The 239,806-nt window shown below is 41.5% G+C and overlaps 2 protein-coding genes across 2 annotated transcripts; both read left to right on the forward strand.

Moving 5' to 3' along the window:
• Nucleotides 1-5,246: 5,246 nt before the first annotated feature.
• On the forward strand, nucleotides 5,247-26,597 carry EIF4EBP2 (eukaryotic translation initiation factor 4E binding protein 2). Its single transcript, XM_070946107.1, has 3 exons — nucleotides 5,247-5,700; nucleotides 15,681-15,857; nucleotides 18,790-26,597. The coding sequence occupies exons 1-3, from the start codon at nucleotides 5,562-5,564 to the stop codon at nucleotides 18,819-18,821; spliced, it is 348 nt and encodes a 115-aa protein (XP_070802208.1). The 5' UTR covers nucleotides 5,247-5,561; the 3' UTR covers nucleotides 18,822-26,597.
• Nucleotides 26,598-69,754: 43,157 nt separating this feature from the next.
• PALD1 (phosphatase domain containing paladin 1) lies at nucleotides 69,755-198,430 on the forward strand. Its single transcript, XM_070946305.1, has 20 exons — nucleotides 69,755-70,161; nucleotides 99,386-99,580; nucleotides 100,764-100,866; nucleotides 101,240-101,419; nucleotides 101,842-102,006; nucleotides 103,729-103,889; nucleotides 108,114-108,189; nucleotides 112,276-112,427; nucleotides 113,091-113,187; nucleotides 114,920-115,024; nucleotides 122,825-122,920; nucleotides 126,630-126,764; nucleotides 127,998-128,114; nucleotides 129,576-129,755; nucleotides 135,538-135,735; nucleotides 137,776-137,916; nucleotides 140,991-141,062; nucleotides 144,542-144,682; nucleotides 174,496-174,651; nucleotides 197,938-198,430. The coding sequence occupies exons 1-20, from the start codon at nucleotides 69,755-69,757 to the stop codon at nucleotides 198,085-198,087; spliced, it is 3,027 nt and encodes a 1,008-aa protein (XP_070802406.1). The 3' UTR covers nucleotides 198,088-198,430.
• The last annotated feature ends 41,376 nt before the right edge of the window (nucleotides 198,431-239,806 follow it).

Genomic DNA, 239,806 nt, shown 5'->3' on the forward strand with positions numbered 1-239,806 from the left:
CTTTTTTCATGTAGTACAGAAGTAACTTTGGAAGCAGTTGCAGTTGAAAGAGAAAGTAAGAACTATAGAGTGTCCTCGACTTACAACCATTTGTTTATTGACCAGTGTTACAGTGGCATGCAACTACGGTAGTCCTCACACTTAAGACTGTTGCAGTATCCCCACAATCACATGGTCAAAATTTGGGCTTTTTGCAATCGGCATGTATTTACAGGACTTGCAGCATTCTGACGAAATAATTGGGGGATTCATTTAAGGACTGCATGATTAACTTAACTGCAATGATTTGCTTAACTAGAGCAAAATAGGTCATAAAATGGGGCACAGCTTTTTTACTGTCTTGCTTAGCAATAGAAATTCTCCCAATTGTGGTCATACATTGAAGATTATCTGTAAGCAATTTTGTGGCACCAAATATTTGCATAAAAGATAAAGTCTCCTCGGGGCTCAAATTTCATGGATTCATGCATGTAGTTTTTTTAGGCAAGAACATTTAAGTGATTTGCTACTTGCTCCTCCCAGGAAGCTGTTTTGACTTTCACCCTGCAACACCCCTGTGATTTCTTAACAAGTGTTACACTTAAGTAATCCAGTCGTGCTTGATTTCTGAGCCCAGACAAGCCAACCAGATGCTGCATACGTAGCCTTTAATTTGAGCTGCTGTAATAAGACAATATTGAACAAGCTGGAACAACTGTCAACAACTGCATTAGAAGGGCAAGAATAATCATATTCTACGGGATGATCATGTCCATTTTCTTGATACTTGGATAAAGCTATCAGATACTATATTATATTTCTTCCCTTTTCCCCTTGTTTAAGATATTGAAATAAGAAGAAAAAAGCAAATATTGAAATAAAGTTTTCAAAATCAACAAGGACTGCCTCATTTGCATTATTAAAAAGCTACGGTAAAAAGGATAAATTACTTTTTAGTGATAAATCCTCCCCTCCACTTCTGTATCTCCAACCACTAGCCACAGTTTAGCTGTTTAAACTTCACACCAAACATTAGTAAGTGTTGGTTTCTATTTGAATCCTAAAAAAAACCATAGTGCAGATGTCTATATCTGCCTTGCTGTGTGGTAGATAGAATGTAAGTGAACTTGATTATCCTTCTGTTCAAGTCTCCATTAGTTTTTGCTAATGCAGCAAAAGTTTCCTGTTCTTGGTCCAAAAGGTCTCACTAACGTGTTCCTAGCCAGATTCACACAGCCCTTCTCCCATGTATTGAAAGAACGTGTTATGAAAGCCTCACAGCAGAAATATTTGTATAACATCATTCGTATGTTTGGCCATGATGAGAGAGGCTGGTGCTTATATTCATGCATAACTGCAAACAACTAAAGATTCTATTGTTAAATCTTCTATTCTGTGTGTTCCTCACTTCTACGTAATAGATTTGGTGGGTGTTCTGTTTAAGAGCAATGAGTTAAGAAAAGCATAAAACCCACAAATAGATTTAGCATTTTATACTTCCTTCTTTCATCTATCTGTAGCCATGCCTAAAGCTGTTGTTTTAAGGAAGACTGTGAATTTAAAGCCTTGATGAGCAAAGTGAAGTTAGTAAAGATAGTTCTCAGAAAGAGTTCTCCTGCACTGAACTGAGGGATATTTTTTGATTCCTGATGGACCTTACCAATGCAAAATATTTTCTCCACACACCCTCTGCCCAGAGAATTAATCATGCAATCCTCAGTTATGCTTGATTGCTGACTCAAGATTTCTTAATACTCCTCATCATCAGTTTTGTATTCATTTTCATCATGACGCACACACCCACATTAAGTTACTGACATTTCACTGACCTGAAAAATCATTTTTTCTTCCTTGGAGAAAAACACTAGAAACATTCATATCTAACTAAATGCTCATGCCTAAAAATAATATAGTATATATTCTGTATTTTTTATGGAATAAAAAATATACTAATTACTCCATAATACCAGTAGTATGTTTGTTTCTAAGTAGGGCATGACACGGGTGAATTGTGCCAAGGATCTCTTTCCTCCTATATTCTGGTCACAAGAAAATGAAGGCTGGAGCAAATGGCTCAAACTGAAGTTAGAAATTGTTAAGAATCAGTGAACTGGGGCTCTAAGGAAGCAATAAAAAAAGAGTTACCTTTGGCCTTGTGGAAAAGGACAACAGAGGAAAAGAATATGGTCACCAAATACAGATGCCCACCTCAAATCTGTATAATATTTTACTGAAACAGAATTGTTCTTGGATATGCTTACACTGGCTTAAGAACACAATCTAGTCTTCTTTTTATCTATCAATGTAACCCTTGCTGTAAGAAGGATGTTAGAAATGCAGTTCTTTGAGATGTGCAGCATTAGAACAAGGTGTCTAAGGGCCTCCATCTGTGCCAGTTTTGTCATACTTGTATTGAAAAGCTGTGTGCTTATTTGGAAGACAAAGCCCTGAGTTTAGCAGAAGTGGTTCTAGCTATGCAAGAGTAAGAGATAGCTATGACTCCCCTTGATAGGATTATGTTCAAGATAGGAGTCACTTACAAGTAAGTGACAAGGAATCACTTACAAGAGACAACTACAAGAAGTTAGAGCTACAAGACTGAAAACCTTGATGGGAAGCCTGAAGGACAGCCTGAATTAATTGTATCTGGAGTAGGAAACTACATCCTGGCCACTGCTCCTCATGGCACTATGATATTCAAGAGAAAGCAAAGCTGTTTGGGATAAGAGATAGTGAAGCATGATTCTTGTTGCACAGTTGCAATCCAGCAGATACATTTTTCTGATGGGTAAGAATTTTGCAAGAAAACATTTGTAAAAGGCTAAAAAGCCTAATGATCTTCCTAACTTTAAAGTTAAAAAAAAGAAAAAATGAGGATTTTATAGTCTGGTCTTAAGCATAGTTATTTGAAAGTGAATCACACTGAATCAAGGACACTTTCTACTCCTGAGCACAGAAAATTGTGCTGATATAGTGCAGGTCTTTACCTGTTTATGACGATTTTCTCAGCTGAAAACAAGTATAGGTACGAACATATTATGAAAGTTAAAAATGGGGAATGAAAGGAACCTTTATTAAACATTAAGAAGCCAACAGGAATATGAAGTTAAATTCCTACAATTGACCACAATATGTTGAAGATGAATACAGATAAAATTAATTCTAGGGAGGGATGTTAATGACAAAGATAAGATTGCAAAGGATCATGCCTTTAGTACAACATTGAAAAATAATAAGAGAAAGTATATAACTTTCAATGTATAGGTATGGGGATGATTCTTCAGAGTACAGTATCATGAACTGCATGAATCAATCAGTACTAAACCAAGTGGGGATTGATGGTGCCTTGAGACAATGCATTAGCAAGCAGAAACTTGGGATAGGTGAGGCACATGCATGATTGACGAGAAAAAAAATACGTTTGGCAAGTTTGACCAAAGTAGGAAGCAGTAGATAACTGAAATATAAATACTGCGAAAATATCTTTACAAGACCTAAACAGTATAAGTTATTTTTAAAGATAGTTCAAATGGTGAGCATTTGTGGAGTCACAAACAGCAAATAAGATTTAGAGGCAACTATCTATAATTGAATTCATAATCGGTAAAAAATTTCCTATATAAGATTAGGTGCATTTAGTTTTTCCTTTTCTGGCATTTGTTTTGGTCACTAGCAAGTTCTTAACAATAATTTTGCCATAGACTGATTAATACAAGGAAATAAAGAACTGGTTCATGTTTTGAATCAGAATGTTGTAACCAAGGAAGAAATAAATAACAGACAAAAATAACTATTCTAGATTTTACAGAATACCACAATTGTCCCAATTTAACATAATGTAAAAATTCGTAAGTTTTAGCTTATATGAACTATTGTTTAAATATAGACTCTGGGCCTCCAACATCAACTGCTTTCCTGTCTTTTGCTCTGTCTTACCTAATGAAAAGTATGGCATTAGCTATAGATTGATTTCAGGTCTAACAGCCTAAATGAATATTGTATGCTAAATGGTAGATAAGCACAGTGGCAGATAGGCCAATTGATTATGCAGTAATGACAGGTCATATGCATTGATTTGAGTGTTCATTTTATTATTTTCCATACAAGCATATGTATATATGAAATGTACATGTGATATATTTTACAACAAAATGGTGCCCATTTGCAAATACCATGTAAGTCTGAAAACTAAACCTCTCTAAACTTTTGCATACTATTTCAAGATCTTTAAGGTGGAATAGATATTGCTCCAGTATGAAAAATCTATTTTATTATGGCCGGTTCAATGATTGCTTTTTATACTACTTGAAAATAATTTGCATCAAAGTCAGCACATAATATCCTGTTCGTACAAAAGTTCACAAAGAAACAGCTTTGTTCTGTTCCTCCTTGTCCTGGCAAGAGACAAGGAGGAACAGTTGGATTGCAACTTTATCTTATCTACAATTATTCCACAATGTCCCATATTCTGTGCTCGCGCTGCCTTATCTATTAAAAATTGCTCTGGGTGAATCTCAAGAGCAAGTTGGAGATTCCAATATTACAGGGTAGTCCTCAACTCACAACAGTTCGTTTAGTGACCATTTGGCACTGAAAAAAAAATGATTTATGACCATTTTTCACACTTATGACCATTGCAGCATCCCTGTAGTCCTTGTGATTTACATTCGTAACTCGCATTTACGATGGTTGCAGTGTTCTGGAGTCATGGGATCCCCCTTTTGCGACCTTCCGACAAGCAGTCAAGAGGAAACTAGACTCACTTAACAACGGTTTTTCTAATTTTTAAGAACTGCAGTGATTCACTTAACAAATGCTACGAGAAAAGTCGTAAAATGGGGGGGGGGAAATCACTTCACTAGTTTCTCACTTAGCAACATAAATTTGGGGCTCAAAATTGTGGTCGTTGAGTACTACCTGTATTATTCCCAATTATTTTAAGGCTGAGGAAATTTGGTGGGGGGGGAGAAACACCTCAAGGGGGTTTATCCAAGAGGCCCCTTTCTGGTTTACAAGCAATCCCGCCTCCCTGCTAGATCTCTCCCTCCCCGCCCCCCCGCAAATTCGGGCGTAACGCCACCACTAGCCCGGACGGAGCCGAACAAGGCCTCTTGGGCTAAATGCTTATTCAGACCCGAAGACGTCCCGCTTTTGGCCCAGCAGAGAAGCGGCCACGTGCCCCGTCTGCGGGCGGGCGGGCGGGCGGGCAACCGGGTGGGTGTCTCCGCCGCGTCCCCGCCTCCTGGCTCGGCCTTGCCCGCCTTCCTCCGCCTTCCGAGCCCCCTCGTTTCCTGCTGCTGGCGGAGGCCGAGGGAGAAGGTGGCGGTGGAGGCGGTGAGGGAAAGAAAAGTGCCCCGGAGCCGGAGAAGCGGTCGCCTGCCTCCACCCACCCCCGGCTCGTCCCCGAAGGAAGTCGCCGCCGCCACCAACCCCTTCTTCCTTGCGCCCCGCTGCCTCCCCGCTCTCCGGGCCCCCATTTTTTTTTCCCTCTCCGCCTCCCCACCTACCTACCTACCTACCCACCCAAGTTTCCCCTCCGCAGGACTTCCCTGCCTCCCACCCAGGACAATAAAGAGCGGGAGATGTCCTCCTCCGGTGGCCACCAGCAAAGCCAGAGCCGCGCCATCCCCACCAGGACGGTGCCCATCAGCGACTCCTCGCAGCTACCTCATGACTATTGCACCACGCCCGGGGGGACCCTCTTCTCCACCACGCCCGGAGGTAAGGCAGCCAAGGAAAAGGCGAGGCGACTCAGGGCCTCGCGCGCGCCTCATGAGGTGAAAATAGAGAGAGAGAGACCCGCAGGCCCACCGGAGCGGGGGGAAAGGGGGCGTGCGCCCGGCCTGGCTTTTGAAGCGCTTCGTCTCCAGGCGCCTTAAAAAGGGGGGTGTGTGGAACCCCTGAGAGGCCTTGGCGGTGGAAAAGGGGGGCCCCCTGTCAGAAGCCTCCTTGGGCGGAGGGGGGGGGGAAGAAAAAAAAAATAGAGTCCGAGGTTGCCCTCTGGAAACATGACGCGCCCTCGAGAGCGCATTGCCTTCCGAGCCGGGAGGGGTGGGGGGAAAGAGACGCCTCTCCTTGCGGCGTTGGGAATGGGGACCCGCTTGTTCTGCTGGCGGGGCTGAGGCAAAGCTTCCCCGGGTCTTTGCACAGGGAGAGAAAGCGGGCTGGAATACGCTTTCTCGCCGCCTAGGCCTCGCCTCGCCTCGCCTCTGGTGTTGGGGCTGGCGGCGAGGTATTTGTAAACAAGGCCTCAAGACGCCGCGCGGCTGTTGCACAATAGGGAAGGGAGGAGCGGGAAGGAGGGAGGGACCGTGGCCGCGGGCGAGGGAAGGCGACGGGCGGCGGGCTGCCTCGTGTATAGAAGAAGGCCGCTTTCCCTTCGGGGAAGGGAGGGGAGGGGACCGCGCCCCCCCCAAAGCACCCGCGTGGAAATATGGCTGGCGTGCCTGTGTTGTTTACCAGCCGCCCTTGGGGGACGTCAGTCGGCTGTCTAGGTTTATATTAATATAAAACGAAATAACGAAATAAACAAGCTAGGCCGAGAGAGTCACCACGTGCTGCTTCTGCTTCCCCCCTCATACACACACCCCTTGCGGAAACGCTTTTTGGGCTTTTCTCCAAATAGTAGAGTTGGAAGGGACTTTGGAGGTCATCCAGTCCAGCCCCCTGCTCATGTAGAGAGACCTGTGCTAGGGAATTCGGAACCGCAGACCTTTCTTGGTCGCTCAGTATCTTAGCCACTGAGCCACCTAGTCAGGCAAAAATCGCTTTTTCTGTGTAATATAATAAGCCTTTCGCGGTTCGGTGGCTCCCCAAAAAAGCGGGGCCCCGGTTGCGTTATTTGGGGATGCTCGAAGCGGGGGTGGTGAACGCACCTCGCGGGGAGGCTCGAACTTGGGTGGAATCGCCCAAATTGGATGAATTCAGTTATTTGTGGTCTTATTTTTTTTTTTAAATGTCTTGGACGTGCATTGAACCGGAGCAGGAAATAAGAGAGCAAGCAGGATCTCTCAGCTAATGATTAGCCTCTGTTCCCTAGACGTGGAGCGAGCTGGTTTGGAGATGGTAAAAGTTGAAGGGAGGTGATGCGTGCAGGTGTGCAGCTAAATAGTAAATTTTTCTTTCAAAACGGTAATGCTGTAGGCTCCCTGTTTTCAGCTGTTTATTGCTGTTACATAAGGCCACCCTGGCTTTGAAACTTTGCTGCTTTATGTCTGACGATTTTTTTCCTTAGCTCTACACACATTAACTTGCTCAGAAGCTTTAACAGCTTTGTCCAACTTTGCCCCCCCCACTACTGAAAATGCTGGATTAACTAATAGAGATTAATTCCAGAAGAAAATATATGACAGTAATATGTTGTAAGAAACATTCTTATGACACTTGAAAAGCTAAAATTATTGTGACATCCAGCTTTCATTGACTAGACCACTTAAGGGTTGTGTTGTGATTAGATTTGTCCTCATATTTGGTTCTCAAGATGTCACAAGTCTCTTTTTCCCCCGCTCTGTGCTACTTGTTTGCATGTTGCCTTGATATTCATATGTGCAACACTGTATTCTTTTTAGCCTAATGAGTTCTAGTAAACTTCAAAGTTAACAGCTTTATTTTTGTGGCCAAGATTTAGATTTTAGATAGCAACAAACTGATTTGGTCTTTGCAAAGTTTTTTTAAAGTTGAGCAACAAGTTCCTTCTTGGGCCTTTTGTTTACAGCTTTGAATTATACTTTCGTATTTCACATTATTCAAAATTACTGGTAATGGGGGGAGAAAGTAAGATATGCTGCCTTGCTGATTTGTCATTGACACGCTTTCTTCTGCATGCCCAAAACTATTAAGGTTACATTTCAAGTTAACAGCTGTCATGCCAGATAGCAGTATAAATTTGGAAGTTTATGTAATTTCTAGAATGTCATTTCTTTGCCCAGAACTTGCTTCGTATGGGAAAGGGCACAGCACTGTGAATTGGGATGATATGATAACAAGGTGCTTTTTATTAAAAGGTACAAAGTTAGTCAAGATTTGGTACAAATAGCTCTCCAGATATGTGAATTAAAGTTAGATTTCTGCTTGAAGAATTCAGGGCTGAAATCCACACACGTAGAAGGAACTCAGGCTGGGAAAATTAGACATAGCAGACTTGTTTAAAATAACTGGCTAATATAGATATTAACAATTGGTAAGGAGCAGCTGTGAAACTTGACAGTTTCTGCCAGAATATTATATTTTAACTATTATGGTTGTATTTATTCATTAACTGTGGTTTATTAAATACATTATGAGATTCACATTAGGTGATAAACATACCACGATATAGAAAAAACAATCTTTAAATTCCTGTAACTTGGTAACCCAAAAACAAGCAAATTACATCATGGTTTAACATCCAGAAGGCATTTTGAAATTGATGTATTGGTATTTAAATTCTCTCTTCTCTGTTTTCCCTGTTGTGGAATCATTGCCACATGATACAACAAAGTTCCCCCCCTCATTATATGTTTTTTGTTGTGAACAGCTGAGAATCTGGGAACATATGGTGGCATCCAAGTCAAATATAAATGTTCTGCAAACCCAGTCAACACTGTTGCATTCTATCTTACACATATAGTCCTCGACTTACAACTGGTCAATTAATAAAGTTTGAAGTTACAATTGACACACCCCCCCAAACATATTTATGACACAGTTCTGAAGTTCCAATAGCCACCTCTCTCATATTTGGGTGGTTGGCAACCAGGCTGAATTTATAGCCATTTGCACCTTCCAGCAATCTCATGTGAGACTGCAATTTACAATGCTTTTGCTGAAAACCAGTATTTATTTCCCATAACAAACAATGGATTCACTTAATGGCCACTACCAGAAGGTCATAAAATTGGGTTGATCATACAATGACCTTCCTTATGATTGTCATGACTTAAAACTGTACTTGCAAGGCTCAATTACAGTTTTAAATTGAGGGCTACTTGTAGAGTGCAATATACAAAGTTGAAAAACATTAGCTCCCCCCTCCCCATGCTTCTGCTGCTCCTGGGGTGCAGAACAGTGGAAGCATGTCCATAATTTAAAAATTCAGATTCCCATTGATTACAGTGAAAGAGCTCACCAAGTATGCTCTGCTGGAATCTGCAAGGCTTAAAGAATCCTAATGCTTGAATTAGATTAGTTTTACTATATCCCATTATGCAGTTCAGGTATAATTTGAATGCAGGACCGATACAGTCAAATTGATATTATCTTCATGATCTTGACATCAATCCCATTTTCTTTATGAAGCAACTGACAGGCTATATACTAATTTCAAACTTTTGCTTAGAGTGGGAGCAGGATGTCCTTGTTCTTAAGTGAAAGGTTGTTAAAGGTCATTAGAAATTGCATAGCTGAAATTCCATTACTTTAGTTTTAGTTATTGCATTCTTTTCCAGGCATCTGAATCTGATATTTCGCTATATAAATAAATACAGTGATTCAGTGTAAGCTTGAATGCATTGAAATCTTTTGGTTATCCAAACGTGTGAAAACTGCCTTGTTTAGCTAAAGTAGGATATATTTTGTGGGGACAACACCCTAACATTGCAACATTAAACATAAATATGGCAAAAGAAGAAATGCAGATATTTAAAGAAGTAATTGCAAAGAAAATAATCAAGCTGTACTTTATAAATATACATTTCCTTATTTTATGATTCTGTGCATTTAATGATTCTAAATTTCCAAAAATTTATAATTTTTAAAGCTACCAGTGTAAAAGGTTGGTTGGTTGGTTGGTTTTTCAAGGCAAAGTATCTAATTCTGGATTACCCCACCTTTACAGAATCTTAAGTATTTCCTATAATGAAAAAGCATCAAATTCTAGTCCACCTTTGCCTCGGGAAGCTCCCTGGATGATTCTGGACCACTCATTAGTTCTCAGTCCAGCCTATGTCATAGATTTGTAGGGAAAGTATGAGGAAATACTATGATTGCCACTATAAGCTCCTCTATGAAAGATGGGGTATAAATTAAATAAGAAAAAAAATAATTTTGAAAACATGGAAGGGTACATGTGCAACAGAGAAGAACTGTGTTGTAACCAAAGAAACATTAACAGCCTGTTTCAGATTCTAGATCAAAATAGTAAGGAAGAGTACTGAAGGTGGCTATATCTGTGTAAAGAAGGATTTTGGAAGAACACCAACTTGTTGGTTGAGGAGAACTAACAGCCAGAAGAAACTTCAGAAGGCAAAATACAGATGTTTGGCAATGTTTGGATTTCTTCCTCACTTTTACAAAAGTGCTTTTGTTAGACACATTCCTTTCTCGCTCTAATTTTGTGATGTTTCGTTTGAAAGCACTGAGTGTGCCTTGCTACTTGCCATGGATGCTGGAACCCAGCCCAGGTTAGCAAAACAAAAATTACACCAGTGGCTAGAGAAAAAGTAATGAACATCTGAGCACCATCACTTTTGCTCTGCAAAGCAATATTTCAACAGGCTTTGATGAGCTCCATTGGCTGAATATGTTTTAATGGCCAAAAGTTAAAACTTTCTCCTTGAGAGATATCCCCGCTGACTTAAGATATGTAAAAAACAAAAAAACAAAAAAACCAATGACATAAATAAGTTTTCCATGGACTTTTTGGATTCTGCATTAAGGCAACTGTAGTTGTGTGAATTAATGGATTGTTTTAAATAAATGCAGACGCTGCTGACTCTTGGTCTTCAATTCACGCGATGAGTGGAAATATTTATTGCTCACTTTTTTTGTTATTTCATTGTGTCTTCATAATACGACTGGAAAAGAGAAGTCAGCATTCAGAGATTTCTTAGTAGAGGCGGCTGTTTTGGCTGAAAGTACATGTGAAAATCAAGGGTCAGAATTTGGTACTAGGGCTCAGACGTAAGTAGGCATATGCAAATTAAAGAGAGATAATGGTGAGAGGTAGATTAAAATATCATTTTTCCTTTATTGTGGGCCTCGGTTGTCCAAATTCAAAATCTGATACTTGGTCTTTTGGTCATTTTTTTTTTTTTAATACAGCAAGGATTTTCGTGGCAAGTGACCTAAATTGGACAGAACTCTATTATAGTGACCCCTATGCAGCATTTATTTGGAATGTTGGAATTAGTAAACTGATATATTTGATCGGAGAAAGGGGCTATGCTGCTTTTCACCAGCCATTTGTTCAAATTTCTTCCAGAATTGCTATTTACCCTGAGCCACTAATGCTAAGGAATTACATTGGTGGAATTGGACTGTTCTACTTGAACTGTAATACCCCGATTTCTGATATTCAGGTTGTGAGTGCAATTGATGTTGCATAGGCATCCACAGAGAGACAGCCCAAGGGGGAAACCGTGGCATGCGTGTGAAGATGCCATCAGGCAAATGCATTTTGCTTCCTTGCCTCAGATGTCACGGTGCAAGTATGCAAGGGTGGAGTTTACGTGAGGAGCGGCTCGTACTGTGGTTCTGAGATCACCATTGATAGCTGCAGATACCACTGTGCTTATGAACAAAAGGGCACTTCATGCACAAGAGAGAGAGAGAGAGAGAGAGAGAGAGAGAGAGAGAGAGAGAGAGAGAGAGAGAGAGAGAGAGAGAGAAGGAAGGGTTGCTTTGAGTGATTTCCAAAAATAACACCCCAAAACTGAGTAATCAAAACTGAAGCAATAGAATATAAATCTAATATAACTAAATAACTATATGCTCACCTATTAAGTAAAAAAGGGCAAGTGACAGCAGCCCACTATTTTCTTGGGATATTTATCTAATTGTCCATACAGACACACCCACAAAGGACAAAAGCTTTGCTGAAGGGATAAGAAAACCAAGGTGAAGGTAGATGGAACAAATCTACCATTTTGCTTTGGGGAACACGGGACTTTCAGAACTCCCTCAAGTCAGTTTCCTAATAATTTTCCTAGTAACTAGCCACATAAAGATACAGATGTAAAGAGAAACTAAGTGAACAAATGTGAAACTGAGGGCTACAGATGAGAGATTCAAACCTAGGGATTGTGCCTTTGAACAAAAGCACATATGTTCTATTGCTGGTCTTGACTCAAAAATTCTCATCATATTCAATGCGCTGTTAAAAAGTGTCAGGCTATTAAATTCTACCAGTACCTCAAACTCACTTAAAGCCTACTGCTATCTCTACAATTTTAATCCAGAGGAGTGGTCTTATCAAATGTTTTGTATCAGTAGATTAATAGTTGCAAGATCCTGCAACGAAGCACTGCAAAGTGGAACGTTATTCAAGCATGTTTACTACTCTGTACAAAAAAAAAAAATCTGGCTGATTATGTCTGGGCCTAGAAAGCTAAATGGGATTGTGCTTGGGTGAAAGACCTCAAGGAAATTCCAGAGCTATAGACAAAACTGGGAAATTTAAAGGCAGTGGCAAAATACAATACTTGCCAAAAAAGCCGTACATACGTCAAATATGTCACTGAGGTTAACAGGAATTGAACCTAACTTGGTGTTCCATAACCATCCAGAAAGATCCGAGATGAGGATGAACTAGAACTCACATGTTCTTGGTGCCAGCCCAGTACCTTAATCACTATATCACAGTGGGCTCAGATTTGTAGAATTGTGGGGTTTTTTTTCTCTTACAGCAGAGCTTTAGGGTAGAATTGGAATGTAAATGAAAAAGGCTAGGTATGTTATAAGCATAGAGTTATGAATTTATATCCTTTAATTTCTGCAGCTGAAGGAGATATACATAATTCTTCTGCCTCCTGTTTTTTTCTTTAAAATAACAACCATAGGGGCTCAGGTGATGGCTTCTGGGAGACCTCTGTGGCTCCAGTTTTAAGCTGAAACATCAAATGTTTTCTCCATTTTAGAGTTTGATATGAGGTTTATTCTTGCAAACGGGACTTACCTTTCTTACCTTTGCTTTATTTCACACTGACCATTCCACATTTTTTGTTCCTTGAAAAAAAGGGGAACAAACACAAACGGACCTTCCTTCTTTCTGCAGTGATTCTTACTGGGGAGTTGATTGGGTGACAGGCTGTTTACAAGCTTGGGAGGTTTGATTCCTGTGTTATTTATGTGTCCTAGGAATGCACAGATGGTGCTGAATAGATGTCACACTTAATTGACACGGGGGTATGATGGAACACAAGGGAGAAATTTGTTTCATAGCTATCCTTGGCCCAAGCCACAAAGGACATTTAGGTTACAGTAAAATCCACTACATTTGGTTGCTTGTAGCACTGATGTTACATAATTCTTTTGACTTAACTAAGCCTATGTAAAGAAAATGGAGGCCGAAATGTGCAGTTGCAAAAAATTGGCAAACAGAATTGAGCAATGTGATGAAAATGGGAAGTGGAAGCTCTCAGATATGAAGTAGGATCAGTTGAGGATCAGCCTATAATCCATGTCCACTTGTTTTATTTGTATTGTAAAGATTTTTAAAGGTTCCTTTTCTTAGAGTTAATATTTTGCCATCTCTCCTTTTTTTCCCCCTTCACACACTTTCCCTTCGTCAATCAGATTGATTAAATTAAGTTTAACTTACATTTGATTAATGCCATGCAGTGTTGCTATTGTCTTAATACTAAAACTTTGGTGATGCTGTTCAGATGAGCTTCTAGTGTGGAAGAAAATGAGATTTGTGATTTATTTTCAATATGAACCAGAAAGAATAGTGCATTTAAGCCCTTTGATAATAGATAATGGTGTAGACCAATTAGTGCCAATCATTTTTGAGAAATTGATTCCACATAGGTAAAGATGCAGCAGGAGGCTTATTTTCTGCTTGTATTCCAAGCCTCAGCTTAGAAAAGACTTTGCTAACATCTAGATATTTTCAACTACAGTTCCTATAATTGCTTACCATTCTGCCATAGTGTGAGTCTAAAACATCTGGTGGCATGGGTGCTATTCAGCAGGTTCTGACAGGTTCTAGAGAAGTGGTAGCGGAAATTTTGAGTAGTTCAGAGAACTGGCAAATACCACCTCTGGCTGGCCCCAGAATGGGGAGGGAATGGAGATTTTGCAATATCCTTCCCCTGCCACGACCACCAAGCCACACCACGACCACCAAGCCATCCCCACAGAACCGGTAGTAAAAAAAAAATGAATTCCACCATTGTCTGGTGGGCACCAGTGTGTTGACACTGGAGGAAAACGTGCCCTACTGGATGAGAGCAAAGGTTTGACTAAACCTGCATCCAGTTTGCCACAGGTGTATGTTAGATGCCATCTGGAAGTTTAGCCTTCCCAGAAACATATTTCTATCTGTAAAAGAAAACCATTCCTTGCTGTAAAACCATGTGACACTCAGTTAAGTACAGGTAATCCTCTACTTACAACAGTTCATTTAGTAACTGTTCAAAGTTACAGCAGCATTGAAAAAAGTGATTTATGATGACCATTTTTCACTCTTACGAGCATTATAGCAGACCCATGGTCATGTGATCAAAATTCATATGCTTGGTAACCGATTCATTTATGACGTTGCTGTGTAGGAGTCATGTGATCACCTTTCACAGGCAAAGTCAATGGGGAAGCCACATTCACACTTAACAACCATGTTACTAACTTAACAGCTACAGAAAAGATAGATTTCATTTTCTTGAAGATACTTTATTTTGTTTTCAGAGTAATGTAGCCTTCCCTAACCTGGTGAGTGCGACCAAACCCGTTAGACAACTGCTTTAAAAAGATTAGGATATAGGGAGTGGGGTTGAGAAGTCAAGAGCCAAACTTGTTGCAAAAGGGGGAAGTTTCTAAATTTCACCTAAGTTTTAGGTTTTATACTAAACATAAATTGCCTTTGAATCCAACTTCTAGACAACTAAAATGGTTTGTCATTGCCTTCTTCCTAGGGTTGAAAGAGTATGAGTGTCCCAAAATCATCCAGCTGGCTTTGGGCCACTAAATCTTGAATTGCAATTCTACCAGTCTAGCACTTTAATTACTAGACCAAAACTGGCTCTTTTGCTTTCTTATATATAAGATTTATATAATTTTTAGTTTATATTTTTAATTAAAAGTTTAAAAGTTAATCAGCAACAGTGCTGCCAAACTTCTGATTTTAATAGAAGACAGTTTATGTAGCTCAGGGTTGAACTAAGGAATCCTTGGTGCTCTGGGCACTGATTATGATGTTATCTAGTTGGATAATGTAATATCTGCAAGCAAACAAACACAGAGAGCACCAAGGTCTCCATAAACTCCTGATTATTATTATTATATACTTTATTCATTAAACATGAAACTCAGTCAACTGAACATTCAAAAATGCATCACAAATACCATTGACTGGTGCTAATGGTTGATACGGGTTGCTGCCAGCGTCCTAGGTATCAACCAAGTACCTTCTTAAGATGTATAATGTTCTGAGTAGCACATTTTTTTGCAGTTCCGCTGGTGTTATTTCAGGAAGCTGCAATTTCTTGACGTATTTTATAAAATTCTTGGACATGGTACCAAGTGCCCAGTGACAATGGAGATCACTGTTACATGTTTCATCAATAATTGAATAGTTTCGATGACCAGGTCGCAATATTTCATGATTTTTTCCAGTTGTTTTTCTTCGACTCTGGTGTCTCCTGGTACCGCGATATCAATAAATTGTATGTTTTGGTGGTATTATTATTATTCTGCCATAGACTAACATGGCTCTCCTCCTATAATGTCCATCTCAGCATAGTGGATCTGATATGCCAGTTACTTTTGTTCCTTTTCCACCTCTCTAGGTACCAGAATCATCTACGACCGCAAGTTTCTGTTAGATCGGCGCAATTCTCCCATGGCTCAAACCCCTCCTTGCCACCTTCCCAATATCCCAGGAGTTACCAGTCCTGGTTCTGTGACAGAAGATTCCAAAGTGGAAGTAAACAATCTGAACAATCATGATGGGAAGCCTATAATTGGTAAGAACATTTGCATTACAGCAGAACCAAAGTGCAGTGCCAGCATCAATGCCAAATACTTACTTGCAGTTGACAGTATCGATCCATCTCTCTGCCACAAGTAGTCCTTGACTCATAACCATTTGTTTACAACAGCACTGAAAAAAGTGACTTATTATTGATCCTCGCACTTACAATCATCGTAGCATCTCTATAGTCACATGATCAAGTGCTTGGCTACCAGCATGGGTTTACGATGGTTGCAACATCCCAGGGTTATGTCATCATCATTTGTTCCTTTCCTAGCTGTTTTACAACAAGCAGAATCAGTGGGGATAATTGGATTCGCTTAGTGACCATGTGAGTCACTTAACAGTTGCAGTTATTCTCTTAACAACTGTGGCAAAAAAAGGTTGTGAAATAGGGCGCAACTCACTTCACCACCTTGGAATGGAAATTCTGGTCGCAATTGTGACTAATGTAAATTGACAACTATCTGTTATTCTGAAGAACAAAGAGATTTTTCGGGGGGGGGGGGGGAGGAACCATGTAGTATTACTGATCTCCTAGTTTTTATAGCCAGAATGGGAAGTGATACAGAGCTATTCTATTTCCTGCATTGTGATATTGTTCAAATATGAGTTTTACCTTGGGATCAAGTAATTTATTTCCTGTCTGCAGATGTTTTTTCTCTCTCTCTCTCTAATGCGTTTAGAGAGCTTCTGCTTGTAGAGAACAGCGAACTGTTGCAACAATTGTATGTGGTAGGAACTGAATGGTGAATTATTGCCCTTTTGCCTTCTGTGTCATAGCAATTCAGTAGCTATGAATTATTGAAAGATGTTTACCTTTTCAAAATGGTATAAAGTAGCTCAAGTGGAGATAAAGTGCACACATTTTTTGCCATACAATTTTGGTTATATCATTTATGAGATGGATTTGATCCATTAGAGCAGGGCTCAATTTCATTGAGGGGTGCATCAGGGCTGTGATGGCCTCAGGAGGCCAGGCGGGCGTAGCCAACTCTGTGGGTGTGGCCAGCTTGACACCACTCACTGGGCATGGCTGACTGGGTGGGCATGGCCAGCTTGACGCCACTCCCCAAACTACTGGCATGTTTCCTCTTGGCACTGGGTAGACTGGGCCGAAGCTACGCTGGCCCGATGTTGCCTCATCACATTGGGTAGACTGGGCCAAAGTGATGTGGGCCAGCCCCTTACATTTTTCAGGCCGGCCCTGTGGGCCAGATCCGGCCCATGGGCCTTGTGTTTGACATCCCTGCATTAGAGGAACTAGCTGAAACCCACTATAGACTGTAGGAATTGAAGGGTCCTTGGTGCTCTCTGAGCTTGCCTGTATTCTTGCAGACTCATTCAGTTTCATTACCCAAACTAGGTAACATCAGCTACCACTGATGGTGTTACCAATTTGGTTAATGAAACGTTTGCAAGAAAAACAAGCAAGCTCAGAGAGCACCAAAGACCACTTTTTTCAACCTTGAGCTACAAATATTCTTTATTAGTAAATAGGAATTGGACAAAAAAAAATAGGTAAGTGAGGCTAATAATAATCTATACATATATTTTTTTTCTTTTATGTAGCTGGTCTCAAACAGAACCATCTTGTTGTATTTCAAGTTCAACGTTTATTTCGGTCAAAGACTAGCGTATCGCAAAGCAGTAACAAACTGTTTAGAAATAAAGGAGGAAGGCCAGATGTAAAACACAAGCTAAAACTTGAATTTAAGTGTAAAACACTAGCTAAAATTTGAATTTACACAAAAAAACGTTGGAGGTGAGAAATGTCCCAAACATTCCATGCATGAATTTTACCATGCTCAGGTCATATGGCATTGGGTGCTCCATGCCCAAAGTAGAATGTCCTGTGGATATATTGGCCCATATACAGAATGAAACGGGGCAGTTTTATTTTGGATATGCACCCAACATAGTGATTCCATAATGCAGCAGAAAAAAATCAAGCTAGTAGGTTTTCTTGGCATATAGTGTGTCTATGAAGCAAACTGAGTGAGGAAAGCTAGGAAAGGGACGTTAGCTCTTTGCACAGTTGTCATGTCAGGAACCATTCTTTTGTTGTGTTATTTTTTTTATCAATTAAATTTATTGGCTGCCTATCTTACCACTGGGTAAATGTGTGCTATGAAGAGACCCCACTTCAGCATCATCAGCTGAAGCGAAGGGATTAGAAAGATCAGTGGATAGGAGAGCTAGTGGAGCATGAAACCATTGCAGCAAAAAACAGGCATGCAGATCACATGGAGAAGGAATGGAGAGAGGGAAAGTTATGTACCAGGATGCATAATTCTCATTAAATCACTCACCAATGCCTTTTTTTTTTCCGACCACAACCTGGAACATCCAAAAAGTTCTGAGTTTTGTTTCTCCTTAACCATGGTGGATTGAAAGCATTTCAGCAGAACTTCTAAAATATGCTGGGTGGTGTTTTGTTGTTTTTTTTTTTGTTTGTTTTGTTTTGTTTTGTTTTGCTTTGCTTTAGATTAAAACACATTTTCTATTTTGGTTACATCCTCATGTGGCAGAAGGAAGCAAAGATATTGGTTGCAAGAGTCGACTCTCCTCTTACAAAGAAGCATTTAAATTAAACAGATCAAGAATCAGCAAAATACATACTCGAGTACTTAAGCATACATATATCTTGCCAAACATGCCAGGCAGATTCTTTGTAGGGTACTATTTTTAAGCCAATGATTGTGATCACCTTCTAGCTAGATTAAAATGGCATATTCCATCTGCATTTTCTAGTGGTTTTGCCTGTTCTGTTACCTTGGCCACCTACATGTGTCAGTGAGATCTGGCTCAAATGTCATTGAAAGCAAGAATTCACTGTACTCTTAGGAGACTTAAAAAAAACATAAAGTTTCTCCCCTTAAAATTTTTCTGTTGATTTGCATGTGTTCTTGTCTTTTGATCAGGTGATGATGCTCAATTTGAGATGGACATCTGATTTTCCCTGAGGGTAACCATGGAGAGACAGCAATTCCTGATCACCTGTGTACATCTGATTTTGACCATCAGGTTCAATAACTCGAAGGATGAAAGAAGAAGAAGAAGAAAAAGAAGAAGCTGCTGTTTTCACAGAATTTTCACTTCAGCTTTTGAAGTGCCAAAGGATAAGAGGACTCTCCTTGATTTCCATTAACCATACCATGCTTCCTACCCATCCCCCGCTCCTCTGCTTGCCTTACTCACTCCCTATGACTGACTTGGAGCCCATGATAAATTTATATGGCTAAGGAGTGTCCCTTGGCTTCTCGCACTTTAGAGACAACTGTTCAAAACATGCACATGCGAGAATTTAACTTCTATCAACAATTGGATATTTATTGCAAAACACATAAGGGGCATGGAAAGGGTGGATATATGTTTGAAGTGACATGACACTGCCATTGTTCTCCTTTCCCTTAACTGCTGTTAAATTGATGTCAATTTATTAACTGGTTCCTATGTTATATCTCCTTTGACGTGCAGAATGCACTCTCTTTGATATTTCTAAATCCTGTTGCTCAACTTGTCTTTTTTAGTTAAGTATACCGTTTCATGTGGGCGCTGCTGTGAGATTTTCCTAAAAGAGTATTATTGGAGTTCTTTTCTGCTTCCCCTGAAAATTTCTTTTTTAAAAAAACAGATAAATAATTTAGAATCATCACTTCATCATGCATTCATTTCACTTCGCATTTCGTCCCAATATCATTCCCCCCCCCAAAAAAAAGTTTCTCTCCAATTTCCTCATTTAAAACCACCCATGTTAAAAGTAACACCATATCTTTTCCTAATATAATTGGGGAATATCACGCTTGATGGACTTCTATACCAGTGTTTCTTAAACTCAGCTATTTTAAGCTGTGTGGACTTCAGCTTCCAGAATTCTGGGAGTTAGTCAACACAGCTTAAAGTTGCAAAAGTTGAGAGACACTCTTCTCTACTATTCGTCTTCAGTCTTTAATTTTTTGCTGCTCAATAACATCTGGTGGGTTCTTGGCAAGCGTATCTTTGTGCCAAAAGAATTAAAGCAACCTAGTTATGCTTAACTAGGAGAAACCCCCCCCCCCCAAAAAAAAAAATGAAATTTGTGAAAAAAATCTTGGTGGACCAGGAAACCTTAAGAATAAATTAATTATTAAGATGTTAAGTGCTGATTTCATGATGTGTGACTTCAAATGAATTTGAAAGGGTGACTAATCAGAAAGATTTCACTGCATTTTTCGAACAAGACCTATTCGTTTCTTGGTTACTATCTTCTATTTCTCAAATTCATACATTATTAAATCAGTCACATTGGAGCCTATTGTAGATCCAGGGTCACTACAGAGGAAGAGTTGCTGATGATGTCACTTTATTCTGTTTATTTGGATATATTGGTCATTTCCCACCTACTGGTGACCCAACTCCCAAGTTGATTAGTTCTGGCATGAGTGAGCTTGTGCCGCTTGCCTGGAATTGTTGCAGAGAGCAAGTACGATCTCTCTTTGTAGGAATTCATAGGCAATTGAGGTCTCCTTGTGAAAAAAAACAAGTTACCATGAGAGAGAAAATTGGTGGATCAGTTTAATACAGCCAATGACTGCATGGCCCCTTGATACTTTGCATCGTGAGAAAGCTGCAATATTAGATTGTTTTATTGTCTAGGCCAAACTTGGTAACTTTTAAGACTTCATCTCCCAGGATGCCTCAGCCAAAATGGAATTCTAAAGAGTTAGAAGTCCACAAATCTTCAAAGTTGCCAAGCTTGGAGACCCCTGCCCTAGGCTAATGGAATAATAAAACACCTTTGCTTCCTCTAAAAGTATGTCACCAAAATGGAAAGCAGATTTTTTTTTTCAAAAGTTAATTATTTTAGGACCCACATGTAACAAAAACTATAGTGATGATAACGGGAGATATATTTGCTTCTCTCAGGAGAGGGATTGCTGCTTAAGCCAGAGGTCTTCAAATTTGGCAGTCTGGAGAATTCTGGGAGTTGAACACAAGTCTTAAAGCTGCCAAGTTTGAAGACTTCTGTCTTAAGACAATGCTTGCTGTGACCTTGTATACATGAGCTAGGATTATATTTTAAAGATAACAAACCCACACTGAAGTTTCTGGATGTTTGCTCCCTGTCTTCAGTGATGCTTTCCTTTGTAACTTTATTTTGAAAACAAAGCCTCTCAAGGCGAGGATAAGCTACCATGACCCACCCAGATGTCATTAGACTGCAACTCCCACTATCTCTGGTTATTGGTCTTCCTATCTGACGCTGATGGGGGTTGGAGATCCTGCTGTTCTAAGATTCTTGCTTCTCTAAAATATTTGCCTCTGATTCCTTTAGGAAGTCTTCCAAGAGTGATTCATGTGCTACCTCAAAAACAGAATGACTGAATTGTGCTCGCTTCCCTCGTGGGGAGGTCACACCGATGTGGCAATTTTGCACATGGATTTTATTGTTCAGGCACAATTGGGAGTGGGAAGTGATAGAGCCTCAGGGAATGTGGCAACTATACTTGTTTTTAATGTAGGCTTCACTTCTAGAAGAATATCTGAGAATATGTTCGTCCTATTGGATTTTGGCCTATAAAATGACTTTAATAGAATTCGGTTCAGTTCTTGGACTCACCTGTATTTTCAAATCTGGGAAGCGACTGACTCTTAATTCTCTTTATAAATTGGCGACTTATCATAATTGACTAGATTTAGATAGGGGGGAGGGTCGTGATCTAAAATGTAGAGTATGGGGGGGGTTGCTTCCCCTCTGCCTTTGTGGTAGCTTTGGAGGCATGTAAGAAAGACAGGATTTTTATTTTGTTTCGCCTACTGTAAAATGTGAATAATACAGAAGCAAAATTGCTTTGTAACTGTCAATGTCTCAGGAATAACCTCCTATTTGCAATGTCTCTGGGGAAGGACTGCTGCTTTCTAAAGTGGGCGACAATGCTGTGACTAAGCTGCAGCTGATCAAGGGAAGAATCCCTTGGAAGTGCAGCGTAAGCGTCTGGATTTGGGCCAGGAGACTTCTAAAAACGCACTGCATGTTCAGTCATAAATCAGAACACAGGCAGACGGTTTCAGTGTTTCTGTCTGGAACCTCCCTTCATTGGCTGTACAGTTGGTGGGGAGAGGAGAGCATACAGCTTTGCTTGGCAGATTTGGGCAAAACTGAAGTTTTAATCACAAATCCCAGTTCAGCTAAGTCCAGCGAGGGAAGGAAGAGGGTAAGAATAGAGTTTGAGGGGCTGCTAACAGACCTTGTTCTCATTGTAGTATTTTTTTTTTAAAGATATTTGGAACTTGGGAATTAACTTTGGTATGCTAATTTTTTTCCCTTGAAATGATTTAACTAGTAAAATACCGTTAATGGGACACTTTTTTTTTCCATAATATCAGATAATTCCACGAGATTTCACAATTTTTTGCTGCTTGCAAAAAAACTGATTCCTCTGAAGTCTGTTCCATATAAACTTAGCTGAAGGAAGGAGTGTTCCAGAGGGAAGGATTGATACTGCAGGATTTTTCGTGTATTTGGATAAAACTCTCCTGGTCTGTCTCTGCTGCAGTTTTCCCCAATTTATAAAATTGAGCCAGTATACTCAGACCTTACATGGTTCTGAGAAAATAATGAGTGTCATTAAGAAACAAATAATGTTCCATTTCCCTAAAACTTGGTTCAGTCGTGGCCATTTTCTTTCCCATGCCTTCTGGATTGTACCTCCCAGCCTTGTCTACGAATAAAGCTGCATTTTATCATAGAAGAAGAGAAAAAGCTATAGAGAAAAAAAGAGATTCCTTTATTGCTTTCTTCTGCAGAATTTATCCCCCTAGCACATTATAGTTCTCAGTCTCTGAGAACCTGCAGAGAAGACTTAAGACATAACAATGCTAGGCACTAAAAATGTCTGCAGCTGATTTTTATTACTTGAAACATTTCCATCCGGTAGCTGAAAGAATAGAAATAATTGCTAACCTGTTTTGCAGTCCTTCAAATTCAGAACCACAATCTCTCTTTATCAGTAAATTAGTGTTGTTGTATCTCTCTTCTAAATAGAGGCCTCCAGTGCTATAATATGATCAGTTTCCCTGCTTTTTTTTTTTTTTTTTTTGTAAAGAAACTTTAGAATAGCTGATAAATTTTAAGCTCTATTGTGAGCTAAGTGAATCCACGCCAAACATTTGAGGTAAGTAAGGCTGCAGGCTTTAGTCAATTCCTTTTTTTGCTAACGAAAAAGGAACAGATTTATATCTGATGTAGAACACGCTTTCCTTTATTTTCTGCCCTTTTTTAAAAAAACTTCATGTTGAAATACTGTATAGATGTAATCAACTGACTGAAAATTATTAATTAAAATTCATTTATCGAGTCTGTCTTTGGATTTATCGAGGATTAGGCCAGCAGACAAACACATTGAGGGATATCTATGGGGGAGTAGAAAAAGTGAAGGTGATTGTGATTGAAGCTCCTTTTTAAGGTCTTGTGCATGCAGCACATTGAAAAAACATGAGACTTCAGTCATAGTTACTCTCTTGACCAGAGTTGGGAGTTGAAGTCCACACATCTTCAAATTGCCAAGGTTGAGACATTGATCTTGACCTTTGGAGTGACTGGCCATATTCTACCAGTAATTGTGCAAATGCTAGTGGAAAGATCAAAGAAAGATGCCTAGTCTTAAGGAAGCTGTTCTTTGCAAATAGCTTTTGCAGGTGGAAGGATTTTATGTGACATTTGCACAAAAGGATGTCGGCAATCAATGGCAGACGTTTTGTGCTAGGAGATGCCATATTTTCTTTACGAAAAACTAATAATGATAAATTGGACCAGCTTGGCTATTCTGGAACCTCTGAACTTTCCAGATAGCAATCTGAGCCTGAATGACCAGAAGCTATTTACATCATTATTATTTTTTAAAAAAATTCAGACTCCATCTAGATAAAGTGTAGTAATGGTGAAAGACACGCTGAACCAAAAGTCGCCCTCACACCAAGAGTACATATTTGAAAACATTTCACTGGAAGTACCTGGATTTCCTGCATTGGGTTGAACACTTGTGCAAAAATGTAGTAATTCACATGTGCTGAAGAATAAGTAAATGCCGAAAATGCCTCTGGTAGAAAATTAACACAAGTCTTAACTGTCATAGGTTGTTTGCAGTTCTTTGCCAATTCAGTTTAGGCTTGTTTGGCAAGAAAACCAAGCAAGGGGTTGAGTCTTTATTACTTTCCATCCCCTCAGATTATGTGAGACCATGGAATATTTGATTGGTGTTTTATTTCTTTACTGTTGTGCTGAACAATGCAATTACCACACACTGTGTACTTTGTGGCAAAAAAAATAAATAAATAAAAATTCTGGTCTTCCATCCTGTTAGCTATAGCATTCCGACTTGGTATGTTGATTTAAAAAAAACCCTCTTCCAGTTTAATTGTCTAGGTGTTTGATGCTGGCAGGGAAATTCAGGGAGTTGCGATCCACCTGCTGAGGTTGTCAAATGCTGGTTCTAGACTGCTTTTGCTAACTGGATTATTTGCTGATTTTCGCAAAAAGAATGGAGGATAGGATAGACAATTGTAATTATTTGCATCAACTCTGGAAAGCAAGCCACTGGTTTCTATAATGGGAAGGACTGAAATATTTTAGGTATAGTAGGAACAGTAGAATTAAAATATTTTAAATACTTGCTATGGCTCATCATCACTGTGAAGGATTTCTGTTATAAGACCTTTTGTACAGAGAACTAATAAAGAATGTCTATAGTGGCCTTGGAAAAAATCCAGTGTTATGGCTAAAATCTGTTTTTAACTCTGAGATGCCACTTGGAGCACTTGAACAGATCCATGGTAAGTCGCCCTTTGCTCTCACCAAAGACTGCTCAATGCATCAATGAGGATTTCTAAGGCCTAACTTAAGAGCTCAATTCTGCCACTGTTTCTGGCATTTGTCTACATAGATAGGATTAGATTACAATGAGCTTTCCATTGTAAGATGGCTAGTGTTCCAGTCTTGGCCAGGAGGCTATATTTGAATCTGGATCTACTAGTTAGATGGGCAAGGATTTTTGAACAGGTGTTTTGACCAGAATGATAACAATGAAACCTTTTAGCTCTAAGAAAAAGCATGCCCTGAGAAGATATTTGTGTGAGACTACTTGTTTGGAAAAAAATATATACATTCCTTAATTCTCTGCTTGTCTGCCTGAGTGATTGGTTTTGGCCTGGCTCTGGGTGGACCTTGATACTTGTGGCTGAGAGGCTGGATAGATAGATATTCTGCAAGTTTGGCCTGCTTGCAACTATCTTCATCTAGGAAGAAGCATCCAGAATCCTGATTTCCATATCAAACTTGTTTTGTCCTAGACCTCTAATATCTAATACTATGTCCTCCTCAGGTTTCTGCTTTTCACCATCATTCATGGATCGCTCCTTGATATTTCAATAGTTGGACATTCGTTGCATTGAGTTCTCAATAAACCTCAGGACTGTGTTAAAACTTTCTGGATTAGTTCTGCAGTTGGGAACTTGGTACCAAACACAATTTCAGTCCCCTCCCTCATCCCATTTCTCTATTCATCTTATCTTGCTGAATAGATTTTGCTGATGGATGTAAAAGTGAGATTTGTCTGTATGATCTTTCAGTGTTAATTTTCACGGTGGTGAGTCCATGAAGGACATTTTGATAGGCATATCTCTCTGAAGGCTATTGTTTCCACTTGTGGCTAAGGAATTGGGAGTTCAAAGAACAGGTAAAAGAATAAACTGTAGCGCAGATGTTGCATGGCGATAGATTGCTTGAACGTTTTGACTCTTGCACCCCGCAATTTCACAAAGATTGGAGGTTGGAAGAGATTTGCGATTGCCGATCATCTGCAAAACTGGGTAACTCTTGAACATTAAAAGAGAATTCTACTGTGGAGAGAGGGTGAATGCAAAAATAATATATGTGTATGGGTGAATATATACATCCCTATCAGGGAAAATGCTTTGGATTGATTATGAGATGTGTCTGGTTTAGCTGATGATGTTTCATACACCCGGCTTTCCGAGCATCGACAATAATTCATCTGACGTGGAAATCCATGTTAGAAGGACCAGTTGTTTATAAAATGGTTGTAAATCAAACAAGGGAAAATCAATCAGCACCTTCGTCCCCGTTTATCTGAGGAACACAAAACTACCTTGCTCCTCCTCTTCCTCCCGTCTTCCCTCTATTGCCTATTTCAGGGGTCTCCAACCTTGGCAACTTTAAGAGTTGTGGACTTCAACTCCCAGAATTCCTCAGCCAGTTTTGCTTTGCTGGCTGAGGAATTCTGGGAGTTGAATTCCACAGTTCTTAATGTTGCCAAGGTTGGAGACCCCTGGCCTATTTCATTGCATGAAGATGGCAAACCGGTGTGCCTTTCTTTGCCTTAAGTGGGCAGATCTCTCCTTCAGACATTATGTGTGGCAGCTTGTTTTCTATCTTATTTGTTGGTGTTGGAGTAGAGGCCGCTGCCAAAAAAAGATTACTGAATGTTCTTAAATACATTTAAAAACTAGTTGTATCTTCCCCGTTCCCTCCCCCCCTTTTTTTTGGCGCATCATCCATGTTTAACTAAACCCCAGGATTCTTGTTTTTAACCATCAAAGGTTGTCTGAAAAATCCTTGGGTACTTCTGTAACGTATCTGATTTTTACCGAAACAGGTGTTTGGGAAAACACTCTCGCCAATGGTTGCTGTTACAGTGAGATCAATAAAGACCTTGATTATATCAAACCAAAATGCCTGTGTATGTGTGTGCTTTTTCCATTATCGTGACAATATGGAAATGTGGGACCTGAGGGAATTTTTTTTTCTTCTTGAGATCACATGATCGCCTTTCCTTTCATGCAATGCAGGTAGTCCTCGACTTAACAATCACAATCGAATCCAAAAATTTGGTTGCTGAAGTGAGACAGTGAGTTTGGCCCCCATTTTTTTTTTTTAATTTGATTTATATGCTGCCCTTCTCCGGAGACTCAGGGCGGCTTACAATGTGCTCAGCAATAGCCTTCATCCTTTTGTATATTTATACAAAGTCAGCTTATTGCCCCCACAACTGGGTCCTCAATTTACCTACCTTAGAAAGGATGGAAGGCTGAGTCAACCTTGAGCCTTGGCGAGATTCGAACCTGCAGTAATTGCAGGCAGCTGGTCTTAATAACCAGCTTAATAACAGGGTGCCTTAGACCACTGTACTACCAAGGCTCTATTTTGCTACCTTTCCACAATTGTTAAGGAAGAGAGAATGCAGAGAGAATCCACAGGAGGCAGAATATAATCAACAAAATATTGACCTGTGCAGAAATGGACAGGTTAACAATGGAGCTCAAAGATAAAGATAAATCGGAATTCTATGTAACCTGGAATACATTTTATAAATGGCTAAAGAAAAGGAGGAATGTAGGGATAGAGAATTAGAAACAAAGTGAAGAAAAGGGGAGAAAAATAAATAAAATAATATAAGAAATATTAGATAGGAATAAATTGGATTTGAATAGATACGAAGGGAATATGTATGTAACTCGAGTGTGATTGAATGTACAAAAAGTATATATGGAATATGCATGATGTTATATTGCAATATACACGAAAGAAAAAGTGTTAGAAAAGTATGTACCAGACAAGTCGCTCCAAGTCTAATTTTTTTAAATTGTATATTTAATAAAATATTTTTTAAAAAAGTTTTTTAAAAAATGCCAGTTGCCAAGCTTCCGAATTTTGATCGCATGGCCATGGGTATGCTGCCTTGGTCGTAAGCATGAAATAGTCACTTTTTTTCAGTGCTGTTGTATCAGTCACTAAACAAATTGTTGTAAAACGAGACCTACCTGTATTTTTTTTCTTCTTCTTTTAATGCAGGTTCTGGAAGTAGTGGAGAGGCGTAGAAATCCTCTCCATTAGGGTAGATGAGGCCAATCCATAAGAATCAGGGGTGGGCTGCTGGGGGTTCGCAGGGGTTTGGGAGAACCTCTAGGTAAGATTCTGTGCAGTTCAGAGAACCCCCAAATCCCACTCCTAGCTGGCCCCATCCCACCCCTCCCAGGAGTCCCCACGTGGCCTGTTTTGGATGCAGGTAAGTGCAGGGAGGGTGCAGAGGCTCAGGGAGAGTGAAAAACTGGCCTACCAGAAGTTCGGGAAGAAGGGCCTCCAGAACCTGGGGAGGCTGTTTTCGCTCTCCCAGAGGCTCAAGGAAAGCCTCCGGAGACTGGGGAGGACAAAAACGCCTAACCCCCTGCTGTGGTGCAGGAGGCCGACTAGGCCACACCCACCATGGCCATGGGCAGAGAACCCCTTGCTAAAATTTTTGAAGCCCACCCCTGATAAGAATGTATTAACAATTACACTCACCGCAAAACAAAAAGTCTTTTGAGACAAGGTTTCCCTTATTCACAAGATAATCGGACCCAATTGAATTGGACACGTTCAGTTTCTAACTACTTTCCTATGGTAAAATTCATTAAGGAAAGAACGCATAAGCTGCATGGTTGCTTTTTACTGGAAATGTAGAAGTAGTTTGGAAGCTGAGATAACTTTACACTGTCCTATAAAATTTTAGGCACAGCCATAAAAGATTTATTGGTTGATACCAAGTTGAGACCATGGGGTTAAGCTGGCTGCTTTCAATAACTTAAAGTGACTGTGCTACTGTCTTGGCATATAAGGAATGGCTAAATTTAGGGCCAAGATTTTGTTTCATTCCCTCGCCATGCTTAGTATGGAGATTGTCCATCCTTTGTGCACTAAAACAAGAAAGAAAAACAGCGGTCCTATTCCTAGACACAGAACCTTAAAAATATATCTAAATTTGTCCAATAACAGAATTAACTTGGAGCAGGTTCGTAATCGTCCCAGTTCATGACTGCACAGATCAAAATAAAGTCCAGCCCAAAAATTGTTTAATATTCGGAGGCTGAGTGGCGCAGCAGACTAATGCTATTGTTAAAAGGTAGTATTTAGCTTCCAGCTGCCTGCAATTACTGTGAGTTCAATTCTCACCAGGCTCAAGATTGACTCAGCCTTCCATCCTTTCTAAGGTAGATAAAATGAGGACCCGGTTGTGGGGGCAATAAGCTGACTTTGTATAAAATATACAAAAGTATGAAGGCTATTGCTTAACGCATTGTAAGCCGCCCTGAGTCTCCGGAGAAGGGTGGCATATAAATAAAAATAAAATAAAAATAAAAATAATATGGTCGGTCCATATATAAATCTTGTTTTCTGACAAAGTAAAGCCATCTTTTAGAATGTACTTTTAGGGGGAAAACATCAAGGAATTTGGTTGAAAAGTCTTTGCAAATCTGCCATGGTCCTCGTGATATCTTTTGTGCTATTAATTGAACAAATCTGTATATAGTTTATGCTGATGTTTTCATAAGCAAAGATTTGATTCCCACATTATTTAAAGTAAATATGCTCTTTTAACGGATGGGAAAGAAAGTGAAGCAGTACCAAGACAAAAAATACAGGAGGAAAAAAGACTAAAAAAAAACAATATTCAAAGAGAGAGCTAGTATTAATATATTACTAAGAGAACAAGAATCTTCTGGCACCTTAAAAGTTTAGTTGTTCTAAATATTTCATAGCTGCAGCTTGTCTTCAATCAATCAGAATAGAGCTGGAAGGGATCTCAGAGGTCATGTAATCCAACCCCCTGCTCAAGCAGGAGGACCTGTACTATTTCAGATAAGCGACTGTCCGGTCTTTTTTTAAAAAACCTCCAGTGATGAAGCATCCATAACTTCTGAAGGCAAGCTGTTCCACTGGTTAATTGTCCTCACTGTTAGGAAGTTTCTCCTTAATTCCAGCTTGATCTTTCTTGATCTTCCTTTTTATATGTTCAAGAATTCTGGAATGCATATCTAAATATTGTTTTGCTGTCATAAAATAAGGCAGCTTTAACTCTGAATTAGACCTGCAAAAAAAAACAAAAAAAAAAAAAAAAACACCAGGTTGGGATTTCTAATGTAAACAGATCCTTGCCAATTTCAGGTTTGAGGCCCACGTTTTTTTTCCACTCTTTAGTTTCAAGGATAGCAATGGTAATCTCGTTCTTTGAAGTTTGGGCTCCTTGAAAGTTACCTCCAGGAATGATATCTCAGGATCTCGCTCTAAAGAACTACTTATCTACGGTCTGTATGTGGTCAGGCCAGGTGTTAATCTGTAAAGGAGTAAATGGAATGTTTCTGTAACGGTTTAAAGTAAAACGTTGCATGTTTAATTTCAGAGTTGTTTTGTTTTGGCCATATTGAATTGTAGTTTTAGGAATGCAGGTAGAGCGCACAAGTCACCAGAAATTGGCTCTGAATTATCATTAAAAGGGATGAGTACATACACTATTCCATAAATCTGTTTTTTTTTTTAAATCTTTAGATAGCAACAATTTATTGTAGGATGAAAAAAACTTGCTTGACCCTTTGACGTTTCAAGGTAAAAATGAACACTCTAGTTTTGTTTGCTGCCTGTTAAGGGATCATGCCAAAGCAAATGATCTGAATGTCATTTGTTCCAAGTAAATTATTCCTTCTGCTTTCTTCTCACACATTTTAATGCCCTATTGGCAAATGCAGTTCAGCAATGGATGTGTAGTTCTTCCTGATCTTTGAAGTCTACTGTGGTCTTAGCACGAGAGTCCCTTGGACTATTTCCTTTTTGGAAAGCAACACTAAACTTTCTTTATAGGGGTGGGGTGAATGGAGGGGTGAAATGCTCCCGGTTCGGACCGGATCGCCCAATCCGGTAGTGATGGAGGCGGGTGGTTCGGAGAACTGATAGCAAAAATCCCTGCCCCCCTCCCATGCCCAGCTGAGCTGCACAATCATCAGAGGCTTTTTTTTTTTTTTACTTTTAAAAGCATTTTTTCTACAATCTCTTCGGCCGAAAAAATGCTTTTAAAAGTAAAAAAAAAAGCTTCTGATGATCGTGCGGCTCAGCTGGGATCGTCAAAGGCTTTTAAAAGAAAAAAAGCCTCTGCTGATCAGGCAACTCAGCTTGGATCGTCAGAGGCATTTAAAAGCACCTTTTTACAATCTCTTCGCCGAAGAGGTTGTAGAAAAAATGGTTTTAAAAGTTTTTTTTAAAAAAAAATTGGCCATGCCCACCCAGTCACATTACCTGCCCCCCAAGCCCACAGAACCGGTAGTAACAAATTTTAGATATCACCACTGGGTGAATGGTATCCTTGTTTTGATGCCTGACCCTGATGTAAAACATTCTAGGGTAGCCTTATTTCACCTGCTTGCTGTGGTATGGCCCCTAAGCTAATTCAGGAACTCAAAATGTAAAAATTGATGTAGCTGTAGTCAGTGGTTGGAGTCAACCAGTTCGGGCCACTTCAGGCGAACTGGTTGTTAAATTGCTGGCTGTCCCCCCCACCCCACTCCCGCCCTGCCCCTCCCCTCCCAGGAGTCCCCACATGGCCCGTTTTGGCTCCCAGGTAAGTGCAGGGAGGCCTACTAGGCCCACAATGGAGTGGGGCAAGGGGGGGGTGCCCCGCAGCCCGTTTTTGCTCCCAGGTGGCTGATGGGAAGTCCTGGAAAGGTTACTTTCAATCTGAAGGGTGGTTTTGTTTTGTTTTGTTTGCCTGATAATTTCTAAGACTACCTACTTCGAAGTAAATGTTGGAGTTACTAAGTGGGCAATATATTGGCAACTGAGAACTATGTCATTTCTTGCTGATAGAAGTCCATCCTTACGTTGCCACTAGATGGAGGGAGATTTCCTTCCAAAGCTGAACAGACAAAAAGGCTTAATTTCAAAAAATATACCTTTCCTTGTTGGCAAACAGAAAAACTGAAAATTATAAAATTAGCCGCATAAACAGAGGGATAGAATCAAGATCACACGATGTGTTAATACCACTGTATAATGCCTTGGTAAAGCCACACTTGGAATTCTGCATCCAGTTTTGGTCGCCACGATGTAAAAAAGATGTGGAGACTAGAAAGAGTGCAGAGAAGAGCAACAAAGAGGATTAGGTGACTGGAGGCTAAAACATATGAAGAACGGCTGCAGGAACTGGGTATGTCTAGTTTAATGAAAAGAAAGACTAGGGGCGAGATGATAGCAGTGTTTTGATATCTCAGGGGCTGCCACAAAGAAGAGGGAGTCAAGCTATTCTTCAAAGCACTTAAGGGCAGGACAAGAAGCAATGGGTGGAAACTAATCAAGGAGAGAAGCAACTAGAACTAAGGAGAAATTTCCTGACAATTAGAACAATTAATCAGTGGATCAAGTTGCCTCCAGAAGTTGTAAATGCTCCTACACTGGAAATTTTTAAGAAGATGTTAAAGAAGATAACCATTTGTCTGAAGTGGTGTAGGGTTTCCTGCCTGGGCAGGGGGTTGGACTAGAAGACCTCCAAGGTCCCTTCCAACTCTGTTATTCTATTCTATTCTATTCTATTCTATTCTATTCTATTCTATTCTATTCTATTCTATTCTATTCTATTCTATTCTATTCTATTCCTTTTGTTTCTCACTGACTAGACACCAGAAGTATGAAGAGTCGCAAGAATGAGGAGTAAAGGAAGAGTGCTATTTTCTACTTGTTTTACTTTGTTTATAACTGTTTTACCACAAAAAAGTGAGAAACTTTGCATGATTGTGTTGTGTTTTGTGTTATTCCGCTGGATTCAGTTAGGCTTTTACAGAGCGTTCAGCTGTGGTTTTTGGCCGTAGTAACTATTACTGGTAGCGCATGTAATATGTGTTAAACTGTAAATTAACAGATTCGTTGATGTCAAAACATAAGACTGTTCTATTTCCTCACCACTCCCTACTCTTCTTCTAAAAGATTTTACTGAAAATATGGGTAAAGTTTCTTTCAAGTCAAGTTTTCTTTTTTAACTCCTTAGTCTAGGTTCAACCCTAGATGATTTCCAGTGATTTTCCATCACAGCATTTTTTTAAACCTCTCAAAGCTGACCACGTGCAACTGTATCATCATCTTCTTTTAATGACTCCATAATCCCTTGTGGTGGGGTGGGATCTGGGCAACTGAATGGAGCTAGCTGAGTGTTTTAATGGCCGGGTCCCAGAGGTGGGTTTCACCAGGTTCTGACCAGTTTTGGAGAACCAGTAGCGGAAATTTTGAGTAGTTCAGAGAACCGGTAGTAAAAATTCTGACTGGCCCCGCCCCCATCTATTTTCTGCTTCCCGAGTTCCAGCTGATCGGGAGGGAATGGGGATTTTGTAGTAACCTTCCCCTGGATTGGGGAGGGAATGGAGATTTTACAGTATCCTTCCCCTGCCATGCCCACCAAGCCATGCCCACCAAGGCACGCCCACAGAACCGGTAGTAAAAAATTTTGAAACCCATCACTGCCGGGTGCCATTCCAGTGTTGGAGCATCTACAACTTCTGAGGGCAAGTTGTTCCACTGAGCATCTTTAACATCTTTAGGAAATAATCTAGCCATAGTAGCAGACATCATTGCTGACATTGTAGCTGTTAGTTTCTGTTCCCATTTTTCAAAGATCTTCTGGAATATTTCAAATGTTATACCATTTTCTGTCATTTTATTCGGAGGTGGTATTCAGCAGGTTTATACAGGTTCGTACGAACTGGTAGCGGATCTTCCTTGGCTCTTTGATATCCTATTTAGGCACGTTTGTGAGGCCAGGAGCATGTGCGGAAGGTACGTGAGCTAGCAAAGTGCATGTGCGGAAGGCCGGGCGCATGCATGGAAGGCGTGTGTGTGAATTGAGCATGCGCGTGGACGGTGAACCGGTGGTAAGAATATTGGAAACCCACCACTGATTTTATTCCAATGTAACTAAAGACAAAAGGCTATCCTGTCTTTTCCCTTTTCCTTTTAAGCCTAGAATCTTTAGTTCCCTCTAGCGTCCAGTTTCTGAAATAACAAAGTCTCTAATTTCTGCTATGACTTAAAATAAGACTAAATATCTTAGTATCCACAAACATGATATTTTTCACATTATTTCTCCAAATGTTATAGTAAAAGTGCTAATATTTCAAATTCATCTAGACCCCTAATTCTTTTACAATGTTCTTAAAGTTGTATTTACCTTTTTTTCCGTTTCTTTCCATTTCTTTAAATTCTTAAGCTTATATTTTTGTCTTTTATTCCCGAATGAAAGTAAACTCACCCAGTGGCTCTGCAAACTTTCCATTTTGAAAATCCTTATTAGCTTTAAGATACTGTAGTTAAATGTAGTTAAATGTAGTTAAATGTGCAATTTCCAAAAGTGTTTAGAAAGTGAGGTTGACCCAGCATCCTTAAAAATGCTGAGAGTTTGGTAGTTTACCTCAATCTCCTGGTACTCTAATCCATGGGTGTCCAACCCCCCAGTCGACAGACTTGTACCAGTCTGTGGCCTGTTGGGAACCAGGTTGCACAAGCAGTGGGCAAGCACTCAAACCTCCATTTGTATAAGCTGTGGGCGCAAACCAAATCCGTATCATTTTGTAACAAAATAAGCAAATACTGTATTTTTCAGAGTATAAGATGCACCGGACTATAAGACTACCTTTTTTGGTGAGGAAAACAAGAAAAAGAAATCTGCCTCTGCCTCTGTCTCTGCCTCCCAGTAATTTTGCCTCGTTACAGCAAACAGCAAACAGCCTGCTCTACTTTCATTTTCATTTTCAGCATAGCTTGACTAGCACAAGAAGAAAAAAAATCTGCTCCAGCAATTTACCTCCTTGCAGCAAGCAGCAGAGGCCCCAGCAAAACAGCTGAGAGCAAAACAGCTGAGAGTCGGGAGGCCGATCCAATCAACTTGTGCTAATTAGGCTGTGCTGAAGCTGAAACAAGCTGTTTCTTCTTGCTGCTTGCTGCAAGGAGGTAACTGCTGGGAGGCAGAGGCCAAAGGGTGGGGGCCAGTAGGTGGACGGGGCTACATTTGGTGTATAAGACGCACCTAAATTTTCTCCCCCTTTTAGGGGGGAAAAAGGTGCGTCTTATACTCTGAAAAATACAGTACATATTTTCAACTTTTTTAAAAAAATATGCCATGCCTTCATAACTTCTCTGGAGGGGAGGGGTCAAAAAAGAAATGTCCATTCAACCACACAATTTAAATCCTATCCTTTTGTATATGTGTGGGATAGGGGTGGGTTCTACTTACCTTTACTACCGGTTCGCAATGGGATCGTAGAGTGTTTTAATGGACAGATGCCCTTCCTATCACCAATGCGGAGTTTTGTTCAGCAGATAAATTCTCAGTGTGCCCAGAGAGAGAAATATCTGCCTCTACCTAGGATCGAACTCATAGCCTTCTGATTGTGAGGCAAGAGCTCGACCTTTAGCCCACCACATCACTGAATAATTTTTATGGTGGTTGTCAAATGAATCAAGTGATCATTAAGCAAATCTGGCTCCCCACCCCCTGTCCCGGTTGTCTTTTGGTGGATATTGCAACCAGCTATTCGAACCAGGAAATTGGCATAACTGGTGACGTGACTATAGGATGCCACAACCAGTCCTAAAGGCGCGCCAGTTGCCAAACTTCCAAATTGCGATCACATAACTGTGGGAGTGGTGCGACAGCTGTGTGACTGCAAGTCATAAGTCACTTTTTCCAAGGCCGTCATCACTTTGGATGGTTGTTAAACAAACAATTCTAAGTGGAAGAATACCTGTAGTGCTGAAGAAAACAATATATTTGCCTCTATGGAGTCACTCAGAGGCAAGCTCAAAACAGGGGCATAGATCCCAATGATGTGGTGGGGAAGGTGGAAGCTTTTTCTACTTGATAATATTTTCAAGCTTTCTGAGATCATTTATTGTAAATCAGGGGTGTCAAACTCAAGGCCCGGGGCCCAGATCTGGCCTGCAGGGTATTTAGATCTGGCCCTTGAGATCACCCTGAAAACAGTGAAGGACCGGCCCGTGGTGCCTCTGCCAGTGAAATCAGGCTGTCCGCGGCCTTTCCTGGGCTTCATTTTCGGCTGTAATGGCCCCTCCAAACTCCGTTTTCGCTGGCAGAGGGTTGCAGGAGGCTGTTAGAGCCGAAAACAGAGCTCGGGAGCCTGTTTTCTCTGGCAAAGTGCTTGGGCCACCACAGGCGCCCCCGACACGAGTGACGTCGAGTTGGCCATGCCCACCCTGGCCACGCCCACCCTGGCCTCCCGAGGTCAAACACAACCCTGATGCAGCCCTCAATGAAATCGAGTTTGACACCCCTGTTGTAGATTTACTATACACTATACTAGATTATTTTTTGAATTGAATGAATGAGTCAGTATATAATGCCACCCAGCCCTTAATTAATTAGTTTTTCTTGGAGCCAGTTATGGGGTTGTTGTCTGAGAGTGAGAATGTTGACATCTTCACTGCTCTTCTGGAAAGAGAAAACAAGATGTCCAGACAGACCTTGTAAAATTGCTGAGGATTCATTGCACCTGGGAAGGTCAGATGCCATTTGGACAAAGGCGTATTTTTAGCACCTTTTCTTTCTTCCCGTTTCCTATTTTTTCAATATAGGCTGAAGTGGAAGGCCAGGCATGTTTATTATTGCAGATGCTCGTGTTATTTTTGCTTTAAAAATAGGCTATCATTTTTTGAAAGGCACATTTAAATGTATTTAGCATTAGGGCACCAGTTCTAAATTCCATTGTGTTCACATATTAATATTTTTCTAAGATTTCATGGATTTTAGAGCCACATGCTCTAAAGCAGGGCTCTCCAACCCTGGCAATTTTAAGCCTGGCGGACTTCAACTCCCAGAATTCCCCAGCCAGCTTTGCTGGGAATTCTGGGAGTTGAAGTCCGCCAGGCTTAAAATTGCCAAGGTTGGACAGCCCTGCTCTAAATTCCCTTTTGCATGATAGATTATCTGTCTTTCCATTGACACCCTCAAGATCACCAATATAGGTAGTCCTCAACTTACCATAGACCCCAAAATGTTTGTTGCTAAGCGAGAACAGTTGTTACAGTTGAACAGTTTTGCTCCAATTTACCCCCCTTCTTGCCACAGTTGTTATGTGAAACACCACAGTTGTTAGTAACACCACTATTGAGTAAATCTGGTTTCCACATTGCGTTGGCTTGTCAGAAGGTCGCAAAAGGTGATCACATGACCCGGGACACTGCAACTGTCATAAATATGAGCCAGTTGCCAAGTGTCTGAATTTTGATCACCTGACATGGGGAATGTGTGAAAATTGTCATAAGTCACTTTTTTTTCAATGCCACTGTAACTTCAGGTCGTGACTAAATGAACTGTTGTAAGTTTATTTATTTATTTATTGGTTCGATTTATATGCCGCCCTTCTCTGGAGACTCAGGGCGGCTTACAATGCGTTAAGCAATAGCCTTCATACTTTTGTATATATCTGTTTAGTAGGGCTTTCGGGCCCCCCTAAGCGGTGTTCTTTTTTATACAAAGTCAGCTTATTGCCCCCATAATCCGGGTCCTCATTTTACCTACCTCGCAAGGATGGAAGGCTGAGTCAACCTTGAGCCTGGTGAGATTTGAACTTGCAGTAATTGCAGGCAGCTGGCGCTACTTAACAGCACTTTAGTCTGCTGCGCCACCAAGGCTACCTGTATATTTTAAAATATGCAGAGCAATTATTTCCATAGTAGTTATTAGTGTTTTGCTAGGATCTCCTTCTTCTCAGGGTTCTTTAACTTCAGAGAAAACTTTCATTTCAGCAGCTGCTGCGTGGATTGCCTTGGCTCTGAGATTTTGGAAGACAATCTTTTAAGCAAGGGTAGACATTTGCTGGCCCCATGGAAGGTTGATTTTCTTTGCAACCATCAATGTGAGTCCTTCACTATATGTGTATGTTGGACAGCAGAAAGAATAAAGTTGCCTCCATGAATTGGCTTTGTTTTTCTGAATTGCTTTTAGGAATTCCAGAGTTTTCCTTAACTCGGGTCGAATTTGTTGTGCCATTTGAAGGCCATTAGTTCTATTCTGCTGTCTTTGAAGGTTCCTATCTTAATATTTATTTCTCTCCATCTTACTACCTTCCCAGTTTATTTGGGCCTCCATTCTAAACTAATCATATAGTTTAATTCACTAGTCATACAATTTCATACACATTTCTAGGGTGGCACAGATAGCAACCTGATGGTGGCTACCTTTTTCAGTAGCCACCATTGTTGGTCATTTTGGAAAAATAACCTCTTCTAACAGCTAGCTTCCCTTCCTGCTTACTTCCTAGTCCAAAAGGGAAACATCAGTGTCACAATTTCTCTTCTCTCCCCAGCGGTCCCCTCACATGATTTCCATTTTACAACTCTTTCCTAATGTGGGCTCTCATTACAACATGGTGCAAGCTTTTCACCACATTTCCCGTTGCTAGAGCCCACTAACTTTGCAACAGCTCATTGATAATTTCCATGTTAGACATGCACCCTTTGTAAAATACATAGCCCAGTTAGATCTATACTACAACACATAAGTCTGCTGTTACAAGTTACAAGTAAAATTAAAGTGAGACACTGGTGCAATCTGATATTGTTTCTGTTTCTTTTGAGCCTGCTAGCATTTTATACGTTACTTTGCTTTTTTTCCCTTGTAATGGAAAAAACATAAACTGTACGCAGTTTTCTCTGTCATATTGATCAGATAATTGTTTTCTTTCCTAAGTTTCAAGCGGGTCTTGTATGTAATACTTTTACCCAGTGGTGGGATTCAAGTAATTTAACAACCGGTTCTCTGCCCTAATGATTTCTTCCAAAAACCAGTTTGCCAAACTGCTCAGAAAGTTAACAACTGGTTCTCCCGAAGTGGTGCGAATTGGCTGAATCCCACTACTGCTTTTACCTAATTTAGGAGTGGGCAAACTTCACATTTATGAAATTAATTTCATTTTTTTCCTTTACTGGAATCCTAAGATCCATCAAATGGAGCGTGGTTAAAAAGATAAGAATGAAGGACTCAAAACCCAAACTTCCTCTCCTGTTTAATTTCAGTAACATTTATTTATTCAATGTGCGTGGCTGTCTATTTGCCAGATGATTCTGTGTGGCTAACAGAGAATTAAAAGCATCACAATATGAGAAGATGACAATATATATGTGTGTGTGTGTATGTGTATATATTTACAACAAACTCGTAAGGATTAGTCTTGTGCAGACAGAATTAGCCCCTCTGTGTCTTTCTTCAAATTTCCTACTCTCGGCCATTGCCAGGTCTTGCTATTATGTGTTTTCCATGTTATTTTTTTAAAAATATACTGGCCATGTAATGCTTCATTTTCCCATGCCTCCTGTGCTTCAGATATCCTTGCAAGATATTTGTAAGAAAGACCAAAAAGTCTCGATAGTGGACACGGCAGAACCTGGAGACAGGAGAGGAGAGGAAAGGGGAGAGGAGAGGAGGGGAGAAGGGAAGGGAAGGGAAGGGAAGGGAAGGGAAGGGAAGGGAAGAGAAGAGAAGAGAAGAGAAGAGAAGAGAAGAGAAGAGAAGAGAAGAGAAGAGAAGAGAAGAGAAGAGAAGAGAAGAGAAGAAACTGGAGAAGATAACAAAATACAAAGACTTGCAAAAAGAAGTAGAATGACTGTGGCAAAAGAAAGTAAAGACAGTACTAATAGTACTAAAAGCAACTTAAGCACCACCTGAACACCATCAAATTATCAGTCAATTGCAAAATGCAGCTTTACCTGGAACAGTTTACATCAAGGGTGAAATCTAGCACGTTCTGACAGGTTCTGGAGAACCCGTAGCGGAAATTTTGAGCAGTTTGGAGAGCTGGTAGCAGAAATTTTGAGTAGTTCACAGAACCGGCAAATACCACCTCTGGCTGGCCCCAGAGTGGAGTGGGAATGGAGATTTTGCAGTATCCTTCCCCTGGAGTAGGGTGGGAATGGAGATTTTGCAGTATCCTTCCCCTGGAGTGGGGTGGGAATGGAGATTTTGCAGCATCCTTCCCCTGCCATGCCCACCAAGCCACACCCACTAAACCACACCACGCCCACCAAGCCATGCCCACAGAACCAGTAGTAAAAAAATTTGGATTTCACCACTGGTTTACATCCTGCAACAATATCTGAAACACTATCAAACAACCACATCTGCCGATCCTAGGTCTTTAGGAAAGATTCACTAGGCAGACAAAAATGTCAAATCCAGTCTGAACATCTGGCTGACTGTGCGACGAACCATAATACAACAAACTCATATGCCTTGCTGGCCCAATGACCTCAAAGTCTTTGGGGCCTTCTTAAAGGCTGGTCATCTGGATCTCTGGAAGGATGTTGTTCCATGGGAAGGAAGGTACTACTACAGAGAAGGCACTTCTCCTAGGTCTCATTATGTGACATTGCTTAGTTGATGGGTACCAGAAGATGCCAACCTATCAGGATTGGCAGAAGTAACCGAGGACAGATGATCACAAAAATGCCTTTACTAAAATGTATGCCTTTTTAGATGACTGTCACTACCTTGAATGGTACCTGGAAGTCCACTGGCAAGTGCAATTCACACAGTAGTGATGTTAACAAGTATATCAACCGTAATTACTTGTCCTGCCATTTCTGGATAAACTTATAGATTCTGAGTGGCCTTCAAGGACAGCCCAGGGGTGAAATTCAGCAGGTTCTGACAGGTTCTGGAGAACTGGTAGTGGAAATTTTGAATAGTTTGGAGAACCGGCAAATACCACCTCTGGCTGGCCCCAGAGTGGGGTGGGAATGGAGATTTTGCAGTATCCTTCCCCTGGAGTAGGGTGGGAATGGAGATTTTGCAATATCCTTCCCTTGCCACGCCCGCTAAGGCACACCCACCAAACCACACCACACCCACCAAGTCATGCCCACAGAACCGGTAGTAAAATAATTTGAATTCCACCACTGGGACAGCCCATCTAAAATAATTGCAGTACTATCAATCTTTCAAGATAGGCCAGCAAAGAAATAGGATAGCAAGGATTCTAGGATTGCTTTACATTGTAGTAAAATAGAATAACATCATCATCATCATCATCATTATTATTATTATTATTATTATTATTATTATTATTATTATTATTATTAATTATTATTGAAAACCTAGCCAAGTTTCTTCTGTCTACTAAACAAAATCAAGGTGGGATTATTTTGAGTTTCTTTCTCATGTCTCCTTCTATCTCATCCCATGTAGCTTACTCCTTTCTCCCCTGTTTTTTTCATACCTTCCCCAAGGTCAGCTCTAAATCCCCTTACAAGGCCCAATAAGAGGTAAATAAGGCATGGCTAATTGTGACTAGGGCCATTTGATCCAGAAAGAGATGCAATTGATGCACAGGATGAATTTGTACAAAAGAGCTTCCTAACTACAACACTGCTGACTCTTTCAGTAATCTAGGAAGTTCCCCAAATTGTGGACCAGTTCAATATGGAGAAGGGCAACCTCATTCAGAAGTAACAATGGATGATTATTGGAGAAGTGCAGCCCTCCAATCCACAACCACTCAGTCTTGCTAGGATTAAGTCTAACCCTGTTCAGCCCCATCCAGGCCTGTTCAGGAACATCAGGATCCACACAATAGAGTATAAATTGTGCTGTCCCAAGGATGCTTTTTTCAGGAGGCAACTGGACTTTCTTGTTTTTTCTTTTGAAGACGTTTTGCTTCTCACCCAAGAAGTTTCTTCAGCTCTAATAGGATAGTGGGGAATGGAAGGAGCTGAAGAAGCTTCTTGGATGAGAAGTGAAACGTCTTCAAAAGAAAAAACAAGAAAGTTTAGAGAAAATTGTTGCTGATCGTCTGCAGTTATAAACCTGAAATCCTTGGTGACTTTTTTTGTAAATGATGCCGAAATCAACCAGAAGATTCAGATCTTCTATCAGTCCACCACATTCTAAGTTATTATTATCTGGAGCAGCAAATTTCCCTTAGTTTTTTTACTTGGACAAACTTCCTTCAACTACCTCAGTTTGACTGCAGTTCATTACTGGATGTGCCGTATTGTCTTTTCTCTAGGTTGTCATTACGGTGTTTGCCTTGGGGCATTTTCTGTAACTTACTAAAGGTTTATAGCTCTTTTCCAACTTTCATCAGACTATGTCCAAATTTCAACTTAACTATTGTATGAAATTCCTGGCAACGAGACCCACGCCACAATTGTGCAATATCCTGTCCATGTGCGATGCATGTGGCAGCGCAAGGACGGGATACTCATACAAAGAACACAAACAAATACCGTTAATCAAAGGCACAACAGATGCATTTCAACAATTGACTCAATGTGATGAGAAGGGGGTCAGGCATAAAGGAACTCGCTTTGTTCTTGGCTACTTCTAAACAACAGGAACTCCCCGCTTTGAAAGAAATGAGGTGGGACGGGAAACAAAATGCTGACCTTTAAACATGAAATGCTAAGGACTTTTCGTTTTACGATTCAGTTTTGCAAGGTGGGATAAAAAATATTGCAGAACAGGATGGAAGTGGCTTTCTACTGCCTTTGTCTGAGATTCTTTTCCGAACTTCCCAATCTTGCTTAATAATCCTTACACTGCTTAGTGGATTTCCATCCGAATTCTAACCATGATTGCCCAAATCCTGCTTGGCTTCTGAATCTAAGCATATTGGCCAGGTGCTAACACTGTCAAAGCTTAATGCCTTCTCTTCTCCTGATCTTTATTTATTAAGAGCATTTATATGGCTGCCCAACTTACAGTGACTCTGGCAGTGGTGGAATTCAGCCAGTTCGCACCTATTCGGGAGAATTGTTAACTTTCTAAGCAGTTCGGAAGAAATCTTATTTTGTTTTTTTCCACTTTACAGGGCTAATCCTGTATGGAAGGCAGGAAGGAAACATTCTGGTGTTGTTCTTAGCCTAATCTTTATTGCCCTGCCAACAGAAACTGCTTCTCTGGTTAACCCTTATTACATTGTAACACCTAAGGCAAAGCACCCATCAACGTGAGTGACATTGAGTTGGCCACACCCACACGGTCACATGACCACCGAGCCACACGTACCCAGATGGTCATTAGGGCAGAGAACCAGTTGTTAAATTATTTGAATCCCACCATTGGTCTCTGGGAGGCTTATAGAAGTAAAACCCCAAATACAAAACCCAATAAAACCTCATATCTTGATAGTTATATAGGTAGTCCTCACTAAACCACAACTGGAACTAGAAGCACCACACATCTCTAAGGGACAGTCATTAAGTAAGACATCACGGTTTGCTTTCAATTTTATTGCAATTTTATCGATAGCTGGTTGACGGAAGCCAAGTGGGAAACGTGCACATTGTGATCACATGACCTCAGGGACATTGTGACAGTCACACATGTGAGGATAACGAAGCATAAAACTGCAGTTGTTCTATTTATGCTTGTGTCTGTAACTTTAATTTGGCTCACTGGAAAGTTTTGCTTATTTAGGTCTCTTATTTCCTCAGCATGGCCCCATCAATATTTAACCTGGAAAGAAACGCAGGTTGTAGCTGTTATCAAAGCAAGCCATTAAGGTCCAGAAGAAACTTAATATTTATCTTCCCACATAAGATAACTAGTAAATTCAAGAGAGATAGAAGATATAAATCCAAGAATCCAAGCAAAAGGCTTGCTGCATTGTTAAAAATCTTGAAAGTTTTAAACTGAATTCTACGTATTAAGGTAAATACAGCTGCTGAACCATAAACTCACCCATCATGGGTCCTTGCACCAACCTAGCCAGTTGTGACACTTAGTAAATCTCTAAGTTGTGCAAACTCAAGAGTTTGAGGGTACAGGTAGTCCTTGACTTGCAATAATTCATTTAGTGACTTATGACCTTTTTTCACACCACCTTTGCGGCTTCCCCATGGTCACGTGATCAAAAATTCAAACGCTTGGCAACTGACTCCTATTTATGACGGTGGCAGTCAATGTCCCAGGATCATGTGACTTTTTGACCCGCAAAGTCAGTGGGGAGGAGCCAGATTCACTTAAAAAAACCCCGCATCACTAAATCAACAGCTGCAGTGATTCACTTAACGACTGTGGCAAGAAAGGTTGTGAAATGGGGGAAAATTCACTTAAGAACTGTCTCGCTTAGCAACAGAAATGATGCAATCAAAACAATGAGTGATTAGATAATGAAAGAATATATTTTAATGGAAGCATGTGTATTAATAGTAGAGTTACACGGATTGGATGGCGGGAAAGAACATGAATGGATCTACCCTATATGTTTAAATGATATTGTGATTGGTATTAGAATTGTACATTGAAACACTGAACAATGAAAGAATGAAGGATGAAAGCTTAATATAAATAGATGTGAAGAGCTAAATAAGGGAAATATGAATAATAAAGCAGATGGAAGATAGAAAAGAAACATCTTTGAATACTACGGTGACATGAAAAAAAAAGTTAGAGATAGAAATAAGAGGGGAATAATAGCACATATATATTAATATAACAAGATAGATGTAATAATAAGAGAGAGGTTTAGAAATTGAAGGGCGGTAGTATTAGGTACATTTAAACAATATGAAACAATGAAAATGAAATGTAACAACCAAGAATCATATTATGTCTATTTGTACCAAAATGTATGATATCCAGGTATCACATCATTCACACATTGATATGTATAAAGGTTCCCCTCGCACATGTGTGCTAGTCGTTCCCGACTCTAGGGGGCGGTGCTCATCTCTGTTTCAAAGCTGAAGAGCCAGTGCTGTCCGAAGACGTCTCCATGGTCATGTGGCCGGCATGACTAAACGCCAAAGGTGCACGGAATGCTGTTACCTTCCCACCAAAGGTGGTCCCTATTATTCTACTTGCCTTTTTTTACGTGCTTTCGAACTGCTAGGTTGGCAGAAGTTGAGACAAGTCACGGGAGCTCACCCGTTACAGGGGACTAGGGATTCAAACCGCTAAACTGCCGACCTTCTGATTGACAAGCTCAGCGTCTTAGCCACTGAGCCAGCACATCTCCTTGTTGCTATGTTATAAGTAATATAAAATAAAAAACCTTGGAGACGGTGAAATCCAACTTTTTTTACTACCGGTTCTGTGGGCATGGTGTGGCTTGGTGGGCGTGGCAGGGGAAGGATGCTGCAAATCTTCATTCCCACCCTGCTCCAGGGGAAGGATACTGCAAAATCCCCATTTCCACCCGACTCCAGGGGAAGGATACTGCAAAATCCCCATTCCCTCCCCACCAGTGGTGAAATCCAATTTTTTTTTACTACCGGTTCTGTGGCCGTGGCTTGGTGGGTGTGGTGTGGCTTGGTGGGCGTGACAGGGGAAAGATACTGCAAAATCTCCATTCCCATCCCACTCCAGGAAAAAGATACTGAAAAATCCCCATTCCCATCCCACTGCAGGGGAAAGATACTGCAAAATCCCCATTCCCTCCCCACTCCTGGAGGAAGGATATTGCAAAATCTCCATTCCAACCCCATTCCAGGGAAAGGATACTGCAAAATCCCCATTCCCTCCCCACTCCTGGGGGAAAGATACTGCAAAATCCCCATTCCCTCCCCACCAGTGGTGAAATCCAATTTTTTTTTACTACCGGTTCTGTGGCCGTGGCTTGGTGGGTGTGGTGTGGCTTGGTGGGCATGACAGGGGAAGGATACTGCAAAATCTCCATTCCCATCCCACTGCAGGGGAAAGATACTGCAAATTCCCCATTCCCTCCCCACTCCTGGGGGAAGGATATTGCAACATCTCCATTCCAACCCCATTCCAGGGAAAGGATACTGCAAAATCCCCATTCCCTCCCCACTCCTGGGGGAAGGATACTGCAAAATCCCCATTCCCTCCCCACTCCTGGGCCAAGGATATTGCAACATCTCCATTCCCACCCCTACTCTGGGGCCAGCCAGAGGTGGTATTTGCCGGTTCTCAGAACTGCTCAAAATTTCCGCTACCGGTTCTCCAGAACCTGTTGGATTTCACCCCTGCTTGGAGGGTGTGTGTGTGTGTGTGGGGAGAGAAGCAACAGAAATGTTGGACTCAACTGAGGTCGCACATCGAGGACAAGCGGGTCTGGATGTTTCGGCCCACGAGACCACAACTACTAGGATGTGGCGGAGGAGGGCAGCACACGGAAGACGAGGGTGGGCCTCGCTGAGGCGGGGAGATGAGGGGGGGGGGGCTGAAACCATCTCTCCCTCACACACACATATTACACACACACACACACACCTCCCTGCGCATGTGCCTCCCGTCCCCACCGGCCGCTCTTTCGTCCGAGCCGCCAAGGCGGTGCTGAGGGAGCGGCCGAAGTTCCTCCGGCCTCCCCTAGTCGGAGAGCTGCGCCCTCTCTTCCAGAAGCCCCAGCGGGCGCGTGGATGCGCAAAAGGGAACAAAGGGCTGGCTCTGCGCCCCGCCGCTTCGTTTCTCTTCGCTTGGCTCCTCCGGGCCGGCGAGGGATGCATTGCAGCCTTTCCGGTGAGCCGGGGCCCGAGTTTCCCGCCTTGGGAACCTCTCGCGTCTTCTTTTCCTCCTCCCCCGGTAAGAAGCGCTGGTGCTGCTGATGCTTCTTCCCGGGCGGGTCGATCTCTGCGCCGCTTTGCCTCGAAGCTCAACTGGGGGGAGGAAAGGCAAGTTTTCGCTCAGCCTCCGGAGTCCCCCGCTGTCCGTCCGTCCGTCCGTCCTGGATGCCGGGCTCAGTTCCTCAGACGACGCGAGGACCCCCGGGTGGGTTGAGGTTTACACCCCGGTGTAAATTACTCCCTTAAGTAAGTCCCGACGGGTTTGTTTGTGGTTGGCACTTTTCGCAGGGGAAGAAAAAAAAAAAAAAAAGGATTGAACCTTGCGGGTAGACCGGAGCCGCGAGCGATGAGAACGCAGAGAAAAAAAAAACCGATGAATGAAATCTGTGGCTTAATTTATAATGCGAGTCCAGCCATTGATCGGGGGGTCGTGTTTATGATCCCAGCGGTTGGTGCAAACCAAGGTTACTGGATGATATGAACGGGGTGGATGGGTGGGGGGGGGGACACCTTAATCGTGGTTTAAAACATGTGGCGACGGAAACAATTGCCTAGATTTACATTTCAGTCACGGTTTGTTTTTTCCCCAGACTGGCAGTGCAAAACCCGGTTGGGCAGTTGCTTTACAAGCCAGCGTGTCTGAATGAGTTTGGGTAAATTGCAGATATATTAGTTTTTGCATGTAGTCCAGAGGTCTCTAACCTTGGCAACTTTAAGCCTGGCGGACTTCAACTCCCAGAATTCTGGGAGTTGAAGTCGGCTAGCTTTGCTGGCTGGAGAATTCTGGGAGTTGAAGTCGGCTAGCTTTGCTGGCTGGAGAATTCTGGGAGTTGAAGTCCGCTAGCTTTGCTGGCTGGAGAATTCTGGGAGTTGAAAGTCCGCTAGCTTTGCTGGCTGGGGAATTCTGGGAGTTGAAGTCCGCTAGCTTTGCTGGCTGGGGAATTCTGGGAGCTGAAGTCCGCTAGCTTTGCTGGCTGGGGAATTCTGGGAGCTGAAGTCCGCTAGCTTTGCTGGCTGGGGAATTCTGGGAGCTGAAGTCCGCTAGCTTTGCTGGCTGGGGAATTCTGGGAGTTGAAAGTCCGCTAGCTTTGCTGGCTGGGGAATTCTGGGAGTTGAAGTCCGCTAGCTTTGCTGGCTGGGGAATTCTGGGAGTTGAAGTCCGCTAGCTTTGCTGGCTGGGGAATTCTGGGAGCTGAAGTCCGCTAGCTTTGCTGGCTGGGGAATTCTGGGAGCTGAAGTCCGCTAGCTTTGCTGGCTGGGGAATTCTGGGAGTTGAAGTCTGCCAGGCTTAAAGTAGCCAAGGTTGGAGACCCCTGGTTCCAGACTACACAGCCTCTTCTAAGCGTAGGTGCAACCAAGGGCTTTAAAAGATTTGTCTGCCTCTTTTGTGTATTCTTTGAAATGGGATGTGAGGGAGGAAGGAGGGAGGAGGTCATAGTTTTTAGTGGCTTTGAAAATGCAGGCCTGAGTGGGTCGTTTTGGGTAGGCAGATGAAGAGGGTAAACAAAGCATTGGAATAATAATAGTAATAATAAAAAAACGTGGGTGGACCGAAAGTGGAAATAATGGAGACTGCAGAAATTCAGGGACTCGAAGCCGTAAACTATGGAGTTTAATTTGATTTATTGCCTGTCGAGCTTTGCTTTGGGACACGAAATGAAAGGAGCCTTCTTCGGAGACGCGGGAAATCGGTGAGTCACCCAGAATCTAATAAGTGAGATGGGCGAGTATATCAAATTTAAATAAATAAACAAACCTCTTATTCAGGTTACTAATTTCTAGCAGCCCAAATTAAAGTTACTGGACGTAAGATGGGAAATATTAATTCCAAATAAGCTGTCTGAATTTTTTTTTTTAATTTTGATTTATATGCCGCCCTTCTCCGGAGACTCAGGGCGGCTTACAGTGCATTAAGCAATAGCCTTCATACTTTTGTATATTTTATACAAAGTCAGCTTATTGCCCCCACAAACCGGGTCCTCATTTTACCTACCTTAGAAAGGATGGAAGGCTGAGTCAACCTTGAGCCTGGTGAGAATTGAACTCGCAGTAATTGCAGGCAGCTGGAAGCTAAATACTACCTTTAACAGTAGCATTAGTCTGCTGTGCCACTCAGGCTCCTATAACTATTTTAGTAGTTAAATATGAGCTGATACGGATGGATGGAACTTTCCTCTCTCAGTTTGAATTGGTGACCTGGAACATTAGTTCCTAATCTCAATGGGTTTAGTGGAAGTATAATCTGTTGTGTGTCTTGCCGACAACTGGATTCTTTATCTTCTAAACCAGTGTTTTCTACAAGTCAGTTTAAGATGCATGCTGGCTGGGGAATTCTGGGAGTTGAAGTCCACACATCTTAAAAGTGGCTGAAGTTGAGAAACACTATTCTAAACAATGGTCAGGATTTGATAAGGGATGTAATCTAAAATACCTGACGTTATTTAGGCTTGTGTTTCACATTCATGAAATAGCACCTGCCTAGTATTATTTGGAAGTATAGCCATTATCTAGGAATATTAGTGTTTCGGTGAAATTTATTTTCTGGGGTTTGCCGTATACATACAGCTGTTGTGAATTCAGAAATGGCCAAATCACATGACACAGCTAGTGTGTATTTAATAAGTGTTCTATATTTTATAAACGGTGATCAGACGATTCTGGGTCACTGCAAATGTCATAAGTACATGTCAGCTGCCAAGTGCCCAAATTTTGATCATGTGACCATGGGGATGCTACAATGGGCATACATGTGAAAACTGGTCAGAAGTCACATTTTCTAGTGTTGTTGTAACTTTGAACAGTCAATAAACAAAAGCTTTATGTCAAGATCTACTTGTAGTACCTGGAGATGATGTGAATTGCATGCAACACAAGTGCAGAGCAGCAGGTTGGAGTGAGGATACTATAATCTTTATTGATGGTTAAATATATTGCAGGGCCTGGTGGCTCAGCAGACTGAAAGCATTGTGATTAACACCAGCTGTCTGCAATTACTGTAAGTTCGAATCTCACCAGGCTCAAGGTTGACTCAGCCTTCTATCCTTTCTAAGGTAGGTAAATTGAGGACCCAGTTTGTGGGGGCAATAAGCTGACTTTGTATAAATATACAAAAAGTATGAAGGCTATTGCTTAACCCATTGTAAGCCGCCCTGAGTCTCCGGAGAAGGGCGGCATATAAATCAAATAAAAAAAAAAAGTAGTACCTCTTATCCATACTTTGCATAGCGTTTTCTCATTTCTGTTCCATTGACTGTTTCCTAAACTCACTCACTCACTCTCTCTCTCTCTCTCTCTCTCTCTCTCTCTCTCTCTCTCTCTCTCTCTCTCTCTCTCTCTCTCTCTCTCTCTCTGTTTCTAAAAATACTGGTAGAATGGCACATTTCCCATTTTCCCTTGGGACACTTGATAAAATCAGTTTTTCCCCAGTTTCGAGGACTTCAACCAGAGAAGGCAAAGTGTATTATTATTATTTTTAAAGTTTCTACTAGGAAGGAATTCTGTTTGCTCTGCGTTGGGAGCTACAAGCAGTGTCCAGTCTGGGAGCAATATTTAACATTTTAAAGGGTTCCCTTGACGGATTTGGCTACATATCAAACCGCAGAGTGTGTTTGCTGTATGAGTCCTGCCCAACCGCTATTGACATGTTTTTCCTTCATTTTGGTGGCTGCGTTGAGCGATGCAAAATCTTAGGGAGTCAGTGGGTTGGTTGGTTGGTTTCCTGGATGTGACCTTCCAGGCAGGAGTAAAATCCAGCAGGTTCTGATAGGTTCCGGAGAACCGGTAGCAGAAATTTTGAGTAGTTTGGAGAACCGGTAGCAGAAATTTTGAACAGTGAACTGGCAAATACCACCTCTGGCTGACCCCAGAGTGGGGTGGGAATGGAGATTTTGCAATATCCTTGCCACAGGAGTGGGGAGGGAATGGGGATTTTGCAGTATCCTTCCCCTGGAGTGGGGTGGGAATGAAGATTTTGCAGTATCCTTCCCCTGCCATGCCCACCAAGCCACGCCCACAGAACCGGTAGTAAAAAAATTTGGATTTCACCACTGCTTCCAGGGTAGCCCACCATCTCTCACTTGTCTTCTTATTTATATGCAGTTATTCCAAATGGTTCATCTTGGAAAACTAATTCTTGGTGAAAAAAAAATTCTGTATGTAAACAAATCAGAGATCTTCTTTATCCCCAATCATGTTCTGTCTCATTGTATTTATTTAGCGTATGGCCTCTGCAGAGGCCATTTAATCACTGATACACAAATTTAAAATAAAGCATACACACACACAAACACACACACACACACACATACATATACATATATACATATGTATATATGTAAAGGGGATGCGGTGGCTTAGTGGCTAAGATCAGGGGTGAAATGCTCCCGGTTTGGACCGGATCGCCCGATCCGGTAGCGATGGGTGGTTTGGAGAACCAGTAGCAAAAATCCCTGCGGCCCCCCCCCGCCCAGCTGAGCCGCACGATCATCAGAGACTTTTTTTTTTACTTTTAAAAGCATTTTTTCTACAACCTCTTCCAACGAAAAAATGCTTTTAAAAGTAAAAAAAAAAAAAGCCTCTGATGATCGTGCAGCTCAGCTGGAATCGTCAGAGGCTTTTCAAAGCATTTTTTAAAAAGCCTCTCTGATGATCCCAGCTGAGTTGCCTGATTGGCAGAGAGGCATTTTTTAAAAAGCCTCTCTGACGATCCCAGCTGAGTTGCCTGATTGACAGAGACTTTTCAAAGCATTAGAAAAAATGCTTTGAAAAGTTAAAAAAAAAAAGTTGGCCACGCCCACCCAGTCACATTACCCCACCACCACCAAGCCATGCCCACAGAACCAGTAGTAACAAATTTTACATTTCACCCCTGGCTAAGACACTGAGCTTGTCGATCGAAAGGTCAGCAGTTCAGCGGTTCGAATCCTTAGTGCTGCATAACGGGGTGAGCTCCCGTTACTTGTCCCAGCTTCTGCCAACCTAGCAATTCGGAAGCATGTAAAAAATGCAAGTAGAAAAATAGGGACCATCTTTGGTGGGAAGGTACCAGCGTTCTGTGCGCCTTTGGCGTTTATGGTCATAAACCATATGACCATAACATGACCACGGAGACGTCTTTGGACAGTGCTGGCTCTTTGGTTTTGAAACGGGGATGAGCACCACCCCCTAGAGTCAGGAATGACTAGCATATATGTGTGAGGGGAACCTTTACCTTATATACATACACAAATTTAGCTTAAAGTATCAGCATATATACACGGTATATTTGCTGATGCTTTATTTAAACTAAATTTGTATGTCAGTAATTGCATGACCTCCGCAGAGGCCATACACTAAATAAATAAATAAAATTGGAGATAAAGATCTCTGATTTGTTTACGTACATCATTTTTTTCACCACGAATTAGTTTTCCAAGATGAACCATTTGGAATAACTACCGTATTTTCTGGCGTATAAGACGACTTTTTAACACATGAAAATCTTCTCAAAAGTCGGGGGTTGTCTTATACGCTGGGTGTCGTTCTCCTGTAACCAGGCAGACCAGCCCGAAAGGCTCTGACAAGCCTTAAATGGCTCTGGTGAACCAAGCTCTGATGATCCCAGCTGAGTTGCCTGCTAATCAGGCAATGCAGCTGGGATCGCCAGAGCCATGTAAAAGGAAAAAAGTTTTCCCCCTCCAGCTTGCTTACCTTAGCTGCTAGTCGCAACGCTTGCCTTGCTTCCCTTGCCTGAATCCATTCCATCAGCAATCAAGCAGACAGGGAGTTGTGGACTTCAACTCCCAGAATTCCTCAGCCAGCAAAACAAAATTGGCTGAGGAATTCTGGGAGTTGAAGTGTACAAGTCTTAAAGTTGCCAAGGTTGGAGACCCCTGTTCTATTGGGTAAGTTTTTTTCCCCCTTTGGGAGCTTTTAAAAAAAAGTTAATTGGGTTTTTTTTAGTTGTTCTTTTTTAGACCTAGCCATTTAAAGTTTAGGAAGTTTTAAATTTAGTTTTCATATAAAAATAAAAATAAATTAAAATAAAATATTTGTGCAGCTTTCTGAGATTTAGTGTGTTTCTGTAGTGTTTCACTCTAACTACACAAACACACAAAATCTCACAAAGCTGTATGTGGAATTTTGCGTGTATAAAGTGTTAAAGTTGTTTTTTGGGGCTTTTTGTGGCTGTGTGAGGTTCCTGCTTGTTGCAGGGGCCATTTTGGGTCTAGCACAGCTGCTTTTACATTGTGGGTGAGCCAGTTGATGTTTTTTAATTTTTATTTGGTGTGCATTGGAAGAGGGGTAGTCTTATACGGCGAGTATAGCCCAAACCCTATATTTTAACAGGAAAAGTCGGGGTCGTCTTATACGCCGGAAAATACGGTACATATAAATAAGAAGACAAGGGAGAGGCAGTGAGAGAGTGATGTGTGCAATACAATATAGGAGATAAAATATTAAATTAAGATAAAACCATAATAAAATCATCGTAGTATGGAGCCATATAATTGCAACGGGATAGATGTTATGATTCGAGGAAGCTAATCATGTCACTGCTTCTGGTGTGGCTGCCATGAGATCATCCTAGGTGCCTTGAAATTTTCTGAGGAGACATTCTTGAACCACATGTGTTATCGTTTGTTCTGGAGCACCACAGTCACGCTGTGGGCTCTCGGCCATTTCCCCACTTAAAGAGCTTTGTCTGAGTTCCGGCACGGCCTGTCTCATTTTTTGTCTCGTTTTCAAATATCTTTTTAAAAAAGAAACTTTGGGGGTTAGTGCCACGTGCAATGGTACTTTCACATCTTGCAAATTATGTACTAGGTTAATTTTATTTCAAAACAACTTAACAACTGCAGGGGTTCATTTAACTACTGTGGCAAGACAGGTCGTAAAATGGGGCAAAACTCACTTAACAACTGCCTCGCTTAGCAACAGAAATTTTGGTCTCAGTTGTGGTCGTAAGTCAAAAGCTAGCTGTAAAGGTGTACGTTTTAAAGAATTTTGAAAAAACTTAAAAAGGCCTTCATAACCGCTGCCTACTTTTTGTATCACTGCATAGGCTTTTTCATGATTGAGACTTAACTTTGATTGATTGTACGGATCACTTTTAAGGGCTAATCTGTTACAGCAGGGGTATCAAACTGAAGCCCCGTGGGCCAGATCCGGCCCACAGGATGCTTAGATCTGGCCTGCAGGGCCACCCTGGAAACAGTTAATAACTGGGCCGCGGTGCCTCTGCCAGCAAAAACGGAGCTCAGAGGGCCATGCGTGGCCCGCCCGAAGGGGGGGCAGAGGGTTGAAGGACCCAATCCCAGCCGAAAACTAAGCTCGCGAGGGCTGTGCGTGCCCCTCCCTTGAGTTCTATTTTCATTGGCAGAGAGTTGCAGGAGGCCATTGCAGCTGAAAACAGAGCTCAGGAGCCTGTTTTCGCTGGCAGAGCACTCGGGCCACCACAGGCGCCCCCCAACACGAGTGATGTCATGCTGGCCACACCCACCCTTGCCACGCCCACCCTGGCCCTCCGAGGTAAAACACATCCTGATGCGGCCCTCAATAAAATCAAGTTTGACACCTCTGTGTTACAGTGTTACAATTTTTGTTTTTAAATAGGTAAGAATCTAGGACAAGAATCTAGCTTTGGGAAATGATTACTTCCATCATCCCTCCTAAGGTGGCTGTAGGTTTATATAAAAGGTTTGAATTTTGTTTGGTATAGTTAAGTTGGACTTCTCATAACTTTATGGCTTCTACGGAGTCATAAGATTTTCTTGGGACCACTATAAAAGCGATCAGTTATCAACGTCTCTCTTAATTTAGCTGACCCGAACTCAGTAGAAGCTATCTAGATGCTACACATCGCTTGAATAAGAATTGCGTTGCATAGTACACTGAAACTACAGTACTCCATTTGATGAGTTGCCAGAATGAGGGTGTCATATTCCAAATATCCTCTGCCGTTTAAACCTAGCACTTCGTCCTTCCACAGCTACATGGATGCCTTGTTTTGTATTTCTCCTGCTTAGAGAAATTGGTAAAATGAGGATGCAGATTGTTGGGGGCAATAGGCTGACTCTGTAAACTGCTTAGAGGGCTGTAAAGCACTGTGAAGCGGTTTATAAGTCTAAGTGCTATTGCTATTAGTAAGAAGTAGCAATTGATGACTGACATACTGTATTTTTTGGAGTATAAGACACTCCGGACTATAAGATGCATCTACCTTTTTTGGGGGAGGAAACAAGAAAAAAAAATCTGCTTCTGCCTCCCTGCAATTTGCCTCCTTGCAGCAAACAGCCTGTTTATCTGCCTTGCCTCCCAGCAATTTGTCTCCTAGCAGCAAACAGCCCGCTTTAGCTTCAGCACAGCCTGATTAGCACAAGAAGCTGATTGTCGGTTGGATTGCCCTCCCGAAGATCAGCTGTTTCAGACTGCAGGGATTGCCATAGCCTATTGCCGCCTCCGCGTGCCCCATTTTCCGGGGGGCCGGTAGGTGGGTGGGGCTACATTTGGTGTATAAGACACACCTAAATTTTCACTCTCTTTTTTTTTGGGGGGGGGGAAGTGCGTCTTATACTCTGAAAAATATGGTATTTGACATTCTGCCAAATAACTTCTAGCATATCTCCTTCATCTGCCATTGCCATCTTGATGTTTTTTGCTTAATATTTCTTTTGACTTTTTGCAGTCTTGGGATTTTCTTATGTATTAATCAAGTTGTATTCAGATATGATGATAGATGCTTGGAATATGTTGTATTCTCCAGAATAGGAAATTAAACTAATCCTATATTCAGCTATGGCAGGGGTGTCAAACTCAAGGCCTGGGGGCCGGATCCGGACCTGCGGGGCTGCCCTGGAAACAACAACGAACCGTGGTGCCTCTGCCAGAGAAAATGGAGCTCGGGAGGGCCGCAGGCAGCCCTCCCAAGCTCCGTTTTTGCTGACGAAAGGTTGCAGGAAGCTGTTGCAGCTGAAAACAGAGCTCGGCAGCCTGTTTTTGCTGGCAGAGCACTGGGGCCTCCACAGGCGCCCCCGACATGAAGGACGTTGAGCTAACCACGCCCACCCTGGCCCCCCAAGGTCAAACAAAACTCTGATACGGCCCTCAATGAAATCGAGTTTGACATCCCTGAGATATGGTATGTCACTAAAAGCTAGTCGTCTTTTGTTCCAGTGTGTGACTAAAGTTACGTTTTTGAATAATCTGCTGTCAGACTTTATGCAGGTAGTCCTCAGCGATCTTGGAGCCCAGGAAAATAAAATCTGTCACTACCTCCACTTCTTCCCCATCTATTTGCCAGGAATTGAGTGGACCGGATGCCATGATCTTAGTTTTCTTAATATTGAGTTTCAAGCCAACTTTTGCACTTGAATTAATCACTTCTTAGTAACATTTTTGTAGATGTATTGAATGTTTGCAGAGGTATGCCTTGTTTTGCCTGGAGGGGTCAGCATTACACAAGTTTTAAAAATGGGTTTTTAGTACTCCATAGAAATGAAAGTAAAAACTCTAACTGAATACACCAGTGAATAAAAGGAAGGGTGTCAGTATTAAAGACAAAAAAACAACAACACGTGCCTGAACAAGCATTAAATGAAGTGAATCATTCTGGGATCATGTTGAAAGAACAAAAATGCCCTGTATTTTTAAATTAACGCCTGGGAGAGAGAGATGCTGCTTAGACAGGGTAGCTCTGCCTATTTACTCTTACAAGTTGTGAGATAACAAACTTTTTGCTCTCAATGTTAATCGTGTAATTCCCTCTTCCTTTTAGGCTTCCCTCTAGACAAGGAGTGGCCAACCTTGGCATCTTTTAAGACTTGTGGACTTCAACTCCCAGAATTCCCCAGCCAACATGGGAATTGAAGTCCACATAATCTTAAAGTTGCTAAAGTTGGGGAAACTGCATTAGAAAAATAGTTTTGCAGAATCTACGTCTGCATAATTTCTTTAGTCCCCCCCCCCATCTCCTTAGGTCAGCAGGCTTCCTTGCATTACAAAAATAATGCTGAGCTGTTTCCTAGTTCCCAACTTTAACCCTGTAGCTTTACAAACAGCGTTTGTGGTATAATAGCAAAAATCTGTGAGAGGAAATCATGGTTGCTTGGAAACTGCCTGGCAACCAACCTGTGTTCAAAAGTCAGGAGGACAGAGGAAGTAAAACAAATTCCCCCCCCCTTTTAACCAGCAATTACTATTCAAACTTCTGTATTTTTCAAAGCATGGTGCCTTTGCTTAAGTTTGTGCCTTAAAACATTTGGTAAAAAAATCTTGTCAATAATATTTTTGATGAGCCTTAAGGCCACATCCTTCCCTCACTTACCGAAATATTAGTGAAAACCCTGCTGTGGTATATTAAAAAGCTCTCTGAACAGAACAATAAAAATCAAACAGCTTCCACTTTCCACTTCAGTTTTAAAAAATAAAATTAAAAAGATCCAGGGTTCTCGGTTGCAGGGTGTGGCCATGACTTGGCTTGCAGTGTTGTGAGTGACATCTTGACTTTTTTGCCCCATGGATTCCCTGCCTAATACAGAAGGAAAAGGAGAAGGGAAGAAAAAAAGAAATGAAGATAACTTAGGCACTGTTTTTAAAAATGTTTTATTGCTACTAAAATGGTTGTCTATGGTGAAGTAACGTTTTACAAACCCTATTTATTCTCTTCATGCCTGACCTTCAGTAATTAGTGGGTTACATTTCATATTCCAAAGATAGAAATCTTGCCTTGAAAGGAAATATTGGAATGATCACTTCGACATTTGTGGTGGTAACTTGAATTACAGAGATCCAGTTGAATAATAAGAAATGTCTCGACCTTATATCGTGTGTCTAGCATGGATGGCTGGGGAAAGTTGAAGTCCACAAGTGTTAATGATATTTATATATCACTCCTTAATTAAAAATTTCTCAAAGTGGTTTGAGAAATTTCTCAAAAGTAAACATGGGTTAGCATGAGATGTGAATGCAGCTATAGCAGTAGCACTTAGACTTATATACCGTTTCATAATGCTTTTACAGCCCTCTCTAAGCGGTTTACAGAGTCAGCCTATTGCCCCCAACAATCTGGGTCCTCATTTTATCCACCTCGGAAGGATGGAAGGCTGAGTCAACCTTGAACCTGGTGAGATTTGATCTGCCAAACTGCTGGCAGCCGGTGATCAGCAGAAGTAGCCTGCAGTACTGCACTCTAAACACTGCGCCACCGCAGCTCATGACTGTAACTATGATTAATAACATCCAAATCATGCCATAGGCACATGCAGTAAAGTAATGGCTTTGTGTTCTATGACTGAGGGGATGCCAAGTTTGGATACCCATGTGGTAGACAAAACTAAGAAACTGACATCATATAGATTAAACTATCATTCTATAATAACAGAATCTTACATGTCTGAATGTGCTTCCCCCTATTCCCACCCTCACCTCCATCCCTTTATCTCCGTAGGAACTGGAGAGGAGTTTGCCTGACACTTTTCTGTTATTTTCTTCAGCCGGGTTCAATCCTTCCTTATCTGACCATTGACTTGCTCTTCTTCCTGTCCTCAAGGCCATTTCCGATGTCCTTTGTTGATTTGACAAAAATAAAATTTACTTACTTACGCCAGCTTGAAGGGCTGCAAGAAAACCCAGCCTCTATAATAGGGTTGGCTGTGCTTTGAAAATGCTTTTCAAGAGATGCTTCCAGCCATTGAAAACACTGCATCCGTTATGCTGTTAATTAAAGCAGCAGTGTCTTTTTTGTTCTGGCATTCATTGCTTTATGGTCTTGAAGTCTTGAAAGTGATTTTTTTAAAAAATGTTTTATTTGTTTTATTATTTATTTTATTTATTTATTTATTTATTTCTGGCTTGTCACAGTCCCCGGGATCATGTGTCGAGGGAATGGCTGACACTCGACAATAACATTCAATTTTCATCAAACTGTATGTGGTCTGTGTACAGTTATTTTTAAACAATCATAATACACACATTTGTTGTGGTATTCATCACCGTAATATTGATAATATCATAATATGATAATATAGTAACAATAATACTTAACATCATCATCTTTAACAACTCTCCACTTTAGCATTTCCTCTCTTTTTATCTCCTCCTTTCTAACTTCTGTTTCTGTTGTCTAGCCATTGATAAAATATGTCCCATATCAAAAAATATTCAGTTTCTTTATCTTTAATAGTGTTAGTCTATCCATTTCTGCACATTCTAATATTTTCTTAATTACATTCCCCTCAGACGAAATCTCATCATTTTTCCATTGTTGCACAAATACAATTCTAGTTGGAGTTAATACTGTATATGCAAGACCAGATATATAGTCTTTTTATCATATTTTTCTGGTAGAATGCCCAACAAAAATATCTCTGGTTTCAGGTCTGTATGTTGCTTTGTCATTTTTCCCAGCCAAGTATGTGTTTTCGTCCAATATTTTTTAGCTTTAAAAGTGACTTGGCTGCTTTAATAAAGAGGAGAGTGATATACTTATGCAACGTCCAAAGCATGACTTCGAATAATCTTTGAAAGGTGCACAGCTTTAATCCAGAATAAAGCCGACTTTTAAGCCTTTCACTCCTTACCATTTTCGGGCACTGCCTGGGTTCCATTTACATTCCTCTCGATATTTATTGCCTTGGATCCTTTCCCTACTGTTTTCCTTCAGCCTGATGATATCTTGTAAATATTTGGCTTCTGCTTGGTGGCTGCAGCACAAGTCAGTGGTGTTTGCGGAAGAAATATCGTATTTAAAGAGTGTGTTTCAGTCTCTGTGGTTGGCATTTACCCAGAGGGTTCCTCAGCTTGAATGTTACTGACCATCAAGAAAACTTCCAAAGACGAAGGAGAAATCTGGTTAAAATGTGGGTGTTCCTGCTATTTTTCTGGATCAAAACTCAGCATTTTTATTTCTTTTTAATGCAGGGTAATCGGGCTCCCTGGTGTGTGTGTGTGTGTGTGTGTGTGTGTGTGTGTGTGTGTGTGTGTGTAAAACATAGCCTTAGGCTTAGCCCCTCCTAAACATGGTATATAGTAGAAGAAACTCTGCCTGAAATCTATGAAGGATCACGAGTCATCTGCCATTATGCTTTTAGCGAGAGTGTCATCATTTGCTTTTCTTCTTTCAATATGTCATTCTAGTCCTTGGAGGCAGCCCAAAATTTCATGAAAAGGCATTTGATGGGTGAAGAGTGAGAAAATGAATGGCAGCAGTGGTGGTATTCAGCCGGTTCTGTCCGGTTTGGGCGAATAGTACTGACTGTGGTAGGTCCCGCCCACTTGCCCGGAAGTAATGCCATCCTATTTAGCCCTGTTTTTGAGGCCGTGCGCATGTGCAGAAGGCACACAACGTGAGCAAAGACCATGCACGGAAGGCCGAGCATCAGGGGTAGGTTCTACTTACCTTTACTACCGGTTCGCAACGGGATTGTGCACGCGCAGTTGCTTTGCTCATGTGCGCGCCTTCTGTGCATGCGCAGATCGCTGATGACAACATCCGGGGTGGTGGGCTCCCGCTGGTTTTACTACCGGTTCTTGTGAACCGGTCCGAACCGGGGGCAACCCACCACTGCCAAGCATGCGTGGATGGTGCGAACTGGTAGGAAAGGTAATTGAATCCCACCTCTGGATGGCAGGTTCCAGGAATGTGGTGAGAAAAGTACAGTACAGTAACTCTGGAGAGATGCCTCAAAGGTGTTTTATCGAAAGGCAACTGGGCTGTTTTTTTTTTTCCTTGAGGAAGAAGACGTTTCGCTTCTCATCCAGGAAGCTTCATCAGTTCTAGGGGGGTGGGGGATGGTGCGGATGATGATGATGGAAGGATTAGTTCTGACAGGATGGAGAGGGGGGTTAGAAGGATCATAGTACTTTGCAGTCATCTGGCTGTTAGCACTCTCCCTGAGAGCTTTTGAAGTCACTTGGGGGGTTTATCTCAGGGTGCCAATGCAGGTGTTAGACACGTGGAGAGATACATTTTGCAGTGTGTGTTACAGTTACCTTGGAAGGAGGAAATGAAGGAAATTACTCATCCACCGATCTTTTGTCTTTGTTTTTTGGGAAGTAGCTAAGTCAACATTCCGATAGCGATCCCAGCAGGGTTAGGAAAGTTTTACGGTGGGAATCGCCTTAAATGAATCATCCGCAGTAAATCTGATTCTTTTGTGGGGCCTTTGATTTATTTATGTTTTTGTGCCCCTTCAGTCATGACGATTCCAAGTGTCTGTCTTTCTTTCTTTCTTTCTTTCTTTCTTTCTTTCTTTCTTTCTTTCTTTCTTTCTTTCTTTCTTTCTTTCTTTCTTTCTTTCCTTCCTTCCTTCCTTCCTTCCTTCCTTCCTTCCTTTTGTCTGGAGTTGGTTTACAAGTTGCCATTATCTAGGAGAGGAGTGGGTCCTATTTTAAAAGAAGCAAAGTGGTTTGTGCTGCTGTACAATTATGTCGGGAGGGGGTGGGAAGCACCCCCTATGAGTCAACAGTATAATTTCAGCGGTGGGGAAATATCAAAAGAAGATTTGGGAAGATGCTGGCAAGGATGTTCCCCAACGAGTGCAAGCAAATGGAGTTGGATAGACTTTGCTTCTTTTGTCTTAAAGCGTGGCTGCTTTTCTGACGTGCGTTTGTGTGAATTAAACACAAAGCAATTCACGTAAAACCCAGACAAGCAACATGCAGTGCTGCCTTTGAATTAAGTATTATTAATATTGTTAATACAGGTAGTCCTTGACTTACGACCAGAATTGAGCCCCAAAATTTCAGCTGCTAAGCGAGACAGTTGTTAAGTGAGTTTTGTCGCATTTTACGACCTTTCTTGCCCCAGTTGATAAGTGAACCATTGCAGCTGCTTAGTAACACGGTTGTTACGTGAATCTGGCTTCACCATTGACTTTGTTCATCAGAAGTTCTCAAGAGGGGATTACGTGGTCCTGGGACATTGCAATCGTCATAAATGTGAGTCAGTTGCCAAGCGTCTGAATTTTGATCATGTGATGGTCATAAGTTGAAAATGGTCAAGTCAGTTTTTTCAGTGCTCTTTTAAGTTTGAGCAGTCATTAAACGAACTCTTACAAATTGAAGGCTATCTGCAGTAATTATTAACTATTCTATTAAATATTGCTTATGAATACATTTGCTTGGAGGAGGGGTTTTAGGATTTTATTTGAGAAGTCCCAAGGGGATTCATTTCCAATGGCTTCTCTCTCCTTTCCTCCAACGTTGGGAAATGCTGATACCCCCCCGTCTCTTTTGAAAGAAATTAACGTTAAAAGTAAGAAGTGGATGATGGTTCAAAGGAACTATTTAGGAATTATCTGCTTTTGCTGTAGTAACCTGGTGTCTTGAAAGTTCTTTGAGATACTTACTGGCAGCTAGACCCTTAGAGAGAGCCGTGTTTCTCTTTTTAAATTAAATATTCTTATTTGTTTATCAAAATATAAAATACAGAAATGGAAAATAAAGATAATGGGAAAATAGGGGAGGAAAAGAGGAAAGAAAAAAAGTGTAGAGTAAAGGGGAAAAAGGAAAAAAAAATCATTGACCTTCTGATTCCTTTTGGAGCAATAGAATAAGGGAATAACACAAAACCCTGACTTTTTACTTTTATATAATAATATACACTTGCCATTTCTATTACAGCAAACCTATCTAATCAGCAACACCCAAAATGAAAGTTTCATTTTTTTCCCACCCACCTCAAGCACAAAGTCCAAAAGCGGTTTCCAAACAGAAACAAACATAAATGGTGTTCTTTTCTTTAATCAAAGCTTGTCAATTTAAGCCATCTCTGCTAACTCCCATCCATTTTTTACAGCCATCCTTCCATTTTTGTGCGTAGAGCAGGGGTCTCCAACCTTGGCAACTTTAAGACTTGTGGACTTCAGCTCCTAGAATTCTGGGAGCTGAAGTCCACAAGTCTTAAAGTTGCCAAGGTTGGAGACCCCTGGCGTAGAGTATTCTTGCTGCTCTACAGTCGTATTTTCCTCGACCCTGGCAGGTTGACAGATGGACTTCAAATCCCAGGCTGGCTGGGGAATTTTGGGTGTTGAAGTCCTCCCGTCTTTCAACTTGCCAAGCTTGAGAGATGTTGCACTGGTAGGCTTTCTTAAAGCTCCTTCCTGACATATGAAGACTGAGATTCCTGCCTTCGAAGTCCCCCTCACTTGGCGGCTGAGTGCCTGTGGCTTCTATTGCCAGGAATCTCCCGGCTTTTCATTGGCAGAAAAGTCCCGGAGCTGAGCTGTCTCTCACACGCTCTAGCCCACAGACGGTCGAGAGGAGGCTGTTCTGCCCGGGGAGAGGATCCGCTAGTCCTGTTTTAATTGGCATTGGCTAGGATTTTGATCTCTTGAAAACAAAGTGCTACACAGTCTCTGCTTCATCGGTGGCTGGCATTCCTCCCCCAGTCCCCGAGGATGGGCTTAACTGCTTCACGACCAGAGAAGATCAGCCATGGCCAACTTTGAAAGAATCTCTTGAGAATCTGGAGAAAGAATAGAAAGAAATCTCTTGAAAGCCCTTCTGAAAAGATTGGGTGGCTTTACTTTTGAGTCAGCTGGCTTGTTTTCCTTTTTTTCAAAATTCCTCATTCCAAAAAGAGGAAATTGGATGATTTCCCTGGCAGCTAGAAATCAGGTACATTATGTGGACTTTTTTTTCTTCTTTTCTTTTCTGCTGTTGTCTTCAGTTATAAAACTTCCTTAATTCTGGAATCTTAAAAAAGACATGATGATTCTGGTGCGATTGGAAAATAGATGTTTCTTGATGCAAGTTTCTCTGGCTGGCTTCAAAAGTTGTTTTGGGGCTGGGGGATGTTTTTAGCAGGTTATAAACATCAAGACGTCCAGCACTATAAAATCTTGTTTCCCCTGGTTAGAATTTTGAAAAATTTCTTCGACGGTCTCAGTGGTTGCTTGTTCTCTTAATGCTGAGAATCTAATCTCTCCTGCATTTTATGGCCATAGTAAAACTACAAGAAAGTTGCATTTTCATGTATATGCTGCAGGAGCATGGAATAATTGCCACGATTCTTCACATTCTGGCAGATCACGAGATGTCACTGAAACATTGGTATTGTTTGAAAAGTTAAAGCATGTTTACATACAGAATTTGCTCCGGTTCTTAAAGAGATCGTTGTATCAATTGTGGCTGATGGGTCATGATGTATTTTTGCATAGAACAGAGTTTCTCAGTCAGAATGTAGTTTATTCTGATTATTGCAGTTTAGAATTTAGGGTAGTATAAAAAAACTGCCAAAGAGACTATTGATGTTTTCCACGCTGACTGGATACAGTAGATTTGCACCCGGAATTTAATTATGTTGATTTGGAAATGAATCCTGATCCCACGCATTTCCAAATGGATTTGATTTGTGCGTTCTTTTTTTTTAAAAAAAATCTTCTCTTGCCAGATTAGGAAAATTCCCAGCTTCCTCTGGCAAGCATTTTGTGCCTTCTGAAGAGAGTTCTACAGTCCAGTAGCAAAAAAAAAAAAAAAAAAAGTAAAAGAAAACACAAAAGAAAAAAATGGGTTCCCTTTGTGGTGATAAGGGTGGAGAGAAAAATGCCTTCTGTGACATTTTGAGAAATATTTTAAGAAATGCTGCTTTGGCTGGAATCCCCAGAGAATTTTTTTTTACTTCCCTGGGAGTACTTCCCAGTGGATGAAGTAAGGAGCCTGTTCTGCGTGGCTTGGGAAGACTCCAGGGGTGAAATCTGACAGGTTCTGGAGAACCAGGTAGTGGAAATTTTGAGCAGTTCGGAGAACCAGCAAATACCACCTCCTGCTGGCCCCAGAGTGGAGTGGGAATGGGGATTTTGCAGTATCCTTCCCCCAGAAGTGGGGGGGGAATGGGGATTTTGCAGTATCCTTCCCCTGCCACAGCCACCAAGCCACGCCCACCATGCCACGCCCACAGAACCGGTAGTAAAAAAATTGGATTTCACCACTAGAAGACACCACAAGGAGTACGCCACAGGGTTTTATATTGACCTGCATTTAGCAAAGAAGAATGGTGGGTTCCTCTGTTATAGCAAAGCCATCACTTTTTGTAGGCTGGAGCCTACTTTGTGAATGGAACAAAATGGTCATATTTCTACAAATGCCTGCATTGTTTAAAGTGGGTTACCTCCTTTCTTCGGGAGATAAAAGGAATATTTGGCAGAGGGTGAGGGGTGTATGTTGAATGACCTGACTACAACCTGCCATGGGTAGCTTTGATCTCCTCACCTTCACCCAGCATTCAGTTTCATTTCCCTGATAGGCAAGATGGGGCAGGCCCAACTAACGTACCATTGGATTTCATGATGCTGAGAACGGAGAACACAGAATAATGGAATTAGAAATGACATTAGAAGTCATCTAGACCAGCGGTTCCCAACCTTTCTGGCTTGGCAACCTGGCGGGGGGGGGGAAGGGGGAGGAGAGGGGATGGTTTTGTGTGAGTGGCAGGTGCGAGCAAGTGCGAGTGCCCGCTGCTCACACAAGTGGAGCTGTGCACGCTTGCTTGCCCATCGCTTCTGTGGCCAGGCCGGTAGTGGGCTATGGCCCAGGGCTTGTCCAACTCCCTACTCAGCACAGGTTCTGCTAGAGCAGGGGTGTCAAACTCAATTTCATTGACGGCTGCATCAGGATTGTGTTTGACTTCGGGGAGCCAGGGTGGGCATGGCCAGCTCGACGTCACTTGTGTCGGGGGGCTCCTGTGGTGGCCCAAGGGCTCTGCCAGCGAAAACAGGCTCCTGAGCTCCGTTTTCGACTGACGGCTTCCTGCAACCCTCTGCCAGTGAAAACGGAGCTTGGGAGGGCGCCCGTGGCCCTTGTGAGCTCCATTTCAGCTGTGATGGCCTCCTGCAACCCTCTGCCAGATAAAACTGAGCTGGGGAGGGCTGCCTGTGGCCCTCCTGCACTCCCTTTTCACTGGCAGAGGCACCATGGGCCGGTCCTTCGTTGTTTCCAGGGTGGCCCCGCCGGCCAAATCTAAGCACCCCACGGGCCAGATCCAGCACCCTATGGGCCCATCGCATGGGCCTTGAGTTTGACATCCCTTTGCTAGAGCATTTCTGACAGGTAACCATTCAATCTCTGAATGTAAAGAAGAGTTTGCCACTCTGTACTGCATGTCTGCCTATAATGGTATGCGCTAATGATCTTGGGACACCTGGGGGGAGGAAGAGATGGTACTTAGAGAATGATCAGATAAGATAAGGCATAGCCTGCAACTGGGTAATGGGAAGAGATTCAGAAAAGAAACCTACTTAATTTGTCAGGATGTAGAAGAGACAGGATGCAAAGATTTGTCCTATCAGACTTCAAGTTTCTGTTAAAGTAACCATAGAATAAAGTAGAATTAGCTCATTTAGTTGGGTTTCCTGTCTGGTTCCCCAGGGAAGGCTGCTCCTGCAAGCTTATATAATTAGGAAATTCTTTCTGACATCTAGCATGAATCTACTTATTATGAGTTTTAAGGTGTTATTCTGGTCCTGGTTTTCTAGAACAATAGAGAATATGTCCACCCACGCTTCTACTTGGCAGGCTTTCATATATCTAAAGACTGCCATCACGTCTTCCTTCAGTTATCGTTTCAGAAAGATAAACTTACTCAGTTCCTTCAACTGTTTCCTAGGGCTTCACTTCCAGACCCCTCACCATCTTGATAATCCTCGCGTGCATCACTCCAAATATCATGGTCTGTGATGGATTGTGCACCTGCAGGAGCAGGGAGGGAATCTTTTGGCAACACAGTTTCTCAGAGAGAGGCCCAGATTATGCAAATTAGGGTCTCCCGCATGAGCAGGGGGTTGGACTGGAGGACCTGCAAGGTCCCTCCCAATTCTGTTTTTCTATTATTCTAACTGCTCAGTTCCAAGCTGTGGGCAAGACGGGGGAAAGAGGTTCAGGGCAACCACAACTTAGAACATCTCAGGATATATCTAGAGAGTTAGAATGTTATAGCTTTAGTTTGGCAAGATTCTGCCCATTGGATCTAAGCAAATGAAAGATTGAACTCAATTGGATCTTGCTCTTTTGCCTCTGGGCTTAGGCCTGATGCTTTCCTTTTGGAATGGTGATGCCCAGAACTGGACATACTGTATTCCAAACGGGGCCTACTAGGACAGAGTAGAGTGAACTTCTTCATCATCTAGATCAGTGTTTCTCAACCTTGGCAATGTTAAGGTGAGTGGACTTCAACTCACAGAATTCACCAGCCGGTATAATAGCTGGGGAATTCAGGGATTTGACATCCACCATCTTAACATGGGCAAAGGTCAGAAACATTGATCTAGACCAGGGGTGTCAAACTTGATTTCATTGAGGGCCGCATCAGGGTTGTGTTTGACTTCGGGGAGGGGGCAGGGTGGAGGGGCCAGGATGGGCATGGACAGCTCAACGTCACTCCTGTCGGGGGCGCCTGTGGTGACCCAAGCGCTCTGCCAGTGAAAACAGGCTCCCGAGCTCTGTTTTCGGCTGCCACGGCCTCCTGCAATCCTCTGCCAGTGAAAACGGAGCTTGGGAGCCCATTTTCGCTGGCAGAAGCACTGTGGGCCGATCCTTTACTGTTTCCAGGATGGCCCCGTGGGCCAGATCTAAGTACCCCGTGGGTCAGAGTACTTGATCTAGACTCTGTATTTCTGTTAACACACCTGCATCATACTGATGGCTTATGTGTTTGACAAGGACATCCTGATTCTACCCACAAGTATTACTGCTAAGCCAAGTTTGCCTATGCGTGGATCTTCATTCTTTATATCCTTCCCAGATATAAAATGTTACATTTCATTCCATTTAATCCAGGGGTGAAATCCAGCAGGTTCTGACAGGTTCTGGAGAACCGGTAGCGGGAATTTTGAGCAGTTCGGAGAACCATCAAATACCACCTCTGCCTGGCCCCAGAGTGGGGAGGGAATGGAGATTTTGCAGTATCCTTCCCCTGCCATGCCTACCAAGCCACACCACGCCCACCAAGCCACGCCCACAGAACTGGTAGTAAAAAAAATTGGATTTCACCACTGATTTAATCACATCCTGTTCCTTTCGCCCTACAATCATCCTTAGATCTTCTGGAAACTGCACTGTTGTCTCTAAAATATAAATTACCACCCCAACTCTCAAACCTCTCCATTTCTGACTATGATGTACTGTATATAATATTTGAGTAATAAGGGATAAAAGGCTTGGTGAAGAAGAAGATGACAAAATGATGGGCGGGGACTTGTGTAAGGATCATCTCCAGCTATCTCTATCCAAGAGCTAAAAATGTGTCTTCCCAGTGAACGATAATGTCTGCTTCATGGGTGTAATGAAGTTGGCATTAGGCCAGGGATGCTCAAGTTTTATTACAATAGAAGCTCTTGTTTAAGCAGCCAGTGTGGGTAAACCATGGGGAAGTTGGGGGAAGGTACATTGGTGAAATGCTGAGATTGATTTGCGTGCACCGGTTCAAATGTGAAAAATATGTGAAAGGGATTGGATTCTCCTTGACTGTAGCAGCAATGCAGCAGCCTTGGTGTGTTATCCAATCCTCGTGTCATTGACTAAATCTGGCTTTATCATCAGGGGCTGGTTTGACATCTGGAAAGCCTTGAACAAATGGGTAACAACTGCACATTTGTAATCAAGCTCAGAGCTTTCTCGGCTCACAGATACATCTGTGGAAGACAAACTCGGCAGACTTGGTGGTGGGAATTTCAGGTCTCTCATTGTGTTTGGGGATTGTGAGAATTCAAGTCTAGCCCATCTGGAGTTGCCCACTGCAGAGAGGGTTGATTTACACATTGCCTTGAGATGGTGAGGTTGAGACTTGGCTTATGTTATTCATTGAGTGTTTTTCGGACACTTGATCTTAGCTAAGAAGTCGCAAAGACTATTTATTATAAGCATGTCCTATTTTTTATATATTTTATACTATATATATTTTATATATTATATATATTTTATATATATATTTCTTTCTATTTTTGTATCAGTTTTATAGATAGGAGCCGAGGTGGCGCAATGGTTAGGATGCAGTACTGCAGCTACTTCAGCTGACTGCTAGTTTAGCAGATCAGCGGATCAAATCTCACTGGCTCAAGGTTGACTCAGCCTTCCATCCTTCCGAGGTGGGTAAAATGAGGACTCAGATTGTTGGGGGCAATATGCTATTTAGTATACTGTCTTTGGTGTAAGCCGCCCAGAGTCCTTGGAGAGTGGGCGGCATAGAAAAATGAATAATAAAAAATAAAAATAAAATAAAATAAATAGATTTGATATGGTCGATCGATCTATTAAAACATCTGTCTGTTTATCTATCTCTATGTCTCTATCTCTGTCTCTATCTCTCTCTCTCTCTACCTACCTACCTACCTACCTACCAACCTACCTACCTACCGCGTTTTCCCTAAAATAAGACCCCGTCTTATATTTTTTTGAACTCTGAAATAAGTGCTTGGAGTTATTGCCATGCACCCAAAAGCTCGATTGGGCTTATTATCAGGGGATGCCTTATTTTGGGGAAAACAGGGTACCTACCTACCTTTCTACCCGTCATCTGCCTTCTGTCTTCTATCTATCTTCTATCATCATCATCAATCATCTACAGTATCATTATATTTCTGGATCGAGGTTAATACAAATACCTATTGTAGACACTATTGTTGACTATCCAGATAATATATATATTTTCTTGCTCTATTCTCCCCTCCACAAATTGTACAAAGAACACCCAAAACCCAGCAATTCAATCCCTGAGCTTCATTTATATTATATTCCCTATTATAGCAAATTGTACTTTTTAGAAAATGATTGTGAGGATGTCCTCAATAGCAGAAGGCGGTGCGGTGGCCTTGAGACCTCCCATAGTTCTGCTGTGTTTTCTACACTGAATGCAAACCTCAGGGGTTTAGTATATACATACAGTAATTGGTGTATACCAGAAGAGCAACCATTTTAAAATATTAAGAATACATCAAAGTCCACCCTGTATCCTGAAGCTTCTGTAATTGATCGTGCTGGTATTGAGCCACAAGACTTGATGTGTTTTCAAAAGGCCTTTGAAAAGGATCTAAGTGCATTCCTGGGGCTGGTTTTAAGGGGGAGAAATTGACTGATCCTCCTTTTCCTGCTGTGGTGAGAATGGGCAGTTCAGGGGTGTATTTTCTTCCTTAGCATGTTTACAAGCTGCATTCACTGCATTCACACCCCGAGTTGTGTGTAGTTTGTTTGATTTTGGCTTAGCTTGTTGTGTGATGAATCCAGGAAGGTGGGGTGAATTCACTGGGCCGTAATTAAACAAACTGTGTGGCAAGGTTGACTCAGCCTTCCGTCCTTCCAAGATGGGTAAAATAAGGACCCAGATTGTTGGGGGCAAATATGCTGACTTTGTAAACTGTTTAGAGAGGGCTGGAAAGCACTGTGAAGTTGCATATAAGTCTAAGTGCTATTGCTATTAATGTAATGTGCAACCCCAAACACAGTGAGAGGAGCAGAGTTCTGTTTTTAACCTCAAAGCTGTTGCCAATTGTTCCTTTATAGCAGGGGTATCAAACTCTATTTCATTGAAGGCTGCATCAGGTTTGTTGTTTGACCTTGGGGGTGTGTGTGTGTCTGGCTGGGGGTGTGTGGGCATGACTGAGTTAGGCGTGGCCAGCTCGTTGTCACTCATTGAGGCTCTATTTTCGGCCACGACGGCCTCCTGCAGCCCTCTGCCAGTGAAAATGGAGCTCAGGGAGGTCATCGCAGCCAAAAATGGAGCCCAGGCAGGCTGTGTGTCAGCCCCAATGCGCGACCGCATGTCAGGGCTGCCATTCCGGTGGGTGCAGAGGTTCTGGCAAAGCGGCGGCTCCCATGGCACCCTGTCTCCTCAGCTTACCTCCTGGCCAGCAAAGCAACGTGAAGATCCCTCCTTGCCTGCCTCTTTGTCGTCTCCCGGCCTGGCAGCAAGCTTTCTGAATGGACTGGACAGCAAGTACAGCTGGGAGCTGCTGACTGAGCAGCTGTTGGGGGAGGCTGAGAGACCGAGGGTCACTGAGAGGTTTGGAAACGGCTGTAATGATGGCTTATCTGGAGGAATAGCCACGCGAACCTGACATGCGCACAGCCTCCCCAAGCTCCATTTTTGCTGACAGAGGGCTGTAGGAGGCCATCGTGGCCAAAAATGGAGCCCGAGCAGGCTGCGCACGGCCTCCTCCAAGCTCCGTTTTTGCTGGCAGAGACATTGCAGGCCAGTCTTTCAGTGTTTCCAGGGTGGCCGCGCAGGCCAGATCTAAGCACCCCGTGGGCTGGATCTGACCCACGGGCCTTGAGTTTGATACCCCTGCTTTATAGATTCCGGATTGTTGGGGATCATTTAATAAACAATGGGAGAGTTTTATCTTTCAATCAGGGTGGATAAAAATCAATGATTTTTTAAAAAAAATATATTAAAAAAATCAGATTTTTTTGAATTAAATCGGATTTTTTTGAATTTTATCAAATTTATTTTAATAAAAAACTTTTGGAGTAAAAATCTATCGTAAGATAGTTTTCTATTTAAGATACATAAATAATTTAGTTTATTCAGCATGAAATGGAGCTTAGTTATGTAGCATGAGGCAGTATATTCTGCAACACTGGGACTATCGGTGAGTCAACAGTGCGTCAAAGGAGTAGCAGAGATGACAGTTGCTCTTTAAAAATTATGATTTAAATCGAGTTGATTTAAATCAAGCCTTTTTACTAGTGATTTAAATCATGATTTAAATTGTGATTTAAACCAACTCGATTTAAATCAAATTCACCCAGCTTTCAATGAAGATATCCAGGTGGTAGATAGCTTTTTCCTTTTAGGATCAACAAGTGTAAAGGAACAAGCAGCTAAGGAATATGTCTCAGAGTAGCACATTGGAGCAGCTATGAAGGCCTTGAAAAGATACTAAACTACTGTGATGTGTCCATACTTATAAAGATCAGAATCAAGCAAGCCATGGTATTCCCTGTGACACTCTATGGAAGCAAAAATTGGGGCTTCGAAGGAGCAGGATAGGAAGAGTATTGATGCCTCTGAACTTTGGTGTTGGAGAAGACTCCTGAGGATACATAGACCAGAGCTCTTCAAACTTGGCAGCTTTAAGACTTGTGGACTTCAACTCCCAGAATTCTCCAGCCAGTATAGCATAGCTGGCTGGAGAATTCTGGGAGTTGAAGTCCACAAGTCTTAAAGTTGCCAAGTTTGAAGACCTCTGCCATAGACAAACAACAACAAAAAACCCCAATGATCATCAGACAAATCAACCCAGTGTTCTCGCTCAAGGCTCAAATGACCTACTTCAGAAACACGTGATGACCCAGCTCTCTTAAGAAGTCTCTAATGCTGGGAAAGAGGGAAGGAAAGAGGACAACCAGTAGCGAAGTGGACGGACTCAGTTACGATGGCAAGGAGTGCACCATTGGGAGACCTGAAAGAACAGATTGGAGACAGATTGTCCTTAAAGAAAATCTTGTGTAGGAGATGCAAGGAGTTGAAAACGAGCTGGAGGCACATCATCCATCAGAAGAGGTCTAACCATTAGACCAAGTTGCCAGGACCTTCCGCGTTGTCCTCTTCAAAACCTTACATGTGCCTTGAAAACATTCATCACAACTTAAGGCCTTGCAAAATGTGGCACAACAGCATTGACTATCAAATCTCTTTTGTTTCCCTTTGTATTTCTCATCAGGTGGAGGATTGAAGCACAAGATTCAATGCCCCCTGTGCCCTGCCCCACCATGCATGCGAGCGCGACCCCCCCACACTCCCCCTGCTTTTGGCACGCAATGGCAAAAAAGTTACCAGTGGGCCTGGTAGGCTGGTTTTTCACCCTCCCCAGGCTCCAGAGACTTTTTTGGAGCCTGGGGAGGGTGAAAACGGCCTTCCCCACCCCGGGGAGGCCCTCCGGAGGCCCCTCCGGTGGGCCCAGAAGGCGCAAAAATCAGCTGGCTAGCAAGCACATGCACGCTGCAGCTGAGCTAGGGCAATGCTCGCATGCCCACAGATATGGCTGGCATGTGTGCCATAGGTTCGCCATCACCGAACTAGGCAATCTTTTAATAAAAATTAACTACATTATATAAATTTCAATTTCTTTTCTCTGCAACTGCCTACGTGTTGAAGCTACGTACCATGGAATCAGATCACGACAGAGAAAAAACTTTGACCATCATACGTAACTTTTTTGTTATGTTTCAGGGCATCCTGTGTTGAAAAATCCGAAGTAATCTGGTAGGATTCATACTGAGAGTGAACAAACTTGAATTTAGATTGCTCCAGTCCTGCTTCAGAAAAGGATTGAGGCAGATTACAGAGAATGAGGTTACCATTTACTATTGCTCTGTATTCAGAAGCATAGGTGAAAAGTTGCTATTGGATTTGTATCCCTCTTGTAGGATTACAGACATCTCGATCGATCCCAGAATAGGCAGGCCTTTGATCTGCTGTTGGTATCTGATGTTCCAATGCCTTCTTTTTCTTTTCATATTTTAGTGCAGGGGTGTCAAACTCAAGGCCGGGGGCCAGACGTGGCCCATGGGATAATTAGATCTGGCCCATGGGGCCACCCTTGAAACAGCGAAGGACCGGCCCGCGGTGCCTCTGCCAGTGAAAACAGAACTCAGGAGGCCTCCTGTGACCCTCCCAAGCTCCGTTTTCACTGGCAGGGGGTTGCAGAAGGCCATCCTAACCGAAAACGGAGCTTGGGAGCCCATTTTTGCTGGTAGAGTGCTCGGGCCACCACAGATGCCCTTGACATGAGTGACATCGAGCTGGCCATGCCCCCTGCCCCCCCCAAGGTCAGTCACAACCCTGATGCGGCCCTCAATGAAATCGAGTTTGACACCTCTCCCTTAGTGAATTACTATTTTAAAAAGTTGACTCTGCTTTTTGTTCTTTTCTTTGTGTTTCTTCTGTTTCATGTAAGCCTCTCTCTCTGTAGGTTCTTTAGTATCATCCTTAGCCCTTGATCTGATCCAGCAGAGTTATTCTATTCACCAAACAAAAGAATTCCTGTATTTCCTTTCCAGGAACACCTGGCTGGCCATTGTTAGGAAGGAAATGGACCAACTTGGCAGAAATTATTACATTCTAGGCTTGGAATGAAAACTGGTGCAAGTGCCATAAGAAGCTGTTGTACTGTGTACATTTTAAGAAAGATTAAATCTCTTGTGATGAGATGGCCAAATGGGTGAATAACAATAAAATATTGAAATAAGCAAAAAGAGATAGCAGTAGTAAGCAAAAGTACAGATAGCAGTAAAATCTGGTTTTGGACTATGTGCCCATTTCTCCAAAATCTTGGCAGGAATGTAAGAAGTCTCACACAAACGGTTATGCTTCCAACTTATCTGTGTCTCTGTATATGGTGTCAGTTCTGCTGTCTCCTTGCTTTAGCCTTGAGTGCTGTTAAAAGCTACTGCATTGTTTAATCTGGAAAATAATATGCATTTTACTGATTTTAAGCCGTCAACTGCAGAAACAGAAAGAACAGAGGAAGTTTGGAAAAATAAACCTGATAAAAATATACCATGCTGTTCTTCAGAATTGTATACCATATTTTGCTGATTGTAATTTTCTTTTGTTGTTGTTGTTGTTAGTTGTGAAGTCGTGTCCGACCCATTGCGACTGCATGGACAATGTTCCTCCAGGCCTTCCTGTCCTCTACTATCCCCCGGAGTCCCTTTAAGGTCACGCCTAATTTATTTTATCTTGTGTCAATACAGTAAAATGTTATCCTGAGAGGCAGTGGCTAACCCAAGACTTCTATGAGAGATCAATAATTTGAATGAACTCAGATCCTTTAATGCTAGAACGGCTTAATCTTATGTTCAGGAACCAAAATAGAAGATGTCATCATGAATGGAAAACATTGTTTGGGAAGAGAATTGTGATAAAAATCTTAAGACAATATAAACCAGTTGAGTTGATCTAGCCCATGGGCAAGTAGGATACAACCTGAAATCTACCAGCGGTTCTTTGCCTGATCTACGGTTGTTCTTGTTAGTTGTGAAGTCTGACCCCTGGTGACCCCATGGACAACGTTCCCCCTGGCCGTCCTGTCCTCTACCATCCTCTGGAGTCCATTTAAGCTCATGGCTACTGCTTCAGTGACTCCATCCAGCCACCTCGTTCTCTGTCGTCCCCTTCTTCTTTTGCCCTCAATCTTTCCCAGCATTAGGCTCTTCTCCAGTGAGTCCTTCCTTCTCATTAGGTGGCCAAAGTATTTGAGTTTCATCTTCAGGATCTGGCCTTCTGAAGAGCAGTCAGGGTTGATCTCCTCTAGGACTGACCGGTTTGATCGCCTTGCAGTCCAAGGGACTCACAGGAGTCTTCTCCAGCACCAGAGTTCAAAGGCCTCAATTCTTTGGCGCTCAGCCTTCCTTATGGTCCAACTTTCACAGCCATACATTGCAACTGGGAAAACCATAGCCTTGACTATACGCACTTTTGTTGGCAGGGTGATGTCTCTGCTTTTTAGTATGCTGTCTAGATTTGCCATGGCTTTCCTCCCCAGGAGCAAGCGTCTTTTAATTTCTTGGCTGTAGTCCCCATCTGCGGTCATCTTGGAGCCCAGGAAAATAAAATCGGTCACTACCTCCATTTCTTCCCCATCTATTTTGTTTTAGTGGAAGCTATATTTTCAACTGAGCAAAAGTTTGAGGAGCATGAAACATTGGCTTTGTCCCACGTAAATCAAAACCCCATAGATTAAAAATGTCTATAATTTACTTCATCTCTACATGAATAATGTAGCCTTTAGATAAGAATAGTTTTCTTTAGAACAAATCTTGTTTTTGTGTGTATCTGCCAATAACTGTGTACCATTTGCTTTAAATCAAGTCATCCAGCGTTTTATCTATTCCAGGCTGAAAGTATTGGTCATGTAGAGGTAGTCCTTGACTTACGGCAGTTCATATAGTGACTGCTCAAAATTACAACAGCAGTTAAAAAAGTGACTTATGCCCATTTTTCAGCTTCTAACTGTTGCACGTCCCCATGGACATATGATCAAAATTTAGATGTTTGGCAACTGACGCCTATTTATGACGGTTGCGGTGACCTGGGCTCACCTGGTCACCTGTTGCGAACTTCTGACAAGTAAAGTCAATGGGGAAGCCAATTTCATTTAAGTGTGTTACTAACTTAATGGCACTGGTTCATTTAAACCAGAGGTCTTCAAACTTGGCAGCTTTAAGACTTGTGGACTTCAACTCCCAGAATTCTCCAGCCAGCTATGCTGGCTGGGGAATTCTGGGAGTTGAAGTGCACAAGCTATGCTGGCTAGAGAATTCTGGGAGTTGAAGTCCACAAGCTATGCTGGCTGGAGAATTCTGGGAGTTGAAGTCCACAAGCTATCCTGGCTGGAGAATTCTGGGAGTTGAAGTCCACAAGCTATGCTGGCTAGAGAATTCTGGGAGTTGAAGTCCACAAGTCTTAAAGCTGCCAAGTTTGAAGACCTCTGACTTAAACTATTCAAGAAAGGTCATAAAACGAGGCAAAACTCACTTCACAAATGTTTCACTTAGCAACAGAAATTTTGGGCTCAGTTGTCGTAAGTTGAGGACTATCTGTATTTGCTATTCAAATAAATAAGGCCTACGGGCTGTTTAAATCTTTGATAACTTTTGTAAAGAATGGTTCTTGGAGATGTTTTCTAACACTAGTATCAGCATATGCTAATTTTTGGAATCTTTTTTTTTTCCCCTTAGCAGTCATGTAAGGAAATAAAATAATTTACTCCTTTTGTTCAGCCAGCATTCCATCAGTTCTAAATCATTGCTTGGATTCCGCAGACACAGGAATATTACAAGAGTTAAAAACCATCTGGATTATTGTGAGTTATTGTATCTCTTTTGTTTTGTTTTTCCCCTGCACTAATTAAATCAGCCTTGTAGACCTGCTAATAGTTATAAGGAACATAACTACTGTAGATAAATTTGTCAGAATAAATTGAATTTATGTCCTCCTCAGTGAAGACACTCAGATAATGTTTTGCTGAACTGGAGATTCTCTGAATAATTCAGCGTTGAATGATACATCTACTTTAAAATATGTAGTATTCCTGAAGAAACTATAGATTATTATCTCTACTTTTAGTTATTGCAAGATTTCTAGCAATCTATATTTTGGCAATGCAGATACAGGTAGACATTGACTTATGCCCACAATTTGGACCAGAATTTATTTTGCTAAGCAAGACATTTGTTAAGTGAGTTGTGCTGATTTTACGATCCTTTTTTTTTGCCATGGTTGTTAAGTGAATCACCTAATTGTTAAATGAATCTGGTTTCCCCCATTGATTTTTGGAAGAGGGAGACAATGCTGAATTACCATATTTTTCGGAGTATAAGACACACCGGACAATAAGACGCACCTACCTTTTTTGGTGAGGAAAACAAGAAAAAGAAATCTGCCTCTGCCTCCCAACAATTTTGCCTCCTTGCAGCAAACAGCAGAGGCCAGCACAAAACAGCTGAGAGCAAAACAGCTGAGAGTCGGGAGGCTGATCCAATCAACTTGTGCTAATTAGCCTGTGCTGAAGCTGAAAGGAGCTGTTTCTTCTTGCTGTTTGCTGCAAGGAGGTAACTGCTGGGAGGCAGAGGCCAAAGGGTGGGGGCCAATGGGTGGGCGGGGCTACATTCGGTGTATAAGCTGCACCTAAATTTTCTCCCCCTTTTAGGGGAGAAAAAGATGCATCTTATACTCCAAAAAATACAGTAGGCAAGCTTAGCTCCTCAATGTTGAGGAGCCCTGTCTTTTCTCCGACACTTGTGTTGTAATTCAGATCTGTTTGGTGATTGGTGATCAGTTGATCCCACTCGGACATAGAAGCTCAATGGGTGAATTGAGGTCACTCATTATTTTTCAGCCGAGCCTATTAAGGGTATAAAATTGAGGTAGGACACAACTCATTCTGTCTGAGCTCCTGGAAAGAAAGTAAAGATAAGAATAAACAAAGGCATAAATTTAAAAGTGTATTAACAAAAGTTTTCCCCAGTCATTCAATGGATCACATTTTTTCCCCCCATGTGATGGAAAACAAGTCTATTCATCCCTCCCTCTTCTTCTCAGCCAAGGAGTGTTGAATTGCCTTGTGCTGTTCACCAGGTTGTGTTGCACTCTGAATAATTTTCCTAAAGTGGAAGAAGAAACGTGTTTGGATTAAAACTGTTCTTTGCACATTTAAATAACCCCAAGTTTATTTGTTTGGTTTTTTTGCTTTCGGGAAAACGATTTGCAGAATTCTGAAGGCCCCTTAATTGGAGCAATGTGAAAAGATGATGAGCTCTGTAAACACGATCCTTGTTGCTTTCGGGATCTCTTAATTGGCAGGAGAAGCCGCGGTTTTGCTATGAATAGAACAAAAATCATAATGTTGAGCTTCCAAATATAATCCTTTTATATGCAGCGTGTTGTCCCTAAGCCAAAGCTTACATATATGAATAGTTTCATATTATCTGAAGTGCTATAGAGGGGGGGTTCCCCTCCCACTTTTGGCATGTGTTTCCTCTTATTCTGGGTCAAGAAAACTCATTTCTTTTACAGAGCAAAAGTACTAATGCTGGCACAAGAAGGGAAGAAAATGAAAACCATAGATAACAATACCTTCACTAAGCAAATGAAATTTTGCAAAATAACAGCAGACTTTTAGATGTCAAGGTTTAGAATTCTTGAAACTCTAAAACAGGGGTCCTCAAATTACAGCCCGTGGGCTGGATACGGCCCGCCGAAGCCATTATTCTGGCCCGCACAGGACCACGAGGCTGCCCCGCCCATATCACCCCGCCCACCCGTCAGCCCCCACCTGCCTTTTGAAAGATGGGGAGGCCAAAAATGGGACATGTGGAGGCCTCTGGTGGTCAAAAATAGGCCAGTTTTTAACCTCCCCGGGCTCCAGAGAGAGAGAGGGAGGAAGAAAAAGACACACACACACACACACACACACACACACACACACACACACACACACAGAAGTCCCTCATACACATCCCAAGGTAGCCACATCCCTTCACTAACCTGCTTTCCCCCATCAGGAACTTAACAAATTAAAGTTTGTGTGTATTGTTTGGACTGCTAAATTGGCAATGCCCACCAGTCACATGACCACCTAGCCACGCCCACCCAGCTGGTCCAGCCAGTGGTGAAATGTAAAATTTGTTACAATCGGCTCTGTAGGCGTGGCTTGGTGGGGGGGGGTAATGTGACTGGGTGGGTGTGGCCAACTTTTTTTTTTAACTTTCAAAAGCATTTTTTCTACAACCTTAAGAGGTTGCGGGAAAAAAATGCTTTTAAAAGCCTCTGACGATCAGGCAACTTGGCTGGGATTGTCAGAGGCTTTCAAAGGCATTTTTTTTCCTACAACCTCTTTGGCTGAAGAGGTTGTAGAAAAAATGCTTTTAAAAGCCTCTGATGATCCCAGCTGAGCCACGCGATCATCGGAGGCTTTTTTTTTTTACTTTTAAAAGCATTTTTTCAGCCGAAGAGGTTGTAGAAAAAATGCTTTTAAAAGTAAAAAAAAAAGCCTCTGATGATCGCGTGGCTCAGCTGAGCATGGAGGGGGGGGTGCAGGGATTTTTGCTACCAGATCTCTGAACCACCCGCCGCCATCGCTACCGGATCGGGCGATCTGGTCTGAACAAGGAGCATTTCACCCCGGGTCTGCCTCCCCTGAACAGTCTGAGGGACCGTGAATTGGCCCCCTGTTTAAAAAGTTTGAGGACCCCTGCTCTAAAACCTCATATGGGAAACTCTTAGTTAGCTAAATGATAACATTGCCTCTGTGGGCTTGGGATGATGGTGGTTGTTCTTATTTCAATGTGTACTTCTATTTTTTGGCAACTCTGTATGGCACGAAGAACAGAGTGACGATAAATAACCATCTTTCTTTGTACAGAGTTATTGTCAGCTTTACAGGGGCATAGGAAAATGTAGGCACTGAGACTCAGTTGTTTCTTTCACTGAAGTCATAAATGAATAGAAATTGACGCAGTTTCTACTGGCTACCAGTTAGGCACATCTTTCTGTGAACCTGACTCCATACTTGCAGTTATTCACAAATCCAAAATGTAGAAACTGAGTGTGGCGGAGGCAGACTTTTGAATATGTTTCCACTTAATGTACTACTTGATTATTGTTTGCGTGTGTTTGTAGAGGCCATAAACTCCTCTAAACAGCTGTAATTCATTTTAAAAACAAGGGGAAAGTGATGAGAGGATACCTAAATTTCCAAGCATCTGAATTGCAACCACACACGACTGCAAGAAGTAGTGTGGCAATATAAGTTTTTCAAAACTGTCATGAATTTCACTGTTAAACAAATAGTTACGTGTTGAGGATTCTAGTAAAGTATGTTTCCCCTTTCCTTTTGGCACCTATCTCTTCCTCTGGGTACAATTATCTCCTAAATTTCTTGAGAGCCGTTTTGATGCAGGTAAGGCACCAGTTTAGAAACTGAGAGTTTGTGAGCTGTACTCCTATCTAAAAGCACAAAGCCACCTGGGTGACCTTGGGCCAGTCATTCTCTCTCAACCCTAGGAAAGTAGCAATGGCGAGATACTTCCAAAGAAATCTTGTCAAGAAAACTGTAGGGGCTTGTCCAGCGGTGAAATCCAGCCGGAGCTATCTGGCTCGCGCGAACTGGTAGCGCTGGCAACGGGAGGCTCCGCCTACCCACCCAGACGTCATTACGTCCCATTTTTGACACTCTGCGCATGCACAGAAGGCTCTGTGCACGTGCAAAAGAGGTGTGCATGTTCCCATTCCTGAACCGATACCAAAGATTTCACCGCTGGGCTTGTCCAGTCAGTCACCAGGACTCAACATTGGCTCAAAGGCACACACACACACACACACACACACACACACACACACACACACAAACAAACTTTATGTAATTTTGTCTTTATATTGAGAACAGATGTGACATCTACGCTTGCCCAATTTTATTGTTCTAAAGTTGTAAAACAAAGAATCCTCCACCCCCTCAGCAACTGTTTCAGTTTAGTACCTAATCCAGTTTACGGGAGAGATGATCCAATTTAGAATCGTTATGTAGGCTTCTAAGTTGCAGTTATAACATTATGGCTTGATAATAGAACACCAGAATTGGCACTTGCTAGGAAGGCAGCTGTACCCCGTTTCCTCCGTGCCTGTGTGTAGGTTGCTTGTGTGAGTAGATCAAGGTGAGTAGATCAAAGAGCCTTGATAGTACAGTGGTCTAAGCACCCTGTTATTAACACAGCTGCCTGCAATTTACTGCTGGTTCGAATCTCTCCAAGGCTCAAGGTTGACTCAGCCTTCCATCCTTTCTAAGGTAGGTGAAATGAGGACCCAGTTTGTGGGGGCAATAAGATGACTTTGTATAAAATATACAAAAGAATGAAGGCTATTGCTTAACGCATTGTAAGCCGCCCTGAGTCTCCGGAGAAGGGCGGCATATAAATCAAATTAAAAAAAAAAAAAAGGTGAACCTTGGCCAATTTGTGGCAAAGTCAAATGACCCTCCTTTCCACATACGGGAAAGTTGTGCCATGGGCCTTTGTGTTATTAACAAAGAGTTCAATTTATTGATACGGTGTGGTCAAAAATATCCCAAAGCTGTGTTTTGTTGTTAGTTGAACATCTTCTTTTCAACAGTCCTTTCTTTCTGTTACATTCTGGCCTTTGTGCTTAATCTAGGGATTAATAGTCTCTTTCTTCATCACAAGGTCTGTTTTCCTCTTCTTCAGTTGTAAAACTGGCCTCTAATGCTACAGCGTTAAGTAGAGTTTCTTGACTCAGCTTAAACATTCAGACTTAATTCACTAGTCCGAATGTAGTTACTCTAATGATGTTGTTCTGGAACCTAACTGGCTGCTGGATTTTATATTTCTCCAGGTGCTGCAACCCTGTGATTTTGATTATCCAAATGCACGTTGGTGCGGGTTTAAATAATATTTGCAGATGATTTTTTTTTTTAAAAAAAAAAATGGGCAGTTTAATGCAGGGGTGGGTTCTAAATTTTTTTACTACCGGTTCTGTGGGCATGGCTTATTTTGTGGGCGTGGCTTGATGGTCATGTGACGGTTCTTTAGGATTTAGCAGAGGTACTGGTCTACCAGGCTTTTAACTGCTTGAAGAGCTGTACTGGTCTACCCATTTATTTTTGCAGGCACTGGTCTACCCATTTATTTTTGCAGGCACCGGTCTACTAATGTATTTTTGCAGGCACTGGTCTACCCATGTATTTTTGCAGGCACTGGTTTACTCATTTGTTTTTGGAGGTACCGGTCTACCACCAAACTGCCTTTTACCACTGATCAGCTGTAGGGCGGCCCTTTGAAGCCCCGCGGCAAGAGTTTAAACAGTTTTTCCTTATAGCCCATCAGCTGGGACTCAGGAGGCAGCAATAGATTGGGGGTCGGGCCAAATAAAAGGTAAGAATAATGCGGGGGTGTAGGTGGGTAGGGGCCAGGGGGGGCAGAACCGGTTCGGTGATGTCATATCGTCGCCGCTACTGGCTCGGCCGAACCGGGAGGAACCCACCACTGGTTTAATGTAGAAATAGAAAGGAACAGAATGGTAGCTTGTAAGATGGGAAAGATAACGCTAACTGGAAACAGGACACTCTTCCTTCTTCTGAATTATATAAATACTATGAGATGCAGGGAGCAGCCTTTGAAAGCCACTACCAAGTAAGAGGTTTGTAACTTCTGACATACGGCATATCATGTATCAGGAAGACGGCTTATAACTTTTTGGTATACGCCTTTATAATAACAGTTCTGTTCTTTGCAGTGGAAGAAGTATTCATTCCCTCTTTTTTTAAAAAAAAAACCTCCGCAAAAATTTACAATCCGAAGTAAACATGATCTGGGAAGAGTTTTGCTATTCAATTATGCCATGTTGCAGAATTGTGGTTTATTTGTCTTTGAGCAAAATGTCACTTATTTGGTACCTGGACATTTTGGGTGCAGGGAGAGAAGAGATGAAGAAACCGGAGAAATCGGTACTACAAGACTCCGTGCTGGGTGGGCTTACAATTCTGCTATGTAAGAACTGCATGCTTGCAGAGGGGTGAGATGTTTCTTGCGGCATGCTTAGTGTTCTGCAGAAAAGATGGAAAACCAATGCTGACCTTATGTGAGAGATTGTGCAGAAGCTGGGAAAGTAAGGGAAGGGAGGTTAGGCATAATGAGTCAAGAGATACAAAAGGGAGTCCATTGGCAACTTATTTTGGAAATGGAAGCTGAGCCCAGGTGGCAAGAAACCTAGGAAGAACCATTTCATATCGTTCAAAGAATCTGTGCCTGAATGAATTCACTAGAAAGAAGGCTTTGAAATTTCTCTTGTAATGTCCTACACTAGGGGTGTCAAACACAATTTCATTGAGGGCTGCATCAGGGCTGTGGGTGACCTCTGGGGAGGGCATGCCTGCGTGGCCGACTGGGTAATGCCGACTGGATGGGCATCTTGACGCCACTCACTGGGCGTGGCCGACTGGGTGGGCATGGCCGACTGGGTGGGCGTGGCCAACTTGACGCCACTCCCCAAACTGTTGGCATGTTTCGTCTACACAGTGGGTAGACTGGGCCGAAGCCACGCTGGCCCATTGTTTCCTCTTTGCACTGGGTAGACCGGGCCAAAGCAATGCAGGCCAGCCCATTACATTTTCCTGGATGGCCCCACGGGCCGAATCCAACCACATCACAGACTAAATCCGGCCCGCGGGCCTTGTGTTTCACACCCCTGTCCTAGACTCTGTATTTACTCAAGGCTAACATTAAAAACACCTTACTGAAGTCTGTACTTCTTGCCCATGTAAATAAACCATTGTTTATTTACATGGCAAGCCTGGTGGCATGGCAGACTAAAGCACTTATTAACAGTTATTAACATCAGCTGCCTGCAATTACTGCAAGTTCAAATCTCACCAGGCTCAAGGTTGACTCAGCCTTCCATCCTTTCTAAGGTAGGTAAAATGAGGACCCAGATTGTGGGGGCAATAAACTGACTTTGTATAAAAATATACAAAAAGTATGAAGGCTATTGCTTAACGCATTGTAAGCCGGCCTGAGTCTCCGGAGAAGGGCGGCATATAAATCAAATTTAAAAATAAATAAATAAATTGTGAGTTAAAGATTATTCTATAGGATAATCTCCTCTGGTTCATGCATTCAACAGCTAGCCACTGGATAATAAAACTGTCTGGATTGAATATATAATCATAATTAAAGCTAACCCCCCTGATATTATTAATGCGGTGCTGAAAATAAATGCCAGGAAGACTTTGTAAGCCTTCAACCTTGATACGTGAGTTAAAATATCATCTGTGTTGGACATTCCCCATCCTAGGATATAATTAATTTGGTATGAAGCATCATGTTGCTATATATTTAGAGAGTGCAGTGAAAACTGAGGGAGAGGTGTTACAAATTACAGATGCTTCTCCTACCGCACAGGATGTGTTTCTTGGCATAGCTCTCATTTAACGGAACAGCCAGCACAAGTTGTTGCTACAGCTTGAGGAGGAAAAACAGGAACCTTTCTTCCCCTTCCCCAAGAAAGAACATGCCTGATGTTCTTTCCTGCCTATATAAGGGGGAGATTGGAAGCCACTTTCTTCTCTTTCTTAAAAGAGTTTCTCAGGGTTTCAGCTGACTCGCCAATGAATTTTGCATGCTTACATGAAAGGACCTTGGTGATCTTTGCCACTTTGTAAGGGGATGACAGTAGGGGATGTGGTGGCTTAGTGGCTAAGACGCTGAGCTTGTCGATCAGAAAGGTCGGCAGTTCGAATCCCTAGCACCGCATAATGGAATGAGCTCCCGTTACTTTTCCCAGCTTCTGCCAACCTAGCAGTTTGAAAGCACGTAAAAATGCAAGTAGAAAAATAGGGATCACCTTTGGTGGGAAGGTAACAGTATTCTGTGCACCTTTGGCATTTAGTCATGCCAGCCACATGACCATGGAGATGTCTTCGGACAGCGCTGGCTCCTCGGCTTAGAAATGGAGATGAGCACTGCCCGCTAGAGTTGGGAACAACTACCACGTATTTGCAAGGGGAACCTTTACCTTTACCTTTTAAGGGGAAGACCAGTCATTATTTATAAACTTTTCTGCTATTATGCTGAGCCTGGTGTTGATTAGCCCAATTATTAAGTGTAAAGGAGACAGATGCCTGTAAATCATGGCAAATTATTTATTGATTTCATGTTTCTAGACAAATTATTGGGATGTCTGGATGATTATGACCTCAGATATATTGAGTCTCATCTATTGCATTTTTGCTGAGTTAAGTATTATCTTTTCTCTAAACCTTAACTGTTCTCCAGGCTTCCAGGCTAGGATTTTGATATGATGCTGTTCTAGCATCAACAAGGAATCATATAGGCATTTCACAAAATCAGTAGGTGTGTGTAAAAATATTCTTACCATGTCCACTGCTTTCATATACACAACATGGACTGCAGCCTTGAGTTACTACAGACAATTCAGCTATACATATTGTATGCACTGTATATATTCAACAGCCAGAAATATAAGTACATAAACTAGTAACAGATACAAAAATTTTCTTTTGTTAATATCAAAGTTCTCACAAAACATACCCCTTCCTGCTCTCCTGCTCTGTCAAGATATGTTTAGACGTTTGAAGGCATTACTGCTGAACAACAGAAGCAGAATTTAAATGAATTCACTATAAATCTCTTTTCTTCAAAGAGCATAAATCTGTTGAAAGGTAATATATAGACATTTGAATCATGTAGAGTACTGTCTTCATGTATTTATCAAATTTATAAACGGTCCATCTCATCTAAGTGAGTCTGGGCAGTTTATAGGATAAATAGAATTCTAACATCCAGCTTTATTTCTTGATACTTCCTATAATTAATAAAACAAGCATTTGACTGTTTAAAAATACTGCAAACGCTGAGAAAATGATTTAGCAAAACTAGAGACTTGGAAACTTTGAGAGAAGAGCAAAATGCACAAATTGTCCCCTTGTCATATTAAAATGCACCTCTTGAATAAATAAATTTATCTCTGGAGAAGTACGAGTAGAATTGATGTTGTACTGGATATGCAGATAAATACGTTTTTAAAGACTCCATCATCCAAAACTTTAATTATAGCTTCCCTTTTTTGTCTTTTTAACTGCAGTTCATTCCAGCGCAGGTTTTTTTGGTTTCAGCTGACAAAATTTGATCCTAATATCTGCCATTTGATAGGCTGAAAGAATGATGGCTTCTATTTTGTCTCTACCCAGGACGGTCCCACTGTCTTATCTCACCCTAATAAATTAAAATTGTTCAAAACAAAGAGCTCAAACTAGGATCTATAACAGGGGCGTCAAACTCAGTTTCATTGAGGGGCGCATCACGATTTTGTTTGACCTCGGGGTGTCAAAGTGGGTGTGGCGAGGGTGGACATGGCCAGCTCGACATCACTTGTGTCGGAGGCACTCTCCCGAGCTCTGTTTTCACTAGCAGAGGGTTGCAGGAGGCCGTGGCCGTCAAAAACAGCTCGGGAGCCTGTTTTCGCTGGCAGAAGCACCGCTGGCCGGTCCTTCGCTGCTTCCAGGAAGGCCCCGCAGGCCAGATCTAAGTACCCTGAGGGCGGGATCCAGCCCCCAGGCCTTGAGTTTGACACCCCTGATCTATAAGGATACTGTTATGGTTCCACCAAGGCCTTCTCTGTTGAAAAGGAGTTTTTTTTAAAATATAAAATAATTTTTATTGAGTATTTTACATTTTAAAACCAAACACACAATAGCAAAAGAAATCAAGAGACAAAAACAAAAAACAAAAACACATGTATACCAGACGTTTATTTTATTTTTATTTTACTTTAGATTTATATACCGCCCTTCTCCCTAGGGACTCAGGGCAGTGTACAGCCAAGTAAAAACACATAAATACATAATACATAATACATAATACAAAGATTAAGAACAGATTAAAAGGAAATATCTCAATTTGGCCCAAAATTTAAAAAGACAAACGAATTTAAAATCATTTAAAATCATTTAAAAGGATTTGTTAGGCCAGCCCGGCTTGTTGAAAAAGGAAAGTTTTAAGGGAACGGCGGAAGGCCCGAAGGTATTGGATTCTCCTTATCTCTGGGGGCAGTTGATTCCAGAGGGTGGGAGCCCCCACAGAGAAGGCCCTCCCCCTGGGGGTCACCAGTCTGCATTGCTTGGCTGATGGCACCCCGAGGAAGCCCTTTCTGTGGGAGCGCACAGGCTGATGGGAGGTCGTTGGTGGCAGAAGGCGGTCTCGAAGATAACTAGGTCCTAGTTATTAAACTATTGTTAAAATACAATACTAACAGATAAATACAATTTTACAATTTTTACAATTTTACAGCAGAAGTTGTAAAAAGGAGATTTTTTTTTAAAATAGTTGTCTTTTGACCCAGGGCTGGAAAAGGAACAAATGCATATTCCGGATGTTCCCTGGGAAATGCCAAAAGACAACCTGTTTGGTGAAATCATTTCCATCTTGATACGTTCAACTATGAGCTGCTGCTGGCTGCTACAATAACATTTCCCCTTGTTCGCTGCCCTTTGCTGTAATTCCATTTTGTTCCGGAGATTCAGGTCATACACAGATGTGCCCTGGTTTTACACACATTGCTTGAGGATGGAAATGCTTTTGTCTCTCTTGCGTGACTTTCCTCTTTCCTGTTGAGCTAGTCCCTCTGAGTATTGTTGAACTTTACGGATCTTTTTCTTTTGTTTAAATCAAGAATTGAATCCTAGGAGGTGAAGTTGGAGGATTAGTTTTGTTAAATATGTTCTTCCATGCTCCTGGAGAGAGTTTATACCCCAGCCCTTCAGTAAAATCCCCTGTGCCAGATGTGACGTAAAAATGGGGTTGTTTTTCCAAAAAGCCTGAAGACCTCGCATGGACTGTGTCTTACGCTGATTGTGTAAACCAGCTAGCTCCCTTTTGTGAGTTTTTACTGCCCTTTTTCCTTCTCATTGTTGAAAAGAAGAGTAGTCCTGAATAGAAATGAACTCAACCAAAGCAATGGGAGGTGAAAAGATGTTTAGCTTGCCAAGCTACTAAAGGATGTCTCGGCTTGCCAAAAACATTGATGAAACGGAACACCGGTCTGGGGTTCCAAAACAGCAGTTTATGATTTTTCAGAAAATGACTTCGCCTTGCCAATATTTGCAAATGGCAAAGTCTCTCTGCTTGGCTGTCATGTATAGCCACGGTGGCGCAGTGGTTAGAGTGCAGTACTGCAGGTTACTTCTGCTGACTGCCGGCTGCCTGCAATTTGGCAGTTCAAATCTCACCAGGCTCAAGGTTGACTCAGCTTTCCATCCTTCCGAGGTGGGTAAAATGAGGACCCAGATATTGAGGGCAATAGGCTGACTCTGCTTAGAGAGGGCTGTAAAAGCACTGTAAAGTGGTATTAAGTGCTATTGCTATAGCCTTTTCCTTAGGAGCAGATAGAAAGGAAGCAGAATTCACCCTAATCTGACTTCAAAATATGGTAATAGGTGTTGAGCTGACTTAAAAGCCAGAAACAATTTTCAAGATATTCTACTTAATTACTAAGTCATGCATGATTCTGGCTCAGATGAAAGAGGGGGGGGTTGGAAGGGGGGGAAGCTAAAGGTGTGTGTATGCTTGTGTTTGTGTGTGTGTGTATACCGTAAGTGCTTTTTCTTCTTTGCACTGATTCTCTTAGCTTAAAAAAAAAAAAAACAGAGCAAAAGGAATCCCTCCCGCTAAGAAGAAGCGGAGACCTAGACAGATGCATCCTGCAACTGTGGGCCTCTATTCTCTTCCCTGTTAGCGACACACTCTAAATTTAGCCCATTGTTAGGCTTGTCTCTGATTCCTGCCAAGTCTCTCTTCTTTGGTGGAATGTAAATTCAAGATGTGTGAATAACTGTGGCACAGGACAATTCAGGAGGAGGGATGAAGCTTCCCCCACCCCCACCCCCAACGAGGGACTGGCAGGGAAACAACACTGCTATTGTGTCTTTGGAAGCAGAATTATTGCGTTTTGCTATAGTCTTTTTGGGATCCCAGTCTTTGCGTACAAAGCCACCTTCTGATAGACAGCGTGAAAATGCCGAAGCAAGAAATGGGAGTGAGCTGTGTTCTCTCCCACCCATATCCTGGGATCTGTAAAATGTGTATTTGTTCATGGTCAGATTCAGTGACATCTGAATGTTAATATGCATTGACAGCTAGCATAAAGATTAGCTGTTTGGGCTCTGTCACTCGTATAAATTGAAAGAAATGTGATTTATTCATCTTTCAGCTGAGGTGACTAAATTAATTTCTTAATATCAATAGGTTGTATTGACTAATTCATCCTCTCCAATTGTTTTGGCTTAGCTATACAGTAATAAGAGTTTGTTTTGGTTTAGCATAGTATGCGAATCCATGTGCTTTTACGAGCTGTGATTAAGCAAACATGGCTTAGCATGAAATGTGAACCCAATCAACATTGGACTAGGAAGCCCCAATTCAATTTTCCACTTACCATAATTATAAACTTTTCTGGTTGCTCTTTTGCCAGGTACCATCTTTCAGTACCATTAATTCCAAACTTACCTAACTTATCCTTAAATGTCCCTACTGTCTGAAGATAAGATGAATGAAGAAAAAAATGAGCTAACAATTTATCAACTTCAAACTAACTTTGGGATGTGTAGTAATTTTGGGTCACTTGTGCTCTCTTAGCTTGCAGATACTTCCCTCCACATTCACATATGCTTTCTGTATCTAAACTGAGATTACATTTTAGATATCTGCGGAGTGGAGTGGAGTGGAGTGGAGTGGAGTGGAGTGGAGTGGAGTGGAGTGGAGTGGAGTGGAGTGGAGTGGAGTGGAGTGGAGTGGAGTGGAGTAGAGTAGAGTAGAGTAGAGTAGAGTAGAGTAGAGTAGAGTAGAGTAGAGTAGAGTAGAGTAGAGTAGAGTAGAGTAGAGTAGAGTAGGAACTGAACTGAACTGAAATAATGAAATGAAATAATGAAATGAAATGAAATGAAATACAGGAATTTGTCTCCGGTGCATAAGCTCTCAGTGTACATACAAGCAACAAAGTGATAAATCATAAGTTACAATGATAAATCATAATATACAACCAAGAAAGTGATAGTCATAAGATACCAATTGGAGTAAGTAGTAAGAAAGATGAGAAGGATAATAGTAATACAGTCCTACTATATGGTTATATATATGGTACTTAGGCATAAGATAGTGCTGTGGGAATTATGTGTTTAGCAGAGTGATGGCATGGGGGAAAACTGCCTTTGTATCTAGTTGTTTTGGCATGCAGTGCCCTATAGTAGCATCTTGATGGGAGAAGTTGAAACAGTTTATGTTTGGGGTCTGTAGATATTATCTCAGCCCTCCTTCCGACCTGTGCAATATACAGGTCCTCAATGGAAGGCAGGCTGATTGCAATTGTTTTTTTTTTCTGCAATCCTAACTATCCATCGAAGTTTGTGCCTGTCCTGTTCAGTTGCTGTACCAGATTAGACAGTGATAGAAGTACAAATGACAGACTCAATAATTTCTCTGTAGAATTGTATTAGCAGCTCCTTGGGCAGTCTGAGCTTTCTGGGTTGGTGCAGGAAGAATATTTTTTGTTGTGCCTTTTTAATGACAGTTCTAACGTTGGTGTCCATTTCAAGTTCTGGGAGATTATAGATCCCAGAAACGTGAAGCTCTCTACTATTGGTACTGTGTTACGTAATATTGTACAAGGTGGTAGGAGGCCCCCTCCTAAAAATCTACTATCATCTCTACAATTTTAAGAGTGTTGAGCTCCATATTGTTCTGGCTGCACCACAGGGCCAGTTGATCTACCTCTTTGTCTATATGCAGACTCATCATGGTCTGAAATGAGACCAATGACTATTTAATCATCTGCAATCTTCAGTACTTTTAACAGAGGGATCCTTTGAGAGAGAAAAGAGTAATGGAGAGAGCACACAGCCCTGGGGGACACCTGTGCTATTTGTACAGGTATTTGATGTGATTTTGCCTAGCTTCACCTGCTACTTCCTATCTGTTAGAAAGTTTATAATCCACCTACAAGTATGATCAGGTACAGCTAGCTGAGTCAGTTTAGAGAAAAGAATTTCTGGAATGATGGTATTAAATGCCGAGCTCTAGACCTTTACATAAGTCCTTGGGGATTCAAGGTATTGTAAGATATATATTGCAGTGCCATATTAACAGCATTATCCGCTGATCAGTGTGAGTTTTTCATTAACATCTAAATACTTTTTTTGCAATGGTATAACTGATTGGAGAAAAAGAAAGGAATATAAAAATAGGGACACAAAAGAGAGGTCGTAATTTATAGACAAAAATTGGGTATCAATTAAGGAACATAATTAATTAAATATGGAGTTTATCATATTGCATTATATGTAAATATATAGATATATAGATAAGAAATATAAATACAGTCTACCGATGTGACAATTTTGAAAAAGAAGTCGTAAGACTTGATTCATGTTTATTTGTTTTGTATGTTGTATTGTCGTCTTTATGTTTGTTTGTAATTTTTAACCAATAAAAAAGAATAATAAAAAAAAATACTTTTCTTGCATATAGAACTAGAATGGTCTGAGCCAACTTTCTGTCTCCTTAATTGGGCTAAAGATACAGCACTCCGTTCTCTTCAAAGGAAATACGGATATTAATGGAATAAATGAAAACTTTGTGTTCTCTTTGAAGTCTTCTTTCACACAATGCCAGCACAAGTTCCTGCCTGCACCCTTCACACAGACTTCCCCAACACTGGAGTTGTTTTTGACATGTGACTTCTTTAGATTTGGTTTAGGGCCTGTGGTATGGCAAAGCGAATGTATTTGTTTGGCCTTTAGTCCGAAATCTTGTGGGTTGGGTGCAGAGGTGGTATTCAGCAGGTTCTGACCAGTTCTGGAGAACCGGTAGCGGAAATTTTGAGTAGTTCGGAGAACCGGTAAATACCACCTCTGACTGGCCCCGCCCCCATCTATTCTCTGTCTCCTAAGTCCCAGCTGATCAGGAGGAAATGGGGATTTTGCAGTAACCTTCCCCTGGAGTGGGGAGGGAATGGAGATTTTACAGTATCCTTCCCCTGCCACGCCCACTAAGCCATGCCATGCCATGCCATGCCACGCCCACCAAGCCACGCCCAGAGAATCGGTAGTAAAAAAATTTGAATCCCACCACTGCTTGGGTGGTTAGGAGAGCTGGCTTGGGAATGTGCAAAAAGGACGAACACCATGAATCATTGGGAGCATAATGTCTTCCATTAATGGGCTTGCAGCAGCACTCACAGAATTTATCTCCGTTAATAGGAGTAGAGACTGTGTATAGAACAGAAGATCTCTTTGATAAAACATTTTATTAAAACTTTCATCGGACAATAGAAGAGTGCTTGCTGATTTGTCATTCATTTTGGCCTCTATTCATCCCCTCCAAAAAAGGTGGGCAGTTTTATTGGTTATTGTTCTTTTTTTTTTTTCTCTTTAAATTTCCCTTAAAAGGTTTACGTTCAATTTTAAGCAAGCGGCGTTCACAAAGGTGCCTTTGAACATGCCTGGAAGGTCAGCCATCGCTTTTGACAATACAAATCTTGTGATGATGTGTGGGTAGAATGAATGGCTTAGCCCAGGGGTGGGCAAATGTGGCTCTTTTACAACCTGTGAACTTCAACTCCCAGAATTCCTGAGCCAGCTTGGCTGCCTCAGGAATTCTGGGAGTTGAAGTCCACAGGTTGTAAAAGAGCCACATTTGCCCACCCCTGGCTTAGTCTGCTGAATATTTATTTATTTATTTATTTATTTATTTATTTATTTATTTATTTATTTATTTTATTCGGCTTATATGCCACCCTATCTCACAATGGACTCAGGGCGGCTCACAACAATAAAACACAAGCCACAATAAAAATAAAGACTAAAATCTAAAAAATTTAAAATTAACCCATTAAAACCCTTAAAACCCCATCATCAGACCAGGTCAAGGGATTTGAAAAGCCAAGTTTTTAATTCCCGGCGGAAGGTGCGAAGGTCAGGCGCTAGTCGGAGCTCCAAGGGGAGTTGATTCCAGAGGGTGGGCGCCCCAACCGAGAAGGCTCTACTCCTGGGGGCCGCCAGCCGCCACTGTCTAGCTGCCGGCACCCTGAGTAGGCCCTCTCTATGGGCGCGAACCGGGCAATGGGATGTTGTTCCTGGCTGTAGGTGGTCTGCCAAATATCCTGGTCCTAAGCCATGTAGGGCTTTATAGGTCAACACCAGCACCTTGAATCTCACCCGGAGGGCAACCGGTAGCCAGTGCAAACCACGCAGGAAGGGTGTAACATGGGAGTATCGGGATTCTCCCATCACAACCCGCGCAGCTGCATTTTGCACCAGCTGAAGCCTCCGAGTGGTCCTCAAGGGCAGCTCCATGTAGAGAGCGTTGCAGTAGTCAATCCGTGAGGTGACTAGCGCATGAGGAATAGGAGTAGGAGTAGGAGTAGGAATAGGAATAGGAATAGGAATAGGAATAGGAATAGGAATAGGAATAGGAATAGGAATAGGAACCAGAACCAAGGCAGCCAGGGACAAAAAAAACAAGACCAGCTGATACTATCAGTAATTATATTTCTGATGGTGCCGTTGCCCAGGTTAGCCAGCACAAATCCAGTCCTAATTTCTACTGCACATATTCCCAACTTGGTACTCTTCTCCACAAGAGGGGTTGCTCAGTTTGGGGAAGGTGCTCCACAACATTCCTCCTCGAGCTGCATGTTCAATCCCAACTGCTTCTCCGAACACATCTCCTGGGATGGATGAAATCAAACAATTGTCTTAACTCAGCTTCCCTTAAGCTGGTTTCTTATAAATTCCCAACCAGCATACCTGAGTACTGTAGATTCTTCAGCTATCAGTATGCTTCTAAGTGTTGCATGAAGTACAGGAACAGTAGACATTATGATTTTAGAATGAAGACGATGATTTATTACATTTAAGGGGAACGGAGATGCAGCAAGGGTGTTCCGTTTTACTGAGGAAAAAATGTAGGAAAGGATCAAGCACGATTTTGTAGAATGTGGAACTTCTTCCAAAGAAGTTAGAATGCTTCTTGGTTTATTCTCTGTTGTGGCCCGCCAGCGGCCAGCAGAGCTGGCAGCAGATTTGGACAGTGAGGAGGTTGGAGAGGAACATGGGCCAGTCCTGGAGTCTGGGAAAGGCTTGGACTAGGAGGCAGAGAGGGGGCCAAGGCCATCTGGTAGTTCTTTGCTGCCTCTGGAGTCTGACATTAGTGAGGCAGAAGAACAGCAAAAGCCTGTTCCCAGTGTGCGCATGTGCAGAGCTGCCAGAATCCAAGAACAATTAAGAAAACAGGGTCGACTTGGGAGTAAGGCTTGGGGATGATTGGCCACTCCCATAAGACATAAAAGAGGAGCGAACGGCACGTGAGCTTCTGCAGGAAGCAATTAGTTCATCTGGTCGGTTAAAGCTTTGGAAAGTTCTGTTTGACTCTGTGCCAAGTTTGGCCTTGCCCTGCATGTGGCAATTAGTTCTCTGGCAGCATTCCAAGGGAGATAAGGTGGGTGTTTATAAACATTCCCTTGAAAGACTGTTTGAGAGGCCTTTCTGACTGTATGCATAAAAGAGGTTTGCCGGGACTAAGATTGTGCTGTATACTTTCTAAGAAAGCTAGGGTCAGAACATTCTCTTTGATTTTTAAGGCGACAATGTTATTCCCGTTTTGGGAATAAGTAGCAATCCCTTTTGCCGGGTTAAGATGAAACTTAAAGGACTTTGTCCTTCACAAAGATAGAGTACAATTCAAGAAATAAAAACTTAATAAACTGCTAGAAGATAATGTGCCTTGACTTTCAAAAGTTATTTTTTCTAAATTATTCAGAAAAGTGATATAGTATTTGCTATTACTTATGATGGCAAAGTATATGAAATAAACATTGAGCAGAAATGGCAGCATTTTAAGAAAATGTAAAATTAGTTCAATTCTCTCTAGGAAGCTGTTGTCCTATTTTGGCTGTCTAAATATTGTATTTCAAATTTTCATTCTGAAATTGCCTCCCCAAAAGGAAAAAACAAAATAATCCCAAGCTGCTAGTAATATATAATACAGGTAGATCTCGATTTATGACCATAATTGAGCCCAAAATTTATGTCGCTAAGTGAAACATTTGTTAAGTTAATTTTGTCCCATTTTACAACCTTTTTTTGCTGCAGTTGTTAAGTGAATCACTGCAGTTGTTGAGTTCCTAACAAGGTTGTTAAAGGAATCAAGCTTCCTCATTGACTTCACTTGTCAAAATGTCACAGAAATGGTCATAAGTCATTTTTTTTCAGTGCCTTTGTAACTTTGAGCGTTCACTAAATGAACTGTTGTAAGTAGAGGACTACCTATATTACAAGGACCCTTCCATCCTTAGTATTCTATGTTCTGTGTTTTAAGTAGGTTGAGGTACAGGGAAATCATAATATAATGGCAGGTTTCATTTGGGGGTCTATTTTCTAGCGTGGGAAATAGAGATGCAACCCGTATTTTATACAAAATCTATGTACCATTCCCTTAAACTCAAAAGTAATTTGCATTTAGATTAGGGGGTTTAATGGATTTTTTCCAGGTAATTGGATGAATCACATAGGTGAGAACAGTGACTACAAGGAAAGGAAGATATCCTGCGCGCAGCAGTTCCATGTTTCAAGTTTCAAGATTTGCAACAGCAGCTCTCTCTCCCTTCCTTAGAAAGGAGCCAGCTGTTCTGAACAGCTTGAACTTATCTTGTAAACTTCTTGTTCTGGGGAACTGAAAGTGAACTAGAAGGGGAAAAAAATATTTATTTAATCAATTTATTTGGCTGCCAATCTCAAACAAATGTCCTTGGGCAGCTAACAATATTAAAAGTGAATAAAACCAAACACATATACAAGGAGCAAATACATGTACAAAAATGAGAAGACAGCAACTGAGAAAAATCACAAACATATATTACTATTTATTTTATTTATTTATTTATTTTATTTCTATAGCGCCCTTTTCCTGCGGGACTCAGGGCAGTGTACAGCCAAGATAAAACATTGCATATAAAATTTAAAAACAATTTAAAAAACAAATAATTTCGGCCCAAGATATTAAAAACAACCCAATTAAAACCGAATTCAATTTAAAACTGAGAGGATGGGATCAAGCCAGCCTGGCTAGATGGAATGGGTGTGTTTTCAGGGCCCGATGAAAAGTCCGGAGGTCTTGATATCGTGCGTATCTCAGGGGGTAGGTCATTCCAGAGGGCAGGTGCTGCCACAGAGAAGGCTCTCCCCCTGGACACTGTCTGGCCGACGGCACCCTGAGGAGGCCCTCTCTGTGCAAGCGAACCGGTCGGTGGGAGGCTATTGGCGGCAGAAGGCGGTCTCGCAGATACCCCGGCCCTAAGCCACTATAACTAAACATAACAGATGTACCTTTGCACATCTGGTGCCCTAGGCTCTAGTATAAAATTTGGTCTTTAATGACTTGAAGAGCTTATGAAAAGCTAGCAGGGTTGGAGTCAGCCTGATCTCCGGAGAAAAACCTCTCCTTATAGTACAGCCTGGGAAACTAATGGACCAATTGGGATTGTTCTGGAGGATCTACAGCAGCAGTGGCTTTCACAAATTCTTATCACCAGTTTGTTGTGCATGCGCCTTCCATACATGCACCTAGCCTTCCGCTCATGTGCTTTGCTCGCACATGCACCTGGCCTTCCATGCATACACTTTGCTCGCTCATGCAACTTCCGGGCATGCGCCCGGCCTCGAAAATATGGCTAAATAGGACAGCATTATGCCAGGGCGGGGACCCACCATCGCTGCTACCGGTTTGTCCGAACCTGTACGAACTGGCTGAATACCACTCTGGTCTACAGCCCAGGAAACTAATTGGCCAATTGGGATTGTTCTGGAGGGTCTGCTAATCAAAGTCCTCACAGCCATCTGAAATAAGAGGGTGTCTAGATTGCATCTGAGCAACCTTTCCTGTTGAGGGCCCTGGAACTCCCTCTGAGGATCTAAAGGAGATGAAAAGAGATACTTAGAACAGCATTGGTGGAGAACAAGGAGCAAACCTGATTGAACATGTCCTTATCACAATGAGGCCTACCTCATCGTGATATGGACAGCAAAACATTACTGTTTCTGCCCTTATTGCATCTACAGATAGCCACTCATTTTTTTTTAAGCGAAGACATAATTGATCAAATAAATCAGTGGCCCCCAAACCTTTTGGGCACCAGGGACTGATTCGATGGAGAGAGGTTTTCTGTGGACCGGAGGGGATGTGGTTTGTGTGCTGCCTGTATCCCATGGATGGGGCTTAGCTTGTTTGCAGGGCCTAGTTTTTGGCACGCCGTGGCCTAGTGCCAGTCCATGGAATGGAGGTTGGGGACCCTTGTAATAAACGACTAAATTTAAAAATAAACAACTGAAAACTGATTGGTTGCCCAATCTTCTATGAAAGAATCTGTCATGGTATATCACATCTGTCTTAACATGAGACAAGATGTTTTGATTGGCTGTTTATATCTTTTCATGAAATTGTTCCTGGAATTCTGGTTGCTACTCTAGTTTTAGTAGTGGTCTTTCTTACGCTATGGATGGGCAGAATTTTCATGATGATAAACTTTAAAAAGAACTATTTTAATTTGTTTCACATGCACACAGGCTTCCTTATTAAACGAATACAGTATTTCCCCGAAAATAAGACCCTGACATATATTTTTTTGAACCCCAAAATAAGTGTTTGGCCTTATTTTCGGGGAGGTCTTATTATTTTAGGGCACGTGGTGCAAGACGGGGCTCCTCTTGCCGTCTTACCTGATTTCCAGCTCTGTCTCCCTAACCCTAACCAGAGGAAATGGCAGGTACGGGCTGTGCATGTGTTTTAATATTTTTGGGGAGGGTTTATTTTTTGGGGGGCTTATTTTAGCGCATGCACTCAAAAGCCCAATTGGGCTTATTGTCCAGGGAGGTCTTATTTTCAGGGAAACAAGGTATTTATAATCACATGGTTATGGTATTTTAAAAATTCATAACCATTGATTGTGTTTTACAGACAATGGTCTACTTCATAAGATCCTTTGAGCTCAGGTCTTTCTATAAAGCACTATTAAATTCCAATTTGTTGCTTCTGTGACAATATAGCAAGTCATTTTTGAGTACTTTGGTTCAATTTTTTTTTCACGCTACTTATCACAGTTACTGATGGCTTTCACTGCTGTATTTATGATGCACTGAAGATATATACCAGGGGTAAAATGCTCCCAATTTGGATCGGATCACTCAATCCGGTAGCGATGGTGGTGGGCGGTTTGGAGAACCAGTAGCAGAAATCCCTGCCCCCCCCACATGCCCAGCTAAGCCGCGCAATCATCAGAGGCTTTTTTAAAAAAACTTTTAAAAGCACTTTTTTCTACAAATGCTTTTAAAGTAAAAAAAAAGCCTCTGATGATCGCGCGGCTCAGGTGGGATCGTCAGAGGTTTTTAAAAGCATTTTTTCTACAATCTCTTTGGCAGAAGAGGTAGAAAAAATGCTTTTAAAAGGCTCTGACAATCCCAGCTGAGCCGCGTGATCATCAGAGGCTTTTTTTTTCTTTTAAAAGCAAAAACAAAAAATGCTTTTAAAAGCAAAAAAAGCCTCTGACGATCAGGCAACTCAGCTGGGATCGTCAGAGCCTTTTAAAAGCATTTTAAAATGCTTTTAAAAGTAAAAAAAAAAAAAGTTGGCCACGCCCACCATCACATTACCCCCCCCCCCCCCCGGAAGCCATGCCCACAGAACCGATAGTAACAAATTTTACATTTCACCACTGATATATACTACTTGGATTAATAGATGACGGCATTCTGCCGAGTTGCAGAAGCAATAGTAGAAGAGGGTCTCCTTGGTTGAAACGTCTTTAGCCTTCTGCAGAACTTTTTGGTCAAAGTTGCATGCATATTATAAGACACGGAAGCAGTAATTCTCTCTATCTGAGAAAAAACTTCATGGAGCCGGATGAAAAACACACACTCACTATACTAGGAAGTTTGGTTCTTTAGATGGTTGATAAGATCTGGAGACCTCTGACAGTTCATGTGGATACTTGCAGGTGTTTATACCAAAATAAACTTATGGTTAATATCTTAGAATACTTGGCCATCTTGCACGATTTCAACCTAGCAAGTTGCTACCTATTAAAAACACGCTGATTCAACTTCTACAAATAAAGTTATGGCCCAAACCTCTGTTTGGTGTGCTACTGGTTTAACTAGTACCTCTTTAATAGGACTTTGTTGAAGCTCTGATCACATTGCAAGTCACAACACTGCAGGTTTATGGTTGGCTCTAAATACTTTCTTTCCAGACTATTTACGCAGTGTTTACCTTGTTTTATTAAACGGCTTCCAAGTCGTCAGAGTTGCCAGAATGGACTCCGGGTACAGCAATAGATCACTGGCTTGTGATGTTTCCCCCCCCCCCCCCCCAGTTTTGGGCAATGTTTTCAGCACTGGTTCATTTGCCAAGAACTTCTTCATGATCTGCTACAGAATGCCAGGATTTTAATCCCTAGAATGATGCCTGAAACGTTCTTGCGGGCTCCTCATTCCTATGCAACATCAGCTATGCCTTTCAGCTACGGTTTTGTGAAGAATGCCTGAGGAGTCCCCAGTTTTTTTCTTGAACGGAGTCTGAAAACTCCAGTTCTGAAACGAGGAAGATAACGATGTCAAATAGTAACATCGCTGCTACTTGAACTATACTGGCTTCCCGTTGCTTTCTGGGTTCAATTCAAGGTGCTGGTTATCTCCTTTAAAGCCTTACGTGGCAGAGGAGCAGGTTACTTGTGGGAGCACCTCTGGTTGAAGGTATCTGCCTGTCCTACTAGGTTAGATAGGGTGAGCATGCTCTCATCCCTTAGATGTTGCCATCAGCTGGCTCTTCAGCCATATAAGTCCTGTAAATAAATAAATACATGGAAACAAATCTTGATTGCCTTTTCCTAAATATATTTGTTTTGTTTTCTTTCTTTCTCTCTTTCCTTCCTTCCTTCTTTCTTTCTTTCTTTCTTTCTTTCTTTCTTTCTTTCTTTCTTTCTTTCTTTCTTTCTTTCTTTCTTTCTTTCTTTCTCTTTCTCTCTCTCTCTTTCTCTCCCTTCTTTCTTTCCTTTCTTCCTTCCTTTCCTCTCTTCCTCTTTGCAGATTATTGAAGTCTTAACCTTCCCCTTCTGCTTATTCATCTTCTGATTATTTTTATTGGTACAGTTGCCTGTGGATTATGGGTACAACTGCCAGCACAGCTCAGCAGACAGTAGCAACAGCAACATTTGAGAATATCCACGGCAGCGGAACCATGGAGGATCACCATTCCCTCAGCATCCACTCCTTCCAGACCATTGGCCTCCACAATAACAAAGCCAAGTCTATCATTACTAATAAGGTGGCTCCTGTTGTCATTACGTGAGTTGCAACCACCTGTTATATTCTCTGCAGATCCTTTAATCTTTTGCTTTTCAACCTTCTGCAGCTTCTTGGTCTTCTAAGGGCTGTGATGTTGTCTATATAAAGAGTTAGGCTAAGAAAAGATGCCCAGCATTTTTGTCCTTTCATGTTTTGTATTGAGTGTGTGAACTTGGTACTCATACCTGGGGATGACAACGGCTGCATAGCACATCTGGAAAACATCTGGGGAACATGAATTAAGAAAGGCTTCTCTAAAACGGGCCATTTCTTCTTGTCGCCTACTAAATTGATTATAGCCCATTTGCCATGGATTATGGTTAGGAATTCTGTTCCCTCACCTGGTTTTGTTATCTCAGATGGGAATGGACTGGAGAAAAATCTTGTAGCTCCAGGATGTCAGTAGTTAGTGGTCTTCGTTGGTGTAACACAGACACAGAAATCTGCCCTATGTATGACAGTTTGAATGCAGTCTCTTGCTTATTCTTATTCCCCAATAAAAAAAAAAAATAGCCACAGCATAAAATATAATTAACAAGTTTTTGTTGGCATATAAAACTTGCAAGTTAAAATCAAACCTTACTAAGTTGACACACTTTGAAGCAAAGAATTTATAGTTTTGTTATTGGTTACAGCCAGACGGTTAGTAGCAGGATCCTGGAAAGCAGAAATGGGATTTGAGAATTTTCACATGGTGGCAAATACGTTGGAAAAATGGTTGACCATGTGAAGCACAACATAACAATTGTTTGTTATCCAGTTCCAAGTTCATAGATAATCAAATCAAATAAGACTATGTGTGTGTAGTTTTTGTGTATGTATGTCACTGTATTGTTAATTGTTTTAAAAGGTATAGGATGATATACTGTAAGAAGCTAGATCTTAGTTTTGCAAGATAACAACTTGGAGTTGCAATTAATGTTATTAATTGGATTGTAATTTTGTATAGACTACATAACAGTATGTATAGTATATGTTCAGTGAAAAATAGTACAGTTATAACATCTAATTTGACTTATGGCTGTGAGCTTGTTCATTTATTTTGTGGCATCTGGGTAAGATGCATCAACTTTCTGCGAATAGGAAATTAAGCAATGGAATCTTACGATGCTTGTTTAATCACAGAAAACATTTTAGTTGCAGAAAAACCAGCTACTCAATTTCTGTCTTGTGTTTCTTACAGCTACAATTGCAAAGAAGAATTTCAAATACATGACGACTTATTGAAAGCTAGCTATACTGTGGGGCGGATTACAGAAGCTACTCCAGAACACTATCTTGTCCAGGTGAATGTTGCGGATTATGCATGGATATTCAGAAGGATGTGGTGATTAAAAACATTTTAAAAAGAGCTTTTCTGGGCCAAAGGATCAGCATCGCATTTCTCATAATGGCCAACAGAGGCCAAGAAACATGATGTAGCCTTCCTATTTTGGTTCCTTGTCTTAACGAGTGGTGCATTGCACCATAATATTGCTGAATGTTTATTATTGAGCATTAATAGACAATGACCATAATAGGACTGTCTTCTGTGAATTTGCCTGGTCCTCTGCAGATTAGCCATCTTGTTATTTTTGTGAAGATGTTAATTGACCATTTACTTCACTGCCTTCTTCTGCACATTGACATCTCTCCATTTTTTGTTATTGTTCCATGTAGGGGAAATATTTTATGGTCCATGATGTATATGGCAAAGTAGATGTCCTGAATACTTCCAGCACTTGTGGGGCTCCCAACTTTCGGCAGGCCAAAGGAGGATATGCTGTGTTTGGGATGGGGCAGCCCAGCTTTGGTGGATTCAAGCAAGTCCTGCAGAAACTTCAGAATGATGGTCATAAGGTCTGTGTATAAAAGAAAGCCAAACTGAGATACATGGCTGGCTGGGGAATGGTGGGAGTTGAAGTCCTCAAATCTGGAAGTTGCCAAGGTTGGACACCTCTGCTTAGCAATAGCAATAGCACTTAGACTTATATACCACTTTACAGTGCTTTAGAGCCCTCTCTAAGCGGTTTCAGCCTATTGCCCCCAACCAATCTGGTTCCTCAATTTACCCACCTCAGAAGGATGGAAGGCTGAGTCAACCTTGAGCCTTGTGAGATTTGAACTGCCAAATTGCAGGCAGTCAGCAGAAGTAGCCTGTAGTACTGCACTCTAACCACTGCGCCACCCCAGCAGACAAGAAAAGCTTTGTACGTAAATCAGCATTTCTCCACTCTTTCTTGAGAATTTAGCCAACACAGTTCTTCTCTTTGTCATAGCAGGAATATATTGTTTTTTGCGTTCGTGAAGAACCTGTACTTTTTCTGCGTATGGACAATGATTTCATCCCCTACACTCCAAGAGCAAAGGAGAACTTGAAGGAGAACCTACACGATCTGCATAGAAGAGTCAGAGTAGAAGACCTGGAAGTCTCTATTCGAAAAGAGGTGATTTTTGAGGGCTACCAGAAGGCGCACTGCATTTGAGATTTGCTTGAGATATATTTCCCCACTTTTGTTATGGGTAATCCTCGATTTACGAATTGTCATTTAATGACCATACAAAGTTACAACGGACTTTAAAAAAAGCTACTGATGACCCATCATCAGAATTATGACTGCCCACTCCTCCTTGTAATCATGTGATTGCATTTCAAGTTCTTTGCAGTCGGCTCACATTTACAACTAATTGCAGCATTCTGCAGTCACATGCTCACGATTTGTGATATTTGTTTATTTTTTTTGTCATTTTCTGGCAGACAATGGCAAAAAACTCCAACCTTTGGATATGCTGGAATTCACTTAACAACTGTATTGGCTTGTCTAATGACCACATGATTCATTTAACAACTTTGGAGACTTACAACCATTGTAAATATGGTCGTAAAATCAAATCTGGTCGTGTGATGTCTTGACTTAACAACCACAATGACTTATGACTGAAATTTTGGGCTCTATTGTGGTCGTAAGTCAAGAACTACCTGTAATATCATTTATTCTATAACTTCCACTTTCTTCATAATGTGTTATTTTGAGTATTCTAACTTATATTTTCCCATTGCTTTTAAAAAAGTAGTACAGCTTTAGTTACATTACTATATAGTTCTGCTGTCCCACTCACTCACACGTAATGGTGATTTAGTGGCTTTATTATTAGTCCCCAGCAATTCGCTTCACCAGAAACCCAGAACTGTCCCAATTAAGTCAAGCCAAACCCAGACCAATGCTAGTCCACAAAGCAATGCCCAATGAGTCCACAAGGCACTTGAAAGTTTCCCAAACAAGATAAACCCAGCAGACAAAGTTAAATCCCAATACAAGAGGGTTCACGAGGCAAGAAAAGTCCAGAGTTCACAAGGCACAATCCAGGCACTGTGTCAATCTAAAGCAAGACGGGAAACACACAGCTAGGAAATGAACACATCATTCCTAGCATTGCCTCCATCTGTCTGCTGTGCTAAATAGCCAGATTCTGATGCAACCCATTAAGAAGGGCAAGGCTGCCTCCTCACGAGTAATCTGGTTGACCTTTGCTGCTCTTGCCTTTTCTCTGCCCTACGTGTTCTTGGATCAAGTGCAGAAGGCAGTTCCTCTTCCTCATCCCATGCTTTCCCCACCTGAAGCCTCAGGGCTGTCCTGCTGCAGCTGCGCTTCAGCCAAATTCCTCTCAGATGGCTGCTCGGAGCCATTGACCAACTCCCCTCTAGACGTGCTCGGAACTGGTTCACCCTCCTCCCAGCTGATATCTGGAGAGGTATCTGGGGAAGCATCTGGGGGAGTCATCACAATCATACAAAATATTTCTCAGGGGTTTAAATTTGGGAATGAGAATGGCTATCAACTTGCATGGTTGCAAGTTTAACATTTCTGTGCCATTGAACTGAGATTCCATCTTAGATACCTGCACAGCATAATAGAAGCCTATCTGGCATTATTTTGGTATTTTAGTAGTCTTATGACGCAATCTTAATATTGCTCCTATAATGTCTGCATGGGCAACTTGAAATGAGTAGGACCAGAGCCTTTTCCTTTGTATCTCTACAAAGGAAACCATTTAGCAAAGTCAGCAAGTAGGTCTTAAGGAAGAAAACTGCATGTCAGCAGGTTGTAGATAATGTTTTATAAAGCAAGCTTCTTCTCAGGTTGGTTTCTTGGATTTATCTGTTGAAGATACATGACTTTGCCCAGCTGAGTGAGAATATATATTACGTCTACAATGACATTGAACACTTCAAAGATGAGCCGCATTCAGTCAAAATCTTCTGTGAAGAAGACATCCAAGTGACAGAGGAAGTGTACAAGAGGCCTGTCTTCCTGCTGCCATCTTACAGGTAAATTTCAGTGGAAGAGAATAATTGTACTAACTCGGATCTTATTTTCCCACCCACCATTCTCTGTTTTACCTAGGATTACAAAACATTACAGGTAGTCCTCAAGTTACAACTATTCATTTAATGACTGAAGTTACCACAGCACTGAAAAAAGTGACCTTATTACTGGTTTTCACACTTATGAGTATTGCAGCACCACCATGGTCACATGATCAGAATTTATTCTAATTCCAGTTCTATTCTAATTTTAATTCTATTGTACTCTTTCTAATTCTATTTTATTTTATTCTAATTGTGCTGTAGTTCTATACCTTATCTTCTAATTCTAATATTAATTCTGCTCTAAATCTAATTCATTTCTATGTAATTCTGTTCTAATTCTATTCCATTCTAATTTTCTTCTGTACTGATTGTATAGAATTGAAATTTTAATTGTAATTTTATTCTGATTTATTCTATATCTCATTCTATAGTTCCAATTCTAATATTTTTCTAATAAAATTCTGATTCTACCGTGTTTCCCTGAAAAATAAGACTGGATCTTATATTAATTTTTGCTCCAAAAGACGCATTAGGGCTTATTTTTTGGTTAGGTCTTATTTTGGGGAAATACGGTACTAGATGCACCCATCTGGCTGACAATCTTAACTAGGACTTATTTTGGGGGTAGGACTTATAATGCAAGCATCCTGAAAAATCGTGCTAGGACTTATTTTCCGGTTGGGTCTTATTTTCGGGGAAACAAGGTATTCTCTCAAATTCTGTTATATTCTATTTATATTCTATTCTAATTCTGTCAAATTCTAATTCTATTCTAATTCTTATTCTTTCCTTTTAATTCTAATTCTGTTGTTTTTTTTCTAATTCTATTATATTTGATCATATTCCAAATTCTATCCTAATTTTTTATTCTATAATTCTATTCTAATGCTACTGTAGCTCTAATTCTATTCTAATTCTTATTCTGTCCTTTTTATTCTAATTCTGGTCTATTCTTTCTAATTCTATTATATTTTGTCATATTGTAAATTCTATTGTAATTTTATAATTCTAATTCTATTCTAATACTATTGTAGTTCCTATTGTAATTCTAATCCTTTTCCATTCCATTCTTTTTTTTTCTTCATCCGGGCAAGTTTAATTTGCAGTACAAATAAATGGGTCATACTGAGGATTCTTTATATATATATATATATATATATATAATATAAATATATATATATATATATGAAAATAAAAGTCTCCCTTTATTTCTTTATCAGCGAAATATAAATTTGAGATATGTATGTGTGTGTGTGTGTGTGTGTGTGTATAGATAGATAGAGAGGGGGGGATAGAAAGTTTCATTAACAGTTTTAATGATAGTTATATTAGCTTATAATATAAAATACAAAAAATAAAAAAGCAAATAGGGAACAAAAGAAAGATAAAGGGGAAGAGAGAAATGTAGAAAAGAAAGGAAAAAGGAAAAAAAGGCGTAGACGTCCGACTTCCTCTGGTGCAGTACAATAAGGCATTAACATAAAACCTCCACTTTTTACTTTTCCATAATAGTATAAACTAACAATTTCTATAACAACAAATCTATCTAATCAGTAAAACCCAAAATCAAAGTTTCATTTTTTCCCCACCTCAAGCACACAGTCCAGAAGTGGTTTCCAATTAGAAACAAATCATTTTTTTCCACTTCAAGCACACAGTCCAGAAGCGGTTTCCAAGTATAAACAAAACTACTTACTTATATTCTTTCCTTTGCTCAAAACAGTCAGTTTAGCCATTTCTGCTAACTCCAATCAGCTTTTGTAACCATTCATCCATTATAGGAATCAAAGTGTCCTTTCCATTTTTTGTGCAATAAGTACTCTTGCTGCCGTCAACATATATAACATCAAAGCTCCAATTTCCCCCCTTCCTGGGCCTTTTCCCATGAAGCCCAAAAGAAAAGTTTCTGGTTTTATCAATTTAAAGAAATTGGAATTGCCCCTCCCCCCTTTTTGTGCCTATCCTCATCTTCCTGTCTTGTCTCCCTTTCCTCCCCTCTCCTACTGGGCCTACTCCACTTCTTCGTCCCTCTCCTCTTTTCTTTTTCATCCTCTTCCCTTCCCTCTTTGTCCTGTCCCCCTTTGTCCTAACCCTCTCCCCATCACCTCTCCTACCCATCCCATTCCACCTCTTTGCCCCTCCTCCCGTTCCCCATCTTCCTTTCTCCTTCCCTTTTTATACTCTTCCTCCCATCCCCCATGCCAGTTCCTCTCCCTTTCCAGAGGTGTTATTTAGCCGGTTCTGACTGGTTCTGGCAAACCGGTAGCGGAACTTTTGAGTAGTTCGGAGAACCGGCAAATACCACCTCTGGCTGGCACAGCCCCTGATCTATTTGCTGCCTCCCGAGTCTCAGCTGATCGAGTCCCAGCTGATTGGCTGGGTCTTCTTTTATTGCCCTGCATAGGAGAATGGAGCTGGAAAGCAGGTTAGTGGGGTGGTGAGGGAATGGAGATTTTACAGTATCCTTCCCCTGGAGGGGGGTGGGAATGGAGATTTACAGTATCCTTCCCCTGGAGTGGGGTGGGAATGGAGATTTTACAGTATCCTTCCCCTGGGGTGGGGTGGGAATGGAGATTTTACAGTATCCTTCCCCTGCCATGCCCACCAAGCCATGCCCACCAAGCCACACCCACAGAACCGGTAGTAAAACATATTGAATCCCACCACTCTCCCTTTCCTTTCCTCCTCCCCCTGATCCTGACCCTGACTCTCAACCTCAGGCACCTTCTCAGCCTTTTCTCTCAAAAGAAGGAAGCTTCCCCAGAGTCCAGGAGCCCCACTGAAGAGCAACTTACCTCTAGAAAGGCATCTTACCTCTGATAACTGATAACTGACAGTAACTGTCACTTTAGCCGGCAGGGATGATGTCATAAAGCCATGAGAATTCCCAAGCAGAGGACCCTCCTCCCTTATCCACCTATCAGAGTTCACCTGCTCCTCCACCTTTGTGACCTACACACAAAGGTCTCCAGGAAGCTACCAAACCAATCAGTGAAGCTGCCTGCTTGCCATATGTCTCTGCCACCTTGCCTTATTTAGTCAGTGAAGCCCCTTCTGTTTCCCCATCAAAAGAGGCAGGGCACTATAAACATTTGAGAAATGACAAGTCGAAATAGAACACGGAGGGCAAATTACACTGCATGCCAACCTATCCTAGGCGGATCAATCTGTTTATGTCCATCGGTGACAAGAGAGTCTCCTTGAACGGGGTTGGACTAGAAGACCTCCAAGGTCCCTTCCAACTCTTATTCCGTTATTCTAGTGATGGCTCCAAAAAAGGTTGTAAAAAGCAGATCCGCTTACATGATGACCCACTTTATAATTGTTACAAATTATGACTATAATACAGTGTTTCTCAACTTGGTAGCTTGAAGATGAGTGGACTTCAACTCCCAGAATCCCCCAGCCAGCAGTGCTGGCTGGGGGATTCTGGGAGTTGAAGTCCACCCATCTTCAAGCTTCCAAGGTTGAGAAACACTGCTATAATAGGAACTCCATTACGGTCGTGATTCGAGGACTACCTTTTGTTTGTTCAGTTTTGACTTAATGTATTCTGTAAATTTAGCCAAACTGTACCCTTTTTCCCTTGGACTGCAAGGCGATCAAACCTGTCAGTCCTAGAGGAGATCAACCCTGACTGCTTTTTAGAAGGCCAGATCCTGAAGATGAAACTCAAATACTTTGGCCACTTAATGAGAAGGAAGCTGGAGAAGAGCCTAATGCTGGGAAAGATTGAGGGCAAAAGAAGAAGGGGACTACAGGGAATGAGGTGGCTGGATGGAGTCACTGAAGCAGTCGGCGTGAGCTTAAATGGACTCCAGAGGATGGTAGAGAACAGGAAGGCCTGGAGGAAAGTTGTCCATGGGGTCGTGATGGGTCGGACACGACTTCGCAACTAACAACAGCAACTCTTTTTCAACTGACATGATTGAATAAAGCATGGCTTTTTCTCAGGGTTAAAATTTTCTATAGTTTAAAATAAAGCCCTGGCTTTTATTCAGAAATGTATAATTGAAATATTCACACAAGAAAGCAATATTACGCCTAAATTCCTTCTTTTCATCATGCCAATGTGCTGAATTAAATGTCTCTATCCGAGAACACTTTCAAAAGCTTGCCTGCAATGTTGACCGAGGGTGGTTTTTTTCCCAAAAACTGGAAATAATTCATTTTTCTCGGCAGGTACCATCGGCTGCCTTTGCCTGTAGACAGAGCGCCTTTAGAAACACAGTTTGATGCTTTCATCAGTTTCCTCCGGGTAAGGCCTTATTCCAGATGTTAATCTACAAGCTGTTTTTTATTTAATAAATTGACTTGGAAAAGGAAGCACATGCGAGATGCTTGTTAGAAGAAGCTGGAAATTCTTCCTGTTGGGTGGATATACTACAAACATTGCCCCCCCCCTCTGTATTTACATCTGCCAAGTGTAGATTCATGTGTCTATTTCTGGATCCCTCTAGCTGGTATTTGAATACACACATTTGCTAGATGCCTGTATTTGCTTTAGGCTCATGACTTAACTGTACGGTTTTGTTGTGCCAAACATAAAAGGCATAATATCCCCTTCACACACACACACACACACACACACACACACACACACACACACACACTGTAAAAAGAATCACTGCACAAACCAGCCAGAAATTAAGCTCTGAAAGGCCCGTTTATTAGAAAACCATTCAAATAAATGTTTAGCTTTTTGGGGTTGGATCAAATCTACAATACTGAATTTAATTAATGGGCATCCAGTTGCTAGTTGCAGTGCCAGTGTTTACTTTGGACGTTTCATTGTTTTGCTAAGGCTGGAGACAGTTTTGGGAGATACTAAAAATATGTAAAGTGTTATGGGAACAATTCAGCGTTAAAGTAATTACAGGATAGGTTCTAAGCCGCGTTTAATATGTTAAGTTAATTTGATTAAGAGAAGGAAGAGAGGCTTTCTTCGTTTTGGGAAGTAATACGCCATTCAGTTGCAATTTTATGCATATTTTCCTGGGAGAATGTTTTATTTTTCTAAAAAAAAGATTGACATTTAAAATAATATGAGACTTCATATAAGATTTTTTTTTAAAAAAATTACATAAGATTAAAAGGTAAGTCATCTTGGTGTAATGGTTAAGGTATCAGGCTAGAAATAGGGAATTCTAGTCCTACCTTACGCACTAAGCCAGCTAAATGACCTGGGGCCAGTCACACACACTTAGCTCTAAGAAGAAGACAATGGCAATTCACTTCCAAAATCTTGGCAAGAAAGCTACAGGGCCTTATCTAAGCAATTTCTAGGCATCAAGACTAACTAAAAGACAGACACCCCCCCACACACACACACACTGAACAAGTGCATAATTTTTATTTGTTTGCTAGTAGCTGCTATTCTGTGTATTCAGCTACATAAATAGGATATTAAGAGTTAAGGTTATATTTACAGTTGCTACATTTGTCTAATCTATGTCTGTCTGTCTATCTACAGTATCTATGTTGGATATCAAACTCAAGGTCCACGGGCCGGATTTGGCCCACGGAGTGCTTAGATCTGGCCTGTGGGGCACCCTGGAAACAACGAAGGACCGGCCCGTGGTGCTCTGCCAGCGAAAACGGAGCTCGGGAGGGCTGCGCACAGCCCTCCTGAGCGTCATTTTCGCTGGCAGAGGGCTGCAGGAGGATTCCCCACAGCCTCACCTGGGCCACCACAGATGTAGAGCTGGCCACGCCCACCCTGACCACACCGCCTCCAACCCCCCCCCCAAGGTCAAACACAACCCTGATACGGCCCTCAATGACACCCCTGATCTATATTATATAGCCACCCATCACACATGTGATTTTGGTCAGGGAACAATAAAAACAAAACAATAAAGACACATCTTAAAATATACGTAGAAAGCAAGAAACATGTATATAACAAAACTAAGGAAGACTTTAAAAACTTATATACACTAAAGCTATTTTGCAGGCGCTCTGTTACCAAGGGATCCCAAGACCTGCTAGAAAGATCATGTCTTGAGAGCTCTCTCTGAATGGCCAATAGGATTGAGGCTAATCTTAATTCACCTTTTGAGAGTGAATAGGTAGGAACTGAACTAGAAGAGGCTCCAATAAAAGAGAATATATGTAACTCAGAGTTGACCTGTGGGGTCTTTTGTGCTCTCTGAGTTTGGTTATTTTCTTGCAAATATTTCAACACCCAACTAGGTAACATCAGTACTAACCAAGCTGAGAAGGCTGACAGGCCATCAAATCCCATCTCCTGCTTGTTCAGAAGGAAGAGGGGTTGACCAGAAAAGTCATTGCCCTCTTTTTGGTCACTCAAGAGTGTTTCTTTCTCTTGGTATAGAGCAGGGGTGTCAAAGGAACAGGCTCAGGCTCAACCCATCCAAGACCGAGTGGCTGTGGTTTCCGACGTCCCGATATAGCCAGTTGACGCCATCACTGACTATTGGGGGCGAATCATTGGCCCCCACGGAGAGGGCTCGCAACTTGGGCGTCCTCCTGGATTCACGGCTGTCTTTAGAAGAGCACTTGACGGCCGTGACCGGGAGGATTTTTTATCAGGTCCGCCTGATTCGCCAGTTGCGTCCCTTTCTGGATCGGGACTCGTTACGCACGGTCACTCATGCCCTCGTCACCTCCCGCCTGGACTATTGTAATGCTCTCTACATGGTGCTCCCCTTGAGGAGCACCCGGAGGCTCCAACTGGCGCAGAGTGCGGCCGCGCGGGTGGTAATGGGAGCGACATGGCGCTCCCATGTAACACCTCTCCTGCGCGAGCTGCACTGGCTCCCGGTGGTCTTCCGGGTGCGCTTCAAGGTTTTGGTTACCACCTTTAAAGCGCTCCATGGCTTAGGGCCTGGTTATTTACGGGACCACCTACTACCACCAATAGCCTCCCACCGGCCAGTACGCTCTCATAGAGAGGGACTCCTCCGGGTGCCGTCAGCCAAACAGTGTCGACTGGCGGCCCCTAGGGGGAGAGCCTTCTCTGTGGGGGCACCTACCATCTGGAATGAGCTCCCCCCGGAGATACGGATCTGCGCTCCTTCCGCCGTGCTGTGAAGACCTTTTTATTCCATCAAGCGGGCTTGGCCTGATCTCTTCCCTTTTTAAATATGTAAATTTTAATCTGTTTTTAAATTATTGGGGTATTTTAATTTGTCTGGGCCAAAAAGTTTAATTTGATTTTATCGGGTTTTTTAAATTTTGTGTATTTATGTATTTTATTGTTGGCTGTTCACCGCCCTGAGTCCTTCGGGAGTAGGGCGGTATACAAATCAAATAAACTAAACTAACATAAACTAAACAAGGGGTGAAATCCAGCAGGTTCTAACAAGTTCTGGAGAACTGATAGCTGAAATTTTGAGTAGTTCAGAGAACCGGCAAATACCACTTCTGGCTGGCCCCAGAGTGGGGTGGGAAATGGAAATTTTGCAATATCCTTCCCCCAGGAGGGGAGGGAATGGAGATTTTGCAGTACCCTTCCTTTGGAGTGGGGCAGGAATGGAGATTTTGCAATATCCTTCCCCTGCCATGCCCACCAAGCCACGCCCACAGAACTGGTAGGGAAAAAGTTTGCATTTCACCCCTATGTCAAACTCTATTTCATTGAGGGCCACATCAGGGTTGTGTTTGACCTGGGGAGCCGGGGTGGCATGCCCAGGGGGAGGGTGTCCAGGGTGGACATGCCCAGGGTGGGCGTGGTCAGCTCAACATCACACATTGAGGCTCCATTTTTAGCCATGATGGCCTTCTGCAACCCTCTGCCAACAAAAATGGAGCTTTTCGCTGGCAGAGGGCTGCAGGAGGCCATCACGGCTGAAAGTGGAGCCCGGGTAGGCCGAACATGGCCCTCCCAAGCTCCATTTTTGCTGGCAGAGGCACTGTGGTCCGGTTCTTCGCTGTTTCCAGGGCAGCCCCACGGGCCAGATCTAAGCACCCCATGGGCCGGATCCGGCACTTGGGCCTTGAGTTTGACACCCGTGGTCTAGAGCAACAACACACAATGTGTGTGAACTTTAGAAGACATAGTTTTGCCAGTGGGACAGGGGAACCCAGAGTGAGATGTGGAGCCCATCAAATGACTCATTTGACTGTGTGTTGTCGCTGGAGGGTGGATGGGGGGGGTGTTAATTGCTTTTTTAAAAAAAAATTAATTTTCGATACTGTGTTTTTATTGCTTGTAGGCCACTTGGACTTGCTATGAGTGAGTAGGCGCTTGTATAAATTTTCTAAATAAATAAAGACACTTTAGGAAGCTGAAAGTTATTTTTCCTCTCACATGGCTGTTTGATAGCCAGTCTTTTGACCAAATGGCAGCCCAACGAATGTGTACAATTCTGTCTTACAGGAAAGTCCAAATCTGCTCCTTCTCCAAGATCCCAGCAAGTCACCTCCTGCTCTGGTGTTTAGTTGCCAAACTGGTGTTGGGACGACCAATTTCGCCATGGTCTTAGGAACTCTGGTCCTGTATCACCGTAAAGGTGGCCTACAAAAACAAGAGTAAGAACTGTATGGCATCTCCTACTGAGATGAAATGAAATGGGCAGGAAGTCATGATTATTTAGAGGCACTGAAAATCTGCTTACATGTTCCATTCCTATCTCACGGACTTGTTTTATCACAAACTGGAAGGAATTAGAAATTTGTTCCCCTTATATGTGATTAGGATATTATCTCAGTGAAGTGTTGATTGAACCGCATCATTTACATAATGATTGTCAATTTACTATTTTAGGTATCATCCAAAATGCAAGATTTCTGAATATCTGTAGGGTGTTAAATAGATGGCTTGGGAAACTTTATTGAGCAGTATTTTATATGCAACATTAAGAGAACAAAATATAAAACAACGTATTTTCAGTATGGGCATCAAGAGTTCATGTTTGATCAAGCTGAATGCTACAGCTTCTTTTTAAATTTTATTTTATTTAAGTTAGTACTACCAACCAATATATCAAGAGTACACCAAATGTAATAGATTGTATATAAACTAATTCTTTGCTTCAGGTAGGAACTTGTATTTTTTTTCTTTAACTAAGTGGTGTTGGTGAGAGCAGCATGAAGTGCATCACATAATTTTAATAAAAGCAAAATTAGAAAGTTTGTTAAACTTTTGTGCGATTCCATGCATTTAGGCATATCTTTAATATTATTCAATCACAGCCTTCCACAGTCTTCCAAATATTCACCCAGGGAACAGTTTCGGATTATTCAGAACTTCATTGGCATGGTACCCAATGGGCAACAGATAGTGGAAGAGGTGAGTGAAACTAATTCCTTTGGCCTCAGTGATCTTCTTGTGCTTCATTGCCCCTTATTCTCATTGAGGCTAATTAATAACACTGATAGAGTTACTTGTCTCAATTTGTGACAGCCTCTGATAAAGATCAGGACGCTCTACAAATTGAACAGAAGAACACAGAAGTTACACAGACAAATTTGTGGTGCCTTCTTTAAATGAAGTATCATATACATTCCCAAAAGGGGGTGAAAATGTCTATGCGTCATATAGACCAAATATTGCCAAAATCCCCGCCCACCCGCCGGCTGTTTTTTGGCCTCCGCATACCCCATTTCCGGGCCTTTTTCCGGGCCTTTTTCGAGGCTTTTTTCAGCCCATTTTCAAGGCTTTTTTCGGCCCGTTTTCGAGGCTTTTTTTCAGCCTGTTTTTCTGAAAACAGTCTGATTGTACAAAAAGAAATATTGAGTTTTCTCCATTATGACTAGAAAGTCAACCTGCTTCAACTTGGATGCTCACCCAGAGGTTTTCGGACTGCAGCTCCCAGAATTCCCAGTATTCAGAGTTGAAAGAGGCTATTAAATTGGGGAAACTTGTCCAAAATAGTGATATGTTTTATTGAAGAAGCTGTCTGAAGACATGCGAGTGGGTGCAGTGGTGGGTTGGTTCCGGTTCTGTTCGGTTCTTTAGAACCAGTAGTAAAAGCGGCTGGAGGCGCCGCCCACCCGCCCAGACGTCATAATTGACGATCTGTGCATGTGCAGAAGTGCGCTCTCCTGTTGCAAACCAGTAGTAAACGTAAGTAGAACCCACCCCTGAGTGGATGGTTATTATATACAAAATGTAAACTAGGATAGAGATCACATTTTGGGTGAAAGAGTTCTTTAGCATATATAAAAATAAAGGTAAAAGTTCCCCTCACACATATGTGCTAGTCATTCCCAACTCTAGGGGGTGGTGCTCATCTCCGTTTCAAAGCCAAAGGGCCAGTGCTGTCTGAAGACGTCTCCGTAGTCATGTGGCCAGCATGACTAAATGCCAAAGGCGCACAGAAAGCTGTTACCTTCCCACCAAAGGTGGTCCCTATTTTTCTACTTGCATTTTTTACGTGCTTTAGAACTGCTAGGTTGGCAGAAGTTGAGACAAGTAATGGGAGCTCACCCCGTTACACGGCACTAGAGATTCGAACCGCTGACCTTTTGATTGGCAAGCTCAGCATCTTAGCCACTGAGCCACAGCGTCTCTTTAGCATGTATAGCATAATAGTTAATTTGGGATTAAAATCCTAAAACTTCATTCCTTCTGGTGGTTTTCCTCTACCCTTTTGTCTATTTTTCAGACACACATTTTTCATCTTAGCTGTGCCTTTATATCAGCATTTTGAGTAAAGGGAAAAAGGAAGGGTGCATTTTTGAGAGGGGGAAGAAATTGGCAGTTTTTCTTATCCAAAACTATTTAATTTATTTGTATTTCATATTTCTTAACCTACCTATCTCTCTCAGAAATGATTAGAAAGTGTCCTCCATTTCTTGACGTTTTTCCATCCTACTTCACTGGTACAAAATTCTGAAGATGTACAGAGATTGAAGGACCACATGGTGCCTGTGGTTGCCCGTGTCTCATTTCAGTTTTTTAAAAAAAATAGATTCAAGGTGATCATTAAGAGAGGACACTGATAAAATAGAAATATAATTGAAGAGAATGAAATCCTCTTCCTCAATAGTTTTTGATGTTCTCTCTTTGGCCTTCAAAGGTGGATGCTGCCATTGCCTTGTGTTCAGAAATGCATGATGTGAAGGAAGCCATCTATGAATACAAGAGGAAATTGGAAGCGATTGGAGAAGATTATCAAAACCAGGTATTAGTAGTTCTTTTTAAAAGGTGACAAGATCCATGGCACTAGTCCTCAGTTTAGTACTACTTGCTTAGCAGCTGTTCAAAGTTACATTGGACCTTGAAAAAGGGACTTACATCCTGGTTTCAAAGTTCTGATCTCTGTCTCATCGTGGTCACACAACCACGATTTATGATATTTTGTGCCAGAAATGGGTGTTTACCTCAGGCAAAAACTTCCCCATAGCGAACAATAGGTTCATTTAATGACCATGGTATTCACTTAACAAGCATTGTGTTGACCAGCACAAAAAAGGTCATAATGAGGTCCGGTCTCATGATATGACCAACACAATTATGACCATAATTGCAGGGCTCAAATTACAGTTGTAACCTGAGAACTTCCTGTAGGAAGTTCTCTCCTCAGTGCTCTATGTATTCATACTTTGGAGGACTGTTGTGATTGCGATTTGTCTTCTTCAGAAAATGGGGATATCTAAGTACAAAGAAATTAGAATTCTTAGGTTTTATTGGAAAAATGTCACGAATGGTAGATGGATACTTAAATTACAGATCTTGCAACAGGAGCCCTTCTTCATATATGTTGGGGCTGGCAATCATTGATGTCTAGGGTTGGACTAAGCATTTGTGGATGCCCAAGGCAACAGTGCGATCATAATGCAAAATGGTGGGTCCAAATTTTAAACATCTGTTTGAAGATTTTGGAATTTTGTTTCTGATTTATACATTACACTGAATCTGTTTTAGGATTTCATGCCTTTCTCTCTGAGTATATTCATGTATGCACACACTTCCCACCTCAAAAGGGTATAACCCCAGTTTCTAGCAGTTGTGGTTATGGCAGGGGCCCCTACAGGAAAAGGAATTAGTAGCCCATCTGGGCTATATACGCTTATTTTCTAGATCTCCCAAAAGCTACTATCATTTGGATTCCTAATAATCCGATAAACATTTAGATATAATTCTTGGCCTCCATGCACATTTCAAATCCATCTGTCTCATAATTAAAGTCAATAGGGCTACAATCGTACAGGCCAGTGGTGGGTTTCAAATTTTTTTACTACCGGTTCTGTGGGTGTGGCTTGGTGGGCATGGCATGGCTTTGTGGGCGTGGCTTTGTGGGCATGGCAGGGGAAGGATAGTGTAAAATCTCCATTCCCTCCAACTCCAGGGGAAGGTTACTGCAAAATCCCCATTTCCTTCCGATCAGTTGGGACTCGGGAGGCAGAGAATAGATGGGGGCGGGGCCAGTCAGAATTTTTACTACCGGTTCTCCAAACTACTCAAAATTTCCGCTACTGGTTCTCCAGAACTGGTCAGAACCTGCTGAAACACACCTCTGGTACAGGCAAAGTGGAGGTTGAAGCTGAGAAATTATATCTTGTAATGAGTTCCTTACTGGTTTGAACCAGATAGGTACATTCAGAAGGATCATAGCTGCAAATCTTCTGATGATTTAATCTCCGTCATTTCCAGCTAACAGTCTCATGTAATAGACGATGGGAGGGCCTAGGAGGCCTCCTTGCAGCCTCCTGGGAGCGAAAATGGGCCACGGGGTGGGGGCACCGCACACACCCCCGGCAACCCATATTGGGCCTAGTAGGCCGCCCTGCACTTACCTGGGAGCCAAAATGGGGCACGTGGGACTCCTGGAAGGGACAGGGTGGGGAGAGGCGGGGTCAGCCTACAATTTAACTACCAGTTCGCCCGAACTGGCTGAATCCCACCACAGGTTGTAAATGTGAAAAACAGTCATAGATCACTTTTTTCCGTGCCATTATAACTTTGAACGGGTCACTAAATGAACTGTTGTAAATTGAGGCCTACCTGTATCTGAAACCGGAGACTTATAATTGTGTCACAGAGTATGTGTGCTGCTTGTTTATGTAATCCTCAAGTTCAGAGATTCTCTTAAGAAAAATGATAAATTTGCTAATTATTTCAACTTGCCATTTTATTTATTGACATGCTATATTCTGTGAAGCCTTTCATCCACTTTACTTTTCTTAGCCAACCTGTTGCTTTGTGATTTAGTGACTTGAATTTGCTTACCCCAAATAAGTTGTTACTTTTACTGTATATCATGAATATTTCAGTCTGCCAATTGGTTTATTTTATTTTTTTTTATTTTTGTTGGGAGTGAGAGAAGTGGTTTTCTGTTACAACATGTAGCATCATCAAACGGTGACAAGAGACTTTGTAAAATTGAAAAAAGGAGGCTAAAAGAGAGACATGTGGCTTTAATTCTTCTTTTAAAAGCGCCTTCCTCCCACCGTGCCTAAAGACATATAAACAGGATAGACTATAAAATTCTTGAGGTGTAAAAGATGACTATAAACAAAGAACTGTTTGTCCTGAAAGCCAGAAAGTTTTCCACTGGATAAATGTTTATCCAGAATATCACAAAACTATTTTGAATTTCCAAGTGAACTCTTGAGAGTTGAAGATCCAAAATCCTTGCTCTTAATTGTTTTATCACTGTTGTGATTTATTCTTCTTCCAAGGTTTCATGCTTAAAATGGAATTGGGACTCAGCCTTTGTGCACCACCTAGTTCTGGGCATGAGAGGGAAGTTGTAGAGTGACTCTTAAGCCCATCAGGAGAACTTTCTGTATCAGATAGCCCATATGCCTTAGTTAGGTCTTTGTCTTGTTTTTCCTGCCTGTGTCAGGGTCAGAGCTGGCTTGCTGTCAGGGTTCCGAAGGATGCCCTAATTAAATCATAAACCTCGAGCCAAGCTTCAAAAGAAATCCAGTTACTTATTAGGTCCAAGTGGAGCCAGCTCTGACCCTACATAATTTATGCCCCAATCATGACCCTGTTTCCCCCCTCCCCCCAGGGTGTGTCATCAATCACATTCTCCAACGGAGCAATTTTGGGGGTTGTAGAGACCCTTCCGGCTGCTGTGGGTAACCCTGGGATACAGCCTTGAGAGAGATAAATCTGGAATGTGCATGTGTCTTTGGCTGCCATGCCGTTTAGTTGGTTTCCCATCCCCCCTTGCTTATGGCAACTTGAGGACAGGACAGGGATGCTTTGGGAGTTGACACTCTGACTGTTTCAGCCTAATTTCATTGTATTGCAGGAGTCAGTAACTCAGTTCCTCAAAGCTCCCAATTTCCTGTGACATCCCTTTATGACATGCATAGAAACCCCCCCTCCCCATTTAATACTTAAAAATGGCTGAAATATCATGAGATTGCCAAGTTCTTCAAGACTTTGTTATTGCACAAGGTTGTTTGGGACGAAATTCTTTTGAAGATTTCATCATTCTTTTATAAGAAGTCTGATACCTCATATGTGGGATCTCTAATCTTGAAATAGTTCATCCATTTTAAAAAAAATATTATCATAATGGATTAACAATCCATTATACTCCTTCAGTACAGGATATTTAGTGTTATGTTCCCAACTAACCTGTGTAGTAACTTGGATTGAGAGATGGAAGTATGCTATGCTCAGTTTTCTGACCTTGCTAGGTGATAGGTGAGAGCTTTATTTTAATCAGCGAAGAGTCCTCTTTTTTTACATTCTTAGACTTGCTTCTGCTTAAGGTAAACATAGGAGGCACAAAACTGTTTGTCTTTTACCAACAGTTTGTTTGTTTATTTATTTATTTATTTATTTATTTATTTATTTATTTATTTATTTATTTATTTATTTATTTATTTATTTATTTATTTATTTATTATATTTATATACCGCCCTTCTCCCGAAGGACTCAGGGCGGAGAACAGCCAAGATCAAATACATAAATATAAAAGTTAAAAACAATTTAAAACCAGATTAAATACTTTGGCCCACAATTAAAAACATCCCATTAAAATCCAATTTAAAATTTAAAACCATTAAAATTAGGCTAGCCCGGCTTGCTGGAATAACAAAGTCTTCAGGGCACAGCGGAAGGTGCGCAGGTCCGGGATCCTCCATACTTCCGGGGGCAGCTCGTTCCAGAGGGCAGGAGCCTCCGCTGAGAAGGCTCTCCCCCAGGGGGTCGCCAGTTGACATTGTCTGACCTACGGCACCCTGAGGAGCCCCTCCCTGTGGGAGTGTGCTGGCCGGTGGGAGGCTGTCGGTAGCAGAAGACGGTCCCGTAAGTACCCAGGTCCTAAGCCATGGAGCGCTTTAAAGATGTTAATCAACACCTTGAATTGCACCCGGAAGACCACTGGGAGCCAATGCAGCTCGCGCAGGAGAGGTGTTACATGGGAGCGCCCCGCCGCTCCCATAATCCGTGCGGCCGCATTTGATAAAGTGATTGCATGTCAGGGTTGACTCAGGGCCTACTGTATTGCACAATGGAAGACCAAATAGCACCACCCCATTTCACATACAGAAGCTTGACCAGTAGCCACTTATACCTATGATCAGATGGCATTCTTCTAGGGCTTAAGAATAAGCTCATGAATCAAAGGTTCAGCTGCACCGCGTACTCCATTCTCTCCACTAGCAGAAGAAAACAATCACGGAGGTCAGCAGAAAAAAATGGTCAGCAAGAGAATGGCCAACCTCATAGTTGGCTGGCCAAAATTGGCTGACCATAATTGGCCGGCCAGTAGTTCTTGCTCTATTTTGCCTAGTGATACAATCAGCCTAGGGGATTCTAATTTTTACTTAGCCATAGATGAAGTTTAGGGCAGTCACTCATTTTTTGAATAAACTCCTTTACAAACTCACCTGGTTTCAATGATGGGGGAGAAATAGTATGTACAGGTAGGCCTCAGCTTATAACCATTCGCTGAGTGACAGTTCAAAGTTAGGAGCCGCGGTGGTACAGTGGTTAGTGTGCAGTACTGCAGGGTACTTCTGCTGACTGCCGGCTGCCTGCAACTTGGCAGTTCAAATCTCACCAGGCTCAAGGTTGACTCAGCCTTCCAGCCTTCCGAGGTGGGTAAAATGAGGACCTAAATTGTTGGGGGCAATAGGCTGACTCTGTAAACCGCTTAGAGAGGGCTGTAAAGCACTGTAAAATGGAATGGCTGTAAAGCACTGTAAAGCAGAATGTAAATCTAAATGCTATTGCTATTGCTACAATAACACTGAAAAAAGCGATTTATCACCATTTTTCACAATTACAACAGTTGCAGCCTGTCCACGATCACATGATCAAAATTCAGACACTTTTATTTATTATTTATTTTATTATTCATATTTCTGTGCCGCCCACTTTCCGAGGACTCTGGGCGGTTTACACCAAAGACAGTATACTAAATAGCATATTGCCCCCTAACAATCTGGGTCCTCATTTTACCCATCTCGGAAGGATGGAAGGCTGAGTCAACCTTGAGCCGGTGAGATTTGATCCGCTGATCTGCTGAACTAGCAGTCAGCTCAAATAGCTGCAGTACTGCACTCTAACCACTGCGCCACCTCGTCTCTTGGCAACTGATTCATATTTATGAGGATTGCTGTGTCCCGGGTCATGTAATCCCCTTTTGTGACCTTCTGACAAGTAAAGTCAAGAGGGAAGCCAGACTCACTTAACAACCGCATTGCTAGTTAACACCTGCAGTGATTCACTTAACAACTGTGGCAAGAAAGGTTGTAAAATGGGAGAAAAAACTCACCTAAAAATTGTCTTACTTAGCAACAGAAATGTTGGACTGAATTGTTGTAAGTTGGGGACTACCTGTACTGCATATTACACCAAACTCCTGATAGAAAGTAGTGTAGAAACGTGCTAAATAATATTTTCCCTAGATCTGTGAATTATTCTGGACTTAGCCATCTCTTTGGAGAGTAGGTCTAAAGCAGAGGTCAGCAACCTGCGGCTCTGGAGCCACATGTGGCTCTTACATCCCTTTGCTGTGGCTCCCTGTTGCTAGTCGGCTCCACAATTGATAGGGCTTTCGGTTAGGACAGGTAGAGGAAAAAGGATGCTGCGCTAGAGGGAGACTATGATGGGGGAACCAGACTTCTGGTCAGCAGAGGAAAAAGGATGCCGCGCTAGGAGGAGACTATGATGGGGGAACCGGACTTCCGGTCAGCTCCAGAATTGAACAGTTGCTTCTGTGGCTCTTTGAGTGTTTAAGGTTGCCGACCCCTGGCCTAAAGTTACTATCTCTACTGACGTGAGATTCTTTCTTCAAGTTGAAATTCACCTGCTGGAGTCCTCTTCTCGTTTTGTTGTTCTGACAAGTAGCTTTGTGAGAATAATTTAGCTTTTCTTTTGAAGTGATTTTCAGGTTGCCCTCACAGCATGTAGTGTATGTCTTCACCGGCTCTAAAAGATCAGCTTTTGGAAGTCACTTTACTTATAAACACAGTTAATGTTTATAGGAAACTCAAGCGGAGCAACAGCTCTTCTTAAACAATGGAAATTTTTACCTTGAAAAATATCCTTTTGTCATCCTTGTGAAAAGCAGCAGAACATATATATCTGTGAGACATGGCAGGTCTCTAAGCCAAATGAGGGCTGACAGAATTCTTGTTCTTATTCCTTTCTGGGGCTGCAAAAATTGGAGCAAAATATCCCCACAATTTATTGTTATGCTATCTTTATGTGGCAGCTTCTACACAGATTATGGAGATTTGATGTATGCCTAATGCAGTCTTTCTTTAATAAATAAAAGCAGGCTTTATAAAATACATAATTTATGCATATCTAGATGTACGATAAGATTTCAGTAAATATCCTTTCAAGAGAAACCATAAAGCATGCTACAAATACTATTTTTAAAACTCTATTGGAGATCTCTGCATTTGAGAGCAATGAGATTTGAATAGTTGGATTTGTGCCATCACTATCATTTATTTTAACATGTGGATGGAAATAGCCTGTGCAGGAAAATATTTCTAAGTGCATTTATTAAATCTTTTTAATAAATAACTTCAGGGCAGATTTTTCTTGGAGGTTAACAAGTAAATATTAATTAAAGGCAATTATATAACCTAAGATTCCAATGGATCCTTGCCAAATTCTCTCTCTTTCAAAATCAAATGAAGCCTTTCTGAGTTTGTTCAAGGTCTGTTTTAGCCATACAGAGCCAATGTAATTTAAAACAAAACAAAACAAAACAGTGATAGATCAGGATTATTTTATCTAAATTGCCACACAGTTTTGAAATTCATGGTATGGTATTAATAGAACATTATTGCTGAGCTTAGCCTTTGTCATGGAATGACAGGAGGATACAGTTTATAGTAGATAATGGAGACCATGATTGTTCTCTTATGTTTCTTGGAGGAAACATAAGTTGAGTTGAGTTACCCAAAGAATAGAGGTCATTAGCAGATATCTTTATTAGAAAATCATGGTCTTAAACATGAATTCCGAATCTTGATTGGAATCTTCATAAAATGGCCGCTGAGAGATTCACTTATTCACAAGATGCCTGTCGCAGTGACATAACCATATACTGATTTGCTGGCAACTCCTTAGACCAGAATATTTTGTACTCCTCTTGGTCTTTTTTATTTTCTAAGATTTTTGAGGCTCAGTTAGATTTCTAGAAATAAAACTTAAGCTGTTTTTTTTTTTGCTTGCTTATCATTATTTTTAAATTTTTAAATCATAGATATATATTTGTAATGTCATGATTTGAGAACTACTTGATTGATATACTGCTAAATTATTTTCTTCAAAGACATTGAGGGTGTCCTAGTTGTAGCATAGTGTTAAGTAATAATTTGCATTGAGAGGCAAATTTACAAATTTGTTTGCATCTCTTGCTCTCTCTCAATATATGCATAAATATAGTTGGTTCATTGGAATACGTTAGATGCTGAAAACTGTATGTTGTCAGTTTAGCATTCCATAAGTCATATACAATTACCTGGATTGTTATATCTCTTTGTGTTGTAGAAGAACAGCACCAAAGAGTGTTTCCTTCAGAAGACATTACAGAGACTTGAACGCTATTTCTTCTTGATCGCTTTCAATTATTACCTTCATGAACAGGTGAGTGTACTTCTATGAATCATTATCTTGCAGTGTGTACTTTCCAATCCCTGCTACAGACATATGACTCATAACAATCATGTTTGGCCATGTATTGTTTCAAAGGTCCATCTGTTCCTTCATGGTTTATCAGGGTATTGTTCATATATTCAGATATACCGTAACTCAATTCTATCTCCCATTAACTCAATACCCAGTAAAGCTAATAGTGAGGGAAATGCCATTTTGTTCTGACAAGAGTAGAGAATCACATCATGCCTACCCATGTTTCAGTTCATTATTCCATAGACTAGGCAGTACAATTGAAAAATCCATGTATCTCACTCATCAAGCTTCAGGTCCATCAACCAGTTACTGTAAATATGTGAGGAGGACCTTTAGAAGTTTGATATCAGATATCTGAGCTCTATCCTAAAGTATTTTACACAAATATTGTGATAAAAGCTGCAGGCTCTACCAATGAATTGATGTGAACATGGGACTCCTTGTCTTCTTTGATAGAGTGATGGTAAGACCTTTTCCATAATTACTTTTTGATGGCAATCATTTGGATCTTGATCTGTCAAATCAAATTATTGAAAAAGGTTGCCTTTTGTTGCTGGCATCATCACTCGAACAATATTCAGTTGTACTAAATTAAAATATACGTAATGTTAAATATTTGGAGGCCTAATAAAAGAAAATTTGAGAACCAGTGACATGACTGCACATACGTGTGGCAGTGTTGTCTGTGAAGACATACAAAGAATTTGGGTACCAACAATAAGTGGATAATACCCATTGTTTGTTCCCCTGTACATTAAAATTAGATGAGACAGTGAAGCTGTTGGACTCATGTCTGGATTCTTCAATGAACTGGATAAAGAAAAATAAGCTATGATTGAATCTTGATAAGATAGAGGTACTATGGATTGATTGCCTACAGCTCTAAGAATTTGGTAAAAATTTCCAATTCTAGATAGGATTGCACTCCACCAAGAGTAGACATGCAATGTTAGCATTCTTCTGGATCACCTAATGCTTGAGGTCCAAATGTTTTCATAACCATATGTGTGTTTGATCAGCTGTGAATGACTGTTTTAGATAGGATAGAGCAGGGGTGAAATCTAGCAGGTTCTGACAGGTTCTGGAGAACCGGTAATGGAAATTTTGAGCAGTTTGGAGAACCGGTAGTGGAAATTTTGAGTAGTTCAGAGAACTGGAAAATACCACTCTGGCTGGCCCCAGAGTGGGGAAGGAATGGGGATTTTGCAGTATCCTTCCCCTGGAGTGGGGTGGGAATGGAGGTTTTGCAGTATACTTCTCTTGCCACGCCCACCAAGCCACATCATGCCCACCAAGCCACGCCCACAGAACTGGTAGTAAAAAATTTTGGATTTCACCACTGGAATAGAGGAATACTCGCCATAGTAGGACGTGTTCTTATACTCACATAATTAAACTATTGCAAAGCATTTTACATGATCTACTCATAAAGTTGACCCAGAAACTGGAGGTGATGTAGTTTTTTAAGGGACTGCGTGTATGTGTCACACCAGGTTTAAAGGAACTGCAGTGGCTACCTATACATTGCCTGTCAGACAAGTTTTTAATAATAACATTTAAGATCCTAAATGATTATGTATATACATGAACGTTAAGGTCAGCATGGCTTCTTGATGGAAGTATCTCAAAGTGCCTTTTCTGCTAAGGTGGTCAGCCAGAGAGATGTCAACATTTTTTTTCTTTCTGGAGCCAGTTGAAGATCTGGCTTTTTATTGTAGCGTTGGAACTTAATAGCTACTGCCTGTCTATGTTTAATTATTGTTCCTGAAAATCTGTGCCTCTCCACTATTAGAGGTTTAATTTAATGACTATTTAATGACTGTAAACACCCTGAGTTTCTTGAGTCATGTGGGTTCTAAATAACACCTTAGCTATCATCTCTAAGACCTGGATCAACTTCTGAATAGTTGAGTGGTTCCCTGCTGGGTGTGTTGAAAACTTCAGAGTGCCATCTTGTGGCCTCTGACATGTTGCCTTTTTTGTTTTGTTTTGTTGTTTTTTGCACTGGTGCTTGCACCATGGAATATCCTCTCTCCTGAAATTGGTCAGGCAGCTTCTGTCACATCTTCTAGATGCCCGTTAAATATTTCTCTTCAGCCAGGGTTTCCTGGAGTTAGATGAATTCCATTGAGGACCTGTATACTGCACAAGTCAAAAAGAGGGCTGTGAAAATATTTAGAGACCCCTCGCATCCTGGACATAAACTGTTTCAACTCCTACCCTCAAAACGACGCTATGGAGCCCTGCACACCAGAACAACTAGACACAAGAACAGTTTTTTCCCGAACGCCATCACTCTGCTAAACAAATAATTCCCTCAACACTGTCAAACTATTCACTAAGTCTGCATTACTATTACTATTAATCTTCTCATCGTTCCGATCACCCATCTCCTCCCACTTATGTCTGCATGACTGTAACTTTGTTGCTTGTATCCTTATGATTTATATTGATATTGATTGCTTCCTAGTATGATTCGATTGCTTATTTGTACCCTATGACTATCATTAAGTGTTGTACCTCATGATTCTTGACAAGTGTGTCTTGTCTTTTTATGTACACTGAGAGCATATGAACCAAAGACAAATTCCTTGTGTCCAATCACACACAAAGAATTCTATCTATCTATTTATCTATGAATGGACACGGAAAGCAATATGCTACTGGTATGTTTCCAGGTGCCATTCAAGATGCTGGTTTTCACCTTTAAAGCCCTACATGGCTTGGGGCCGGATTACCTGAGAGATCACCTTTTTCCAAGAGTCTCTAACCCATCCAATTAGATCTAACAGAATGGACTGCTACAGATTTGTCAACCATAGTATATCAGGTGGCAGGGATAGAAGATGAGCTTTTTCCACAGTGACCCCTGCGGAATGGCCCCAACCCTGTTAGCTTTTTATAAGACCCTAAATAACTGGCTAGGTTCACAGCCTGAGGTGCTGAATGTATCAAGGGTCTGCTTCCTGGCTGTACTGCTAACTGGCCAAGTATCTCAGTTGCTTGGTATATTTGTTTTGGCTGTCTTTATTGTTTTAATAAAGACAGCCAAAACAAACAATAAATGTCTTTATTGTTTTGAAGGGACACGGTGCTCAGTGGCTTAAGATGTTGAGCTTGTCGATCGAAAGGTTGGCAGTTCAGCGGTTCGAATCCCTACTGCCTCGTAACGGAGTGAGCTCCCGTTACTTGTCCCAGCTTCTGCCAACCTAGCAGTTCGAAAGCACGTAAAAAATGCAAGTAGAAAAATAGGGACCACCTTTGGTGGGAAGGTAACAGCGTTTTGTGCGCCTTTGGTGTTTAGTCATGCTGGACACATGACCATGGAGACGTCTTCGGACAGTGCTGGCTCTTCGGCTTTGAAACGGATGTGAGCACCGCCCCCTAGAGTCGGGAACGACTAGCACATATGTGCAAGGGGAACCTTTACCTTTACCTTATTGTTTTCTGTTGTTTTAACTATATTATTTGAATTGCAATCAGAGTCAGTGACTGAAATGGGCAGTTATAGAAACCAAATGAAGGAATAAATAAATAAATAGATGCACCTCAGTGGCCTGAAAACCAGATCTTTTGATGAGTCGAAGTGATGACAAGTACAATTGCTGGAATCCAATTTCCTGTTCCTGAAATTGTCCTTTTCTTTTTTCTTCTGGGCTGGCAGTATCCGTTGGCTTTTGCTCTCAATTTCAGTAGATGGATCTGCAGGCACCCTGAGCTGTATAGACTTCAAGCCAACATGAATCTGTCAGAACTTACAATCACAGCAGAACACATAACTAAGGGAGTACGCGTCCTGGTGAGTGCCCTGTGTTGTATCTTCTTAATCTTTTGGATTTCTTTCTTATTGTTCCTTTCACAGTGTGAGTGTCATTGTGCTAAATAGTTCAGTTAATAGACTATTATAGCAATATTCTTGTTGCTGAGGTTGAGCTTAGTTCAGAACTAGGACTGTGTTCGTCTCAGTTGCCTTGAAATTAATTTGTAATCTTCTCTAAAGTCAAGTTCTTAAGATTCTCCCTGCATTTACCATATTTTTCAGAGTATAAGATGCTCCTGACTATAAGACACATCTATCTTTTTTGCGGAGGAAAACAAGAAAAAAAAATCTGCCTCTTGCCTCCCTGCAATTTTTCTCCTTGCAGCAAACAGCAAACCACCTGTTTCAGTTTCATTTTCAGCACAGCCTGATTAGCAGAAGAAAAAAAAAATCTGCCTCTGCCTCCCAGCAATTTACCTCCTTGCAGCAAACAGCATACAGCCTATTTCAGCTTCAACACAACCTAATTAGCACAAGCAGCTGATTGTCATTTGGATCAGCCTCCCGAAGATCAGCTGTTTCAGGCTGCAGGGATTGCCATAGTTTATTGCTGCCTCCACACGCCCCGTTTTTGGCCTCCATGTGCCTCATTTTCCGCCTGTTCCGGGCAGCGGGGATTGGAATGAGCAGAAAATGGGGTGCGCGGAGGCCAAAAATGGTGTGTGCGGAGGTGGCAATAGGCAATGGCAATCCCTGCAGCCTGAAACAGCTGATCTTCGAGAGGCCAATCCAACAGACAATCAGCTGCTTGTGCTAATCAGGCTGTGCTAAAACTGAAACAGGCTGTTTGCTGTTTGCTGCAAAGAGGCAAATTGCTGGGAGGCAGAGGCCAAAGGGTGGGGGTGGGTGGGGCTACATTCGGTGTATAAGACACACCCAAATATTCACCCTCTTTTAAGGGTGAAAAAAGTGCGTCTTATACTCCAAAAAATACGGTATAAGGAAATCAGTTTTTTAAAAAAAAAATAGTAAGTGTTCAGCAAACTTTGCATACATAGCTTATCTCTTCCATGATTGTTTGCGGAGAACACAATAATCTTGTATATCTCAAAACAACAGGGTTCTTTTTTTCCTTTCATGTAACCATAGCTATTACTATCCTTCCTTTGGAATTTGCATTGGATGAAAGAAAACTTTTCCATAATAGAAATAATAGATATTCAGTTTATATGTAAAATGAACAAAGGCTTCATAAATTTGTCACTGCTGTAGGTTGTGGATGAACGGTTTTCTCCAGATGTTCTTAGTACCATCAAAGACATGAATGTGGCCAACTTCCGAAGGGTTCCTAAAATGCCTGTATATGGAATGGCTCAGCCCAACTCCAAGGTAAATGTGGTTTCCATAAAGAGATTTTGTTGGGACCAGGTCAATCCAAACCTGATTCCCAAACTGGAAGCTATACTAATGCTTCTAGATTTTCCTATTTGGTACTTAATTGCAAGCAGCCTACCTTCTACTTAGGACCTGTATACTGCATGAGCCAGAAAGTGGGCTGAGAAAGTACATCCTGGATAAAAATGGTTTTAAGTCCTTCTCTCAGGACACTGCTGTGGGACATTGCAAAGCAAAACAACCGGACACAAAGAGACACAAAGTTTTTCACACATGCCATCATTCTTCTAAACACCTAATTCCTACACTGAGAACTTATGTATGAACGCTGAAAGCTTATGCACCAGAGTCAAATTCCTTGTGTGTCCAATCACGCTTGGCCAATAAAGAATTCTCTTCTCTTCTCTTCTCTTCTCTTCTCTTCTCTTCTCTTCTCTTCTCTTCTCTTCTCTTCAGTTCTCTTCTCTTCTCTTCTCTTCTCTTCTCCTCTCTTCTCCTCTCTTCTCCTCTCTTCTCCTCTCCTCTCCTCTCCTCTCCCCTCCCCTCCCCTCCCCTCCCCTCCCCTCCCCTCCCCTCCCCTCCCCTCCCCTCCCCCCTCCCCTCCCCTCCTCTCCTCTCCTCTCCTCTCCTCTCTTTTTCTCTCCTCTCCTCTCCTCATGGAATCTAGCAGAATCAATAAAATAGAAGTTTTTTCATTAAAATACTTCTCTGTGATACTCCTTGAAAAGAATTGTGGAATTTTTTGAAAGTCATAATCCCCCCCCACCCGACTTGGCCATTATCAGAATTCTCAGTCCCAAAGGTATGATAAAGAGAACCTTAATACTACATGTCTTGAGGGCAGCAAGAATTATATTTGCACAGTATTGGAAAAATGAGGAAACATCTACAGAGGATGATATAATTAATTTTTTTTTAGATTGTATGGAAATTGATAGACTGACACTAAAAATAAAAGAAGAAGATGCAGAATACTTTTGAACATGGAATTTGTTTTATAAATGGTTGGATAGCAGAGGTAGAAATTAGGAGCGGGAAAAGTATTGTTGTACAAAAATAAATTGATCCAGACATTATGCTGTTCACTAAGCACTTATATATGTAACCTGAAAATATATAAATAAACTCTTAAAAAAAAGAATTCTCAGTCCCGTTGCCTGTCACCGCTTTGCCTCATAATGTCAAGGTCAAAGATAAGTTTTCAACGCCTGCCTGCTCATTTTTCTCCTCAGAGATTCCTGTTCCACTAAGTTCACTTCAGAAGGCCTCTTTTCAAAGTTGATCTGAAAGAAACAACCGCAGCTGAAGGGAATCTCTATAGTTCTTTGATTTATTCATTTGATTTATTTGCAATAGCCTAAGGGATAGGAACACAAGGCTTATCATCTGTAGATCTTGGTAGATAATTTCTCTGGTTTTCCTTTTTTAAGACATTGTGAATGTTCTTCTGTTTAGGCAATTGGGAATGTCTTGAACTACCTGACGGATGCAAAGAGGAAGCATTCTCACATTTTATGGATTAATCTCCGTGACGACATAATTCTAGAAGAGAATGAACAAACATATACCCTACGGGAAACTAGCAATCTGGAACAGCAGATAACGGTACCTGTAGCATCGTCAGAACAACTAGAGGTGAGACCTTGGATACTTGAACTTTCTGTTGATTCCTCCACCTACTTGTGCTACTAGCAAATCTCTTACTATCCACAGAGGTCTTGATAGCATATCCAGTAAGAATGAATTCAGTGATGTGCCCTGGAGATGGTGTAGTGATGGAGAATGAGCTTTAGTAGATAGGAGTTAGTCGTGCTTTGTTTGTGTTCTTCTCCTGAGTAATTTCCCAGTTGAAAAAAAGCATTTCCTTGCACTTACTCTCCTGCAAGTAAAAGGCGGAAGAGAAAAATCCAAAATTACTGATTTTTTTCTCTTCCACATTGTATAGTCTTAATATATCAATTGGATGAGTTCCATATTTAAAGAAGATAAATAAAGCAGCTTGTGATATTTATTTCTTGACATAACCGTTTTTCTCATGTCCATATGGGTGTATCTGTCACCATCAACAATGTTTTAAACCTAAAATGAAGTGGAAGATGTTTTTCTATTTTTAGAATGGGTACAGGATACGTTCTTCCTGTAGAATTTACTTATTTTTGGCTAGTTCTCAACTTACAGCCACAATAGGGAAAAGAACTTCCATTGCTGAGCAAGGTTGCTGTTACATGAGTTGTGCCTGATTTTACAACCTTTATGCCATGGTTGCTAAGTGAATCACTGCAATTATTAAATGAATCAGGTGTTTGTTGGTCAAATCTGGCTTTCCTCATTGACTTTGCATCTCAGAAGTCAGCTGGGAAAGTGACAGATAGGGATCACATGACCCAGGCATGCTGATATCAGTACATGCCGGTTGCCAAGCGCACCAATTTTGATCACACTTGTGGGGATGCTGCAATGTCTGTAAGTGCGAGGACCAGTTGTAAGTCACTTTTGCGGCCCATTCTAATTTCAGATGGTTGCTAAATGAATGATTGTAAGTTGAGAATTACCTGTATTCAGTTTGCACCTGCTGCAGTCCATTAGACTCTTGTCGATTCACGGCATAAAGTAATAATAACACATTCATAGTAAAAGAAATTAAATACATCACTCAGTAGATGATTGGTATAATTTCGATCACAGCATGGCCTCTGAAGCAATATGATCTTCGACAATCTGATCCTGAATTGTGTGTCTGTTCTATAGCATAGATCAGTGATGGTGAACCATCACGCGGAAACATCGCGCACATGCTTGTCAGGGCCGTGCTCCGGAAAAGCTGAATTTCTACGTTCTAGTGCGCATGCACGCCCAACTATCAGCTGGCCAGCCCACATGCACACACTGGTTTTGGGCATGCTGCGTGCACGAAGGACAGCTGATCGTCTCGCACGCATGCGCACCAGAAACCCAGAAGACAAACAGGCAAGGCCGCTCTTGCCAGGCGACATGGCTTCGTGTGCCACTTTGGGCTCGCATGCCACAGGTTCACCCTCACGGGCATAGATGAGGCCCCTTTCATATCATGAAAGATTCCTAACAGAATCATCTGGGATTTGATATTCAAGAGTAATTCACTATTGACATTATGACGTTATGTCTACATTACTGTTGAAGTGTTAAGCCAGGATTTTGTAACCTCGAACTGTTGAATAAACTTTGGTGGCCCAGTTGGCACATAACATTATGTTTTTTTAAAAAAAATGAGTTGATACATCATGCTAATCCAGAGGTGGGGAACTGGGATCCCTTTATGATTTGTGGACTTCAACTCCCAGAATTCCAGCATGGAAGTCCACAAATCATAAAAGGGCCTTAACTTAATGGATTAGTTTGTGCTAATCAATAACAAGGCAACATTCTGACTTTGTGATGGACAGTTCTGGAAAAGAGAAACTATCTTTTCACTAACCAAACATAATCATATGGGATGGATGTTTAAAGGCTCTTTTATATAATGCAGGAAAATCAGGATTAGTCAAACATTCCTTGACATGGGAGCCAAAGAAGATAATTTTCTATTCTCCAAGTGTACTTTGGGGGAAAAAAAAGTCTTGTGAAATACAATGTTTTTGGCAATAAGTGATTAAAGACAGGCATTGATTACTGTAGAAATAATAGGCAAAGTAATTTCCTCATGCCATGTCGTTCTTCTTGAAAATAGCTGGGTGCATGCCCTTTTGTGCATTTATAAATGACGACAACAGCAAATTTAATTATATTCTCAAGGACCTTGACATAAAATATTTTTCCAAATTCTATAAATGCTTGTAAAAGTGTGCAAGGTGTGTAGCATCACACATTCAGGGAAAGAAAAGACAAAAATACCGTATTTTTTGGAGTATAAGACGCACATTTTTCCCCCCTAAAAGGGGGTGAAAATTTGGGTGCATCTTATACACCAAATGTAGTCCTGTCCATCCACTGACCCCCACCCTATGGCCTCTGCCTCCCAGCAATTTACCTCCTTGCAGCAAGAAGAAACAGCCCATTTCAGCTTCAGCACAGCCTAATTAGCACAAGTTGATTGATGGTTGGATCGGCCTCCCAACTCTCAGCTGTTTCAGGCTACAGGGATTGCCATTGCCTATGGCTGCGTGGGCCTCTGCTGCTTGCTGCAAGGAGATAAATTGCTGGGAGCATTTTTTTTTTCTTGTGCTAATCAAGCTATGCTGAAAACGAAAATGAAAGTAAAGCAAGCTATTTGCTGTTTGCTGCAACAAGGCAAAATTGCTGGGAGGTAGAGGCAGATTTCTTTTTCTTGTTTTCCTCACCACAAAAGGTAGGTGCGTCTTATAGTCCGGAGCGTCTTATACTCCGAAAAATACGGTAGGTATTGTTAATACTTTTCTTCTTTCTACTAAAGAAACTTCAAGATGCTACATCACAGACCTTGTTCATAGTATTTGTGCTGCTTAGTTGCAAGGCCTAGTTGTTTTGTAGTCATTGCTCATTGCAGTTTGGATGTTGAAATGATCAATGCATTATGAGATGAGGGCTTTTGTTTTCAAGATATTTTTCTGTAGAGTCTGATGTTGGTTTGAGGCTTAGAAGAAGTGACTAAATCAGTGGTTCTCAACCTTTGATCCCCTTTAAATATCTTTTGTGTTCACAGATCATAGCCACAAACCCCCAAGAATTAATTCAAGATTTAAATCATAACATTTCTTCAAGCCTTCACGGGACCCCTTGTGATGACATTACGCCCCCGGTTGAGAACCACTGGACTAAAACACTCACTTAGCTGGCTTGTAAACCTTTGGCAGGACTTAGTCCAGCACCTTAACCATTACATCACACTAGCATAGCAGAGCGTGATAACAATAAAATAAAAAGATTTTGAATTATGTACAGCTGATGTATATTTATTTATTTATTTATTTATTAATGGAACTTGTATGCCGCCCTATCTCCAATGGACTCGGGGCGCCTCACAACAATTAAAACAAAGCAAACAAACCATTAAAACAAAAATCCAGGTTCAAATTGACAAAAATTCAATAAAACCCAGTTAAAATTCTATTAAAACCCCCATCAGTCCAGGGCGGCCAGGTAAAATAGCCACGTTTTCAGGCCACGGCGGAAAGAGCGAAGGTCGGGGGCCACCTGGAGCTTCAGAAGGAGTTGATTCCAAAGGGTGGGTATGCCCACAGAGAAAGCTTTCTCCCTGGGGGTAGACAGCCGACACTGTCTAGCCGACGGCACCCTGAGTAGGCCCTCCCTGTGGGAACGCACAGGGCGATGGGAAGCTGTTGCTGGCTGCAGATGGTCCTCCAAATATCCCGGGCCTAAGCCATGGGATATTTGGAGCCGTATATATGAGCTTTTGTTAGAAACACTAATTTTGTAGATTTACAGAGATTCTATATGTTTCAGTCACCAATTGACTTCCTTGGACCTTACATCATACTTAAGTGATCAGTAGAGGGGGCGTGCATAAGTGCACTAATGTACCGATCTTCCCTGTCATTTTATTTTTATTCTTTTATTCTTGTTCTCATTTTTGTTTGACAAATTCAAACAAACAAACAAATAAATAAATAGGGCAGGAATGAGGCTTTTTGCCTTGTAAAATTATGCAGCATTTTTTTCTCCAATGAATTGTTTTGCCTTAGTTTACGCATTGTAAGAATGTCTAGTATGCATAACAGAGAAATACCCAACCTGCTAGTTGCTTGTGTGAATAGTTGGTTTTCTGTTCCTGTGTATCAGGGTACTCTCCGACTTGGTTCCCTCCAGATGTGTTTCTATAATTCCTTTCTTGATGGAAAGATGGGCATTGTATTGTAACCTACCTGGGGGGCATCGGGTGAGAATAGAATAGAATAGAATAGAATAGAATAGAATAGAATAGAATAGAATAGAATAGAAGAATTGAATTGAATTGAATTGAATTGAATTTTTTATTGGCCAAGTGTGATTGGACACCCAAGGAATTTGCCTTGGTGCAGGGGTGAAATGCTCCACCCCGAGCTCCGGCTCGGGCAAGTAGGTAGCGATGGCGGCGGGCAGTTCAGAGAACCGGTAGCAAAAATCCCTGCCCCCGCCCCCCATGCCCAGCTGAGCCACGCAATCATCAGAGCCTTTTTTTTCTTTTAAATGGCTCTGACGAGCCAAGCTCTGACGATCCCAGCTAAGTTGCCTGCTAATCAGGCAACTCAGCTTGGATTGTCAGACCCATTTAAAAGAAAAAAAGTTTCTTTTTTCTCCCCCTCCTCCCCCCCCCAGCCTCCAGCTTGCTTACCTTAACTGCTGGTTGCAACGCCTGCAATCCATTGCATCAGCAAGCAACTGAATCTCCCTGCCTGCAATCAAGCTCATCAGTGAGCAGCTCTATCTACAACTTTAAGACTTGTGGACTTCAACTCCCAGCAAAGCTGGCTGAGGAATTCTGGGAGTTGAAGTCCACAAGTCTTAAAGTTGCCAAGGTTGGAGACCCCTGTTCTATTGGGTAAGTTTTTTTCTCCTTTGGGAGCTTTTAAAAAAAACGTTAATTGGGTTTTTTTTAGTTGTTCTTTTTTTAGACCTACCCATTTAAAGTTTAGAAAGTTTTAAATTTAGCTGCTTTTATATAAAAATAAATTAAAATAATATTTGTGCAGCTTTCTGAGATTTAGTGTGTTTCTGTAGTGTTTCACTCTAACTAACAAACACACAAAATCTCACAAAGCTGTATGTGGAATTTTGTGTGTGTAAAGTTTGAAAGTTGTTTTTTGGGCTTTTTGTGGCTGTGTGAGGTTCCTGCTTGTTGCAGGGGCCATTTTGGGTCTAGCACAGCTGCTTTTACATTGTGGGTGAGCCAGTTGTGTTGTGTTGTGTTTTGTAGGTTAAAAAAGAGCAAAGAAGTGACATTGACTTGGCCACGCCCACCCAGTCACTTTACCACCAAGCCCTGCCCACTAATTAAGCCACGCCCACAGAACCGGTAGCAAAAAAAAATTTAGATTTCATCCCTGTCTTGGTGCATATGCTTTCAGGGTACATAAAAGAAAAGATAAGTTCATCAAGAATCATAAGGTACAACACTTAATGATAGTCATAGGGAAACAGTCAATATAAATCTTAAGGATACCAGCAACAAGGTTACAGTCATACAGTCATAAGTGGGAGGAGATGGGTGATAGGAACGATGAGAAGATTAATAGTAATAGTAATGCAGACTTAGTGAATAGTTTGGCAGTGTTGAGGGAATTATTTGTTTAGCAGAGTGATGGCGCTCGGGGAAAAACTGTTCTTGTATCTAGTTGTTCTGGTGTGCAGGGCTCTATAGCGTCATTTTGAGGATATGAGTTGAAACAGTTTATGAAGATTAAACTTCTTGAAAATAGAACTGAAAGAGGTGAATGACTCCCTTGTTTCTTGGACACTGCTTCAGAAACTGGAATCTGTCTTGAAGAACGATCTGTTGAAATCCCAGAAACGGATTGAGGTTTATTTGGAACAAGAGAAGCAGATGAAAGTGTTGAAATCATGCTTAACCATGCAGGAGATATTTAACCAGCACAAAAGCAATTGCCAAGGACTGGCCTACAAACGGATCCCAGTTCCAGATTTCTGTGGCCTGAAGGAGAAGGTAAGCAAGCACCTTAGAAGTGTCACTTCTGCTCAGTGGTGGGATTCAAATAATTTAACAACCGGTTCGCCCAGGGTCAGGTTGGCTGTCGTGGAAGGCGTGGCCCACCCCCGTCCTCCAGCTCCGCTGCACATGTGAGATGAGCCTCCCACGATGACCAACCTGATCCTCGATGAACCAGTTGTTAAATTACACCCACCCAGCTATCAAAGCGGATCCTGGGCGCTGCGCTGCAATGGAAAAATGGGAAATGGAACGGCCGGCACGAGAGGAGGAGGAGGAGCAGGGAGAAGAAAGAGGGAAAGTGGCCTTCTGCCTTCCTTACACTGGCCGCTCCGTTTCCCATTTTCCACTTTGATAGGGGGGAGGTAATTTAACAATCGGTTCGCCCAAACCGGTGTGAACCAGCTAAATACCACCACTGCTTCTTCTGCTGGGGGTAGGTGAAAAGCTGCATTTGGCAAGTTTCCCATTCTATATTTTAGCCTTTCTTGACATTGTTTGGGTGTATCTGTGCGTGAGTGAAAAATGAAAGACAAGGTTAGGCATAAATACTATATAAATAGAATCAATTATGACTAATGCTGCTAGTAGTATAAGCACGTTGCAGTCTGTTGTTACTTAGTGCCTCAGAAGAAAGATAGGTCCTGTGTGTTTTATCTGAATATTGCTAGTGTGTCCATTTTTATTTAACACTTGGGTACATTTATCTCACTTCAGCAACTTCAGATCCAAATTTTGATTCTGACACTTCAGCTGATGCAGTTTCATGTTTAAGTAATGCATCTTCATAAACATAAATAGGTAGGAAGTTTTAAGAAAGTGGCCTAATTTGAAGGAAATTGAATGCCCTGCAATTCAATAATCAATAGTCAGAGAAGCTTAATATATGTACAATCTATCATTTGTTATAATTATCATTAATTGTCAATTATCTCATTGACAATTGAGATAATTTTTTGTCCTATAAAAATAAATTGAAGGAGCTGCTTTGACATGATTAACAAATGATTGTTAATTGAAATTATATATCCACCAATTTCTGTGTGATCTTATTATACACACAGATACTAATGATAATATTTTAGAATAGGAAATATTATTTGAAATATAATATGAAATATTATAGTATATAGTATTATATACATACATACATACATACATACATACATACATACCATGTTTCCCCGATAATACGACCTACTCAGAAAGTAAGTCCTAGCTTGCTTTTTACATGTGAGCCCAATATAAACCCTAATTATGACTCTGCCAGGGGTGGGTTCTACTTACCTTTACTACCAGTTTACAGTGGGGCCACGCACACACGTGCTCTTCTGCACAAGCACAGAAGCATTTTGATGACATCGGGGTCAGTGGGCGGAGCCTCCCGCCAGTTTTACTACCGGTTCTGTAGAACCGGTGCGAACCGGGGGCAACCCACCACTGGACTCCTCCCACTCCAGGGTACACTTAAGCTAGGGTGGGGATGGGGCGTGGTGGAGCTCCCCTACTATTTACCTTTGGATAATTGCAGCTAGGCCTCGTACACCTCAGCCCATTTCTTCTGCAGCCAGCAAGACTTTCCTAAAGGCCTTTGCAGCCAATAACAGAGATATTTCAGAATAAAAACAGACCCAAGAAGGACAGATTATTATATTTCTTTGTAATTGGGAACTATGCACATCATTTATACCTCAGGTCGATTTTTAAAGAACATGTACAATCAATAAATAATTACGGTTAGTCCTCAATTTATCACCATTACTAAGACCAGAAAGAATTGGTCACAAGTCATTATAGCCACAAGTCAAACATCCATATGACCAGATGTAATTTTCTAACTTTTTCCCCCCACTGTCATGAAGTGAAACTATTCATTTGAATGAGCCTTTTTTGTAGGGAAACTGGTAAAAAAACAGCAAACTCTTCTCAACTTTTGGAGGATCCATTTAAGTGGTTTGGAAGTTAAAATTTGTTATTTTTGTCATCTGAAAAAAAAGAGAGAAATTTTCTCACGACATCTTTGGTTTGTGTCCTTAGGACTTTGATCAGATGCTGGAAGCCATGAAGGGCGCGCTGGCTGAAGACTCCCACACAGCCTTTGTGTTCAACTGTCACAGTGGCAGAGGGCGAACTACAACTGCCATGGTTATTGCTGTCCTCATCCTTTGGCATTTCAATGTATGTGCTGCTTTGGAGAGGCATGGGCTGAACAGTCTAGAGCAGGGGTGTCATTCATTGGACTTCATTGAGGGCCGCATCAGGGTTGTTTTTGACCTCAGGGGGCCGAGTGGACGTGGCCAGGGTGGGCGTGGCCAGCTCAATGTCACTCGTGTTGGGGATGCCTGTGGTGGCCCGAGCACTCTGCCAGTAAAAACTGAGCTCGGGAGGGCCGCGTGTGGCCCTCCTGAGCTCCATTTTCATTGTCAGAGGCACCATGGAGGCACCGTCATTGTTTCCAGGGTGGCCCCGCGAGCCAGATCTAAGCACCTCGCGGGCTGCATCCGGCCCACAGGCCTTGAATTTGCCACCCTTGGTCTAGAGTTATGTAGAAAGTGGGACCTCGAATTTGAAATGAAATCCTACTGCAAAGGATATCAGATCCCACATTATTTCTAAGCTGGGTCAGGGGTTTTAATCTTTCACTCTACTTGTAGTATGACATTAATTTGTCCAGATGTTGGCAGTCTTTGTGATCCCCCTCTGAGGAGCTATGTAGGAAGAGCTTCCTAATCTTTCCAAATTCGTATTTGTCTCTTCATCATCCATTTAAAAAAGCTTTTCATGTTTGCAACACAAGACAGATCTTCAAAAGAGACCTTATCTTAGTTCTGATTATATTGCTCCATGTTGAAATATGATCGCTTCCTTTTCTGGTTGAATTTTATTTTTTTTTAAAACAGGAGAATTATTTTTTAAAAAAGCAATGTGGATATGCGTGCTCATGTTTAATTGTTGTTTTGGACCACGATTTTAATATAAATATTCCAAGCTGGGCTAAATCAAGGCAGGGTTGTCCAGACATTTCCCAGGAAATTGAGTTCTGTGAAAACATCCAGGGTGTCTTCAGTGAGAAATGAAAGAATAACAGAGGTCCCTAGAAAATAGCTCACTCAGCTCTGGCCAGAAGACAACTTGAGCTGTTTTATTTTCAGAACAAATGCTTGCTTATTGTAGGATAAAAGCATTTTTTCTATTATCATGTCAATTCTATCCTTAAAAACGTCAGAGTCAAGCTGAAGGCCATTTTTTTTTATTATGGCATAGCTAGGAGGAAGAGTTGGAATTTGGTCAACCTTGTCTTGTTGCTTCATCCTAACTTGGCAAACTGTGGCTAATTTGTTAACAGTCTGGCAGTAAGACGATTTTGATCCTTAGATTACCGTGTTTCCCCGAAAATAAGACATGTCCAGATAATAAGCCCAATCGGGCTGGAAAGGTAAGACGCTCATCCCACTTCTCACCCGCCCTATCTGCCACCCCCAAATTGCATCCCTAAAGTGGGCGGGTGGCTAAGCGAGGGGCAGGAGCCCTGTCATGCCCAGTGAGGGGAGGGAGAAGGGACGGCAAGGGGAACCACATCTCGCTCCACGCATCTCGCTTCTCCTTCGCCCCACCTGCCACCCCACTAGATAAAGAGACAGTGGGGAAGGGAAGAAGCTGTTCCCATTGGGGTGGGGTGGGATGTGTTGGGCTGCTCGGCTGGTGCGAAGAACAGGGAGGGGAGATGACGGCAGTAACAGGACATCCAGTCCCATGCTCACTGCTTCCTGCACCTCCAAAATAATAAGACCCCCCGATAATAAGGCTAAGCCCTTATTTTGGGGGGGGGAATCAAAAGAAAATACGACCCTGTCTTATTTTCGGGGAAACACGGTATAGGCCTGGTTTATTTGGAAGTTGGCTATATTTCTATACCGAATTATTCCCATTCTTTCTGCCATTTAGAAACTAAAACATCGCCAGTCCTTCAGTGCACAATAATGGTACTCTTTCAGCCATGCCATTATTCTAAAAGCTGTTATTGTCAACATCATATCCGAATGACAGGTGTCCTGAATGACAATGACCTTAATACACCAAAGCCATTATGATCAGGTTGGTGCAAAGAAAGAATTTGGATCTGTCCTAGAAGTAGACCAAAAAAAAGGGGCGAGAAGAAAGGACACCCTTGGCTGAAACTTGAAGGAGCATATTCTTCTCATGTTAGACTCAAACTTTCCTAGAAACTTTGCCATGTGCACTTAAGAAAAAAATCCAGAATCCTGTGTAGTGCTGTGGAGTTCCTTGGGAGAGAGGGGGATGTAAAATGTATATTTGTGCTTGGTTCTTGAGTCAGTCTTGACTCCTGATGATGGCTTAGACATGTCCCTATAGTTTTCTTGGAAATCTTTTTGGAAGTGGTTTGCCATTGCCCGTTTCCTAGGACAAAGAGAAAATGACTGGCCCAAGTTCACCCAACTTGTCTCTGTGTCTAAGGTAGCACTAGATCTTAGGATGTCCTGGTCTCTAATTCAGTGCCTTAACCAATACACTTTGGGACAGGATTTCTGTAAAATGATTTGTCAATGATCAAAAGCTTTTTGAAACCTGAAAGATGCAGTGGTTTACAAAATAATACATTTGTTACAAATCAGCACAGAAAGAAAAGAAGCACCCAAAATTGTTGGCAATCCTGGTTTTAGTGTATTTCTTACATTGTATATGCCAGGGGTGTCAAATTGGATTTCTTCAAGGCCGGATCACCGTTGTAAGTCTCCACGAACCAGCCGGGGGTGGTGGAGATGGGATGGAAGTCTCCTGCAGCAACCTGCCGGCCAAAATGGGGTGGGGGGGGGGGCCTGCACGTGCCCCCACATCCCCCATTTTCAACCTGGACAGCTTCCTGCAGTACTCTGCCAGCCAAAATGGGGCACTGGGGGCCATGCATGCCCCCCTGCGCCCTGTTTTCAGCCTGGACGGCCTCCTGCAGCACTCTGCCAGCCAAATGAGAGTGCTGCAGGAGACTGTCCAGGCCGAAAACGGCAGAGTTTTGGCCAGCAGAGTGCTGCAAGAGGCCATCCAGGCTGAAAACAGGAAGCAGGGAGAGGGGTACCTGTGCGGCACCACGGGCCGGTCCTTTGCTATTTCTAGGAACCAGCCTGCAGGCCTTGAGTTAGACACCCCTGGTATATGCCAACTCTTTAAAGGACAAACCACTGTTTTAGCTTTTTCATAGCTTTAAAATCGAGGCTAAGCCTGTCTTGTTGCTGCAGGGAATCCCCGAGATCACGGAGGATGAGTTTGTGAGTGTGCCGGATGCCAAGTACACAAAAGGAGAATTTGAGGTTGGTATCTTCTAATGCATGCTTTGTATTTTCTTAATATAATGCTTTAACAGCAGGGAACCTTCACAGTCATAATAAATAAATGCATTGATTTGAGTTTCATGTCAACCCTGCTTCTTGTGATTTATTCAGTAACATATATTTTAATTTAGCATTGGGAGTGTGCATGAAACACAAGCCATCTTGAACAGCTTTGAACAAAAGAGCCCAACCTGAAATGTTACATTGACATGAGTTGTAAACTGGCTGTGTTCTGTTAGGCCAAAATTAAAAATATTTTAAGCAGTCTGACCAGTTTTTACATAGGTTTTGCTATGCTACTTTCATAGTGGCACCCTATAAATAGATTTGCACAATTCCTTTTTTAGGCAATTGTGGGTTTCTCGCATATAAAAGTAGTGGCCAGTTGCAAGAAAAGGGAAGGAAGGAAGGAAGGAAGGAAGGAAGGAAGGAAGGAAGGAAGGAAGGAAGGAAGGAAGGAGCTTTTAAATGATGAATAACATTAACATCACAGCAAAAGACAAGAGCAGTTAGAGAGGGTATGCAAGCAAAGCTTAGCAAGTTAGCCAAACTAATATATCCTTTGCATTTTTTATGCATCCTAATGCTCAGAATGAGATAATGAACAAAATGTGCACACACATGTCAAAGCCAAGTAGATGAATTACACTAATAGCACACTAAAAGTCTTTGTGTTGACACATTAAGAGCAACACTTTTGAATTATTTGTTTGCAAAGCAAAACTTTGCACGATGCAGGAAGATCCACATACCTTCTAACGGCAACCCACCCCAAAAAGACTCCTAATATCTAATAGCTAAATTGTGCCTTCCAGCTATTGCCCTTTTGTGCTTAACATTCACATTTGCATTTGAACTGCCCAGGGTAAATCTGTAACAGCAGGGACACAGTTGATCCCAGCAACTCTACTAATCAGCCTGGAAAAACTTTTGACAGGAAGCTAACACAGCTACTAACCAGATAATAACAAGATGCTGGTCGCACACAGAACAGGACACTTGAAAACCTGCCTCTCAAAATGGCTGCAGCATGTTGTGATTAAACAATTAGCATTCACCCGATTTCTACAGTCATAGAATAGTTGGAGGGATGCAGTCGATCCCATCAAAGCATGGATGTCCACAGTTAGGTCCAGCGTCTGCAAGATGGCAGGCGTGGCAGTGCAACCCAAGTCCTGGCTCTTTTGTGCATGTAAATGTACATGTGCACCAGTGGTGGGTTCCTCCCGGTTCGGTCCGGTTCTGCCGAACTGGTAGTGGTGACTATATGACATCACCGAACCGGTTCTGGCCGCCCCCCCCATTATTCTTACTTTTTATTTGGCCCCACCTCCAATCTATTGCTGCCTCCTGAGTTCCAGCTGATGGGCTATAAGGAAAAAAACTGTTTAAACTCTTGCCGTGGTGCTTCAAAGGGCCGCCCTACAGCTGATCAGTGGTAAAAGGCAGTTTGGTGGTAGACCAGTGCCTCCAAAAACAAATGAGTAGATCGGTGCCTGCAAAAATACATGGGTAGACCAGCGCCTGCAAAAATACATGAGTAGACCAGTGCCTGCAAAAATAAATGAGTAGACTGGTACAGCTCTGCAAGCAGTTAAAAGCCTGGTAGACCAGTACCTCTGCTAAATCCTAAAGAATTGTCACATGACCATCAAGCATGCCCACCACAAAATAAGCCACGCCCACAGAACCGGTAGTAAAAAAATTTAGAACCCACCCCTGATGTGCACAGAGGAGACACAAGTTCCAGGATCGTGAGATGGTACCTGCCATCTCACAGATTTTTCACACAGTTACCATGAAACATGGTCCCTAAATGGATCTGATTGAACTACAGGTAGTCCTCAACTTACGGCCACAATTGAGCCCAACATTTCTGTTGTTACGTGAAACATTTGTTAAATGAATTTGGCCCCCACTTTACGACCTTGCTTGCCACAGTTGCTAAGTGAATAACCGTAGTTGATGAGTTAGTAACCCAATGGTTAAGCGAGTCTGGCTTCCCCATCGACTTTGCTTGTCAGATGGTCGTAAAAGGGGACCACAGCAACGGTCATAAGTTGCCAAGCATCTGAATTGTGATCACACGATCATGGGGGATGCTGCAAAGGTCGTAAGTGTGTAAAACGGTCATAAGTAACTCTTTTCAGTGCCATTGGAACTTTGAATGGTCATTAAGTGAACTGTTGTAAATCGAGGACTAGCTGTACAAGCTAAGATTATTGTGAAAATAGTGTGGAATCTGCCTATTTTAAACATCTTCAGTAAATAAAAAGGATAATACAGGTAATCCTCAACGTACAACCATTTGTTTAGTGACTGTTCGAAATTACAACTGCACTAAAATGACCTGTTTCACACATATGACCATTGCAGCATCCCCGTTCAGGTCACATGAACAAAATCTGGGAACTTGGCTAACTGACTCATATTTAGGACAGTTGCAGTATCCTGGGGTCATGTAATCACCTTTTGCGGACTTCTCACAAGCAAAATCAATAGGGTAGCCAGATTCATTTAACAACCCTCACTGACATAACTGCAGTGACTCACTTTAACAACTGTGGAAGTAAGGTCACTTAACAGCTGTTTTGCTTAGCAGTGGACATTTTGGGCTCAATTGTGGTCGGAAGTCGAGGACGACCTACCTATAGATTGACCACGTGTGTGTCGTATGAAAACCAATATAAACACCTGGACCGTGGTGGGATTCAAATAATTTAACAACCGGTTCTCTGCCCTAATGACCGGCTGGGTGGGCATGGCCAGGGTGGGCGTGATTAGGGGTGTGACAGGCAGCACTCGGCCTCCTGCACCCCCCTGGGAGCAAAAATGGGCCGAGAGGACGCATGCTCCCCTGCGCCCTGTTTTGGGCCTAGGAGGCCTCCCTGAAGCCTAATGGGAATGAAAACGGGCCGCGGGGGGGGGGCGTACCTACCCCCCCGCCCCGTTTTGGGCCTAGGAGGCCTCCCTGCTCCCTGGGAGCCAAAAGGGGGTGCGTGGGGACTCTGGGGAGGGGAGGGGCCAGTCAGCAGTTTAACTACCAGTTAACCCAAACCGGTTAAATCCCACCACTGCACCTGGAGTTTTTTAGGGATAGGTTTTGTATCAGGCAGCAAAATCAGATAGGCCAGTGTTTCTCAACCATGGCAGCTTTAAGAGGCATGGATTTCAACTACCAGAATTCTGGGAGTTGAAATCCATGCCTCTTAAAGCAGCCAAAGTTGAAGAAACACTGAGATATACATCTCAGGGTCTCTCTATGTTGGCTTTTGTTTTTTGTTTTACCATATAAGGGTATCTAAGTAAGTACTAAACTTTGCCTTCATAGAGAAACTGTGTTTCTTACATCTGCTGGAGACGTTTTCTTTGCTGAGTGTTTAGTCCCTGTATGAGAAAAGTAAGTGAAGAAGGGAAAAGCTTCATCATCAGCTATAGGGTTTGCTCTTATCTGCCAGGTGGTGATGAAAATGCTTCAGATATTGCCGGAGGGTCATCGGATGAAGAAGGAAGTCGATATGGCATTGGACACAGTGAGCGAAACGATGACGCCTATGCACTACCACCTGAGAGAAATCATCATTAGTACTTACAGACAGGTAAGGTTGACCCCGGAGAGAAGAGAAGGGGAGGGAAATTACTGGGTGCATTTTATGAATTTTTGCTCACTTCTGATCCAATCGGATATTAAGACCACTAAGTAGATGTGGGTGTAATGTGACTTTAGTCCACCATGTGTATAATTGGAATGTCTTGACGTCAGTGGTGAAATCCATTTTTTTTTTTACTACCGGTTCTGTGGGCGTGGCTTGGTGGGTATGGCAGGGGAAGGATACTGCAAAATCTCCATTCCCACCCCACTCCTGCGGGAAGGATATTGCAAAATCTCGATTCCCAGTCCACTCTGGGGCCTGCCAGAGGTGGTATTTGCCAGTTCTCTGAACTACTTAAAATTTCCGCTACCAGTTCTCTGAACTACTCAAAATTTCCGCTACCGTTTTTCCAGAACTTGCTGGATTTCACCCCTGCTTGGCGTGCTGCCATAGAAGGATCAAAAATAAGAGGAAGTGTTGTGGCCCGTCGGGGTTTCATGGCAACTGTTACCATTCTTGTTAGTTTATGAGTCTAAGAAGGGAAAATCACTCATCTTTTTAGCTTTTTCTCTTTTCAATTGGTGGGTGGTGCCTATTGACATAATGTTAGTTTTTAAAATATTGAGCAGTGGAGTGGCTTTTGAATTTTCACCCTCAACAGGATATTCCTTAAGACTTCCTCGTGTTCAGCCTTTGACGTTGTTATCATAACCATAACTGAAGTTGTTAATGTTTCCCTCAGTTATTTCTGCTGATCTTTTTTACATATGTTAAATGAAAATGATGGTAATATACAATTGTTGTGTTCTCTTTTCCAAGTTTTGAATCATTTAATTTCTCCATATTCTGTTCTAAATAGAGAGCCAGTTTGATTTAGTGCTTAAGGCGCCAGGCTAGAAACTAGGAGACTGAATTCTAGTACAACCTTTGGCATGAAAGCTGATTGGGTGACTTTGGGCCAATCACTCACTCTCAGTCCATGACATCAAGTTTGGGTGACAAGCTGGTTGGTTAATTCCTGTCGCAACCAATGGATCAACACTCTGTTGATCTGAAAAAAAGCAGCCATGGCCAAAAAAAAATCATAAAATTGGGTGCAGTTTACTTAACATCCACCTTGCTTAGAGAACTTCTGGCCCCAACTGTGGTTGTATCTCAAGGACTACCTGTAATACTCATTTTTCCTGTTGTTTGGTTAATTTTATTCAAGAAATTATTTCTCCTCCCCTTTTGACTGTTATCTAACTCTTGTATTTTTTTTTAATGGAAATCAGTGTTCAGTTGGACACATTTTTCACTGTCACTCTTGTCTTTTCCTTCAATGTAATTTCAATGTATAAGGTGGACAACTATTTACATATTTCTGTGGCTTTGTCTACATCTGTAGTACAGTATAAAGTGTATGTAATGTGTGGAAAATACCACTAGATGTCAGGTTGGAATGCCAAATATTTTCCTTGTGGCTACAAAGTCAGGACAGGACATTGAAAACATCATTTTAAATCCAATTGTCACTGTGTCTGAATCTTGTCTATCTTCGTCAGAAAGGCGCAAGTAATTTTAATGCATCCCCTTTCACAAAGAATGCACATCTAATATTATTTGTCCCTGGTTACCGTTTGTAATTAATTTTATTTTGATTCTGTATTCTTGTTTTATTGTGTAAATATGGTAAACCACTTTATTGTATATATTCTATAAGACCAGTTGGTTGCAAGTTGTCAGATAAATTGGATGGATGGATGGATGGACAGATAGATCTTTTTTCCACTGACCTTGCACGAACCTTCTTCCATATGAGGCTTTGGAAAAAAAAGAAAGCTGAAATTTTCCAAAATAGCAAGTATGTTCTTCACAAGCCGTCATAGGAAATTCAAATTCAAATTCAAATTCAAATCTTTATTGTCAGTGCACAACATATGTACAATGAGATTGGTTGAGCTCCTTCAGTGCAGCGCCCCCAACACAATACAACTCACAGTGAAGACAGAAAATCCCTAACCCAATAAATCATATTAACAAAACACCCAGTCCTATTGCATCAGTGTGAACATGTTACACATTGCACCAGCCCTGCAGTCCATCATACTACATAGTTATTATGTTATTTCTCATTCAGGAATCTGACAGCCCACGAATAAAAACTATTCTTCAGCCTGTTCGTGCGGCTGGCTATACTTCTATATCTCCTTCTCGATGGTAGTAAATTATCAAGTATTCTCTGCTTGTTATTTAGGAATTATGTCATTAAAGCAAAAAATAATATTGCAAGTATTTGTAGCTCAGGGTTGACATGAGGGGTCCTTGGTGCTCTCTGAGCTTACTTATTTTCTTGCAGATTTTTCATTATCCAAACTAGGTAACAACATTTATTTATTTATTTATTGGTTCGATTTATATGCCGCCCTTCTCCGGAGACTCAGGGCGGCTTACAATGCGTTAAGCAATAGCCTTCATACTTTTTGTATATACCTGCTTAGTAGGGCTTTCGCCCCCCCCCAAGCGATTTTCTTTTTTATACAAAGTCAGCTTATTACCTCCACAATCCGGGTCCTCATTTTACCTACCTCGGAAGGATGGAAGGCTGAGTCAACCTTGAGCCTGGTGAGATTCGAACTTGAAGTAATTGCAGGCAGCTGGTGTTACTTAACAGCACTTTAATCTGCTACGCCACCAAGGCGCCACCGATTATCAGTGCTAATAAGGAGTGCAGCAAAACTGACAGCAACCTGCACTTATTGCTGGCACTGATGATGTTACCTAGTTTGGGCAATGAACCATCTGCAAGAAAACAAGCAAGGTCAGAGTGCACCAAGGACACCACAAGTGTTATGTCACCCTGGTGTTTTTTGTTTTCATCACCAGCTTTCCTTATTGACCCTCTGCTCTGAAAAACAAACACCTTTTCATTTCTGTTCAGGAATATCAGAAGAGTATCTCTTCTATAAATAGTTTGGTTCTTTTGTCATTTTTTGAAAAGTGATCAGCACAAGCAAATTAGCATCCAGACATCCGAGAAGTGGTAGGTTGCCTGAACCTGTTCTGGATTCTCTTTTAACTTCGACATTGTCTGCCTCTAATTTGTGGTTGCTGATAGTTACAAGCAGGTGTTGATTGACATAAGACTTTGACAGTATATTTGGTTGTGTGTCTTAGGGTTTTTCTTAATAGGGAATACAACATGGACACACAGACAATACTTTTTCTCATAACACTTATTTTATTATACTATTATTATATTCTCTGTTTTCTATTTCTATTCTTATTTAATCTGTAAGGTATTCTTATATTCTATTTCTATGTTCTTATTCCCGTGTATATAATCGAATGCTTTTTTCAAATCTTAACTATTTCTTAGTTCTTTGTATTCTAAATTTTCCCCCTTTCCCCAGGTGTAGGTGGAGATGCTAACTCTGAGAGAATGGTCAATTGTCTAGAGCAGTGTTTCTCAACCTTGGAAGCTTGAAGATGGGTGGACTTCAACTCCCAGAAACCCCCAGCCAGCGCTGCTGGCTGGGGGATTCTGGGAGTTGAAGTCCACCCATCTTCAAGCTACCAAGGTTGAGAACACTGGTCTAGAGCCATGATGCAGGGGTGGGTTCCACTTTACTACTGGTTTGCAGTGGGAGCGTGCACGCTTCGCATGAGCAGATTGCCAATTATGACATCTGGGCGGAGCCTCCCGCCACTTTTACTACCGGTTCTAAAGAACCAGACAGAACCAGGACCAAACCCACCACTGCTGTGATGGCAAACCTATGGTACGGGTGCCAGAGGTGGCACGCAGAGCCCTCTCTGTGGGCACCGGTGCCGTCGCCAGCTGCTCTTCCTGGCCACTTGATCTTCATGTGTGCCAGAGTGCTGGAAACCCAAAGACCAGTGCACAGTAGGAAGCTCTAGACCAGTGTTGGTGAAGCTTTTTGGCACCAAGTGCCCAAACTGGAATGTACACGCGCTGGACTTCTGGAAACTCAAAGACCAGCTGGCTGGTGTGCATGCACGCGCCAGACACTTGGTTTTTGGGTTTCCAGCGCTCCGGCATGCACGAAGACCAGCTGGTCTTCGAATTTCCAGGGCCCCAGTGTGTGCGCCTTCCAGTTTGGGCACTTGGTGCCAAAAAGCTCCACCATCACTGGTCTAGAGCAGTGATGGCTAACCTTTTTGCCATCGTGTGCCAAAAGAGGGGGGAGCCTGAGGGGTCACACCCGTGTGTGCCCACATCCATAATTCTATGTGCACTGCCCCTCCCACATACGCGCATGCCCCCCCGCCCCCCACTTTTGGCATGTGATGGGACGGTGGGCCCAGTAGGCCCATTTTTCACCCTCCCCAGGTTCCAGAGGCTCTCTAGGAGCCTGGGGAGGGTGAAAATGACCTTCCCTACCCGCCCCCCCCCCCCGAGACCCTCCAGAGGCCAGAAACAGCCTGTTTGCTGACTTCCAGTGAGACCAGAAGGCGCGTTTTTCACTCTCCCCAGCCTCCAGAGCCTTTCTAGGAGCCTGGGGAGGGCAAAAACGGGCATTCCAGACCCCCCCGGAGGCCTTCCGGAGGCCGGAAACAGCCTGTTTTCCGACTTCTGGTGGGTCCAGAAGGCCCGAAAATCAGCTGGAGCTGAGCTCGCGTGCCCACTGATATGGCTCCGTGTGCCACCTGTGGCACGCGTGCCATAGGTTCGCCATCACGGGTCTAGAGCTTCCTACTGAATTTATGGCAACAATCAAATCTTATCTTTATGATAGTCATAGAGCAGCATAAGGAGGGCAAGGTACAGTCAGTTAAAAAGCATAGAAAGTACACCAGAGTCTAGAGAAATATGAAAAACCTTCTAGTATAAAATATATACACCATATTGAAACAAGCTATATATGTTCACACAGATGCACACACAGAGAGACACATATACATACAAACATGAGTCTAAAAATCTAAAAAGAGCTAGGAACATTAGAAGGGTGTAGGGGAGCACAAAATGTAGTAGGTAGAAGACTATGGAATTCTTGGCAACAATGGGATTTGAACCAGGTGTGTAATTCAGTCCAACACGTAGTAAATAAGTTGTGCCAAGGTTTCCATGCTTTTTAATTTGTTTCTGTCTTATGGGATATTCTTGCTGTGTCCTGTTACTTGACTTTCCCTGTGTGAAAAAAATGGAAATGATAAACCAGTTTTAGTGGTTACTTTTAACATTAGCCTAGGCTACCTGCCTAGAAGGGACATGGTGGCTCAGTGGCTAAGATGCTGAGCTTGTCGATCAGTTTGGCGGTTTGAATCCCTAGTGCCGCATAACGGAGTGAGCTCCTGTTACTTGTCCCAGTTTCTGCCAACATAGCAGTTCGAAAGCACATTAAAAAATGCAAGTAGAAAAATAGGGACCACCTTTGGTGGGAAGGTAACAGCGTTCCGTGCGCCTTCGGCGTTGAGTTATGCTGGCCACAGACCACGGAATTGTCATCAGACAGCACTGGCTCTTTGGCTTTGAAACAGAGATGAGCACTGCCCCCTAGAGTTGGGAATGACTAGCATGTATGTGTGAGGGAAACTTTTACCTTTACCTGCCTAGAAAACAAGCTTTGGGATTCTGACATGAGGGGGGAAAAGGACAGTTGGAGTTAGGGTATGATTGAGGGGTAGAAAATACTGCTGTAAACAAATAATCAGCACCTTGCCAGTTATCTTCTCTTTCCCCATCTCTATATCTTTATCAATTAGATATATTAATCTTGGGGCCTTGAATTACCAGGATCTCATGCTGCCTCTGTGAGATCCTGACAAGGCAGATAACAAGCCTATGATGAGGGAGTGCAGGAAAATTCATTTATTTTATTTTATTTTATTTGTTTTACCAATTGTATAGGTGCCTATTCCACAGTGGGGCCTCTAGGTAGTGAATGGAGGGTTAAAACCAGACCAGACCTAGAGTACACAATAGCAACAGACAGACAATGTAAACATATGGGCAAGGTCTAAAATAATTCAGCATCACACTGGAGGAACACAATTTCCCTGCCATCCAAGCTAGCCCAGTGCTAAACATGTCATTACATGAAAGTTTAAAAATGTAATTGTAAACACAGGGATTCCAGCTTCATAAAGGATCCACGCTGGAAGGTGAAGGAAAATTTAACTATTTCCTTTTCAGCCATGTTTTTAAAGAACGCCTCTCTTTTTCTTTTAAGTCTAAGAGTTTTTTGTTTTCTTTAAAGGTACATAAATAAATACCTTCTTTAAAAGTATTTGTAGCGGTACCGATAGTCTGTTCCAAGTTCTGTTCGCTAATTCCCTAGAAAGAGAATTAGAATTAAGAGACTAGAAAGAGTGCAGAGAAGTGCAATAAAGGTGATTAGGGGACTGGAAGCTAAAACATGAAGAACGGCTGCAGGAACTGGGTATGTCTAGTTTAATGAAAAGAAGGACTAGGGGAGACATGATAGCAGTGTTCCAATATCTCAGGGGCTGCCACAAAGAAGAGGGAGTCAAGCTATTCTCCAAAGCACCTGAGGGCAGGACAAGAAGCAATGGGTGGAAAATAATCAAGGAGAGAAGCAAATTAGAACTAAGGAGAAATTTCCTGACAGTTAGAACAATTAATAAGTGGAACAACTTGCCTGCAGAAGTTGTGAATGCTCCAACACTGGAAGTTTTTAAGAAGATGTTGGATAACCATTTGTCAGAATTGGTGTAGGGTTTCCTTCCTAAGCAGGGGGTTGGACTAGAAGAGCTCCAAGGTCCCTTCCAATTCTGCTATTCTATTCTATTCTATTCTCTTCATTACTACATTTTTGCCTGATGATTGCAGAACATTTTGTAATACTAAAGATGAAATAAATAACCAGGAAAGACTTGAAAGCTGGATAAAGGAAACCCCTTCCCAAAGCATTGTTCTTTACATCCTATGTTAAAGTGTTTTTGAAAAATGCTACTTCCCCTTTGAGGAATTTTAATTTGAATTAGGTTAAGCATTTATGCTTAATTCAAACATGTCTTGTATGTGCTGTTCTAGAATTGTTTTTCTTGGGAGGAAATTACTACGAGTAATTCAGTTTTTGAGGCAAGACTTAAACTCTTCGATTCTTCCTTGAATTGTATGTCTGTCATAAAAGAATAGAATAGAATTCTTTATTGGCCAAGTGTGATTGGATACACAAGGAATTTGTCTTGATGCATATGCTCTCAGTGTACATAAAATAAAAGATACATTCATCAAGAATCATAAGATACAACACTTAATGATAGTCATAGGGTACAAATAAGCAATCAAATCATATTAGGACACAGTCAATATCAATCGTAAGGATACCAGCAACAAAGTTACAGTCATACAGTCATAAGTGGAAGGAGATGGGTGGTGGGAACGATGAGAAGATTAATAGTAGTGCAGACTTAGTGAATAGTTTGACAGTGTTGAGGGAATTATTTGTTTAGCAGAGTGATGGCATTCAGGAAAAAACTGTTTTTGTTTCTAGTTGTTCTGGTGTGCAGTGCTCTATAGCGTCATTTTGAGGGTAGGAGTTGAAACAGTTTATGTCCAGGATGCGAGGGGTCTGTAAATATATTCACAGCCCTCTTTTTGACTCGTGCAGTATACAGGTCCTCATTGGAAGGCAGGTTGGTAGCAATTGTTTTGTCTGCAGTAATTGTTTTTTCTGCAGTATCACATGGAAATTAATATCTGGACAAAAAAAAACCCTGATTCTCTGTATTCTATTTATAGTTAAAAGACTTCAATATTGGAGAGATAAGTAGTTGGCTCCATCTGCTGAATGGTCTTATTAATATAAATCAGAGTTGAGTTACAGTGGTATGCCTTATCATTAATTGAAGTATGCCTTATCGTTAATTGAAGTCTTATCATCATTAATTGAAATACTTTGATCAAATTTATATACAGAGTTGTCTTTCTGTGTGCATAAATGTTCTATATGTTTTCTTCTGTTTTGTTTTAGTTATTTAATTATTTGTTTTGTACCATTAAGGCAGTGTTGATTCTTCAGCAACCACAGATTTTTTCCCCATCTCTCCCTAACCTAGTGTTCCAACAGTGCACTTACTGCCATTAATTTAATCCATTAGAACAGGGGTCTCCAAACTTGGCAACTTTAAGACTTGTGGACTTCAACTCCCAGAATTCCTCAGCCAGCAAAGCTCTAATTCTTTTCTAATTCATTAGAAAAAGGGTTTTGGCTTAAAGAGCGGCCTTAAATTTCTTTAGACAAAGAATGGATTATAATACTGTACTTTTGCTCCTGGACCCACTAGGATCTATAGGTAGGTGTAAGGTCTTTAATAATCCAGGTATTTACCCAGGTTTAGTGCTAATAAAGCTTTCCGAAACTGGTGCCTTTTAACTTTGTGGTGACCAAATGCTGGACAGTGAGGCCTATGAATTACGAATGCTGTATTCTCAACACATCTGGAGGGCATCAAGTTGTGAAATGCCAACAATATTTGAAGCAGAAGGAAACAAGGACTTGGTTGAGTCTCTTTCGAAGTGCTGAGGTTCAAGAAGCTATAAAGAAGCTGAGCAAACACAGGAGCATTGAACAGAAGTTGGAAGGAACTTTATTGGATTCCCAGCAGTGGCTCTAACTAATAGTTGCTTCAGCTGCCTGGAGCTTTTCAACACACCTAGGATTTTTATTTGGACTGGGCAAATGATTTTAGTTATATTTGTGTCTGCCACCGAGCAAAAGAACCAGACAACTTAGAAAATGTTTACTGTTTGGGGTAGGTTTAAATGAGGAAGCTCAACTTATGGTACTGTGCAGGGAGTGAAATCTACTTACCTTCCCTACCGGTTCGGAAGTGCGCACTCTACATGCATGATTTTGGACCCTCTGCGCATGCGCAAAGCCTTCTGCACATGCACAGAGGGTCAAAAACAGGTTACTTCCTGGTTTTAATGATGTCCGGGTGGGTGGGCGGAGCCTCGCACTGCCACCGCTACCGGTTCTCCGAACCACGCGCCACCGCCGCTACCGGTTCACCTGAATCGGTAGCATTTTACCCCTGGTACTGCAGGATGTTTCTTTGAGGATGTTAAAAAAAAGAAAAGAAAAATAGAGGGTCTCTGCATGCTGCTTTTGAAAAGACATACTTGAGACTGTTTGAGTCTCTCCTTTTTGAATTCAGCTTTTAGATTAGAAGAGTTCTATGGCTGTAACTTGGGAGATCTTCCTCTCCCCTTTTTTGCTAGCTTCCCACAAATGTAGACCTAATTGTACAAGAGTTTCTCATTACCAACTGTGAGCAGCTCATTGGGAGCAAACCCTAAAACATAATTCATAACTAATGTCATCTGCTTCTTGTCAACTTGGATCTGAGTGTACGCCGTTGTTTAACTTTCCATTCGAAAGAGAGCAAGTTGAATAAAATGAGTAATATGTTGTCTTTGTTATGCTATTTATAATTCACTCGCTTTTTGTAAGCAATGGTGCTGTGTGTATTCTGTAGAAATCCATTATATTTAATAGAACCAAGTCTGGATTAATATGAAATCATCATACATAATCACAGACAATAATTAGGTTGGGACGTCTCATCAAGGCAGGATCTCATCTGAGGTTTTGATCATTTCTGATCCACAATCATACATCTGAAAAAGGATCTTGCAGTTCATCAGGTGCTTTGCTCTGGAATTCTCAACAAGAATTGAGAACTATTGAAAAAAAGTTTCTGACATTTAACATTTAGACATGATAGAAGTGTTCCAATATTTGAGGGGCTGCCACAGAGAAGAGGGGGTCAAGCTATTTTCCAAAGCAACTGAAGGCAGACAAGGAATAATGGATGGAAACTAAACAAGGAGAGATTCAACCTGGAAATAAGGAGAAATTTTCTGACAGTGAGAGCAATCAACCAATGGAACAGCTTGCTTTCAGAAGTTGTGGGAGCTTCATCCCTGGAAGCTTTCAAGAAGAGACTGGACTGCCATCTGTCAGAAATGGTGTAAGATTTCCTGCATGGGTGGGGGGTTGGACTAGATGACCTTCCCCTCTAACTCTGTTAATCTGTTAAAAAAAAACTCATGGCAATAGAAGCTGATCTCTTTGCCTGTAGAGCTCTGGGCTCTACTGTCGATGCTAAATTGCATCATGTGGCTCATATTTGTTCACTTTCTTCTTTCAGTACAACCGCAGTAATCACAGTGTGGGCTACAAAATAGAATTAAAACCATTCAATCCCAACATGCTAAAACCGAAATGATCAGCATCGCAATAAATGTGCATCAATGAAGATTCATTTAAATCTTCTTCTCTGAACAAATAGATTTTAGTCTATTCAGCAAGCAAGGTGTGCTAGGTTTGGTACAGATAGTCCTGACTCTCGTTTATGACGGTTGCAGTGTCCCTGAGTCATGTGATCATCTTTTGCAATCTTCTGGCAAGCAAAATCAAAGGGGAAGCTAGTTTCATTTTACATCTGTTACTATCTTAACAGCTGCAGTGATTCACTTAACAACCATGACAAGAAAGGTAATAAAACGGAGCAAAATTTACTTAAAAACTGTTTCACTGAGCAACAAAAATTTTGGGCTCTGTTATGATTGTAACACATTGAATGAAGCGGCTGGATGGAGTCACTGAAGCAGTCGGCGTGAGCTTAAATGGACTCCAGAAGACGGTAGAGGACAGGAAGGCCTGGAGGAATATTGTCCATGGGGTCGTGATGGGTCAGACACGACTTCGCAACTAACAACAACAACGTGATTGTAAATTGAGAACTACCTGTATTAACCATATGTATGCACATCTGGAATGTGATGGGTAATGACTCCACTGTTGATTTGACTTTATCTTGTACGCTTGCTGGTGATTGTGATGTTCTTATATATAAAAAACAATTATTACCAAAAAAAAGTAAGGGCTAATAAGCTTGAAGTCTGCCACATCACATCCACATCCATGAATCTCCAGTGAAAACAATGTATTTCTAAACATCTCTATTAAAAATGTTCAATTATTTTGAACGTGGTGGTCCAAATGTATATTCTTAGATTACCACAGATATGTCTGTGGCCAGTGCCTCCTGCTCTCTGAATGTAGGAAATCATTGTAGACAAAGAACAGCTATTTGTCTCCTTTCCAGCATTGCTTCATCATCCATGACAGCCCTTTATGATTTCACGTGGTCTATAAATAAAAAGTTAAGACATATTTCTGGATCTGTGTCATTGAGTGGACAATTACTGGCCTGGCCTTGATTGAATCACCCTTCGGAGTGCCCGCTGCTTTCTAATCTTTTCAGCACATTTACTTCTTCTACTGCTGCCTCCATGATTGTTCATAGTTCGACTCCAAGTTGCAGTTGGTTTTATTTCCAAACTAGCTGATAACCCAGCATTGCCCGGGTATTTATTTATCCCAATCCTGTATTAGATAGGAAGAGCACCCTGAGCCCTGATTTCGGCGAGAATTAAATTAGTTAAAAATGTTTTCCCTGTGCCCCCAGAAGCGTCAAGTAAAATGGTACCACCTTGTTGTTTTGCTAGCTGATCCATGATCATTTGGTATGCTTTTTTCTGATCTTGATTTAGAAATGGCTTCTTGTCCGCAATATATGCACTAAGCTGTCTGACATTGTAGTTCTTTTCTCGTATGTAATCTGCGTGAAGTACGTCATGTCGGTCTCGTAGTGGTGCAGGCAGGCTGAGTTGCAGTAATATTTTATTGATCATGGCCATACATTTGTCCTCAAGAATAATCAAAGCCTTGTTGAAAATGTCTGAACCAAACGTAATTTCTAATGTTGGATTTTCCCCCTTACCAGAGGGAGCCCCCTTGTGGAGTGCTGTGAAGACGTTCCCATGGCAACTCCACTGTGCTGTACAGTAGAAGCCATTTTAAGGCAGTACAGTAGAAGCCATTTTAAGGCACAACAGGCTAAAAGAACACACACCCTGAGGGGTGTTAGAGGTATCTTACCCCCACAATATTACTTTCCAGAGAGTAAGTCATCTGTGTGTTGTGGTCTGCCAGCAGTGTGCAGAGCTGGCAGTGGAGTCAGACAGTGAGGAGGCTGAGGAAGAACATGGGCCAATCTTGGAGGCTGGGAAAGGCCCGGATGAGGACTCTGTGTCGGAGACAGAGATGGGCCAGGGCCATCTGGGAGTGATGTGCAGACTCTGAAGCCTCCAGAGGCTGATAGCAGAGAGGCAAAGGAACAGGAGGAGTCTGTTCCTAGTGCACGCATGAGAAGAGCTGCCAGAAGGCAAGAGCAGCTGAAGCAAAAGGGACGACTCAGGAGTAAGGCCAAGAGATTATTGGCTCCTCCCATAAGGCTTAAAAGACCAGCAACGGCTCTTGGGCTCTTTGTCGGAAAACAACGTTGATAGATTTGTTTCTTGTCTTGCTGCATTTATTTCTTGTCGGCGTCTTCTGCTTCTGAACTTTTGCCAAGAAAAGCCTTTGGCAGGTTGCCTAATTAGACCAAGGTTGGTGATAAGGCTGAAGAATTGTGTTATGAAGAATTTGTTTTGAATTAGTTTGGACTACGCTGAGAATGAGTTAATTCTCAGCTTTCTAATAAAGTCTGTTTGTTTTGAACAGATTGCATCTGATAATACCTACTTGGGCCTCGGTCACAACAGTGTATACCAAGTTTGGTTGAAATTGCTCGAGGTGTTCCAGAGTTATGCTGGAACATACACACACACACACACATACACAAAGCCATTTTTACATATATAGATTAAAGCTTACAATGGATTTCCCCCCCCCCTCAAATAAGCCATCTGCTTCTGATTCTCATCTTGCCATGGTTTTCTTTTCACTTAGGGCTCCCCTTCTGTCACCCAACAGGTGACAGATAGGTGGCTTCATCAGTGTACCTGAAGAGAGAAATACTCATCTAAAGTCTTATCATTGACATTTGACTTTATGCACGGTGCTCATTCCTAGTGCGTCACCTACAGTGGCGGCATTGTTATTGTCTTCGGGAGATTCATGCGCTCATTTCATAGGCAAGGCTGATGGTTGATTTGGGCGAGGGAATTGAGGCTTAAATCCCACTCAGGAGGGAGCTTGCTGAAGGAGTGTGATCTATTACTTTCTCTTCATCCAATTAATCTTATGCGGTTGTACCTCTGGAAGTAAAATTAGGTAACATCCTTCTGGGTGTACAGCGGTTCAAAGACAAGGTGTGATAAAAAGTCAAGGAACAAAATCCACAATTGGAAATCAACATGTGCCTTACAAAGCCAGGCACGATGGGTGTCCAAACAGATCCCAAGCTAAAAACCCACAGCTCTTTCTACAGCTGTAGATGCTTAATTTATTTTACTGTTATTTTCCTTGTAAAAGGTTTCCCACTGGGATGCATTAATAATTTTAATTCCAGCATTAATTGTATTCTGGCTTTCCTGTCAAAACGCACAAGCCATTTGCAAATGGGGACTGAGGGAAAAAAAACGGACTTTCTTAAATGCATAATTTTAATGCCTGGTGAGGACAAACAATAACATTCCAGAATGTAGTGGAAAATGTCATTTTGTGCCTGTTATTTATATTTCTGAAGATCAACCATACTAAACATTCTGGTCTGGATTCTGAGGTAAATTAGTTTAAGGATGTTTGGGAAAAAAATGTAGGTTGGTTTTTTTTTTTTGGTTTTTTTTTTTGGTCCTTCCCTCTTCTGCCACCCGTTCCCTGAATTTCAGAAAATGGGAGGTATAAATGCTGATATTTAGATGCTGCAGGGTGACACCAAAATTGAACATGGCGTGGCATGGTATGGCTTCTCAAAACGAACCCTTCTGTATCAGATTCCTGTGAATGAAGTTGGTATCAAAGAACCACCAATTCTGAGCTTCTACTAAATCCCAATTCTTGGTATATTTAAACATTTGGTATATTTTGACATTTTTAATTATTTCCCCTATCACATCCAAGTAGAAACTTGTCATCAAGATGAAGGGTTAAGCATTTGGTGATAAGGGATTATCTCCAGGGGTGAAATTCAGCAGCTTCTGACAGGTTCTGGAGAACTGGTAGCGGAAATTTTGAGTAGTTTGGAGAACTGGTAAATACCACCTCTGGCTGGCCCCAGAGTGGGGTGGGAATGGAGATTTTGCAATTACTGCAAGTTCAAATCTCACCAGGCTCAAGGTTGACTCAGCCTTCCATCCTTCCGAGGTAGGTAAAATGAGGACCCGGTTTGTGGGGGCAATAAGATGACTTTGTATAAAAAAGAACACCGCTTTGGGGGGGGGGGGCGAAAGTCCTACTAAGCAGGTATATACAAAATATATATGAAGGCTAAGCCGCCCCGAGTCTCCGGAGAAGGACGGCATATAAATCGAACCAATCAATCAATCAATCAATCAATAAATTTGTTAAGTGAATCACTGCAGCTGCTATGCTAATAACACAGATATAAAATGTATTTTGCTTGCCCATTGATTTTGTTTGTCTGAAGGTGGCAAAAGGGAATCACTTGACCCCGGAACATGGCAACTGTCATAAATAAGTACCAGTTGTCAAGCATCCAAATTTTGATCATATGACCACGGGGATGCTGCAACAGTCATAAGTGTGAAAAATGGTCATAGGTCAGTTTTTTCAGTGCCGTCATAACTTGGAACGGTCACTAAACGAGTCATTGTAAGTCAAGGACTACCTGTAATCCAACCCTCCGAAATCATATTGGAATGCCTTGTTGTTGCTGGGTCACACTGAAACCCAAAGTGAGTATAGACATTAGTATTTATTCAGCATCTGGAGTCTTTGTCTATGGAGATTTTCAGTCATCCAGGTCATGGTTGTCCCAAAGGCATTTTTTCAAAAGGCAACTGGACTTTCTTTGTTTTTCCTTGAAGACATTTCACTTCTCATCCAAGAAGCTTCTTCGGTTCTGAATGAATGGTGGAAAATGAAAGGATTGATATTCCTTGAAGTCATCTGGTCGTTTACACTCGAGAGTTGTTGAGGCCACTTGGAGGTTTATTGGGATCACCTAAATAGTGCAAATGGGTATGGAACCTTTTGGAACTTCTTGGAACTTCTAAAAATTACAACACAGTCCTTTCAGCAGTTCCAAGAAGATTCCACACCCATTTGCACTATTCAGGTGACCCTGAGAGCACAGATAACCTTCCAAGTGGCCTCAACGATTCTCAGAAAGAGTGCTAACGACCAGATGACTGCAAGGAATATAAATCCTTCCATTCTCCACCATTCAGTGAGAACTGAAGAAGCTTCTTGGATGAGAAGCAAAACGTCTTCAAGGAAAAACAAAGAAAGTCCAGTTGCCTCTTGAAAAAAGCACCTTTGGGACCTCTGGAGTCTGTCTAGTTTTAGCCGAATTACTGTCACATACCATATCTTTGCTGAGATCATTACATGTTCCTCTTCCTTTGTTCTTTCTCTTTTCCCTAATATCCTGAATGCGAGAGAATGGAGCCTCAGTAAATCTTTCTTTTAAGGGTAGAATAAGCTCTTAACTCAGATTGAAACTTTCAGCAGTTTTGGAAAGTGAAGTTCAGGGTAGAAGATTTATGTTTCGGTAGGGAGCTTTGGGGGACGTGGTGGCTAAGACGCTGAGCTTGTCATTCAGAAAGGTCGGCAGTTTGGCGGTTCGAATCCCTAGCGCTGCATAATGGAGTGAGCTCCCGTTACTTGTCCCAGCTTCTGCCAACTTAGCAGTTCGAAAGCACGTAAAAAATGCAAGTAGAAAAATAGGGACCACCTTTGGTGGGAAGGTAACAGCGTTCCGTGCGCCTTTGGGATTTAGTCATGCCAGCCACATGACCACGGAATCGTCATCGGACAGCGCTGGCTCTTCGGCTTAGAAACGGAGATGAGCACTGCCCCCTAGAGTTGGGAACGACTGGTACGTATGTGCGAGGAGAACCTTTACCTTTCCTTTAGGGAGCTTTGTGCTGGCATTCGTTATCCAGCTAGTGGGTAAAACACTACAAAAGGGCACATTCCCTAAAGCAGGGGTCTCCAACCTTGGCAACTTTAAGACTTGTGGACTTCAACTCCCAGAGTTCCTCAGTCAGCAAAGCTGGCTGAGGAATTCTGGGAGTTGAAGTCCACAAGTCTTAAGGTTGCCAAGGTTGGAGACCCCTGCCCTAAAGTATTTTGAGAATGATAGATGGGAGGGGGCCCCATTAGCAGGGAAAAAGGGAGATCCTCACTGAGACCATGATAGCTTCCAGCCCTTTCGTAGAAAGATATACATACATATAAAACTTTTGTTTCTAGCCGACGAGTTCTCTGCTAAGGAAAAGAAATAGCTTTAGCAGACTGAAATCATGCTTCAGATGTTATCCTCTAAACATCCCCTATTAAATCCTCTAGTTTTATTTTTTTTAACAACCACTAAGCATTTAAAAAGAAAAAAACAACACCATCCTCTTTGTGTTTTTACTGAGCTACAAATCAATGCGAAGTAGAATTGCCATTCAGTTCACCCTAATGGAAAGTGTCATATATTGACTCAGGGGTGTGTGATTATTTGGGTAATGAAGACTGACTGAAATGGGACAGTCGGTGGACCATTCTTCCAGCAGCTTCACTGTTTCTCCACTTTCTCTTGGAATAATGACCAACTTTCCTGTTCCCTTGCAACATAGTGGGCCCCGTATTTTATGGAGATGCATTTGCCTGCAGGCGCTGGGGCCAGGATGTTAGTAAGGTTTGTGTCAGTGGTGAAATGTAAAATTTGTTACTACCGGTTCTGTGGGCGTGGCTTGGTGGGGGGTAATGTGACTGGATGGGTGTGGCCAACTTTTTTTTTATATATATACTTTTAAAAGCATTTTTTCTACAATTTCTTCAGCCGAAGAGGTTGTAAAAAAAAATGCTTTTAAAAGAAAAAAAAGCCTCTGACGATCAGGCAACTCAGCTGGGATTGTCAGAGCCTTTTAAAAGCATTTTTTTACAACCTCTTTGGCCGAAGAGGTTGTAGAAAAAATGCTTTTAAAAGGCTCTGACGATCCCAGCTGAGCCACACGATCATCAGAGGCTTTTTTTTTAACTTTTAAAAGCATTTTTTCAGCCGAAGAGGTTGTAGAAAAAATGCTTTTAAAAGGTGCTGACGATCCCAGCTGAGCCACGCGATCATCAGAGGCTTTTTTTTTTCTTTTAAAAGCATTTTTTCAGCCGAAGAGGTTGTAGAAAAAATGCTTTTAAAAGTTAAAAAAAAAAAAAGCCTCTGATGATCGCACGGCTCAGCTGGGCATGGGGAGGGGGGGGGGCAGGCATTTTTGCTACCGGTTCTCCAAACCACCCACAACCATTGCTACTGGATCGGGTGATCCGGTCCAAACCGGGAGCATTTCACCCCTGGTTTGTGTGGTTTTGCGTATTTATTGCCATTAGACAAATTTGTAAGGAGTGTCCACTCTGCGTAGTCCTTGATTTACAACAGTTCGTTTAGTGACCATTCGAAGTAACAATGGTGCTGAAAAAAAAGTGGCCATTTTTCACAGAACCACTGCAGTGTCCCCTGTGCACGTGATCAAAATTCAGACAACTGGCTCATATATATGAGGGTTGCAGTGTCCCAGCATCCTGTGATCACCTTTTGTGGCCTTCTGATAAGCAAAGTCGGTGGGGAAGCCAGATTCCCCTAGCAACCGTTACTAACTTAACAACTGCTGTGATTCATTGAACAGCTCTGGCAAAAAAGGTCATAAAACGGGGGAAAAACTCACTTAACTTTCTCGCTTGGCAACAGAAATTGTGGACTCCGTTGTGGTCGTAAGTTGAGGACTGCCTGTATTCTTTTTTAATTCTTTATTGTTTATGGCAGAGGTATCAAACTCAATTTCATTGAGGGCCGCATCAGGATTATGTTTGACTTCAGGAGGCCAGGGTGGGCATAGCCAGCTTGACATCACTCATGTCGGGGGCACTTTTGGTGGCCCCAGCACTCTGCCAGCGGAAATGGGCTCCCGAACTCCTTTTTTTGGCTGCGGTGGCTTCCTGCAATCTTCTGCCAGTAAAAAGAAAGCTCAGGAGGGCCATCTGCGGTCCTCCCAAGCTCCCTTTTCGCTGACAGAGGCACCACGGGCCGGTCCTTTGCTGTTTGCAGGGTGGCAGGACAGTTCTAAGCACCCCGCAGGCCAGATCCAGCCGCCGCGCCTTGAGTTTGACACCCCTGGTTTATGGCATTTTATGTTGTGTTTGTTTATTGATAGCCCGGAATTACTTGGATAAGATGGGCGGCCATATAAACTTGCTAACAAAATAAATAACGATAGCTAAGAGTCAACGCCAACCTCTTGGCACAGAATCATAGTTTTAATTGATCAGGCTCCCCAAAACAGAAATCTGCTAAAACATTTCCTTACCAATTGTAGAAAGGTGTTTGATTTTGGTCAAGACTTTTGAAGAAGGAAGTAAGAATTTTGGTCTCTTTCTGAACCTGAAAAAGACTAAGCTCGTGACCGCTGCAAGGACAGGAAACTTCAAAATAGAAACCAATGGCGAAAATACAGAATGTACAGGGGGGAAAAATCACTTTCCTAGGATTGCAGATAACGCAAAGCGGTGAATGCAGCACAGAAATAAAATGTTGGGTTGCACTGGGTCACACAGCAATGATGAATATGAGCTGAATATGAGAAAGCGAGGGTATCAGCCTGGCCACTGTCAGTTAACACAAATTGTTAAGAACTGTATTTTTAGCAGTTAAGTGATTCTTGGAGAAGATATTATACGAGGGATGATAAAGAAAACAAACAAATGAATTATAGGCCCAATCAATGCAGAGTTTTCACTCAAGGCACAAAAGATCAGGTTTAAATTAATCACATTTCAGACAACACTGTGCGAAGTTTGAGAAGTCTTTTGAAACTCTGTAATGGTTGGGAAAAGTGGGAGGGACAAAATGATTAGCAAGATGGAAGGACACAGCTGTGATGGGTGCACCTAAAAGATCATCTTGGGAACAGATCCTCCTGGAGAAGTATATTGCCTGTGTGGTTGCTAAGAGTCAACACCAACTTCTTGGCATAGAATAATTGTTTAAGTTGACCCAGCTCCACAAAGCAGAAATCATCTCCTGTGGTCTAGCCACCACATTATGATCAATTATGAGATGGAGAATATACTTAATTCCTTGATTTAACTGCTGGTTTTGGAACACAGACATATAATCTGTGCATTGTACTCATGGACATTGAAGTCAATTTTATATTGAAACGTATGATTTTGGTAGTGAATGCAGATGGTCCAGCTCGCAGAGTTGTAATTCTTGAATCAACTAAAGCAGTTTTCGGTCACATAGTACCCATACTTCTCTCTCCACATCTTCCCACTCTGTTTCTTCCTTAAGATTTTTATGTGTAAATCCACAGTAAAAATGGAGGAAAAACATATTCTGTAGCTTTATACGCTGCATTGGAGGACTATTATGAGCCACATCTATACATCTATAAGCCATGGTGGTGCAGTGGTTAGAGTGCAGTACTGCAGGCTACTTCTGCTGACTGCTGGCTGCCTGCAATTTGGCAGTTCAAATCTCACCAGGCTCAAGGGGGACTCAGCCTTCCATCCTTCCGAGGTCGGTAAAATGAGGACCCAGATTGTTGGGGGCAATATGCTGAACCTGTAACCACTTAGAGAGGGCTATAAAGCGGTATTTAAATCTAAGTGCTATTGCTATTAGGAATTTGACTGTAGAATGGGAGTGGCAAACATTCTAAGATTTGGTTCCAAATATATAGCCATTGTCTCATCATCTACCCCTCATCATCTAACACCATCACCAAGTACACCAAACGTAATTCAACTGTACCCTAAAGGAGCAAGAGGAGCAGGCTCATTTTCGGTAGCTATTCTTGCAACTTTCTTCTGAAAAGCCAAAAGTCTGAAGTTAAATTGGGTTAGTTCATTTGTGGGAATATCATATGCTACCGTAAGTATTCATGATCAAGTTTTAGGATTTGCAACCACTTAGTAACAAGTATGAATTTGGCCCTTTGTCAGGTAATACAATGGCCATGAATAAAATTCTTTTGTAAAAGTCACTTTTGCAGCAAGTTTGACTTCTGGTGACTTCATATTTATATAGCTTTCTTGGCAACATTATATGACAGATTTGCTATCCTCTTTTCTGAGATGCTTTTTTTTTTTTAAATTACTACCCGGTTCAGTTTCAAATTCCTTAGCAGTTTCCCATCCAGGTGTGAACCTTGCTTAGCTTCCAAGGCCAGACAAAGTCATTAGTTTTTTCCCCTCATGTTAAGACATCTTTAGAAAATTGCTGTACCACATAGTCCTTTAAAATCTTATTCTTAATGAAGTTTTTAGATGTCAACACCTTCAGTTGCATATGGCTTTCCAACTGATAATGGGAAATTGCCTTCTTAATTACTACTAACTATTAATTACTTGTAATTAATCCCCATCCCATTTCTCTCATGTGTAAGATTCAAGAGTAGAAAAATGACTTGAGAGCAAATAATATAACAAGTGTGATTCATAACATATGGAATCCGAGTATACGCATTTCACTTAATCAAAATCAAACTGAAGTGGCGTAATCACCGGGTTACTATAGATGCTATTAAAGTCAATATTTTGTTACGCCTGTGTTTAGTTGTCTAAATCTACCGCCCTTGGCATTCGCAAGTTAAATGTTATTTCTGTGTGTCAGTCCTTGCTTTCTTGTGAGTGCAGTTGTGTACCCAGACATTGTGTGGTACTCGAAGCTAATCCCTTAAACATGAATTAATGGGTTCCTTAGGTACACCCATGTGTTGTGCAAATGAATGCATGTAAGCGTAAAATGCAAGCAATATTAAGCTTAAAAAGAAAACATGCATGGCTACAGGAAAGCCTTCTCTTTTACAACATACCATCTTGCCGTTTCAAATGCTTAGAAGAATTCAATGTGAAAAATATCAGTGATCATTATTAAACTAAGGGACCTTCAAATTGTCATTCTACACCTATTTTTAACTTGCTGCGTAGATATGGTCAAAGGAGAACTCTCTTATTGTAGACCAAACGTGCCCTACTTGCTCCTGTGATCAATAGCTTGCAGATGTTCTGCCTGCAAAGAACAGGATGGGGCTAATCAGTCATTTATCAGAATAATGGAGTTGAAAGGGACCGTGGAGGTTTTGTAGTCCATCCCCCCTTCAAGCTGAAGACCCCTATACCATTCCTGACAAATGACTGTCTAATCTCTTCCTAAAAACCTCCAGTTATGATGGATCCATAACTTCTGAAGGCAACCCACCTGTCAAGCGCCAGTGAAATCAGGAGATTCAGGCTGTTCAAATGAGTATAAAGATTCATTGCAAATTTAATAATCTCGCTACAAGAATCTGACCAACTAATGGTCAAAGGAAATGAGCGGGAGATAAGGGAGGGCTGGACTAGGTCTCTTGGGCACGCAGGGACTCATGACTTGATAGTACAGTGGTCTTGGTCTTGGTCTACAGCCTTGGTAGTACAGTGGTCTAAGGCACCCTGTTATTAAGCTGGTTATTAAGACCGGCTGCCTGCAATTACTGCAGGTTCGAATCTCGCCAAGGCTCAAGGTTGACTCAGCCTTCCATCCTTTCTAAAGTAGGTAAATTGAGGACCCAGTTGTGGGGGCAATAAGCTGACTTTGTATAAATATACAAAAGGATGAAGGCTATTGCTGAACACATTGTAAGCCGCCCTGAGTCTCCGGAGAAGGGCGGCATATAAATCTAAATCTAAATCTAAATCTAAATCTAAATCTAAATCTAAATCTAAATAAATAAATAAATAAATAAATAAATAAATAAATAAATAAATAAATAAATAAATAAATAAATAATAAATAAATAAATAAATAAATAAATAAATAAATAAATAAATAAATAAATAAATAAAATAAATAAAATAAATAAAATAAATAAAATAAATAAAATAAATAAAATAAATAAAATAAATAAAATAAATAACTTATGTCTCATTTGGCCCCCTCTCTTGAGCTAGTATGATCGTCTCCTAACCAGAGTGTAAAATTTCAAAGAAAATGTCCAAGGGTTCTCTTAGCAACAAGCACCGTAATTACTTTACAAGGTGAAAGTGGCAGAGTGTTTTTTCTTCTAAAGTTCAACCTGCACTCATCCTCTACTTCAGACTGTCAATTTGAATGTTGTGATTCTTAGAGGCACTTTGCTAGTGTTGTTTCTGAGATCTAATCACATTCTACTAGAACAGTTTTGAATACCAGGGGGAAAAAAATCACATAAATGTGGTTTAAGAATAACTGCCTTCCAAACAGCCCGTTAATATTTGTCTTGAAATGAATCTAGTAAGTTTTTCCATACGTGGCTACTGAGACATTTTCATAGGTAATTAAACATTATAACTCCAGAAGTCTTTACCATAATTGGATAATGGGCCAAAAGAGAGAATGGAACTGTTGAAGCATCTAGATAGGATTTTATTTGGATTAAGCACACATATGCAAAAATATGACTTGTTTACAGGTACACAAGGATCCTTTTATCCAATGGTGGGATTCAGTCGGTTTGGGCCGGTTCGGGCGAACCGATTGTTAAATTGCTGCTGGCCCCGCCCCTCCCCGCCACTTCCAGGAGTCCCTATGTGCCCCACTTTGGCTCCCAGGAGGCTGCAGGGAGGCCTACTAGGCCCAAAACGGGGTGCAGGGGTGTGTGACGTCCCCTTGCGGCCTGTTTTTGCTCCCAGGAGGCTGCAGGGAGGCCTACTAGGCCCAAAATGGGATGCTGGGGGGTGGCCCGTTTTTGCTCCCAGGGGGTTGCAGGAGGCCGAGTGCTGCCTGTCAAACCCCCTGACCACGCCCACCATGGCCATGCCAACCCAGCCGGTCATTAGGGCAGAGAACCGGTTGTTAAATTATTTGAATCCCACCACTGCTTTCATCCTGCGACTGTCAGATTGGAGCAGGGCATCCAGTCACAGCATTGACTGTTCAGCGGGGTATCGAAATTGAGACACGGAGAGAAAGTTGCTGCTCTGTTTATGTTGCTCTGCTTGACTGCCTGAAAGCAGTACAAGTGGATGTCTGCTTGCAAGCCTGCAGAAATGTGTGATTTAAAACCCAGACAGAATTCTGGCAAATGGACACGACAGTGGAGGTAGGAGATGGCAGATGCTTTGAATAGGAAACCGCATCGTAAGGTTCAGGTTGCTACAAAATAATGAATTCAGTATCTTCTGATTCTTTCTGATCTTTTGGCAATTACCCCACAGGTCCATTAAGTTTTCAGCAAGAGAGATCACAGAATACTTCCGCCTTATCTTATAAGGCTGTAGCTGGGCATAGATGTTTCTGAATGCTACAGATGTTGCATGGGTGTTGAAATAGAATTAAAAGTTCTATCTCTATTCTATCTGGGCTGTTAACTGGTTGGGTAGCTGCTGCTGGGCCCATATTCCAGCAGAGAAATCTGATTCTAGAATAAGTGATTTCATTACCATTTGAAGACTTCTGAGGCTTTTGAATCATATTTGGCTCAATTTCCTTCTTCCACTTAATGTTTATTATGATCCAAAGAAAGTAGCTGTTTGAAAAATTCTGACCTTAAAGTAATTTTAAAGTTGGCTTTTCATACATGGATTTAATTATTCCCCAACCATGAACTCCTTTTGGACTTAAAGAAGGAAGCAAATGAAAGATCCCTCTCTTAGTTTTTCATTGAAGCCGTATAATTATACAGGTGATCCTTGCTTAAATGCTTGTTCAGTGACCGTTCCAACTTACAACGGAGCTGAACAAGTGGTAGTTGTAACCAGACCTCATATTTACTTTGGTTGCATCATTTCCTTGGTCACATGATGCCACCGGTCACATGATGTGGTGCTTTAATACCATCACTTATCAATGGAAATTCCAGTCCCAGTTTCCCTCATTAAGTGAGGATTACCTGTACTGTGTCTCTCCATTGATATGATTGAATTACAGCTAGTCCTCGACTTACGGCCAGAATTGAGCCCAACATTTCTGTTGTTAATTGAAACATTTGTTAAATGAGTTTGGGACCCCCTTTCAGTTGTTAAGTGGATCCCTGCAATTGATAAATTAGTAGCCCGGTTGTTAAGTGAATCTGGCTTCCCCATTGACTTTGCTTTTCAGAAGGTCGCAAAAGGGGATTATATGACCTTGGGACACAGCAACGGTCATAAATATGAACCAGTTGCCAAGCATGTGCATTTTGATCACATGGCCATGGGGATGCTGCAAAGGTCGTAACTGTGAATTATAGTCATAAGTCACTTTCTCAGTGCCGTTGTAACTTTGAATGGTCACTAAACGAACTGTTTGTAAGTCAAGGACTACCTGTACTTCACTGAAGCAGAAGCAACATTCAACAGAATGGGGATTGGTGCTTCCCACCAAGATTTGGACTCCTCTCTATGCAGTCAGTTTTCTGTTGTGATCCGCCAGCGGCCTGCGCGGATCGTGGCTGATCCCGACGACGAGGAGGCTGGTGTGTCGCGCCAGCAGCTTGCGCAGCCAGCGCTCGCATCGGACAGCAAGGAGGCTGAAGAGGATGTGGTGCCAGAGGCAGAGACTCAGCCAGGGCCTTCAGAACCTCCAGAAGCTCCTTCAAGTGGAGAGAGCGAAGTGGAGGAACCTCTCCTCAATGCTCGAACACGCAGGGCTGCCAAAAGGCAGGAGTGGCTACTCAGGAGGAGGAGGTCTCCTCGAGAGTAAGGCTTGAGGATAATTGGCCACTCCCTTAGCCTATTTAAGTCACACACCGTTAGTAAGTTTCTTGCTGGAAACAATTTGTAATTATCATCAGAGCATTTTTGGAAAAGTCTTATCATATCTTGTTTTCTGGGCTGGTTGCCAACCTTTGCCGGACTTTGGTTTATTCTTGCTACTTAATAAATTTGATAAGGACCATTGGTGTGTGTCAATATCCTCGGGAATCCGGAGTTGGAGCAGAACAGTTTTCATCCTCGCATACGTACACTGCACTCTAAGCAAACCTGTTTGGATACGTGCTGTGAATTCCAAATTTGGGGAAAAAAACCAATGCTGCTTTAAATGAGTGCAAACTTAATTTAGAAACAAAAAAAAAAAGTGCACCTCCATCATCAGATTTTAGCAACCCAAGAAGCAACTTCCCACTTTTTGCACATGTTACTGCTTAATAGACGACCATCGCTCTGGCTCTCGGAAAGGAATAACCGGTCTTTTACTATTTTTGTTTCTCAAAATCTGCCTACTTTTGTGGGCTTGCAAGTGGGAGTAAGCCCAACTGAGTTGAGTGAGTTTTACTCCAAGGTAAGCTGGGCACAGCTTTGTAGGCTTAGCCTGGCCCATTCTAGACAAGGCACTCATTGTGCTATGGCTTGGCTTATTCACTGATTTTTACGAAGGACTCCAGATGGCCTTTCCCCATTTGTGAATCCCCTTTGTTTTTTCCACCCTTTCTCCTACTTGAAACATCCAGAGAGAAAGAGAGAAAAAGTGGAGTGGCCCCATAGAATACCTTTTTTCTGGCAGTGTTGATGCCATCTGTTTGAAGGCCCTACTTTCCCAGATAATTGCATTATTTCCCCCAAGCTTCCGGCCTCTTTCTCGTTTGCTTTCGTTCCATTCTATAAAGCTTTAATTGCTAATTTCTACTTATAGCAAAGTGGCTACTTTGAGCTGGAGGCTGCGTGGTGTTTACATTCAGCCTGAAACTATGAATACGGACACACAGCTACGCCGCCGCTGATGTCTACCTCAGTGATTGCTGTTGTGTGGTCATGACTCAACTGAGGTCAAAGGAGGGACAGAAGCGAGGATCAGGCTAATTCTTGGTTGCTGGAGTTTTTCAGGAAAAGCAGGACTATATAAAACTAGGGTTCAATTTATAGCTCGAAATCTCAACTGCCTATTCCTGGTTCTCCCCTTCCTGCCCCCTTCCACGTTTATAAAAAAAAAAAAAAGGATGTTTGTAACATTTTTTTTTTTTCTATTTCAGGGGTCTCGGTGTCTAAAGAAAGAAAGTTTTAGCGTGGAGCTAAATTTAATGGGAGCTTGGATGTCCAAATTTAAATGTGACCCGGGGTTAGATCCTTTCCTAAAGTTGCTGGTTTTGCCAACAGGAGCTGCTTTATTATTAGTTACTGAGGAAAGCAGGAGGTTAGGGAAGGAACATTACTCAAAGGATGCTAACCAGGGGTGAAATCCAGCAGGTTCTGGAGAACCCGTAGTGGAAATTTTGAACAGTTTGGAGAACCGGTAGCGCAAAGTTTGAGTAGTTTGGAGAACCAGCAAATACCACCTCTGGCTGGCCCCAGAGCGGGGTGGGAATGGAGATTTTGCAATATCCTTTCCCTGGAGTGGGGTGGGAATGGAGATTTTGCAGTATCCTTCCCCTGCCACGCCCACCAAGCCACACCATGCCCACCAAGCCACGCCCACAGAACCGGTAGTAAAAAAAAATTTGGATTTCACCACTAATGCTAACCCTGTGTGGTTGTGGGACTATAATGCTTCTTTGGAGGTTCTAGCACAGGGGTGTCAAAGTCGTGTCATCATGGCGTCGTCACGTGATGTATTGTGACATTTTCCTCCTTCACTAAACCAGACGCGGGCATGGCCAGCGCATGACACATCCAGCCCATGAGCCGTGAGTTTGACAGAACCGCTCAACTGCCGACCTTTTCGATCGACAAGCTGAGAGAGAGAGAGAGAGAGAGAGAGAGAGAGAGAGAGAGAGAGAGAGAGAGAGAGAGAATTTGAGTTTGTATTCTGATTGATTGTCAGACTCCCATGGGGCCACGCAGGGGTAACTTTGTAGGTTGTCTTTTGAGTCCCCAAGGGTTAGTTGAATCTTGCTGGGTGATGCAATCTCCCCAGGTGCCATGTGGTGAGTTCTGTTGCTAGATGGGTAGAGGGATAATCCTATCTTTGTTGGCTCTTGGGTGAGGGCATTTGCTTATGAATAGACCTAGCTATCTCTTAAGTGCTGACACCTGCTGTGGGCTATTGAGGAGGGTGGGGACTATTAAGAATGAATATGCTTCCTGCCTGAAAAAACATGTTTCTCCATTTCTCATCCAGGGAAATATAATATTCTGCCTTTTTAATATTTCCTAGAACATTTCATTCTTCTAGAGGGATGAGTGCTAACTCCCTATACTAGCAAGAGACTGCAGCTATTGCATACCCTTCACAGAAGATCACTACACTCCTATCTGGGATGGTTGTCCTCTTTCAGTGAAGGGGACACTCCCTAGGTAGCCAGTGTAGCTGAGTCAATCCTGGCGATCAATGGAGTGACAGATGTCACAGCCAGATCGTTCTCACAGCTGACTGTAAATGCTTAGCATTCTCCTTACTACATTAGCCCAACCTGAAGGAGAGTCTTCCCATACCATGCATACAATGTGGTTTTTAGGTTTCAGGGATGTGGCACTTGACGCTGTCCCACAGAAAATCATGTCCATTTTTCTCCACTTTAGAATGGTGGATTCGATTCTCTCAGTGGGCTTTGGGAGTTGGTCTCCAGGTTTGAAGGAGTGTCCACACTGGGGTAGCAGGATCCTATCTGGGTTGGTCACTGGGGATCAGAGGTTTAGTCTTCTGAGCTTTGGGACTCATGGCTGGAGCCCATCCTCAGGGAACTTCTCTCTGATCAGAAGGTGTGCTTTGGGCTATGCATAGTATTTATGGGGTGCCTGGTTGCACCCCATAAATACTATTAAGTTGTCAGCCATTAACACCCCAGCCAACAACTAAAAAAAGCCACATGCAACCAGGCACCCCATAAATACTATTTATGTAAATATTTATATAAAAAATATTTATGGCTGACTATTAAGTTGTTGTAGGGACGCTCAGTGGCAAAGACGCTGAGCCTGTCGATCAAAAAGGTCGGCAGTTCAGCGGTTTGAATCCCTAGTGCCGTGTAATGGGGGTGAGCTCCCGTTACTTGTCCCAGCTTCTGCCAACCTAGCAATTCAAAAGCATGTAAAAAATACAAATAGAAAAAATAAGGACCACCTTTGATAGGAAGATAACAGCGTTCTGTGCACCTTTGGGATTTAGTCATGCTGGCCACATGACCACGGAGACGTCTTCGGACAGCGCTGGCTCTTCAGCTTTGAAACGGAGATTAGCACCGCCCCCTAGAGTCGGGAACGACTAGCACATATGTGCGAGGGGAACCTTTACCTTCACCTTGTTAAGTTGTTGGCTGTTGTTTTCTTGTGCTGCCAAGTCCTTGGCTCCTAAGTACCTGATAAGCTGGTGATAAATCAGCAGTCCTGTTGATTGACAAGGGGACTGGACTCCAGCACGGGTCCAAAAGTTCGGAAGAGTAGGTGACTGACCAGGATTGGATCCTGCAACATTATCCTGGGACACATATAGTAGCTTTCATTCATGAGACTGCGATAGGCTGATGGAGAAGCTTGCAAGCTGCTTCCAGAATTGGGCATTTAACATGGACAGGTATTAAAATAGGAAGGTTGAACCAAGTCTGAAAGTAATTGTTTTCAAGAGTCACTGTCACCTTGATTTGCAGGGATGCAGTTTTCTTGGGGCGGAAGGATGCAGGATTCAAAAGAAATGGACAAACATTCCTAATTTAGGGAACTTTCATCCATTCAACCATTTATTGGTTCCTTTCTCCCTCTCTCCCAAAAACAAATTGTTTGTGCCACTCCACCCCAATGCCGGTGCTTCCCTTGATCCTTTCAGTTGACTAGTGTGAGAGTACCAAAATCAACATCTGGCTAGAGGTGTGTCCTTGCTTAGCACTTTTGAGCAGCTGCGGTGGTATTTGAAAGCAAAGAGGTGCCACCAGTCCCAGCTTAGTCCCTTGTCAGTGGAGTGTAGTTTTGATTTAGCGTTTCAGATACAAAACATTTACAGGATACTCCTGTGCCATTCCGCATGACAGATGTGTTCTTAGCTTTTATGGAATGTGTCAAGCTTTTTGGCAGTAAACTATATCTGAAAATGCACAATTCTCACAGCGTCTTTTTCACTAAGATTTATTGAGAAGATTCAGTTCCACAATTGAACTATTTCCTTTCTGGAACCCATAAATCCCTGTATACAGTAGGAAGGCTTTTCTTTGTCTTTCTAACTGCCTTCCTTTGATCTAATGGAGATTTTCATTTTTTCACTGATACAAGGGATATTTTCAATTGTCTTTTCACATAGGTTCTGGACTATCACTCTACGAATCCATTCCTCTGTATCGTTTGACACACTTACCATGCTTGTATCTCACTCAACGTTTGGCACACAACTAAACTATAAAACTAAAATGTTTTATAGATTGTTAAAATCTGTAAGAGTTTATGTCACACCGAGTTGAATCTAGCAACAGTTCTTCCAACTGCATTTTTGACTTGACGCTCCTAATAAAGGTCAGGGTTGTGTCTGAAATTTCACGCAAAATGTGTGTTGCGTTACTTCTGAACTCTGGATCTTTCAGATACATTACAAATATGTAGTGTGTGCGTGTATGTGTCTATAGGCATGTACAGTATGTATACATTCATGTATGAAATCTCCATCAAATTGAACTTAATCCATTTTTGGCAACAATGTGGACATGGTCTGCCATTGCTGATGGTGGAATTTTTTTAAAAAATTCATCCTGGTACTCTCCCATCCATACGCTAATCAGGTCTAACCAAACTTTGCTTTTGACATCAACCATAGTTGAGTAGATGGCTAAGGAACCACTTTGAGAGCTCATCCCAACTGTTCTATAGCTTTTGATCAAGAAATAATCCCCAGAATTATGTCTGAGCTGTAATAGTAGTGTTTTGATGTTTTTTCTTCATACTCTTTGTTAAGATGCAAATCAACCTGCCCATCTAAGAGTTGAAGGGCATCTGATTCCCACCATTAAAGCCTTTTAAAATTACTGATTTCAGGGGAAAACTGCAAAGGAGGAAGCAGAGATACAGACCTTACAGCTAAGGAGCCTGCAATTCTTGGAACGCTATATTTATCTCATTCTGTTCAACGCGTATCTTCACTTGGTGAAAAAGGACTCCTGGGAGAAACCTTTCAGTATCTGGATGCATGAGGTCAGTAGTCTTCAATGTCAACTGATAGCAGTTGGATAACATTTTGTAGATTTTTGATTTTGATGTGCAGTGCTAACCTTAGTGAATGGGGGAGTTAAGGCAGACAGGAAATATCTATATCTGAAGATGAATTTGCTCTCAACAGGATTCATGGTCTATTTCCTCTTCTCACAGCTTTAGGTAGTCCAAACACCTATTATAGTTTCCGAATGCAATTTTTCAGAACTTGTTGAAATGCCTTGTTTGCACATATTTTGAAGCAGTATAATAATATTCTTCATAAATTCTTAGATAAATAAATAATAGGATGCAGTGATAATCTGGATCTGAAAAAATCGATGTATCAAAGACCAAGGTTTAATAGGGAAAGTGGTGTGAACTTGAAATATAAGCATAAATATATATATAAAAATGAAAGCAAGTGAATTAATTTTCATCCCTCGGTATTATGTTAATTAAAGATAGGAAAGTTGGGAAGATGCACCAGCTGCTGATAGAATAGTTGGTGACATGTGGTCTGTTATGAGAAAGAATGTTTGTCAAGAGAATTTTTTAAAAATGCCATTAATATATTTCGTTAATATTTTTGTTAAGTTGTATGCATTGGGAAGAAGTGTGTGTCGTAAAATAGGAAGAGATTGGGTCAAGAACGAAGGGAGGTATGAATTAATATGGCTGGAATACAAAAGTGGGTAACGGGTACAAAAGAAGTGTGTTAAAATAGTTTAATCATATAGAGCAGTGATGGCTAACCTTTTCTGGACCGAGTGCCCAAAGCGCGTGCGCGCGCACCCAAACCCCCAAAATGCAATGTGCGTGTAGCCCCTGTGCATGTGCCCCGCCCCATGTGCATGCATGCGTGCCCCCGCCCACATGCGCCCTGCTCTCATGCATGTGTGCGTGGCCCCCCACATGCACCCCGCGCCCCTGCACATGCGCTGCAGAGACCCAAAGACCAGGTGGACGGTGGGAGGTGCGCGCATGCGCAATAGACCTGAACTGGGGCGACGGATTGCGTGCCATCAGAGAGGGCTCTGCGTGCCACCTCTGGCATGCATGCCATAGGTTCACCATCATGGATATAGAGAGCATGAATGAGGATGGAATTATGGTATGAAGAGTAAATGTTTCAGGAGGAAAGGAAAGACTGAATACTACTATCTGGAATGAGCTCCCCCCGGAGATACGGAGGATCCCGGATCTGCGCACATTCCGCTGTGCTCTTAAGACCCTCCTATTCCAGCAGGCTGGCCTGGCCTAATTTTCTCCCCTTCTTTTAAATTTTTTAAACTTAAATTTTAATTTGTTTTTAAATTATTGGGAATTTTAATTGTCTCGGGCGAAATTATTTAATTTGGTTTTAATTATGTTTTTTAACTTTTGTATTTATGTGTTTTATTCTGTGCCTGTTCACCGCCCTGAGTCCTTCGGGAGTAGGGCGGTATACAAATCTAATAAATGAAATGAATGAATGAAATGAATAAACTGATTGGATGGAATTGATGAGCTGAGAAGTTTAAAAGCCACAAGGCAAGTACCATATGAATCAAAGTATCAATATGATAGAAGTAAGGAAGATTTGCAAGGACGGAAAGACATGGAGAGCAGTGTGATGTGCATTGCTGTAAGCTAATTCCTCCTCCCTTTAGTTTCTTTGGTTTATTACTTTGTACTCATGTCTCATAATGTTCAAGGCAGTTGAGTGTCCATAAACATGTGGAAGGAGAAAGAACCATCAGCTCCTGGGGTTTGTTCCTTGTTAGAGGAAAGTCATGGGTATGCCATGATTATTGGGACTGGGAAGACAGTATAGAGAGGGAAGGAAAGCAGGTTGACAGAGAGTGGTTAACGCATGCATTAGGTGGATCAGTCCCTCTAGATTGGCAGGATTTAATGGGACTGTCCAAGCATGTCTTGGACATCTCGCAGGAACTTAACAGCTTCTGGGTTATAGTAGACTTTCCATGCTTATAAATATGTCTTGCTGGATTTGGCATTTTAGTCCACTCATCAAGTCCTTCCCAAGGACCTGGGATAGGCAGATTTTGTTGTTTAATAAATTAAAGGTATTTTTGCAGGATGTACAGTAAATTGTTCCAAGTAAAGCTGACTTTTACAACTGATTAATGGTAATTTTTTTTCTCAAGGGATGCTCCATATGGTTTTGGATTGCACCCAAAGAGACTATTATACTATTGGTACTATCTTTGTTTCCTTTTGCCATTCTACTTCTATTTACAGTTCCTTTTTACTTTGTGATTTTTGTCCAGTTCTTTCTCTTTCCCTCTGTCTCCAGGTATTGCGATGTCCACTATCCAAACTTTTTTTTGTCTTTCTTATTGGCACTTGCTAAGTCTGGGGTGTTGTGCAGCAGATACTTCTTTTTTTGAAATCTAAAGTCCCAGAACACTTTAGCTTCTTCATTTTTTATGACGTCATCTGTGTTGTGGTTCCATCAGTTCTTGCTTGCAGACAAGTAGTCTTTCTTGCAGATATTCCAATGTGCTGTTGTTATTCTTGCTATTGCCATGCCTTTGTTTGTAATGCCATATTTTTGCAAGAGCTGGTTAGATGGTCTACTGTTTCTTCAGTTTCTTTGCAGAGACAGAACTTGTTGTCTTCTCGATTTTAGTTTTATATGCATTTGTTTTTAAGGCTTGGTCTTGCATCGCCAGAATTAGCCTCTCTGTCTTTTTCTTCAACTTTCCTGCTTTGCCAGGTGTTGTTGTTTCTTTGTTTGCTCTTCTTGTGCTTTAACTGACATTTAAAATGTGGCTCTTGGTGCTCGAATATAATCTATCTATATAAAAATGGTTGTGTGTGTGTGTATGTTCCAGCATAACTCGGGAATGCCTCGAGCAATTTCAACCAAACTTGGTACACAGATGATTTACTCTCTGAAAACAAATACTTGGGGGGGGGGGACACCCCTAAGACCTCTCAGAGTGTGTGTTCTGTTATGATACAGCCTGTTGTGCTTTAAAATGGCTTCTACTGTACTGCCTTAAAATGGCTTCTACTGTGCAGCACAGAGGAGTTGCCATGGTAACGGCTTCACAGTACTCCACAAGGGGGCTCCCTCTGGTAAGGGGGAAAATCCAACATTAGAAATTATGTTTGGTCCGGACATTTTCAACAAGGCTTTGATTATTCTTGAGGACAAATGTATGGCAATGATCAATGAAACATTACTGCAACTCGGCCTGCCTGCACCACTACAAGACCGACACGACGTACTTCACGCAGATTACATACGAGAAAAGAACTACAATGTCGAACATCTTAGTGCATATATCGCAGACAAGAAGCCATTTCTAAATCAAGATCAGAAAAAAGCATACTAAATGATCATGGATCAGGTAGCAAAACAACTAGGTGGTACCATTTTACTTGACGCTTCTGGGGGCACAGGGAAAACATTTTTAACTAATTTAATTCTCACCAAAATCAGGGCTCAGGGTGAAGTTGCTCTTCCTGTCTAATACAGGATTGAGATAAATAAATACCCGGGCAACACCGGGTTATCAGCTAGTGTTGTATATATGCGCCATGATCCTGCCATGCAGCAATGTAGTTTTCCATCAGTGAGATAGCTTTGCTGAATAATTACTATTGACCATTGGAGGATTATATTAAAAATGGGCAAGTATAAAGACTTTTGGAGGACCAATCTTTCTTTACATATACATATCTGTACAGTGTGAAACAGTGGGGTGACAAACCTTTATAGGAACAGCATTTTATAGTCTTGATTTTTTTGTTTCTAAATTTACATGCCTGCTCTCTTAATCCGAATCATTGCTCATAGCTGGTTATAGCTTTCAAAGAGATCCTTCACAGGCCTAAAGAAAGACCCTGTTTTCTGTCCCCGGTCATTATTGTTATGGCAGAATGCATTATCCTTGCATTCCTTGTAGATTCATTCCCATGAACAACAGCTGTTCTTGTAAACTGTCGATGATGTTCATTATTTCTCAGAATATCTTTATTGAGTAAGCCTCTGTGGCAAAGAGCAAAGGCTAAGCTAAGTGGCTTCAGAGGAGCAGGAACTGTCCACAAGCCAGAAGTTTAGCAGCAGTGGACTGGCAAGGGGGGAACTATGTTTGAAGCACGGCCATTTTAATGAGAGTGATGAGGACAATTGGTGGGTTACAGTTTCCTTATTCCTGACTACTTGATATGCCTGCAGCCCTTGTTCTCTTTGGGGAAATGGCTAAATTCCTTTACCGATGTACCCAGCTGAAAGGATTCAGCTGACTTCTTGCAATAATGCAGTCCCAGGTTTTAGCTGCAACCCCTAATTCTAAAGAAAGCATGTAAGGAGGACATCTGATCTTAGATCTCCTCATAAATCTTATTTTTTGGATCTAGGAAACCTCCATCTAAACATGACAGTCTCATGTTCACCAGATCCAGAATGGAATTAAGGAATATGCTTTGTTTTTCTTTGTGATAACTATAAATCATTATGTAGCCATCTTACTATATAGTGTGCTTTAGCCCATTAGTTTTTCGTTCTCCATATCACCTTGCCAATTGGAAAGGAGCATTTTGAACAGTTCACTGTTCCACTTGGCCAAACTCCATAGAAAAATGATTTAACAAGTGTGCTAAGGTAATGTAAATCCCAGCATGGAAATTTTGGGAGTTGTATTCCTGACACACCTAGGACTAAAGAATGCCAAGTTGTTACTTGATAAATGATGATGAAATATATCCCTTCATTTAGAATGTTGTTTCTTGGGACAGAGATCAGTCGTGTCCATCACAGGACAACAAAAAACATGTGTACAACAGTTCTTTGGGGGAACTAGTACAGACCACAGATAAGTGATGTTTTACTCCCTTTAGTGTACCAAAACCTCTAGAAAGAAAGAAAACTAAAGCTATCCCCTATTTCCAGGACTTTCCTATAACTCCTATAGATTCTTATCTATCTATCTTCTGTTTTCTTGTTTGTGTGCATATATTTTCTCTTTCTGTGTTTCTTATTTTAATAAAAAATAAAGGTTGGTTGCTACCTCTAAAGCGCTCCATGGTTTGGGACCTGGTTATTTACGAGACCGCCTTCTGCCACCGATAGCCTCCCATCGACCTGTACGCTCCCACAGAGAGGGGCTCCTCGGGGTGCCGTTGGCTAGGCAATGTCGGCTGACGACCACCAGGGGGAGAGCATTCTCTGTGGGGGCCCCTACCCTCTGGAATGAGCTGCCCCCGGAGATTCATAGGATTCACGACCTTCGTATCTTTCGTTGCGCCCTAAAAACATTATTATTCCAACAAGCAGGGCTGGCCTAAATAATAATAACATTTTACTATTTTAATGGATTGTTTTATTAGAATTTTTTGGCCAATTTATTTAATTGTTTTAAATTGCTTTTAATTTGTATATTGTCATGGTTTTATTTTTGGCTGTACATCGTCCTGAGTCCTTCGGGAAAAGAGCAGTATAGAAATTCAATAAAATAAAATAAAATAAATAAATAAATAGGTTTCTGTGGGTTTCTGTGCATTTAAGTCATACCTTATTCCTATGGATTACCATGAATTTCTATTCCTTTTCATTCTTTCTCACATTTGATCTTCTACAGATAGGCTGTTGTGTTAATTTTTAGACTTAGCCACCACTCTCTTTGCCTGGTCTTAGGTGTGGAAGGCAAAGAAACTGGTTGTTTCTCTGTTGTTTCAACCTCAGACTTTTAGCTACCCCAGGTTCGGCTGCCTTGATTTTGAGCGAATGTTTTCTAGTGATGGAGAACATTCTTTGCATGCCAGAGTTTTTAGGTTTAATCCAGTACTTCGGACACGGTGGCTCAGTGGCTAAGATGCTGAGCTTGTCAATCGAAAGGTCGGCAGTTCAGTGGTTTGAATCCCTAGTGCCGCGTAACGGGGTGAGCTCCCGTTACTTGTCCCAGCTCCTGCCAACTTAGCAGTTCGAAAGCACGTAAAAAATGCAAGTAAAAAAATAGGGACCTCCTTTGATGGGAAGGTAATATCATTCTGTGTGCCTTTGTCGTGCGAGGGGAACCTTTACCTTACCTTTTACCAGTACTTCTCCAGAAAACAGCTGAAATTGTAGAGAGCCATTTCCCATCAATGTAGACAGTGCAGAGCTAGGTGGCTTAATTGTGAGATTCCATAGAAAGCAGTTAACTTTTCCTAATCAAGGTAATATATTTATTCAAGAATATCAGGATAGCTGCCCAGCGAGAGAAGCCCATCTTCTCGCAAGGAAACAGCACATGGCGCAGTGTAAAGGTTAAGAGAAAGGAAACTTGAAAGTTATATACTGTGAAATAAGCAGAAGCATCCAAGCTCTAACCAACATTGTGATAGTTCAGAGAATAGTTGCCTCAGAATGAGTCATTCAGACAGAAAGCTGAGAGGCCTCATGACATTTACTTTAGTTATGTTTTAGAGCTACTGTTTACTTGCTAAAATAGAAACACTTTGTGCTGGAAGGAAGCCATTTATTTCTAGTCCCTTATACCTCTATCATGTTCTTCCCACCAGACATTTCCATTCGGGGCTTCTTCTGATTACGTTCTCCATTTATCCTCCATTGGTCCTATGTTCTGGTGTCTATGCCTCCCACACAACGGCCCATCCCTGTTTTCTCCAGAATCCCCCAAAATTGCTTTCATATGCTTTCCCTCCTGTCAATCCTTTTAAGACATCCCTGGCTGTCACATCTAAAATCTAATTTTGTCCTGGAAAGAAAGAATTGTGGTTTGTCCGCAAATGAACTTGTTGGTGTTTCAGTGTCTACTTTCCTATTGTTTCACCGTATGGCTTAGAAAATGCAAAATACCTGACCCAAACTTGCTAAGCTTTTGTTTCAAAGCTAATTTCCGTTGGTATTGCTATTCTATTCTTTTCCTTTTGTGTCCAACAAAAAGTACAAACAGAAACGACAAATTAAAAATAACCTGGATGACAAAGTAACATGCATTCTATTAAGTCAGAAAGAGCCTCTTCCTAGGGTAAATATGTATCTTGAATCTAAGTAGTTTTTTCAAGGTTGAACAAAAATGTTTGCTTAATAAATCTGTGTAATAGTAAGTTCCAATGTTTTAGTAAATTTAGACCATAATGATCTTTGTAAAACTACTTTAGCAATCAGATGTCAAACCAAAACAGTATTAGTAAAATAAGTCAATACCACATTGAAGTATCTTCTCATCCATTTTGCATTTGTTGCATAATAAACTTGACCAGCCCTTTAAAATCATCTGGAGACTCCTTCAATCATGAAAACATTCTTTTCTTGGATTAATTTCTTCTAAAGAATATAAGAAAGGCATGTAATATTGTTAAGATGATTTTCCATTCTTTTATTATTATAGTTAAAGGGACACGGTGGCTCAGTGGCTAAGACGCTGAGCTTGTCGATAGAAAGGTTGACAGTTCAGCAGTTCGAATCCCTTGTGCTGTGTAACGGGGTGAGCTCCCATTATTTGTCCCAGCTTCTGCCAACCTAGCAGTTCGAAAGCACGTAAAAAATGCAAGTAGAAAAAATAGGGACCACCTTTGGTAGGAAGGTAACAGCGTTCCGTGCACCTTTGGCGTTTAGTCATGCCGGCCACATGACCACAGAGACGTCTTCGGACAGCACTGGCTCTCGACTTTGAAATGGAGATGAGCACCGCCCCCTAGAGTCGGGAACGACTATCACATATGTGTGAGGGAAACCTTTACCCATTATTATAGTAAAAGCTAACTAGTTGCTAAGATCTACCTTTTAAAAAAGGTAAAGATTCCTCTCGCACAAATGTGCTAGTTGTTCCCGACTCTAGGGTGCGGTGCTCATCTCCGATTTCAAAGCTCTACCTTAGTGATAGCCTTTAATTATTTATTTAAAAAGAGCATAGCTATAGGATTTATCTAAGGCACATCCCCAGACAAATAGTAATTCAGTCATGCCAAACAATAAACAATATTTTAGTTGAATATACAGCCATTTTATACCAGTCTCTGGAATTATTTCAAAGAAATCACATAATAAGTTCCTAATTGTGCATGGAATAGATTTTTAACCTTTTTTGGTCACCAAATAGTTTCTATTAATCTATTTTCCAACATTCATGCATAAAATAAAAATATTTTGTATAGACAAAAACAAGGGAACTTTTTACAAATGAGTAGATAAATAACCCTCCAAGTCTGTTCTCCAAGGTTTTTTTTTCCCCAAAGAGAGAAAGAAATGTGACATTTTCTAATTGGCAGAATATTTTATTTTCTCTCTCTCTCTTTTTCTTGGGTGGAATTTTTATTAAAACTTTTAAACAAGAAGATAAAAACTAACTGAAGCTACTATATAGCAAAGAGGAAAAATAAAAAGAAAGCAAAGAGAAAGCCAAAAGTGCCAGAAAAGAAAAAAAGTTGAAGAAAAATAGAAAAGAAAGAAAAAAATAATAACATGGCTTCCGATATTCTTCACAGCATTGTACAATAGTGGCCAAAACTGTGGAAACCTTTTGGGGAAAGTATATTTTTGAGGTTGAATGGCTAATAACACCACTTTTTTTTGGAGTTTCAAGATAATCATTTTCCACTGCTGGAATGGTCTGGGAATAGCCCAGACCTTCCTTAACGCAATTGAAAATCTATGGAACCGACTAAAGAAACTTGTTAGTCAGAAGCGACTAAGCAATAAAACCCAGTTAATAGAAGCCATCATTCAATCTTGGTTTCACATTATAACAGCTGCAAAACTAAAAGACTTGGTTCACTCCATGGGAAGACGTTGTAAGGCCGTAATTCATGCTAAAGGTTACCCAACTAAGTATTAACTGACGTGATAATTTTTACATATCTTGTTTTTTCTATGGTCATAATTTTTGTATATCTCATTTTTTCTACATATTTCACTTTTCTTCTTTACACTGTAACTGCTGTTCTAATAGCAAATCCTTCATAAAAGTTATTGCATTACATTCTTGATTAAATTATCTTTCCACTGATATATAATTTTATGGTACTACTCCAAAAAAAGTGCTGTTATTAGCTATTTTTAGAAAATACACTTTTCCCCAAAGGTTTCCACAATTTTGGCCACTAATGTAAGTACAAACGTATTTAGCCTCTCTCTAAAGTTATATCATATTATACTTCTTTCAATAACCTATGCAATCTAATTATCAAAAACATAAATCATTTTTAAAAGTTGCATGCAAAAAGTCCATTAAAAACTTCCAGTTACTTAATAAATGTAGACATGGTCTTTTTCATAATTTATTAAATTGATAAATTTATCCATTTCAGCAGAATCTGTTAACTTCACCAACCATTTCTTCATAGTAGTTGATGTTGAATCTTTCCATCTGTGTACACATAGAGATCTTGCCAAAGTTCTGGCTTCAACTGAATATTGATTTTTAAAATCCTCTGTATCAAAGTATGTATATATAATTTTCTCAAAAATTGCTAATTTGCACATACGGAAACAAATACTTTTGTATTAAGAATTATATTATTTTTTCATCTCCTAAGGATTATTCTATTTGCTATTGTTAGAGCACAGAAAATCTATCTTTGTTCTGAATATGTGCATATATTTTAAAACCAGAGATTTCTCAATAATCCTGTCAATTTATTGTGTAATATTTCTTTCAAAGGGCTATAAGGAATAACATGAGATTAAGTATCCTCAGATTTCTTGCAACACTAACATAAATAATCATTACTCCATCCTTTATGAAACATTCTGGATGGTATTCAGTAAATATAAAAAACAACCTTTTGATGGATTAATTTCAACTTTAAATTATAAAACATAAACTTAGTATTCTTCAAAATGTGATTCACTGGGTAAAAATAACTGGAGTTTCCAATTCTTGATTCCAAGATTCCTTTATATTTGTTATAGGTGTTCTTTTAGCTTTTGACAGAAGAAAAAATATTTTTGGATTCTGAAATCGAATTCCTCAATATTAATAACATATCAGGTATTTTAGAAGCTGCTAAAGGTCAGTTATTGGGCTCTCAAAAAATGTTTTAAGTGGATACATCCCAGTTTTGGAGTTGATGGCGAGAAAATTCTGTTTGCAGTTGTTGAAAAGACTTAAAAGTATTATTCAACAATAACAGATCTGTCTAGTTTAATTAATGGCATTTAGGCACATTCTTTACAATACAAAGTTTTAGCACTGTTTTTTAGTTTGAAGTTATCCTAAAGAGTTAGGTATACGGGATATTTTGTATCAAACTGAATACCGATCACCTAACAGGACTCAAACACACCTTACTACTGACAAAGTTGAAACTGCTAAATTAATTCTAAAAAATGTGTGCTTTACAACTGCCAAGATTTAAATGGATAAATACAATAATTTCCACTTTAGCCCATAATGGCAATTTGTTCACCATCACCACCCAAATTCATTCCAATAAGATACTGAAACTAAAATGAAACTAAAATAGCATATTAAAACTAAAACCGCTAGTGGACTCGAACGTTTTTGTTTAAACAATGGAAATCAAAATACATTTCCACTAAAAAGCAGGAATATTGAAACTCTCATGATTATTGATCATTGTAACTTCAGATAAGTAAAATCTATAGTTGTTTGTATTTTAAAAATCCTTACTATCTTTATTAACCTGCCTGAATTGAGCTACAGATATTAACATAAAAGGCCATAATTAAATATGCACATCTTGAAGTAATATTCCTTTTTGCTGCATTTACCCAAACACATTGGAAATTTTAAACCGTTTGCGTCCATCGATTTTCACTGGAGATAAACACTTTGACATATTTAGAACTACAAATGAGGAATGTTTTCTTGGAATAATTCTTTCTGTCTTTTAAAGAATTCAAACCACACTTAAAACCCTAGTTAATTTCCACAGAAACAGTAGAATTGCATGGGAGACATATGGGACTTATTCCAGATAGGCGAACAACGTGATAAAGTATCAAAATAACACCTTTAATGTCACTATATTTTTGTATAGAAAACACATAATTATCAATGAGATATAGCAATTTAATTTGTAAGTAATAGCAGTTTATGTTTAGCCACTATATACTTGCAATGTTTTCTATTTATCCAATGAAGCAGGCAATGACTTCAGCATCCAATAAACAATAAGCAGCTAGAGTATAAGGGACATTCTTGACAGGTTCCATTTGTAAGAATTTTTTTCAATCACTGAATTGGTGTACATGCTCAAAAATCAGAACTGGAGCAAAACCTCCTCAAATTCACTTCATATATAATAATATAATCCATATGTGATTTACCAGATGGATTTTTTGGATAGTTTTTTAGACCCATCTATAATTTAATCCAGGGCTAAAAACCTTATTTCTGCAGTGAATCACTGCAAACCGAGGCCTCTGCATTTCATTTCATGCAGCAAATTATCTTTGTCACTTTTCCTATATTGTGGTCAATATCGTCCTATCAGAGTGTGGGAAGAAAAGAACTTACATGAGATCAGTTTTTCCTTCTTTCCAGCAAGAAAGGTAATGATTCATATGGATATCTCCTAAAGTAGAGAATACAATCCACATCTTAGAAAGTTTCAATATTTGAGGGGCTGCCACAAAGAAGAGGGGTGTCAATCCATTCTCCAAACTACCTGAAGACAGGACAGGAAACAACAGATGGAAATTTATCAGGGAGAGAAGCAACCTAGAACTAAGGAGAAATTTCCTGACAGTGAGAACAATTAACCAGACTTGCCTCCAGTAGCTCTGGGTGTTCCATCACTGGAGATTTTTAAAAGTTGGAGAGACATTTGTCTGAAATAGTATAGGGTCTCCTGCTTGAGCAGGGGGTTGGACTAGAAGACCTCCAAAGTCCCTTCCAACTTTGTTATTCTTTGAGCCATCCTTTTCAAATCTGAATGCTTCCTATTGTGCAGGGGTGGGATTCAGCCTATTCGGTCCGATTCGGGTGAACCAGTTGTTCCGATGATCAGCTGAGAGTGAACCGGTTCGCTCCTACCGTCAGCTGGGCCTGCCCTCCCGCCCCTGCGCTATACCTACCTTTATTTCGTTCGTTTGAAGCCCAGCTGATTGGCAGAGTAGATTGCCATGCCTCAGCTATTTTTAGTGCTTTTAGCACTGCTTGTAATGGTCTTTTCTAATGGACTGCGCAGCACGCTCAGCGAACTGGTTGTTACACCGGTTGAATCCCACTACTGCTATTGTGCCCAGGTACAATTTTTATACAGTCTTGAGCTAACAACAGAATCCAGAGATCATGTTGAGGAAATTTGGAGTAGAGGGAGAGGGAGAAGGAAAATAATAGGTCATGAGATTTCTCCTGAGATTCCTCCACACAGAAGGACTGTGTGACTCTGGCTGTTTTTACCGGAGTTACAACTGACCACTGTACATGGTGTATCTTATCTGATATTTGCATTCCTCTTTATTTCCCATTCCAGCTTCCCATTCTTCCTCCCCACAAGATTAGCACGCATCAATAAGGGAAATTCTTCAGCTTGTTGGAAGTATAAGACGCCTTCAGGGGATTTCTACCATATGTGGTGGGAATGCCCAAAGGCAAAAAAATATTGGAATTTAATAAAGAGTTGGCTTGAAGAAATTTTATTAATAAATATAGAAGCCAAGCCGGAATTTTTCCTTTTGGGAATGACAGAGGGTAAATATAAGAAAGATATAAATTATTATTGCATATACTCGCAGCGGCACGGATAGCCTTTGCTCAAAAGTGGAAAAAGAAAGATACCCCAACTGTAGAGGAAATATTACTAAAAATTCTTAACTGCACAGAAATGGACAGACTTACCTTGGAGTTCAAGGATAAATGTGAAACACAGTAGTATATAATCTGGAAAATTTTTTACGAATGGCTAGATAAAAGGAGGATAGCCGAGACAAGGGTGTAGTGTTGGATGAGAAATATATACATTATGATGGATAAATATGTATGTAAATTGCATAAATAGGTACAGGTATAGATTAATAGACAAGTATGTATAATTGTGTAGAAATATGATATAGATTGTTAGTATGTATAAATAACGTATAAGGTTAAAAGAATTATATTTTAATAATAACTTTAACATAATTTGTATTAGTTTAAAGTGTTGGAAGATATTTAGAACCAGTGATGTCACATCTATGTCTGATGTTTTTAATTTTGAATGATTAATAAAAAAAAATGTAAAATTAAAAAAATATATATTTTTAGAAACTTTTATTTTTCCTATCTATTTAGATAATTGTTATTGCAGGTAGACTTTTCTATTTTGAAGGAGGCGCATCGCTAAATGTGACTATTTAAGACAGTTAAATTTTTCTCTCTCTGTTGTTATCCTTCTGCTGAAGGCACACCCTCCTAGTCTTGAGATGAGTTGGTCATACTGTAGCTTTTGAACAAATAGGAAAGGAAGTGATTCAACTCTTCAAAGTTAAATTAGATTACAGTCCCTAGAGCAGGCATGCAATAAGTGTACTCTCTGGGAAATAAAAACATCACTTTTTTCCAGATCCCTATAGATGTAGGGAGAGGGGGGAGGAAGGACTCATCTGCATCCCAGAATAAGTACTGGTCCTATTTTTAGAACACAGTCCTTGGTACACAAGAAAAACATAGTGTGGCCCCCAAGGAAGCTTTGCGCTCTGCAGTCTTGAGATGAGCTCATATTAAGAAAACCATTGCTGGTTTTGACAGTGAGTTTTAGAATCTCTCCTCCCCCCCCCCAAGCCCTTAATAAGCATCTAAAGTATCTTTCTTTGCTGCGTTATTTTGCACAAAAGATCTTTTGATGTCTTTGTTTCATTGCATCTTTGGCTTTCTTCTCTCTTTTATCCATGAGCACTGTTGTCAGCCCCATCCTTCAACTTGGAAAACTTGTGTGGAAGCAACAGGGGTGGTCCTTGTCTCCTGCTTTTTCTCTTTTTGCTCCTAATTTGAAAGTTTTTTTGTGCAGGGAATTGCGGAGACAACTAGAATAGAATAGAATAGAATTCTTTATTGGCCAAGTGTGATTGGACACACAGGAATTTGCCTTTGGTGCATATGCTCTCAGTGTACACAAAAAGAAAAGATACATTCGTCAAGAATCATAAGGTACAACACTTAATGATAGTCATAGGGTACAAGTAAGCAATCAAATCATGCTAGGAAACAATATCAATCGTAAGGATACCAGCAACAAGTTTACAGTCATAAGTGGGGGGAGATGGGTGATAGGAACAATGAGAAGATTAATAGTGCAGACTTAGTAACTAGTTTGACAGTGTTGACGGAATAATTTGTTTAGCAGAGTGATGGCATTCGGGGAAAAGCTTCCTTGTGTCTAGTTGTTCTGGTGTGCAGTGCTCTATAGCGTCGTTTTGAGGGTAGGAGTTGAAACAGTTTATCTCCAGGATGCGAGGAGTCTATAAATATTTTCCCAGCCCTCTTTTTGACTCATGCAGTATACAGGTCCTCAATGGAAGGCAGGTTGGTAGTAATAGTTTTTTCTGCAGTTCTAATTATCCTCTGAAATCTGTGCCTGTCTTGTTGGGTTGTAGAGCCAAACCAGACAGTTATAGAGATGGAGATGACAGACTCAATAATTCCTCTGTAGAACTGTATCAGCCGCTCCTTGGGCACTTTGATCTTTCGGAGTTGGCGCAGAAAGAACATTCTTTGTTGTGCTTTTTTGATGACGTTTTTGATGTTAGGTGTCCATTTTAGGTCTTGAGAGATACGATCGTTGGGAGAAACATGTGTTTACAAAGTTTAATCCACCAGAGATGTAAGAGGGCAGGATGATGTTTTCTGTTACAAGCATTGTTATTCTACGTGGGGCAACTATGCACCAATATTTCATGAAGAAAATGCATATAATGTGGAGATTATCGCTGCATTTGTACACACTCATGTACATGGACTGGAAGTTCTGTTCACAAGTTACACAAGATCTTTGTTAAATATTTTTATGAAATAGTTTGTGAATTGAGGTCATGTTAAATAGTTGATTCTTCATTGTAGAACAGTAATGTAGAACTATTGTCATAGTTTTACATTACTGAAGAACTGAAAGCAACATCTGTGGTTTATCCACTCTTATTTCACTTTCATAGGAACCCTGTGCACCTCTCCACATAGCACTTAGCAATAGCAGTTAGACTTATATACCGCTTCATAGTGCTTCGCAGCCCTCTCTAAGCGGTTTACAGAGTCAGCCTCTTGCCCCTAAAAATCTGACTTCTTATTTTACCAACCTTGGAAGGCTGAGTCAACCTTGAGCCAGTCAGGATCGAACTCCTGACTGTGTGCAGAGCTAACCTGCACCACCACAGCTCTTAATATACACCCATTACAGTCATTTTAGGGCGGTGTCTACTGAAATGCACCCACAATTTCAAATAAAGGTAGTCCTTGACTTACAAGTGACTATTTGAAATTACGATGGCACTGAAAAAAATTACGTATGACTGGTTTTCATACTTATGACCGTTGCAGCATCCCCATAGTCATGTGATCAAAATTTGGGCACTCGGCAACCATGGCTGGCTGAGAAATCCTGGGAGTTGAAGTCCACAAGACTTAAAGTTGCCAAGTTTGGAGATTTTAAGGGATACCATTTGGATTCCTACCTACTTCAGAAGGATAAAGAGCCAATGTGGAGAAACTAACAAAGGCTATAGCTGTGAGACTTGTTCCAATGAATGTTAGGTAGTATATGAGTTTTATCTCCTCCTTCTAGCTCTGTATTTTCTAATGGACTGAAGCTCACCAAAGCCATTCCATCACTGGAGGTTTTCAGGAAGAGACTGGACAGCCATTTATCCGGAACAATATAGGGTCGTGATGGTGAACCTGTGCCACAGGTGGTCCGTGGAGCCATATCAGTGGGCACATGAGCATTGCCCTAGTTCAGCTCCAGCGTGTGCCAGCTGATTTTCGGGCCCTCCAGGCGCACTGGAAGTCAGCAAATGGGCTGTTTCCGGCCTCCGGAGGGCCTCTGGGCAGATGGGGAAGGCCGTCTTCACCCACCTCAGGCTCCAAGAAAGCCTCTGGAGCCTGGGGAGGGCGAAAAACAGGCCTACCGGGCCATCACGTGCCAAAGGGGTGGGAGTGTGGGGGGGTCGTGCACGCATGCGGGGGCAGGGGGCGCATTGAATTATGTGTGTGGGCACGTGCGCACGACCCCCCCACTGTGCTCCCCCCACTTTTGGCACGTGACGGCAAAAAGGTTCGCCATCACTGATATGGGGTCTCCTGCTTGAGCAGGGAGTTGGACTAGAAGACTTCCCAAGGTCTCTTCCAACCCCATTATTTTATGTTCTATCTCTCTCTCTATCTGAGATCATTTTCATTGAAGATGTCCAGTCATCCCAGCTGCAGAGCATCTGTTCTTCCACCAAGCTCTCTGTTTATTCCTTTCCAGTCAAAACATAACAACAGCTAAAGGGGGATTGGTAAAGGACCAGCCAAGGGTGGAATCGGTTTGATTTAAAATGGAATTTGCAAAATAAAAATTAGCATTATCAACTTCTGTTGGATTTCAGGCATTCAAGTAAGAGTCCACAAAGAGTCCCCACCCTCAGAAACACCTTCATCCTTTAATAAGATCCATTGGATGCTCCAGTGGCTTAAATGACTCTTAATAGGCTTAACAGCCCTCGAAATGTGGCTCTGGTGATTAACTTTACAGTGGAGTTGCCCAGCAGAAGTACCAAGCAAATAATGACTTGGAATGGGAGAAGGTGAGTGGGCAGCAAATGGGTTGCTTAAACACATTTTATCTGTTCCCTTGAGATTAGCCTCTCGACTTTTCTTGCTTGTGTAAGCTGTAAAGAGTCCCTGCCTCTTATGCACGATGGGAAAGCTTCATCTCCTCTCGGTCTCAGTTAGCTTTGCAAATTCATCTTGGCATGTTTGATCTCCTTGGTGAGAGATGAAAGAGGAATCTGCCAGCTGTGGTTACAATCACAGTCTGGCTATTCTTGATTAAAGAGAGTTGCTGGAAAATGACATTAACCCAGTGGGTGGAAGAGAGATGGGACTGAAATGCATTCAGGTCAGAAACGTACTGCACGAAAGGGGTTGAGCAGGGAGAGTTAGAAGGTTCTCTGCACACATTTATCCTACTCTGGGGGTGGGTTGGGGGTGGAGAGCGTATTGTGCCATAGAACAGATTATGTAAAGGGCACAACTGTTTTGTCGACTGCTATGGAAACATTTTTTTCCCCCTATTGTGAAAAATTTCTGGAAGCCATGTTGCAATCCATATTGGGAGTCACGCCTCCAATCTCCTGGTTCATTAAGTATTTAGGATAGCATAGCATAGCATAGCATAGCATAGCATAGCATAGCATAGCATAGCATAGCATAGGAGAGAAGAGAAGAGAAGAGAAGAGAAGAGAAGAGAAGAGAAGAGAAGAGAAGAGAAGAGAAGAGAAGAGAATAACAGTTGGAGGTCTTCTAGTACAACCCCCTGCTTAGGCAGGAAACCCTACACCACTTCAGACAAATGGTTATCCAATATCTTCTTAAAAACTTCCAGTGTTGGAGTATTTACAACTTCTGGAGGCAAGTTGTTCCACTGATTAATTGTTCTAACTGTCAGGAAATTTCTCCTTAGTTTTAAGTTGCTTCTCTCCTTGGGTGAGAATTTCCACCCATTGCTTCTTGTCCTACCCTCGAGTGCTTTGGAGAATAGTTTGACTCCCTCTTCTTTGTGGCATCCCTTGAGATATTGGAACACTGCTATCATGTCACCCCTAGTCCTTCTTTTCATCAAACTAGACATACCCAGTTCCTGTAACCGTTCTTTATATGTTTTAGCCTGCAGCCCCCTAATCATCTTTGTTGCTCTTCTCTGCACTCTTTCTAGAGTCTCCACATATTTTTTACATCGTGGCGACCAAAACTGGATGCAGAATTCCAAGTGTGGCCTTAGCAAGGCATTACAAAGTGGTATTAATACTTCACGTGATCTTGCTTCTATCCCTCTGTTTATGCAGCCTAGAACTGTGTTGGCCTTTTTGGCAGCTGCTGCACACAGCTGGCTCATATTTAAATGGTTGTCCACTAGGACTCCAAGATCCCTCTCACAGTTACTACTATTGAGCAAGGTACCACATATAGTGCATCTGTGCATTTTGTTTTTCTTACTTTGTTCTTCTTACTTTTTTCACCATTGAATTTCATTTTGTTAGATAATGCCCAATGTTTAATTTGCCACATCTAACAGATAGGTACGGACTGCTGGTAAGATCCATCCATAAGAACTATGAATACATCTATTTGAGGGTATGGAAATGAAGATCTGGTGGTCTATCTAACTAAGAAGAGGTAAGAGGGTGCTCTTCAGATATTTTAAACATCAATTCCAGTTAGTTGAAGACAGCATTGTAAGTGGCCCAAGAATATCGGGACTTGTACTCCAAAGTACGTGGAAGATACCATTTTACCTCCCCATACATTTCTGGAGTCCTGGGAATATAACATGAAATGCATCATGCACTTTTCTACTCAATCAGTGGCCCCCAACTTTTTACTGTGGGCCCCTTGTTCCCTGCATTCCTTAATGATTATATTTTGTCCTTGATAGTTATTTGCATTTAGCTATTTATGATGATGATGTTGTTTTCCTTTTGTTTAATCTATGCAGCCGAGAGGCTCTTGGCATTAGGGCAAGTTATGAGAACTGTTACGTAAACGGAGAATAAATTTAAGTCAGTTTAACAAGAAAAAAGAATGGTTCATTCCATAAAAAGGAAAACAACAAGACTCTTGTGGCACTTCACAATAACCAATTATGATGATCTAAGTTTCCGTGGAATATAATCCATATATAGGCCTCTGGTTAAGAATTGTAACAATGAGGTTATAGGGAAATGGAATTGCAAGAAATTCAGTGATGAGCACCTTATTAGACATACTGTGTTTTCCCGAAAATAAGACCCTGTCTTATATTTTTTTGAACCCTGAAATAAGTGCTTGGCCTTATTTCGGGGGAGGTATTATTATTTTGGGCCGCGTAGAGCAAGATGGGGCTTCTCTTGCTGTCTTACCTGATTTCCAGCTCTGTGTTTAAATATGTTCAGGGAGGACTTATTTTCAGGTGGGGCTTATTTTAGCACATGCGCTCAAAAGCCCGATTGGGCTTATTATCAGGGGATGTCTTATTTTGGGGAAAACAGGGTAACAGTTTATTGATAAAGTGAGCACTTAAAGTGAGTGCAGTTGAGTTCTTGATTTTCTCAGTGATAGGCCCCAGTATGTATGAGTTAGGACTAATATTTCTAGCACCATGTTTCTGAGTGCAAGTTGTCTTCAGGGCTGTGTCCTGAGTCTGCTATTGTTCACCCTGCTGATCCACGACTATAGTGCAAAGTTTGCTCCCAGCTATATTGTGAAGTATGCAGATGATACAACAGTGATGGGCCTTATTCAGGATGATAATGAAGGCGATTACTGAGAGAAGGTAGGAGGGTTTGATAAACTGGGTGTAATAAAAATAGCCTGGTTTTAAATGTAGGAAAAACAAAAGACATCATAATCATAATCATAAAAGAGCCTTGGTAGTACAGTGGTCTAAGGTACCCTGTTATTAAGCTGGTTATTAAGACCAGATGCCTGCAATTACTGCAGGTTCGAATCTCGCCAAGGCTCAAGGTTGACTCAGCCTTCCATCCTTTCTAAGGTAGGTAAAATGAGGACCCGGTTTGTGGGGGCAATAAGCTGACTTTGTATAAATATACAAAAGAATGAAGGCTATTGCTTAGCGCATTGTAAGCCGCCCTGAGTCTCCGGAGAAGGGCGGCATATAAATCAAATTAAAAAAAAAAATTTCAACTGTGGAGGCGGTTAGTGGTATCCAATTTCTGGATTCCGTGCAGTTGTTGAGTAGACTAGCTTGATCGCTCAACAGTGAGACACTGGTGAAGTGGGTACCACAGTGCCTGCATTTTCTGCATCCTACGAGAAGAACATATCTTCCTTCCCATGTCCTTACCACTTTCTATAGAGGGATGATTAAAAGCATCCTGTCATATTGTAATACTGTGTGGTTTGAACATACATGTATTACGGTTTCGGACAGGAAGATTCTATGTTCCTTGGTCTTCTGGAAACAAGTTTAAGACACGAGATCTTCTGAGGGACTTTTAGTTAGTTGAGAACATGCAATAAAAATGTTTATATTGCTCCAATGGGGTTGGTAGTTTGGATTTTTATATTTGCTAGCTGATAACCCGGCATTGCCCGGGTATTTATTTATCCCAATTCTGTATTAGACAGGAAGAGCTACTTCAGACCTGAGCCCTGATTTTGACGAGAATTAAATTAGTTAAAAATGTTTTCCCTGTGCCCCCAGAAGCGTCAAGTAAAATGATGCCACCTTGTTGTTTTGCTAGCTGATCCATGATCATTTGCTTTTTTCTGATCTTGATTTAGAAGTGGCTTCTTGCCCACAATATATGCACTAAGCTGTTTGATATTTGTCGTCAAGAATAATCAAAGTCTTGTTGAAAATGTCCAGACCAAACATAATTTCTAATATTGGATTTTCCCCCTTACCAGAGGGAGCCCCCTTGTGGAGTACTGTGAAGCCATTACCATGGCAACTCTACTGTGCTGCACAGTAGAAGTCATTTTAAGGCAGTACAGTAGAAGACATTTTAAGGCACAACAGGCTGTATCTTAACAGAACACACACCCTGAGGGGTATTAGGGATGCCTTACCCCCACAGTATTTCTTTCCAGAGAGTAAGTCATCTATGTACTAAGTTTGGTTGAAATTGCTCAAGGCGTTCCAGAGTTATGCTGGAACATACACACACACAGCCATTTTTATATAGAGAAATTATGTCTGTCTACCATAGATATTTGAACATTTGACATTGTTGTATATCATTAGGCTCCTGTAGGCTCCTGAGAGTCAGGTGGCAGCAGTGATAGACATCTTTTCAATAATCATGATGTCAGCCAAGCCAAGCCAAATTCTGATCAACAAATTGTGCATTCATGATTGGAATCCACTCAAAGATGCATAGATATATACACATCTAGGCAACTAAAGTAGTTTAAATAGACTTTTTTTTTTTTAGGTCTGCAGATCTTTTTTCCTTAATGACATAAATTTTTTGGGGGGATGCTGTCTTGTCAGAGACATGCTTTGCAAAGTAGCTTCAAATATTTGGTGGAGAGGGGCCTGTCAATAACGGTTACAGGGGACATAATAAGGACTGTATTTTGAATTATTTGGTAAGAGAAAAATGTAAACATATTCCTATTTGTCTTCTTCCAGCATATTTAGATGAAAGAGTCTCCCAAATTGTTTTTGGATTACTTTTGTACTTACTTGATGTGGGCTGGGCGGGAAATATACTTTTATAAACCATTGCTATTACATTTTTTCCATTTGTTTTGCCACACCATCAATCTTCTTAAAGCTGGACTGAAGGATGCCTATACAGAGAGACAAATAACTGGATAACTGCAAATATACATTTAATTTCATTAATTGTTTTTAAAACATCGAACTAAATTAAATTTTAGGTCCTTTTGCAAGCCTTTTAATCCTACTGGGTTGATACAAGCCCCCAGTTTACAGAGATTATGGAGGAAAAGAGAGGCCCACGGCTTCCCCGTTGATTCTGCTTGTTGAGAAGATCTTCTCTTATGCCTTCCACTCAAAGGGATCCTTTGCAGTTTGTTTTGTGGAGGCAAATATGTGACTTGGCATTCATGACAGGCTTCCTTGGCCTGGATCCTTCACTGTAAGCATCATTCGTTGAGCTTTTCTTGAGGAAGGACTTCTATGAGTTCAAAAAAGGGGCATTGCGTGTGGAGCCCTGCCTGGACAAGCGACCTTCTCTTTTCGTCTCACTGATTTGTTGGATGGGGAAATAGTCCTTTGGGCCAGGCAGGGAGTTACTACAGGGATAAGCTTCTGTCCCTGCTCTCCCAACACACGCAACATTGTCAAATTGCACCCACTAGCTCAGCGGTCACCAACTGGTGGTCTGTGGACCACTGGTGGCCCATGAGAAAATTTTGGTGGTCCGCAGAAAAATTATTTGCATTTTTTATATTGCACTAAATCAGGGGTCCTCACACTAGGGCCCCTGGGCTGGATACGTGCAATAAACGCTTGTGTTTCTGCAGAGAGTCTCCCCCTTCAGAATCTTCATGTATGGGTCGAGTGGGACAGAAATCCCAACTTGGGGTCTGCTTCAGGCTTCTGGTGCGGGGCTTTGGGCGAAGGCTGGAGGGAAGTGCCGCTGGTGGCAAAGAGCCGGAGAGCCTTGTTCCAGTGGGACTGTATCATGGCCTGGAACTGGCTGACCATCTCAGCCCACTGAGCCTCCAGGCGCCGGTACCTGGCCTTGCACTCCCGCAGGTCTTCCCTCTGCTTGGAAAGCCTTTGCTCGTAGTCCTCAGTGAGGTGCTTCTACTGAGCCTCCTTCTCAGTCAGATCCAATTTGAACTGAACTGTTTTGCCAACTCTTTCTCGTGGTGGCTGCTTAGCTCCAACAATTGCTTCCTATTGGGGCACTAAGGAGACCGGGCGGGAAGGGGAGGAGTGGGTGGGAGGGGAGAGGCGAGTAGAGGTTGGCGAGGCACCCCTCAATGTGAGTGACATCAAGTTGGCCACGCCTACCCAGTCACATGACCACCTAGCTACGCCAACCCAGCCAGTCATTAGACAGATCCTATTAGAGGTCCACGGGATTTAAAATTATGAATTTAGTGGTCCCTGAGGTCAAAAAGGTTGGGGATCCCTCCACTAGCTCAAGCTGTCCAAGAACTCGGTCTCTGTGAATCAAAGTGTGTGAATGTCTGGCTGGAAAATGCATAGATTGGATTATTGCAAATATATCTTAAAGTACTTTAGAAAATGAGTTTCCTCTTTTGTGCATGCTGTTATATAGGCAGTCCTCGACTTACGCCCACAATTGAACCCAACATTCCTATTGCTAAGCTAAGCAACAAGAAAGTTATTAAGTGAGCTGAGCCCTCATTTTGTGACTTTTCTTGCCACAGTGAATCATTGCAGTTGTTAGAGTCAGATGGTCGCTAATGACCCCGGGACACTGCAACTGTCATAAACATCTGCCAGTTGCCAAAGCATCTGAATTTTGATCACGTGATTCTGGGGATGCTGCAATGGCCATAAGTGTGAAAAACGGTCATTTTGAACAGTCACCAAATGAAAGGTTGTAAGTCGAGGACTATCTGTAGTTTAAAAAAACTATATATATATATATATATATATTTTTTAAAATCATCTTAAGATCATGGTTCTCGCTGTGTGTTCCCCCTTCCCTCCTGATCCCTGATTCGTTTTTCTGCCTTCCAGGTGGCAGCAAAGGCGGGCGTCTATGAGATCCTGAACCAGCTGGCCTTTTCTGAATTTGAAACTCTGGACAGCCAGGCGCTCTGCCAGCTTCGCTATCGCTGGCAGGAGCAAAGCCGTAGTATCCTGCCCTTCCGAGGAGAGTTCATTTAGGACCCAACGTTATTCAGGACCTGGAGGACTGCAGCACTTCTCCAGATGTTCTTCTACATCACCACCTTTCTGTGTTTTTTTCTGAAGCTTATGAAATACCTGCCTTTAAGAAGGATTGTGTGCCCAAGAAAAAGAAGTTAAATGGCCTTGAAGACATTTTTAGGGTCCCCCCCCCCCCCCGGTAGAATAAAATAAATTTTAATAAAGCAGATATTCTATACCTTCTCTTGGTCCCCAGGGTGCCACAAAAGACTTTTTCTGAGGACTGGATGCCCAAGATAACTTGTATATTATGTATATGCAGAAGTAGGAAACGTTTAATGGGCACTTCCGTGTGGCTTAAGTATTTCTTGCATTTGACTTGCATTGTTTTGTTATGATGATGCCGATGGACATTTATGATACTTTAATTGGTAATCACCATTGTTGGACAGTTGTACTGGGCCAAGGATGGGAGAAGGTTGCCTACGCTGCCCAATGTGGACCTTTCACTGCATGCCTAAGAGAATACTGAAATTTCTAGGATGTCTGGAATTACACACACACACACACACAAACACACAAACACACATACACACAAACATGGTGCTTATCTGAATACAGCAAATGGTTACCATATTTTTTGGACTATAAGACACACCGGACTATAAGACGCACCTAAATTTGCAGGAGGAAAAGAAGAAAAAAATAGTTTTTGGCCTCTGCACGTCGGATTTTTGCCCTCCCAAGCCCCGAGAAGCACTCTGCAGTGCTCCGCATGGCCCATTTTTGCCAAAAACGTGCCTGTTTTCACCAAACCACTTGGTTTAATATACAAAAGTATAGATTGAACCAATTTTGAACTATGCCAGCTGCAGAATAGTACCAGCGCCTGTATTTCTGGAGTCCCCAGCTCCAAATTTTCATCCTTTTTTCAAATGCAGCCTACCAGCAACAATGAAATGTACTTTTTCGTCAGCAACCATGTCTGTCCAGTCAAGAATGTTGTGTATTCAGTCACCCGTAGCCAGTTTCACATTAGTTCACATGACTAATCTGCACGTACCAAAGACTAAGTGTGCCTGACTCAGTTTGATTCAGATGTGGAATCCTTTTCTTCTGCCAAGACCGATACATAGTACATGAGATTTCAAACAGAAATTGTAGGGATTGAATCTGAAGTCATGCAATCTGCCACTGAGAGGCATGTCCCTGAAGTGTCACTTGTAACTCTACTCGTGGGCAGCTCTACAGCCTTTTCACAATAATGGTAAGGCTGTACCGACGAGTGTTCAAACAAAACCATGGAAGTCCTAGAATGGAAATAGGAATTCAGAACATGCTTATATGTGTGTATATTTTCTGCTCACAGGCTCTTAAGAAGTTGTCTTGCATAGTTCAAACAATTCCTAAGAGTAAGAGAAGAGTAAGGCTGTGAGGCTGTTTAGAATAGACCAGTGTATTTTCAACCTTGGCAATTTGAAAATGTGTTGGACTTCAACGCCCAGAATTCCCCAGCCAGCAAGTTTAGCTGGGGAATTCTGGGAGTTGAAGTCCACACATCTTTAAAGTTGCAGAATTGAAGGAAAACACTGATCTAGACCAGGGGTCTCCAACCTTGGCAACTTTAAGACTTGTGGACTTCAACTCTAGCAAAGCTGGCTGATGAACTCTGGGAGTTGAAGTCCACAAGTCTTAAAGTTGCCAAGGTTGGAGACCCCTGGTCTAGACAATGTTGCCCAACTTGGACAACTGCATTTTGGAAGTTTAAATCCAAACATGCAGAAGTTGCCCAGGTAAGTAAATACTGATCTAGTTCTTATTTTATGGACTGTCTCAAGAACTTAGGGCTTGTTTTCTTTCCTACAAGTTCTTTTGTTAAAAAAAAACAAAACATGCGCTATTTCAGCCCTAAAAAGTAGTCATTTGTTCTGACAACTCTTGTGAGAAGACTCTGTGAGAAGACTGTCATTTTGAGATCCAGCAGGTGTTCTAAGATCTCACAGTCGACCAGTCTTCTCTGAGAAATTGCAAATATTCCCAGGATTGAAGGAATCCTGGTAGCAGCCAGTATTTAAACCATAGCAGTAGCAATAAGAGAAGCCAGTAGGAAATCTTATTGGTAGTATTATTAACACAGAAATTATTGTATGATGTTGATTCCAGGTTGAAGTATTTATTTTCCCTTCCTCGAGCATAGCAATGCTGGCAATCCTCAACTTACATCTATTCATTTAGTGACCTTTGGAAGTTCCATGGCACTGAAAAAAGTGACCTATGGCCATTTTTCACACTTATGACCATTGCAGCATCCTTTTGGTCATATGATTTGACTGCTTGGCAACTGGCTTATATTTATGATGGTTGCAGTATCCTGGAGTCATGAGGTCCCCTTTTTACGACCACCTGATAAGCAAAGTCAATGGGGAGATTCACTTAACAACATGGCTCACTTAACCACTGCGGCAGGAAAAGTCGTATAATGGAGCAAACTCACTTAACAACTGCCTTCCTTAGCAATTTTGGACTCGATTGTGGTCGTAGGTTGAGGATTACCTGTACAGCCCTCCATTTATGATAGCATTTTTAAAATCAATGTATTCAACAGCCGGGCGCATGCGGTATGAAGAAACCGCAGTTGCTGTTTCTAGGAAAAACATCCTAAATCAAGAGCCACCATCAAAACCAAAAGAGCCATCTCAAAAACGTCTCGCGAATTGTCAGAAGAAATATTTTAACGTGGAAATTCAATTTAGGTCTTCTATTATACCGCAATAAAAGGTTCCTTTTAACTGGCACAGCCACAAGACATTTGATGACCCCAGCGTTTCTTCTGTTCTTCTCGATGAAGCTAGTAACATGGGCTGTAGAAAATGGTGGTGTGGAAAAAAAAAATGTTTTCAGGCAAAGTATTTTGAATTCAAGGTATTCCATCCTGTAGGTCAGGGGTGTCAAACTCATTTTCGTTGAGGGCCGCATCAGGGCTGTGGTTGATCTCAGGAGGCCGGGTGGGCGTGGCCAACTGGGTGGGTGTGGCCAGCTTGACACCTCTCACCAAACTGCTGGCATGTTCCCTCTTTGCATTGGGTAAACCGGGCTGATGCCACACTGGCCTGATCTTTCCTCTTCACATTGGGTAGACCAGGACCTGACCACATTGGGTATTTGCGGGAACACCTTCTGCCGCCAATAGCCTCCCACCGGCCAGTACGCTCCCACAGAGAGGGACTCCTTAGGGTGCCGTCAGCTAGGCAGTGTCGGCTGGCGACCCCCATGGGGAGGGCCTTCTCTGTGGCAGCACCTGCCCTCTGGAACGATTTGCCCCCGGAGATACGGAGGATATCAGATCTCCGGGCTTTTCGCCACGCCCTAAAAACTTTTTTCTTCCATCAAGCAGGGCTGGCGTGAACCCCCCACCCCTGTTTTTGAGATATTAGATTTTTTAATTGTTTAATGGGTTTTAGTCGTAAGGTTCTTAATTTTCGGCCAAAGGGTATAATTCTTTTAAATTTTTAAATTTTGTATTGGATGTTTTTTTACTTGGCTGTGCACCGCCCTGAGTCCACCAGGAGAAGGGCGGTATACAAATTTAAATAAAATAAATAAATAGAATAAATTGGGCCGAATCTGACCACCTTGCAAGCTGGATGTGGCCCATCGGCCTTGAGTTTGACCCCCCCCCCTTCTGTAGATGAACCAATTGGTTTGAGAGTGGGAAGGGCTGCTACAAATATTTTGGCCTTAGGGCAATTCTCTTGCCCGGAATCCTGCTTCAGGCTAGAGTCATTTTCCTTAAACCAGAACTGACTACTTTGCACTTGAGAAAGGATATTTAGGATTTAAAGCCCTTTGCACATCTATCATATTGCATTGTTTCTCTCCTGTTTCTGTTCTGGTTTTTTTCATTGCTTGGTTTCCACTTGTTTTCTTTCTTCCTTGTTCTCTAATGCAGAGTTGGGGAACCTCTGAGCCTCTGTAAATTGCTGAAGTACCAGCCCAAACCTACCCTTAGTGACGATAGGGAATTGTCGTTCAGCAACATGGAAGGGTACAGTTTCCTCTCCTTGACTCAACACGGCTTTGCAAGGCTTTGCCAGAGTTACGTTTTCAGCAAAACAAGCAAGGAAGGCAACGGGGGTGAAATCCAGCAGGTTCTGGAGAACCGGTAGTGGAAATTTTGAGTAGTTCGGAGAACCAGCAAATACCACCTCTGGCTGGTCCCAGAATGGGGTGGGAATGGAGATTTTGCAATATCCTTCTCCCAGGAGTGGGGAGGGAATGGGGATTTTGCAGTATCTTTCCCTTGCCACGCCCACCAAGCCACGCCCACAGAACCGGTAGTAAAAAAAATTTGGATTTCACCACTGGAAGACACGCCGTGCTTTAAAAACTTGTGTGTTTGGCATGCACCAAAATGATAACTGCATCGTCTCTTATGAGTGCCATTTTGCCTTTCACAGTCATCCTGTGCAAACATGCCAGAAATAGGTTGTTTTAAGAAAAAGCTTAATTGAATAAGAGGCTGTGAAACGAATCCACAAACCTGCAAGAAGATACTTTAGCTTGAATTCAAACAAGGCCGCGTATACTGTACATTTAACTATAATGGGACAGGAGGGGGACAGTATTAATAAAATATTCAAGCATTCCGATCTCCTTATAACATTTTATTTTGTGGGGGGAAGAGGTGAGGTGTATGGGTAAGCCCAAGGACTAAAGAGCGATTTATAAACTTAACAAACAATCATTCTTTTGTGAAATGTAAGTGAATACGCCCATCAGTCAGCGGGGATCTTTAGAAATCTCATTTACTATCTGAAGGATGTCTCAGTATGGTAATTAATTCAACTTTAATTGCATCAAATTCTGCTCCTTTGATCATATCAGTGCAAGAACTAGAAGTTCAAATGACATTACCTGCCTTCCCTCACCCCCCCCTTTTTTTTGTCTTTCATTCAGCAGACTGCAAAACCAAAGGGCGGTTTAGCCAACATTTCTCAAAACTTTCAAATGCTCCTATAGTGTAATTTGGCCTTACAATGTAACACCTGATCCAATCTTAGATTGAAACAAACTATTAATGTAGTTCTACTGAAAATTAAATTCAGATTTTGTTCACCACATTGTAAAAAAAAGATGTTGAGACTGGAAAGAGTGCAGAGTAAACAAAGATTAAGAACTGTAGGCTAAAACAGGTCCCCAGCCCCCGGTCCATGGATTGGCACCAGACCATGTCATGCCAGAAACTGGGTGGAGCAAACAAAGCCCCATTTGCAGAGTATAGGCAGCATGTGAAGCCACGCCCACTCCGGTCCGCGGAAATCTTATCTCCACAGAACCCGTCCCTGATGCCCAAAAGGTTGAAGGCTGCTGGGCTAAAACATATGAAGAATGTTACAGGAATTGGGTATGTCTAGTCTAGTGAAAAAGGGATGCGGTGGCTCAGTGGCTAAGATGCTGAGCTTGTCAGTCAGAAGGTCGGCAGTTCAGCGGTTCAAATCCCTAGTGCCGTGTAACGGGGTGAGCTCCCGTTACTTGTCCCAGCTTCTGCCAACGTAGCAGTTCGAAAGCACATTAAAAATGCAATTAGGAAAATAGGGACGACCTTTGGTGGGAAAGTAACAGTGTTCCGTGCGCCTTCGGCATTTAGTTGTGCCAGCCACATGACCATGGAGATGTCTTCGGACAGTGCTGGCTCTTCAGCTTAGATGAGTACCGCCCCTAAAACCAGAAAGGCCTAGCACGCATGTGCAGGGGAACCTTTACCTTTACCTTTTAGTCTAGTGAAATAGCGTAGGGGTGACATAATAGCAGTGTTCCAATATTTGAGGGGATGCCATAAAGAAAAGGGGTCAACCTGTTTTCCAAAGCACCAGAAGGCAAAAAGAGAAACAATGGATGGAAGCTAATCAAGGAGAAACAACTTGGAACTAAGGAGAAATTTTCTAACAGAAAAATTAATCAGCTTGCCTTCAGAAATTGTGGGTGCTCCATCACTGGAGGCTTTCAAGAAGAGACTGGACTGCCACTTGTCTGAAATAGTATAGGGCCGTGATGGCGAACCTATGGCACGCGTGCACAGGTGGCACGTGGAGCCATATTAGTGGGCACGCCAGCTTAGCTCTGGGGCGCATGCGTGCGCCGGCCAGCTGATTTTCGGGCCTTCTGGGCCCACCAGAAGTAGGGAAACAGGCTGTTTCCTGCCTCTGGAGGGCCTGCGGGGGTGGGGAAGGCCCGTTTTTCTTTCTTACCTGGCTCCAGATCCTCTCTGTGTATCTGGGAACGGCGAAAACAGCCTTTCCCACTCCCTTGGAGGCCCTACGGAGGCTCAAAGGACCCATTTCCCCACTCCCGCTGGGACAGGAAGTGACATTTTTTCCTGTTCCCAGCCTCCAGAGACTCCTAGAGAAGCTCCTACAGACTCCTAGAGAAGCTCCTACAGACTCCTAGAGAGGTTCTGGAGGCTGGGGACAGCAAAAAATGTCACTTCCTGTCCCACCAGGAGTTGGGAAACGGGCCTTTTCAGCCTCTGTAGGGCCTCCAAGGGAGTGGGAAAGGCTGTTTTCGCCGTTCCCAGATACACAGAGAGGATCTGGAACCAGATAAGAAAGAAAAACGGGCCTACCACGCCATCATGTGCCAGGAGCGGGGGGGAGGGGGGAGGGGGTTGCGCATGCGTGCACGTGGGCACGTGTGCACGTGACCCTCCCCCGCCCCCCCCTCTCCTGGCACGCGATGGCAAAAAGGTTAGCCATCACTGGTATAGGGTCTCCTGCTTGAACAGAGGGTTGGATTAGAAAATCTCCAAGATCCCTTCCAACTCTGTTATTCTGTTATTTGATTTATAATGGGTTTTTTTTTTAAAGTACAGCTACTTAGAAATGATCAAACTTATAGTACTTTCCCTGAATATTCAGCAAGTCTCACCTGTACTGGAACATAATAGATGAAAAGAAAATAAAAATCTGAAAAGGCCAGTTTAATTTTCCACATTATTGTAGGTTTTTATTATTATTATTATTTTATTAGTCATATTTCTATGCCGCCCACTCTCCGAGGACTCTGGGCAGCTTACACCAAAGACAGTATACTAAATAGCATATTGCCCCCAACAATCTGGGTCCTCATTTTACCCACCTCGGAAGGATGGAAGGCTGAGTCAACCTTGAGCCGGTGAGATTTGATCCGCTGATCTGCTGAACTAGCAGTCAGCTGAAGTAGCTGCAGTATTGCACTGCGCCACCTCGGCTCTTGGAGATGATTAGTTGGAGATGATTAGGCTTAGCCAGGCATCATGTCCTATATCCGTGATGGCAAACCTATGGAACGCGTGCCCGAAGCAGCACGTGCAGCCATGTTACCTGGTACGCGAGGTGTCGCCCGTTCCTCTTCTGGGTTTCTGTCACGTATACGCACACGATTATCAGCTGGCCTTTGTGCTTGCATCAGTGCCGGAAACCTGAAGAGCTGGTCTCCATTTTCCAGTGTGAGCATATGCGCTGGCCAGGTGATCATCACGTGCGCATGCATGGCAGTAACCTGAAGATTTGCTGGCTGGCACGCATGCACGCATTGGAAGCCGGAAGTACATTTTCCCGGGCGCGCTCGCCAGCTGATTGCCGTGTGCGCATGTGTGGCAGTAACCTGAAGACTTGGCGGGAGTAACCTGAAGAAACTGCAAGCATATTCTCCAGCGTGTACACACCCCTGAGCAACTCCTATTCCTGGTCTTGACCCAGACAAGCAGGCATGCACGTGAAGTGCTCCCTTTTTGGCACCCGGTGCCGAAAAAGTTCACCATCACTGTTTTATATCGTCTAAACCAGGGGTCTCCCACCTTGGCAACTTTAAGACCTATGGACTTCAACTGTGGAAGTCCACAAGTCTTAAAGTTGCCAAAGTTGGAGACCCCTGGTCTAAAGCATTCTCTTTCAATACCAAGTATACTTTGATTCACATTGTGGTAAAGACTTTATATGTGTCTCTCAATTCCTGATGTTTACTTCGCATATTTCAGAGCCTAACTAGCTTTCTCCAGGTTTGCTCTAACTACTGTGTCCAAAGCAGGGGTGAAATGCTCCTGGTTCAGACCGGATCAACCGATCCGGTAGCGGTGGCGGCAGGTGGTTCGGAGAACCGGTAGCAAAAATCCCTGGGGCCCCCCCATGCCCAGCTGAGCCGCACAATCATTAGAGGCCTTTTTTTTTTACTTTTAAAAGCATTTTTTCTAAAACCTCTTTGGCCGAAGAGGTTGTAGAAAAAATGTTTTTAAAAGTTAAAAAAAAAAAAAAAGTTGGCCACCCCCACCCAGTCACATTACCCCCCACCAAGCCACGCCCACAGAACCGGTAGTAACAAATTTTACATTTCACCACTGGTCCAAAACATATCCTTGGAGAGCTTAGCAAGAATAAAATAGCTTGCATTGTCCATACAACTTCAAACTGGCATTTCAGAGTTATAACCGCTCATCTGTCTTAATCTCTTAATATGTGCTTTGACATTAGGACCTTTGCCAAGGAATAATTTTTTAAAAAAGCAAATAGAAATCAGTTTGAAAAATACCTGGTATGGCATGTTTCAGCAAAAACATGGCATGGTAAGAAATCTTATGACACAGCATTTCAATATTTTGGGGAAAGCATTTATCCCTTCTGGCAAATCAGGAGAGGAATTCGTGACTGATGGATAATGTTGACCTCCCCTTGCTGAAATGCTAGAAAATTAAGGTTAGTTAATTTTTCATTAACTTCCATTAGGGAAGAGAACCAGTTGTTAAAAAACACCGGGAACCACAAAATCCTTTTGACATCTCTCTCTCTCTCCCCCTCTCTCCCCCCCCCTCTCTGTATCTCTCTGTCTCTGCCGTGGCCACTTCTCCAACCTCCGCCATCGCCCTTACCTTCTCAGGCCAGGCAAAGAGTGACTGGGAGGGGAGGGCGAGGTGCGGGGCCAGCCAGTGGTGGGATCACCTGACAGGGAGCCACAGCAGAGGGCCCAAAGAGCCGCATGCAGCTCCGGAGCCGCAGGTTGCTGACCCCTGGTTTAACAGGATCCGGTGACATGAAATGTCTCTTCTCTGCCCTTCTACCTGTTCCAAGGCATGCCAAGGAAGAAACAGATCAGCCTTGTTGAAGGTCAGATCTGATGACTTGGCCAGAGGTCTTCTACAATTATGCCAACATTCCCACTCTATTTTAAGCTATAGGAGTAGGTTGATTAATATGGTGCGTGCGTGTATATAGACATTGGAAGGTCACCTTGTAACAAATATTTGATTATTTCATTTTGACATGGGGTTGTCCTGCTGCTAAGAAGATTCTGGTCTTCCATCTCTAGTTCCTACTTGACAGCAAACGTCTCATGCAGGCAAGATAAACTGAGCATGTACTGTAGCCATGGGATAATACAATTGCTACTTTCAAAGAAGTCATTTAACTTTATTTTTCAGGTGGCCATTTAATTAAATTATGTTTGATTGAAAGATTTAGGGGAGCCTCACCAGATCACTTGCTCTAATAATCATAAAAAAGAAATTTGCAGGTTTGTTGGTTGCACTGAAAATTGTGATCTGCTTTCAGGGCATTAGATTCATCCAAACATGCAAAACTAAAAAGGAAAAAAAAACTCCTTTATCTGTGCCTTTATTGATCATCTGTTAAATACACCTGGACTGTTGATTGATTGATTGATACAATAGTGGTCAAAATTGTGGAAACCTTTGGGGAAAAGTGTGTTTTCTAAAACTAGCTAATACCAGCACTTATTTTTGGAGTAGTACCATAAAATTATATCTCAATGGAAAGATAATTTAATCAAGAATGTAATGCAATGACTTTTATGAAGGATTTGCTATTAGAATAGTAGTTACAGTATAAAGAAGAAAAGTGAAACATGTAGAAAAAACGAGATATACAAAAATTATCACGTCAGTTAATACTTAACCTTTAGCATGAATCACAGCCTTACAACATCTTCCCATGGAGTGAACCAAGTCTTTTAGTTCTGCAGCTGTTATAATGTGAAACCAGGATTGAAATGATTGCTTCTATTAACTGGGTTTTATTGCTGGGTTGCTTCTGACTAACAAGTTTCTTTAGTCGGCTCCATAGATTTTCAATTGGGTTAAGGTCTGGGCTATTCCCAGGCCATTCCAGCTGTGGAATATGATTATCTTGAAACTCCCCCCCCCAAAAGTGGTGTTATTAGCCATCAAACCTCAAAAATACACTTTTCCCAAAAGGTTTCCACAATTTTGGCCACTACTGTACATGGTTTAATAGATCATGTCAGAATTAATCGTTTTACCCAAAGTGCAAACAGCTATTCAAACAGTTCTTGCAAGTGCAACGGAATTCCTTCTTTTTGGATGCACAATTCCTCCAAACTTGCTCTGCCTTCCCTGAATATATCAAAATGCTCTTCCTGCAAAGCTTTCCATTTCTAAATTGGCTTCCTCAGGCTTGTGAAGTGGCTCCCACTAAGGCAGGGTCTGTACAAGAGGAGCCTAAACAGCTCTTGAAGTCATAGAGTTTGCTGTGTAGCGTCTGTTGTGGAAGCTGCCAAATAGAATTATAATAGAATTAGAATTAGAATTAATAGAATAGAATAGAATAGAATAGAATAGAATAGAATAGAATAGAATAGAATAGAATAGAATAGAATAGAATAGAATAGAATAGAATTCTTTATTGGCCAAGTGTGATTGGACACACAAGGAATTTATCTTGGTGCATACGCTCTCAGTGTACATAAAATAAAAGATATATTCATCAAGAATCATCAGGTACAACACTTAATGATAGTCATAGGGAACAAATAAGCAATCAAATCATATTTGGAAACAGTCAATATAAATTGTAAGATTACCAGCAACAAGGTTACAGTCATACAGTCATAAGTGGGAAGAGATGGATGATAGGAACGATGAGAAGATTAATAGTAATGCAGACTTAGTAACTAGTCTGACAGTGTTGAGGGAATTATTTGTTTAGCAGAGTGATGGCATTTGGGAAAAAACTGTTTTGTGTCTAGTTGTTTTGGTGTGCAGTGCTCTATAATGTCGTTTTGAGGGTAGGAGTTGCAAGACCACCTCAGCCCTAATCCATTGTGTTTAGAAGGAACGACAGAGAGACCTTTCCCAGAATTAAGGGTTATTTTAATATGTCTGCCCAGCGGGAGATAAGGCCTAAATAAAATATGGTGAAGGAGGGGAAAACACTTTCTCTCAAGCTGCTTTATGAATTTTGCTGTAAGTTCTTCCATTGTTTAAAATGTCTGGAGTCTGTCTAGACTGAAACCTCTGAATCCATTTATTTTTCATCTGTAAAGTGGTTCCCCTTCCAAGGAAAATGGGTTATATAGCTGAACTCTTGTTTGAATTACAGTGGTTAAATCCATTATATAAGGAGGGGGCTATAAGGATAATGTGTGTTTTGCCAATTTCATGTCTTCGGTGCTCTACTAAACAACTCTTTTGTTTCTAGACTTACAGTAACTTCCAGTTTTTAACTATTGTTAACTTTTTTCTCCTGTTTGGTCAGGAAAAATTGCTTGTTTGCCAAGTGACTAGAAGATTTTTTTTTACAGCACATGGTACAGCACGTGGTTAAGTATATGCTTGTATATTTGTTTAGGTATCTTCCTAAGATTTTGTTTTTAAGCATGTACCTAAAATTGTAATATGAGATCAGTATACTCTGAAAACAGGTTCATTTTTTTAAAAAAAATTCAGTAGCCCTAATAGGGAAATATCAACCAAATTGCTGTACTAGATTTTTTTACATCATGGGCCGATGCGATTTTTTCAAGTATCGTCGCACATATTTGGTTTCAAGCTGAGATCTGTTCCACATAATATGTGGGAAAGACTTTTGGAAATACAAAAATTCTGGCTGGAAAGATTAATTATGAGCATCTATCTTTCCCATGCTTTACTCCCACTGCCATCACCTCATGAAGAGCGATTCTGAAATTTAACATTCACTTGTTAGCGTACTGGAATAAAATAACAAATCTTAAGGTGAATGTTTATTATGCTGTAAACATTTTGAGAATTTGATATTTGTTACTTTAAATCAGGGGTGAAATGCTCCTGGTTCGCGATGGTGGCGGGTGGTTCGGAGAACCGGTAGCAAAAATCCCTCCCCCCCCCATGCCCAGCTGAGCTGCGCAATCATCAGAGGCTGTTTTTTTTATTTTTAAAAGAATTTTTTCTACAACCTCTTCGGCTGAAAAAAATGCTTTTAAAAGTAAAAAAAAAAGCCTCTCAAAATCACGCGGATCAGCTGGGATCGTCAAAGGCTTTTAAAAGCATTTTTCTACAACCTCTTCGGCCATCAGGCAACTCAGCTGGGATCGTCAGAGGCTTTTAAAAGCATTTTTAGAACCTCTTCAGCTGAAGAGGTTGTAAAAAAAATGGTTTTAAAAAAAAAGTTGGCCACGCCCACTCAGTCACATTATACCCCCTCCACCAAGCCACGCCCACAGAACCGGTAGTAACAAATTTTACATTTCACCACTGCTTTAAAGGCCTATTAACATATTCTAACCTAGGTGTCTTAGCATGTTTGAAGACACTGGAAAACAGGAAAAATTAAATATGGTCTGAAGAATATGAATGGTGAAAAATACCGATTATGTTAGTTGTGCAGAAACCTGCCTGTAAAACCTCTACCTTATAAAATGGTATTGATGATACCCAAAATATTCTGAAATGGATCAATTAATTGACACTTGTAATCAGAGGTAGTATTCAGCCGGTTTGGGCCGGTTCGGGCGAAATGGTAGCGGCGATTCTGGGTGGCCTGCCCACCCACCCAGATGTAATGCCGTCTTATTTAGCCATGTTTTTGAGGCTGGGTGCATGTAGGGAAAGTGCACATGCAAGCAAAGCACATGCGTGGAAGACTGGGTGCATGTGCGAAAGGTGTGGAAAAAAAAGAATGGATGAACTGCTTTTCTCTGGTTAGATGCTGAAATCCACTGACATTCGTGTTCAAGAATGGCCGTGTTTTCATGGGAAAAGCCCCCAAAGTTGAAAAATCTGAATATTGCCTATTTGGTTGAATAATCTGCATACTAAATTTGAGAACATCTGAGCAAGAAGGAAAAATCCATTAGTGCAGTGGTCCCCAACCCCCGGTCCGCGGACCGGTGCCGGGCCGTGGAGTACCTGGCACCGGGCCGCGCAGCGGCCGGGGGACATGAACGCTGCAGCGCAAAGGCTCCTGGGCCGTGCGCAATGGGCCGTGCGCAAAAGCTCCTGGGCCGTGCCCCCACCCCTGCGCGCGCTCAGCGGGCCGCGGCGATAAAAAGGTTGGGGACCACTGCATTAGTGGATTGTTCTCTAATCAATCTGCTTTCGTCTTTCAGCTCAAACAGAATGGGGTAAAAATATGAGATGTGTAAAAGTACAGAACTTTCTTTGGCTGTTAAGATACTAACTCAACTTTTTTTTTTTTTTTACTCCAGTCTAGTGGATGTCCCTGCTTCAGGTGGCAGTATGAGAAAATTAATTCTAGCTGGATATTTAGACTTTGCCAGGGCTCCAGAAGCATTCTGTGGGTCTCTTTGCTCGACATCAACTTGGAGTCTTGTATCAAGGCTCTAGAAAGAGTGCAGAGAAGAGCAACAAAGATGATTAGGGGACTGGTACTGGGAATGTCTAGTTTAATGAAAAGAAGGACTAGGAGTGACATGATAGCAGTGTTCGAATATCTCAGAGGCTGCCACAAAGAAGAGGGAGTCAAGCTATTCTCGAAAGCAGGGGTCCCCAAACTTTTGGACCTCAGGGACCACTAAATTCATAATTTTAAATCCTGCGGACCACTAATATGATCTGCCTAATGATTGGCTGGGTGGGCGTGGCTAGGTGGTCATGTGACTGGGTGGCCGTGGCCAACTTGATGTCACTCACATCGAGGGGCACCTCACTGGCCTCTACTCGCCCCGCTCCTCCCGGCCACTCCTCGCCTGCCCGCCCAGGCTCCTTAGGGCCCCAACAGGAAGCAGTTGTTGAAGCTAAGCAGCCACAACTGAGAAAGGGTTGGCAAAACATCTGGCTCAGTTCAAATTGGATCTGACCAAGAAGGAGGCTCAGCAGAAGCACCTCACTGAGGATTACAAGCATAGGCTTTCCAAGCAGAGGGAAGGCCTGTGGGAGTGAAGGCCAGATACCGGCACCTGGAGGCTCAGCGGGCTGAGATAGTCAGTCAGTTCCAGGCTATGAGGCAGTCCCACTGGAACAAGGCTCTCCGACTCCTTGCAACCAGTGGTGCTTCCCTCCAGCCTTCGCCCAAAGCCCCGCACCAGGAGGCTGAAGCAGATCCCAGGTCAGAATTTCTGTCCCCCTCTGACCCACACAAAAAAACCCTGAAGGGGGAGACTCTGCAGCAACACAAATGTTCATCGCACATATATAGCCCAGGGGCTGTAGTTTGAGGACCCCTGATTTAGTGCAATATAAAAAACGCAAATAATTTTTCTGCGGACCACCAAAATGTTCTCACGGACCACCAGTGGTCCATGGACCACCAGTTGGTGACTGCTGCTCCAAAGCACCCAAGGGTAGAACAAGAAGCAATGGGTGGAAACTAATCAAGGAGAGAAGCAATTTAGAACTAAGGAGAAATTTCCTGACAGTTAGAACAATTAATCAGTGGAACAACTTGCCTCCAGAAGTTGTGAATGCTCCAACACTGGAAGTTTTTAAGAAGAGATTGGATGACCATTTGTCTGAAGTGATGTAGGATTTCCTGCCTAAGCAGGAGATTGGACTAGAAGACCTCCAAGGTCCCTTCCAACTCTGTTATTCTATTCTATTCTATCATATCAACCTGATTATTATTATCATTATTATTAAATATATATGCCGCCTATCTCACCATGGGGCTACTCTAGGTGGCTCACAACCATAAAAACCAAAGAAACTAAAAGAAAGTTTAAACAAAGTGAAAGTCAAACAATAGAACAATAAAGTGAACAAGGAAAAAGAGAACGACAATAAATCAATCTGATGTTATTCAGAAGCTGGGTCTTTGCAGTGTTGTTTCAGGATTTCAGTTCTCCCCAAATCCACTGAATGTCAAAGTCTAAAATGCTCCAGATGTTACGGAATTCTAACTCTCATCAGCCCTAATGAGTTGTGCAAATGATGAAAGATGATGGGAGCTGTAGTCCAACAGCTGTTTGCTCAAATGGGCTTTCATATTTAATTTCCCCATACTGAACTTGATTAAATGATCTTGCCAGCGTGACCCAGTTTGACCTCAGACTAGTGACATGGGAATTCTTCGATATAGAATGTATCGCTAGTATGAAAACAGGACAGGGCTGATTTCCCAAATAGCTTTGCTTCGTATGTATCATGTGCTTTCCCAGATGTTAACAATATGCTTAAGCCATCAAAAATAGCTTATGCCAATAATCTGATGTGAAATATTCAGCATTCTGCTGTCTAATACGGTAGCAGTGCTAACAGGGAAGACTTTCAAGACTTCAAAACACATCAGCAACCTCGGGTTCAGCTTCTAAAAAATTGGAAAAGAAAATAATGATAATGACAATTGTCTTACATCACCATGGGTTGGCCTTGACCTTACTAGCCTTTTCACATGCCATTTCCTGAAATCGTTACCTGGAGTTCTGCTTTGAATGAGAACTGGCCTTCGAATGGTAGTGAATGGCTCTTTTCATAGTCCTTTACCCCACCTCACCTCACTCCACCCTGGAAGCAGTGGTGAAATCCAATTTTTTTTACTACCGATTCTGTGGGCATGGCTTGGTGGGCGTGGTGTGATTTGGTGGGCATGGCAGGGGAAGGATACTGCAAAAGCCTCATTCCCTCCCTACTCCTGAGGGAAGGATATTGCAAAATCTCCATTCCTACCCCACTATGGTCCAGCCAGAGGTGCTATTTGCCAGTTCTTCGAACTGCTCAAAATTTCTGCTACCGGTTCTCCAGAACCTGTCAAAACCTGCTGGATTTCACCCCTGCCTGGAAGGCCCTCCTTAACAAAAATGACTTGTCAGCAGATAAAATAGTTATTATTATTTTTTTATTATTATTAAATTTATATACCACCCTACTCCCGAAGGACTCAGGGCGGTGAACAGGCATAAAATAAAATACATAGATACAAAAGTTAGAAACATAATTAAAACCAGATTAAATAATTTAGCCCGAGACAATTAAAAACCCCAATAATTCAAAACGGATTAAAATTTCGATTTAAAAGAATTTTAAAACAGGGGAGAAAATTAGGCCAGGCCGGCTTGCTGGAATAGGAGGGTCTTAAGAGCACGGCGGAAAGTGCGCATATCCGGGATCCTCCGTATCTCTGGGGGGAGCTCATTCCAGATAGTGGGTGCCCCCACAGAGAAGGCCCTCCCCCTGGGGGCCGCCAGTCGACATTGTTTGGCTGACGGCACCTGGAGGAGCCCCTCTCTATGAGAGTGTACCGGCCGGTGGGAGGCTGTTTGTGGTAGTAGGCGGTCCCATAAATAACCAGGTCCTAAGCCATGGAGCGCTCTAAAGGTGGTGACCAAAACCTTGAAGCCCACCCGGAAGACCACTGGGAGCCAGTGCAGCTCGCGCAGGAGAGGTGTCACACGGGAGCGCCGTGTGACACCTCTCCTGTGCGAGCTATGTTCTCCTATGTTCTGCTGAGGCAGCATTATTATTATTTTTCTTGTTGTTCCAAATCAAAACTTTTAAAATTAATCCGTGTTCATATTGACCTCTTATTTAAAAAAAAAAAAGATTAAGTACAATTTCTAAAATATTGAACACATTTTCAAAAATTTTGAATAAGTACATTCAAACCTCATTACAGGTAGTCTTCGGCTTACAACAGTTCACTTAGTGACCATTCAAAGTTATCATCATGAGGTAGGTATGTGTTGGCTTCAACTCTAGAATCCATGCAAGATAAATAAACCTCAGTGTAGGTTTAGATTAGTTCAGATTAGAAGATTCAGAAGTGAACTGCCAGTTGTTAACAGCTTCCAGGATCACAAAAAATCGCATTTGTCATATTGACTTGAGGGCCTGGTATTATGGAAGGTCTGGATGCTGTATCTACAGTAGTGGCCAAAATTGTGGAAAACTTTTGGGAAAAGTATATTTTTGAGATTTGATGGCTAATAACACCACTTTTTTTGGAGTAGTACCATAAAATTATATATCAATGGAAATATAATTTAATCAAGAATGTAATGCAACAAAGTGTGTTCAATTATCTGTATTCTATGAAAAGTTATAGCCAAATAACCAGAAAAAGAAAGCACAACTCGCTTAAGTTGATATCAGGTAGCTTTCCTTCATCTGATTGTAGCCAATGAGCATGAGTGTTTAGAGGGCCAATCAGGTGTCAGCTTGTTTTGGCAATAAGCCAATCAGATCACAATGGGATTCAGTTATTGATGTCATGCATTGAAGCTGAGAGGAGGACATTTGTCAGTGTGTTCTGTGATCGCTATCAAGTTGGTTGGGTTTTTTTGTGTTCTTTTATTTAATGAGTTTGTAAAACATAATAAAATTAAAGTAATGGTACAAAGAGTTGACTGGTCAGAAAGTGATGTAAAATAGTATTATTAAGTAAACAAGGCTACAATTATAAAAAAATTAGAAGAAAAATTGGTGGAAACTTAACCAAAGGTGGCACTTCTAAGTTTTTGAAGAGGTATAAAGAGACTCAATCACTCAATCGAAACCACACTGGTAAAGGCAGGAAAAGGTGCATAACAGCAAGTGATGACAGAAGAAATAAGACACTGCCTACGTGAAAGAAGAAAATCATCTGGGTGTATACAAGATGAAATGGCTCAATGCAATGTGAAATTGAGTGCAAGGAGTGTTCGGCGCAGACTGCAGGAATTTGGCCTAAAATCTAGAATTCCACGAAAAAAGCCACTTTTGTCTCTCAAACAAAGGTTGAAAAGCATTACATACTTAATTAAATTATCTTTACATTGACATATAATTTTATGGTACTGCTCCAAAAAAAAAGGGGGTGTTATTAGCCATCAAACCTCAAAAATACACTTTTTCCCAAAAGGTTTCCACAATTTTGGCCACTACTGTATGGAGAACCACAAGCATTTGTTCGTAGAAAATCTGCCCGTGATTAATTCATGGATGTCTGGCTCCAAATGTCACCCATCTTTTTCCCCAGGCAATTATTAAACATGAACCAAGTTTGTTTTGCTGACAGAAGGAACGCTTGTTAAGTCAACAGAACTGCATAGCGCCATTTGGGGCTCTGGCAGCATTAGATTTCACCGGCAAAAAACAGCAAGAGAAAAATAACTGCTCAACCACAGAATTCATTTAAAAGAATTCTCCTGAGGAAAGTGATCAGCCCTTAATGGAAAAGTTAGCCCCATCCTTAAAATTTTCCTTCAGATATGGAGAGATTGATGGGATATTTCTCTTTCCCTCCAGAAATATTCCTTTATCCTTAATTGTGATGGCACCTTTTCAAGATTTTATTGGAAGATCTGGAACCCTCTCAGGGGTGGGTTCCACTTACCTTTACTACTCGTTCGCAGCGGGAGCGCATACTGCGCAGAATAGATACTGGAAGTGGTTTTGCTTGACCTGAGCTACTTACACCAGCTGTCAGGGTTACGATGGATGCCCTAATTAAATCATGAGCCTCGAACCAAGCTTCAAAAGAAATCCAGTTATTTATTAGGAACTTCATGTCGGCATGTTCCAAGTGAAGCCAACTCTGACCCCATGTAATTTACGACCCAGGCATGACCCCGTTTCCCCCTCTCCCCAGGATGTGTCATCAGTCACATTTGCCAAAGTAGCAATTTCACAGGTTTTAGAGATCACTCCCCTCTGGCTGCTGTGGGGAACCCTGGGAGACAGCCTTGAGAGAGATATGTCTGGAATGTGCTTTTGTTTTTGGTTGCCATGCTGCTTTGCCATTTTCCCATCCCCCTTGCCTATGGCAACTCGAGAGCAGGCCAGGGATGCTTTGCGAGTTGACACCAACCCAGCATTCCCAACCTGGTGCCTTATCCTCACCCCAAAAGTTTGAATTTTGCCTCCTATGGTCCTTAGCTAATATAATCTTTGGGGCATCATGGAAACTCAACCTCTCTGGAGAAGATCAGATTGGAGGAAAGGCTGGATTCAAAGACACCTACATGATATTGGAGAAAATTCCATTTGTGCCAGAGCTTTCCACTTTGGAAATCATGACAGGACATTGTGTTGTTCAGTTGCTAAATCATGTCCAATTCTTTGAGACTCCATGGAACACAGCACTCCAGCCTCCCCCCCTCCCCCCCCACCGGCCTCGTCTCCACTGTCTCCGGAGTTCACCCAAATTCATGTTCTTTGCATCAGTGAACCTATCTAACCATCTCATCTTCTTCTGCCGTACCCTTCTCCTTCAAACTTTCCTAACATCAGGGTCTTTTCCATTGGAAGTAGGACATACTGGAACATATTCCTGCTTCTGTTTTTGGCAGCTAAGGTAGAACGGATGCTTTGTTATCCTTTTGCCAAGTAGTCAAACATCAGAAGGGACTTAAGCCTACAATCTAAAACCCAACTTTGGCATTAAAAAGCAGTCTAAAATGAAACATTCAATCATCCCTCAGAATACAAAGATTGGCCCACAGCCACTCAAATATTGTGGACATGGTGGGAAGGGGAGGGAGAACGAATTTCAAAAATAATTTCCATATTTTTTTTATTTCTGTGATGTTCCACTGTACATGAAACTCTATTCAAGTGTTGGCCAAAACCGCAGGAAAGCCATCTGGGTTGCATTGAAAGAGCAAAAGAATATGATAATTAAGAAATGTCTTTGGAGCCAGGATTTGGAATACTTAAAGATAATATCAAGTGGTGCATGTTATTGTCCCTCTGAATTGCATTAGTTGTTTTTCCCTCTCAGTCCGTTTTTGTCATTTTAATCCTTCCACAATTATTTCCCCCCACTATCTAACACCCGACTTTACCTCTTCCCCAGTGGTGAAATCCAATTTTTTTTACTACCGGTTCTGTGGGTGTGGCTTGGTGGACGTGCTGTGTCTTGGCGGTGTTCTGTCCCCGTACCATGCACACACCCAACCAGCCAGCCGAGAGTTAAATAAACTCTTCAAACACACAACGTCAGTGATAAGGAACTTGGCAGCAACTCCGTGGCTGCCTGCCAAGAGCTTTTACTCCGATAACACAGACAAAAATACACACAGTTTGAATAGTCCAGTTTGTAATTAAATCCACGGCAAATAGGTGTTGTGTCCGAAGGTGCAAGTGCCTCGCCAGAGATTAGCTTTGTCCGTCACAGAATCCGAATGGCCACCACACTCCCTTTTATAGCCTGTGGGGTGTGGTCCAGTGACTCAGCTTAATCTCTGGCACGCCTCCTTTTCTGCTGCTCACGCTTGTCTCTCCGACGCTGGCATGGGTCCAACCACAATGTTTCTTCGTCACTATCCGACGGCTCGGAAACACCTGGCTCCTGGCCAATCTCTTCTCCTTCGGGAGACACCTGAGGCATTGCCAGAGAGGAGGGTCCTGGAGAGGGAGGCCTGGCCGTCTCCTCTCCTTCATGTTCGGAGCCTTCTTCCTCCGATAAGATAGGCTCAGAGGACGGAGCCACAACAGGCGAGCATGGTTTAGTGGGTGTGGCAGGGGAAGGATACTGCAAAATCTCCATTCCCTCCCCACTCCTGGGGGAAGGATATTGCAAAATCCCCATTTCCTCCCCACTCCTGGGGGAAGGATATTGCAAAATCCCCATTCCCACCTCACTCTGGGGCCAGCCAGAGGTGGTATTTGCCGGTTCTCTGAACTACTCAAAATTTCCGCTACCGGTTCTCTAGAACCTGTTAGAACCTGCTGGATTTCACCCCTGCTCTTCCCACAATAATTCCACTTCTAGCAAACTATGCAGCTACTTTTCATTCTATGGCATTGAGAAGCAAAATTAGGAATCTACCCTGGAATAAAAAACAGATAAAAATGTGAGAATACCTAAAATGGGATTATGGGCTTTGTAGTTCTAGGCGATGAGAATGCCAGTGGAATGCAACCAGTGCATTTAATCCAGAATAAAAATTAGAAATTCTGTTTAGCAAATGTCCATATTTCATAAATGCAAACTCTGTGATCCATTTAGCCATCGCTACAGGATTGGGCGATCCGGTCCGAATCGGGAGCATTTCACCCCTGACCTCTAGGATAGAAGCCCCCCAAAGATTTGCCATCGTTGTGAGAATTTCCTCTGGAATTGTAACTCTGTATGTCAGTTTAATGAACAGCTTGTTTAAAATGTACATTTTTCTCTACTGAAAAAATGACTTTAGAAAGTCATGTTTCTGCTCCACTGTAAACAGCTTCCTGAAAGCTGGAGTGCTTATATTGTTATTCCTAACCCTGATTTAAAGGGGATAGAAAGTAGCTTTGGCCAAGCTAGTCACAGCCACATGAAACTTCTCTTTGCCTGAAGCTTAGTCAGCTCTCCATATTGTATTACATATCTTCTGATAGAAAAAACCACAAGAAGGTGGTGGTGGGGGGGATACCCAATCTGTAAATGTATTGCTTAAATTATAACAGGGGAAGAGAAAGGAAGGAAAGGGGCGGGAGGATTATGTGTCTCGACCAGCCTTGGTTTTTAACCACTACAAGCTCATAATAGTCTTCTCTTGAGCAAATGCTGAGTAATCTCCAACTCTGAGATTTTGCTCAGCTAAACCACTTGAAAAGGTTTTGCCTGCTAGCCTTGGGTTGGGGTTTCTTGAGTGAAGAAATATGAAGTATCTCTTATATGAAGAATATAAGAATATTTCATATTCTTAGGAATATTCTTAAGAAGTTTTCTAATATGAAGAAATATGAAGGAATTAGGTGTGACTAGTCTAGGGAAAAGAAGGACTAGAGGTGACATAATGATTGTATTTCGTTATGACGAAATATATAATGTATTTCATTATGAAATTATTTACATCATTATGGTGAATGTATTTGTATGTACACTGAGAGCTTATGCACCGTAGACAAATTCCTTGTGTGTCCAATAACACTTGGCCAACATAGAATTCTATTCTATTCTATTCTATTCTATTCTATTCTATTCTATTCTATTCTATTCTATTCTATTCTATTCTATTCTATTCCTATTCCTATTCCTATTCCTATTCCTATTCTACTCTACTCTACTCTACTCTACTCTACTCTACTCTACTCTACTCTACTCTACTCCTATTTCTATTCCAGTAGTGTTCCAATATTTGAGGGGCTGCCACAAAGAAGAGGGGGTCAACCTATTTTCCAAAGCACTAGAAGGTAAGACAAAAAACAATGGATGGAAGCTAATCAAGGAGAGAAGCAACTAAGAACTAAGGAGAAATTTCCCAACAGTGAGAACAATTAACCAGTGGAAGAGCTTGCCTTCAGAAGCTGTGGGTGCTCCATCACTGCAGGTTTTTAAGAAGAAACTAGATAGCCACTTGTCTGAAATGGTCTATGGTTTCCTGCTTGAGCAGGTGGCTGGACTAGAAGACTTCCAATGTCCCTGCCAACTCTGCTATTCTGTTAAATATCTTGGAGCTTTTAAAATAAATGTTGACTTCTGTTGAACATCAGTTAACGAATATTATTGAATAATTTAACAGTGATGCATAGAGAAGAAAAAATAAACAAGTAAATAGATGATATATGCCTTCATATTTATCATGCATCAAAAGTACTGCTGATAGTAAATCTATTGCAATTAAGATGAAACAGAAAATCCATCCAAGTTTGATAGGACTGTAGTTCCTTCCTCTAATGGTTCTTCAAAGGTATCTTGTAGTTTTAATAAGGAACCTGCAATTCTATTAAACTTGGGTGGACTTTATATTTTCACTTAATTGCAATAGACTTACTATCAGCAATGCTTTTGATATATAATAAATATCAACCAACTCAATCAATAGGGTGAGAAGTAAATGGAGATATTTAGGAAGCATGCCAATATGTCCAATTCACCCAGACTCCATTTCTTTACCTCTTCAGTTAAAAGAAAAGGAAAAACAAGATGTTTTTCAATAGCATTTTCTTACATTTATTTTTATCATAAATCTTAGGGCATTTGTAATTGACTCAGAACATTTCCATTTTGGGTGAATTTTTCTGGGGGTCTGTATGCTATAGAACAAAAGTTTGAACCAGTGGTGGGTTTCAAATTTTTTTACTACTGGTTCTGTGGGCGTGGCTTGGTGGGCGCGGCATTGCTTGGTGGGCGTGACTTGGTGGGCGTGGCAGGGGAAGGATACTGTAAAATCTCTGTTAGGATATGGTTTGAGCCTAACAAGTTGTCCAGGCAATATATGTGTTCTGTGACTTTAACATGAATATGTATTGTGTGACTTTAAAGTTTTACTGCTGATTCATTGTAATGCTGAGTCATGCTGTAATTAGATAATCACTAGTTGTAAACGTATTTAAGAAAGGTACTGTAATGTATTCAGTTGATGATATGCTACCATAGTGTGAGGAGTTGCTACCATTGTGCTATCATCGTTGGATGGATCTGCTACCATCGTGGTTTGTGAACCAGAGTTATTCTAACCAACTACTGTTTGTGTGGTAAGAAGAGTTTTTGTATCACTGGGCTGATTTAACTGGCAAAGACTTGGATTGATTTAAAGACTATGAGATTGTTTTTTCACTATAAAGTAAGCTTTTGATAAACCAGTTTGCACATCTCTTATTCATTGCTCTCAGCAACGTTTCTCTGTGCTCTACACTCTGCTGGTTGGTAACACAACAACAATATCCTTAATAATCTCCATTCCCTCCCCAATCCAGGGGAAGGATACTGCAAAATCCCCATTTCCTCCTGATCAGCTGGGACTTGGGAGGCAGAGAATAGATGGGGGCGGGGCCATTCAGAATTTTTACTACCGGTTCTCCGAACTACTTAAAATTTCTGCTACCGGTTCTCCAGAACTGGTCAGAACCTGATGAAACCCACCTCTGGTTTGAACCAAATAATTTTATATGCAAAACCAGGGCTCCACCACTGAGATTTTGAGACTGTTAAATCTGAGATACTTGCTATTACTAGGCCAAACGGAAGTTACACCAACTCCCAAATTTCAAAACTGTTTAATCAGACAATATCTGCTGCTTAAACTTGCACTTTATATACTGCATTCTGTGTTCAGTGTGAGGGTGCTTATAATCATAGAAACAAAATGTTAAAATACAGTAGTATCCCAATGTAAATAAACCAGATACAGGCCGATCACCTTAATGGCTTGACACTAGTGGTGAAATCCAATTTTTTTTACTACTGGTTCTGTGGGCGTGACTTGATGGGCATGGTGTGGCTTGGTGGGCGTGGCAGCGGAAGGGTACTGCAAAATCTCCATTCCCACCCCACTCTGGGGCCAGACAGAAGTGGTTTTTGCCGGTTCTCCGAACTACTCAAAATTTCCACTTCCAGTTCTCCAGAATCTGTCAGAACTTGCTGGATTTCACCCCTGCTTGACACCCTAAGAAACAATAATGTTTCTTGAAGGCGTGTCATGAAGCTCCTTCAAACCTTGCAGAGTGGACACAGCATCAGTTCCTACAGAAGAAATGCACAAGCTGAATCTTCCTGGGTGAGATGGTTGTGTAAGTCTCCAGGACCTGTTCCATATAGTGTTCTATAGGCAACAGTAACACTTTCCATTGGGTCCAGAGGCTAATTGACTACCATGATGGCAACCATGGCATTGATGTGGCACTGTTAAATCTGTCACCACCAATCAGCAAATAGACTGCCTAGATTTTGACCAGATGAAGCTTCTGACAAAGGTAGGTCCATATAGAGAATGTTGCAGTTAGCCTTGTTGCTAGGTTGAAGGAGGAAGACTCTGTCATCAGGGCTGAGATGGCTGGAACAAGCTCAAGATTTTTTTTTTAATTTTTTTTTTATTTGATTTATATGCCGCCCTTCTCCGGAGACTCAGGGCGGCTTACAATGCGTTAAGCAATAGCCTTCATACTTTTGTATATTTATACAAAGTCAGCTTATTGTCCCCACAAACTGGGTCCTCATTTAACCTACCTTAGAAAGGATGGAAGGCTGAGTCAACCTTGAGCCTGGTAAGATTCGAACCTGCAGAAATTGCAGGCAGCTGTGTTAATAACAGGGTGCATTAAACCACTGTACTACCAAGGCTCCTTGGTAGATTTATTACTAAAGCTCTCTCCCTTCTTCACACCCACACCCACACAAACACACCAGTTTGTTCAGCTTTTTAAAAACGAACTTACTTTCTAAAATTTGAATGTTTGCACACCATTTTGAAATCTTGAGTTGGCTAATAGAGAAACAACATTTTTTCTATGACCAACAGAGTTGTTATTGTTCCATTCCTTTTGTCTCCCTGGGACCAGAAGAAGATCACTTTGTCAAGGTTGTCTTATTAATATTACTGCTTGATTCCTACTAAGCATCCACTTATGTCATCAGTGATAGAAGTTAGTCAATGTGTCATCTAGCTGCCTCTTTGGTTACTGCTTTTGAGTTTTTCAAGCATTAACATCTTTTTCAAAGACTGTTGCCTTTAAAGTCGTGTTTAAGACATATGGACTTCAACTCCCAGAATTCCCCAGCCAGTAAGATTAAAATTAATGATTAATGTTTTCAGTGAATAGTGTGGTTTTACTCCGGAACTACCAACAAAACTAATATTATTTTCAGTAAATCCTGTGGACAAGACTTGGATGTCAGAATAATTTAGGTAATTGGGACTGTTTTAAAATTAGAATTGTGCCTGTGTGTAGGAATGAAGATCATTGCATTACTCAATCAACTATTTGTTCCATGTAGTTCCATTCGCCTAACTAGCATAGTTTTCTAGTATTTTAGAGAGGAATCCTTTCAGATTTGGATTGCCAAGGAATTTCTGGTCTTTGAATGCATGGATTTCAGCCACTTACATATAAAAAAGTTCCTTGTTGCAATTGGTTCTAGGAAATAAGGCTAAAATTGAAGGATGTTTATCCTTCAATTTTATCTAGTTTATACGTCTTCCACATTGCCTCCATCATCTTTATATTTGGCCCCTAGGACTCAAACTGAGTGATTTTTCCCAACTGTTAAAAGTGTAGATTACATTATCTTTTGCCTAGTCTAGGATTTAGACATTGGTGACTCAAAGATGATTTAGTAGAGTCATACAACTTATTCTGCCTTCAATATGAAGCTGGTTAGAAGATGGTCAACCTATCAGACTTAAAAATCAACCTATCAGACTTAAAAATCAATGCATTATACCATCACATTTCAGTGTCCTTGTTCTTTTGTATTAAAAAACGTAGATCAAAGATCAAGTTTGTAATTGGTAGAAGTCAGGAGGGATCTTGGATTCTTGAGAAGGCAGAAGTGGGATGAAAACTGCAAAATAAATACCTTTTCATAAATGAGAAAAAACATGTACCTAAATCTAGATTCAACATAAGGTTTTCCTAAGGGTGAATGACAAATGATATTTACAAGTACAGTATGAAGTTGGGAAGAGGTCTGAAGAGGGAAGACCAAGCAAAAGATAGTTAAGAAAAACTGTATATGAATCAACTTTATTCAAAATAATTCTGAAAAACAAATCCTCCTGCATTAAAAAATACAGGATTACTAAAATAGGGCATGTAAACTCTAAAGTAATAATCCTGCTCTGTTTAATTCTAATTAACCATATTATAAACAGTTGGAAAAGAGAACAACCAAAATAGCCAAGTGTGGGTGTATTTAAAGGAAACATTCAGGAAGAAAAGTGAACAACTTTCAGCAGACTTTATTTATGTAATAACTTCAGTACAGCTGCCTTGTATTCATCAGGAGCTGGAAGAATATAGCAGAAAAAATCAGTGTCAGTGTATTTATGAATCCCCTAAATTAAAATTATTTCAGATTAAAATATAACCCAGAACAATGAACAGGTGTGATTCCATACGAGAAGCTAAATTTTGCGGCTAAACCAGGGGTGAAATCCAGCAAGTTCTGACAGGTTCTGGAGAACCGGTAATGCAAATTTTGAGTAGTTTGGAGAACCGGCAAATACCACTTCTGGCTGGCCCCAGAGTGGGGTGGGAATAGAGATTTTGCAATATCCTTCCCCTAGGAGTTGGGAGGGAATGGAGATTTTGCAGTATCTTTCCCCTAGAGTGGGGTTGGAATGGAGATTTTACAGTATCCTTCCTGTTATGCCCACCAAGCCACACCATGCCCACCAAGCCACGCCCACAGAACCGGCAGTAAAAAAAATTGGATTCACCACTGGGCTAAACCAGATAACTTACACTCTGGTGCAGGGTTGTCCGATGGATTTTAGAGTCAAGACGCATGAACTGAGTGGATTGCCTTTCCACATTCTTAATTTTTGATCTGGAAATGCCTTAAGAATGTGTTAATTTGGAAGAATTAATGCTCCCTGCATTTTTCACTCCTGTATTTGGAGTGCGGCTTATAACTTTTCAACTCAGTTTGTTTCTTTCTGTGTGATTCTCACCACCCAACACAGTTTGGAAGACTCTCCGGGGACAACCACTTTGGCTTGTGCTTTGGAGATTTCTCTGTCTTCCTTGATCTATAGAATTCCTTTCCCAATTCTGGGCATAACATTGATATTGACTTTTTAAGAAGGCTTTTACAAATATTTTTCAATTGCCTGAAAGGCTACATTTTTTTTTCTTTTTACAACCCTGTAGCCGATTCAGGGTGGGGTCAGGGCAACTAGACAGAGCTGAGTGTTTACTGGCCAGATGCCTTTCCTGATACCTACATGGAGTTCACAGCAGATATTTCTATTTGCACGTTGAGAGAGAAACATCTGCCACTACCCAGGATTGAACTCTCAACCTTCCGAGTGGGAGTTGAGCATCTTCAGCTGTAGGCCACCATACCACTCGTGCGAAAGGCTACATTAGCTGTTTAAAATGTTTTTATCTTCCTTCAGAAATGATAATTTATTCTCTTTTAAAATAACGTTCTATTATTTTTATGTTTATTATATGTTTTTATATATATCTCAAATCGTGATTTCTGGTACATCCACTCTTCAGAGTTCAGTAATGGGTGACTTATAAACCAAAGGAAGCAGTCATGTTTACTGCCTTTATATATTTGCTATATTTAGTTCAGGGTTCCATGAAGTACTGAAAATTTTCTGCAGACTTAGGTAGTATATAATACTACTTTTTGTCTCACAAATAAAGGAGAACTTACATAAATCATATTTTTAAAATGCACCAAATTTTGCTGAGCAAAGTTTTTCAAAAGCGTGTGTGTGGCCTCCCTCCATCTATTTTATCTTCATATCAATATTCTTCATTCACCCATTTCTTGAACTTCAAGATAGCATAGGATGAAAATCCAGTTTCACAGAGAAAGTCATAGCAAAATGGAATACACACCATTTTGTCTGCAAGTTTCATAGATATCTCAAATGCTTTTGAATCCAAAACTCCATACTGCAAGAACGCTCCCTCCAATCTTCCCTTGAGGGAGAGCACTGATTTAAAAATTACTTGATCAGCCATCATTTAATATTGTAGTATTGCTTAATCTGCATATTCAGGGACATCAAAGGGGGCGAGAGGAATAAAAAAATCAAAATGATAGCCACCTGTGCATCAGAAATAAAAAGAGTGAGACTTGTATCGTACAATTGCACCAACATCCCTTCTGTTATTGTTTATACTTTCATTTTAACTGATTGACATTTTAATGCATTGAAGATATAGCAATAGCGTTTAGACTTATATACTGCTTCATAGTGCTTTACAGCCCTCTCTAAGCGGTTTTCAGAGTCAGCATATTGCCCCCAACAATCTGGGTCTTCATTTTACCAATCTCAGAAGGATAGGAGACTGAGTCCACCTTGAGATGGTCAGGATCGAACTCCTGGCAATGGGAACGCAGAGTTAGCCTGCAGTACTACATTCTAACCACTGTGCCACCCATATACTTCTTGTCATCTTCATATATCGCCCAAGAACCTTTCCTTTGGGTGAAATGATATAGAAAGGCAAAAATACGTTTAGGCACATGATTATAGTGAAGTTTGTTTATCAGCTGCCAGAATGCTAGATTGGTTGAAAAGTCAAATTCTCAACTGTCCAAAATTTTATTTATTCGCTTCCTTGATTTCCTGCTCATTTTCCTTCATGCAAAGAAATTGAACACATCATATCTTCTACCCTGTATAATGAAAAATAATTGGTGATGGGAAGAGGGTGGCACAAGATTTACATAGAATTTAAAAGATTAAAAAGTAACAAAATAAATAACAAAACAGAGCACAGATAGAAGTAAATAAAAAGAAAATATGTTTGGGATGCCTGGTTTGTTATTGTTCAAAATCAGCTCATTTTCAAGGAGCAATGATTTGAAATATTCAAGTTTTACCTTAAAATTCAGGTCAGATTTCTCATTTTAAAGTTTCTCTTGAGGAAATGATACAATGTTTTTTTAAAAAAGTACATTTCTTCCCAAATGAACATTAATAAAACATATTATCTTCTTTGCTTATCTGATGTTGGCTTCTGTATTAATTCTTCTGGAAATTCCAGTTTGCTATGGTGGAACATCATCTGTCCCAAAATTGTGACTTTCTCCAGCTCCTATTCCTTAGAATTTTTATTTCTGCTTCTGATCTTCTTTCTTTTTTAATTTCCTGCTGATCTATTCCTGGTGGAGTCCCTATTGCCTCAGAGTTTAATCCCTGAGCCACTGCTTCCAAATGAGCTCAGCTAATTGGTAGCACAGTTTGGAAATTCTACCGTTTAACTGGATCCTAGCTCAGCTGTTTTGATACCCCTGAAACTTACCCCCTGAAAGGAGCAAAAGCCCACACAGATAGAATGAAAAGTTAGCACAATGTTGTCCATGACTATCAGTATTTGTACTTAGCAAAGTAGCATGTTTGTCAGCCAAACTGGCACTTTATAAAGAAAAAAAACCCTTTACTTATTTATTCAGATTTCCCCCCCCCCCCCATGCAGTCAAATGATGTTTGGTGTGTTGATATAGCAATAACAATAAAGCAGGGGCAAAATCCAGCAGGTTCTGACAGGTTCTGGAGAACTGGTAGCGGAAATTTTGAGTAGTTCGGAGAACCGCCTCTGGCTGGCCCCAGAGTGGGATGGAAATGGGGATTTTGCAGTATCCTTCCCTTGGAGTGGGGTGGGAATGGAGATTTTGCAGTATCCTTCCCCTGCCACGCCCACCAAGCCACGCCATGCCCACCAAGGCACACCGACAGAACCGGTAGTAAAAAAAAATTGGATTTCACCACTGCAATAAAGGAAATAAAAATGAGAGAACTGCCATGTAACATAATCACTTAAAAATTACAAAAGCAAGCAAAAATACAACTACAGAAACAGATGACAACTTTCAGTTGAAAAGCTCTCCTAAAAGGGTTCCCACGGGAGGACAGCAACCAATGGGAACCTCTGATACTAGAGATAGTAGACACTGTATTGTAGAAAGTTAGCAAACCCCCCCCCCCCAGAAGAATGAAACATTTTGAGAACAATAGTTTGAAATTAATCAAAAATAAGCCTGCATTTAACTGTAAGAAGTTAGCACCCACCCCTTTCCTAGGGAATGAAATATTTTGGGAAATATTAAAAAAGGCAGAATATTATATTTCCCTGGATGAGAAATGGAGAAACATGCTCTTGGAAAGCAGCTCCCACCTTTCTTAATAGCCCTCAGCAGGTGTGAGCGCTTAAGAGATAAAGAGTTTATTGGGCACTAGGTAGCTCTAGTCATAGGCAAAAATTCCCTGCAACAAGGCCTGAACAAAGGTAGGATTAGCCTTCAGCCACAATAGGAATTGCCCAACAAGCCCCTTCATTGCATCAGCCAAACTTCAACCAAGCTTAGCTCAGACAAACTCTTAGGATTTGTACATGGCACCATGGGAGTCTGACAACAGAATAGAATACATGTTCTTGTACAGGAACAGGAAGCTCAAGTTCAAAGCCCAAGAGAAGGTATATAAAAACCCCTCACTCTGAACTCCGTGGGGTCAGCTGCACCAGAATCATGTGCTTGGTGGTTCTGCTTCATCAGTAAACCATCTTTCCAAGCAGCCTCCATGTTTCCAGTGTCTTTCTCCCGGCTTGGAACTGAACCAGATAGATATTTCTTCCAACAGTATTCATGAGATCAGAAGGCGGAATTTACTTAGGAACGTTGGTCTCTAAGATAGACTCTGAACTATATGAAACTTTTTAGATGATATCTGGGATCTTGAATTGCATTTGCAAATAAATCAGAATCCAGTGAAATTCTTGTAATAAAACCAGTATGTGACAATACTATTACTGTTATTATTATCGGAAACCACACCAGATGAATTGTTGACATCGTCTTTCAGAGCAGCCCATATAGAGTGAATTACAGTAGCCCAGGCTAAAAGGTGACAAGGATGTGAATTTCAGGTTATCCAGTTCTAGGTAAGCCACAAAGAAAATGGGGATATTATTCCCCTCAAAATCTTCAGCAAAAAAGGACTATGTAAAGGCCAATCTACTGAGAACAGGGATATTATTCCCCTCAAATGTTAACAAAGCTTCCCCGCCCCCAGCCTTTTGTTTCTCAGTTGTTTTATCAGAAATATCTCATCTAAGGACAGTTCATCCTGTTCCAACTCAGCTTATGGACTGTTGCCCTCTCAGTTTTCCAGGACTAAATTTTCAAACAGAAGCACAGGCAGATGTTCCACAATTGAATCATCTAACGTCACATATCACAAGAATTAGTAGGAAAAAGATGTGGTTAAGCAATAGCCCAGGGTTTAAACAAAGCAGGAGTGTCGAAACTAAAGGATTGAACAGAAAAACTGTGCATGCTTTGAAAAAAAGATTTGGAAGAATTGTTTTGGATTTCACATGAACCTTTCTTCTATATATTAAAACAAGAACACTTTATTTCAAGTTTTCTCACAGTCTTCTTATGGGTTTTCTTAAAAGTGTACTTAGCTTTACTGAGCAGCAAGACAAGTTGTCAGGAAGTCGGGGTCAAAGTTCAGAAGATAGAAATAACTGTGTGTAATTGTTGTTTTAATGCCTGGTGGGTAACAGCAGGCTTCTTGATCTCCATCTATACCTAGTTGGTTAAAATTATCTTGAATCAGGATACAAGGTTACTTGGAAGTAACTCTTGATTTTCAACTTATTCATAAAGACCTCTTCCTCCTTCTTTGACTCTCAGTGTGGTACCACCGAAGGCTTGGAGCTATGTCAGAGTAGAAGTCCAGAGCAGAGGTGCTATTCAGCAGGTTCTGGAGAACCGGTAGCAGAAATTTGAGTAGTTCGGAGAACCGGCAAATACCACCTCTGGCTGGCCCCAGAGTTGGGTGGGAATGGAGATTTTGCAATATCCTTCCCCCCAGGAGTGGGGAGGGAATGGGGATTTTGCAGTATCCTTTCCCTGGAGTGGGGTGGGAATGAAAATTTTGCAGTATCCTTCCCCTGCCATGCTCACCAAGCCACGCCCACAGAACCGGTAGTAAAAAAAAATTGAATTCCACCACTGGTCCAAAGCCACAGAACTGGAACAGGGTCTGCTATGGTATCTGTATGAGGTCCTCAGTCTTCAGGATTAGATCCAACAGACTTTATGCTGGTTTTGTTCTCCATTTCAAGATTTGTCTGAGAAGGTCATGACAATTGAAGGCCAAAAAACAGGTGGGCATCCTCTTCCTTTGGTCTCCCAAGAGCAACTGGTCATCCTTTAACAAGTTCTTCCATGGAACATATTTTGAAAATAACTGCTCGCAATGACAATGTTCACCACAGTTGTAATACTTCTGTCTAAAGAAGAGGCTGTGGGACCCTTCTTTCGCTCTGTTGTTGGAGCAGCCATAAATATTTTCCATTCCAATATAATCCTAGCTTTGCATATTTGGGAGATGAGGTAATTCTCATTCATGGAGGATAGTGCTAGCAGCTTTTCGGCGAGTCTTTTAACGACCATAAAAGATCTTAAAGATAAAAGAAACTTTCATGGTCTAATCTGATATGCCTACCACCATTAGACACTCAACATACTTGCTTTTCACTCCACATTTTGATGAGAAGCTTCAACCCTTTTTCAGTATCTGGTTTCATTTGGAAAGTACTATAGATATAATTCTGCCATATTATAGCTTTGTTGAAAGAGGCAGGCAGAATAAAGCAGGAGTGGAGATAGGCAACACAAGATTATTATTTATTATTGTATTTATAACCCTCAAAGTGTGAGATATTTTTCCCTCAAACATCAGGATCATCTCATGGGCTGCAATAGCCCAGATGACCACTAGATAGCAGCAGAAGGGCAGTTGTTTGAATTTCTGCCTCCCTCGCTGCAGAAGGAGATCGGATATTAGGAAGAGCCAGCAACTGTGGATTTCCTTCTTCTGAAACTCTTCATGAATTATGTTTACCATTCAGTACTAATTTATAATTGAATCAAGAAAGATAAAGTCAGTGGCATGGTTCTCTGTTGAGGCCATCCCTGCCTCAAGGATGGAAAATCTGTAACGCTGGTTTGCAGTCATTTTATTATAAATCATTTTGCCTGGTAATTGACACAAGTGAGGGAAAACACAGGCATTTCCTTCTTATTACAGTGTAATTACCGAATTTGCAACCACATCTCTTGTTCTGCAACTTTCTGGGTGGTCTTGAGTAGGATTACAAATTTTGGATGTTACAAAAGTGCCCTCAGCTGTTTTACAGTATACTTATAGTCTCTCATAGGAAGGAAAATAGTTTAGTAATCTATGGAACATCATATTCTTATTCTTATTCAGTATTATTACAAGATCTTCTTGCAGGGAACCTACAGTCCTCTTGGATGCTTGATTGATGGGTCTATTTTTAAATGTCTCAGTTTGAAAACTCTGTTCCACCATGAAACTCTTCCCCCCACAGACACCTCCTATATGAGTAGTCCATTTATTTATCAACTGTTCCAAGTTAAAAGGAGTCCCTGCAGATTTTACTCCAATACTCATTGTCGATTTTAGGGGGCCGTGCTCATCTCTGTTTCAAGGCCAGTGAGCCAGTGTTGTCCAAAGATATTTCTGTGGTCATGTAGCCAGAATGACATCATGGAGTGCTGTTACTTTCCCACTGGTGGTATGTATTTATCTACTTGCATTTGCATGCTTTTGAACTGCTAGATTGGCAGGAGCTAGGCGAGGATGGGAGCTCACCCCATCGTGTGGAGCTTGGGTCTCGAACCTTTCCAACCAACAAGCCCAGCGTTTTAAGTGCTGAACCGCCATAGTGACCTATTCAAAGTTAAAATGGCAATAAAAATGTGACTTATAACCTGTCCTCACACTTATGACCATCGCAGCATCCCCAGTCACGTGTTCAAAATGTGGATGCTTGGCAACCAGTATCTATCTATGATGGTTGCAGTATCCTGAGGTCATGTAACCATTATTCATAATCTTCCCAGCTGGCTTCTGACAAGCACAGTTGAGTGGGAAGTCAGATTTTCCTAATATGTTCCTAGCATGTTTCACTTAACTGCTGTCATTTGCTTAACAAACATAGTACCAAAGATTATAAAATCAGGTATGATTTTATATACCATATACCAACATCTTGCTTGGCAATGGAAATTCTGCCCCCCATGGTGGTCGTAAGTCGAGAGCTACCTATAATGCCATCTATACAGTTTTTGAACATGCTATCTGGAATAATAGGAGATGTAGTCCAACATATCTATCACTTTGGGAGATTTTACTATGGCAAATCTAGTGTTATACAGGAGGTAAAAGAAGCATTATGAATTTTCCATAAAATCTAATTCTAACCAGAGTTCCTTGTAAAGAGTTATAGCCCATAAAAATTGATAACAGATTTAATACTCCATCATTTTTTATTTTTGACTGTTCACTTTGGTAGTTATAATTTTAGGAGCTGCAAAAATCCTATTAGGCTTCCAGGAACAACCCCTTCTCCAACTATTCCTCCTCATGCAACTGTTTGCACTTAATATCGTATGGCAATGATCCTTCACTATTCATGATTTGCATCGTGCAAAAACAGATGTACACATATTATTGTGCTGTACATGAAAAGGAAAATTTCTGTCATACAGAAGGGAGAACATTTTCCTTCCTTGAAAGTATCCTGTGGCATAACTAATTTTAGATGAGCTGGAGCTCACTGTTTTTTAAAACATTTATAGGGCTCCCCCAATCAGAAAACATGACTCTGGGTGGAGTAATAAAAAGGAAAAAAGAGATACTGTAGAGAGAAATCATAATCAACCAATACCCAAGAGTGCTTTTTAAATAGGCAACTGGACATTCTTGTTTTTCTTTGAAAACATTTTGCTTCTTATCCAAGAAGCTTCTTCAAATGAACTGATAAGAAGCAGTGGATTCTTATCAGTTCAGGAAGTGGGACAACTGATGCACAAGAATTAATTTTGCAAAACTGCCAACTGCTATCAGTTTTTCAAACAGGAGGTGTTGATTCAGGAGAACCCCAATTTGCACACTGAATCCAAGCAAGGCAAGGCAATAGCACCCAGATTTAAGAGCGGAACATTTCCAATTGCAGGTTCCATTACACACCCAAATTCACAGCTACTTGGTTTCAACAGAGCCAAGCCAAAACGTTTCCGACAATGCCTTCTTTGTGGGAAATCCCCAATTCAAACCCTGGCATCTCCAATTAGGATTAAAACTTTAAAACCCTGGATCTCTAATCTGATTTAGGACACTGAAGCTATCTATGTTTTTATTTTTATTAAATAAATATTCCTGGAATCAGGTACTATTTTCCATCTCCATAATTCCAAGCACGTCAAGACTGTGGTTTTCCCAGTTGCAATGTCTGGCTGTGAAAGTTGGACCATAAGGAAGGCTGAGCACCAAAGAATTGAGGCCTTTGAACTATGGTGCTGGAGAAGACTCCTGCGAGTCCCTTGGACTGCAAGACAATCAAACCTAGAGGCAATCAACCCTGACTGCTCTTTAGAAGGCCAGATCCTGAAGATGAAACTCAAATATTTTATTTATTTATTTATTTATTTATTCGATTTGTATACCGCCCTACTCCCGAAGGACTCAGGGCGGTGAACAGCCAAACAATAAAATAACATAGACATAAAAAATTTAAAAACCAGATAAAATCAAATTAAATTATTTTGGCCCAGACAGATTAAAACACCCCAATAATTTAAAAACAGATTAAAATTTACATATTTAAAAGGGAAGAGATTAGGCCAAGCCCGCCTGCTGGAATAAAAAGGTCTTCACAGCGCGGCGGAAGGTGCGCAGATCCGGGATCCTCCGTATCTCCGGGGGGAGCTCATTCCAGACGGTAGGTGCCCCCACAGAGAAGGCTCTCCCCCTAGGGGTCGCCAGCCGACATTGTTTGGCTGACGGCACCCGGAGGAGTCCCTCTCTATGAGAGCGAACTGGCCGGTGGGAGGCTATTGGTGGTAGTAGGCGGTCCCGTAGATAATATATTTTGGCCACCTAATGAGAAGGATGGACTCACTGGAGAAGAGCCTAATGTTGGGAACAACTGAGGGCAAAAGAAGAAGGGGACGGCAGAGAACGAGGTGGCTGGATGGAGTCACTGAAGCAGTCGGCGTGAGCTTAAATGGACTCTGGGGGATGGTAGAGGACAGGAAAACTTGGAGGAATGTGGTCCATGGGGTCGCGATGGGTCAGACACGACTTTGCGACTAACAACAAACAACAATTTCAAGCACATTTAAAGAATAAATAATCTTATGTCAGTTAATTCATAAAGAAGCCACAATGAATTCACTGGTGCTTGAACTTGGCACAGTTATTCAGGACTGCAGCCTTTGTTAAATAGGAATTATTCTCAAGAATGTGTGCAAACACATGACTGCAACTTGATTGCAAATGCTGCCTCTGCAATGAGAAAGATGAGACTGTCGACCACCTGATCAGTGGGTGCAGCAAAATTTCACAAACTGACTACCTACAACGCCATGCTAAGATCATTAATTGGAAATTGTGCCAGAAGTTTGGATTTGAGTACAGCAAAAACCACTGGGAACATCAGGTTGAGAAAGTTTTAGACAATGAGAAACTCAAGATCTTGTGGGACTTCAGGATTCAGACTGACAGGCACTTGGTCCACACACATCTGACATAACAACAGTTGAAAAGAAAAAAGTATGGTTCATTGACATTGCAATACCTGGTGATGCACGGATTGAAGATAAGCAGCAAGAAAAAATCACAAAGTACCGGGACTTGCAAATTGAAGTTGAGCGACTGTGGAAAAAGAAATCGTGTGTTGTCCCGATTGTAATTGGAGCCCTTGGAGGAATACCCAAAGGGCTATCCCGCTATTTAGAAATTCTAAATTTGCCGGACTTGAACATTTTGACTCTACAAAAAACCACCTTAGTCGGAACAGCTTACATCCTCCGACAATACTTTAACAGTTCTTAGGTCCTTGGTTAGGACTCGAGCTGCTGAGCTATTAACCAGCCTCAAAGGCTGTGAATCTCACTAAAGATTAAATAATAATAATAATAATAATAATAATAATAATAATAATAATATACAGGAGAGTTGTGTGTAATTTTATCTAAAGAAGCCAAGCTCAAGAACAATACTCTTAGAATTTTATAAAGCAAGGAAAAGGGTGCTTAAAAGGATTATGGGATTGTTTTTTAAAAGAAATACTGTGTTCATTATAGCTATACCTTTTAAAAGAAATACATGTGTTCATTATAGCTATACCTGTTAAGCTAGAAAAATCTCTTGCTCCCTCTTCCCTGAGGGAAAAATTCAGGGCCGTGTTTTCAAGGAACTTTTGTTCTCCAAAGAAAAGTAACTGGGTTCCTTATGTGCTTATAATAAATTGGTTTCTACATTTGTCAAGCTGGAACAAATGGTTGGCAGCAACTGTTTTGCTCACATCCCAAAAGAGCATGAGTTGCATTTGTTGCTGAAAATGGTAATGATGAAGGCACTTTATCTATCTTCATTTTCAGAATAATTCCCTGCCTATCAACAAGGAACTAAGAAGGGAGTTCCAGTCCAACAATCCAGCAATAGATTGAGAATTGTCTAAGACAATTAGACACAGCCAACTCACCATGGCCAACTCACCGTAGGACAAATTGCTGCAGGACAATTCAACGCTGTATTAATAATTTATTTGTTACTTTTATTGTTGGTGACATTTTCATCAAAATTATTGTAACTCTTGTATTTCTGCCTTGACTTTATTTATTATTATTGGCCATGGTTCCTTTGAAATTAATTTAAGTTCTGCAGCGAGTTGACCGCAGTGAGTTGGCCGCAGCAAGTTCTCTCATACTGATTGAGGAAGGCTGAGAGAAATTATTTTGTTCTAAGCTCATACTGCTCTGCTGCGGATTCCTGGGTTAAATAGTTATCCTGTCTATAGCACCAACCAAAATAAGAGGGAAAAATGAAGCATCCTTTTCAACTATTTTTGGTTGCTACCAAACATCAGATCGTTAGAAATGGAATAATTTATGGCATATGTTGAAAGGCATATTTGTCTTCTGGAAGAGGGTGGTAGTGAAATTCTACTGGACTTGAATGGGTGAGTGCCATCTGCTCCTCTGATTTTCATTGAAAAATATTTTGGGCCAGCTGTGCCCATTTTTCAAGAAATGTAGATAAATTTACAGCCAGAGAAATTGGGAGGCCCTTCCATGAATTTGGAGGAGAAAAGAATATCTATAAAGAAGAGAATGCTGCTAGGTGGTCTTTTTTTCCTAAGGAAAAGCAGTAAAAAAGAAAAGAAAAGAAATCTTAAAAATTTGGCTAAGCTCTATTTTTTCTGGATTGGGATATAAACTATTCACACTTACTTAACTATGTATTTCAACAGGAGTAATTGCCTCATGCAGCTGGGGCTTTTATGAAAATATACAAAATAATTTGATATTCATGCTCATTATATACTTGCCAAAATATGCAAGATACCAAGATCAGAGGAGCTGCCTTGAGTTGATTTGTTTTAAAATAGTTTGCTGTGCCCATTTTTCTTTAGTTGATTAAAGTTCTGAGATTCCCTGGTGTCTTCCCATCCTAATACCAACCAGATCCCCATTAATTAATTAAATGTGTATACTTAGTCAAGATGGTCTAGGTGCCCTAACTAGTCAGGGGGTTGGACTAGAAGATCTCCAAGGTCCTTTCCAACTCTCTTCTTCTGTTATTCTGTCCAGCTGATGGCTATGAACCAGGGGTGAAATCCAAAATTTTTCCCTACCGGTTCTGTGGGCGTGGCTTGGTGTGTGTGGCAGGGGAAGGATACTGCAAAATCTCCATTCCCTCCCCTCCTGGGGGAAGGATATTGTAAAATCTCCATTCCCACCCCACTCTGGGGCCACCCAGAGGTGGTATTTGCTGGTTCTCGGAACTACTCAAAATTTCTGCTACAGGTTCTCCAGAACCTGTTAGAACCTGCTGGATTTCACTCCTGCTATGAACACCATCTAAATTTGCAATGGAGTAATTATCTCAAATCACAACTAGAGCAACTCTCACCCAGGCATCCCTCCACCTTCAGGCAAAAGATAGTTTCAAAAACTAGGCAGCTCCACACACCCTTCAATGTTGCAAAACTTCCCCTGACAGACATACTTGAGAAAGTACAGTTGTTCTGCTTTCTCTGTAGCAGCATCTCCTGGCTAGGAAAAAGGAACCATCAGTCGGGAAAGACCAGGTCTACCTGTGAAGATCCAATTAAACTGATTTATTGATAAAAAGCCTATGCACAGGAATCTTCTCAATTAATGGTTAGCACCTGCTTGAAATTATATCAAAAGGTCAAAGGATTTCAAGGGCTGGATTTAGTGGCTATGCAGGGATTCTAGGTTGATTCCTCTTTTAACTCCATCTCCAGGTTCTGCCATTCCTCCCTCTCTGGGAACCTTCTGAGCTATTTGGACCAACCTCTTCCATGTTTCATTAAACGTGGGCTCCAACCCTTGACAAATCACCCAGAATTGGGTAAAGAATGTCTTTCTTTTGGTAACCACATACGGACCAATTCAAAACAGGGATGTTTAACTAAAGATTTTCTGGTGTTCCAAGCTGTCCAGTCATTTGACAGTGAGATGGGCAGCATGGAGCTAGTTCTTGACTTACAACCATTCATTTAGTGACCGTCCGAAGTTACAAAAGCACTGAAGCGACTCTGCACTTCTATTAATCTTCTCATTGTTCCCACCACCCATCTCCTTCCACTTATGACTGTAACTTTGTTGCTTGTATCCTTACGATTTATATTGATATTGTTTCCTGATTGCTTATTTGTACCCTATGACTATCATTAAGTGTTGTACCTTACGATTTTTTTTTAATTTGATTTATATGCCGCCCTTCTCTGGAGACTCAGGGCGGCTTACAATGTGCTAAGCAATAGCCTTCATTCTTTTGTATATTTTATACAGCTTACTGCCCCCACAAACTGGGTCCTCATTTCACCTACCTTAGAAAGGATGGAAGGCTGAGTCAACCTTGAGCCTTGGAGAGATTCGAACCAGCAGTAATTGCAGGCAGCTGTGTTAATAACAGGGTGCTTAGACCACTGTACCATCAAGGCTCTTCATTCTTGATGAACGTATCTTTTCTTTTGTATACATTGAGAGCATATGCACCAAAGGCAAATTCCTTCTGTGTCCAATCACACTTGGCCAATAAAAAAATCTATTCTATTCTATGACCACAATCACACTTATTTGTGTGACACGCTCATGGTCACGGGATCATGTTTGTGATACGCTCATGGTCACGTGATTGAAATTTGGCTGTTTGGCAACTGGCACATTATTTATGACAGTTGTAGTGTCCCAAGGTCATGTGATCTCCTTCTGACAAAGTGGCCGTATTACTCACTTAACCACTGCACCCATTCGCTTAACAACGGGGGCAAAAAAGGTCGGAAAACGAAAACAAAAATTCTTTTCACTCTTGCTTAGCGAGGGAAACGTTGGGCTCAACTGGGGTCGTAAGCCGAGGAATACCCGTATAAATTTAACCAACAAAAACAAGCATTTCAGGTATTGAAGGAAATACCACTTGGTGGTACAGGGGTTTAAGGCACCCTGTTATTAAGCTTATTAAGACCAGCTGCCTGCAATTACTGCAGGGTTCGAATCTCGCCAAGGCTCAAGGTTGACTCAGCCTTCCATCCTTTCTAAGGTAGGTGAAATGAGGACCCAGTTTGTGGGGGCAATAAGCTGACTTTGTATAAATATACAAAAGGATGAAGGCTATTGCTGAGCACATTGTAAGCCGCCCTGAGTCTTCGGAGAAGGGCGGCATATAAATCAAATTAAAAAAAAAAAAAAAAAAACCGCTCGGGAAACGCAGTGCGTGAAGGTCGGAATCCCTCCCTTTTTTCCAGACGGGACCCAGGCAGGTAGGATTCGTTCCACGAGGCATCAGCGCCAAAAAAAAAAGCGCGGGAAGAGCGCAGCGTCCTCTTTCCCTCCTGCCTCCGAGCTGCTCTGGGACCCCCCGACCCTTTCGCGGCGGTCCGGGCAGGAGGCGGCACTTGGCTCGGGGTCTTGGGCTATTGGCAAAGGCGAAGCCGCGTTGAAAAGCGCCACGTGCAATGGAAAGTCCTCTTTCTCGGCGGCGCTCCCGGGGAAAGAAGAGGGGGGAAGAAGGCGGGGAGGTCTCCCCAGCCCACCAGCTCCGTCACGCGCGGGTCAGGTTGCCGGCCTGG

The sequence above is a fragment of the Pituophis catenifer genome, unplaced genomic scaffold, assembly GCF_029215685.1.
Source record: "Pituophis catenifer annectens isolate HBS135680 unplaced genomic scaffold, rPitCat1.0.hap2 SCAF_6, whole genome shotgun sequence".
Lineage (NCBI taxonomy): Eukaryota > Metazoa > Chordata > Lepidosauria > Squamata > Colubridae > Pituophis > Pituophis catenifer.

Excerpts from the sequence above, each read along its gene's own strand:
- PALD1 (XM_070946305.1), top strand. The coding sequence starts at position 69,755 with ATGACTGAGTTAGGCGTGGCCAGCTCGTTGTCACTCATTGAGGCTCTA. Across the intron at positions 108,190-112,275 it reads CTTTCATCAGTTTCCTCCGG|GAAAGTCCAAATCTGCTCCT; the intron begins GTAAGGCCTTAT and ends TCTGTCTTACAG. Across the intron at positions 141,063-144,541 it reads ACACAAAAGGAGAATTTGAG|GTGGTGATGAAAATGCTTCA; the intron begins GTTGGTATCTTC and ends CTTATCTGCCAG.
- EIF4EBP2 (XM_070946107.1), top strand. The coding sequence starts at position 5,562 with ATGTCCTCCTCCGGTGGCCACCAGCAAAGCCAGAGCCGCGCCATCCCC. Across the intron at positions 5,701-15,680 it reads CTTCTCCACCACGCCCGGAG|GTACCAGAATCATCTACGAC; the intron begins GTAAGGCAGCCA and ends CCACCTCTCTAG. Across the intron at positions 15,858-18,789 it reads TGATGGGAAGCCTATAATTG|GTGATGATGCTCAATTTGAG; the intron begins GTAAGAACATTT and ends TCTTTTGATCAG.